This window comes from Diprion similis, chromosome 1 (assembly GCF_021155765.1).
Source record: "Diprion similis isolate iyDipSimi1 chromosome 1, iyDipSimi1.1, whole genome shotgun sequence".
Classification (NCBI taxonomy): domain Eukaryota; kingdom Metazoa; phylum Arthropoda; class Insecta; order Hymenoptera; family Diprionidae; genus Diprion; species Diprion similis.
In genome coordinates this window covers 7,750,382-7,954,767 of record NC_060105.1, presented here as the reverse complement: position 1 = coordinate 7,954,767, position 204,386 = coordinate 7,750,382, and the positions used below count along the sequence as shown (strand labels likewise).

General features: G+C 36.8%; 9 protein-coding genes across 19 annotated transcripts; 6 read left to right on the top strand and 3 right to left on the bottom strand.

The window, feature by feature from the left end:
• Positions 1 to 911: 911 nt before the first annotated feature.
• LOC124409949 (cubilin) lies at positions 912 to 23,993 on the top strand. Its single transcript, XM_046888341.1, has 53 exons — positions 912 to 1,036; positions 1,123 to 1,252; positions 1,374 to 1,508; positions 1,596 to 1,643; positions 1,711 to 1,851; positions 1,939 to 2,042; positions 2,137 to 2,284; positions 2,368 to 2,613; positions 3,177 to 3,498; positions 3,582 to 3,910; positions 4,147 to 4,503; positions 4,646 to 4,808; positions 5,061 to 5,251; positions 5,395 to 5,923; positions 6,156 to 6,381; positions 6,530 to 6,847; positions 7,582 to 7,745; positions 7,980 to 8,321; positions 8,431 to 8,787; positions 8,890 to 9,425; positions 9,519 to 9,789; positions 9,972 to 10,217; positions 10,358 to 10,869; positions 10,962 to 11,157; positions 11,261 to 11,626; positions 11,742 to 11,938; positions 12,231 to 12,382; positions 12,742 to 12,927; positions 13,027 to 13,208; positions 13,292 to 13,513; positions 16,876 to 17,022; positions 17,173 to 17,251; positions 17,348 to 17,462; positions 17,726 to 17,888; positions 17,977 to 18,198; positions 18,499 to 18,584; positions 18,724 to 18,953; positions 19,168 to 19,371; positions 19,480 to 19,615; positions 19,748 to 20,078; positions 20,246 to 20,422; positions 20,553 to 20,715; positions 20,894 to 21,071; positions 21,204 to 21,437; positions 21,555 to 21,720; positions 21,930 to 22,147; positions 22,281 to 22,364; positions 22,450 to 22,514; positions 22,625 to 22,874; positions 23,032 to 23,194; positions 23,406 to 23,644; positions 23,731 to 23,842; positions 23,910 to 23,993. The coding sequence occupies exons 1-53, from the start codon at positions 954 to 956 to the stop codon at positions 23,912 to 23,914; spliced, it is 11,166 nt and encodes a 3,721-aa protein (XP_046744297.1). The 5' UTR covers positions 912 to 953; the 3' UTR covers positions 23,915 to 23,993.
• Positions 13,638 to 15,882, bottom strand: LOC124410648 (muscle M-line assembly protein unc-89-like). Of its 2 annotated transcripts, XM_046890417.1 has the most exons (4): positions 15,415 to 15,882; positions 15,134 to 15,274; positions 14,214 to 14,911; positions 13,638 to 14,033 (listed from the first exon to the last, which is right to left on the bottom strand). In XM_046890417.1, the coding sequence occupies exons 1-4, from the start codon at positions 15,417 to 15,419 to the stop codon at positions 13,744 to 13,746; spliced, it is 1,134 nt and encodes a 377-aa protein (XP_046746373.1). In that variant the 5' UTR covers positions 15,420 to 15,882; the 3' UTR covers positions 13,638 to 13,743. The 2 variants fall into 2 exon arrangements, with proteins under 2 accessions (XP_046746373.1, XP_046745533.1); XM_046889577.1 differs by having other exon boundaries at positions 13,638 to 14,911; positions 15,415 to 15,874.
• A 595-nt stretch (positions 23,994 to 24,588) lies between the features above and the next one.
• Positions 24,589 to 26,713, top strand: LOC124409223 (D-aspartate oxidase). The gene is made up of 6 exons (XM_046887107.1): positions 24,589 to 25,001; positions 25,222 to 25,345; positions 25,437 to 25,582; positions 25,666 to 25,822; positions 25,908 to 26,186; positions 26,533 to 26,713. Exons 1-6 carry the CDS (start codon positions 24,814 to 24,816, stop codon positions 26,641 to 26,643), a joined length of 1,005 nt encoding a protein of 334 aa, XP_046743063.1. The 5' UTR covers positions 24,589 to 24,813; the 3' UTR covers positions 26,644 to 26,713.
• LOC124408511 (histone acetyltransferase KAT8-like) lies at positions 26,701 to 30,029 on the bottom strand. Its single transcript, XM_046885905.1, has 7 exons — positions 29,716 to 30,029; positions 29,194 to 29,453; positions 29,012 to 29,102; positions 28,712 to 28,839; positions 28,175 to 28,405; positions 27,844 to 28,088; positions 26,701 to 27,740 (listed from the first exon to the last, which is right to left on the bottom strand). The coding sequence occupies exons 1-7, from the start codon at positions 29,900 to 29,902 to the stop codon at positions 27,521 to 27,523; spliced, it is 1,362 nt and encodes a 453-aa protein (XP_046741861.1). The 5' UTR covers positions 29,903 to 30,029; the 3' UTR covers positions 26,701 to 27,520.
• Positions 30,030 to 30,439: 410 nt separating this feature from the next.
• On the top strand, positions 30,440 to 82,925 carry LOC124406332. Of its 2 annotated transcripts, XM_046881731.1 has the most exons (15): positions 30,440 to 30,869; positions 32,089 to 32,146; positions 39,053 to 39,181; positions 55,185 to 57,009; positions 57,120 to 57,288; positions 57,453 to 57,653; positions 76,379 to 76,496; positions 76,645 to 76,776; positions 77,115 to 77,138; positions 77,335 to 77,370; positions 77,505 to 77,669; positions 77,775 to 77,894; positions 77,977 to 78,050; positions 79,746 to 79,754; positions 79,940 to 82,925. In XM_046881731.1, exons 3-15 carry the CDS (start codon positions 39,083 to 39,085, stop codon positions 80,301 to 80,303), a joined length of 3,336 nt encoding a protein of 1,111 aa, XP_046737687.1. In that variant the 5' UTR covers positions 30,440 to 30,869; positions 32,089 to 32,146; positions 39,053 to 39,082; the 3' UTR covers positions 80,304 to 82,925. The 2 variants fall into 2 exon arrangements, with proteins under 2 accessions (XP_046737687.1, XP_046737678.1); XM_046881722.1 differs by lacking the exon at positions 32,089 to 32,146.
• A 329-nt stretch (positions 82,926 to 83,254) lies between these two features.
• LOC124406345 (poly(ADP-ribose) glycohydrolase-like) lies at positions 83,255 to 86,796 on the top strand. Its single transcript, XM_046881742.1, has 10 exons — positions 83,255 to 83,660; positions 83,741 to 83,886; positions 83,988 to 84,104; positions 84,188 to 84,349; positions 84,437 to 84,690; positions 84,768 to 84,868; positions 84,995 to 85,154; positions 85,257 to 85,575; positions 85,645 to 85,879; positions 85,945 to 86,796. The coding sequence occupies exons 1-10, from the start codon at positions 83,543 to 83,545 to the stop codon at positions 86,694 to 86,696; spliced, it is 2,364 nt and encodes a 787-aa protein (XP_046737698.1). The 5' UTR covers positions 83,255 to 83,542; the 3' UTR covers positions 86,697 to 86,796.
• A 342-nt stretch (positions 86,797 to 87,138) lies between these two features.
• Positions 87,139 to 105,943, top strand: LOC124406315 (WD repeat and FYVE domain-containing protein 3). 3 transcript variants are annotated; one of them, XM_046881706.1, is made up of 46 exons: positions 87,139 to 87,260; positions 88,334 to 88,580; positions 88,707 to 88,952; positions 89,083 to 89,241; positions 89,326 to 89,518; positions 89,602 to 89,788; positions 89,895 to 90,076; positions 90,171 to 90,522; positions 90,624 to 90,745; positions 90,816 to 91,099; positions 91,194 to 91,460; positions 91,561 to 91,851; positions 91,945 to 92,318; positions 92,431 to 92,723; positions 93,251 to 93,466; positions 93,540 to 93,712; positions 93,803 to 94,028; positions 94,241 to 94,377; positions 94,535 to 94,718; positions 94,797 to 95,068; positions 95,166 to 95,395; positions 95,541 to 95,708; positions 95,833 to 96,041; positions 96,166 to 96,341; positions 96,414 to 96,562; positions 96,660 to 96,858; positions 96,940 to 97,923; positions 98,023 to 98,232; positions 98,349 to 98,537; positions 98,667 to 98,960; positions 99,021 to 99,256; positions 99,334 to 99,450; positions 99,525 to 99,663; positions 99,742 to 99,953; positions 100,039 to 100,171; positions 100,266 to 100,419; positions 100,489 to 100,723; positions 100,852 to 101,075; positions 101,173 to 101,426; positions 101,497 to 101,724; positions 101,834 to 102,025; positions 102,112 to 102,262; positions 102,421 to 102,667; positions 102,767 to 103,024; positions 103,138 to 103,335; positions 103,421 to 105,943. In XM_046881706.1, exons 2-46 carry the CDS (start codon positions 88,347 to 88,349, stop codon positions 103,533 to 103,535), a joined length of 10,293 nt encoding a protein of 3,430 aa, XP_046737662.1. In that variant the 5' UTR covers positions 87,139 to 87,260; positions 88,334 to 88,346; the 3' UTR covers positions 103,536 to 105,943. The 3 variants fall into 3 exon arrangements, with proteins under 3 accessions (XP_046737662.1, XP_046737667.1, XP_046737652.1); XM_046881711.1 differs by having other exon boundaries at positions 87,140 to 87,260; positions 88,334 to 88,571; positions 102,112 to 102,283; XM_046881696.1 differs by having other exon boundaries at positions 87,140 to 87,260; positions 102,112 to 102,283.
• Positions 105,944 to 107,051: 1,108 nt separating this feature from the next.
• On the top strand, positions 107,052 to 122,987 carry LOC124406356 (calcium-binding mitochondrial carrier protein Aralar1). 7 transcript variants are annotated; one of them, XM_046881754.1, is made up of 19 exons: positions 107,052 to 107,206; positions 107,403 to 107,465; positions 116,538 to 116,594; positions 117,340 to 117,482; positions 117,650 to 117,765; positions 117,846 to 117,985; positions 118,064 to 118,210; positions 118,312 to 118,453; positions 118,569 to 118,662; positions 118,983 to 119,021; positions 119,616 to 119,706; positions 119,804 to 119,879; positions 119,968 to 120,086; positions 120,162 to 120,332; positions 120,411 to 120,551; positions 120,636 to 120,830; positions 120,955 to 121,057; positions 121,841 to 121,931; positions 122,275 to 122,987. In XM_046881754.1, the coding sequence occupies exons 2-19, from the start codon at positions 107,421 to 107,423 to the stop codon at positions 122,462 to 122,464; spliced, it is 2,100 nt and encodes a 699-aa protein (XP_046737710.1). In that variant the 5' UTR covers positions 107,052 to 107,206; positions 107,403 to 107,420; the 3' UTR covers positions 122,465 to 122,987. The 7 variants fall into 7 exon arrangements, with proteins under 7 accessions (XP_046737710.1, XP_046737737.1, XP_046737752.1 ...); XM_046881788.1 differs by having other exon boundaries at positions 107,132 to 107,206; positions 107,403 to 107,469; XM_046881781.1 differs by lacking the exon at positions 118,983 to 119,021 and having other exon boundaries at positions 107,053 to 107,206.
• Positions 122,988 to 177,788: 54,801 nt separating this feature from the next.
• On the bottom strand, positions 177,789 to 181,318 carry LOC124409595 (venom allergen 5-like). Its single transcript, XM_046887350.1, has 7 exons — positions 181,133 to 181,318; positions 179,916 to 180,037; positions 179,682 to 179,763; positions 179,129 to 179,295; positions 178,684 to 178,784; positions 178,498 to 178,592; positions 177,789 to 177,997 (listed from the first exon to the last, which is right to left on the bottom strand). Exons 1-7 carry the CDS (start codon positions 181,224 to 181,226, stop codon positions 177,948 to 177,950), a joined length of 711 nt encoding a protein of 236 aa, XP_046743306.1. The 5' UTR covers positions 181,227 to 181,318; the 3' UTR covers positions 177,789 to 177,947.
• Between the last annotated feature and the right edge of the window lie 23,068 nt (positions 181,319 to 204,386).

The following is a 204,386-nucleotide window of genomic DNA, read 5'->3' as shown; positions in this document are numbered from 1 at the left end:
ACAAATGCTTGAAGTCAAATACGTATAAACTTCAATTTGCGATCAGGGAAATTTTCAAAATATTATCTATACAACATGAAAGTTGAAACCGTCGATAGAGACTAAATTATTTATACAGAAATGATGGAGATCGATAGAGATCGATTAACTTTGACAGTTTAAGAAGTTAAAGATTCAGTTACCTTAAAATTGTTTCCATAACAATTTCATTTCTTACTCTTCGAACAAAATCAGTAATCGAACACAAGTTTAGCCTCGCTAATAAGTATAATTATTACCGATGATCAATAACAATCAAAGGAATAAAATACTTTTCACGCGTAAGTTTGAGAAATCACGTACTTCAAATAGAAAGTCATGTACTACAACAAGATTGCATCTTGATGTTCACTAATTGTAAAATTTAACTTGTTCTGATCTCCTTATCTTAAAACCACTGATATAATATGCAAATGTTCATTAAAAAGCCAAAAAACCACATTGTATAATGAAACTAATGTGCAGTCAATATCATTATTATCACGTACCAATAAAGTTTTGAGTGGTTACCCTAAACGCGGCGTAATACTTGTTGTCACCTGTAATAATGATAATCTGAAGTATCAATTACCATTGTAAAACAAATTGGATCGCATGCACTCTAAATGACAGTCTCATAATATCCTGATCTATTGATTACAGATTTGTTCCTGCGTTGTTAGAAAGATATAAAAGTGCGTTGAACGATTCGGGAATTTCTCAGTTTCAGTGTAATTCGATATTGGGTGTTATTGAAAACGCCCCTTGGTTGAGCATTCGTTATCAGTGTTCAACCGAATTGCTACGCCTCTCGCCTATTCAGTTCGCTGGAAACAGTGGCTACGAGAGTGTCTGTTTTAACCCAGTAATAATATGTTATAGGTTTAATGTTTACTTTCGTATAAATATATCCGTAGAGATCATTTTTACACGACATGATCCTGGGTACGAGTCGATGGCTCGCTGCAGCCATCCTTTTTCACTTGTCGCGTATTACTTTCGCGTGGCTGGACGACAGGTGAGCTTTTTTCGTCTTAACTCACAACGCCTCGTTTTTTCGGGATAATTTTGCGACCTGCGTCTCGTTTTTTTTAAAATTTTCAGACCAGTCCTTGACGTGCGGAATGGAAACCTCTTCGTTACTAGTGCCAAGGACCGGAACATCACGCTAGAAACCGTCGGGACGAGCTACGTTACTGTTAACGGAATTGATCTGGTGTTAGCTGCAAGATCGGTGAGCTTGGTTCAAACGCAATATCTATAGACTTGAAAATTTCTATGAACTAACAATCAAAGACTAATTGCGTGATTTATCACTCGGATTTAAAAAAAAAAGTCTGCTTTATCATACTCAGGCCAAGGATGCTGCCCAGTTGGTCGAAAAATGGAAGTACGGAGCTCTCGCGGACTTGCAAAATACCGTCAAACAGCTCACCGAAAATTATGAGAACGTTGTGAAGACGGAATATGGACCCACCCGTCGTACGCCCGTAAGCTAATCAGTCTACTTTGTAGAAAATTTTATTGCGCATTATCTGTTGCAGTATTTGAAAAAATAAAAATCGTTCGAATTCCAGTCGGCCGACGCTGCCACCTCGGATCAATTCCGTCAACTCTCCATTGACGTAAGTGAAATATTTGGCATTATTGTTTTCTTTATTCTTTCGACTGACGATTGATTTCGGTCCGTAGCTGAAACAGCTACAGATGCGAGTCGAAGTCATCTGGAGCAAGATTGTAACTAATGAGTGCGCGAGTAATCCTTGCCAAAATGGCGGCACATGTGAGGACATGATCGACGGGTATAAATGCCGTTGCAGGGAAGGTTGGGAGGTATAAATTTTTGTTTGATAATAGAATCCTTAGATAAAACTTCATTAATCGAGCTTTGCGTAATTCGGGCATTCAATCACATTTCAGGGACCGCGGTGTAACGATGACGTCAACGAATGCGCCATATACGCAGGAACCGATCTCGGATGTCAGAACGGAGCTGAGTGTACGAATCGTCCTGGGACGTACGAGTAAGTTTATTTTCTTTTGAATAAAGCGATCTTGTCTAGATGAAATATTCACAAACAAGATCCGATTAACATCTTTGTCCTTGTTCAACAACAGGTGCAGATGCAAGGGACATTATTACGGTATTCACTGTACCAAACAGTCGATGGCCTGCAACAACGAAGATTCGCGCGATCTCTGCGGCCACGGTGTCTGCGTTTCTGTCTCTTCGGGGCATGCCGGGTACACCTGCATTTGCGAACAGGTAAGCATCGCGAATTTCGCCCTCGAATTTATCACACATCGCGCTCTTATTCAACACCGATGTCTTATCCGTTGATATCGCAGGGTTGGGAACGCGTCAGCGAAGAAAATCCGGCCTGCATTAAAGACGTCGATGAGTGCTCTGGCAAACATCCGGCGTGTTCGATCGACCCAATGGTGACCTGCGTCAATTTGCCGGGATCTTATACCTGCGGCGGATGTCCTGCGGGATATACCGGTGACGGATACAGGTGCATCGATATCGACGAGTGCACCGTCAACAACGGAGGATGCAGCATCCGTCCTCGCGTTGAATGCCTCAACACAAGGGTGAGCATTAGGGTGGTTCATTTTTCAGATTTCTTTTTTTGTTAGACTACCACTTGAAAAATTTGTAACAAATACTGAAAAAATATTGTCGTAAAACCTGGAGAAGATGGGACAATATTTAGAATATTTTTCGCTACTGATTATTGAAATATTTCTTATTTACTTTTATATGTACACCTTAAGGACTTGTATACATATATATATATATATATATATATATATATATATATATATATATATATATATATTAGTTCATTTTTTTCGTATCGTAGTCCAATTAATCAATCTTCATAAAAATCAGTACTGATAACGAAATAGGAAAATCAATATGATGTGAAACTCCTCTTTCGATGGCAAAAACTGCTGTAAAAATTTCTCCGAGACAATTAATCTTCCGGATAAAAGACGAGAACAGCCAATTGCTGATTGTTAGGCGCAGTTTGCTGTTGATTGGTGAACGCTTATATATACCACCCTAGTGAGCATGCAGGGCATCTATTTGTCGGGACGAGCACGGAGCTCGCTTGCAAACCCCATTAATCAACTTGACAATTCTATTACAGGGTTCAAGACAATGCGGTGCTTGTCCCTCCGGCTATTCTGGAAACGGAGAAATTTGTATATACGTCGGAGCTTGCACGATAGGTAACGGCGGGTGCCATCCACTCGCTACTTGCATTCACACCCCGGGCATGGTCGAGGGAACGGTGCAGTGCCGTTGTCCATCTGGATACATCGGCGATGGAATGGGGCCCCATGGTTGCTGGATGGCGAACGGGGGTAATATCGGACCCTCTGCATGCTCGAGCAATCCATGCAGCCATGGAAGTTGCCTGCCAATCGGAACGAACGACTACAGGTGCAATTGCCAAGCAGGGTATACAGGTGAGGCGGTTGTAGGTCACAGGCTGCCGTTGCTTCTGATGGAAAGAGAATCCGCTTTTTTAATTATCGTATAAATTTCTTAGGGATAAATTGTAACATCCGGAACAATCCTTGCGACCCTAATCCGTGCAGAAACCAAGGAACTTGCAGGCCCTCCGCAGACGGAAGTAGGGCCACGTGCAGATGCACTTCGCAATTCTCCGGGCCCCGGTGCACAACGCCTCGGCAGTCTTGTGGAGGTACCCTAACTGATCCTGCGGGTACGCTGCAATTCCCTACCTCTGGCAATGTATATCAAAACGGCTTGAGCTGTGCCTGGGCTATAACGACCAATACCTCTCTTGTCCTCAATGTCACATTCATCGCTTTCAAGTTGGAAAATTCAACGGATTGTCAGAACGACTTTGTCCAGGTGAGTTTGAAGCTGTTTGAAGACAATTATCTGCCTGAAGATTGTACAAACTGATTTATCGTGTCACCTGCTCTACACAGCATGTGTGACAAACATATGTTTCGAAGGTATTGGCCTGTTATTATGAAAGTGAAAAAGACAACATGGGACAAGAAAAAAACACATTAAATTTATGAAATAAAACTCTGTGGATATTATAATTACGCACATTCCATACATAATGAAATGATTCGTAGATTCACGATGGCGGAACAGCTGGTGATCACATGATTGGAAGATACTGTGGGGACCATTTGCCCAATGTTACAGGAACCATAGTATCATCTCGACACACACTGTACTTGTGGTTCCATTCAGATCACAGTATTTCCGACGATGGATTTACCTTGCAATGGAATTCGATAACACCATTGTGTGGGGGTGAAATAATTGGTGAATATGGAACAATACGTTCACCTGGATCGCCAGGCAAATATCCTCCGAACAGGGACTGTGATTGGCACGTGGAAACTTCTCCAGGGAAAAAAATTCAATTCATCTTTTACTCTATGGCACTAGAGGAGCGCCCTAATTGCGACCACGATAATCTAACGGTAAACATGTTTTCCGTATACGTTGTATTCTGCTACTTATAATTACCATATCATGAGTTCTCTTTCTCTCTCTTTCTGTCTGACCCCACAATGAGAGAGTTTGTGATACGCAGAATGAATGAAATACTTCCTTGTATCACAGATAAGAGATGGACCCGAGGAAAACAGCCAGCAATTAGGACTTTACTGCGGTCACACTCAACCTCCGCCACTGATTACACCTGGAAATGAAGCATGGCTGCATTTTTATTCTGACGAATCTGTACAAGATAGTGGTTTCCAAATTACTTTTTCGAGCATAGCAGGTAAAAAAATAGTACACATGTACATATAGTGATTACTACTTGAAGGCATAATGCTCCGAACACGATATTGGTTACTCGTACCATCCTGTAAAGTATAAAGGTGTCTTCGTTTGATTAAGGAATAAACATCCCTTACTATGCATTTATTAGAGAATCACCCTGCATAAGTGATGAATTATTTATAATAGATTAGCTGGCATTCTATTCAGAATTTGTGGATAAGTAAGACTTTCCTCATATATTATTTTACAGGTGCGGATGGATGCGGGGGAATTTATACAGCTCCTTCGGGTTACGTTACTTCACCCAATTATCTTGAACGGTATAGTGAAAATCAAGAATGCGAGTGGAAGATCCAAGTACCTAATGGAGAACGAATCAAAATAACATGGGTTACTCTAGACCTCGAAGATTCCCACAATTGTCGTTTCGACTATGTTGAGGTAACTTTCGACATATTTCCCATAATAGTTTACGGTTGAGTGAACACCTGAATTAATGATAAATATAAACAGTACATAATACGAGAAATACGGATATTGTACATTGTTAAAACAGATTCAATACCATTATTTTTGGTGAACAGCTGCTTGACGGTGATAACAGAGAAGCCCCGTCATTAGGAAGATTCTGTGGTCGTAATTCTGCTGCACTTCCGCCAAACAAACTATCTTCTTCAAATATTGTATTGATCCGATTTGTATCTGACTGGGCTTTGAACGGAAGAGGTTTCCGCTTGAATTACGAAGTCCAGTGTGGCGGAGAATTTACGGAGCCAACAGGTGTCATAAAATCACCATACTATCCAAATCCTTATCCTGCTTCAAAGACGTGTATCTACGGAATAATACAGCCAGTTGGCAAAGCCATAAGACTCATCATCCAGTCATTGGATATTGAGGAATTGCGATACCCCAACTGCCCTTTTGATTACTTGAAAATTCACGATGGTGATAGTGAAAATTCAACACTCATCGGCACTTACTGTGGTACCAATTCGTCAATTCCTGAATCCCCGATTATGTCGACCCATAATTATTTGTGGATCAAGTTTGTGTCAGATTCCTCGAACCATCATACGGGATTCTTGGCTACATATACAACTCTCGATGTCAGTAAGTATAAATTCAATTTTATTTCATTTAACTACAGAACAAAACAATGTATACAGGGAACAAAAATATCCGCATAAACCAGCTATAAGTATTTTCTGCACCTACAGAGTAATATTAAAATGCGAATATCAAATCTGAAGTACCTATCATTAATACACTTTTGATTTTCCAAAAACAAGGATCACTTCTGATTATTATAATCTAAAATGTACCTGTCGTTTATACCAACTAGGATGTGGAGGTATTCTTAAGGCACCTTCGGGAGTAATTCAATCACCATCCGCCATGAATTCGTATGACGAAACAGAAGACTGTACGTGGATAATTCAGGCACCACCAGGACTGATTGTAAAACTGGACTGGCACACATTTGATCTGGAAGACAGCTATGACTGTCGGTTAGACTATGTCGCAATATCTCAGAATTTAACAAGTACCTCAAAATTGGATATGGGAACGTGAGTCATATGATTTAGAATCTTTCAAGATTATATAAATATAAATATAATACAAACTAAGTTACAAGAGATAGCAAAATAGTTACATCTAAATAGTGGAATCATATTAGTAAACATGTGAATCCTATTATAATTTGTAATTTTTTAGCTACTGCGGCTCAACCGTGCCACTTACAATGATGACAGAATCACGAACGATGACAATTCAGTATCATACTGATCAATCTATCACTAAGGATGGTTTTATGGCTTCATATATATTTGTTGACGGCTCCAAGTTTTGCGGTGGAAACTATCACTCGTTAACTGGCGTCCTGACATCACCTAATTACCCCAACAGGTATCCAGCAAGAAGGACTTGCGAATGGATCATCACTGCCCCTAATAGACACCAAGTTGTATTAAACGTTACAGCGTTCGAGTTGGAAACGCATAGGTTTTGTGTACATGACTACCTTGAAATTAGGTAATAATATCCTCCTTTCATATCTCTAACCTGGCACAGATTTTTGCTTTGATTTTGCATTTAATTTATAGCTATTTGGATACAGGGAGATGTAGGACTAGAGGTTAACATGTGCATTAGGGTGGCGCAAATAAGCCAACTATTTTTTTTTTAGTCTCGTGTGACAAAATGTTAGTTTTTGATGTTTTAAGAGCTCACTCCAATGGACAGCTCAAAAAAAAAATTTCAAGAGGTCGCTCCAAATTAAAAAAAATGTCAAAAATCGTCAAAATATTAAATTAAAAAAATTATATTTTCAGTATCCTGTTTGATTTTTAATTCATGTCGTTGCGTATTTCTATCTATTTTTTTTTTTTTTTTTTTTTTTTTTTCTAAACGAGAGAAAAAAAAATTGTGAAATTTTAATATGAATATTGAAAGGTCGCTCGAAAAAATCTAAAGAAATGCAGCAAAAAATTGAAAAAAAATTATGTGCGACATTTCAAAATTCAAATTTTGAACTGAAACTTTCGGAAACTTACGTTTATTACGTTAATTTCTGACGTTTTGAAAAATGTGGAGCAACCTCTTAAAAATTTTTTTTTGAGCTGTCCTTTGGAGTGGGCTCTTGAAACATCAAAAACTAACATTTTGTCACACGAGACTCAAAAAAAAAAAAATAGTCGGTTTTTTGCGACACCCTAAATGCCTCTTATTGCTAGAAATTTTAGGACTAACTTTTACATTCTTTTCAGAAATGGTGGTCTCTCAACATCCCCTTTGATCGGGAAATATTGCGGAACGGAGATTGCAAATCAAATCATTCAGAGCTTTAGTAATAAAATGTATCTGAAGTTTGTCACAGACCACTCGATTAGTCGTTCTGGTTTCAAAATAGAATGGGACAGCAATACCGTGGGTTCGTAAAATTTTTAAATAACAATCAACTCTGCACTATATTACAAGTTGAATACTGTCGGTCATGTACAGTAAGCTGTTGCCAAGGAAATGAATTATTTAACTTTCTTTGTAACATTATTGAACGTCGAAATTCATTGACAGCTGCTTATAATTAGTAAAAAAAATTGAATGTATGCCTAAAGTCCAATGTTGCACTATAATTGATACATTATCTTTCGACAAATTTTTTCAGGTTGTGGCGGTACTTTAACCAATGTTGCAGGGAGCATCTCTTCCCCGAATTATCCTCATCCCTATACTCACAATGCTGTTTGCATCTGGCAGATTAAAGTTGCTGCTGGCAGTCATATTCAATTTATGATAGTTGACATTGAACTTGAAGAACAATCGAATTGTTATTATGATTATATAGAGATTTTTGAAGGACCCAATAGCTGGCGTGGTAAAAAATTAGGAAAATACTGCAAATCAAATATACCTCTGGTCATAAATACTACGACCAATACAGCAACCATACGTTTTCGCAGTGATTTCAGTTACAGTGGTCGAGGATTCCATATCAATTACAGGACTGGTGAGTGAAATTGGCAAAAACATCATTTTTAATAGATATAATACTTGTATGAGAGTTTAGTCAGAACTTGACTTAATTTTCTTAATACCATGATTTTAATTGCTTCCAGTGTGTCATAAAAAACTTATAGATTTCCGTGGAGTTATTGAATCACCCAATTTTCCAAATAATTATCCTAATCATGAAAATTGTAACTGGGTAATTGAGGCACCTAAGGGTAACAAGCTAAACATCACCTTTTCTCACTTTGAGTTGGAAGAGAATTATGACCACAGCCAATGCCAGTATGATTATTTGACGATAAAAGAAGGAGTAGATAATACACCGAATAGATTGATTGGAACGTATTGCGGCTCGATACACCCACCATCTAAAATCGTATCTACCCAATCTCAGGTTTTTCTACAATTTATTTCGGATGGTAGTGCACCTTACAATGGCTTTCGACTTGAATGGGTTGTCAATGGTGAGTCAAATGTTCAGATTTTTGCAAATAATCAGTACAAACATTGTTTGTAAGAAATAGCTAGTGATGATATATATTACCATGGTACTTCTCAATTCATAGGTTGTGGTGGTGTCCTGAATAAACCAGTAGGAACAATCACGTCTCCAGGGTACCCTGAACCCTATCCTGCAAATATTGAATGCAGGTGGACAATTGAGGTGGACTACACTCACAGCATAGAAGTTACTTTCGTCGATGTGAACCTAGAAACTGTGCAGGATTGTCACTTTGATAAACTTACCATTTACGGTGGAGCCAACACTGAAGCACCTATACTAATAGATACGTGCGGAATGAATAGTTCACATCCAAATATTTTTACAAGCGCAAACAACAAGATGTTGATCAAATTCGAAGCAGATCATAATTATCAAGGCACAGGCTTTAAAATAACGTACCGAAGCGTGGATATTAAGTGTGGCGGAAGGTTCACAACGCCAACAGGTGTCATAACTTCACCTAACTTCCCACAAAATTATCCACGCAAGCAGAAATGCGAATGGCTTATACAAATGCCACGGAATCATCATGTAAACCTTACATTCATCGAATTTGATGTTGAGCACACAACAAATTGTACCGACGATTATGTTAGAGTAGGTTGCATGGATCTAGAAATGTCTACTGTGCAAGATTTATTTCTATAACATTTATGTTAGTGTGATGTTCAATTCTAATGTATTTCACAGATTTATGACGGTTCCACAGAAGATGCACCTATACTGGGTTCTTACTGTGGCAACAGCAACCCTCCAACTCAAATTTCCTACGATAACGAGCTCTTGGTCGTTTTGAGATCCGATGTTTACGTTACACGGAAAGGTTTCAATGCTACCTATAAGATGGCATGTGGTGGACGCATTATTGCTGATCCGTCTGGATCTATCTCTATAGATTCTCTACTTGGCTTACATTCAGATGTATCCAACTGCACCTGGATCATTGTAGCAGCAGATTTTGGTAAGTTTCTTTGTCTTGATAATATAGCTCAATACAAACAGTGTACGACCACTAGTTAATTTGAGTATTTGGTAATTTCATTCGATTCAAATTTAAATCAGTTTAAGATATTTTCGTTAGCGAATTTACAATATATGCTTATCAATTTAAATTCTGTTTATCATGCGAATTCCACATTGCAGCGGATCACGTCACAATAAGAGTGACACATTTACAACTTACTAAACAATCTTGGCTTGACGATTGCGTGGAACGTTCTGTACAGATTTACGAAGGTGAAGGAACAGATGGACCTCTGCTGAAAAGATTGTGCTCGAACACAGTGCCTCCACCTCTCACTAGTCAAGGGAATGCTTTGACAATCCAATTGTCATCTCTTGATATGCATCTTTTAGGTTTTACCGCTATGTATTCTACACTCAATTCAGGTTTGTTTTGCAACAACGCTTTTAAGAGATTGTTGGTGGAAAAATTAACTGTAGTACTGGTATCTGATAATATGGATGTACCATTTCAGTATGTGTACTTTATTACCTTACTAACAATTCCTAACAAAAAAAAATTACAGCATGTGGAGGAAATTATACATCAGAAGATGGCACGATTGCTACGCCGGGATATCCAGATAATTACCCTCAAAACGTTGAGTGTGTTTGGATATTCCCAGTATCTCCGGGAAATTCTATAAGTTTATCCTTCAATGATTTCGCCATTACGGAAAATCCCAACTGTAATTCAGATTACTTAGAAGTGCGCAAAGACAATGCCATTGGCAATCTAGAAGGCATTTATTGTGGCTTGAGTAAAAGTAACATAATTTCAAACAAAACTCTATGGATGAAATTTGAAAGTTCAAATATAACAGCTGAGAAAGGGTTCAGTGCCGAGTACCACTTATTGCATAACAACGAGTTAACAGGACCCACTGGCACAGTTACCTCACCACTATACCCGCGACCATGCGTGCTTGACGGAGTGTATTCATATCGTATTACAGTTGACTTTACGCAGTCAATACGAATTACTTTTGAAGATTTCCACCTTGAGACATTTACAGTCGATTGTGACCTTTTGCTTACTGTGAGTATTCCAGATCTTGTTCATTTACATCTGTATAGTACACACCAGGCAGCTTACATTTTATTCATTTTATTTGAAAATTATGTTTTTAGATATATGACGGATACGATGCAAATGCACCTAAACTGGCCGAAAAATGTGGCCTGATATTACCAGAGCCCGTACAATCCTCTGGTAATGTAGTTTACATTGTGTTTTCTACCAGATTAGTAAGAAGTGGCAGCTGGTTCCACCTAAGCTGGTTACAAATTCCTCGTGATACAGATGTATCTCCAGTTGATACGAACCGTGAGTACATTTCAGGCAGTCATTCCAGTACTTGTAATGATATGATATAGTGTCAATATGTTAATCCACTGATATTATAAATTGCCTTAAATTAACTGTGTAGAATGCGGGGAAATCATATCACTCTCAAATTCGGTGAATAGTACTTATGCATTCCATTCGCCTGGATGGCCTGAGGGTTACACCGACAACCTTGACTGCAGTTGGACATTTGAATCACCTCCTGGAACGCATCTTGCTTTGACGTTCAATACCTTAGATCTCGAAGAAGATGCGACTTGCCTCTTAGATCAAGTCAAAATTTATTCAGGAAATTTTCTGGCCATGCAACGCGAATGGTCTTACATTGGAAGCTTTTGCCATCCTAACATGACATACACGCTTATAAAAACTTCCAATTTAATGAAGGTCGAATTCCACACTGATTCGTGGATTAATAAAACTGGATTCTCAGCGCGTGTTTATAAGGGTATGTTTCAAAATTCACTGAAGAACTGCAAGATTATCAATATATATTTTAAAGCCTACTATTGTTCCGACATCGTACATGCTGAAATACCCGCTCAATAATTATATGTTTTCAGTTTGTGGCGGTCAGTTAAATGGTCCAAATGGAGTAATAGAAGTTAATTCCACATCGCCAACCGGGCGGCAACTTTGGTCAGTAACATGTCAATGGAACGTTACAGTAAGACCAGGGAGAAAGATAGAAGTTACTATTATTGACTTGAACATACAAAGTAGCACTGATGACTCAGCATGCAGTAATAACTACCTTATGGTAAGATAACATTTTTTACATACTCACCATGTTTTTTACACTAATTATGTTAGTGCTATTCGATCGATTCAAATTTCTATCGAATAAGATAATTATGATTAATTATATGTAACAGAATATTAGATCGTTCTCGCTCAGATTTAACAATAAGTAGGATATAGATTTTGTCAATCTCATACTTATATTGGCCTGAAGGGTTCATGATGGAGTGTTCTAGCTACAAGATTTCTTCCATGATATAGCATCAATCTCACTCGTATTAACGAAATTACCATTTCACTGGTGTTTATAGTTGAAAAATGGTGGCTCAGGTGCTTCTCCTCTTCTCGGCAATGGCAAGTATTGCGGCCACAATATTCCAGATCTGCTGACAACAACTGGAAACCAGCTCTATGTCTACGTGGTTGGGTCAAAGCCTGGGACTCAGTTCAAATTATCATATCGGTAAAAATATTCCCAACTTTCTTTTATAAATCGTATTGCATTTAATACCAGGATCACCCCTTATCAAAATTAGTAGGATCGATTCATGGTCTCCAGTAGTAAAGTAATGATCTCTAGCAGTCCGAATTACCGAAGTATTGCAATATTAATTTCCCTTGGAGGAGTCCTGTAATAATTCGCGAATACTTTGTACTTAAACGTTATTCTTGTACTCATCAAATATCAAAACATGAGTTTTCTTTTTCCTCGATTTAATCATATGATTTGTCTCCATCTCTAATCCAGGAATATATTTTAACACTGTCTCACCATGTTAAATACTACTTTTCTTCCACGCTACCGCAATACATTTTTTACAGGGAAGTGGGAATCAATTGCGGTGGTTCATACCGTTTAACAGATGCACTCAAAAGTCTGGAAATAAAAACACCAAACTTTCCCAATATTCCAGACCCATATACAGAATGTTTTTGGACAATCATGGCACCAAGTGGACAACCAATCATGATCCATTTCGAATCTTTTGACTTAATAAGTAGTCTCAAGTAAGTTCTATACCCAGCATGAATTAAAATCGTGCATAATATATTGGAGTCGATCCATCCAATTTAAAATTACAATTATTGTGTAAATTATTTTTGCAGTTGTGCCAAAGAGTATTTGGAAGTTAGAGATGGCGGAACTGATTCATCATCGCTTATGGGATTGTTATGCAGGGATGAAATACCCAGTAGTATGATTACGACTGGGAATTTTATGTACCTCCATTTTTATACAGATGATGAAAATCCTAAGACGGGATTCAAAGCTGTTGTGAGCATTGAAAGTAAGCTAATAAATACAGGCCTAAATAATTTCATACCATATCAGATTTTCTCAGAAAATGTAATTGAATTATGTTATTTGAAGACATTTGTGGTGGAACTCTAAGAGGGAGATTTATGAAAATACATTCACCTAATTACCCTTCACCATATCCCAGCCATACTACTTGTGTTTGGCGTGTTTTGGGACCACCTGGTCATACAATGAAGCTACAATTCCAAGACATCAATCTACCTAGTCGATACAGATGCAGTTCCACTGACCATGTCGATATCTCAGCGCAAATAGGAAACAACCGTAGTAATGGTAAGTTATTGCATGCTTTTCACGGTGAACAATATTCAGCATACATGCAATAAAGCAATACACATATAGGTATATATACAATAATATATTTATATAGTTACACCTTTTCCAAAAAATCGGTTCGAATATTTATTTGTTAATTATCACATTTCCTATTTAATATAGTTTTCAACCTTTTATCTGGTTGAAAAATTATTTGAACTACTTATGTGTATTTGCAAACGTGAACGTCACACTGTGTCACTGCCATCTTGCACAACATTTTCACTGATTGATTCTTCTCCGTTCGAATTTTTCTCTTCGGCATTATTATCTCGGGCTTTATTTTCTTGTGCTGACATTTGCTCCATATCTTCTTGTTTAGTACCTGCTACACTATTTTTTACAACATCATTCGCATGACATTTAGATTCTTTAGGTCTGTAACAAGTTTTGCTTTGCTCAGTCGCATGATCATCTTCCAGATTACAAGTACCAGACTTATATTTGTCTGGCATATCTGTTTCGTATATCGGTGTATCTGGAACATTTAATTTACAGTCATTTATTCGAGGCTTACATTCCAATTCATCTTCAGAGATTTTTTCCGAAATTTTTTGTTTCGCGTTTTCATTCTTTGCTGTTTTTTTTTTTATCAACCCATCCTCGTTCAAATAGTAACTATTTTCTGGTAAATCATTCCGATATTTAATTTTCTTACCATCTGGTTGAACAGGTTTTGTAATTTCGTGATTTTTCTCCTCTGGCGATTCAGACTCTTTCAAGTTGATATTTCCCTTATGTAGATCATTACTGTTATTATTGTGTTTCTGCTTTTTAATTTTCTCTGAATTCATTTTCTGTTTTTTAAATTCTTTACTTTCTCCTCTCTTATCATTACAATCTAATGCAGAGGTGGTCTCTTTAGGTGACTGTATGTCCGAAACTGGCTCGGAATTTACAGAAAACTCCTCTTTAAGTTTACTATCCACTGATTTGCCAATACCACACCCAGATTTTTTCGTGACTTTATCCTTAGATTTCTCTCTCTTTGATGCTGGATCAAAATTGGAGTGCGCGTTCTTTTTAAAGCCAGCCAGGTAGCCGGCAGCGTTATCCAAAGTTTCGTTTGGTGCCTCGAGCTCGGTAGATCTCTTACTTTTCTTAGATTTAGCTTTAGCTACTTTATCGGTATGCTTATCATTCTTAACATTTTCTTTACTTTTACTAATTTTGTTTTGGCTCATCTTTCCACTTTTTTCTTCATAATACATTTTTCCATTACGTTCCTTTGATTCTTCCTTCAGAAATTTACCGGCATCAATCTTCTCATTTGCTTCTCCATTACGATGTTGCCCCTTTTTTTTAAGCACTTCTCGTTTTTCGATACGGGATTTTTTTTTGTGATCTAATTTGTTCCTAAAAAAATATTTTACAAGTTATCTTAAATTTTGTACTATTATTAGTGAGAAGGAGCTAAGATTTCAAGTACCTCAAAACTCCTTCAGTTTATCAATATTCATAATCAATAAGTTTTTCCGAAACAATGTTGTTGAAAATTACATTCCTCCATATTTATTTTATTATGTATCAAAGATTTCGAGCATATAGATATATTACTCAACCTAATAATCAGCTTACATAGAATAATGGTCTTCTGTTGGATTTGACGACTTATGGCGATATTTTGATGCATCACCAGAATCTCTTTTTGTCTTCACTGCCGCAGACTCGAGTATAATACATGCCAGTATTAACAGTATCGGAATGCTAAACCACAACCTGTAAAAATGTATTTGTTAACATCAAATGCATCTCCTTCAAACCTGTACAATGAACTAACTGCTGACAATTAAAATATTACAGCTAGTCTTTATATGAAAGTCATACAATCTCTGTATTTGAAAATCACTGAAACTCACCGCATGTTTGAATAATTGTGTGAGGTGTAAACGATTTAGTGGTAAACTTCCGTTCTCAGTAAATTAAATCGTTAGATTACAATATCGGCTCGTTTATGAACGACTCACATAATACACTGTGATGTTATGTGCTGGGTGTTGCCCTTTATACTGAGCTAAAAGCTGGTGATCTTTGAGTAAACGTTATGCTGTTTTTTCTTTCCTCACCACAATGAGCGATGTTGATACAATCAGAACAGTAGCCTTGGAATAGAAAGGTCGTATGTATCAAAACCAAGATAAGTGAAACCAAGTCCCAAGTAAAATAGCCAACAGACAGTTGTGTATTTATATATATATTATAATGAATTCGACCAGGGTGCATGAAATTGTAAATTGTAAGTGTAATATCCAAAACCCAAATGCATGAAGTGTCGTGCACCGTTTTGTATCACGAGTACCTCAGAATCTATCGGCAAGGCATGCATGTTTAAAATATTTCTACACCAACCTGTATGACAATTCGTGATATTATGATACTAATGCTGTGTCTGGACTAACACATGAATGTAAGAGCACGCTATATGTGCATATGATGTATATTACCATATGAATATTAGTTCTATTTACGTCAGCCGACAGCAGGAAAGCCTATGCTGAACTGGAATTTTATATCTTCTAATTGCAATTAGTTCTGCGCACTTCATATCCCACGAATTTCTGAAATAATGAATGTGAATTACAGAGATACATGAATCAGAATTTCCCTCATGTAAAGTCTATACTGTTCAATTCTGCTAGCAATCATTAATAATAGTACTATTAAAACTGATTTATTAATTGAAAAACCGTGTGGATGTCTGCTTTTGAGCCACAGTCTGAAAGTCAGGACTGATTATATACATTATTACCGTTTCTTGATCAATAGGAAAATTTGTCATTGCTCATTGTCAGTAGCTATAATTTTATCAAACGTAGTGCGTTTCGTTTAATTCTTGAGAATCTGTAACTTTTACTCCACAAATGTACGGTATAATTATTGCAGCTGTAGTATATCAAACATATCTTGGCAGATGATATCTCCCTTGTAATTATATGCTTATCTGTTTGCAGTTCAGTATTTTTAATCGCATGAAGCTAGCAAATTGCATAAAAGGTCATTCGCTTTGCAACGCTATAATTTTTAATGCAATAATAAACTATTTCTATTTTTGATAAAAGCTAGTATTTAGAATACACATCCTTGGAGGATAAATATTAGACATCAGTATTACAGGTACCGAGTCATCCTCAGTACTTCTATTTAGCTAATGCACTTTGGATGTGTTATCATGAATATCATTATTACATTGTTCAATTGTTGTTGGCACATGAGCGAAATTTTTACAGGCTAATTGTATCAAAACGATGTATGTACACCAACATAAATACTGTTTCGGATAATTAATAGAAATTAGTAATATTTTCATTACCTTTCGGCAGTACTGCAATTAGGACAATATTGTAGAAGCAATAATCCTGGGATAATCGAAGCACCAGAAAATAATCTATTGATCAACTTCACAACCATGGGTAACAGTTATACTACGTTCAGAGGATTCAGTATGAACATATCAAGTTCTTTAGAAGGTGATTAGTAAACTCTTTGTATCATAATTTCCCACTTATAACTTATCAATGCACTAATTGTACAATTATCATTTTAATTAGCTACCAATCTACTGTTTTTCTTTTCAATGTTACTTACATGGGATATTGAATAATAATTGACTTTTGTAGCTTGTGGTGGTTACCTTGTGGGTTCATCAGGTGAATTCAAATCACCTGGATATCCTAATCGAGGAGTATCCAAATACAGGTAAATTTTTCGCATTGAGTATGCTCATTGAAATTAATCTAACTAGACAATTATTGATGGTGCGAGTTTTCCAATTTATGTATACCATTATTGCAGGGGATGTGTATGGAGAATAACGATGCCAGAAGGGTATCGCATTAAAGTGGAAATCTTAGATATTGGTCTCGGTACTGGAAATCGAAGATCATTCTGGTCTACATCGCAGATTTCTGTATGTATAACTTGAATGCGTGCTCTACACTGAAGAAGTTTAAGGGGACATGAAAGATTCTGATAGAATATTATAGAATGGGATTCAGAAACACCTTAGACTTGAGATGACTTTATATCATATTTGTGAACGCTAATCTATGATTTTCTTTAATAGCTAATCACGATCTATAAAAGCCTATCGGATTTCTTGAGCAGGGTGTCGGTATTTATTGACCCATACAACAATCAATACACTCAATAACTTATGTTTATTTCTTACAGTTTACTAATGACTTGAAACGAATGTCTCGTGCAAAAGTAATTACATCTGGCTCTACAGAGAGGGAAATTTACAGCACTAGTAATACAATGTCGGTCACTTACTGGTCAGCTTCTATTGCCCACAAAGGTTTCAAAGCTCGTTATAGCAGTATTGCGCCAGCTTGTAAGTTTGCTGATTATGGTTTCATGACATGATATTTCCGAATGGTGATTCACTGTGCGACCTGAAACATTGATTCATTATTTGTTAGTATGTGGAAGTGCAACGACAGATGATCAAGGTATTTTGATCTCTGATCAAAATCCTGTCTACAACATGAGTACTTTTTCGTGTAATTGGAAAGTCTCTTCGCCTACAATGAATGCAACCGATCAAACACTTGCATTGACCATATCTGGAATTGTTGGTAAATCTAATACGCTAACAACAATTAGTAATTGCCAAAATGCACCATCTTACATCCTAATAAGCGGTGAGTTACCGATCTCTTGATCAGTTTCCTTTTATTTTATTCAGTGTAAAATTTGTGACATTACATTTTATTTGAAAATACAGATATTTTTTAGTTTACTACCTTTTTTTTTATACGTTTCCAATATTATATGTGCTCTAGTAGTGACAAATATTTGTGCCTTGATTACGGTTTCTGATGAACCATTTGTTTATCGAAGTCGATTATATGAAACACTCAGGTATAAAGGAATCAAATTTACCAGCCGACAGTTTTGTATGTTTTGGTATAAAATCATCCAATATTTCTTATGAATTGTAGGTGATAGTGAAGTGATATCGTGTATCTCTGGAAATTTCACTCAGGACATTGTCGTTCGTAGTCCCATGTCAGTCAATAAAATTACTGTGAGTAAACGCTTACTGTAATACGCTAATTAGATACGTTCGTTTATTGTTCTGATAATTTTCAATGTTTATGAGATATACGTTCGAAAAATTAGAACAGATTTGTTATTTTGTCAAATTTTTTTAATCATTTTAATAGAGTGTGAAAAGTTCTTGGGGATCGCCGAACGTAAACTTCACAATTAATTATCGCTGGCATCAATGTGGTGGAATACTAAGCGGCCCTTCGCATACTATTTCTGCACCTAGAAGTCAAGTACATCCTATTGAATGCACCTGGTATGCAAAGTTTCCAGACGATGAAGAGACTATTACATTGAGTTTTACAAAATTGAATATATCATGTGATAATGGCTATATTCTCATAAGGTAATGAATTTACTTTTTGGGTTATTGCTATCAATTATATCTCCTATAACGTGTAAAATAATTGTACCGAATCATTAGAGTAATGCTCACCTATGTATAGATAACGTACGGGCCACGGAATATTCAATCTGAGTCTTATTCGAAAATTAATATACTAATTGATATTTCAACAACATGAACATCTAATTCTCACTACATTCAAATCTTTTAACAGGTACGGTGGTCCATCGTCACCACTAGATAAAACAAAATATTGTGGATACGAGATACCAAAAAACATAACATCGGTATCAAATATGTTATGGATCGAATACCATAGTAGCGCCTCAAGCAATGACTTTGAAATTCAGTTAAACACGATTCAAAATGTTTGTGGCGGACTGATGCATGGAAGAAGCTCAGACATTTCTAGCCCCAAGTATGAATTATTTATAGATATATTATTAATATTCCGATTCTCAACTAGTATATAATCTAGTGCTAAAAGTTACTGTGATATTTAATTTTATCATACTAATTTCTTCAGCTTCCCGCAAAAATATCCGAACAATGCAGAGTGCACATGGTTCATAGAAGTGGAAAATGGCTATCATATTGGATTGGTGTTTGAGGATCGTTTCCACCTTGAACAGAGTACAAATTGCACAAACGATTTCATTCAGGTATCTTCATGACACCCATAAATTGGGCAATTTCTCATTTCTATTCGTTAGTTTTCTCACGAAGATATTGTACTGTTTTTTTCATAAATAAACTGTAATTAAATTATTAAGATTAATAATATTTTATACTAGATGTTTGACTGGAAAGAAAATTTGGTCACTGGTACCACTTATTGGTCAGATCTTGGCAAAGTATGTGGACGATCTCGCCCATCACCGTTCAATTCAACTTCAAATAGAATGAAGGTTTTGTTCCGGTCAAATGAGGTACAACAAGGTGACGGCTTCCATGCTCGATGGAATGTGAACTGTGGTGGCACTTTGATCGTCTCTAAGTCAGTACAGTACCTCACGTCACCTGGGTGGCCTGTTCTCTACGAAAACAACCTCTCTTGCGAATACACGTTTTTAGCACCTGGGAAGAACTTCATTATTGAGTTTACATCCTTTGAATTGGAAAGGGGTAAGTTGAAGTTATTGATGGTCACAATATAAGTATGAACAAAGCAATGTAGCCCTGATGTTCTTTGATATCTAGTGCAAGTGGTAGGCTGTATTCTGTATTCTTCAATGCTTTCTTGATTACCTACTCTGATGAAACACAAAAAAACCTGTAATGATTTTTTTCAGGTGTAAATTGTCGGCAAGACAATGTTACTATAAATTATTCTGATTACCGGGATCCGTCCATTTGGTGCGGTATCAAAATTCCAAGTAAACAAAGAACTTATTCACGTTTAGAACTAAGTTTCAAGACAGACGCAACTCTACGAAGGCGGGGATTCGAACTGAAATATTATATTGATGGTGAGTCTGTTGATATTGTAGTTTTTAAGAGTTGCCAGTAATTTGAACATCACTTTCATACACTCAATCCCACTATATTGTCACACTTCAATCTCATCTTGATAATCCTAGTCATTCGTTAATTTTACAGAATGTGGTGGTGAGATTACCGAACCTAGTGACATAAGATCACCATCGCTGGACGAAAGTGGTAATTACTATGGTGGAATCAACTGTACTTGGACAGTACGTGCACCACCTGGAAAAGCTGTTGTTCTCAGATTCGAGTCTCTCGAACTCGAACATTACGGAAAGTGAGTATTAAATTAAGAAGAACCCTAATTGTATGCTTGATTAGGGAAATTAGTGAAAATATGTGAGCAATTATCTATTTTCTCGCAAGTCTGACAGCAATGACCACATGTATATTTGAGTAAAAAATTTGGTAGAACGTGTAATTTACTACCATACCGTGATATATTACCGTTTCAGGTGTAGGTATGACTATATAGCCATATACAACACATCGGTCATCGACGAACATAGTGAGCCAGATATATTTTGTGGTACCATGAGCGATGTTCCACTGTTCAAGAGATCAGACGCCGGCTCAATGATTATAAATTTCGTTACCGACTTTAGAGACCACTTCAAAGGATTTCGTGCTAAGGTACATTTGGACGAAAAGTGCCAAAGAGTTAATAATAATCTTTATCCTTGAGTCCGCTCGATCATATTTTTTGTCATATTGTATGAATATGAAGTTTAGCACTATATATATTAGATATTATTCGTTCTGCAGGTTTTCTTCAGTACTAGTATAGCAGCTGGATGTGGTGGTGTTATCACCCTTAATTCTCAACCGCAAATATTTAGAACCCAGAGAGGTGCAACATATGAAGCATTTGAAGACTGCCATTGGGTTGTAAGGGCACCACGCAACAGTTATATTAAACTAACCATAACTGGCATCGATCTAAAAAATTCCAACTCTACAAGCGGAAATAAGAAGAAATGCTCTGGTGATTTCTTAGAGGTAGGAAACGATCACTAGCCTTATCATTAATGGGTACCAAGAATATATCTATACTCCTATACATATATTCCGCCACGTGTAGAATATATCATATAGTTTATTTTTTTTCTGCTCAAGATTCATGATGGTGACAATCAGTATTCTGAGCTGATAGACTTTTACTGTGGAAATATCGTGCCTTCCACATTCATTGTATCGTCCTCAAACAGAATGTGGATCAGACTGGTGACTGACGGCTCGCTGAATGGCAATGGACTGACTGCTACATTGGAAAGCCTCCCTTGTGAGAACGTGTTATTTTTCGATAATTCTCACTTACATAAACTTACACTTGCATGAAAAATTACTACAGCAAGTTGCGGTTGACCTTGTTTCAGACGATTTGTGATTATTCTTCTTGAGGATTGCATGCGGTACAATTTTGAATGACTTTGTTATCTGCTGCTTGCTATTTAATTCTGTACATTGTTTCTAAAAGTTTTTCTTTTGCAGCACCTTGTGGCAATCCAATCTTGACAGTTTCAAATCAGACAGGAGACCTCACTTCACCAGGATTTCCTTCGACGTACAGTACTGGATTAAGGTGTCATTGGATTCTGTCAACATCAAAAACAGAAAACTTTCAATGGTTTACTATTCACTTCGACCATTTTGATTTGGAAAGTTCCGAGAATTGTAATGACGAAAAGTTGACGATCATCGATAAGGACGTTAGTCTTTTTCTATATTTCATTTGGAATATATTGCATGCATTTGTATCCACTTTCCCAATCCATACTTATATACATGTAGTGATGTTACAATAATTCAGTTACGCGACTGCAATAAAACATTATTTTCCAGTCACGGACCTACGTCAGTGAGGGCTTCGGGCGTAACGTTATATATTATGGCAGTAACGATCGTGAGGAAGCGCAGACTTGGATAGTAAGATATATTTGAATACCATTTGATCGTTGGTGTCAACTTGATCTTGTAAATCATGTTTGTACAATATCAACCTAATTTGTAGGGTGGTTATGGAGCAGACACAACTTACTCGTATTGTGGAAATAGAACACCACTAAACTTTTACAGGTACATTTGACAATAATTCTAATGCATTTACTAATATCTTTTTTTCCAATGACAGTGGTATTAGAACTTATACTTGCAACGTGAACAAAAAAGTGATCAATTCTTTACAGCTCTGGAGGAAACCTGGAAATTAAATTCATATCCTCTCAAAATCCAAAATCAAGGCATACTGGATTTAAGCTGGAGTACAGTACGAATCTCTGCAATCGCAATTTCACTGGTGAACAGGGTCGCATTGTCCATCAGGGTTTACTAGATTGCTGGTTTACAATCACTGCTCCAGTTGGCCACACAATTTCGCTTTACTTTACGAAATTTGATTTATATGACAGCAGGGCCTGCACCAGTAATGCTTTGCAGGTATAAAATAAACTATAAATGTGTACTCAAGATTTATACTTTCAACGTTGCAGATAGTACTTTTGTATTAGGTGATAATCTTCACTTTAATTTATAACTACAAAGAGTGTTATAGTGGTCAGCAACGAAAAATATAAGTATGTTAATCTACTTTCAGATACGCGATGGTAATTTCAGTGCTAGTGTGTTGGACCAAATATGTGGAGTAGAATTGCCAAGCCCTATATTCAGTTCTGGAAATCAGCTAAGTTTGCATTCATGGTCTAGCAATCCTGTCGGCTATCCAGGCTACGATATAACTTATACAACAACTGACAAAGGTGAAGAAGATAAACAAAAGCTTTACGACTTATTAATAATCTCACAGAGACAGCTTATTTTCTCTGTACTCATTCTCTATGGAAAATAGTAGGAGGAAGAGAAGTTCATGAATGCTCGTTGCCTAAACTGTGAAACTCTTTTCTGCATTCTATGCTTGTCTCTCTTGCATCATCATTTGTTCATCAATTTTGTCCACTATATATGTTATAGGAAGAGGCTGCGGAGGAAAACTTTATAATTATGCAGGTCGTTTTACATCGCCATTATACCCAGCACAATACCGCAATGCGAGCATATGTATTTGGGAAGTGAGCGTACCAGTGGGTCATCTTGTCGTGTTAGAGTTTGAAAATTTCAACACAGGATCAGAACTAACTTGCTACACCGACTTTCTACAAGTTGTTGAAAATTATCAAGATACATCATCTTCAAGCCAATTTTGTGGGCCTGTCAGTATTTCAAGTATTAGATTAGTAATGCTGATGTGACTTAACTTTATTTTCGACACTAGTAACAATTCTGTTGATGGTTACAGCGCCCACCAAGTACGTATAGAGCACACACCAACACAGTGAAAGTGGAATACTATACTTCAATAAATAACGGAGGTACGGGTTGGACAATATCCTTCTCAGCTGTACGCCACGGTAAGTATAAAGCCGACATTTCTTTTTTTGAAAAGATTTCAGTTTTATAAGTGAATTCCATTTTCAGTGTAACGCATTGACAATTGATACATTGTCTGAACTCTCTTGATCACAAGATATTTTTTAACATCTTGTCTACATGATCCAAGCTGAAAGTTTAATTAATAATGCAAAATATATGCGTCAAGAATGATATGTACAGTAAATCGTCATTAACATAGAAGAAAATAAAATTGATGTAAAATTACAACTTAAAGAAGCCTCAATGTAAATTCTGTATCGAACTGTTAGTGCATGGTCGTCTCCTGCATGTGCAGTTATTTTAATAGCAATACGAATGAGATGCAGCGGAGAATTCCAAGGGAGTGCCTTATGGCAAACAATCCATTATAGATACATTTATGTTCGGTCGTTTCCAGTTAGGCGCATTACCTTGCGCAATTTATTACGCCATTTATCAACAAATGGTAATTCATACATTCTTTTAATGAGAATGTAAGAAATATGTGACAAAAAATACGGTTGAAAAATATTTTCAACGTCCGAACAGTAATGATCTCTTTTTTGCCTCAGTGACTGCGCTCTGCGCGTCCTTGTACGCATGATCGTATTACGACTAAATGAATTAGTGTAAAACGCGAAAGGAAACACGCGTTATTTGACGAGTGTCATGTATGCACAGTAGCTGGTATCTGAAAAGATAGTAGCTAACGATAATGGTTTAATTCCATTCGGAAGGCGGTCAGTGAGCGTTGAAATGCCCGCTCTTTAGTTTAACTGTGTCAACCGCATCGTATCGTTACTCTTGCTAACGTGAAAACTTGTAATTCGTACCGTTGGCTTCAGTGCAATATAGACGAAGTCAAGCTATTAATAGTTATAATACGAACATCGACACTTATCCGTCCTTTGACGAATTATGTTTATTTAAGAAGTCGGTAAATTACTTCGACATTGTTGATTGAGTGATAATGAAAATCGCGGTAATTGGAGGTGGTATCGTCGGTTTGACAACTTCCCTTGAACTGAGACAATCAGAATTTCGAAACTCCGACATCACTATCTTTGCTTCCAGTTTCAACGATACTACAAGCCACGTAGCTGCCGGATTATTTCGCGTTGGTAACGCATTTTCTGGACCCACCGAAAATGTAACCAGGTTGTTATCCACGCGAGTATTGATTACCTGAAAATACTTGTTTATTGTATAAATTACTTATGTGTTACGCAATACAAGATTCGTAATCATCAACGTCTGCGATAATAAAAGCGATGCGAGAAACTTAGAGTTCCAAAATTAAATATGTTTCAAAAATTTAAAATCTTCTGATCGGTTACCGAGTCAATATTCCACGTTTCTTAGAATTTGAATCTTTTAGAAAATGGGTTAAGGATGCGTACGAATATTACGATAATATTCGTAAAAGCTCCGAAGCAGCTATTGCCGGTGTTACCGAAGTTTCTGGGTACATCTTTGCCAAAAGCAATCCAAATTTAGTCGAGGTAATATGTTACAAATAAATAAATTTGTACAATTTTTAAGCGGTGTGCTTTGCAATATACTTTATTATTTTCGTCTTACATACGGGAATAGAACCGTTGGTTACATGGCTTGGTTCCTGTGTACCGAAAGGCAAAGCCAGATGAATTTGAATTGGTTGGCGGTGAATGGAATTACGGAACATTCTTTACTACATTGCTTACCGAATGTACGCTGCACCTACCGTGGACAACGTTGAAGTTAGTAGTAAAAAGCGACCCCGTAATTTATTACGTCAAATAAGATAAGCCGTTTTTAAATCTAATAAGCTGTTGATATTCAGGCTACAAGAAACCGGTGTAAAGCTGATCGAGAAAAAAATTAATAGCATCAAAGAATTATCACCCAGCTTCGATTTGGTAATTAATTGCACAGGTATGGGTGCCCGGTATTTGTGTAACGACCGACGTCTAGTCCCTATCCGGGGACAGGTGGCAAAGGTATAAAAGGGGGAAAAAATTACAATCTATAACGGTAATGATCTTTCGCTCTTCCGATCAAATTATCGAAAAAAATGAACTCTAGGTAAGAGCGCCTTGGATTAAAACATCTTTCTACGGCGAATTGGACACGTATATTATTCCGGGATTCAATGGAATTTGCACTCTTGGTGGTGTGCGAAGCTTTGAATCCGAGAGCAGCGTCATTTGTCCACATGAATATGCAGCGATTCGCGAAAGGTGCAACAAGTTGGTTCCCTCGCTTGCAAAAGGGGAAACCATCAGACATTTGACTGGAATTAGACCGCACCGAGAAACCGTGCGCGTGGAACCAGAACAAAGTCCGAGTTACGGGAAAACCAAAGTTGGTACCAAGTAACAAACGTATTTCTTTTTGAAGTAACGAAACCATCGATAAATTCGGCAATTAAGGAATTGGGATCCGACATATTAAGTGACTCGAATCTGCTGCAGATAACACGTAGAAAATCATTAAATTTTTTTTTTTTTTTTTTTGGTGCGGCTTAATTTACACACCAAACCAAAAACCTAATAGCTGGCATGAAGTATTCGATCTATGCTTCGGTGTTTTCATATTACATGTGCCGAATTTCTGATTTTGGAAGCCATATATCGTTGAGTCGCGCACTTATCTTGGATCCCAATTACGAGTTGTAAAATTATTAAATATTTCAATATAAACTGTTCAGGTGGTTCATAACTATGGTCATGGCGGGTATGGTGTGTGCACTGCACCGGGTACAGCTAAATATGCTGTTCATTGGGCAAAGGAGCTTCAAATATCTACGTCGAAGCTCTAAATTGTATGCTTCAATAAATAACACTGAGCATGATTCGACGAAGTAAAATTAGTATCAGTTTATTATCAATTTTAATAATAATTGTTCTACAAAAAATATATAAGAATCACACAATACTATGTGGCTTTTTCGAATGTAATTCTCAACCCTAACTCTAAAGTGTGTACTAAGTATGTTTAACAATAATAAGCGTATACGATGGGAAATTGTTTTTCCTTGATGTCTATGATCTAAATACAAAAACTAGGTACAACTTAAAATTATACACAGAGAATTTATGGGTCAAATGTAACATTACAACGATACAGGAAGTAAATTTTCCTTACATGAAGGTTTGGACATTTTTCCATTAGGATGCGTAAATTTCTTCACGTAATCTGCACCTTACTACAATTTTTCAATGCACAGTATCGAAGTTTTCAAACAAAAAAACTACAGGCATCAAATATTTAGGAAATTCTTTACGTACAGCGATAACACTAATACAATGAAATCCCACAAAATGGATCCTAATGTATTCGTACATATAGTAAATTACATGTTACCCTTTTTACTCTCGTACATTCGTCATTCACACTCTCTCAACGCGTCAATATGTAATTTAGAGGTAGCAATTTGAACTATCCTGCCGATTTTCAGTGATCTGACTCAACTCCACAAAGTCGACGTAATTCCGTAGCAAACTAATGAACACATCACTGATACATTTAAAAAAATGTAATGATCGTTGATACACATAAATTTTGTTTGTTAATACATTACAGATGATACATTGAATCATCATTAATGGCTGTAACTTTCACATGATACGGAAAAAAATAATTTATGTACCACAATGATAGTGCTATTTTGAACCGTAGTTATTCGTCAACTACATTCATTTCTTTCCTGGTTTTACATTTTTACGTGGTGGTGCTCCCCATCGTAGAGAGCTCGAGTCAACCGTTAAACGAGGTCGCTTAAACTGGCTGCTTTTGATATGTTCTTCAACCAATTTCGGAGTCACGCAAATTACATGCTGTCCTTTCCAGTACTTGACCATATTCATGCTTTGGAGAGTTGAGATGATGTCAGTCTGTGAGATACTGGTCATTTGACTGCAACAATATTATGTATTTCATTCACTATTAATTGTACTTCTTTCTCCAGGATCAAGTAAATTAATATAAACTTATCAAATATAGAATGTAAATTTTATACCTCAGATCTTTAATGCTGAGCGTCCCTCTAAAATCTCTTAATATCTCCAGGAGAATCCAACTCCAGTAGCTTCTGTACGAAAGCTTTCCTAAATCACTAAGAGGCTTTTCAGGGCTCCCAACAGTTTGCTCAATCCTGCTCAATTCGTAACTGAATGCGATGAGCAGCTTCCCATATCCTTGTCGTTGAAACGGGGGCAGAGTTAGAATGCAAGCAACGTTATTTCCATCTGGTGATTCCTTTTCCTGAATGTAAGTTTTTGTTTTATTGTATGAGAAGTGAAGCTGACTTCACTGTAGTAAAAAAAATTATTTTCTTTGAGAATTAATACCTTCGAAAAGTAGCCAACTAAATGAGCTCCATGTTTATCCACTTCGCAGAGAATATAGAATAAAAAAGGCTCGACATCGAAATAGAGCGTTTTATGATCAAGAAATAATTTGGCCAACAGACAGAGATTCTGGCAGTATATTTTGTGCTCTCTTCCATCAACCTCCCAGATACTCAGAGTCCCTTTGCGATAGATTTCTTTGCCGACAGGCTGTCTGTGAGTACATTCGCTCTGAAAATCAATCAACACTTAAATACGGACACTTTCTACGCAAGGTCAAAGATGGTCATATTAACGCAACAAAGTATATTTTTAAAAGTGTTTGGTAAATTTAGAATCTTGCAGTTTGTAAGAGAGTTGTGAAATTAGTATGTTTCGTGTTACTTAAGCCTGTATGGTTGACAGCTGATTGTATTTTCTAAAGAGTTCTAAACTGGTAATAGGACCATTTTTTGAAAAGCACTTTCTCACATTTTACAAGCTTTCACGTTCTGTGCATACATTTTCAATGAATTTCAACTAAATTAGATTCATTACCATATGGTATCTGTAAGTTTTCTCGAGCCTCATATATTTCAGACAGTATTCACATATCCATAGCTTTGGCTGTTTGCCATACTCTTCGGGGTATGGGCTGAAGTACCACGTGTCTATTTCATATCGTCCTGAAAAAATAAGTTTCAGCGTATCAAATGAGGTAAGGCACCAAAACAAATCCATTGAAGTACTTTAAAAACATCAGCTAAGGACATTTTATGAAACAATAAGTTTTCTATTGTATTACGAATAATTTACAAAAGTTTACAAATATTATATAAAGTAATATTTACAGCTCACCTATTTGTATCCTGTCAATATATTTCACTTTGGTTATGGCCTCATGTTCTTTCTCCAAGGCAGCAGTAGTTGGATCCATTTCTGCGTAGGTCTATTATATACACGGGCATTACAGAGCCGATAATATCTTCCACTAAATAGTTCATTCTGTGCTAAATAATTAAATGAACAGCTATACCCACTTTCTGTATATGATTTATTTCGTCGTGTCGCCTCTTCTGATTTCGCGTTATTTTTCTGTCAGATGAATCGGCTAACAAATCACTCGCTGGATTCCTGTCGCTATTCTTCCAGCTCTGATCGCTCATATCAAATCTGCTAGACATTATCCTGTCTCTAGGCACCCACTCGTCCAGTCTCCTATTATATCCTTCATAGTGAACATAGTATTCATAGTGGCCTTCCCCTTCATTATATCTCGTCTGAATGATTTCCGCCGGATCTGTAATCGCCGTTATTGTGTTGAATGAAACGTGACGATAGTAGCTTTTGTTTACCAATGTAAGTAAACACAATTTGAATGCCGAAAAGTGAAATTCAATTTTTCGCAACTGCAGCTAGAGCAAAATATGCCAAAAGTTCGGGACACGCGTAAAGGCATATTGTTCGATATGTGCTAGTTGTATGCCTGGCGTCTGGAGCATGGTCCGAAGACGCTTTATCGTCTTCCTCTTATAACCTACTTCACAGTCCGAAGTACTCACGCCATGAATCATCCGATCTACGGACCAAGTAGTGTTCCCCGATGTCCAAGGGTTGTTCCTCGAGACTATCCGCGTCATCGCCAGATCCTTTGCCACCGTTCGTTGAATTGTTCTCACGATTTTCCGGCTTTACCCCCGATTCTTTCGCGCTCGAACTATCTTTACCCTTGTGGTCAGTGTCCGCCATTTTAACAACAATTCACGATTTCATCAGTAGAACAAGAGTCCTGGAGCTGGCGCCACCCACATTACCAGTGCCACTAGTGCCATCGAAATTAGAGATGGAAAGACGGACAAAAACCATATATATTTTCCGTATCCTAGTACTAGCGCAATCTGCCGCCAAATAGATTTTTACAATATTTAGGATTAATTTTCAATAAAAATTACGAATTGTTACAGTAGCAGTTGACGTTTGAGAATTAACAAATGACAAAAATCAGCAAACTTAAAACGCCAGTGTCATTCGCTAATCATTAATTTTCAATCGTAAATGCGCGCTTCATTATCCGCACTGCCTTCTTGATGGTAAGTAAGAGTCGGTTACCGTGGTTACCGACGTTACCGACACGACATCAGGACCAATGTTAGTTCCGACAACTCACTTCACGCCAGAGTGCGCTAGTTTCGGGTAAAAAACGGCTCTCCGTAGCAGAATCGAATACATAGTTCAAAATTCGGCCGCTGGTGCCCCACGGAAACGAACGACAGTCGTATATCTTCAGTCAACGTTGCCGGTTGCCGAGAAGTTGATCGACGTCACGACGCATGTTCCGTCCTTGTTCCGTACTATTGAATATTCGAATGACATAGAGACAGGTGGTGGTGATGTAGTTGAGTAGGCAGTGAGTAAAGAACCAAAGAACGTCGAGAAGCGCAGGTGTGGTTTAGTAGTGTACGGAATTCTGTGAAATAGATGCACCGCGACGCATACCTAAACGTATTATCTGTCGTTCGGTTATCAGCGACGACGCGTGAGACGGTTTTTTCTATCACAATTCACGATTGAATACTAAACCCTTATAAATCCCAAAGTGACATGTGCGCGTGCTGGTTCATACGCCGTTGTGTTTAGGTGTCATTGCAGTCAAGTTTTATAATGTATACCGCCGATTCTATTGATTTTTACAAGATATTTAGCTGCGTAAGAAAAGGTGAGTCTTCCCCCCTCCCCGTTCCCTCCTTAACCCTTTTCGATTTTTTTTCACGCTACAACTTGTGCGTGCGTATAATGCACCGCACCTGCAATAATCTTACAAGAGTCAACGCCGTTTATATTCACGTGCGTTAAATTGTGATCGTCATGCATGAACTTCGCACGCGATGCATCTCGGTCTTACGTATATAGACGTTCTTTTGTTCGAATCGGTTGTCTTCTTTTACCCTTTATTCGTACCTACCTTCACGTAGGTATATTATTGCAACTATTTTCGTTATTCGAAAACGAGAAAGGATGATAATACCACGTCGTAATGCTATGCGTACGGCACGTTGAAACGAAAATTCTCATTCTTCTCGCGGATGGAGTTCAGGGCCGAGATCGATCGTCGAATGGAATCTTGTACGGTTTTTTTTTTTTTTTTTCTCTCTCTCTCTCTCTCTCTCATTTGATATTCGGGACAAAAAACGTTTCAATTGTAATGACAATCACACGCGTTCCCAACGATTGTGAATGTAACTACTAACGTACATGCATACGTATATAAATATACCTATAAAATTACGCGTTGCCATCTTCCGAAACCAATAATCCAATAATCCAATAATTCTTACATGCCCCCCTTCACGCGTACGTGGAGCTTTTTATACAGTCAATAAAGTATAATCCAATTACTAATATAGGTATAGAGACTACGCGAGGTCACCAAATATCTGTGACGAAATTTACCAAACACGTTTATCATTTATATAATTACTTTGCAGTATCGCATCTACGGCTGATTTACTTTTATAATGATTATAATATACCGTATGAGTGAGCTCGCACGTTTGTTTATAACCAAATCGAGTTGCAAAAATACTTTTTTTTTCAAACGATTGTTTGATATTCTAACGAGTAAATACCACAAGGTCCGGAATTTTTCGAACGTCTTTAATTTTGCAATAAAATTCTATAGATTGTCAATTTTCATTGAGAATTCAACGTTTTTACTTCAAATTTGATATTACAATCTTGAGTAAAGAAGAAGCGACAAATTTTTCGGGATCGGAAGTTCGCGATCATAATAATAATAATAATAATAATAATAATGTACGTACAGTATGGATCAATGATAAATAAAAAGGAGAAAAGGGGGTTGGAAATATTATCGGGAAGAAAGAAGAAGAAGAAAAAAAAAAAAAAAAGAAAAATGGTTGAATTTATTTTTACAGCTTATTTAAGAAATCATCCGGATTCGTCTGGTTGTTCGCCGGGAGGATTTTTATTTTTGTGAGTAAATATGTATGTGCCTAAATGGTGAAATTCACGTTGAAACACGTGTATTAACAATCGGAGGTGGAAGGGATAAATGCAATCTGTATCTCGTATGATATAATAATGTCGCGTTAGTTGTTTTTTTCTTTTTTTTCCCCATTATCGAAGCTTTTGGTACTAGGTTTATAATAGCAATAATAATAACAATAATAATGCGGATGTGGTGCATGCGCGATGATTTTCTGGGTTGCAGTATGTAGGTACGAAATTGTACATACATATGTACAGTACTAGCACAAAACAATACTGACAATATACATATACATGTATATATATATATGTATGTATATATATATTAGACTGTATCAAAAAAAATGAATATTTTTTTTCTGAAAAATATACTGAAAATATTGTTCAGGATACCGAAAAAAGGCGCCTGTTAAAATGGGAGCTCTCAATTTTAATACTAAGAAGTGCCTCATCGCGATTTTCTACTTTCCATAAGAATAACATGGCAAAAATGGTTCTTGCTCCTTGCGATTTTTATAACTAGATAACGACGCGTCGTACGGAAAATTCAAAAACACGTTTTTGTAGGAAATGAAACGTTCTACGAAAAAGGTCTCTTGTCATTTTACGATAAATCTACTCCTTCAAAAGTTATTTGAGGTCCTTTGTTGATGTTTGACCTCAAATAACTTTTGAAAGAACAGATTTATCGTAAAATGACAAGAGACCTTTTTCGTAGAACGTTTCATTTCCTACAAAAACGTGTTTTTGAATTTTCCGTACGACGCGTCGTTATCTAGTTATAAAAATCGCAAGAAGCAAGAACTATTTTTGCCATGTTATTCTTATGGAAAGTAGAAAATCGCGATGAGGCACTTCTTAGTATTAAAATTAAGAGCTCCCATTTTAACAGGCGCCTTTTTTCGCTATCCTGAACAATATTTTCAGTATATTTTTCAAAAAAAAAAAAACAGTCAATTTTTTTGTATACCATTCTTATTATCATTATTACACTCTCTGGATATATCTAATCTAATATTATAATCGACCGTAACGACTAGCCGTATATTGTTTCTATGCTGAAACTGTTTTTAGAATTCACGACTTTCATCTTCCTTGGGCAAATGTATGTACCTAATACGGGATTTTCATAAATTGGCACTTTATCATAGATTGCGGACAGGCTGGTGTATACCTATGTATTGTATACTGCAATGCAGAAGTTACTAAAAACGCTTATCATCTTGAAGACGATTTCCGTTTTACATATATGTAACGTGACTATGCGAAATACTTCTTTTTTACAAGTATATTTTTATATATATATATATATGTGTGTAGGAGAAAAATTGAAACTAAGGCCAAAGACGAATAAAAATCAAGTTATTATTAATACCAAGTATGTCATATTAGATTGGATTTTTCATGGACCTTAGTGATTATTGTTATTATATTATCTATCGCGTGAATGATTATCGCACCTCGGGCGTATCGAATCGATATTACTGCATCGGTTTATTGTGTCATTGACTCCAGCTCAATATTCTAGCTGTTATAATATATCCACGTTTCATGGACGTGATCGAAATACTTTTCATGAAATAATATATATACACAAATTTCGATCATGCAATATATATATACACACACTATATATTGTATACTGTCAAATATCGATCTATAGATAAATTAAAGTGAGGATATTCAACTATGTATACACCTATATACATACCTTATCGCATGTGTACAATATATGTATTGTAAGAGATCTTCTTCTCTGCACCATTGCTGAGATCTGCGGAAAATAGCGGCTAATACTTATCCTTGACTCGAGAGTTCAACTTCCGCATTGCTTATGTACCTTCCTTGCTATGTACCTATATTGTAACATCTATGCTGTTACGAGCATTTGCCTGTCTACATGTATAGGTATACGTACCTGTTTATATTATGTCGAGGTATATAGTCACACTCACGTTTGTTTAAATCATTAGCTGTAGCCTGATCGTGGTATGCGGAGATCATAACTCTAGGCTCAAGAAAAATTATGTCATTATAGGTATTAGGTGTATGTGTAGATAATTATGACAATTTTTGTCACCACAGCGTTGCATTCGAGCGTTGATGGACAGTCTATACTTTTCTATGTCCTGTTAAAAATCGATAATCGATTGTCGTCCATCAGATTTCTACTGAATTGTTTTTATAGCGAAGTTTCAAACTACTTTTTTGGTAATATGTTTCTATCGCCCACAGCAGCTGCTGCGCTAACGTGTCTCATTTCTTTCCAAAGAACAAAATAAAGACATTAAAAAAAAATGAGTGTTCACTCGAAAATTGAAAAACTATATATAATATATATATATATATATATAATTCGTATGTAGACACGAACTACGTAGGATTTGTAAAACACTTGATATTATGCGTTTTACATATGAGAATTGAAAGGAGGACGCTATCGTCATGTAATCAGTCTTTTATAATGCTCATAATAACCGACGATTTACACTCCGTCGGTAAAGACTGACTAATATAGTATGGAATTGGAATAGATTAGAATTCTTACGTCGTTCGCGGTTTTCCTTCATTCACTTCTTTTTTCCTTACTTATTAATTATTTTCAACCTTTACATTTATTATTCTCCAAACTTTTGTCTCCTCATCTTCTTTTTCTTCGCTGTGTATTTTATCTATTACATATCATTTAATAACGAATTCGTTTGTATCGAATCTCATGCAACTTACAGAAGAATAAATTACACGACACAAAATACTCGGTTTGTTATATACGAATTAATTAATGGATGTAAATTGTACAAATTGTAAACCTCACTCTCACCACACGCGTTGTTAGTCGTTTCCTCCGAAACAACAACACCTGCAGCTAATTATTCACATGTATTATCATGATAAATGAGTATTGTTATTGCATGCGTAACTCGTCCTATATATATATATGAACATTGTTTCGTGCATGCGGATGGTCACTCACGATCATCGTCATCGTCACAATCTCCTCGTGATAGTAATTCTCTCGCCCCTCACAACTCTCTCCTCGTCTCCTCTAACCGATGTTCCGTTTTTCAAATTTCCGTTTACTCACTTGCAGATGCGGTCTCACATCACGATTCATGTAACATAACGGGTATAATGTATGTATAAGAATAATTTCATATCTATCTACGTCGTGTTTAAATCTCTTCTCATCGCCGCAGGGATCGAAGCGATTAGACAAACGGTGTATCCACTTAAACATTTAAGAATATATTTATTGAGAAAAGATTATACATTTACTGTTAACAAACGTCTACATATTCGGATATACATATATAGCGATAGGTAAGTAAACATTTCGTTATTGTTATCAAATTTTAGTTAACTATTAACAAATTACTATCAATCATTATTATTTGGCTTGATTAAAATTTGATAATAAACTTTGTTAACGGTATAATATAAAAATTTTTCTCAGTCTGTATAATTTCGTGGACAAAAATATACGTCGGTAGTAAAAGAGTTAAAAAAAAAAAAAAAAAAAAAAAAAAAAAAAAGGAAGGAAAAATGAAAACGAAGTAAGGAAAAAAGAATGAAAACTATCCGATCGGTGATCGTTAGACGTAGCGGTTAACCGCGAAAGCTACAGAGTGGATTAAAGGTCGAGAGTTCGCGTTGTTACACGCTACCAGCCGTAGTAGGAGTTAAAAAATGAGCCATAGTTATACCGTTAGAAGACAATACGCTGCACGCCGTTTATACAACGGCCATGATGATGGTAAAAAGCACATTGCATCCTCTTCTTCTCTTCTCTTCTTCTTCTGCTGCTCTTCGACGCTGCTACGATAGTCATAGTCGTATGTACCTAAGTAAGCAGCATGAGCCTATGTACCCACGGATTTATTTTCGGCATTCCGACTCCCATAAGAATATATTTTACACCGTCAGTGTTGCTGCTGCTGCTGCTGCTGCTGCTGATCTGTGTCATCCTTTTTCTCCTTTCACATTTTACGTGTATGATCCGGGGATGATGTTGTTGTACGAAGAAGAACCGAAAGTATCCATCGTCGTCGTGGAATCGTGGTCAAATCGCTGATAATTAGTCAGTCACTTCTCTCACATTCCTTGACCAATTCATTATACTTCAACCTTTTTAGTCACAGAAGTGATCGGCACTATAGCTTCACCCTGTTTTTATCTTTTCTGGTTAACTTTCAAACTTATTTCTTATTGGATAGTGATTGAAAGGGTTAATAATTAATAATTCGCTACATATTTTCAAAATCCAATCAACCCTTTTTCATTCTAATCTGCATACCCTCGCTAAAGTCTGAGACCTGGTCAATGTCCAGCACCCGACGGTTTTAGCGAATACAAAGTCGATGTTACGGTTCAGGGAACTGGAATGCAGGAATGATCAGACCTGCTTGATGCAACTTCTGTATTTATTCGGATGCTAACTTATTATATCTCTTTACTATCATCCTCGTATACGCTCGTCTCTCTGATGCACGTATCGCGCACATGCCGGACGGTGTCGTCTCTGAATGTCTGCAGTAAACCTGATTCGGGACTCCTCGACGCCGCCTCCATGGATCCCATTAAGATGCAGCGGTGCCCAAATTCAACGCTTTCGGGGCGATGTTATACCCGTTAGCGAAAACTTAATATCTCATACACGTATCTTATGCTAAGGAAAGTCGAGATCATTCTCAGGATTATCTCTCGATTTTCAATTTTAGCGTTCGATCGCGTGTCGAAAGGCAGTTGGCCGGTTTTGGTACCCTTGCGAATGCCTACGATGTAACTTGTACTAAATTGCAGGTAGTTTTTATTTTTAAAAATTTTTTTTTATTGTATTCTATGTTTAACTTATTATGTTTTTAACCATTATTTTGCTGAGTCAATTTTTATCACAACATTGTATTCCATGGTTTTTGACTTCACTGATTGCACACCTAAGATTATAGGGAATAGTTAGTCTTATTGTACTCGTTCTTCGCAAAATGTATGAAATCCTGATTGAATGTTGATCACCGGATTGAGGAGTCGATCCTCATTTATTTATTGCACAAGCATCGAAGTCGATTCGTGTAGAAAATCAAACTAAACTTGAGTAGAATAAATTCACAAATTTTTAGCGCATTGAGTGAAATATGTAATTCACAGAAATAAATTTTATTTCAGGGGTTTTCTTCTTCAAGTTATTATTTCGAAAGTGAATTTTGAGAAAAGATAAAAACCATGATTATGCTATTCAGATTTTGAAGCTTATTTTTATTATTTCACTAATTTTTATCTTTCTTCACATTTTTAACGTACCAACGATACTTGTGTTATGCAATTCACTACTCCAATTTCACATGTTCTATAATATAGTTTCAAGCGCGTCATTCAAGAAATTCTGTTTCATTATCGAAATATTCGCAAAAAACAAAGCACTTCCTTATCGTGCGTCTATATTTTATTCCTTGAATAACAACAGATCAATCATGCTCTTCTATAAACAATTTCGAAACTGTTCCGGGGAGCCAAAGGCTGCGATGGTTAACGATTGATGTATAAAAAAAAAAAAACCCGTCACTTCAATATCGAAAGTTTACATATTATACGGTCCATGGTAAGGAAGTGAGCAACAAAAGTACACGCCGGGCACAGAGCGTATAACAGCAACCTTACATGACCACCAAGCATTGTCAAACCTTGACCAGTATGTTTGAAAAGCCATTTCTATGCCGTTTATTTCTTCGTACTTCATACCCATGAAGACTTATAACTTTATATTATTTATATATAGTTATAGACTACGGATAGGATATATAAGACAGCCGGCAATGCAGATCTTTCAGCAAGGTGTGCAGGTGTACACGTGAGATACGGTACTACATAAATGGATGCGGTGTAACTCTAGAATGTGGAACGTGCTGGAGATAGGTTATAATAGACTAGAATGTAAAAGGTACGCCACTCTAGCCGGGTATATAATATACATATACTTATACACGATAAATAGGCTATACGAACACCGGCTGTTGCTGCTTTAGGTGGTCTTGCGAGCTGTGAATTGCGATGATGTTTCTCAGACTCGATGCAGGTTGAATAGGTACGTTGATCTCCGTTCGTTCGTTTCTTCTTCTTCTTATTCTTATTCTTATTCTTATTATTCACTGAAGACTTTGCCGCGGGATTGCTGAGAAAATTCATTGAGGAAACAATGGATGTGAAAATTAAGTAAAACTTGATTTGCTTGATGACAAGCCTACCTACGTATCACCCTCACCATCGTCGATATTTCTCATTTTAAAATACGGCGTTGAGTGTAAGAAAAATTTATCTCTTTTACACCGAGTTTTAGACGGTTGACTTAAATATTTCTCACGAATTTTTGGTTCGGAAACGAAAATTTTTAGACTAAGATGGAAGGCGGTAAGCGATTGATGGAATTATTCGAAATCTTTTTTTTAAGCTTCGGATCAGTTCCGACCCTTAGTTGCAATTCGGTAGACCGTATGGAGTTTAGACAGATGAAATTAACGAGATTTGAGACGTAGGTAATGCAAGGAATATATATCAGTTGGCAATGAAAACCTTTAAATAGATCATTGATCTATTCATCACTCCGCTTTCTTGACTTTTGCACAGGTGTACAATAATTGGTCTGACAATAACAACAAACATCTGTAATTATCTATAAACACTGTTATTCGTATACTAATATCACACCAAGTAACTATCAATTAACATGACAAATCTCTATATTAAATCAATCATCTTTTTAACTTTGTACTTTTGGTTTCTTTATCCTTCTCTCTAATACGTAATTTCACACCAGCAACTGTAACAGGTAATACTAATACCCAGACCCTAATTTACCAATAATATTAACGCCACTAATTTTGTCACGTATTTTGTCAGGATACGTTCGAGCGAAGTTAGCAGATCTATATGGGGCAATGCGTGTCTCGTAAGGCTGGAACCGTCATCGCAGCTTCCAGCAACGGTTCACCCTCGTATCGCATCATGGACAAGCCCAATAAGAATAAGGTATGTATAATGTATATATAGTCATGCATTTCATATCGATCGATCGAGCTTTTTATTCCACTTAATGCAACTGGATCATCTGCACTTACCTTAAATTTATAAGTAGATGTAAGACTACACTCGCAGAGCGGTTCTTTGTAAACAATTATATTTACAACAACTATGAATGACCTGTATTATGGTATATCCTCGTATTTATGTTACTTATCATTTATAAATATCGGTCGATAATTTTGAGTTACAACCTATGACCCACCGGCATTGGATACTTTATTGTTGATAATTATATTTGATTGTTGGGGGTGAATTACAATTTTTGCAGTAGGTGTTATGCGGTTACTACAAATATTGTAATAGTATCGTATCTCGACATTCGATATCTCAGCTGCGGCGAATGCGGAGTGCGAAATATTCGCGACCACAGATACAAAGTGTATATACCACATGTAATATCTTGTATGTATAATACATTATTATACGTAATATAGACGGTTTAGTACCGTCTAACGCTAGTTCTAACGTTATACAGGATAAAACGACGTGTACGTTCGCTATTTACTCTCGATTTTCTCCGCAATCGTCGTCGCTGTGCTCTGACTCCACTCAATGTGAAAGCAATTGCATCATGTGCATTATTTACATTTTGGTCTCCGATTTAGAAAAAAAAACAAATTTGTTTTATTATTGTTATTATTAATTCATTTTCTATATTCTTCTGCCGTTTTTACAATTCAATTCTATTCGCCTGATTCATTCAACACGATCCTGATCATCCTCGATCTCGAATCATCTAAAACATCTATAATTCTATATATATATATATGTATATTGTATACCGAGCTCACAATCAGTCAGCTTTTCGTCTGTGTGGAAATAATTCCGGCCTCGATTTCTTTCTCACGCGATTAAGAATTAGAAAATGCGAAGATTTTTAACACACGAGTTTATGAATATCACGTGTATATTTCACACTTTCTACAGGGTCGTCCGTCAAATCGTGAACGGAAATATACAGACTGTACGAATTTTTTGGCAAACAATTGTATATATATATATGTATTTCCGTTTTGACACTTTTTTGATCAGACTGTACCACCGACACGTATCCTTAATGCTTGCAACTAAACTTGTTGAGATAAACTTCGAGGACTTGACACGTTTCTTAACATACAAGTACACACGTGATATACTACCGAGCCTATAATCTTGCGAGACGCTGTACTTGTAACGATTATATACGCGTTTTTACTAGGAACAAAATGTAAAAATGTAAAATAAAACCGAAAATTTGGAGGTTAATTGAAATCGTGTTAAAATTCCTGTGACAGGATATATATAATTGGTCGTATGAAATTTGAATTTGCCACTTCGTCAGTCTCCAGATTCCAGAATCTAACTGAGTATTCAGATGCTTGGTTTAGGCTTATTTTCTTTGCGAATTATCGCTAATATTTAATAATATAGTGGGGACATGATTTCTAGTTTTTACCCGATTTCTACGTCATTTTGACTCTGATAAGTTTGAAAGAAAAAAAAAATTCGAGATCTTTCAGACGTCTGTGTATACGTATTAGGAATTCTTTACAAATTTTTCGACTTCAAACTTGACCATTGTAAACAAAAATTCCGATACTGATTGGTAGTATAAAAAATTTGCCACGATTCAACGAACGGAATCTGGTATTTCACAGTTATTGTTATATATATATATATATAGATATATATATATATAGAGCTGTGTAAATGATATCGCGGTTTTCGTCGGCACAGTACCGATATTGGTCGACGGTATTGTGTGTGGACCCATTATTATTACTCTGTCTTATTTCTTACCTTTCCGTTTTTCTTTCCTTTTTTTTTTATCTTTAATTTTCTCCTACAATCGTTTCTTGCTGCCTGCGACCCGTGAGAAACAACTGGCAACCGTAATTAATCGCGTTAACAAGAGTACAATAAACGGTTCGTTCGTTAAATATCACGATCGAAGCATTCTTATTGTAAACTAAACGCTACACGATGTTTTTGTCATTTTTCCGAACTCAGTTTTTATCATTTCACTATTGATGGATATATTGTCATTTTATTTCTTTATATCGTGGAGAGTTATTGTGCAAATTTATTATTCTAATGTGTAATATTCTATTGAACAAAGCAATCTATCAAGAATAAATCTTTCGCATTGGATTTTTGAAATATTTTTTCACATTTTTCGGAACGATTTTACAATTTGCAATTTTTCTTATCAATCTTATCAAAATGGAGAGGCAAAAAAAAGTGGAAAAATTTTTCAAAAATCCAATGTTACGTATAAAAATATTTCAGCAATCATCCATACATAGTAAAATGACTTATACGCTACTAATTTTTTTAGGAACGTTTTTTTCTTTCGGAAAATGCTTGAAAAAATTTTGGTATCTGATACAGGATTTTTCAGAAGTTTTTCAAATTCTTAATTTTTATCTGTCGATAAAATCGTTTCTATAAATTGTATCAAATTCAAATTAAATCGAGAAGTGAGAACAATCATAGAAAAAATCGAGGGTAAAACCCAGGTCCAATTGGCGTGGAATATCCCATACATATATATGAAAAATAAAAATTAAAAAAAAAACATATTTCCTTGAGGCGATTTATAATATAACCATGCTCTCTCCAAACTTTCTCAGAACGACCGATTCATTGCCTCATTCTTTCACCCGCTATATACATATGTACATACATACATACATATATATATATATATATGCATGCATATAGTACACCTTATTCAACGGAGCATGTATATTGGTATACATAGAATATACATGTATCGTATATTAACTTTTCTACGATAGATGCTGCAAGTATATGTATGTATGTATAGGAATACGAGTCTATTGTCTTACGCAAAGAGATACGCATCGCTCTTCTATTTAATTAATATCAATTATTCTTATGCGTATAATAATATTACATATATGTATAGTATGTATACATCTTGTAGGTGCTTTCCCATAGCAGCTTCTCTTTATGCTCTTTCTGATTTTGCCATACATACATGTACATATGTTATAATGTATATAAACTCATGCACGTTTGCCTGCTTTGTGTCAGAACGGTTTTAGAAAACTGTTGTTAGGGGAAAAGTAGTAGCAGAATGAATTGTATTGTATTATTTTATTCACTTCCTGACGCAGGTGTATACGTATATGTATAGCATAATAGCATAGCAGTAGCAGGCTGCGTTCAATCTATTATTTCGGTCATAAACCGCATGATATATTATCGTGGAATCTTCCTTATATTGTACATTTGTGTATACAGGGTGAGCCAAAAAAAAATATATATATATATATAAAACAGGGTATAAAAATAAAACTGATTTGAAAAGTGAATAAAATTCGAAGATTTATTTCTACAAAGTAGAAAAACTAATCTTTCATTTCGCGTTTGAATATGTGGAAAATCTGGAAAATCTTTATTCGTTATTGAGATACACGCTCTTAAAATACAGATTTTAAAAAATTCGATGGGATACTGAAAAACAGTAATATTTTAGTTTTGACAAAATTTGTCTAGACTAGAGATTTAATTGGAATTTAATTGGAGAGTGTTTCTTTTATTTATTTTTTTCTTATTATTCTTCTTTTTTATTACACCTGAACTAATTTCGATTTATACTGAAACCATTCAATGACAATTCTACATCAATTTTTTTCCGTATTCTCAACAAGCGTGAATTTCATGATTACAGATTGTAACCAAGAATTCATATTCAAATGCGCAGCCATACATATATGGACATCTTTCTTTAGTTATTTCATTCATGAATGAAATTGCCGCACATGATATATATATATATTAAAACCTGAGTGTAGAATTATGAATTGAACACACGTGTTTGTCTGTACCTACATATAATGAGTGCATGCAGTCCCATATATATATATATATACGGGTTTACGTAATTCGAGAAATACGCGGTATAGTTCCACTATTTGACCACGTGCAATTCGCGTACTTACCGCGGTGTAAGAATCGATAAGACGATCCGTAATTCTCGATATACTTACTTGTTGTAAATCCTTGCGGTATAGCCTTCGAGTCAATGTTTCGTAAACGTGACCAAACAAGGCGATGCGATCTTCGAAAGAATCACCAACCAGTTTTTAATACAATTTTAAATAAAAATATGAATGATCGAAGTATTGACTGATTTTTAACTTTGATTTCCTTGAGTTTGATTTTTTTTTACATCAATTTCCAATCCCACCCCTTTTTTTTTACAAGAAAAAAAATTTAATACACAAAATTGAACAGTGATTTTCAATACTTCGCAGCTTTTTAATATCACATCGATATTATGAAACGCGAAACGAGATAAATGAGAGTAGGATTAAAAATAAGAATAAAAATTAGAAGATCCGTTGATCGTGAATTGTTTCTAATAGCGCAGGAGGAAACGATGTCAGAATCTAATTCGCCTTTACCGCATTGATCTTGGCGTAAAGGTAAAATCGTTACTCCACCGTTATCCTGTACGATCACCGGAATTCTTTCAAGACGTGGCTCTCTACACAGATTCTATAGCTCGTCTCTCTTATCCTGTGCATGAATAATGCACTTGTGTTTACTCACCTGACATGCAGTGTCTGTCTATATAGATAATATATATATAGATACTGCACCCATTCACTGCCATTTATATTCACAGCAGGAATTACAACTTGAAATTGTACAGCGAGTTGGAATAATTTCGATCGCGTGTGATAATTATTTTTATCCTGCGATTTGTTTTACTTAATCGTTTACGATAATCTCAAATTATTCCGTTTAATAATAAATCTTTCATTCGTTTCTTCCCAGATTGTTAATCATACGATTAAGATAATGTGCGAAATAAAAAGCTGTTTTATCTTCCTTCTTTTTACAGTGAAAAAGTGTCATGAAATCGATTCGAATGCATCTTTGGTTCAAACAATTCTTGACTCTGATTTTCACATACGATTCTCTACGATTTTCTCAACCATTTGAGTTGTTCAAAATAATAATTACAATATAATCGAGACTTGATAACTTCGAAACTTCTCGCCTCACGCAAATCTTCGTTTAAATTCTTTTTTACAGAACGTTTAATTTCATACAAAAACCTATACAGCTTATTATTGAAAAGTGATTCGTTTACGATTATTAAAATTTCAAAGTTCAGAAAAAAAATTTCCCGTATCAGTTAAATGGAAATAGAAAATTGAGAATCGCCACTTGATTAAAAAAAATAGTCCATTTTTTAAAAACTAGTTTATATATTTATATGCATGTGCGTGGCTGCAACATCTCTCGACGGTCCCTGTAACGCGTTTCTCGCATGTCTTCCACAACCTGGCCAAGTCTTTACATACGTGTACATAACGTATCTACCTACCTAGGTGTGCTATGTACCAGGTACCTGTCTACAAGAGCTGTAGCTACCTTTGTAAGGTTCAACGGCCCTACGTGAAGTATAAAGTACACGCGTACCATTCATATAACTGGTCGGTGTAGTAATAATAACAATAATAATAATAACAACAATAATAATAATAACAACAACAAACTTCAAGAAGAGATACAAAACAGCTAAGGAACGTTATTTAAAACATATTCATTTGCTCAATGATAAATACAGGAAGAAACGATACTTCGAATAAGTCGATTAAACAAATGATTATCAGATTGAAATTCGCGTATACATGTTTTATTTAATTTATTATTTGCTTCCTTTCGTTCGTTATTTTATTTTATTTTTTTTTTTTTTTCTCGCAACTTGTTCGAGTTTCCTTTCGTTTGAATAACCGTTGTTTAATAGTTTTATCTCGCGGTATGTAATATATATACGAAGTTTTGTCGTCGATTTGTACGCGTGTTTATACACAAATTGGTGTATAATATTGTTACCCCGTTACGTAACCAAGTTAATTGTTATTACAACAGAAACTTAACACCGTAATAAATGTAACTTTTTTTCTACGCAACTTTCTACTTTATGTGTTATTTAATATTAACATCGTATACAATAAGTTTACCGCGTGATATTTAAAAATAAATCAAACACAGATATTATACTTGGGCGGTTAATTTGAAACACGTCGTACTTTTTACATTTTATTTAATAACTTAAACTATTATAGATTAGTCTAGTAGTTTTATGGTCTTTGGTCGAATATACGATACAAAATAAAATGATCTCGTTTTCTTCGTTGCGCAATCCTCACTGTAAAATCTATCTACAATAAAGTACAACGAATTTATTATTACTAGCAGCTGCGTACTAAGCTTATTTTATTATATTGCAGAATAAGTTATTCAACCGTACCTATAAATATTCAATTTAATACAGGTTAGAACGTTGAATCTCTTATACTTTACTTTTAACGAAAAGTTAAATTTTCCCATGTTAACTTCATGGGATATAAAAATTAAAACAGCGATCTGATAGTCTTGAGCCACGAGGAGGTGAACTCGTTTCTTGATATGATCTTTTAACTATCAGTCACTAAAATTCTACCGTCTAAAAGCGAGATAAAAAAAAAACAGTTTCTTAGTTTTTTCATTCGAATCACCCTGATACGTATATTCATATAATATGAAATTATGAAGGGAAAAAAAATTTTATACAAACTTCGGTATTTTTCTTCACCAAGTCGATTTAAAGAAGCAGTTTGGTTCAAACTGCTGTAGATCGAACAACTATAATTAAGATGCTAGCTGTGGGGGATTTTTTTTTATTGGTTTCTATCACATGAATGGATCTATACACACATACGACACCCCCATTGTTAATATTGATCCGGCGTCGCGACGCACTGACTCATCCCCCCTCCCCCTTTTTTTTTTCTTCTATCTTATGTATTATACGTGCATATAAGATAATATACCCTGTGCCACGTGACCTTTGGCTTTTTACCCCCGATTCTATGGTGAAATGCACCCCTATAATGGATAAGCCAATCGAAGGTGGACTTGAAAATATTTTATAAATTTATCGTCTGCGTTCTTCATCTTCTTTGTTACTCTTCTTCGTTTATTTGCCTTTTTTTCTATTCACCTCGGCAGCAATTATAATGGTACACCCGTTCTGTACTTTTTATTTTATTTTACCCACCTCGTTTGTCGCTGCTTTTTATTTCCCCGACAAACTTCAGTCGTCTAATTATATGGTTAATTAAACCACTCGGAAGTGATGCTTAGGTGTAACGTGTCAGGTGGGTTTGCTACCTATAAGACACCTTTTCACTTGCTCCAGGAATGTCGTGTTCTAATAAGAAAAGTAGGATAATACGGTTCAACGATAGTACGGATCTGAAATTGAAACAGCCTTGGATCCTTAATTGTTTATTTCCCTTATTCAACGATTTATACGTTCATTTTTTATAACAGATATTTATTTTATTCGAAAACGAATTTAAACAAGCTTCACTCACGTCGTCATGTACTTTATGCATGCTATAACATACATAATTCTTATCGTGGAAATTTTCAAACCATCATTTTCCTGCTTTACTCTTGATTTTTTTCTTATCTCCTACCCAACATCCAAACTTCTGAGTCTGAATGTATTATTATTATTATTGTATAAAAATAACACAAACAGTTTTTCACCTTCTTCTTTCTCTTTGAACAGATTGTCTTGAATTTTGAAAAAATATTCACCTTTTCAATTAAACTTATTGTTTAAAATCAGAAAAAAAGATACTTTACACGTATAAATGGCAAAGTGCCTGATCAAATTTTATGTACGATCTATGAATATGATGCAAAGTATGAACTTTTCTATCACTTTTTGCAAAAAATGTATAATATTGGTATATCATTTCTGCGTGAAAGTTGTTGTGCGAGTTTCGTTGACTGGTGTAGGATTTCCACTGGAATGCCATATACGTATTTATACATGCTATTCTGTAGGCAGTTAGACACGCAGAGTAGCAACGCACTCTTTCAGCAGCCGGTTGAACTATCGAACGTTCTCAATTTTCAACTCTCTGCTCTACCTCTCGTAGGTAAATGAAATATCGTCAGTGGATAGAGTTTTTCTTTTTATCAAAAAAATTTTTATTTTGTAATGAAATTTGTTTAAAATCAGAAATTACTCAGACAAATATATACCTATATATTTTCACTAGGCAATGTACACGGAGAAGTTGAATTCATTCCGTAATCTCATTTTGAAAACAGCTGATTACGGATATGCATCGCTGAAAAACTATTATGATTCGTAAAAAAAAAAAAAAAAAAGAAATCAAAATTACAATATATATGATTATAGAAATGACTACACTTGCTTTATTGCGTCGCCACGTGAACGATCTTTCTTTGAAGATTGCAAAGATTATTTTTTCATTGCTTGTTATTTTTATCGTCCGACAATTGCGACAAAAAGTATATATATAACTCATACCGATTGTGATATCGAGATGTATTCAAAGGAAATTGTCAAATTGTTGTTATTTTATCTATTTAATTAAAGTTCAAATTCTTTTTCTTTTCTTTTCCTTTTTTTCTTTTTTACTCTTTAATCTTGCCGCGTGATAAATAATATTTCAGCCAAGACAACCATCACAGGAATATTTTCTAAAATTTCTCTAGAATTTTTCATGACACGTGCTCTCCGAACCTTTTGCACGAAGGTGAGAAACCCTACGCGTGTTAAATAATGTTATAAGTATAAAGTACATAATCACCTCAGAATATTATATAAGCGGTGAATTATCCGCGATATCGATCTACATTATCGAATATTACAACCGTCCGAAGACTGGTCGTAAAATAAAAAATAAACGAAGTCTATTGCGGAATAGAATAAATTTGTAACGTATATATATATATATAATAGAAGTTATCAATTATATTTTTAACGTGATTAGTAATTTTTAATTCCTACATTACGTTTATTTATTTGTCAAATTCATTTCACGAGATTGAATTCAGTATTGTTATATATAACGTAAAAAAACATTGAGAGACAAAAAGTAATTGTTTTGCAATTGCTTGAAAAGAATTTTGCACGAGTTTTAGTTTAGTATAAAAAAAATGCTCACTATTTTTGCTATAACGTTATCATTTTTTCCCCTCAAGCCAGAACAATTTTTCTTCAACAATAATTCATTGTTACGTAGCTTACAACATTGTTTCAACGTAAAATTGACAAATTTAATCTCCCATTGTTGTCGTTAAAAATTCACAATCTAGACGAGAACGAGACGTTCAGGAATTTTTACGACACCTTTGCACGCAGGCACGCTGAACGTATGACGTAAAATTGCAGATACGAAAACTGCACTGCAATGCGAGAATTCCACGATCTAGCCGCGCACGGCAGTGCACCAGAAATCCACCGCGAAGCGCAGAATAGACTTTGACAGTTGACTGCCCTCGGAGACCCTCGACTAAATCTTCTCCAGGGGGATTCGCGAAGGGGAAACTCTGGATGAGCAGCCAATTAAACTGCGAGTACGCGTCATCGGTTTGGCATCGCTTTGCGCTGCTGCAGCCACTTGAATGGCATGAATTTTATGCACCTATTATCTGAAAATTTGCACCAAACACAGCGATGCGGTTCAGCATCCCTCCCCCCCCCTCCCCCCTATCTTCAAAACTATATTTCGTTTTTCTACCTGCAATTTTTTCTCTTTTTTTTCCTCTCTCTCTTTTTCTTTATTGCGTTTACTGCTGCATCAAGGCTTATTTTATATTCTGGAATTTTTGCGGCTGTCTCATTGCGCGAATTTTTACCTAATAAATCTCTGTCAATTGTGTGTAACAGAATGGGTGGATTCACACTACGTAGTGCATTTAATTTGCTTGTTGTATTTTTGAATTGAATTCCCGAGAAGGAGTTATTTAAAAATAGTATGTAAGCGTAAGCATTATCTATTATGTTTTTTTAACATGCATTGGAAAGAAGTTATCGTTGATGTTTTTGTTCGACGGTTTTTACTACTGCTGATTTATTATACTAAAAAGTTTGCAACTCACGTGACCGCTTAATTTCAGCGGTATTATTACACTCGAGATTTATTTATCCTCTTTACGCAAATCCTAGAGACTTATATTCCGCAACGAATGTCGAAAGTCAATCGTTATAATATTATCATCTACTTGTATATATATATATATAGTCTTTGTCTAGTCATAACAAACAATTCTGTCTATTGGATTAGTCCAACTTTGCCTTATGTTGTATGTATCGTATTGGCACTGAGAAAAATTCTGCGTCTCAATCAAAATGTGTTGGTGTTTTTTGTTAAAAATACGGTTGTTATATTCTTTTTTACATTGCGATGCATAGCCTTTGATAATAGTCAAAATATAAGGCTTTAAACTCAGTCGGTAAATAATGACTATAGCATACCCTTAAAAATTGTTCGCAGTATAATAATTTTCTCTCCTTGATTTTTTCTTCCGTGAAAATATTTAACCAGACCATGCAGTTTAAGACGATGTCTGCAATTAAAAGCTCGCGATAAGTCGATTAGCTCGCGTTTCCATCGTAATTATAAAATTATCGACTACAGGTACATACATATATATTTGCAACAATTTAACGGTGTGCCAAATCATCTGGAATATCGTCTGGAATTAATTTCGCGTTTAATTCTTCCTTGTAATTATTCGGAGGTAATTTATATACCTGAACCTATAATACTGCAACTATATTTATAGTTGTAACAAATGCCAGAACGAGAAGAACGTTATTACAGACTATACGGACAGACAGAGGGAACGAGGGAAGAAGAAAAAAGCGTTTCGTAATTACGATTTTTTCCTTCATTCTCTGTTGTTTTTTTTTTCCCTTTAATTATTGTTCTCTTCTTTCTTTTCTCTTATTCTTAGCTATAAAGCGTATACAATTAATTACCTGGTTAATTGGTCCTAAACACGCCATCCAAAATGTCTGCAGATAATTAAAGAGAGAATTATGCGAAATTCTTGCAGCTCTCTAAACCTTGTTTAATATATGTATACCTATAACAAAGCGTTTTGCGATAATTTTTAGACACTTGAGACTGCAGCTGCTGCAGTTTCGTCATCGCGACGTTTGTCAAGATCAGTTGATCATATTTTATCATACCTTAGATAATATTTAAGCATCTCGAAATTTTATCGAACGGCAATAATGATGATAATATATGAAAAAACTGCTAGCAACAATCACGATGACTGACGTAATTTTCTCCCAAAACTTTCATCGCGTTTCGAATTTTCTATTCATTGTCTACTAAAATTAATTGTAAGTACAAAGTTGAGAAAAAAATGTATCAATATAATACTGCGGCAAAAAAGAAATTAATAAATAAATAAGTTGTACAAAATTTTATTTTTTTGCTGAAATCTGCGACTTCAAACTACGCAGTTTTCACATCACGTGGGGGTGCAACAAGCTCTCCTTGCCATCCATTCAAGGTCGAACGGGGATCAATACCTCGAAGCCTACGGTATGAACTGTATCGACGAGTGGGCTGCTCCCTCTTTCAGATCCCGTATCTACACATAGTTAAACGTATTCCCACACAGAAACGAAATTTTATAGGTATAAATTAATATATGACTGCTTGAGAATTCTCTGATGATAACTTACCGACTGCACTCCGCGTCTCCCTTATATTTGGTAAAATCGTTGATTTAGTTAGGCAGAAAAATCGTTTTCTTACATCTGATATGCATTGTGCAATCGTTTTCGTTATGCAAGCGAAGCTCTATCCACCGTTACACTAGCGCAATGCGGGTTGCAGTTTAAGGGGATTTCGAGCACCGACTGAGCTATCGAATCGTATTTCGAAAACTTTTTTCACTCCTGCTAGTGACATGGAATCATTTTAAAGTTTGGGTATTGATCTACAGAAAATTAGAAATATTTTCTAACATTTCACAACATTCCATGTGGATTGGAAAAAACATCCATGAATCAATTTTTCGAATTGGTACTTGAAGCAGTTGCTTAAATCAACGACTTAAAGCTATACCTTTGTCATGCCACCTTTATAATTTTATCCAAATATAGATATTTGAGAATCTCATGTCAAGAACTCGTGCAGTAAACAGCTGAATGATTAATTCGAACAATTAGAAAATCTGTTGAAAAATTCAATGATAAATCGTTTCATTCCATCCCCCATAAGCATTTGACACCTCTCGATGAATTTTTTCCGCAACATGACTTGTGCACTCTGCAGCATTGTGTCTCTTATACGAGTGGTATAATACTACAGATTGTCGTAGGTCAATGAGAAAGAGACACAAGGAACTTTGCTGTGATTTTTATATTTCCTTCGCGAAACATTGTTCGCGGTAAACTATAGGTTTAATTGTCCGTGCAATGACGCGCGAACCAGTGAACCACACACACACGTACGTCAGACGTTGGTATAGGTGTATTGTAAACTTGTAAATGTTTAAAATTGTATCTATACCCACCGGCGACACGATACACGTGACTACCTATCCCTACTCTCAGCTTATTATATCATTCCCTCGTTCCCCGTTAGCCACCCAGCTAGAAACGAGCTCTATACCCAGCGTGTCGTTCTGGCCTATAGGTACCCACAGTCGTAAACGGCGAAGAGAGGAGCGTCGCGACGCCGGCGCAGTTAGTCGGATCAATCTCTCTTTTGCGGACGCCCTCGCCGTCGTCGTGTCCCTCGAAAGTTTAACGCAGCACTCGCCAGAGCCGGGAACGAGAGTCTCGTAGGCGAGCTGCTGCTGCTGCTGCTACTGCCGCGAAAAACTGAAAAGACCAAGAAGAAGAAGAAGAAGAAGAAGATCAAGAGGAGGAGGAGGAAAAAAGAAATTTAAAAAAGCTTTCCTACTTTGGATTACAATACTCATCGAAACCCAACGACGATGAGGTGAAGAAGAAAGCGGTGATGTTAATCCGCAGCGATGTGAAGATACGGAAATAACGAGTGCTCGACGATCTCGAGAACGTCGCGAAAATTCGAATCATTCTACACACCTCGTCAGTATAACCACAGTTCTTGGGACACAAACTGCAACGATCGATCTCGGGGTGAAAGAAAACGGGGGGCGAAAGGGGGGGGGGGGAGGGGTGCAAATCGAAAGAGGGAAACGATGATAGAGTGAGAGGTTGAGAGTTGTTATCATCATCGTATGTCGAGAGAAAGGAGAGGAAGGAAAGACCTGCAGCAAGGATATCAATAGTCGTGCATATGTTCGTCTAGCGTATATTTATTTATCATCAATCTGCGAACGAGTTCTGAACACAGTTTAAATGGAGGACAGTGTTTGTGCCGGTTGAAATCGGAGTAAGTAACAGTGCGAGCGAGACGGAATTCAGGAAAGATCGGTACAGAGCGTTGAGGACCTGCGATACAACCTGCCTGACGGAAGTAGGACTAGACGCCGATTTGTGATATCCATTCGCAGAGAAGCTTTTGCGGAATATCTGAGGTTGCGGGCTGAACACTGCGGCCGATCAATCGATACACCTGGAAGTTCTTCTTCTCTTCTCTGGTTCAGGTTGAAACCAACAACTCCGACGAGAAGACAACATTGCGGCTGGTCATATCCAACCTCGAGTACCTACCCAAGACAACATAAGAGGATCATGGATTATCGTAGACGGTATTCTTACGGGACGGAGGATGATGAGTGCGAAAAGGAGGAAACACGCGGCGAGTCATCGGTAAGCCGCTATCTCAGACCGGCTGATTTGGGGATCGAAAGTTAATAATCGATATGGAAAATTGGCGAATAATCTTTGGATTTTCGCGCGAGAGTTGCGTGGGTCGTCATGTGCACTGTGCGTTAGTGTCGCGTGTGTCACGTTGTCTAAGCTCATCGTATATCTGCTCGATGAGACTCACTCACTGCACTGCACTGCACTGCTCTGTATTTTTTCTTTCCCCCCCCCCCTTTTTTTTTTTTGCCCAACTATACCGCAGCTTCCAAAAATACATTCTCACGCTCTTATTTCTTCACAAGCTCCTCAGCTTCACTTATATATATATATATATATATATATATATATATATATATATATATATATATATACACACCACTTACGTTGTACCGTGGTCCAGGAGGAAACTTGAGTATATACAAAGGATACGGAGAGACGAGAAAAGTGTTTATTCGCTTAAAGGAATCGAAATTTGATGTTTCTCTTATGAGTTATATATACAAATTTTATCACAATCGTTGTACCGTGGATCGTGAATTTTTTCGCCCATGTTTCGTTTTTCTTTATCTTTTCTTTCACTTTTTTTCAATATTCTTTCTTTACACTTGAAATGGACATTCGATACGCATTGTGTTTCGATGTACAGAGAGAAAGAGAGAGAGAGAGAGAGAGAGAGATTGAGATGTCGGATTTTAGTTGATTATTATCTTTCCTCGCCGCAGAGAGATTAAATCTATCTATCTATCTCTATATTATATACCGTCCTTGTTTCGTTATGTTTCGTGATTAAGTTTCAATCTTTTGTCTCTCTCTTTCATGTCAGTTGACAAGGTCGTGGTAGTTTCTGCTCACAAATCGTTTCGGGAGTCACGCATCTTATCCGAATAATTGCAGACTCGCTATTAGCCGTCTGTATTACATGTTTCGTTAGACTCTGTTTGTGCGAGTATCTTTCGCAAAAAAAAACGAATAATATAGGGGGAAAAAAAATCAAAGAAAAAACAAACCAACAAACAAACTAACAAGTTCATTTCACATTATAAATATATGTACACATCGGCAAGGTTTCGCGCAATATCATTATTCGATTTTTCAACTGCTTTGTGTGTATATCCATACATACATAAGTGTATATATATATTATATTATTATATATATACTTATATATGCAAAAACAGACACCTTGTCTCATGACACGATCCGTTTAATCGCACGGTACAAAGTCGAAGGAGCTTGTCGTAAGATGGGTTAAAAGAAAAAGAGAAAAAGAAGAACAAAATACTCAATTCGCGATGGTGATTTCGACGATAACGAACGAAGTGCCATTCTTCTTTGTATATGATATACGCATACAAATGCGTCACATTCGCAACCGCAAAGCCTAGTTGCTGAACTCTTATTGTTCCGATATAAATCTAGGCGTGACAATTCCTTGAACAATGTATGACTTTATACAGAAAAAGTAACTCACAACACGAGTGGTGAGATTAAATTCACGCATGTTTGTTAATAATTATTCGTTCTAAATTCTCATTTTTGGAAAAATTTGAAAAAAAAGATACAGAAATATAATTCGAATGCTAGTAGGTATCATATATATAAATATATATCAGCGCGTGGATCGGAGAATTTCTTTGTGTAGCAACGATGATAATTAACTGAAAAAAGTTAGTCGTATTTATTTGTCACGATATGGAGCATATCTCTGCGATTATGAATTGCCGATCGATCAGCAATTTATTCTTTCATGAGGGAATCGGGATTTCCTGTCAATTGATATCGATCAATGCTTATCCAAGGTATTATTTTTCATGCAAGATAACGCGAGGGTATAATAAATTATATACAGGTGTGCGTAAATGCGCCGAAACACGGGTGACCTTATAATTATTATACCTACTGATTATTACATGCGCGAGGCTTCTCATCTTAAAACGTTTGAACGTCGAACAATCAACACCATTTTATATCCATTCACATTTGCGTTTATACATATATGCATATATATCTGCGCACATTCGCGTCATTTATTGTCTCTGCTGTTCGAGACAAAACGGAATAAATACGAATCTTGTTGAGCTGAGCTTGAGAGATAAAATCCGAAAAGGTCGAAAGTGCAGCGATTATATTATACAGCAGAAATATTTCACATGTCGGTGTGTACAATCACTTGTCAACACATATATACATATATGTGTGTATACGTAATACAGGTCATTTGAAATCGATCATTAACGCAAATAAAAAAAATTTTCAATGTTTAAAAATCGATCTTTTAGTTATAACGTACATTAACCATAATTAATCATGTGTTATTAATATTGTAATTTTCTCTCATAAAAAATCCAGGGAGACAACAGAAGTGCGGCGAAGCGGGGCTCGCCATACACAAGGGGGACCGCCATGTCGTTTGGATTTCGCCGACGTCCAACATCCGGTATACCGATGCCAGTGACGGGTTCTTTCTCGTCGGAAGTCGGGGGATCGCTGTCGTCTCATGGCCGGCGTTCGAAGTCAGCAGGACACGAGAGCGATCGTTCGGTCCGTCGGAACGACGAGGAGAGCAATTACCGGGGCCATAACGCCTCCTCGGGAAGATCAACGCCGAGGCTTGCACCCCCGAAGAAAGAAGCCACCGGGACTTCCGTGAGGACCAACAGGTTCGGGTTCAGGCAACCGCAGCCGCTACGATACACCGACAAAGTCGGGGATGTGTGTGCCAGCCACAACGGGAGTCAGTACAACAACCACGAGAAGACGTCCGGAGCTGATTACAACTTCCACGGAAAGTTACAGACCAACCGTAGAGTCTACACAACTGCGAACAACACCCCGATCGTGTCGAAGCTGAGACCATCGCCGGTAGGCTCGCCCTACAACCACCACAACAACAACACCACCGTCGTCGGTGGCGGCGGTGGCGGCGGTGGCGGCAGCAACGAAACTCAGAGGTCGTCTTATGGCCAGGAACCGATCAGTAAGTACACTCTACACACGAGTCATTTACCTCAGCCGCAGTTTGCCGTTAGGATGAACAACAATGAATCGAACTCGAAGACCGCAAAGACGGCTGCCAATCAGAGCCGGAAGATATCAACTGTGTCTAAATGCACGTCGAGTTCCAAGGAGGGATCTGGTACCGAAGATTCTGGTATCGGAAGTCAGTTCGGATGTCTCGGTGACGAGAGCGGAGGACAGGCAAGGACTGTTGATTATCTGGACAATTGTGGCGGAAGTCCGACGATTGGACGGCGAGGAGGTGGTGCAGGAAGTGGAGGGCAGCAAGTCAGACCGAGGAATCTCAGGATGGTCGTTAACGGGAAGAGTTTCGACGTTCGGGATGTTCATGACGACAGTACAGTTACCGAGATATCGGTTATAACTCTGCCGAAGTCCTTCGCTAATGTTAATTTGAACACAGGTCTTGTCCGCGAGAGGACATCACAGTATCAGAGGGTAATTAATAAGGATAACAGGTACAACGATTCCGTGTCAATCACTTCCTCGGAGGGTTACGACGAGGGACTCGGTGAGGAAAAGGGCTACAAGGACAGGTCACGGTACGAAAAGGTGCCGTCTGTTAAGTCCGACTTCAGTCCACCGAGCAGCGACGATCCTGAGTATGGACACGGCGAGGCGATGGCCGATGAGTACTCGTTTAGTTCGAGCGACGAGTGCAGGGCAAACTATAATAACGCGGAGATGAAAAAGGCGATGATTATCGCGGCATCGAGTCAGGGTAAGATAGCGCAAAATCAAGTGCCAAAGACCAATTTGAGATCAGTTTTGCTCACCATTGAAGATCCGGCTTTTGCCGCCGCCGCTGCAACCGCGACGACCATGATCGACGACGAGACGTCTCCGGTTGACAGTCTATTCGATAGTCCGACAGCCAGTATTACTCAGTCCGACGGTAAGGTGTCGAGGAAGGAAAATGTCATGGAGAAATCCGGTAACACCATTGATGATGACAGTCCTGGGACTCCGACCAACGCTTCTAACTCACTCAGTCTATCCGAAGGACGCGAGTTCTTCGACGATGAAATCGCCGATCAGCCTGGACTCACTTTCGACGAGACCGTCAGGGTTGGTCACGAATTGCAGCAGACCGGTATCGTCAACAATCAGGTCAACGAGAACAGCTACACTCTTGTCGAGTCTCATCCTAAGACCGGTGAGTTCGTTATGAAGCTTTTCATCGTCTTCGTCACGCGATTGAATATTGATCTTTCAGAAGTTTTATTATACTGTCGATTGGACTGATTTTTATTCCACTTTTTGCAGCCACCCGAGTCCACGGAAAAAGCGTCGAAAGCAGTCCGATGCATGGTCGGAGAATCAGTCGTGCTGGAAGCGTGGACACTTTGTCACCGTGCGAATCTATCGCCTCCGACGATTTGATGCTCGATTACGAACGCAGCGACGCTAGTTCATACGAAGAACCTACTCATCGGTAAATAAAATTTTATTCATGTCAAATACACGTGTAAACGTGTTATGAAGGTCGAAGGAAGGAGGGGGAAGAAACGAAGAGCGAAAGAGGACGATCAGTTTTCTCATCTTATTATTTATTATTTATTTATTTATTTATTTGTTTATTTATTTATATGGTTACAGGCTAGATTCGAATACAGCGTTGCACGAGATGGACGACGCCACTATACTGTCTGAACTCGAGGCTCAAGGGGAGGAAGTTATGCGAGAATGGAGCTGCTTACTGGGGGCTCATCATTCGATACAACAAACACATTCCAATTCTAATAACAACAATCTTAACGCCAACAACAACAACAATCACCACACCACTACGGAATCCGGGTGTGTATACGTATATGTTTTTTATTTACTTTATACCACGTTTAACTGCGTTTTCGTTGACAGTCGGAACATGATTCATAGTTTACTGATTGAAATTTAACTGAAAGAAAGGAATTGTCGATTTTGGCTTTTGTTAATCTATAAAAATTGTTTACGAAATTATTTTCAAATAGTGAAGAAATTTTTTCCTCGGTGTTCTGTTAACTGTTAACGAACGAAAATCAAAAGTGTTACACGGAGGTGTCGTAAAAGTCGGAATTTTGAAATACCTGGAAATGGTAAGATATCCCATGATGTACCGTGAAAAATTGTTGAGTCAAATGTTGAGTCTATTCTTGAATGAATAGAAAAGTTATGGAGTATTGAAATATCAAAGATTTTTCACATATCAAAGTAAGACTTTGTGAAAGAAAATAATACAAGGATTAAAATGGGGTTTTGCTTGAAGAAAATCTGGAACATATGTTGGATTGTGAATTCGACTTTTCATGGCCGCTCTGTAAAACATTATATTTGTGCACATTTAATCTGAGTCATGGTTGATCTTTGTGATAAATTTTGCTTCGAATTTCGCATGCATGCGCCTCTGTTACGGCGAGTTAGTCATATAATATCATGTAATATGTGTTTGGTGATAATGGTGGTGGGAAGTTTTTGATTCATCTACATGAATGGTCCACTACGCCATGTTTATTGTCATTCGAAAGATAATGCATCCTCGTAGAAGCTTTATCTACTCATGTGTTATACGAAATACTCATGCCACGCTTATAATAATCGTTTGTACATAGATATATACATAAATATAACATAGGTACGCGTGCAACGATCGTTATATTCATCATCGATTGATGAATTTCGCCAGTGTAAAATGACAAAAACGGATCTAGAACACGTTGTTGACAGTTGATATTCAATCAACGCTTACCGCAATATTGCATGAAAAATTAATATGTCTGACGGGCAATTTAACGCAGGGGTAATACGTTCTTAACGAAATCCGCCTGCGTTTAGGCAACCCTGGATACATTTCACCGATCGGTGTTGCCAAAATACAGGAGCATGGTCGTTGAAATGTATCCCAAATTGCATAAATGCAGGCGTATTTTTTATCAGGGTGTACCCTAAATTGCATATATGCAGGCGAATCGCCTATGAAAAGTTTTGGAATCTTGAGATCAGTCGGTAAGGTCGAGATTCGGATATCGCACCGCGTTTACTGCGGTATTGTGCAAAATGCGAAAGGAGCAAAAGGAAAAAGTGAAATGGTAGAGAATGTTCACACGTTTTAAGAGGGTCGACGATGAGTCATCTTTACAACCAGCAAGCATCTGTTACCTGTAGGCGTGTATTTATTTTATGCGTCAAATGAACTATACAAGGGATTGTCGCATGCATGGACGTAAAAGTATGGATCGACGTACTTTGCACACACGATGTGCTCGGAACCTTTGCATTTGAATCACACTGTGACTCACCCTTAACCCAACTCACTAAGTTGTTCCCACCACTTCAACGACGAGTAATTTTTGTATAAAGATATAACGACAAACACGCGTGTAATGAATTATCGCTCAATTGCAGTTCAAGTTCATACAATTATTAATATAGTTGCACTGCTGTTATTATTTTATAACGGCATGGGCATATAGAAAGTGTTGATAATTATCGTATTATCAATTATCGTCGTGTTTCTGTCTAGTGGTACGATCTAAATTGGCGTAACGATCATCATGAAGCCTCGTAAATTCCCAGCTGTGTATCAGAATTCAAACGGGGTCCATTTTAATTCGGTAATTGCAACAGGATATTAGGGGAGTGACGTCACGGATCATGTTTCCCGTCGATATTTTGAACTCAACGCCGGAAGCAACGCGATTCTCATGAAAAATAAAACTCTCATCCTGCGACATGGTTTTACAGATATTTTATAGATAGACAGCCATGTAGATAATACTGCAGCACACTTGTGGTCTTCATTCTGAAAGAATTATGCCTGAAAGAAACTAAACGTTTGATTCAGACCGTTTAAATCTGTCGCTAAATTAAAAAAATAAATAAAGAAATGAAAATTCTTGAATATTCGCCGGTTCGAGAACGTATTCGACTATTTTGAATTATTTGTTCTTATTTTTTTAGTTTTCTATTCATTCAAGTAAATATTAATCCTCCCCCTCCTTTCATTTAATGCAATTTTCTCGCACGAAGGAAAATCTATCTTGATAAATGATGTCATTTTTTTTTTTATTTACTTTTATTACACTTCTTTCGTTGTGATTTTTCTCTCCCCTCCGTATCGAAGCGATTTATTCGAAAGTGTTTTACGAACTGAAGCCGGAGAAGTAGACCATGAAATATTTTAGGAATAATATGTATAAAATATTTTGTCGCATGCAGTGTAAGGGAGTGTATACATTATACATATTATTATATATATATATATAGTTCCTGCAGGTCGAGTCGCTCGATAAATCGACCAACTATTTCTGTCGCTAAGCCCAAGTTTACTACAATGCTTCGTCCTGTATATTTCATATCCGTACATTTCCATATTTACCCTCAAATTTGATCAAATATGTATATATGAGGAGGTATAAGATTTTCACTAAAATTGTTCACCTACATTGATTTCACACATAATTACGATAGCTTCTTCTTCTTGAAAATAAGATGAAAATACTCGCTTCGTTTCATCTCTGTAAGTTGGGCATTATTCCTTACATCGTTAAGGTACCTTTTTCCGTCTAACTTATACAATATTGCACGAATATGTGGAAGGAAATTTGATCAACTTTACCATTCATATCATGGCTGTTGACAGATGACAGTAAATCGGTAAGAAAATCTACCTACTCGGCTAAGATTGAGAAAGTAGAACTGTCGAGAAAAATGATGATAACAATATTTAAATTTAAACAAAACAGTCGCTCAATTATTTTTTATTCAATCAATACACTACGGTGAAAGGAAGAAGGAGCAAATCGATTCTGCGATTTATAAGGATCAACCGTTAAAATGATCGTTTAACTTTCGTAAAAATAGAACGTGAACCCAATAATATATATTTTATTATATTTATACGCCGTTGAGATAATCATGTAGCGAATTCGAAATGATGGAATAAAAATTGGAATAACTTGTAGGTAGTAAAATCTTCAAGTCCGTATTACGCGTACTGAAAAATAATATCCAAATTTTCTTTGACAATTTCGAATCATTAAATAAAGGACGAGAAATAAATATTTGCAAAGCTGCTTTCGCATCGCCAAATCGTTTTGTGCGTCGCCATTGTTTCGGTTTTTTCTACCCGCTTCGTCGGTTGTATTTCCTGACAAAATATAGAGGCGTTTTCCAATTTTCATACCTAACCGTCCTCGTTCGCCTCGCGATCAATTCTGTCTTTCGTGTATCAATTTTCTTGTTCGGAAAAAGGAAAAGTTCTTTTTAAAGGAGGAAGATAATTGAAAATTTAGTTCGAATTGGTTCGGTTTGTAACGAATCGCTGAGATACGTTGAGTAAACGGACCGACAGCGCCAGAGAATGCGTCCAAAATTAGTGACCGAGTCCTAACCGCGCATTAAGCTGTATCGGTAGGAAAAACTAGCTTTGCAGAGCCTAGAGACTACAGTTCGCTCTCGGCGCTCCTCGTGTGCGGATCTACGTTCGTTAAACTTCCGTCATTTTGTCGAAAGTCTGTTATTCTCATCATTTCTTCACGGTTCTTTTTTTTTTTTTTTTTTTTTTTCCGTTTAATTAATTTTTCTTTCTTTTCGAGTGTATAATAATGTAATACAAGCGGGTGATTTTCGACCGCGTGTATAAATTAAACATACAGTGTTTGAGAAATAAAACAAATACAATAATAACATTAATAATAACAATAATTTTTCTACGTTTAAAATTTTCATAACAATTTATAAATTATATTAATTTATAAATCGTGCGGATACGATTATATTATAAATTATGATCAAGTATATATAAGTTGTAATATACATCGTGTATGGATGTTGAAAATTTTGTTGGTACCCGTGATTTGTTCAATTTTTGTGCATCAAACTTATTTGCCATAAAAAAAAAAAATAATAATAATCATAATATAACTTCTCTCTTTTTTCTTTGTACAAGATTGATACGAAAGGAACAACATTTACTTACACCCACATAGCTTTTACAAATTTAATTCTTATCTGTGAATTATTGTCATGGATTATTTTTTTTTTTTCGTTTCTTGTTTCTTCGTCTATATATATATATAAAATTATTCATCATCAGCTGAATATCGTGCATTGATTGTTTTTGTCGGATCGTCAATCGTTACACGCATAGAGCCGATATTAATTTTACACATCTTTCCAGAGTAATATAAATTTTTAACAATAATATGTATGTATACAAAAAGAGAGAGAGAGATAGAGAGAGAGAGAGAGAATTATATATTTCTGCCTACACACAAGAAGTTGATATATATGTATAATACAGTTAGCTCTGGAAGGATATGAAAATTGCGATCGGCGGGAAAATTCATCTTCACGTATTATCACATGTCAAGCCATTGTGCTGTTGAACGTTTATGTATACAAGCAAAGTTTATATAGGTATATATTGGCGGGTTAAAAAGAAAAAAACAAAAAAACAAAAATAAAACAAAGAAGTATTATGTATAAATTAACGAGTGTTTAGACACGATGAGATACAACAGTTGCATTATATTTTTTTACAAATAATTTGTATGCATATTAATAGATATAATACATACAGTCGCCGGAATTTTTAAAGTTTGATGTATAATTTACAAATTGACTGCATATGCATATACATAGGTATAATGTAATTACATAACGTACAGTAATAATTATACTATAATAATTAATTATTCAATGATAAATTAGTTAGTTGATTATCTGGATGGTGTGTGTGTGTGTGTGTGTGTGTGTGTGTGTGTGTGTATCGAGTGAGCGGATCATTCAGTGGGAGTGTTTTGTGTTCTAGCGAGCTTATAAAGCGAGTGAAGCAAATGCAAATCGCTGAGGACTCTACGGGTGGGGACTACTACCAGCTGACTTATCCTAACTAGCGAATGGATAATACACGGTGCTTCTTTCCCGACTAACAAAACTAACCGACCGACTATATGCATGTATATACATACGTGTATATACATATACAGACAGTGCTTTGCGTCGTATCTATATGTATACCTAGGCGTATTCGTATATACGTATATATTGATGTATATACGTGTATGTGCGTATGTATATATATATATATATATATATATATCAAATAAATTAGTGTAACAGTCTCGGGGATTATAATTGATACGATCAAGAGGAAGCAAGAAATTAAACGACAACAACGGCAACGATAACAAGAACAAAAAATAAATAAATAAATAAATAAAAAATGAGGAAGAAATGAACAAATATAGGAAAGAGAGAAAAAAAAAAATATCCCAACAATGCTGTCTCGTATTTTAAATTTTATCACTGTACACGGTAGACAGTCTTTTTGTGTCTGTTTGTTCTTCTACGTTGATTCTTTCATTCTGTATTCTTTAATATCCAATTTTAATGTCCAATAATTGTTATAGTATAAAATCACGAGGGTTGGAGTGATTTTTGTGTTCGTACGGAGGGATAAAAAAAAAAAGAAAGTTTTTCTCAAAGAACGAAACAGACAAAATAAATATTGTTACGGAAATTGGGGTAAAAAAAAAAAAATTGAGTGAAGTAAAAATCATAAAATTTCACAAACATTATAACGTCTGACAAATGGAAAAAAAAAACAAAATGAATTCCGAATATATTAACAATAATAATAATAATAATAATAACAATAATAATAATAATAATAATAATGACGAAATAATATCACCGAAGGGACGAAACAAGAAAAGAACAAAAAAAAGAAACCACATGGAGCAAAACGATAATAAATAACTATCATAATTTTGTAGTAACGAATCGAACGAACGAACTTTTGTAGCTCTAATTAATGATTAGAGAGTATTAGGACGGTTAATTACAGGGGGTTATAGAGAAAAGTGTATTTTTTCAATTTCGTATGTACAATTAGCCGGTGATTCGAGTGATTATATATCTACTTATATACCAGGTATTCGTTTATCCGAATGGTAATGAGATTGAATGTAGGAAAGGCAAAAGATAAAGCTAATTTTTTCGGCTGAAAAACACTGATTGCAGGCATAACGATGATTGTAGGAAATTTCACAGCGACGTATCGTACGCAGCACTCGTGTAGCAAAAATTTATGAACAAAAACATGGAAGAAGAAAAAAAAGAAAAAAGAAAAGCAAAAGAAAAACGGGACTAATGATAAAGTTAAAGTTACGGATAAAGAATGATAACTTTGAACCGATCATTTTTTAGTATGAAAAAACGTAGTCGTTCGTAAGTTCTTCCGATAATAATTAGATACAATATCGTTTATATTTGTTGTACATTTCGCATGTAATATCACCTTGAATAGATTCGACGAGAGATTGTTTATTATACAGTGATTGAATACCTCTTTATCAATGAAACATAGGTATACATACTTGTATTACACTACACGTGACTTTTTCGAATGAAATTTAAACTTGCATTACGATAATACGTTATTGCATACGCTAATATCATAATTATACGCAGTTTACGTATAACGTAATTATATATACATATATATATATATAAATATACTAAATTCAACTACACAACATAGCGATGCAGGGTGAGGGGAAAATTAATTTTCGTCTAAATTTTCGCGCCGAGAAAAGCGTAATATAGATTATAAGGTGTATATATATATACATATATATATATTACACCAATAGGTATTCCATATTTTCTGAACTCGATACATATGCTATATTAAAAAATATATACCTATATATATCTCTGTAATATCAATCAATGGCTATAGCATGTATAACCGAACCAATTATTATTATAGTGATTAAAAATCGTGAAGTTGAATCCTATTCGTTATTATCGGTCGTATAGCAAATTATTCAAAAAAAAATATAGAAAAGCAAACCAAAAAAATTATAAAAATTGGGTGGAAAATGAGGTAAAAAAAAAAAAGTTTATATATATACATGAGAAATAAGAATGGTAATTAATGAGAATAAGAAAAATCTCTTATAGTTACAAAGTGATTGTATAATTTCACTCAAGTTATAAAAAAAAAAAAAAAAAATAAACTTACCACATGATCACGTTTTGTATGCATGGATACGCAAGAATATGTAACAAAAACGGAGGATAACAAAATTTCTAACATTCCAATACATATAATCGAATAACATAATATATTTATATCAGTAATATACACACGTGCCATTATTTAAAGGGACTATAATAATCATCGTGTCTGTTATATGCAAAAGAATCAGTATAACTCAACGTACCTTATAATAATGTGTAATCAAATCGTATACTAATGCATGAAACGTGTAAAGAAAGTTGAATCGACAAAGGAAAGAGAACAATAAAAACAAAAAAAAAAACAAACAAACAAACTAAGTTGGAAAGCGTAAGCAAAAATTAACAACAAGAAAAAACAACAAAAAAAAACTGCACAAATTGAATACGTAAAGCGAGAATTGCAGAAAGTGCCAAAGACAAGAAGAAGAAAAAGAAGAAGAAGAAGAAGAAAAGAAAAACGTTATGAAAGGATAATAACAACGGGATGAGTATATAAAGAAAAAAGCAAAAAGAGTAATAAACACAAGTATAAAATTGTGGGAAAGTTATAAAAAAAATTTTTGGAGAAAAACTTTGTACCGTTGGAAAATCGAAATGAAGGAGCCTGCAGCATCGACGACTACTGGGCCAAGTGCCAATTCGACAAACTCGTCAACGTCCAACGGGTAAATAGCAATAACGTATAATATAATCTGCATCCCCTCCACCCCCCATCCACTTAAAAAAAAAAAAAAAAAACGCAGTAGAAATTAATTTCATCGATTTAATTTTGTTGTGTGAACTTGGATCGGAATGATTCCAGAATACATATAAATACGTGTAAAATCGTTTAAAAGAAAAGTTAGGCTTATCTTTGAAACCTGTTGCGTACAGGTTTTCTCAATCTATAGTCTATACTCTACTTACCGATACGGAATTGGAGAAACGAGACGAGGTAATCTGGTCGCCGTGTCCGAAGCTCGTCGAATATGTATATACATACATACGTAAAGAGATACATGCATATGTATAATGCAGAGTACATATAATTAACATATCGTCATTGCTCGAGGCTGATTTTCTCGTTCGTTTAAATAGAGCAGACGCGTGTAACGCGTCGAATTCGTAAACTTTTTCAGATTCATTGTGAAACGAAGTCGTTTGCGTATCTCAATTCTCATTTTAACACGGAGAGCGCAGGAAATTTCGTCATTTTTTTTGCTGAATTTCCCTTTTTATTAACCAAATTTTTTTTTTTTTCACGAACTAACAGGGAATTGCGCACACGTTTTTGTATACTTTTCATTTTCGGACACGGCTTCCTTTATTTATTTATTTATTTATTTATATATAAATATATATATTAACTTATTTTATATTTTTCATTAATTCTTTATTTAAATTGTATAGTGAATTTGTTAATTTTACACTTTGCATGTTCCGCGCAGTTTACAAACTTATAAGCATATATCTACATATACTTGCATTATTTATTTATCTTATGTATGTATATACATGTGTGGAGGTGTATTATACATACCGCGCAGTGTCGGGTCGAATAACTTCTTCTTTTTTTTTTTTTTTGTTTTTTTTCTCAAGCTACTTCCGTTGAATATTAATTAACCTAAACATTGCGTAATATTTAAATTGTCTTGTATAAATTAATTAATTATAATAATATTATGTTCCTTAGTTTGATTTATCAAACGTAATTTATCATATTCCAAATATAATATTTTTTATTATAAATCCAATTATTTACGAAGAATATGTTGTTATTGTTATATTATTATTATTATTATTATTATTATTATTATTATTATTGCTGTAATTAAATTTATATCCATAGAATTTCGGTGGGTCTGAAATTTTGAGATATCCTTTAATTTTCAACTTTCCTACATATGCAAAAAGAGCAGAAAGAAAAAGTATAGAATGGAAAAAAATCGTCTTTGTGTTGCTGTAAGGTTAAAAAACGATCGATAAACTATTTTTTTGTTGTTTTATTATTTCGTAAATTCAATTAAACGTACTTAGTCTTTTTTCCCATATATAAACGTCTCAAGGAATGAAGAAAAAAATTACAGTAACGTACTTGGGTATGGAAGATGCGATCGTTTATATCAGTTATATTGGAATGTCGTGGTTAAAAAAGTATATAGAAAGTCGGGCGGAAGAATTATATTTGCATGATTAATGTACATGTACATAACTATTTGCGTGCCAGTGAAATATTTGCTTTTCTAATAATAATAATGATGGCAACAATATAGTTAATGTATTATACATTCAACCTTACGAAGAGATAAACCAATGTCAGCTATGTGAGGCTAATTTTAGGTGGAATACGAATTGTCATGCTACGAATTTTTTACTGCGGCATTTAATTATGTTTTTGAATTTTTTTTTTTTCTTTAGTTTTTACCTCTTTTCCTAGTTTTCCTGACCTATTCGCGTGCCGTTCAAATTGAGACGATGTTTGTACGTCTGAAATTCAGTCGGTAGAATTATAAGTTGAATGGTGAAAAAAAAACGCTGTCTGAGAGGGAATTTTGGTTAAAAAAGTAAAATTACGTTTATACGTGATCGTATTTTATTTGAGTGCGGAGAGAATTTTTGGTATTCAGCGAAACTTGAAATTTTTGTGTAAAATTAAACGGTTGATCAACGCGATTCGTTTGAGAAAGGAAGAATTAGATGTGGCCTGAAAAGCAATGATCCGATTTTAAAGATCGTCGAACTCGTCTCGAGCTACTAAATCTTTGTAATTCGTGACAAATCCTATTTCCGGCAATACACTTGCAGGCTATCGTAAGTCTTTATATTATTATTCTAAACATAAATTTCTGCCATGCCGAAATTACCACAGTTTCAAGTTTTTGCCAATTATCGAGAAATCTGAAATCTCTTCCTGTTTTATTACTTGCGAGTTATTTTTTTTTCTGATCTTTATTCACCAACAATTTCCTTTTGCACACTCGTCGTGCTAGTTAATAATTTTTTACCACCGTAAAAATCGAGTCATGCAATCTCTGGATGCAACCGCTTGCATTACTTGAACAATTTTCAACGTTTTCTGAAGCGTTGAAATTTTCTCAATACCCATATCAACTTTCGTACCTACTTTCGTATAAATTTCGTAACCGCCCGCTCGTTGTTCGATTAACTGCAACACTTTTTGCTATACGCATATATATATATATATATACAAACAATGTTACGCTATACGTTACGTATTTATTTTTTTCTTAGCCTTCACTATTTATGTAACTAAATTCACTAATTTCTTTTATCTTTTCCCTAAAAATTCTTATAAAGGAAATTTTCGAAAATCTCTAAGTAATCGAACTTACTAGGAAAAAAATAAAAATTTTCCAACCAACATCAACACTCGGAACTTTTAAAAATAAAATGAAAGGAATGTACACATCAATTTTTCCGTACAACAAAAAAAAATTGTTCTTCGTACTTTCAACGATTATTTCTAAAAAAAAAAAAAAAAAACTTTTTTGCAGAAAAAAAGAGAAATTTTAGAAAATTCAACTATTTCTGTCGTCAGACCGTTGTATTTTGTAACGTGCATTCTTCAATTTCTTGACTAGTACTTTGCTTTTCCCGCGGTCGCTGTTGTCAAACAGTTTCATCTGGGGTCAGAGAGCGTGTCCGTCGGTTCTTCTTCGGCTAACAATAAGCCGGGTGAGGTGAAGCTGTTTCCACGTGACGGTCTTTCCGTTATGTGAAAATAGCCCTGGTTTTTTTCTTAATTTATTCTTCTTTTTTTTTTCTAAATCTTTTCATGGTTTTTTTTTTTTTTCTTTATTATTACCATACACATAGCATTCGTGATATAAGATGAGAATTTCCAATCGTGTAAAACGTAAGTACGTCTGATTTTTACAAAATTTGCGGTCAGTTTATTAATTATTCTATTAAAATACTCTTCTCGTGTAGCCTTAAAAAATTCAGGCCTTATATTTGGTTCAAGGTGAACGAGTCTCGTTATACCGAACACCATCGTCACAGAATCGAGACCTAATGTTTGAAAAATTTGCGGAAGTAATGCGATTTCGGTTTTTCAATTCCTCGAATTAACACCTCGTTGATTATTCTTCTCCTTAATTCATACACTTTTTAACCTCATGTTAATTACATTATTAATTAATTATTACACACTTTGACCGCAATAGGAATTATTGTTTTTTTTTTTTTTCTTTTTTTTCAAGTCTTACGCAAGACCGGAACTAAAGTTGCATAATATTCGAATGAAAAAACACAAAGAATTCTTTCCATTCTTTTTATATCCAGTATCACACGTACAGACGAAAAGGATAGGGAATAAGATCTACCTTACGGCAGCCATTGTTTAGTCGTTTTATCGCGTTATTCAGAGCGTTACTAGTTGACGGTGTAGGTACCAGGTGGGAATGATCGGACAGTTTCTTGCCACTTTGAACGTCTATACGTACTTGTAACAACCTGCCTCCAACTAGGTACATCGCGACCATTTTTTTTTTCTTTTTTTTTTTTTTTTTTTACTCTTATTTTTTAGTTTTTATTATTATCCCTGACTGTGGTTTTGCAAACCTATAACGACGAGACAAGTTCGCGGTTGATACGATATTATACGAACCTATGTATATTGAAGGTATAATAAAACGTAGGTCGAATATCGATTCTCTGATATCTGTATCCATTAAACAGTATATAAAAGAAGTCAAAACTATTTTACGGTTCATTTCACCGGCATCGAAACGCGGCTTGTGACAAAGCTTTGGATTGCGCACACAAATATAAGGTTAAAAAAGAAAATTAACTCCGCGAGAAATTTTTATTTTATGTTTTTATTTTTATTTTTATTTTTTTCTTACCTTCTCATTACAATCGCGGCTGACCAAAGTATACGATAAACAACATCGACGAGGAAAAAAAACTTTAAAGTCGTTATTCTCTCAAGGAAATATTCCGACGATTTCCCTTTTTTTTTTTTTTTTTTTTTTTTTTGTTATATATGTATATACCGAATCAATTCATGAACACCGATTTCGACGTCGATTTTTTTTTATTTATTTTTTTCTAAACGATTTTACGGTCAGTCCTTGTAAAATCTGCGGAGAAACGATACATGCGCTGAGTTACAGCATCTTGCGGTTGTAACTTGTAATTGATATGTACTATAAATATACTGTTACTGCTAAGTGCGCCGTTCACTCTTCATGAATCCGGCACGGAAGCGCTCGTTATGTTTAATAAAATGAAGTGCGATTTGCAACGAATGAATGGATTGACGCGACGAAGTGTTTTTCGCTGTTAAATTTATTTTACTCACTAAATTATACTTTACAAAATGCAAAACTTTCAAATCAACGATTGATCCGAAATATAGTGTTGATTTATATCGACGAAAAAAGAAAGAAGCAAAATGAAAAAAAATATAACTATATATATTATTTAAGTTATAATTTCGGAACGATTCAAACGTTGGTTTGTTATAAATTACATACTGTGTTATAATAATGTCTAATCAAGACGTGACGCATTGTGATATACCTAATTAACACGAGCTGGGGTTGAGTATCGTTGCAATTTATATAGCTGAATAATAAGGCGGGAAACTTATTGTTATCTATATTTATTGTAAACGGCATTGGCCCGTGGTTTAAGGCTAACAAAGATACGAAATCCCCATTGTCAGGATAATGTCGTTGCACTGTGTAACGCTGGAATAAGAAGTTAGGCCTTGTTCGTTTCGCGTCGTGGACTCAGGAGATTAACGGTGAATCATTTCACAGATTTATGTGTGATGTAGTGTATATTTAATAAGTAGTAAGTATATGTATTATACACTCTGTAAGCGTACTTTGATCTGTAACGATCTTACTTCGACAGCAAAAACGATAACGATAACGGATAGTAAAGAAATGTATGAGATTGAACTTAGCAACTTTACTTCGACGATACGTATTTGGGAAAATCTTTAGGATATTGTTTGAAATTCAGCTGGTAAGATAATATTTTGAAAATCAAACCACTTGAAAATTGTTGAATTAATATTGTGGAACGATTTATTTATTCCACGATTTTTCGTTACGTTAACGTTACTCACGCAGTTCAGCCTTGTAAAAATTATGTCTAATCACGTCGCTTCTCACTTTGCTTTTCTTGTCAGCCCCGAATCACAATCAACGAACTTGGTCATTCCAGTGTCTCTAAGTTGCGATAGGCAAGCGAGCGATAATTCGGTTTTATCGCATCCTACAGCAGTTTACCTTATAACGCTTCGTAAATTAATCCCGTCTGATCGATAAGACTATATGTGTACACGTATGCTGCATACGAATACATGCACGTTACATGCATATAGTCATACAAAGTCACCAATCAATACCAGCACTCCATTAATAGAGACGTGAAGAAGATTCGTCGTTATTTCCGGTTCCAATTTCTGAAACTGCGTTTTTTTTCCTCTCTCCCTCCGTCTCTCTTTTTACTCACATTTATCAGAAATCGCATTGTATAAACGAAAAAAGTATAATGAACATCTTTCTCTATATACGGTAGATAATTTATCACAATTTTAAACGTTTATTTAATCAGTCTGCAGTATTTTCCTTTCTCCTCTTGCAAAAAAAATAAAAAAATTAAACCAGAAAAAAACTTGCCGCAAGGGGGGAGGAACTAAATAAATGAAACGAAGTAACGAGCTTTTAAATTCAGTGAAAAAAATTCTGCTCTCTACGATATCAAAGAAATAGCAACATCCATATTACATATCTATGTGGTACATAGTATATAGGTATATATAATAGTGCGTTTGATCGAACAAACAAAGACGAACGCCAGCTGTGAGCCGTGCACGAGTCAGTCCATGCCCCCCCCCCCTGCCTCTCGGGGGTCCAATACCCAATATATATATATATACATATATATACTACTATACGTAGTATATACATATATATGTAGATATTGAACGCTGCATCAACCCCGCGAGTATGTATACGCATACATTCATGATTGCCATGTAACCCAGGCGTTTGGCGGGGGTTGATGGGTGGGGGGGGGGGGGGGGGGGGGGGGGGGGGGCAGACTGAAAGGGGGTGATTTTTGGCAAGTGCAAACTGCGGAGGGGTGCACGAGCCAAACGCAAAAGCGTCCAAGTCTAGGGGAGTGAAGAATCGTCGGGTTAGCTTTTGGCTGTTCCCCCGTTTGAGTAGAAAGAATTTAAGAGTGAGTCGGCTGCATCCCCTGCCGTAAAATCGACCCGCGCCGGAAATTCTCGTCCCCCCCTTTAAACCCTCGGTGACTATCCCCTTGATTTTCAGTTTTTCACCATAGCTACGTTTTCGCGGATCGTCTGACTCAACGATATTCGATGTAGATATATAGATTCTGCAAAGTCTTTTATCGTCGTTTGTTTATGAGGAAAGGATTTTAGCATTGTTTCTACTCTACAACTTATATAGTTTATTAGTTTCACGTGCAGAATGCTAGTCCGCAATCTTAGCTTACTTTTTTGAATTTCTTTTTTTTTTTCAATTGAAAACGTATAACAACTTGGAAGATAATTTCAATTCGATTCTTTATGGTGGCAACTCTGAATTAATTCTATATACGCTGTATTTCAGGTTGGGTTCTATTTTATTGATTGAATGCGGTACTGTTTCAAATAATATAATTAAAATACTGTACGCCAAGCCCGCGTGGTGGAGTGATGTGTAAATTATGCCTCGAGGCCCAACCTTTGAGTAATCGCAGATTGAATTTGGAACTGCCTGTAGAAGGAAGTGAATTTTTGGCTAGTGCCGGCTCATGTCGCTCTTGGCAAACTACGTCGGCAAACTTACGCTGCCAAAGAAACTCGATTTGACTTTGACGTTGATTGAGAGAGAGAGATAGAGATAAAGATATAGAGTGTGTAAGCTAAAGAGCTTTTAGAACATCTGATCCATTGACGATTAGCGATTTTTGGCGCTTTTTTTTATAGCAGAAACCTGTGTATGAGGAATTAAAACTTTGAGTGACTTTTGACGCAACATTGTCACTATTGTTGTTGTTATTATTATTATTGTTGTTGTTGTTGTTGTTGTTAGACCGGTATATAATCCGTTTTCCGAAGGCCCTACTGGCAGAAGCCGCGTGACTTGAAATCGCGAATTACAACACGGTGTAGTCTTTTACATAATGCAAACGAGTATGCGATCGTATTTTCCGATTACGTAAAGGGAAGCCATCAAGACAAAGAACGAGGGGGCATAATGAGGCGAAATACACGGGGATAGAAATAAGGGGAGAAAAACGTGTGTAATTGCTTCTCATGGGACTCTTGTTTAATTTGCACTTGAGTCGTAATTTTACTCGACCATTGTTCAGCTATCCAGTAAATTTTACTTATGCGCAAGAATAATATTTCATCCGAATTCTGTGTGCTTTACATGCAATTCACACGATGCGGTATTGTGGTCGTTATATCGCGGAGAAGAAATAAGCTCACAAAATGTTCATCCTCGGGTAAGAGAGAACCTCCATGTATGTTTCTAACGGGCGCACGGGGCGAAATCTTCTCGGTTCATCTCCTTCAAGACCTTGTGACGAGGTCTTGTTGCTCACCTGGCAGACCATTCAGATGCAGCAAAACGCTTCTAGAGTTCTCCATTGCCGAAGTACTTGTGCCACACCGACTTACCGCGAAAGATGATTTTCACGCTTCTTGGTTTTACTCTGAAGATGAAATACATGGAGGGTACCATTCGGATGGTACGAAGGTCAACAGAGGTTGCTACTTCGCCCGGCTTAAACCAACCGTTTATAATCGTATAGTATTCCCCTCGTTGTTATATATATACCGAAACAAATTTGGATTTTTTAAATTTGAAGTCAGCGATCGTGCGGATATATAAAGGAAGAATTCGTTGATTTTGATCGTTGGAAACTTTTTTATTTGCAAATCTTGGAGTTGAGAAATGAACAGGCTACTGATAATAAAAACAGAAACAAAAATTGTTTGACAGTGTTATTTTTTTTTTCGTATTTTAACTTTGTCGTAAGCTAATTTCAAGATTAACAACGTATATTTATTCACCAAACCAATTTAGAACCGTGAAAGAATCTCGTTAATTTTTCAGTTCTTCTGTTTCACACAGACATGAGTGAACGCATGAGAAAGAGGAAAAAAAAAAAAACTTTCAGTAATGAGGTATTTTCCGTGGCCTGTAATTTTGAATGAGGCTGAAGTTAGCATCGTTAACGTTGGGGGGAGAAATGACTGTTTTGCATATTTATAGTAACTGAAGTAGTCAAGTTTTGAAAAGATGAATATCTCTTGTCTTAGTGCGAATTACTCAATTATCCAGACACCTCTGCCATTGTAAAATAACATTTTTTCCGACAGGTTAATCATTACAATAACATTTATTAAACCAACTTCAGGCTCATAATTTTGAAACTTCGCATCTCGAAGACCGTGTTTTCCTGAAAATCGATCTTTTTACTTTTTGGAAAAATTTCTCCCACCCAATTAACTAATCGTGGTACGCCAGTGCGATTTTCATCATATATCATAGAACAATATTATATCCTTGAAAGGAGGGAATTCCTCCACTTCCGTCCCACTCTTTTTGCCTCCTTCCCAGAGACGGCTAGCCGCGTTATCGAGCGGCCGATTCTCGCGGCTGCGAAACGCTTGCGCAGATATTTACCGTCGTATATACGTATATGTATACACACACACGCATATATATATATATATATATACGTACATATATATATATCTATCTATGTATATGCAGCCATGGCGAATCCTGCGATTTTCCGACCGCAGTGTCACTTCGTCGGAGTTTCGCGTTGCTGCGGACATATTTTTCGCAGCGATGAAGCGAATCTTTGAAATCCGCAACTGCACCGTGCGATAATCTTATTCGATCCGGCTGCACGTGTCTTTTGAACGAGTTCGTTGCAGCTAACGATAAACCATTCGACGGGCAGTTAGCTGACCACCTCGAGTCTTTCCTAATCTAATATTGCCTGCAAACAGTGACTCGGGTGCCAGGGAGTTTCCAATTTACTTTAATGACGTCAAACAGGTGTCGTCACGTTGTTTGTTTGCAGCGATAATTTGTAAACCTCTCGCAGTTACGACTTGATTTCTTCATTTTTAAGGATTTTACCATAAAAGTAGTAGCGGGAATGAATAGCTGCGGAGTAAAATTAAAGCATCATCGTCGTGTGCAAAAGTACAATGAAAAACACGCGTAATACTTGCAGTTTTTGCACTTCAAGAAGTAACTAATTTCAACGGTATTTTGTTGTTGCATGTAAGCTGCAGTAACTGAAAGTCTTGGTACACGGTGGGCGTAGCTCGGATATTAATGTTTATGTAATAAATTAAGCTGCTCCGGAGTGCATCCGGTGTTCTAGTCGTAACTAATGTGACGCAGAGTGAACCGTCAATTCGATTTGATAACATGCATAGACCGGTGTAATCACCTGTAATCTAGGATGATTCAATCCCTGCAATTTCTACTTTTCTCTTGCCGTTATAGCTGTAGGTGTTGAAATTGTCACGAACTGCTCGACAAAGTCCATGTATATCTATACATATAAACGTCGAATTTAAACCGTATACGATTTATCGCGGTAAAAAATTTGAATATTACTTCGGAATGTAATTTTTTAAGTAATTCCTTTGGAAATTGGATACCTACACTAGTTGTTAAAAAGCATAGAACATGTCTTCGTCTTCGGAGAGTACAGCGGGTCGTGGGGCCAGGAAACGAACGACCTTTAGCTCCTCTTCGAGAACACGATCGACAATTAATGATACCTCGATCTCAATCTCTAACGATGGGGAAGACTCTGGCTTGTCGTCGGAGAGCACGACGCCGACCGGAGGTTCACCGCCTCCAAGACAACCCAGACAACCCGCCACTTTTGTCAACAATAGCACCCCAAACTTGGCTAATTCCGTCGCTATTCGTGCCATGTGCGAACGTGGGAGGTAGCCTTGTTTATTATCCTACGTTATGCAATATTGTTAGAAAATATTGGTATAATAAGATACAGTATTCGTGTGCTGAAATGCCTTTCAATTGTAAACCTAAGTAAACTGGGTTTGGTAGGGATGCTGATGATCTGCGCTTTCATCTTTGTTGTTTTCTTCGTTCTTTTCTTTATATATATATTTTATTTGTATTTTCTTTTTTTCTATTTGTATTCATTTTTAACGAGGTTGATGTTAGGAACGTTATCGTAACTAAATATTGAGGACTAAATCACTATTTTCTTAATTTTACAACTATTTTTAAGGAACTAAGATTTCAAAATGTGAGTGTGGTTTGTTTTATTACAGTTTATCAAATTTCAGACAGTTGAAAAATCGCGAAATGAAGGCTTTTCTTTAGCATGAATCGTTATCTTTGAAGATAACGTTACTAAATTCAATATGATTCTTTTAATGAATGAAACCATTGGCTCGATTATCTGAGAATCGTTTCATATGGATTAAAATTAATCAACTTTTTTTTATATTTTTTTGATTTCAGAATCGGTAGCGGTAGGACGTCCAGGTTATTGCGAAGCAGATCCGGGACAGATTCACCTCGTTCTTTGGACAGCGTGCGATCTCGTCAAGTTTCTAGTCCCTTGAGGCCTCCGAGAAACGTAATGTGCAGATTTTTTTTAGTCGAGGAAATAAATTGTTAAAGTTTGAATGAGGCTGGCATTATGAAATTTGTCTTTTTGCTTCTTTTCTCTCTCATTGAATTTCAAGCAGAAAATAATTACCTGCGGCTTTCTTGCCGGATTACAGATTCAATCGCCGAGTCTTGACTCTGGAGATGAGGGAAGCTTGAGGCTGGAACGTGGCACGTATCAATATATGTTTCAGGACATAGTCTCCATAAAGACAATGCTCCTTAAACTGAAACGGGTCCTTCAGGAGGTAAGAAAATCAGGCGGGGGAACGTGTGAAAGATTGAATTTCGAATCGGCTGTATGTATTTTTGTACCAATTCTTTATTTGATATTGTCACAATTTGTTTTTAACAATTCGTGGGTCGCATACCAAAAAATTTTTAATCTTTTTTTGCCATATCATCGATGCGTTGCATCTTACATAATTATTATTAATGTTATCAACGTTAATGCACCGACTAAAACAAATAACGCATTTCCTCCAAGGTATGTGCACTTTTATGTGTTTTGTGTTGTTTATAATTAACACGCTGTTTTCTCTTTTTTGCATTATTTTTTCCGTCATCCTTGGTTTTGCATTTGAAGTCAGAAGAGAACGGTTTGACGAGGGTACGTTGTGATATACTTTCTTTCATTTATCTATCCACTTATGCCTAATAAGTAATACAGACTTATTAATTATACTTATTTCCTAACAGTAACATACACATTCACATACACACATCTTTATCATTCAAAACCAGACATAAAAGAAAGCAATGCAAACGGTGTTACTCATTCATTTTCTTTCTTCCTTTAATTGCAGGCAGAAACTCTCAACCCATTCGATAATACTATGAAGGTTCGTTATATTTTCACTTCAATCCTAAAATCTAATCATTATACTCAATATAAATTATTCCAATAATTATATACTAAAACGATCGGTGTACATACTTCAACTCGTAATATGCCCTATCTATCTTGGAACTACAGAATGGTCTCTTCTACAACCTGAATGAAAATGGAACGACGGAAGCAAGCACATCACCTGGCAGCGATGCAAGTAGCGTTGCAGATGAACTAGCTGATTTGCGTAGACAGGTTGTCTTTCTGCAAGGGCAATTAGAAGACAGGGATCGGACCGTACATTTACTGCAGGTAATTTGTTATAGCCAATGCTCGATCAATCGAATAATTTTTACATGGTGCTACTTGTAATAAAATTCGAAAATCGAATATTAAATTGTAATTATTATTGTTCAGGTGCAGATGACAAAATATCAGGGCATTAATGGTGTGGATTCGCAGTGTAGTGCATCGTCATCTTGCAATAGCAACGACATCAGTAAAGAAACGTCTAACGCAGCAACGCAGACGGATAAAGTAAGCATGATATTGCAAGTTGAATTTGAGAATATGTATTCAAAAAATTTCTTGATTTTGCAATGAATTTTTTTCGCACCAGGTGCGACCCGTGTCGGCAGGTCCATTGTTACTACAGTCACTCCCACAGGATGGCAACGTGGGGCCTCTCGTCAGGTAAGCAGTGAATTATACATGCCATTCGAGTGAATATCACATTTGATTATATCTGTAAATCACAATTTAAGTGTCTCACTGGTTTGCTATGTAGACTAATTTAGAGACGGAATTGCCATTGTCATATTTATTCACTGCGGTGAAATTCAATTCAAGGTGGCCATAAAACGTTGAGAATTTTTTGCAGATATTATGAAAAAAAAACAATTCGAATTAAATGATCTTGCAAAAGCATGGAGTTGAAAGAAATTCTTCATACACCTCCTGATTCACACAGAGGATTTGTTATAAAATGAAATTTCAATTATTTGCAAACTGCAAAAGGTAGACGGTATTAAATATCAGTTATTATGGCCCTTTCGAGATGTTATCCGTGGAATAAGTGTTATTAACGATGGCAAATAACATCTTATCATGCGAAATCATTCAAAATACCGTTTTCACAGCAAATCCATATGCCATCATCATTGATCTCCTCGGTGCTAATTTCAATGTTTTGTGTTGCACTGAACTCTTTAGAAGTGTGTTACAAGCTCATCTTTGTATACCATTTGAATGACTGATCTGTTTTTTGAAAATTCTCATTATTCGAATATTAAGTTCCGTTTAACACCAACGATATAGATCCGAAAATTTGACATAAGTGAGCTTGTATTATACAATTAAGAAATCACTCATCAAAACACATTTTTTTCACATATTATCCCACGAACGTGACATGTAAATAACTTGTTCTTGTTGCTGCTCTGGTCGCCATTCTTCTTCTACGGTGGTAAATGACACGTACAGCTTCAGGATCGGGAAGGTAGAGTGTGTCAGTCTGTGTGATCTAATATTGGGATGCCTGCTTCTCTGCGTTTTCTACTTCCTTATTTATTTACATCTCCTTTACTTCCGAGCCATATGTCCTTTGGTATAACACTAGAAATCCCATTGTTGTAGTACGCATGCAACTTGCAGTTAACTTATACATTATAATACCTAACAATACGTTTTGATATATTCCTTTGATTTGTGTAGAATTCTTGAATGATTGAAGAAAAAATGAATATGGAGAAATCTTCTACACCCGATTTACACGCGATTTCATCTGTACAAGTAGAATGTGTTTCAATTACTAGAGACAGATTAGAGATTTTAGAGATAGATTATTCTTTACCTCACCTTTCTATACGAGTATCTGTAATTACCTGTGTAGAATTTTGGTATCAGAAATTAATATTGTTTAAAATAAATTCTTCTAGTCATTTAATATTTACTGGTGCTAAATCATATAATTGCTTTTTCGTAAATAATACTTGATAAAAGGAAGCACTATTGCAAATACTTACACAAATTGAAGCAACGAATTTTAGTGAAATCAGTGTGAAGGTGTATCTTGCATATTTTACTAACAATTAAAAAACTGTATATACATAGTTGTATGTAATAATGTAGATTTCACTGGTGCTAAAGTGAATATTTTTAATATAAACACATATTTCAATCAAATTCAGTACCCAACAACAGCATACTTGCTATTGAAAAAAGATATAGAGAAATTAGATATATTTTTCCGAGCATGGAATGAGAGTGAATGTCACCAATGATTATATAAGATATAGCATATATAGTCTGTATTTTAGAACTTTTCCATTAAAATTATGAAATTATAACGGATTGAAAATTGACAATGTTCCATGCTGCAATGGTTAGCCATGTGGGGTGAGTTTCGTTGTACTGTTCCTAAACATACGTATGTGAAAGTGAAAAATGTCATTCATTTATTAACCTCCTCAAGTTCAAAAACCATTTTTAAATAGTATATTTTCATTCGCAAACTTATTAGACTGGCAGAGCTCTTGAAAGCACAACGATTTTTCAATGTGAAAATTAATCGTTGATTTCAGTTGGAGTGACTTATGGAACCAGCCACACGCTCCAGCGCCTGCGGCGCTAAACGGATTCAGGACTCTCCGTAAACCCAGCGATCATTCACCACGTTTACTCAGGTCTCGACAGGATCCAGCACATAATGATTACTTAGATAAGCCAATAGCAGAGAGTTCGCCTATAAAGAAGTTACAAAAATCTAAAGAGTTGGGACAAAAACGATCTTTGGATACAAACAGCACTGCTACAGTAGCACAAACGAAACCTGAAACAACATCAACCAGATCGTCCATACCAATGCCTAGAAGACTTACAACACAGACACTCATTCCACGAGCAGCAAGAGCCGTTTCTGCAACGGGTCGGTCGCACAACCCTTGACGATACCGATTATAGGGGGTCTATTATATTTTATTTTCATGCGTACACAGGAAAACCCCAAGTTTATTTATCGGAACAATTACATTTCTTATATTTCAAATATATTGCAACGTTAAAATTTACTGAGTTGAGATAAAGATTACTTTGGCATCGTGGGTGATAAAAGTCTGTTAAGAAACATAATCGATAAACTCTCCGCAATATTCAACTTAGCTTATGGTATAGTTACAGGTAAATACACTGTGGGTAAATTACAATAGAGTATTGAATTGAATTGTAAATATGTATTGTATATCTGATTGAAACAGACTGTAAGATTGAAATTGGTTTTTAGAAATGCGATTATTGGATAATACCGTTATGTAAGAATAATTTTCCTCATAACTTCTTCAATGACACAATGCCGATTTGAATTGCAAATTGCCAAATGATCTATCGGTTTGGGGTGATCCTGCAATATTCTTGTGTCAAAATTTCATTCACGCATCTCATAATTTGAACATAAAATCATTGTGATATCATCAATCATCGTAAAGCATAATAAATGTTTTTTTTTTGTTTTTGTTGTGGCTTAATATGTAATATTTGAAAAAATTGATATTTTATGATATTTCGAAGTTATTCAATACCGTGAATACCATTATTGTAAATTAAATGATTCAGGAAATGTTGAAATTTTTGAGAATTGTAAAACTATAATCATTGGAAAATTATATCGACCTGCAATATTACCAAGCCATAAGAATATTTACGTCTTTGGTATAATTTCGCGACTGACATTCATCATGAATGCATAAATTACCGAACTTCATGACAAACTAGCAAAATTATTTAAGCAACGAGATCAAAAAGCGTTCAAGTTTTGGTTGTCTTAATTGACGTATCAATAGGTAGTCTCCATATACTTGTAGAATTTCTTTTATGCAAATGTTCACTTTCAAGTTCAATCTTTCATTTTCGTATATTATCTTTGCCATCAGATGTATGTAAATATATTTTAATGGGGCAAATGCAATCGTGTTTCATTATGTTATTTAATCAAAATCATTCAGCATCTAATATTTATAATTCTTTAAAGCTTGAGCGATTTTTAACCCTCCCAGTATAAATGCATAGACCCACATAATTTACATTCTCATCATTTTTGCACATTGTTCCTGGTGCTTTAATCTAGCTTCTCTCAGATTTTTGTATATTATTACTTATCGTAATCGATTATCGAATTTATCAATTGACAATATTTGAGACCTGTTTCACTACTTGAGATTTTTATCTAATTGTACGTAATCTTTGATACGTCACGTATTGACAATAACATTTATTTATTGGGTAACAGTGCTTCAAGTTTTAAATAATCTGTGAGATACTGTGAATTAGTTGTTCTTCGATTTTACCAACACGGTGGATCACTTATTTTCGTAGAAATTTTTTATTGGAATTTCTAAATTCTCCATTGAGAGAGGCTAGATAAATATTGTACTTATTGGTATCACGCGATTCTTGAAATCCAGCTATAGAGACATGGAAGAGAGATGAAAGTTTTGTACAAACCTACAATAGGATTTAGTTACGGCTCTAACTATAGTGTATATGACTAGCTGAATGCAATGCTTCTTAGCTTTTGCAGAAGCAATGATACTTTGGAAATTCTTACATCTGATTTGATGTATCAAAATGATTGTAGAAACGAAATGAGGCACATATTTCACAGTTTACATGTAAAAGAACAATTAAACTCAACTGTTATGAAAATTTCAGTATTTGGCGAAAACAGTATATAAATCAGTGTAAGAACTTTTTGATGTATAGCTGAGTAGCATGGCTTGCCAGAAGACGAAAATATAAAGGTATTATTAAATTATGGAGTGCAACGCATCGCAAGAATAATATCAACATCTTTGTAAACATTCTATAGATCAGTTTATATCATGATAATGATTATAATAACCATTAAAATTTGGACATACATCTGTGATGATTGGCTAGAGGGGCCGGAGTAGTATGCGCAAAACGACTAAAATCGAAAATGTGACGCGGGGTTGGCTCCTGATCCACATTGAGTGATTTCCAACACTCACTTACATATGTTCCTTTTTCCAGTTTGTCATTCTCTGGCTACTGTGACAGTAAAATAATTAATTTTTGTAACATTTCGTTGCAACTAAGGCCAAGTTAGGAGAATTAAATTTTTTAAATACATGATATTCATGTTTTCATTTAATTATTACTGAAAGCGTAGTGAAGGTGAAACTTTGGCACTTATTGAATATAAAATTGTTGGAAATCATAATACGGTGAAAAAAAAAAATCAAAGTATTCCACCTCTAAATGTCCAATACTACTATAGTATCTAATAAAATTGAAACCAAACTGTCCTATCTTACCCTATTACAAGGTGTAGCACTGATAGCGGTGCCACTCGGCACCTCCTAGATATATAATTGAAATAAAAGTGAAAATTGAATAAAGTGTATTTAATCATACAGCAAAAAAATTATGCATTCAAGTTTCATCTTTGAATGATCGTTCTCTATAATTTGTACATTTTGTATATATTTAATTATCCTTATAGTTTATTATCGCTATTCCGGTATTTTAGAAATAAATTTAATTTTGTTTAAATATACCTTTTATAAGTTTGTGTTGCATCCTATGTCCGTTCCTAATTTTCATTCGCTTGGATTCTACTAAATTTAATAATCGCGGTGAGTGTACGAATCTGCAACTCGATTATTAAACTTCAATCTCTATCAGCTGTAAAATAATCTTTATATGCAGTACGTTGAATGAATACTTCTTCTATTTGAAAATATTTTTAAATCGACGTATTCGTTAACACACTGCCCTTTCGAAATCTTTCATCAAAATAACGCGCCAAAATCGATCAATCGCTTGACCAATCCGCTTCCTAATTCCAGGGAGTTTGACAGCTGTTATCGAAGTCACGAATAGTCGTGAAACAGGGGATCGTGAAGGGAACACTTAACATTGCAGTGTAAATACAATAATTTGAATAATTTTTAAGGGGATAATTATTAATCACAACTTTTTGGAAACTTGAAAACATACAAGTATTGTGCGTGAAACATTAAATAGACTAAAATTGTCGTACATAACTAGTCCCACCTAAAATGTTGTGTTGACTTTATAGGTTAAGTCGAGTCACCCGCTTCGTTTCCTCACAAAATACACGATATAACCTCGCAGGAATACTAAACAGTAAATTATAATACCACATTATGGCTGATACTAACAAACCCGTATCAGAGAGCGTAAAGATTTCTATGGAAGAAGATTATCAATTGTCTCCTGATATGTTTTCAGACGACAATGTTGAGGCCTCAAATTCCAATGAAGGTCTGTGAAATATTCTCTCCCATGATATATATGAATTGAATAAGTGCTTCCAAAAACAATAATAATCGCTATTTATCAAGCTGGTGTCCAAAACTCGGAAACATCAACAAATGAGCCAGAGTGGAAAGGGATTAGCATGGATGAGATTCAAAAGGGCTTTGCAAAATATGGCCACAAGCAAATGGCTCCGATAATTCCTGCTCCACGACACACAGTACTATTTACGGTAATTGTTCGTCTAGCATTATTTAATCTCCTTTTAAAATGGAATGACGTCGATCTGCTAAAACTTTTATGTCTATTTTTTCTTTTCTGAATGTCAACTAGTTACCACTCACCGGACAAGGACCACCTAAGCCTTACCGTAGTCAACAAAAGGATAAATGGGCCCCAGGATATGTTCGGATGCCATACTCGACGCACAGCTTATACCCAAATAATCACGTGCGTTGAAACGAGCAGCCGTATTTCGTCACCTTGTATAATTGTATCAAATACTGAATATCATCAACGGGATCAATTTTCAGACAACTGGAAGCAATGGTTTCAGACAAAGATGGGAAGTAATTCAAGAGGCACTGCTTCGCAGCTTTGCATCCAGTCATCAACTCGAAGTTGCTATTTTATCCTATAATGAGAAATATGCTCTACGATGGGATTTTTCTGCTCTTCATTATTTCTTTTCTGAAGTACGATGTAGAAGTTTGCTTATAAGTGTTGAGATTATTTTTGCCTTACACATTAACACAGTTGATACATTTGTAAATTATTTTCAGGTCATAGACGAAGATGACACTGAGCTTTTCTACGATGACTTACTACCAAAAATAGTGCAGTTGGCACTGCAACTTCCATCCCTAGTAACGAGCCCAATACCGCTCCTTAAGCGTCATACAAATGTGACTCTCAGCCTTAGTCAGTTACAAATTGGCTCTCTGTTGGCTAATGCATTCCTCTGCACGTTTCCGCGACGAAACTCAACAAATCCTCAATCTGAATACGCAATGTATCCAGAAATTAATTTCAACAGGTGACCTTATAATTAAGATCGTATATACGTGTCACCATTTCAGCAATGCGATGTAAAATTCATTTATCGAATTTTAGGCTATTTGGTGCTTATGAAAAAGAGAGACCTGACAGGTCAGAGGCTATAATGGAAAAGCTGAAATGTATTTTTCATTATTTTCGAAGAATCATAACTAAAGGTGTGTTGGCCCGCTCAATAGTTATGAAAATGAGTGATTTGAGCTAATTTCATTCTCAGCAAAGATATTCAATGTTTCTAAAATTATTTCAAAATGAAAACCCTTCATGGTTTTTCCGTAGAGTAGCCCCAGATGGTGTGATAACTATTCAACGACGATATATCCCGAAGGAAAATTGTCCCCGATGGAATAGGCAAGATATCAAACTTCCACCCCTCCATATAACAAGCAATGGCACGATCGAAACTGAAGGAGCTGGTCTTTTGCAAGTTGACTTTGCTAACAAGTACGAAGTATAGTCTGCATAAGAAGAATCAATATAACTATTTTTAATCTTACATTGTATAATTTTTGCACTACGTAAAAAAACTTTGTTAACTATTTTCAGGTATGTTGGTGGTGGTGTTTTGGGCTGGGGCTGTGTCCAAGAGGAAATTAGATTTGTCATCTGCCCTGAACTAATGGCAAGCATGCTGGTCGCAGAAGCATTAGATGACACAGAGGCTCTCATAATTACTGGGGTTGAGCGCTACAGCAACTATGAAGGCTACAGCGACACTTTTAAGTGGACTGGAAATTTTATTGATGAAACACCACGAGATAGCAGTGGGAGGCGATGTACTTCTGTTGTGGCCATTGATGCTTTATTATTCAAACAGTCCCATACACAATTCACAATTACAAACATAATACGGGAGTTGAATAAGGTATGATTGACAAAATTTGCAAAACTGTTGAGACAAAAATGAAGTAAGCATTGCAACATATTCGTACAGGCTTATGCTGGATTCAGTTCCTCTGAAATACCCAGAGAAAGTTTGTCCGCCATAGCTACTGGCAATTGGGGCTGTGGTGCTTTCAGAGGTGACCCGCAACTAAAAGTGTTACTGCAGTTGATGGCTGCTGCCGTTGCAGGACGAGCGATGGTATATTTTACATTTGGCGATGTGGAGCTCAGAGATAAAGTAGCTGCCATGTATTGGCATCTGATTGAACGGAACATTAGCATTGGTGAGAAAATACGATTCCCGTTCGTCTATGTCTTCAGATTCAAATTGTAAAAGTTCTTATTTTAGGGCAACTGTTTGGTCTCCTCTGTGACTACCACACTTCTGCATCAAAGTCTGATGATTCGAATCTGGATTTTTACCATTTTTTATATAAAAGGAGTAAAATAAAACCTCTGACGAGTTACTTTAGAAAAATAAGCAGTGATATAACAACGAGAGAGAAGACTACAATTTCTTGCAACTCTAAGTCTCTCAAAAATGATCTAAATAAATTTACAAATTACACGTCGAGCGCAAACGTCAAAGAAGCCCTCGAACGCGAGCAAATAGAAAAATGGCTTGATGAGGATTTTTTTGATGATGACTTCTCCAGTGATTTGATATCAGATACGAAATCGGGTAATTCAAACGTTAATTCTGTAATTCAAAGTAAGAAGAGTGCATTGAGTACGTCAAAACCTGAAACGAAAACCAGTGAGGCCAATATAGAAGTGGTGAAAAAGTTGGCTGATAATGATAGAAAAAATGAAAATGACGACAACGGTAGTGAATCAATGCCGAAATTATCCACCCCACCGATCAAGCCAAAGAACTCGAGAGATTTAACAAGCTTGCTATATCCTGATGGTGAAAATACACAGGATACACGTAAAGTTAAAAAGCCACGTTTATCTGGTCTTGAATTGATTGGTAGACGTAGCGACGAGCCAGTGGAAAAACAGACACTCGAAGACTTGACAATATCGGCAAACAAAGTAAATAATAGTACAAAGGAAATTAAGAAAACACAGAAAAAAATTTCTGACTTTTTTACATAATGTAAAGACTGTTGGGAGCACTGAGCAAAAACCCCTTTGTTAAATACAGCACATCTTGTACATATTTACAAAATATTTAATAATAAAAAAGAACAATTTATCTGCAAGTGCCTTTACCCTTTTACACTCCAAAGTCCGAGTGGATGAACTAATAATATTTTCTAGTTTTGGATGATTTTGTTTCAACATCACTGCTAAAGAATTTCAAGCCATGGTAGTATTCACCACTCCACAGAGTTGGCATCACGTGCATTCGTCTGAATTTAACTAACTGTAACCAATTTCTTGATGTATGAATAAATTGGAGTTTATAACTCCGTTGTTGATATAAAAAACTTTTAATAAATAAGAAATTTCTTCCATACACAGAGGGACGAGGGTTTCAAGTTTTCGCGAGTACGTCAATGCTCACGTGACCAGTATCGACGTATCGCGGTTGGTTGAGAGCCGAGAGAGCCATCAAATGTCAAGATGTCTGCTAGCAGTAAAGTGTTAAGAGACTGGGATGAAAAAGTGATTTTCTGGAAGAATATGTAGGATTTTTCGTCTCGTTACCAGTCAGAGGTAAAATTGAACGTTCATATTATATCGCTCGAATCATATTGGCCCATAAAAGTGTCTGTCATTTATGAAAATCATGTGCTTGATTCGGTGGATATTACCCACGACGTTTGTACGCCGATTTGACAGAAGGCAGGCAGACGTAAATATTGAGCCGATACCTTACTTTCGCAATGATTATTATTTTCGATAATTATTATGACATAAATTTTCACATTCAAAATAAACACCGAGACCGATTCGTTCCAGGATTTGATATCGGAAATTAGATCGAAAAATGTGAAAGTCGATAATTTTTTCATCAATAGAGTATAATTATAATTTGATTATTTATAAATCCGGTAATTCACACTTTTCAACTCGTCATCCGATATTTATTAAATAGTACAGAGCAAAAAAGAGATATTTTACATCATATCAACCACGCATGCACCATTTATTTTGCTTCTTTTCGTCGTAATTTGATACACAGAAATGAAACAGAGCTCCTCTCAGAATTAACACTGTCAGCTGATATGTTAGTGTGTTCGTTGATATTTTTAGTCACACTGTTACTGTGCATTGATCCCATTGCATAAAATAACCATTCATATTAATATTCTCCCCATAACACAGCCGTTGCTCAAATTTTCTGTTTCAATATTTCCCTACTTGACGTTTGACTAGAACTGTCCCCGTGACTCGATTCATCGGCGTATCAAAAATCAACAAAACAAGAACCAATGAGTAATGCGATGCTCATAATTTCTCTGATAGATACACTTATTGCTACCGGAGGCGAACTACTTGAGACAGCACTGACCGTCTTACTGCTTATTTATTCTCTCACCTTTAATCAGTCACAAAATGTTCCAGTAACCACATCTCTTTGCAGTGCTATATAGTACCTTCGTACCTTACTTATTCTTTGTTACATAAGTAGCGTGAATAATTAGAAAGCAAGAAAATTATTTTAATGAAATTAAAATTACTAGTTTGGTCATTATAACTTGCTATTTATACCAATGTTTGTTCACTTAGAATGTATCCATATTAATGCATCGGAATTTGAGGTTTTTGGTTTTTTCTTCTCGCAGCAAATTCGCAACTATGAACATAATGCGTAAGTTGCGAGGAAGCAACAGTGTTGCTGGTGTCGGGTCTGGAAGTGGGGGTAGCGTCGATGATGGAGCTAGTGGAGCTAATCCACAGCATACAGCTTTGGGCCTCATGCATCTCAAGAAGCTTTTTTCAGAATACACACACCCACCACACCCTCTTAGCGAGGCAGAACGTGATGACAAACTTTATAACATGCTACCCTTGTTCTGCAAGGTAAAATTAGTACGGAACATCACTTAATAAAAAAAATTTTTAAACGGTCGAGAGAAATTCTTCATATTTCATTGATCTAAAATGTTTATTTCTACCGGACCTCATTTCTCATATATTTCATTTTTCCAATTCTAGGTCTTTGGTTCTAGTCCTTCTGGGGATATGAACGAAAAATTCTGGGACATACTAGCATTTACTCAGCAAGTGTCCAAGTTAATGGTTTCCGAAATACGACGACGAGCTAGTAACCAAAGCACTGAAACAGCCAGCTGTGCTATTGTGAAATTTCTTGAGATCGAAAATAGCGAAGAATCCAGTAATGGATGGATGTTACTATCGGCGCTAAATCTATTAGCTGCTGGTGATACATCTCTAATACAGGTAAGATATTCAACAGCTATTCAATTGATTTTACTTTTCAGAGTTTTCTATTACTGTTCCAAATAACTTAACTCAAGTAGTATATCAGTTAATAACAGGTGTTTATTACTATTCCGTTAACTCTTTTCAGGTCATGACAACGGCCTCAGTACCATCGACTTTAGTTAAATGTCTTTATTTATTTTTCGACTTGCCTCAAATGAGTGAAGTTGAAGCTGATGTAGCTGATACTAATAGTGAATTTACTCCAAGAGAACGCAGGATCTTACTACAGAAAATATTTGTACAGGTCTGTTTCAAATTTCTGTTGAATAAGTATATTGCTATGCTATTTACACATTACTAACTCGTCAATATCATTAAATGGAAGCAGGTATTGGTGAGATTGTGCAGTCATCCATACCCAGCAGAGGAGCTTGCAAGAAAGGATGACCTCACTTTATTATTTGCGGCGATAACCAGCTGGTGTCCGCAGTATAACGTAATGTGGCGTAAAAGTGCTGCGGAAGTCTTAATGACGTTATCACGGCATGGCCTGACACAGAATGTTGTTGCTTATATTCACAGTAAGCAGATATATCAAAGTGAAAATCATTCTTCCTTTAAAGTGACAAATAAAATCCTGAGCCTTATTTATTTCTCATTGCAGACAAGGGATGTATAGCACTCTGTATAGATAATATGCAAAGAGTTCCCGAACTCGCACCCTTGGAAGTGGTGGAGATGTTTGTGACTGTATTTTGCTTTCTAAAAGACTCAAGTGAAGTATCGCAAACACTTCTGGATGATTTCAGAGCTTGCCAAGGATATATTTTCTTGTCGGAATTTTTGTTGAAGTAAGAAATTGCAAAATTATCTATGGAGTGTGATTTTTTGAAAAAAGTTGTGATGGCCGATTTACATCATTCTAATGCACTGTCCCTAACTTAAAATTTGTTGCAGGCATGCCCCGTCAAGACTAGAGCAAGATGGTAGAGCAGAGGCTCAAGATGCGATCAGAAATTTAGTACTGATGCTAGCTTCGTTAACAATGTGTGGTCATACGGAATTGAAACCAAGTCAAGCTAGTATGGGTTCCTTATTTCAAATGCTCGGCTTCACTCTCCCTCAACCTAGTAACAGAGGTACGTTATATTTTTGCTTTATTGAAACTTATTGTTTTTGGAATCTAATATACATGCTAAATTGAGTAAAAACAACTTATGGTTTACTTTTCAGGTGGAAGTGTTCGCAATATACAAGCATTCCAAGTCTTGCAATCAGTATTTGTGAAATCGAACTCTCCACTGTTATGTTGCACAATACTGGATGCTATATCAAGTGTTTATCACAGCGACAATGCTAACTACTTCATACTTGAAGGACAAAACACACTTTCGCAATTTGCGGAAAAAATTCACTTGAAGAATCCGGAGATACAAGAAAAATTTTTCCAGTTACTCGAATTCATAGTGTTTCAGTTGAATTTTGTGCCTTGCAAAGAACTCATATCACTTTCGATATTACTTAAATCCAACAATTCTGTCAGCTGCAGTATCATGTGTATGGAAACACTTCTCAATATACTCAGGTAACTAACGAAATTTGTTGCAAAAATGTTAACAACTTGATGTATTGGTCGCTCGCCACCAAATTCGAATAACTGATTTTAATTGAAATTCAATTCATCAGGCACAACACAATATTTAAAGAAGTATACAGAGAAGTTGGAATGTTAGAAGTCTTTGTGACTTGTCTTCATCGATACGCAACGTTACTTAAGGATAAACAAGTTGCTCAAGATCAAGGATTAGGTACGTACTTCATTGTGTTTTGTTAGTTTTTGAATTTTCTTGCTACTCAAAAGTCATTGTAATATTTCAGAGTACATAATGTGTCCAGATCAAGAGCGCCTGGGTGCTTTGATCATGGAAGCATTAACCACACTGTTAGCAGGCAATGTTCAAAATGCTAATGTATTTAGAGAATGTGGAGGAGCTCGTTGTTCTCACAATCTTGTACCATACACCGATTGTAGGCATCAAGCACTCGGAATTGTTAGGGAACTAGTAGTAAGTGCTGGCGGAGACGATGATATGGCCACATTACTGGGAGTAATGCATTCTGCACCGCCGACTGCGTTGGTTCTGAAAACCCATATTTTAAAGGTGCATTATGTAGTAATATAAGACTAAATCGGCATTGAGGAAGTGAATAGTTTGTACATCATACATTTATGTAATATCGTTTGATGTTTTACAGTCCTTGCTCGCTTGCCTGAGAGAGTCTCATCGGACAAGAACAGTATTTCGTAAAGTAGGAGGGTTTGTTTATGTAATGTCAGTTTTGGTATCTTTGGAAAGTAGACTGGGCAACAAATCTGTGGACAATAATGAGCCATGTAACAATGTATCTCAAAACACGTGTCAGAATGAATCCCCACTACTGATGTTACTACACGTTGTGTTTCACACAATCAGCACTGCCATGCGATTTGAACCAGCGAATGCTAAATTTTTCCATCACGAGGTACTTGCTTTGATACGTTTTTGATTTCGTAGATTTTCTAAATTTAAAATACAGTAATTCAGATTATAAACCACTCTTCATTTCCCGACACCGCTTACAGATATGCCAGTCGAGCTTATGTGACACTCTGCGACTCCTTGGTTGTTTTTCCTCGCAAACCAAGTTGGTTAATTCTGACGTTGTTTTGACTTCGAATCATCACAATGTGTTGCATTCGTTATTTACTAGCAACGTATTGGATCCTATATTTCCAAGCGAAATGCCAAAAGCCCTTAGCTACGCATGTTTGTTATTGAGGCTTCTTTACGACGTTGCCTTAGACGCATTTGACAAACCAAATTTGACTGGAGTAGGAGTTCGATCTCCAAGTCACAGACATGTAAACATTGAGGTAAAACAGCAACAAAATTCACTTAATCTGATGCTGGTATCTTATTCAGAATTTGAGTTGCTACTAATTTACAAAATGAAAATTCTATTCTAGCACCAAAAGTCTCTCGATTCCCCGGGTAGTGGAAAACGTTCAACTGTAAACTCATTGAACTTGAATCCTCCAACTCCAGAACCGATTGTCATACACCCTGGGATTGTCGTTGGAATGCTTCATCTACTTCCGTCGATAACAGACAATACAGAAAAACAAATGGCCTTAGCCTTGCAGTTATATATAGCCGAAATAATCAAGAGTTTGGTACGTTCGGAGAGAAACCAACAAGTAATGTGCGAGGCGGGAATGGCAGGTGAACTTCTGACTATGGGAAAAGTTGCGCTCCAGGATGAAACACATCCACTACATCAACCTCTGCAGTATATAATTGAACGACTTGCCGCACAATCTTTAGAACCAACAGACTTGAGGTATACAAGGCGAAATCCAAGTTACATGAATAACTGTTATCGATAGAATGGGATCACTCAACAATTTATTGCTGCAAGGTTCTAGCAATACTTGATTTTTTTTCCATCACAGGGAGTTCTTGCGCCTTGGAGATCCATTATGCTGCATCTCATTAGATGATATTGAGCCCAACAAGCCCAAACCCGGGGGACCGGTTCCCTTAACACGTATAAAAACGCTAGTATCCATGACAACGCCAAAGGACTTTAGAGCTCATGGATCTTGCACACTACCACCGTTTGTTGAGTTAGACATGAGTGCAGAAGGCTTTGCCTGTCTATACCTACCTAGCGTTGCACCTCAGAGCACCACGCCACCCACAGTCGTTACAGCTGATAATAGTGTTCTCGGAGGCATTGGTTCTGGTAAGTGAATTCATTTGCATCCTACCAAATATCAGGTTTGACCAAAATTGCAATATTCTCGTAGACTTGTAACACAACAATTAGGGGTTGACGTAAAATGAAATTAATAGCTTGTATTAACGGTTTAATGTTATTGGAAAATGATTTACATTTAGATGAAGAATATTAACTATGCTCATCATTCGTGTAGGTTGCAATCATTTAACCACATATCTTTACTTCACACCTACAAGCCATTGGGTTTAACAAAGTGATATTTGCATTGGTATATCTGCTCGAATGATTACATCCTACACACGCCGTCTACATTGAATAATTGCAGTAGTATTGTTAATGTCAAGTATAGTCACCGCATGTTTCCATGCTTGGCTGTCTTTCACTCCCCTCTACAATCTCAGTTATTACTGTCTACTCTGGAAATTAACCAGCCATATAAATATTCGTTCAGTGATTATTTCAATTTGTGATTAATGTAATTTCTCTCAATTACTAACACAGTCAATATCTTTTGGATCTTTGTCTTTCAGGTGATCGGTTATTTCCACCACAAACTGGACTGACATTTAGTACCTGGATATGTGTAGACAAGTTTAGTGATCCACGAACTGATCCACATTGTGTGAGACTATTAACTCTAGTACGCAGCCCACAAGCATCAAGAGATCTAATTTGTCTCACAGCAGTTCTCAGTGCAAGAGATAAAGCCATTATTGTATCAACACATGAAACTCCGTTACCACAAAGTGAGTATTATGTTGATAATTCTAATTACAGTGTTAACAATATTTTCAAAATGATGCACATCAAAATCTTCAGATGTAGGTGAATGGGAACCAGAAGTCACAGGTGAATATGGAGCACGAGTGTGGTGTCCAGATTTACTTCACGAAGGTCAATGGCATCACATAGCCATTGTACTAAATCGAGCAGTTTTAAAGAACTCTAGTTTCTCTTTGTACCTGGACGGCCAGCACATTTTTAGCCAAAAGGTAGCCTATAAACAATCTCAAATATCCGTATTATTTTTTGCTTTGTCGCAAATTATCATATCATTAATCTAATTCCCCATCTACCTGTAGCTGCACTATATATCTCAAACTCCTGGGTGTGGCGCGGCGAATTTGACTGTCGCATCCCCGGTATATGGATACATTGGTACACCACCATGTTGGCGGCGGTATTCTAGACTGACTTGGAAGCAAGGACCGTGTCACCTGGTGGAAGAAGTGTTCAATGCTCAAAATATAGCCATACTATTCAAATTGGGACCGCATTATATGGGCAGTCTACAGGCGCCTCAGTTAGGTGAGTAAAATTTACCGAATATGTGTTGTGTAAAGAAAACTGCAGTGCCAAATGTCTGGATCAAAATACACATAAGTCTGTCATAGCAGCAATTCAATTCAAAAGGAATGAATGTCATTTACATAAATTTACATTTTTTTATTGTCAATCGTAATGATACGCTCCTTATTTTTTATATTGATAGTCTGTGTAACTTGATCTTTACTACATAGGTACTGAGCCATTACCAGCACTTGTGGCCGAAGAAAAAGTTGTATTTGGATTAAATGCAAAAGCTATGTCTCAACTGACGCTTGCTAAAATTCGAAAAGTCTACAGTCGAGCTGACAACAAATCCATAGCCAAACAGGTACGATTATAAAAAATTAAGTGTGTGATGGTAGAACAAAATTAGTTTCTAGAAGTCATATCAAATTTCAATAAAATAATTAAGGCTATGCTTTCATCATGTTGGTTTTTCTCTGGCCTGGCCACTGGTCTTAACTTTTCATTTATTCCTGAAAAAGTTGGGCATGTCATCCCATGAGAACGCCACACCTATCCGAGTGCTCCACAACTCAGCAGGACACCTTAGTGGTCCAGCGAGGGCACTTGGCGGTGTTGTTGTCGGTTATCTTGGAGTAAGAGTCTTCAGTCCTAGACCTGTTGCCACGACGATTGATAATGTGGGTGGCTGCTCCGTTTTGCTTGGTAAGTTACGTTATACATTATTTTGGCAGTTTACTGCAGTCATCATACACGTGAAAGATTTTGATAATTGTTTCATAGGTCTCATCGCAATGGCGCAAGATGTAGAATCTCTTTATGCAGCTGTTAAAGCTTTAGTTTGCGTTGTCCGATCGAATCAAGCTGCTCAACAAGAAATGGATCGGAGAAGAGGATACCAAACCTTAGCTATGCTCTTGAGAAGGAAGTGCCCATTACTAAACAGCCATATATTACACCTTACGTTCAGTTTAGTAGGTACAGTTGATAGTGGTAGAGAAACCAGTGCCATTCCCAATTTGACGGCATTCCAAGACCTTCTGTGTGACCTGGAGGTATTCTATAATCATCTACCACTTGTAATGAGTGTAATCCAATTTTCGGGTTCTTGATATGAAACAGAAAGGTACGTGACCGTTTCTATTTCCATAGGTATGGCATGAAGCACCGGGAGAACTTCTACGCTCTCTTCTTGAACACCTGTACGAATTGATTGTTGAATCAAGTGAAAAGAGAACCAACCTCCGAATAATGAGGGATCTACAATTAGTTCATAAATTACTACATATTCTCAGTGATGTTAAACAAAATACTACTAGGCAGGTCCTTTTAGCGCTTCTGAGTATCCTTCTGGGCCAACCAAGACAGGCTGATCTTCTCTGGTAGGTTTTAATCTTCATTAACAGGCATTGAAGTTTTCTGATTGAGTTCTTTTGGCAAGGTATTCAAGAATTTTGTACGTTTCGAATTTTCTCATATTTGCACAATGATGGATGTATGACCCTGAGAGCAATATAAATATTTCAGGTTCGGCCAGTTTATTGTTGCTACTTTGCCAGTTGGGTCGGAAAAACATCTAGTTTTACGAGAAGGTGAGAACGGCAAGGAAGGTGAAGGGGAGAATATTTTGTTGAGGAATCGATGCCTCCAGCTACTACACTCGTTATTATTCACTGGAATGAAAGTGACCAATAAGTAAGTGATAGTATACTATTCTGCGGACAATAGTTCGATTTGCAGTAACTTCTCCAAGTGATGTTATACGATCCATTTGCTCATAATATTGTATGTACCTAATAATTTTGAAATCAAATTGCAGCATGTGCGAAGATGTTGTCAAAGTGTTAGGATTAGATTGGATACTCTTGTTTCTCCAACCGGGACTTCATAGCACTACAGTTGTATGGGGACTACGTATCCTTGTAGCTGTGACCTCTGTACAGTCGATATTACAAAAGTTTAAAGAGGGAACAAGCAATGGTGGTTGGTTGAGGCACACTGACCCCAATAGAATGGCTTTAGCGCTTGGTAAATATCACTGGATTATATGGTAAAATATGTGGAATATTAATTTTTGTCAAAATTTATGTCGTAAGCTACAGCATCCAGTTTACTCTCGCCTTATGACTGAGTTTCCTTAAAATAATTACAGGGTGCCATCAACAGATGACCAGCGGTGAAATAAAATCAGTAGGTCTTCATGTGCCAGGATTTCAACACCTTGGGTGGCTACTTCCTCAACATGTGGATCTTGTTCCTGAGCTGTATTTCTTGTTTATTGCTCTGATGTTGGGACAGCCAGTCAAACTTTTACCTGCCGATTCGAAGGTAAATATAAGCATGATTGGTTTTTTAATTGAAATCGGGTAAACAAGGTGCATTATCATATTTATATTTCAGTTGGATCTCGATAATGTCTGGAATTATATGTTTGGTGTACCAGCTAATCAATCCCTTTCCTCATTATCTGGAAAAATCAATTTATGTCCTGAAGCTGTTGTCACATTATTGGCTATGGTTCGCACTATGCTTAATAGTCATATCAATGGGTATGTACACTGTTTCAAATCGATATTAGATTACCTATTTTACTGTATCAATAAATTCACGGTTAATACATTTTGCAAATGGTTCGATCCTCTGCAGGTCAGAAACGTTACCTGAGTGGCTCAACGACTATCCAGTGACAATCATACAATTTCTGTTTTTCCTCTATCACAACTTTAACGATTTTATGCAAGTTTATATGACTGCTGAAGTCCTAGGTGCATTAGCAGGGACATTATTTCCAAAACCACCCAGCTGCAGTCAAGACAGTAGTGGAGCCAGCACACCTGCAGATGAGGTAATTAATAAAATAAACTGGTATAGCATTAGTATGTGAGATACTTCGGCCAGGAGCATTGTTATTTGCTTTCCTCCACAGGAACCTGTTTTAGTAAGGTCTCCATCTAAGGATGTTGGTCTGACGAATCATGTAGCCAAGAAATTCGTCATGGACTTTCTTCGTGTCATAATTGTTGACTCTTTATCACTGCCAGTAACTGCAAAGGCTCCGCCATCAATCGATCTTGTATTGGAAGCATGGCCTGAGCATGCTTCAACCAGTCAACAAACTCGCTATCAAACTGAAGTGTTATCGATTTTAATGGAGCATTTATTAGCAGCAGACGTTTTGATCGGTGAACAGGCAGCGTTGCCTGTAGTACCTGGTGGATCAGCTAATAACATAACTAGTAACGTTTGCTACGTTGCTGCCAGGATAGTGGACAAGTTGTGGCAAGGAGCATTGACTAAAGACCCTCACGAAGTATTTGATTTCATTGTAAAGTTAATTGGACAAGCAAAGCGTAGACCAGGTGTGGTCAGCATGGAAGGACTTCACCACTGTCTCAATAGAACCATCCTATTCCTTCTTTCTCGAGCTACTGATTCTATAGCTGATCAAATGGCTGTACTCGAAGCATTGCATAAACTGACTAATAATAGATTGTTAGTCTTTGGCGCAGGCAATCATGAGCTTGAATTCATTGGCTGTTTGACTTACTGCCTTCTTCAGTTGACAGCGGACATGAAAATTATGTTGGATACGAATATGAAAACTACATGGCATGTCAATCCCCAAGTTGAGGCTAGCGACGACAGATTAACATCTCATCAAGGACATAACTTGATGGCTGTAGCTGCATTGAGAGTATGGGAAGAATTATATGTATGCAAAAAACCGGCTATCGAAGAAGTATTCAAAGTAACTCTAATTCCACCAACTGGTAATGAACGAGCTCCTGATCTAGCCATAGTAAGAGATCAAGTATCCGAGGCTGCCACTAAGTTATGGCTCAATTATGTCGATTTAGAACGTAAAGCATCGTACCGAGTCCCATGGGAACTGCATAATCAAATACAATCTGTAAGTGTGTTCATTATGTACAAATTTTAGACATATCCTTTTGCTAAAAAAATCTTGTGATAAATAAAATTCATTGTAATCTTTACTGTTTTGTAACAGAAAATACAAAAGGTTACCGGGGGTTTAACAAGATTAGCCAGTCGAACTAAAGTCAGAAAAGAAGAATCCGTTCATGTTCGAGTTAGACTACATCAAAACAAAGTAGCTCAGTGGACGGAACAGCATGTGGCCTTGGTTAGAGAACTAGCTGCTTCAAGACGTCTTCAACATCAGCATACCAATCAACATACACAGCGATATGTCTACCAGGTATCATCTTTACTCATAATTTAATAGTTGTTTGTTTTTACTCCTTCGATAAAATGTTTAATAAAATTGGTCTGTAAAATTATAAGCCACACACACACTTGTTATTCTCGTTTTAGGAATGGCTGCAGACAGAAACAGAACTTACTAGAGAGCGTGGCCTTTGGGGACCGCCGACTCCCACTCAACTTGACAAATGGATGCTTGATATGACTGAAGGACCATGTAGAATGCGTAAAAAAATGATGAAAAATGATCTCTTCTACATCCACTACCCTTATAGGCCCGAATTGGAACATCCAGATAACGTGAGTTGGAATTACGTTTTAATTGAAGAGGTTTCAAATTATCTTTTGCTAGCTGTTCAATCAAAATTCCAATACATGTGGTATTTCATTCAGATAAACAACTACTGACGTGTCTTTCGTTTTCTATAGAAACAACTTAAATACAAAGTTGCAACTAGTATAGACAGTAAAGAGTATTACTTGAAACAATTGGGAAATTCTGCTGGAATGTTTGAACGAGAACGTGATCCTGTAATAGACGATAGTCCATTAAACGTAAATGATACCTCAGCCGATAGTGAACCACCAATGGTACCTTGTACCCTTGAACGTCATGCCAGTGAGCCTGACGAAACAATTGAAGACATTGAGCAAGAAGAAGAGAACAATCAAACAGTCCCTGACAATCAGACGTTACTTAGATTACTTGAAGAACATGAAAAGGTAGAGTGTAAAAAAGTGAAATTAGGAGAATGATATTGACTGTCAATTATTCACTTCTAGATAAGTCATATGTTCAGATGCGCTAGAATACAGGGCTTAGATACAACTGAGGGACTGCTCTTATTTGGGAAGGAGCATTTTTACGTGATCGACGGATTTACTTTATTGAAATCTCGGGAGATTCGAGATATCGAAAGTCTGCCAGAGGCGTATGAACCTATATTACCCTCACCTGGTTCGCCTAGGAGATCTAGAGCAATGAGACAATGTTCAAAATTCAACTATGAAGACATAAGGTGCAGTTATCCATTAGAGTTACCTAATTTAGGTGAATAGTGAACTGCTACTTCATTTGTGTGTTTTTATTTTTCAGAGAAGTACACAAAAGAAGATATCTGTTACAGCCAATGGCATTGGAAGTATTTAGCGGTGACGGCAGAAATTATTTGTTAGCATTTCCAAGAAAAGTTCGGAACAAGGTGTACCAGCGGTAAGAGTCGCAGCGAGATTGCTTCCAGCATATCAAATAAAACCATAAAATTAATGAAATGCCCCTTTCTTCAGATTTATGACCTTTGCAACTGCTATAGCTGATAGTGCTCAACAATCCGTAGCAGGACAAAAGCGAACGGCAAATGTTGAGCAAGCAACAGGTCTTCTTTCGAATTTGATTGGTGAAACATCGGTCACTCAGCGATGGGTGGTGTGTACAATTAAAAATGCAACATTAGTAAGCAGTTTTTGTTTCGATGTAATCATAAAACTTTTATTTTTGATTTAGAGAGGAGAAATATCCAACTTCCAGTACCTTATGCATCTCAATACCTTAGCTGGTCGTAGCTATAATGATCTCATGCAGTATCCAATATTTCCATGGATTTTGGCAGACTATGATAGTGAAGAACTAGACTTAAGTGATCCGGCAACTTTCAGGGACTTTAGTAAACCTATGGGAGCTCAAAGTCCGGAGCGACTTTTACAGTTCAAAAAACGGTACAATTTTTATGTAAAAAATGTGCTATGCAAAATGTTGTCTCTTAATACACGAAGTTGATTGAAATCTTAATACCAATTCCAGGTACAAAGAATGGGATGATCCACATGGAGAAACTCCACCTTATCATTATGGCACTCACTATTCTTCAGCGATGATTGTGTGTTCGTATCTTGTCAGAATGGAGCCGTTTACCCAGCATTTTCTAAGGTTACAAGTTAGTATTTCTTGAATTTCATCTTTCATTGTTTAACTATAATGGTCTGTTTGTATTATACAGTTAGTGTTAACATGAATTCTAATTTTTTTAGGGTGGCCATTTCGATCTAGCTGACAGGATGTTCAATAGTATTAAAGAGGCTTGGCTTTCTGCATCTAAACATAACATGGCCGATGTTAAGGAGCTTATACCAGAATTCTTTTATCTGCCAGAATTTCTCATCAATTCAAATAATTTCGATTTAGGTATATACTTCATTAAGTTCAAATATTATTAATGAATTATCACCACTTATTTTACGATGTATATGACAGGTTCTAAGCAAAGTGGTGTACAGCTGGGTGACATTGTTCTTCCTCCTTGGGCTAAGCAGGATCCTCGCGAGTTTATCCGAGTGCATAGACTTGCTTTAGAATGCGATTACATATCGCAACACTTGCATCAGTGGATAGACTTGATATTTGGTTACAAACAGAATGGCCAATCGGCAGTTGATGCAGTCAACGTATTCCATCATCTATTCTACGAAGGAAATGTTGATATCTACAAGTCAGTATAGTTGTGTTCAAAACAGCATCTCTTACATTCATTAATTCCTATCAAATCATATTCTAAGAATAGAATTTTTTTACTATCTTTTTAAATGGTTTGTATGAAAAAATGTTTATTTTTCCCAGCATCGATGATCCATTGAAAAAGAATGCAACAATTGGATTTATCAATAACTTTGGTCAGATTCCAAAGCAGTTATTCAAAAAACCACATCCCGCAAAAAAGATGACGCAAAGAACTAGTGTGATCGATCCCGGACCTATAACGCCAGGCCTAAGTATCACCACTTCCGACAGACTATTCTTCCATAATCTTGACAACCTAAAACCTTCGCTTCAACCAATCAAAGGTATATAATATTTCAATATTCGGGACAAGACTTGTGGCTATTAGATTTTTTGACTGCAGTATGTATAAATGTTTGTGAAAATTTTATGAACTTGTAGAGTTGAAAGGACCCGTTGGTCACATACTACATCTAGACAAAGCTGTACTTGCTGTTGAGCAGAATAAAACCCTAATACCACCGTCGTATAATAAATACGTTGCCTGGGGTTTTGCCGATCATTCTTTAAGAATAGGAAATTATGACAGTGATAAAGCGATATTTGTATGTGAGGCAATGATGCAGAGTAGCGGTGAAATTGTATCGTGTGTTTGTCCATCTTCTAAACAGATTGTCACTGCAGGCACGAGTTCGGTATGTCATTTAACTTTGAAAGTATAAAAGTATCAGGATTGCTTATGCTTAGTAATTTTTATTTTTAAAGGTCGTTACTGTTTGGGAATACGCCAAGCGTCAGCTTTCCATCAAACAGTGCTTATATGGGCACACTGATGCTGTAACCTGCTTAGCTTCAAGTCCTGCATATAATGTCATAGTCTCTGGTTCTCGAGATGGTACTGCAATTATTTGGGATCTGTCTCGCTGTCTCTTTGTTCGACAACTCAGAGGTCATGCAGGTCCAGTTGCTGCAGTGGCAATTAATGACTTAACGGTAAAGTTTTTCAGCTCATCTGAAATTATTTTAAGAATCATCACAAATTTTGTGAGAAAATTTTTTGTGAGATCCATGTTCTGATATCTTGATTCCTTTCTACTCTTAGGGCGATATTGCGACTTGTGCTGCTACCTGGCTGCATGTGTGGAGTATAAATGGCGAAGAGCTGGCCAGTGTAAATACTTGTGTCGGTCGAGCTGACAGAATGCAACAAATACTGTGCGTTGCGTTTAGCCAGACACACGAATGGGACTCGCAGAATGTTATAATGACTGGATCGACGGACGGTGTCGCCAGAGTAAGTTGCATGGCTTTGATGTGGCTGAGAGTTTCACATATGTAATATGCTGCCACTTGGTAACTATGATAATTCCGTGGTTTTAGATGTGGTCTATGGACTTTGTTCAAGTACCTGCTGAGGATGAGAAAGCTGAAGAAATTGAAGTGAAAAAAGACGTGGAAGAAGATTTATCCAATGTTAAAAGTGACAATGAAAGTACTAAGAAAAGAGTGCATGATCTTGTCAAGCAAATAAGTATGTCTACCGAAAGTTCAGGTACGAAAGCAACAACTATCGGTATTCATTGCAGTTTATTTCATACCGATACAAAAACAATCAAATTGTGCTGAGATAATCAATGTTCATTGAAAAAATTTCCCTTCGTGGTTAAAATAATTTTATTACTCATACAGGTATGCTGGTCAAGAGTGGGTCTGAAAGCAGTCTTTCTGAGACTGAAAATTCTAAAGAAGCATCTCGTCTTCATGAGGAAAAGGAAGAATGCTCTGACAATGAATCTAACAATGGTTCAAACAATAAACCTGCTCAGCAAAGTAATCACGCCGCTACTGTAGTATTGAGAAGAAAGAGCCGGTGCAATCCAATGTTCAGAAAAAGTGAAGGAGGTGGGCGAGCTGATAGTGAAGGTTCTCAAATAAGGTAATTTCAGTTTCAGCTAATTTATGTTAGAAATAGAATCAAACCAAATATTTTGGTAATATATATTTCATCCGCTAACCGAAATTCACAATTTCACAGTGACCCAGTTGTTGGCGCCGGAGATAATACAGAAGGTGCTTTAAGAGCTAGTAAAAGCGATACCAGCCTTACAGATAGTTTTGTTATGGTGACAGAAGCGGATACCAAGCCAAAGAAAATTAACCCTCAAAACATTCTTAGAGACGGTTTTAAGTGGCAGAGACAATTGGTATTTAGAAGTAAACTAACCATGCACACTGCCTATGATCGGAAAGATAATGCTGAACCTGCATCTATTACAGCACTTGCGGTTTCAAGGCACGTTTTAATCTCATGCTTGATTTCTTCCTTACATATTTCTAACTTCATGCATATCTTTTTCTCAGCTATTTTGAGTACTGGAATAATGTAATTAATAACTTTTTTAACAGAGATCATAGAGCAGTATACGTTGGCGACACTAGAGGACGGGTGTTTTCGTGGAGTGTATGTGAACAACCTGGGAGAACTGTTGCGGATCATTGGCTGAAGGATGAGGGAGCTGATTCTTGTGCTGGCTGTGGAGTGAGATTCAATCTATATGAACGGCGACATCACTGTCGCAATTGCGGACAAGTCTTCTGTTCTAAGTAAGTAAAAAATGTCTACACATGATATAACCGGGAGCTTTCCTAAAAATTTTTAATAATCGAAACAAAATTTCTCTCTGTCAAGATGCAGTAGATTTGAATCTAAGATTTCGAGATTGGGCATTTTGAAACCCGTCAGGGTTTGTCAAGGCTGCTATGCTGCGCTACGATCGCAACATTCTACGGAATCCAACACTTAATGTAGTTCACCCAGGTTTTCTATTATGTATACCATTTGCTCCTGAAAAATTGGAGTCGGACAACTTGTATATAGTCATGATTGTCTTTGACATTCATTGAAACTTAGAATTGATTGATACTAGACTCGTTTAAGTGTACCCACAATCCTGCACAACGAATTTATTGCAATCCTACTCCAAAACCTGCGTCCCACTAGCGCAGTCATTTGCTTACTTTTTAAACTTCTGAGTCTTATATTACAGAAATACTAATTACTTGCTAAGTAACAGAGGTTTTGGGACAGACAACAACATTAGATGTAAAGTATGGCTCGTTGAAAATTATTTCAATTCCCGCTCAACTGGGCGAATATAATGATTTCATGATGGGTGAATATATAATTTTAATTGGGAAATTTGATTTATTTGTCCCTTCAGCCTCTGACGAAAGAAAAAAAACATAAACAAAGGGCTGATCTTATGCACGAGAGCAATGAAATTCGTTTTGCAATATCTGCCCCATTATAATCTAAAATTTAGATCATAGAAATAGAATAGTGAATTATAGCTTTCAATAATATAGCAATTGGTGTTGAATTAAGATGAGACATTCTCTTATCTGTTTATGTATACATATGTATAATTTTTTTTATAATTTTTTTTATAATTACTTTCTTGATATTATACAATGGGATATTAATGATTTTTAAAACACGTAATATTTGTATGATATTGTTTTATATGCAGACTTTCATTTTATAGAACTATATGTTCAAATCACAGTGAATCCTGTTTCTGTTTAAGGAGCTGATGCATGTCATTGTTTTTTCTACATTTCCACTCTTTTACGCTTCAAAGTGAAAATAGGATATTTTAGTACGAACACACAGTATAAACAAATTTGAGAAAAACATTTACAACCATCAGCTCTCGATACGTTTTACAATAAAAACGCCAGTCATACAACTACATAATAGACAATACCGTATCTGCATAGGAATATGACGAGAGGATTACGAGAAAAAAAAAAAACAAGGGAAAACGAAGAAGGAAAAAACACTAATATTATAGTAATAATATTACTGTTAAAAGCAATGATCTATTATAGCTAATATAAATGTAGAGATTTGTGTATGACTTAGGCTAAGGCGATTCATAGCATGTACTATACATATACTCCGTAAAATTGTAAATTGTTACAGAGCACGATTTTGCTTTTTTATCGGACAAAAATTGTCTTTTTTAATTTATAGGAAGAGATGACAGTTAATTTATTCATGTAGTGAAAAATGAATTTGAAACAAATGCATGTATTTGGTGAATCAATAGATTATATAAATACGGTACTTTATCGTGTATTCGAGAAAAAAAAAATACTATTACTAGTGCAGAAATATAGATCTAATGCATTAGTCTCATATGGCCAATAATTTAACTGATCTCGATGGAGAATAAGACTACAATTTGAAAATTTAAAAAAGTGAAGTCATTGGCCATTATTAGATAGACATGAGGTGGTTCACATAATATCTTTGGTGACTACAAAAACAAGAAATTTTAGTTAAATTAATTAAACTTAAAAAGAAGTCAAAAACTGGAAAATAAGACATGACGGAAAGAAGGTTTTTTTGTTTTAAGAATATATTGGGCATTTCGTGCTTGCAAATCTCAAACCAAATTGATATTTGCACAATCTGTGAATCCTCTGTAGATATAGAATCGTTTCTAAAAATAAGCTTTAATTAATGCATTTTACAAAACACCTAAACCCTGATATTCAATGCACAATTATGTACAATACCGAGGGATGTCAAAAATATACCTACCTTTGGTATCATTTCTTTAAACTGATTTCCGATAACAGTGTTTGAATTGAAAATACAATACTGCTTGGAATATATTTGCCTTGGTAAAATCATGACAGCTGATAATTAAGACAGCTTTACGATTTGGCTTTGTCTGTTACCAGATGAACACCAAAATCACGAGCATGTACATCTCTCGGTTAAATCAGTGGTTCATGAAGAGCATATTTGATTTCGTTCACGGTTCTACCTACCATCAATTTATTACTATGAATTTTATGTCCTCATTTTAACGAATTCTTTCAGACTAATTAATTTTTTATTGAACTTTTCTTTACAATTTAGAATACAGGTTGAAGTTCTGTTGTGAACTCTGATGAGGAATTTTAGTCTTGTATCGGTAAAATCCAAATTATTTTCTGATTCTATTGAAATGTATGAACGTTGTCATTCGAGCTAGTTTATTTAATTATTTTTGAGAAGAAGTTATTGGTAAAAATCGTTTAAAACCACAGCTTGATTTCAGTATTGTATGTTTGTATAGAATTAATGGTCAGGATAAGAGTATTGATATGAAAGGAACCATCAGGTCGAACTTTTTTGGTGAATAGAGTGTATTATTTGGAAATTTTTTTTTATTAATAGCTAAATATATGATGAACGTATTTATGTATAGACATCTTACTGAATGGTTTGACCCCATGTGGGGTTAATACTGTAAAAAAAATTTTAGTCAGATCAATATTGTCTATTATTACTGCTAGAAACGAAGAAAAGTAGTTGAAGAAAACGATTGAATATTGGCAATACAAATTATAATAATGAATAATGTGCTAATAACTAATCACGAACCGCGCAAACGTCAACATATTACGATCAGCAAAAATGTGTTTGTTATTCCCAAGTCTTTCAATGACTTATATCGAGTTATTTGTTATTCTATATAATCAACTTATGAAAATCAGATGAATTAAGGATATAACACTGTTGTAGGGTGGTATTCTATTTTAATTTCCAATTTTCAAGCCTTTTTATTCTTCCTCCTCAACACTGCCCCATTCCGATAATGAAGTATTTAAAAAATTTCAAAAAAGGGGATTAGCTTTGTACATTTTTTCAATCTTGTCACTGTTGGTTGATTATTAATTCGAAGGCACAATCATGGTTTCTAGTCACAATATACATATACCTTACATAATTTGTGCCCTCATTAAATTTTTTCTATCCTTTTCCCAATTATGATAGACTATAACGAATAGAGTTTAATTTCGGACATTTTATGAGTATTATTGGTAACTTCCTATTGATTATCAACTATTATTATTATTATTATTATTATTATTATTATTATTATTACTTTGATATATTAATTTGTATATAAAGACTACTCTAAGGAAAAATCTGTTATAAACAGTACAGAAAAAAATCAATTGTATACTCAGCGTAATGTAATCATTTGCATATTGAAGTTATAACAAGAAATGAACAATCATAATAAATCAAGCAAATAATCTGAAGCACACCTCGCTGAACAATACTTCGATTAAAATCATAAATAAATCCGGTACACATTCTTCAATAATTTAATCCGTGGCCGAAATTGAAAAGAAGTGTTTTAGAACAAAAAATAAGAATACATAGAAACTGTAATTCAAGTTTGAATAGCCTAGTATTTTCGCGCGCTTGTTGATAGTCGTCTGTTTCGCTACCTCGTGCGATCCTGAGCTGACAAACTTTGATTAGTTCGCGAAAATGCCACGAGATGTCGGCTACAGTGAATCATTCCGCCGGTCTAGAAGCTGCACATTACGTTAGAAAGAAGATCACGGTACACAGTGCCCGGCGTAGCAGCTCTCGATTTTGACGGACAGTGTTTCACGAGAGCAGGTAACAAATGTTAGTCTAGTCGTAAGTCAGCTCCATGTCCCATTTATATGTGAAAACGATTTCCATCTTCAGAGGTCCCGTGATAATTCCGTGAAAAGCCTCTTAATCACATGTAATTTGATTTTGGAAAGAAAAAAAAGAATCATTTTCTTAACAATAAATCAAAATAATCAACACATTACGTGATAAAAATCAGGTGAATTTCCGACCGGGAATGTTGATGGACTGGTCCACGGTTATTGCAGCGAGTAGTCAAGAGGTGGGTAAGTTTTTTCTTTATATCTCTTTAGTTCTAGTTTTTTACCTCATGACCATACCTCATCTATCGTTAGATCTAGTAAATTGAAGAAATAGCTTATTTAGAAGCGACGAGCGTGACTAGGCAGCGTTGGCTTGCGAATGTATGGAATATAATTCCCTGTCAATTATCTCGATTAGACTAAACTAAACGACGACGGCCTTCCTGACACCTGTCAAATCGGCATGCTCGATTATCAACATTTACATCTGACGTTACGTTACGTTACGTATCGTTTTATTATCCAGTGTGCAGTCGTCGAGGTTTCCACACTTCGACTGACTGGCACGAAACCGTGACTCGGGCTTCCGCGCTGCGCTCGACGGTGTGGCTAACGAATATCGATCTAGCCGAGTGCCTCTATGCCTACTCTTCGTCCAATTCGCCAGAATTTCGAGGTCACCGGGTCCCGTGTCAGTCCGTGGCGTCCGACACGCTTCAAAAGCTGAATGCCGTAATTCCGAAGATCTCTGTAGCTCAGAAGGGAGACTTCACATTGTTGGACATATTGGCGATGCATTTGAATGCGAATAAAATTCGAAACAAAATTTATGTGCCTGTTATAATATGGTGAAATAACAAGCACGTGGGAAATGCAGTCAAGTTTATCATTGACCTTCGTCGCGACTTCAAGCCACACGGCCTTGAACTTGGAGTCGCTTGAAGGTAGAAGCACTATAAGTACTCATCGAATGCCCCGCGCAATGGCTAAATCAAATAAATTCGAAAAAACTGAACGCAGTATTCGTGCGAATAAATTTTCCCGATCTTCATTCATCTTGGCTATTGAAGAATTATGCGAGAATCATGATCTCGGTATTTGAAATTCCGTTTCCTTGTAATGTATGAATATTTTGTTCAAGATATTGGACATACACACGCAAGATTAATTCAATTGGGGAATAATTATCAGCGAACGATGCGGTTTATCCATTCGCGTCTCTGCTCCGACTTATTCGTCAGGTATTCCGCATATAGCGCGAGATACAAAATGTCGTATAGCGCGAATGGATATATATATATATCTATACGTATACATATATTCACACACACTCGAGCTAAGGATAAACTTGGTCCGTGTGTCCGAGTGCGAGGGCGAGAAGCGAGATTAGAAGAAGCGAAATGGTTACGTCTTGCCCCGCGTTTCTGCCTCTGCAGCCATCGGTTTCGCGCTCGCGTAAAAATCCTACTTATATACATACAGCATTGGCATTTTCGGTTTAGCGACCCTGACAACGACGGACACGAAGCGAAGCACTCGTCTTCTGCAGATACGTTAGCTAGCCAAGGTCAGGCAGCACGCATTCGTCGCCTGATCTTTCTATAGCCGCGTGTGCGCTCTTGTACAGACACAGAGTCACACACACATGCCTAGGTATCATAAGTGTTGACAGATACGAACGTAAATCTGCACGTGTAGGTGTTAGAAGATCCGTTATATACATTTCCAGTGCGGACGTCAGTGCATCAGTCTCTCACTGTACGCCAAATGATCAGTAGCGCGAATGAGCGCTTGATGCCTTTATGGGTATTATTACCCACTTATTATTCCGCCAACAACTTATAGTATAGAAATCGCATTTTGTTTACATCTTAGAATAATTTTTTCTTCCTCACTTTTGTCAGAATTTTTATTTTTTTTGCTTTGGTAGGTTGGGGGGAGCCTTAGGCAGTATCGGCATTCGGCCCCCAGTTCATACGGCAGTATAAGATTTTACAATACGATATCTGACCACGTGGCTATAATACAGTCGTCGCGTAATTAAGGTATAATCGTTACGTTGATATTTTTACGTATGAACAATATGCGTACCGTTATGAGCTGATAGTTATAATCGTACGTAATCTATCCGCAACCTACACGGATCCGGATGATTATTTATTGTTTGTGTATAGAAATACGTAAACATGTATGTGTAAGATCGAGTTTCCTCACATTGCATAATGTCAGATAATGTATAAGTGATATTATGTTGGTAAAATTCTTCCGTTAAGAGAGATGATATCTTTCTAACGTCATACTTGCTTCTATAACGCACGCATTTTATCGTTGTACTACATAATAATCATAATGTATTTACTCCGGGAAGAGGAGGCGATAATTTTCCGATCCAGTTAATAACACATACACACACAGAAGTAAAATTAGAAGAACGTAAGAAACAATATTTTTTTTAAAACGCGACCTGACGGCGCGACGCAACAGTTGCACAAAAATTTTCTGCCTTTCTGACGTCAGGGCTGATCATTGTAAAAACATTCTTTAAATAATCTAATGCGACCGAATCTACAGCCCTCGTAATTTCTCCTTGACGCGATACATCCGCTGCACATGGCATTCCGCACGTACCGCGCGTGAATCTCTGCCAAGTTAATCGCCTACATAGTGTTGTGTTCTTATTTATCAACTGCCGAAATAAAACAACACTTTTATTCTTCAATTTCATTACTGTAAAAATATTCTTTTTTTTTTCGTATATTGTTGGGGTAACGATTAACAGCGGTTAAGCAAGTTTAATTGTTTCAGACCTATTAATCCCTGACATAAATTTCCGCTGTCACTATCCTCGAGATCAAAATTCAATTCGTGATACGTTTTTAACGTACGTACGTATGGCTGAGCTCATAATTAGCGTACCGACGTTATAGTCTCGCATTACCGTACAAATCACATTATATGTACACATGTAGTTTGATTGAGGACAATGACGGACAATTCTTCTTCCCGGTAATCTGGTTACGTCCGGTTGGTACTTTGATTGTAAGAGGAACGCGATACAACTGCCGCATAGTCAAACTCTAAATATAACTAATCAACGCCACTTTTCACGCGTGTTGGGTATTTAAAACTGTACATATAAGTCATCGTCCGATTTTTCTTTGCTTATACAGGACAAACCGAAAAAGTTCCGGGATGCTCAGGGAAAAGTTTTCGAAAAATTATTCTAATATTTTTCGTACGGTGTTTTGGATCGGCTTTATTAATTTATTCATGATTGCACCAATTGCACCAATCGTCTTATGAAAGGTTCAATTCAGTTTATCGTCAGTCAGGGAAGAACTTAATCTAACGTTCTCGATGATTATCATCAATTTTTATCACCAGTCGATCAGGTATATTACATAATAATCTGTGGAACTATATTACATTACGTTTTGCAAGTGTCTCAAACTCACATGGTATTATTTTCGCGGTCACGTTCATAATATTCAAGCTACATCCAATTGTCTTCTCTCTCCTTCGAGAGTGTAACAGCATGCTTCATTACCAACACGGCGATAGGACGTGTTAGTCGATTTATAATAATAATAATGACTTGGTATATCAGCGGTTTGAGTGATTGGTTCTCCCCGAGTGGATATGTCATATGCCTTTTTATCTTTTGCATCGCGATACAGAATTTTTGACGACCAGCCTGCAAGATGTATGTTGGCAACGTTTTCGCAACCCAACATTTAAAGCTGGACGAATAATATTGAGAAATCGGTTAATCGAATAAATAATTTCAATCGCTAATCGCAGTTGTTATTCACTTTGTTGACACATCACTTATTTCAAACATTGTTTTCCTATCTGGGGGGTATTTTCGTTTTTTTTTGGTTTTTTTTTTTTCATTCAAAATTACACGCTAATTACTCAATACCATTGCATACATGCCGACAATTCTTGATAACCGTTCCGCTTAATATGGAGCGTTGAGCATTGCAAAGCAACAAGTGGTCTTCATTGTTTAACGAGCATCTACTTGGTAATAAGCGCGTTACGGAAGCTTGTGAAACTTTACAACTAACTTTGAATTTCCATGAGCTGAATTTATGGGGAATTCCATACACACCCATACCAATGTCCGATCCTGACCTTTTTTGATTTTCTTAGAAAAAAAAAAAAAATGTTCAGCTTGTTCCAACTCTGAAACAGCAGCCGTAATTCTTTTAGATTTGTTATTAACATTTTTTATTTATAAATATATTTAAGGTTATTTTAAAACGGACCCTTTTTAAAATTCTCAAAAATTGTATTTTCTTTTCCGAATATTTCAAGACCGGACCTATTATGGAGCGATTTTAAAAGTTTAAAAAGAAAATCTTTCGGGAATATTCAGACCATTGAAACAATGTTTTAGTTGACCAAAAAAATTAACATTGCTGAGAAAAATGAATATTGAAAATGGAATAGAAAATACAGTTTCTGAAAATTCGTGAGAATTTAAAAAAAGGTTTTTTTCAAAATCGCTTCACATATTAAAAAAAAAAAAAGGAGCAGGGTTTGCATGGAATTCTCAATATGGAATCAAGGCTTGTCCTGAATAATAATATAAATTTCTCTCTTCCTCGAATTGCTGAAAGAACTTTTCCAACGCAATTATCAGTCTGTGCGAAAAAATCCCATGCATACTATCGTTATCAAATTGCATAATCATCGTTATCAAGTTAATCGCCGATTCGCGATTGCTCGAACGTCGATGAGAACACGTGGCCGTAGAGGGGATATTATAACCGGGATGACGGCAGCAGGGTCGAGTTTGGCCGTAGTTGAACTGCCGTCGTGGGTTATTCGTACTCTGAGAGTTTAGAGCTGTGGTGAGACGGAGTCCGTCGGATATCGTCACCGGACAAGCAATGTTGTATTATTAAATTTTTCACCGCCAGCTAGAATTATTTCGCGGGTTTCCTTCGGTCGTCAATTATATATATATAATATATATATATATATATATATATATATCAGTGTTTCGTCCAGCTGCGACGACGTAACTCCCGACGTAACGCAACAACCTCGACGTTATACAAAAACGAGGCTCACCGGCAGTAGGGCAGCCCTCAATGACGGAGGAGGCCAATTCGCGGCGGCCCTCTCACTGACTGCGGATCTCGAGCGAAAAATTTTAAGAAAAACAAGAAAGAAATCGGTATAAAATCGAAGCAATTGGAAGAATTTTATTTTGTCGTATTTTTTGTTTTATTTTAAAAATTTTTACTTCAACTTTGTCTCGTTTAAAAATAGAGAGAACCGATTACACCGTTGCGTAATATGTTTATTATATACACCGACGACGATATTTAGCCGATATTTTGAAGTGATAATCGTATATAATTATTATTAAACCTGCAGTGCATTATACGAAGTATATTTTAAGTGTTTTGAGCAACTCTATAATAATATAATATTATAAAATTGAAAGAAGCAAATTTGCCTGCTGTAAGGTGTTGGTATTTCGGTGCTTTGATTGTTGTTTATCTCTAAAAACACATTTCGACGTGGAAGCATAAATATAGTGACTAAAAATAGAAAAAAAAATTAATAAATAAACGTCATAGAAAATTCGTACACTTTGTTACGCAATCAGGATGCTGCTGAAGAATGATGAGACTTCCGACACAGAGGTCAGTCGCTTCTTTTCTATTCATTATAAATTTTTCACCACCCATACATGTATTGTAAAAACAGCAATCGACTCGTTGCGTGCCTTACGAAGACTAAAGATTGCTTATATCCAGATAATTCGCGGCTTATTATCGTGAAACTGTGAATTTCTTCGGGGCCGATAATGTAGCGCGGCTCGACACTTGAAATAAAATTTCGCCCACGCAACTCTCGTGACAAGGTGACTAAGAGGGTATTGTTACGTGACACATGCACCATTTTTTCAACGTCACATTTCTTTTTCTTCAAAGCATACCCGTGTTTGAAAATTCTTACTCAACTATTTGAGATCCCATTTTTTTCAATCCTTCCCCGAATCAAGGACTGTAATCTACAGCGAAGAACGTATGCAAGTTTGCGGTATGAAAAAAGGAAGAAATGATTTTTATTTACTTATGGAATATTACGTAAACTGCAATGAATAATGAAAATTTTTCAAAAGTCAGCTTAAACGAAGAGGAACAATAATTTGTAGTATGAGTCAGATGTAAATGACCTGCATTATTATACACCCGCGTTTCCATCATTCGAGTTACTTAAATAACAGATTCATTTAGAAGAATGATTAGCTTCTGTTATATCGTGTAGTAATTTTAATTACGTAATAACCCCGGATTTCCTCATGCATATCTTTTATCTGTTCTCATCCAAGGTTCCTAGGCCCGATTTTTTGCAATCTAGATTCCAGTTGAAAGCAGTTAAAGTTCGTGTATGATCGACGGCACGTGACGAAGATACGTAAACCCGTAATCGCTAGATGATAACCACAAACCACCTTTCTTACATTTTAAGCAGATAGGATTAGGATTTATGACTTTTAGTCTTGCGGGTGATGATCGTACAAATTTTTTTACGTTTAATTCTTACTCTTAAGTTTTATTGAAAAATAATTTTCTAAACATGCTTAACATTTACAGCAAAATTTTACTGAATAATACTTCACACGCTGTAAAACAGTCCTGAAAAAATTGAACTTGACATTTTTCAATACTCGTTTTAATTCACAAACATTGGAGAAAAAAAATGCAGCAAGATTTATCGCCGCGTTCTTATATACGTTAAATAATTATCCTGTATAATTTTCTTTCGTTTTCACTGTCGTAAATTTGTAAAAAAAAACTATCTTGTTCGTCGTCTCTGTCATATTTAAATGTAATGTTGAAACTTAATTACGTATATGAAATTCTATCCAAAGCATAATGCATCTATTTTTTTTTCTCTTAATCGTTATCGTGTATTATATCAGCTGTTTGATCAGCTGATTCGTCAAGATATTGAGATAATTCAAGAGAGTGGAAAGATATTATATGTAGGTATACACGTACATACATATCTACATTACGTCGCGACCACGTGATACGAAAGGCGCTCGTTGTAATTTTGTAATTGAAGGCTGTAATTTTTTTTCTTGTCTCTTCTTCCCTTTCATTTCAATTCTCACTGCTTCATTATATCTACGAGCACATCTTTCTTCCTCTTTCTCTTTATATATATATATACATATACACAACGTCGGAATTAAAAGTCCGACATCTCAACTGCAGTTCATACTGATTACGTATAGACGGCTCAGATTCATGTGTATGTCTGTATATATATAACTGCTTGAAGATATCTGACCAATGACAATTTTCCAACAATTTTATTCGATTTTTGTTCAAGGTTATAATCAATTATCAATACTTTTCCAGTCTCAAACTGCAACACATTTTTTTCAGTATAGTGACCAAAGAATTCAAATAATTTTTTTCTAGAATTTAATTTGTACAGTGAAGTCGAAAGAAGATCAAAAATCCTGAATGAAAATATGAAGATACAGATTAGAAGGATTTAAATTACACGTACGATTTCATTAATCAAACATCCGGATGTCATTATCCAATGACAGTAAATAAAGTTTCAAATAACAACAGTATTAAATACAGCATGGCATAAATACCGCAGAAAAAGTCTACTGTAACACAAGTAATCGCTGGAAGCATTATCATAATTATTGCGCAACCAGCTGCAGAATCAATCCAATCATTAGACTGGAGTTGATAACGTTAACGTAACGAAACGTCAGTGAAAAAAATCATTATTGCGCAATTTTAGAATGACTTTCAAAGAATTGACTTTGAAAATTATGAGTTATTTTATTTGTCATAGTTTAATAAACTTCGCAGACATTCCTAAAGGTGCGAAATAACGATTTTTCCTCAACATACTTCGCTGCTAGTATAGCTTCATCCTCATGTCAAATCAATGTTCTCGATGCATGGATTCTATATCTATACTCTATACTATATATTCACGTTATATGCGCTCGGGTTGTGTGATATTTTCGTGACGATATCGCTAATCAGTTGTGTACGTACACGACTCACGAGTCGCTGCTGCAGACTTCTCCAGAGACGCCATCATCGTCGGTTTGGTGCGTTGGTTTATTACCGCTTGATTTCAGTCTTTACCAGACTTCGGTTGAAATCGTGCGCGGTATTACTTATCACCCCTTGCTGTTACATCCCGTTGTTTTCACTTTGGGACATCTTTCTCAATAATAATCGAAAATCGGTCTTACCAGTTTAATTAACCGCTCGTCGTCACGTACGTACGTCTCTCTTGAAAGTATTGCAAGTTACGGTTTAACTTTCAATATACCGTTGAAAATACTTTCCAACATTCATCCGCAGAATGCCGCTGACGACGAGAGTACGTTTATAATATTATAAATTAAAGTATTAACCCTCATCATCAAATCATTTTTCAATCAACGAATAGTGAAAAGCCGAGTGAATGGAACACGGCGACACACGCGGTGCGAAGATCAATGAACTGACCTGTCGGCCTGACTTCTATTATACTCACACACGGATGTGTCATAATGCAGTATTATATTTGTAACGTTGAGAGGCATATCGAAGCAATTCAAGTGTAGACGAAAAGAACCTCGGAGGGTTAATCGAATCGGTTATATTATTATATAATATACTTACATTCTACTTCTTATTTTTATCATATCTACTCACTCGATCACTGAATACAGACTGTTCATTGATATCGTGTTCATGTGTGATAAGCTCTAACGAGTCCTATTGTAATATAGGCTGTACGTAAGGTACGCAATGACCTTGACAGTATTACGTAAGATCTCCTTGACCTCGTGACGAGGCTTGAAATTGTAGAATTGTGTGTCAGTGGTTACCACGGCGTTCGGTCACGATCCGTCTGATTACATACTTTCTCTCGCTACTGGTAACACTTGTATTGCAATGCAGCATTGCGGTTCCGCATGAGAATCCTCGCGATTCGGTCAATCTAATGTCTGAAGTTTTTGAAGAAAAATTTTATTTTATTTTTTTATTATCTTTAACCACTCCTCCCTGTTCGATAAAAATGTGATCGTTGAAAGATTTATGCATCAAGGTCACCGCGGAAATGTACATACATTGTCAAATGATAAGATAAACATTAATTTTAACAGTTGGATAATAAATTAGTGGTTACATAGGTGTACATGATGAAATTTATTTAATTATATAGTATCGAAATATTGGTTCGATTTATTCTACTTCAATTGTAATTTTATTATTTTTTTTGTTCATAGAAACTTTATTACCGTGTTTCAGGGTGCCGGGTATCTTAAACGGGCTAACACTGAGCGGCTACATGAAATTTTCGATCAGGTAAGCTATATATATGAATTGTAATAAACTTTTAATTGATGATAATTTATTCTATGAATTTCTACTATCCACGTAGAATACGCAACATTGTTAGGCGATTGCTAGTACGTAAGTAAATAATTGGTTGATCGTTTTCTGCGGTTATTAGAGGGGGAAAAAAAACTAGTATTAATTAATTCACTAAAATTGTTCAATTCAGGGGTACATATAATGATATAATTGTGTGTAACATTTATGGGATACCCGGAAGATAAGATTTCAAGTGAATGCCTCAAATATTACACCACATTCGTGATATTGAGTATATTTAGAATTAATTTCAACCGATATCGAAGAGGGTTTGATATAATATGTGACATAATTCATCGGTTAGATAACGCTGGCAAACTTTAAAGTTTTGGTAATGGTTACAATTCTTGAGTTATCATTGAGTTCTGGTACACGTGTAGTTTAACAATAAAAGGACCCATTGATTGATTTTATTTGTAACTAAATCTGCATTTAATAATTTTTCGACAAATTGCAAAAATTTTTGTCGCCTCGCAACTGTGCCGACAGTGAATATGTATATTCGCAAGCCTATTAACAAATGACTGAAAATCATTGCTGGTAAAAATGTTGCATATAATTGGGCGCCCAACATGATGCTGGGGATTAGATTGTTGGAAAAATAATAAAATAAAAACACGATAGTAATGCAGGAGATTGTAAAGATAGCAATATTTAACCAAATTTTTAATTGCAGTATGCGACGCAGGAAAAAAATGGAGAGAGATTTATGACCCCAACAGATTTCGTACGGAGTTATCTTGGCTTTTATACGGATGCAGAGTTTAATCCAGAGTCCGTTAGGCTGCTTGCCGGCATCGTTGATACCAGCAAAGATGGGTAAGTTGTAAATAAATAAATAAATAAATAAACAAATAGGTAAATTGAATAGAATCGAAAAAGTTGTTGATCTCTAACTACGATTCATTGATACGTACTGTACTGACGGTGAGGCTATTTTTATTTGCACTTATTTATACTAATAAAGTTTATTTTCTTCGCAATAGGCTCATCTCATTCGCCGAGTTCCAGGCATTTGAGGGGCTACTTTGCGTCCCCGATGCTCTCTATAGAACAGCTTTTCAATTGTTTGATACTAATGGAAACGGAATGGTTGCGTTTGGTAAGTTTTTATCGAATTATTTTGTTGAAACTAGTCCGTTATGAAAGATGCGTGTTTGTATTGTCGTAAAAAAATTTCAGACGAGTTCGCTGAGGTGATGAAAAAAACGGTTCTTCATCAGAAGATGCCGTTTAACATGGACAGTGGATTCATAAAGCTCTATTTTGGCAATGATAAAAAACGACTAATTAATTATGCCGAATTTAGCCAATTTCTTCACGTGAGTTGGAAAACCTACGTTAGAAACATCACGATCGATAAAGTTGTTTTGAATTAACTACGAGAGTTTGTGTTTCAGGATTTTCACGAGGAATATGCGATGGAAGCTTTCAGAAAGTTTGATACAGAAGGTGCCGGATTTATCACTGCCTTAGACTTTCAAGACATTATGATTAGCATAAAGAGTCACTTACTGACTAACAAAATCAAAGATAATCTTGTTGCGGTAAGTTTCATGAGATAATTAAAGTTCAGTTATGAAGATTGCAAACTTGATGATCAAGCACTGTACTAACAGGATTTATTATTAATTGACTTGATTTTCAGGCTGCTGGGGCTGGACAGGGGGGCAGAAAAGTCAGTTTTCCCTACTTCATGGCGTTTAATTCGTTGCTGAATAATATGGAGCTCATAAAACGCATATACTTGAATGCCACGAACGGTCACAGAAACCAGGAAGTTACTAAAGGTACAAAAACCTCAACATCTAATGTTTTTAGTTTAAGCTCTATGATTTCTAAGGGTCCCCAATTCTTAGCAATTTTTCAGCTATCTTAAAACCGGACCATTCCTTTTTTTCACAGAGGAGTTCCTTCACTCTGCTCAAATGATGTCACAAATCACGCCCCTGGAGGTAGACATTCTCTTCCAACTGTGTGATCTTCTTCATCAAACTGGGTGAGCTTATAAGAGTCATTTATTTCATTGAGATGAGAGTTGAATTTCTTAGAATTTGAGGCTTACCAGGCCACCTTTAACGAGTTATGTAAATGTGCAATGGTATTTTACTCTCCCGGTCAATGATTGACGATATTTACTAGTATAGCATGGAGTTGGAGGTTCGTCGGAGGAGGATGGCTGTTCCATTGTCGTTGATGGTTCTAATATAATCCCAAAATTTAACAACAGTCAAAAACCATGTAACTTCTGATAAGTGTTGAAAACAAAAACAGTACAGTAGACTCAGAACATTTGTGTGTTTACGCTGCTTGGATCAGTTCTACGACTGAAGATTCAGAGGCAAGGCCGTGGTTTGGGTGCGTCTTTGTATTTCCGAATATCTTCTTCTAGTACGATATTTCTAATGATCGCCACAATCTGCATCGTTATAATTTAGTTATTTCTTCCTATCTCAGGACTTATTTTAGGAATCATTTCAACCGTCCTTAGCAGCTGAGGCCAAAACGTCGCGCAGCCAAAATAATGAATGCTTTACAGAGATAGAGATATATGTGAAATTGATTTTTCTTTTTAGCAGTACTTATTGCCGCTTCTCAGTTTGTTATGTATACATATTGTTTCCACTACCTTGCACAGGTGAATAACGTAACACTAAATCCACAGACATTCGTCACATTCGTCAGGATGTTGAATTGAAGAAAAGAATGTTGTTTTTGTCTTGTTACTGTGTCTTTTAAAGATTACAAATGGGGTACGATTTTCTGTGGATCACAATAATCTAGATGAGAAGAAATTTATTGCAGGGAAATCAAGTTGTCTTCTCGTCTACAAGAGTTATAAACGAGAAATTCAATTTCATAAGAACTATTTTATTATATGCTTTTTCAAATCTGATTAAGTGATTATTGAAGAATATGTTACATTTAATTATTTTCTTATCGTATTTTCAGGAGGATAGTCTACAACGATCTTATTGATATCACGCCGGAACAGTATTTCAAGCAAATTTCAAAACGTCTTGCGGAAATCAAAGCAGTTTCGGTTAGTTGGAACAATTCTTCTTCAAATTTTATTATTCGTAACTAAGTGGTAAAAATTTAAAAACTTGTCTTGACCAAAATCAACTATCATTTTTCAGAGCCCTGATGAGCGAGGTGTTGTCACCCAAATTCTGGAGAGTGGATACAGATTTATACTCGGTTCAATTGGTGGAGGTAATAATAAACTCAATTTACTTAAATTATGGCAAATTAAAAGCATTGTAAATACTAATGTCAATTTATTTTTGTACTCATTTTACAGCCGTTGGTGCGACGGCAGTTTATCCAGTTGACTTGGTAAAAACGCGTATGCAGAATCAAAGAACAGGCTCATTCATCGGTGAATTAATGTATCGAAACAGTATGGACTGCTTTAAAAAGGTTGGAATCAGAAAGTCTGAAGATATAACTCTCCCTGCATTGTTAATGATAAAGCCGGTGCCTTTTGTCTGACAGGTAATTCGTCACGAAGGTGTTTTTGGTCTGTATCGTGGCTTGGCTCCACAACTAATGGGCGTAGCCCCAGAAAAAGCTATAAAACTGACGGTGAACGACTTCATGAGAGACAAGTGCATGGACAAGAATGGAAACATTCCGCTATTGGGAGAAATTATGTCCGGAGCATGTGTACGCATTTATCATTCAAAGTACCCTGAAAAACTTAAACTTCAGTAATAGCATATATCTTTATTCGCTCTTATACAGGCTGGAGGATCTCAAGTTATATTTACAAATCCGTTGGAGATCGTTAAGATCCGACTTCAAGTTGCCGGTGAAATAGCTGGAGGATCAAAAGTTAGTGCGCTTTCGGTCGTAAGGGAATTAGGGCTGTTTGGTCTGTACAAGGTAAGGCTTTGTAAAATTTGATAACAGTATTTAACTCACTGTGAAGTATTAGCAATCTTCTGAGCATCTGATATCACTTTTCAGGGTGCTCGGGCTTGTCTCTTGCGTGATGTGCCATTCAGTGCCATTTACTTTCCCACTTATGCTCATCTCAAAACGAAAATGGCCGATGAGGGAGGGTACAACACACCGGTATCTCTTCTAGTTTCAGGAGCTATCGCCGGTATCCCAGCTGCTGCATTAGTCACACCAGCGGATGTCATCAAGACAAGATTACAGGTGATTCTCTATTTCTGTTCTGTATTGGCGAGCCAAGTGTGCAGCGATATGCCCTGTTGTTACCTGTGTTGATAGTGAAAGGAAAGACAGTCCAATTACAATGTCGATTTTTTAAATACTACAGGTCGTAGCAAGGCAAGGCCAAACAACTTACACTGGTGTAATGGATTGTGCTCGTAAAATATATCACGAAGAAGGTGCAAGAGCTTTCTGGAAAGGTGCCACAGGTATGTCTCATGATTTTATATTTCTTTTATCATTATGAACTACTTTTCGACTTGCCAGTTGACCTTGTATAAAAGGGATGATTGTTTTGTAGTAGTAGGTAATTGCACTAGACGCCTATTGTAACGTATATGGATATCGGGCTGTTTAAAATAGAATCTGAATAATATTTCTTATGATGAAAGTACAATAGGTTTAATGCCTCGTCCCATAATAGAGTTTATATTAGTTACATGTCGGCTTTCAAAGCCACGTGTGCCTGAAAAAAATGATAAATTCTTGTTAGTAATATTTTTTGTCGTGGTCGATTGAATGCATCGGGCTGGACCCGCTGCATCATTGGCCCTTATTCCTCCCAATATGACCCGGCGACTTACTTGTGAGTGAGTATACCCCCTTCTCTTTCGAGACTGCCCTAACGATTGTGCCCTAACAAGTTTCTCATTCACTTTGATGTCCGTGTGCAGAATGAACAACACTGTTGAGTCATATGCTCGTTTTATATACATTACCAATGTCTGTATCACTGGTACGTGCATATACGGGATATAGTATACACTATGTATGTACTTTCATTTATTGAACTAACGTCATGAATAATTGAAAATTAAAATTCATGCGCTACTGAATGTAAATGTATTGTCCAGTTAGTTCATATATTCAAGAATGCACTTCATCGATGGCACATGAACTCTTTCATTTGCATCTTATAACGAATTTAGGATGACCTGAGTTTGGTAGCGTATCGTGTTTGTGTTTTATTTACTTGATTTTTTTATTTGTAGCTCGAGTACTAAGGTCATCACCACAATTTGGTGTCACTCTCTTCACCTATGAGTTACTCCAGAGGCTGTTCGTCGTTGACTTTGGAGGATCGTAAGTGAAACATTGCAGTAATAATGATTTGTAATAAAATCTCGGTCTTTTTATTTTGATGCGGCATAAAAAATAGCTTAACGTTTTAAATATTGATTACTCGTTGAAGCAATTTCTACATTTTTTTCTTTTATCGACATGCCTTTTCTTTTTTACAAACATTGATTTATGACTATTCCTAAGGCATAATAATTCATCAGATGAATATACAGCAACATAAAAAAGTTTTGACAAAAATATTGAGCCTGGACATTAGTATAGTATTTCAAACTTCATCTTCACGGCAATAAATCGTTAACATATATGGTTCATTCAGTTATCTAACAAGAAGTTTTTTTCACAGACGGCCGACTGGCTCGGAGCAGAAGGTTCCTACGACAGGGGTCGCGAATGAAATACGATCAACAAACCCAGACCATATTGGAGGGTACCAAGTCGCCCTACCCATCTTTACTGGTATTGAAACGAAATTTGGCCTTTGCTTACCCAGGTATCAAGCGGTTGCAGCGAAAACGGCGAGACCTGCACAGTAATACTAGTGCTCCATGGCTTATAGAAGCTAGGTAGTTTTACAAAAGATTGTTAATACGTTTCTATTCATGTATATATACGAATGTATGCAGATATTTATACATATGTGTGCATGTATAAAAATGTCGATCGCAGATATAGATGAATCATAATAATATTGAATTGAAAATTTCTATTTAACATCACTTTTAAATGAAAGAAAAATAAAGCACCAAATGTTCGGTTTCCATAATATCAAGCTACTTGCATATTAGGGAGAGTGAGACATCTACTTGATCTTTCAAGGCCTTTTAAATAAATATTTCTGATACATGTTGCACTGTATACGTAATATTTTATAAATGGTTATTCGACTGGTATAAATATCAATCTCACTACAAGTCTAGCAGACAGCTGGGACATTTGTTTTCAAGCCGAATAAAAATTATGAGATATCTGTCTACTCCTAAACCTTGTTACACGTTGCAATGATTGCACCTGTTATCATAGGAAAGCTCAGGAATATAATGATAGGATTATTAGAAAATAAATTCCTATGCTTGCTGGGCACTCCCGTTATTTTCAAACAGTGGTCGAGCTGATATGACTTTTTTTTTGGCGAGTGTCCAACGTTATATTACATAATACATAACTGAAAAAGTCTATTCGAAGAGTGTCGTTACAAATTGCAATCTTCTCTTGTGTGAATTACATTTTGGAAACTGGCTCGATTCTTATTCAACTCACACACACATCTATAATGAAATGTACAAACACGTGTTAAAATATTACACCTCACTTTTCGAAGAGTAATAAGTGCATCGTCTTATTTGTTGCGTTTATATATTACATATATTATTCTGAACACCTTTTTTTTTTGTTTGTCTTCATGAGCAACACTAAAACCGACCATTGAACTTGGAAAAACAATGTCTACATATATATATATATATATTTATATATGTATATATATATATATATATATATATTTATATATGTATATATATATATATATATATATATATATATATATATATATATATATATGTATATATATATATATATATAAGTCATAACAATTTTAATTTCTGCGTAATTAAATGCGTTTATTGGTGTATGAATTATATTAACAGCTGATTGACATCAAAATTGAATTCAAATCAGTGTAACTGAGGGAAGAAAACTATGCTATTCGTGATTGCAAAAAAACTGAACTTATTATGAATAATTACGTTACGATAATATAGTGAAAGAAAGATAAACTGCGAGACTTCTTGTCCATAATTAAAAATTTTTGAAATTTTGCCAATATCCTTATATGTTTCTGACAGTGCCACTTATTGTAAGATTAATCAAACTCCTCTAACTGTACACAAAGGCATTTTTAAAAACATAATGAAAGAAAATTAAATTTGCCGGAGTATCTGATTTCTGTTTTGAAACTTGGCTTATGTATTCATCCGTAATTGCTGTATTTTACTGAAACATGACATCTAATTGATGAATGAATATATGCGATTGTAGTAACGATTTATGTTTCTCGTCTAACTAAGTAACGTGTGAAAATGTCGAAGTAAATTGCATCTCCCCGCCACCTCATTGTGAATAAATACTTATGGTATATTATATATATTTTAAAATAAAAATAAAAACTATTATTTGAATTACGAGTTTTATAAACTAACAATCTTATCGGCGATGAAGACCTACACTTTATTCGTGTGTATAAACGGAGTAGTTTGATTCACTAACGGTAAGAATGAAAATCATATGTTTATTTCCCCCTATTTTTGAGATTGTTGAGGTGCAGATAAACATCGAAAACAGCTTAAGATCAATATCTGAGGAAATACGGAGAAGTTTTGTTATTATTTGGTTGTGTCTCCTGATCCGCTGCTCGCGGCGACTCTAGACTGCGCGCAATCTATTCTTTTCAAAAAATAACATAAATGTATAGGTATAATGACTTGACGAATAATTTTCCGTCTCCAAATCGACTTGTAAGATCCTTTCTGAACTAATTGGACCCCCAGAAAGGTAAAGAAGAAGACAAAACGAGCGTCGGACCAACAGCAGAGATGTTATAAGGAAAATCCTTCATTTTTCAGCTGCAACTCGTGATCCGTTGCTCGCTGCGCATTTGGACTGCGCGTAATGGATTTCTCTCGCGGAATTACGCTAAGAGAATTGATGAGAGGATTTTAAAAAATCGTGATTCACCGAAATTGCAAAATGCCTGACTATGTTGGGCAAAAGCTCTTTAGTCTTAGAAACAATTTGTATCGTACGTTCTAGACTGATTGGGTGCTTAGAAATGCGGCAAAGGGATCTAGAGCAGCAAACGAACAACCGTTAAAGGAATACGAAGGAGATACGAGAAAAAGCATTTTGTAATTATTTTAATACGGATTACTTGAAATAGAGACAATACAATATCATGCATCGTATGTCGCAACTTGCGGAGGCGTGTTGCACCTGTACGAAAGCCAAAACTTATGTTGTACGTCGAAACTATTATACTGCCTATTTTATTTGGTATATTTCATACTCTGCTTAGGACAACGTCGAATGCACATCACCTCCCACGTATAATGATATAATTTCTTATAAAATGTTTGTTCAAATTTTTGCAGTCCATTGTGTCTTCTATTTTAATTCTATTCGTTAATTTGTATGATGAGTACACGCTGACACCAGAACACTTGTGCTATATTTGAGGCATTTTGAATAAACTGAGTGTTTAAGCAATGAGTTTGTGATTTTTCGACCCCACTTTTTCCTGAATCCAACGCAAACATGTCGGAAAAGCATATGAAATAATTGTTTGCAGGATACTTCAAATTTCCAACGGTAAAAAAATTAAGATGGAAATCTGCAGTTTTTTGGCTGTAACTTTTGATCCGTTGCTCGCAGCGTATGGGACTGCGCTTAATCGTTTTCTCTCGCAAAATTACGTCGGAATAGTGCCCTAAGGAATTAATTGCAGCACTTTTCAAAAACGTCGGAATTTTCGCCAAAAATCCAAAGGGGTTAGCCTTACTTTTTTTGCGATTTTTGGAGTCAAAAATTTCTGGTCTCCAAATTGATTTGTATGACCATTTCTTGGCTAATTGGAGCCCCAGGAACTCAAAAAACACATTAAAAAAAGCGTAGGACCAACAACAGAGAAATGCCGATGGAAATCTGCAGTTTTTTGGCTGTAACTTTTGATCCGTTGGTCGCAGCCTTTTGGGACTGCGCTCAATCGATTTCTCTCGCAAAATTACGTCGGAATAGTGCCCTAAGAAATTGATTGCAGCACTTTTCAAAAACGTCGAATTTTTCGACAAAAATCCAAAGGGGTTAGCCTTACTTTTTTTGCGATTTTTTGAGTCAAAAATTTCTAGTCTCCAAATTGATTTGTATGACCATTTCTTGGCTAATTGGAACCCCAGGAACTCAAAAAACACATTAAAATAAGCGTAGGACCAACAACAGAGAAATGCCGATGGAAATCTGCAGTTTTTTGGCTGTAACTTTTGATCCGTTGCTCGCAGCGTATTGGGACTGCGCTTAATCGTTTTCTCTCGCAAAATTACGTCGGAATAGTGCCCTAAGAAATTAATTGCAGCACTTTTCAAAGTCGTCGAAATTTTCGCCAAAAATCCAAAGGGGTTAGCCTTACTTTTTTTGCGATTTTTAGAGTCAAAAATTTCTGGTCTCCAAATTGATTTGTATGACCATTTCTTGGCTAATTGGAACCCCAGGAACTCGAAAAACACATTAAAAAAAGTGTAGGACCAACAACAGAGAAATGCCGATGGAAATCTGCAGTTTTTTGGCTGTAACTTTTGATCCGTTGCTCGCAGCGTATTGGGACTGCGCTTAATCGTTTTCTCTCGCAAAATTACGTCGGAATAGTGCCCTAAGAAATTAATTGCAGCACTTTTCAAAGTCGTCGAAATTTTCGCCAAAAATCCAAAGGGGTTAGCCTTACTTTTTTTGCGATTTTTGGAGTCAAAAATTTCTGGTCTCCAAATTGATTTGTATGACCATTTCTTGGCTAATTGGAACCCCAGGAACTCAAAAAACACATTAAAATAAGCGTAGGACCAACAACAGAGAAATGCCGATGGAAATCTGCAGTTTTTTGGCTGTAACTTTTGATCCGTTGCTCGCAGCGTATTGGGACTGCGCTTAATCGTTTTCTCTCGCAAAATTACGTCGGAATAGTGCCCTAAGAAATTAATTGCAGCACTTTTCAAAGTCGTCGAAATTTTCGCCAAAAATCCAAAGGGGTTAGCCTTACTTTTTTTGCGATTTTTGGAGTCAAAAATTTCTGGTCTCCAAATTGATTTGTATGACCATTTCTTGGCTAATTGGAACCCCAGGAACTCGAAAAACACATTAAAAAAAGCGTAGGACCAACAACAGAGAAATGCCGATGGAAATCTGCAGTTTTTTGGCTGTAACTTTTGATCCGCTGCTCGCAGCGTATTAGGACTGCGCTCAATCGTTTTCTCTCGCAAAATTACGTCGGAATAGTGCCCTAAGAAATTAATTGCAGCACTTTTCAAAGTCGTCGAAATTTTCGCCAAAAATCCAAAGGGGTTAGCCTTACTTTTTTTGCGATTTTTAGAGTCAAAAATTTCTGGTCTCCAAATTGATTTGTATGACCATTTCTTAGCTAATTGGAACCCCAGGAACTCGAAAAACACATTAAAAAAAGCGTAGGACCAACAACAGAGGAATGCCGATGGAAATCTGCAGTTTTTTGGCTGTAACTTTTGATCCGTTGCTCGCAGCGTATTAGGACTGCGCTCAATCGTTTTCTCTCGCAAAATTACGTCGGAATAGTGCCCTAAGAAATTAATTGCAGCACTTTTCAAAGTCGTCGAAATTTTCGCCAAAAATCCAAAGGGGTTAGCCTTACTTTTTTTGCGATTTTTAGAGTCAAAAATTTCTGGTCTCCAAATTGATTTGTATGACCATTTCTTGGCTAATTGGAACCCCAGGAACTCAAAAAACACATTAAAATAAGCGTAGGACCAACAACAGAGAAATGCCGATGGAAATCTGCAGTTTTTTGGCTGTAACTTTTGATCCGTTGCTCGCAGCGTATTGGGACTGCGCTTAATCGTTTTCTCTCGCAAAATTACGTCGGAATAGTGCCCCAAGAAATTAATTGCAGCACTTTTCAAAGTCGTCGAAATTTTCGCCAAAAATCCAAAGGGGTTAGCCTTACTTTTTTTGCGATTTTTGAAGTCAAAAATTTCTGGTCTCAAAATTGATTTGTATGACCATTTCTTGGCTAATTGGAACCCTAGAAACTCAAAAAACACATTAAAATAAGCGTAGGACCAACAACAGAGAAATGCCGATGGAAATCTCCAGTTTTTTGGCTGTAACTTTTGATCCGTTGCTCGCAGCGTATTGGGACTGCGCTTAATCGTTTTCTCTCGCAAAATTACGTCGGAATAGTGCCCTAAGAAATTAATTGCAGCACTTTTCAAAGTCGTCGAAATTTTCGCCAAAAATCCAAAGGGGTTAGCCTTACTTTTTTTGCGATTTTTGGAGTCAAAAATTTCTGGTCTCCAAATTGATTTGTATGACCATTTCTTGGCTAATTGGAACCCCAGGAACTCGAAAAACACATTAAAAAAAGCGTAGGACCAACAACAGAGAAATGCCGATGGAAATCTGCAGTTTTTTGGCTGTAACTTTTGATCCGCTGCTCGCAGCGTATTAGGACTGCGCTCAATCGTTTTCTCTCGCAAAATTACGTCGGAATAGTGCCCTAAGAAATTAATTGCAGCACTTTTCAAAGTCGTCGAAATTTTCGCCAAAAATCCAAAGGGGTTAGCCTTACTTTTTTTGCGATTTTTAGAGTCAAAAATTTCTGGTCTCCAAATTGATTTGTATGACCATTTCTTAGCTAATTGGAACCCCAGGAACTCGAAAAACACATTAAAAAAAGCGTAGGACCAACAACAGAGGAATGCCGATGGAAATCTGCAGTTTTTTGGCTGTAACTTTTGATCCGTTGCTCGCAGCGTATTAGGACTGCGCTCAATCGTTTTCTCTCGCAAAATTACGTCGGAATAGTGCCCTAAGAAATTAATTGCAGCACTTTTCAAAGTCGTCGAAATTTTCGCCAAAAATCCAAAGGGGTTAGCCTTACTTTTTTTGCGATTTTTAGAGTCAAAAATTTCTGGTCTCCAAATTGATTTGTATGACCATTTCTTGGCTAATTGGAACCCCAGGAACTCAAAAAACACATTAAAATAAGCGTAGGACCAACAACAGAGAAATGCCGATGGAAATCTGCAGTTTTTTGGCTGTAACTTTTGATCCGTTGCTCGCAGCGTATTGGGACTGCGCTTAATCGTTTTCTCTCGCAAAATTACGTCGGAATAGTGCCCCAAGAAATTAATTGCAGCACTTTTCAAAGTCGTCGAAATTTTCGCCAAAAATCCAAAGGGGTTAGCCTTACTTTTTTTGCGATTTTTGAAGTCAAAAATTTCTGGTCTCAAAATTGATTTGTATGACCATTTCTTGGCTAATTGGAACCCTAGAAACTCAAAAAACACATTAAAATAAGCGTAGGACCAACAACAGAGAAATGCCGATGGAAATCTCCAGTTTTTTGGCTGTAACTTTTGATCCGTTGCTCGCAGCGTATTGGGACTGCGCTTAATCGTTTTCTCTCGCAAAATTACGTCGGAATAGTGCCCTAAGAAATTAATTGCAGCACTTTTCAAAGTCGTCGAAATTTTCGCCAAAAATCCAAAGGGGTTAGCCTTACTTTTTTTGCGATTTTTGGAGTCAAAAATTTCTGGTCTCCAAATTGATTTGTATGACCATTTCTTGGCTAATTGGAACCCCAGGAACTCGAAAAACACATTAAAAAAAGCGTAGGACCAACAACAGAGAAATGCCGATGGAAATCTGCAGTTTTTTGGCTGTAACTTTTGATCCGCTGCTCGCAGCGTATTAGGACTGCGCTCAATCGTTTTCTCTCGCAAAATTACGTCGGAATAGTGCCCTAAGAAATTAATTGCAGCACTTTTCAAAGTCGTCGAAATTTTCGCCAAAAATCCAAAGGGGTTAGCCTTACTTTTTTTGCGATTTTTAGAGTCAAAAATTTCTGGTCTCCAAATTGATTTGTATGACCATTTCTTAGCTAATTGGAACCCCAGGAACTCGAAAAACACATTAAAAAAAGCGTAGGACCAACAACAGAGGAATGCCGATGGAAATCTGCAGTTTTTTGGCTGTAACTTTTGATCCGTTGCTCGCAGCGTATTAGGACTGCGCTCAATCGTTTTCTCTCGCAAAATTACGTCGGAATAGTGCCCTAAGAAATTAATTGCAGCACTTTTCAAAGTCGTCGAAATTTTCGCCAAAAATCCAAAGGGGTTAGCCTTACTTTTTTTGCGATATTTAGAGTCAAAAATTTCTGGTCTCCAAATTGATTTGTATGACCATTTCTTGGCTAATTGGAACCCCAGGAACTCAAAAAACACATTAAAATAAGCGTAGGACCAACAACAGAGAAATGCCGATGGAAATCTGCAGTTTTTTGGCTGTAACTTTTGATCCGTTGCTCGCAGCGTATTGGGACTGCGCTTAATCGTTTTCTCTCGCAAAATTACGTCGGAATAGTGCCCCAAGAAATTAATTGCAGCACTTTTCAAAGTCGTCGAAATTTTCGCCAAAAATCCAAAGGGGTTAGCCTTACTTTTTTTGCGATTTTTGAAGTCAAAAATTTCTGGTCTCAAAATTGATTTGTATGACCATTTCTTGGCTAATTGGAACCCTAGAAACTCAAAAAACACATTAAAATAAGCGTAGGACCAACAACAGAGAAATGCCGATGGAAATCTCCAGTTTTTTGGCTGTAACTTTTGATCCGTTGCTCGCAGCGTATTGGGACTGCGCTTAATCGTTTTCTCTCGCAAAATTACGTCGGAATAGTGCCCTAAGAAATTAATTGCAGCACTTTTCAAAGTCGTCGAAATTTTCGCCAAAAATCCAAAGGGGTTAGCCTTACTTTTTTTGCGATTTTTGGAGTCAAAAATTTCTGGTCTCCAAATTGATTTGTATGACCATTTCTTGGCTAATTGGAACCCCAGGAACTCGAAAAACACATTAAAAAAAGCGTAGGACCAACAACAGAGAAATGCCGATGGAAATCTGCAGTTTTTTGGCTGTAACTTTTGATCCGTTGCTCGCAGCGTATTGGGACTGCGCTTAATCGTTTTCTCTCGCAAAATTACGTCGGAATAGTGCCCTAAGAAATTAATTGCAGCACTTTCCGAAGTCGTCGAAATTTTCGCCAAAAATCCAAAGGGGTTAGCCTTACTTTTTTTGCGATTTTTGGAGTCAAAAATTTCTGGTCCCCAAATTGATTTGTATGACCATTTCTTGGCTAATTGGAACCCCAGGAACTCGAAAAACACATTAAAATAAGCGTAGGACCAACAACAGAGAAATGCCGATGGACATCTGCAGTTTTTTGGCTGTAACTTTTGATCCGTTGCTCGCAGCGTATTGGGACTGCGCTTAATCGTTTTCTCTCGCAAAATTACGTCGGAATAGTGCCCTAAGAAATTAATTGCAGCACTTTTCAAAGTCGTCGAAATTTTCGCCAAAAATCCAAAGGGGTTAGCCTTACTTTTTTTGCGATTTTTGGAGTCAAAAATTTCTGGTCTCCAAATTGATTTGTATGACCATTTCTTGGCTAATTGGAACCCCAGGAACTCGAAAAACACATTAAAAAAAGCGTAGGACCAACAACAGAGAAATGCCGATGGAAATCTGCAGTTTTTTGGCTGTAACTTTTGATCCGCTGCTCGCAGCGTATTAGGACTGCGCTCAATCGTTTTCTCTCGCAAAATTACGTCGGAATAGTGCCCTAAGAAATTAATTGCAGCACTTTTCAAAGTCGTCGAAATTTTCGCCAAAAATCCAAAGGGGTTAGCCTTACTTTTTTTGCGATTTTTAGAGTCAAAAATTTCTGGTCTCCAAATTGATTTGTATGACCATTTCTTGGCTAATTGGAACCCCAGGAACTCAAAAAACACATTAAAATAAGCGTAGGACCAACAACAGAGAAATGCCGATGGAAATCTGCAGTTTTTTGGCTGTAACTTTTGATCCGTTGCTCGCAGCGTATTGGGACTGCGCTTAATCGTTTTCTCTCGCAAAATTACGTCGAAATAGTGCCCCAAGAAATTAATTGCAGCACTTTTCAAAGTCGTCGAAATTTTCGCCAAAAATCCAAAGGGGTTAGCCTTACTTTTTTTGCGATTTTTGAAGTCAAAAATTTCTGGTCTCAAAATTGATTTGTATGACCATTTCTTGGCTAATTGGAACCCTAGGAACTCAAAAAACACATTAAAATAAGCGTAGGACCAACAACAGAGAAATGCCGATGGAAATCTCCAGTTTTTTGGCTGTAACTTTTGATCCGTTGCTCGCAGCGTATTGGGACTGCGCTTAATCGTTTTCTCTCGCAAAATTACGTCGGAGTAGTGCCCTAAGAAATTAATTGCAGCACTTTTCAAAGTCGTCGAAATTTTCGCCAAAAATCCAAAGGGGTTAGCCTTACTTTTTTTGCGATTTTTGGAGTCAAAAATTTCTGGTCTCCAAATTGATTTGTATGACCATTTCTTGGCTAATTGGAACCCCAGGAACTCGAAAAACACATTAAAAAAAGCGTAGGACCAACAACAGAGAAATGCCGATGGAAATCTGCAGTTTTTTGGCTGTAACTTTTGATCCGTTGCTCGCAGCGTATTGGGACTGCGCTTAATCGTTTTCTCTCGCAAAATTACGTCGGAATAGTGCCCTAAGAAATTAATTGCAGCACTTTCCGAAGTCGTCGAAATTTTCGCCAAAAATCCAAAGGGGTTAGCCTTACTTTTTTTGCGATTTTTGGAGTCAAAAATTTCTGGTCTCCAAATTGATTTGTATGACCATTTCTTGGCTAATTGGAACCCCAGGAACTCGAAAAACACATTAAAAAAAGCGTAGGACCAACAACAGAGAAATGCCGATGGAAATCTCCAGTTTTTTGGCTGTAACTTTTGATCCGTTGCTCGCAGCGTATTGGGACTGCGCTTAATCGTTTTCTCTCGCAAAATTACGTCGAAATAGTGCCCTAAGAAATTAATTGCAGCACTTTTCAAAGTCGTCGAAATTTTCGCCAAAAATCCAAAGGGGTTAGCCTTACTTTTTTTTGCGATTTTTGGAGTCAAAAATTTCTGGTCTCCAAATTGATTTGTATGACCATTTCTTGGCTAATTGGAACCCCAGGAACTCGAAAAACACATTAAAAAAAGCGTAGGACCAACAACAGAGAAATGCCGATGGAAATCTGCAGTTTTTTGGCTGTAACTTTTGATCCGTTGCTCGCAGCGTATTGGGACTGCGCTTAATCGTTTTCTCTCGCAAAATTACGTCGGAATAGTGCCCTAAGAAATTAATTGCAGCACTTTCCGAAGTCGTCGAAATTTTCGCCAAAAATCCAAAGGGGTTAGCCTTACTTTTTTTGCGATTTTCGGAGTCAAAAATTTCTGGTCCCCAAATTGATTTGTATGACCATTTCTTGGCTAATTGGAACCCCAGGAACTCAAAAAACACATTAAAATAAGCGTAGGACCAACAACAGAGAAATGCCGATGGAAATCTGCAGTTTTTTGGCTGTAACTTTTGATCCGTTGCTCGCAGCGTATTGGGACTGCGCTTAATCGTTTTCTCTCGCAAAATTACGTCGGAATAGTGCCCCAAGAGATTAATTGCAGCACTTTTCAAAGTCGTCGAAATTTTCGCCAAAAATCCAAAGGGGTTAGCCTTACTTTTTTTGCGATTTTTGGAGTCAAAAATTTCTGGTCTCCAAATTGATTTGTATGACCATTTCTTGGCTAATTGGAACCCCAGGAACTCGAAAAACACATTAAAAAAAGCGTAGGACCAACAACAGAGAAATGCCGATGGAAATCTGCAGTTTTTTGGCTGTAACTTTTGATCCGCTGCTCGCAGCGTATTAGGACTGCGCTCAATCGTTTTCTCTCGCAAAATTACGTCGGAATAGTGCCCTAAGAAATTAATTGCAGCACTTTTCAAAGTCGTCGAAATTTTCGCCAAAAATCCAAAGGGGTTAGCCTTACTTTTTTTGCGATTTTTGGAGTCAAAAATTTCTGGTCTCCAAATTGATTTGTATGACCATTTCTTGGCTAATTGGAACCCCAGGAACTCCAAAAACACATTAAAAAAAGCGTCGGACCAACAACAGAGAAATGCCGATGGAAATCTGCAGTTTTTTGGCTGTAACTTTTGATCCGTTGCTCGCAGCGTATTGGGACTGCGCTTAATCGTTTTCTCTCGCAAAATTACGTCGGAATAGTGCCCTAAGAAATTAATTGCAGCACTTTCCGAAGTCGTCGAAATTTTCGCCAAAAATCCAAAGGGGTTAGCCTTACTTTTTTTGCGATTTTTGGAGTCAAAAATTTCTGGTCTCCAAATTGATTTGTATGACCATTTCTTGGCTAATTGGAACCCCAGGAACTCGAAAAACACATTAAAAAAAGCGTAGGACCAACAACAGAGAAATGCCGATGGAAATCTCCAGTTTTTTGGCTGTAACTTTTGATCCGTTGCTCGCAGCGTATTGGGACTGCGCTTAATCGTTTTCTCTCGCAAAATTACGTCGAAATAGTGCCCTAAGAAATTAATTGCAGCACTTTTCAAAGTCGTCGAAATTTTCGCCAAAAATCCAAAGGGGTTAGCCTTACTTTTTTTTGCGATTTTTGGAGTCAAAAATTTCTGGTCTCCAAATTGATTTGTATGACCATTTCTTGGCTAATTGGAACCCCAGGAACTCGAAAAACACATTAAAAAAAGCGTAGGACCAACAACAGAGAAATGCCGATGGAAATCTGCAGTTTTTTGGCTGTAACTTCTGATCCGTTGCTCGCAGCGTATTGGGACTGCGCTTAATCGTTTTCTCTCGCAAAATTACGTCGGAATAGTGCCCTAAGAAATTATTTGCAGCACTTTCCGAAGTCGTCGAAATTTTCGCCAAAAATCCAAAGGGGTTAGCCTTACTTTTTTTGCGATTTTCGGAGTCAAAAATTTCTGGTCCCCAAATTGATTTGTATGACCATTTCTTGGCTAATTGGAACCCCAGGAACTCAAAAAACACATTAAAATAAGCGTAGGACCAACAACAGAGAAATGCCGATGGAAATCTGCAGTTTTTTGGCTGTAACTTTTGATCCGTTGCTCGCAGCGTATTGGGACTGCGCCTAATCGTTTTCTCTCGCAAAATTACGTCGGAATAGTGCCCCAAGAAATTAATTGCAGCACTTTTCAAAGTCGTCGAAATTTTCGCCAAAAATCCAAAGGGGTTAGCCTTACTTTTTTTGCGATTTTTGAAGTCAAAAATTTCTGGTCTCAAAATTGATTTGTATGACCATTTCTTGGCTAATTGGAACCCTAGGAACTCAAAAAACACATTAAAATAAGCGTAGGACCAACAACAGAGAAATGCCGATGGAAATCTCCAGTTTTTTGGCTGTAACTTTTGATCCGTTGCTCGCAGCGTATTAGGACTGCGCTCAATCGTTTTCTCTCGCAAAATTACGTCGGAATAGTGCCCTAAGAAATTAATTGCAGCACTTTTCAAAGTCGTCGAAATTTTCGCCAAAAATCCAAAGGGGTTAGCCTTACTTTTTTTGCGATTTTTGGAGTCTAAAATTTCTGGTCTCCAAATTGATTTGTATGACCATTTCTTGGCTAATTGGAACCCCAGGAACTCGAAAAACACATTAAAAAAAGCGTAGGACCAACAACAAAGAAATGCCGATGGAAATCTGCAGTTTTTTGGCTGTAACTTTTGATCCGTTGCTCGCAGCGTATTGGGACTGCGCTTAATCGTTTTCTCTCGCAAAATTACGTCGGAATAGTGCCCTAAGAAATTAATTGCAGCACTTTCCGAAGTCGTCGAAATTTTCGCCAAAAATCCAAAGGGGTTAGCCTTACTTTTTTTGCGATTTTTGGAGTCAAAAATTTCTGGTCCCCAAATTGATTTGTATGACCATTTCTTGGCTAATTGGAACCCCAGTAACTCCAAAAACACATTAAAATAAGCGTAGGACCAACAACAGAGAAATGCCGATGGATATCTGCAGTTTTTTGGCTGTAACTTTTGATCCGTTGCTCGCAGCGTATTGGGACTGCGCTTAATCGTTTTCTCTCGCAAAATTACGTCGGAATAGTGCCCTAAGAAATTAATTGCAGCACTTTCCGAAGTCGTCGAAATTTTCGCCAAAAATCCAAAGGGGTTAGCCTTACTTTTTTTGCGATTTTTGGAGTCAAAAATTTCTGGTCCCCAAATTGATTTGTATGACCATTTCTTGGCTAATTGGAACCCTAGGAACTCAAAAAACACATTAAAATAAGCGTAGGACCAACAACAGAGAAATGCCGATGGAAATCTGCAGTTTTTTGGCTGTAACTTTTGATCCGTTGCTCGCAGCGTATTGGAACTGCGCTTAATCGTTTTCTCTCGCAAAATTACGTCGGAATAGTGCCCTAAGAAATTAATTGCAGCACTTTTCAAAGTCGTCGAAATTTTCGCCAAAAATCCAAAGGGGTTAGCCTTACTTTTTTTGCGATTTTTGGAGTCAAAAATTTCTGGTCTCCAAATTGATTTGTATGACCATTTCTTGGCTAATTGGAACCCCAGGAACTCAAAAAACACATTAAAATAAGCGTAGGACCAACAACAGAGAAATGCCGATGGAAATCTGCAGTTTTTTGGCTGTAACTTTTGATCCGTTGCTCGCAGCGTATTGGGACTGCGCTTAATCGTTTTCTCTCGCAAAATTACGTCGGAATAGTGCCCTAAGAAAATAATTGCAGCACTTTTCAAAGTCGTCGAAATTTTCGCCAAAAATCCAAAGGGGTTAGCCTTACTTTTTTTGCGATTTTTGGAGTCAAAAATTTCTGGTCTCCAAATTGATTTGTATGACCATTTCTTGGCTAATTGGAACCCCAGGAACTCAAAAAACACATTAGAATAAGCGTAGGACCAACAACAGAGAAATGCCGATGGAAATCTGCAGTTTTTTGGCTGTAACTTTTGATCCGTTGCTCGCAGCGTATTGGGACTGCGCTTAATCGTTTTCTCTCGCAAAATTACGTCGGAATAGTGCCCTAAGAAATTAATTGCAGCACTTTTCAAAGTCGTCGAAATTTTCGCCAAAAATCCAAAGGGGTTAGCCTTACTTTTTTTACGATTTTTGGAGTGAAAAATTTCTGGTCTCCAAATTGATTTGTATGACCATTTCTCGGCTAATTGGAACCCCAGGAACTCAAAAAACACATTAAAATAAGCGTAGGACCAACAACAGAGAAATGCCGATGGAAATCTGCAGTTTTTTGGCTGTAACTTTTGATCCGTTGCTCGCAGCGTATTGGGACTGCGCTTAAACGTTTTCTCTTGCAAAATTACGTCGGAATAGTGCCCTAAGAAATTAATTGCAGCACTTTTCAAAGTCGTCGAAATTTTCGCCAAAAATCCAAAGGGGTTAGCCTTACTTTTTTTGCGATTTTTGGAGTCAAAAATTTCTGGTCTCCAAATTGATTTGTATGACCATTTCTTGGCTAATTGGAACCCCAGGAACTCGAAAAACACATTAAAAAAAGCGTAGGACCAACAACAGAGAAATGCCGATGGAAATCTGCAGTTTTTTGGCTGTAACTTTTGATCCGTTGCTCGCAGCGTATTGGGACTGCGCTTAATCGTTTTCTCTCGCAAAATTACGTCGGAATAGTGCCCTAAGAAATTAATTGCAGCACTTTCCGAAGTCGTCGAAATTTTCGCCAAAAATCCAAAGGGGTTAGCCTTACTTTTTTTGCGATTTTTCGAGTCAAAAATTTCTGGTCCCCAAATTGATTTGTATGACCATTTCTTGGCTAATTGGAACCCCAGGAACTCAAAAAACACATTAAAATAAGCGTAGGACCAACAACAGAGAAATGCCGATGGAAATCTGCAGTTTTTTGGCTGTAACTTTTGATCCGTTGCTCGCAGCGTATTGGGACTGCGCTTAATCGTTTTCTCTCGCAAAATTACGTCGGAATAGTGCCCTAAGAAATTAATTGCAGCACTTTTCAAAGTCGTCGAAATTTTCGCCAAAAATCCAAAGGGGTTAGCCTTACTTTTTTTGCGATTTTTGGAGTGAAAAATTTCTGGTCTCCAAATTGATTTGTATGACCATTTCTCGGCTAATTGGAACCCCAGGAACTCAAAAAACACATTAAAATAAGCGTAGGACCAACAACAGAGAAATGCCGATGGAAATCTGCAGTTTTTTGGCTGTAACTTTTGATCCGTTGCTCGCAGCGTATTGGGACTGCGCTTAATCGTTTTCTCTCGCAAAATTACGTCGGAATAGTGCCCTAAGAAATTAATTGCAGCACTTTTCAAAGTCGTCGAAATTTTCGCCAAAAATCCAAAGGGGTTAGCCTTACTTTTTTTGCGATTTTTGGAGTCAAAAATTTCTGGTCTCCAAATTGATTTGTATGACCATTTCTTGGCTAATTGGAACCCCAGGAACTCGAAAAACACATTAAAAAAAGCGTAGGACCAACAACAGAGAATTGCCGATGGAAATCTGCAGTTTTTTGGCTGTAACTTTTGATCCGTTGCTCGCAGCGTATTGGGACTGCGCTTAATCGTTTTCTCTCGCAAAATTACGCCGGAAAAGTGCCCTAAGAAATTAATTGCAGCACTTTCCGAAGTCGTCGAAATTTTCGCCAAAAATCCAAAGGGGTTAGCCTTACTTTTTTTGCGATTTTTGGAGTCAAAAATTTCTGGTCCCCAAATTGATTTGTATGACCATTTCTTGGCTAATTGGAACCCCAGGAACTCAAAAAACACATTAAAATAAGCGTAGGACCAACAACAGAGAAATGCCGATGGAAATCTGCAGTTTTTTGGCTGTAACTTTTGATCCGTTGCTCGCAGCGTATTGGGACTGCGCTTAATCGTTTTCTCTCGAGAAATTACGTCGGAATAGTGCCCTAAGAAATTAATTGCAGCACTTTCCGAAGTCGTCGAAATTTTCGCCAAAAATCCAAAGGGGTTAGCCTTACTTTTTTTTCGATTTTTGGAGTGAAAAATTTCTGGTCTCCAAATTGATTTGTATGACCATTTCTCGGCTAATTGAAACCCCAGGAACTCAAAAAACACATTGAAAGAAGCGTAGGACCAACAACAGAGAAATGCCGATGGAAATCTGCAGTTTTTTGGCTGTAACTTTTGATCCGTTGCTCGCAGCGTATTGGGACTGCGCTTAATCGTTTTCTCTCGCAAAATTACGTCGGAATAGTGCCCCAAGAAATTAATTGCAGCACTTTTCAAAGTCGTCGAAATTTTCGCCAAAAATCCAAAGGGGTTAGCCTTACTTTTTTTGCGATTTTTTGAGTCAAAAATTTCTGGTCTCCAAATTGATTTGTATGACCATTTCTTGGCTAATTGGAACCCCAGGAACTCAAAAAACACATTAAAATAAGCGTAGGACCAACAACAGAGAAATGCCGATGGAAATCTGCAGTTTTTTGGCTGTAACTTTTGATCCGTTGCTCGCAGCGTATTGGGACTGCGCTTAAACGTTTTCTCTTGCAAAATTACGTCGGAATAGTGCCCTAAGAAATTAATTGCAGCACTTTTCAAAGTCGTCGAAATTTTCGCCAAAAATCCAAAGGGGTTAGCCTTACTTTTTTTGCGATTTTTGGAGTCAAAAATTTCTGGTCTCCAAATTGATTTGTATGACCATTTCTTGGCTAATTGGAACCCCAGGAACTCGAAAAACACATTAAAAAAAGCGTAGGACCAACAACAGAGAAATGCCGATGGAAATCTGCAGTTTTTTGGCTGTAACTTTTGATCCGTTGCTCGCAGCGTATTGGGACTGCGCTTAATCGTTTTCTCTCGCAAAATTACGTCGGAATAGTGCCCTAAGAAATTAATTGCAGCACTTTCCGAAGTCGTCGAAATTTTCGCCAAAAATCCAAAGGGGTTAGCCTTACTTTTTTTGCGATTTTTCGAGTCAAAAATTTCTGGTCCCCAAATTGATTTGTATGACCATTTCTTGGCTAATTGGAACCCCAGGAACTTAAAAAACACATTAAAATAAGCGTAGGACCAACAACAGAGAAATGCCGATGGAAATCTGCAGTTTTTTGGCTGTAACTTTTGATCCGTTGCTCGCAGCGTATTGGGACTGCGCTTAATCGTTTTCTCTCGCAAAATTACGTCGGAATAGTGCCCTAAGAAATTAATTGCAGCACTTTTCAAAGTCGTCGAAATTTTCGCCAAAAATCCAAAGGGGTTAGCCTTACTTTTTTTGCGATTTTTGGAGTGAAAAATTTCTGGTCTCCAAATTGATTTGTATGACCATTTCTCGGCTAATTGGAACCCCAGGAACTCAAAAAACACATTAAAATAAGCGTAGGACCAACAACAGAGAAATGCCGATGGAAATCTGCAGTTTTTTGGCTGTAACTTTTGATCCGCTGCTCGCAGCGTATTAGGACTGCGCTCAATCGTTTTCTCTCGCAAAATTACGTCGGAATAGTGCCCTAAGAAATTAATTGCAGCACTTTTCAAAGTCGTCGAAATTTTCGCCAAAAATCCAAAGGGGTTAGCCTTACTTTTTTTGCGATTTTTAGAGTAAAAAATTTCTGGTCTCCAAATTGATTTGTATGACCATTTCTTGGCTAATTGGAACCCCAGGAACTCAAAAAACACATTAAAATAAGCGTAGGACCAACAACAGAGAAATGCCGATGGAAATCTGCAGTTTTTTGGCTGTAACTTTTGATCCGTTGCTCGCAGCGTATTGGGACTGCGCTTAATCGTTTTCTCTCGCAAAATTACGTCGGAATAGTGCCCCAAGAAATTAATTGCAGCACTTTTCAAAGTCGTCGAAATTTTCGCCAAAAATCCAAAGGGGTTAGCCTTACTTTTTTTGCGATTTTTGAAGTCAAAAATTTCTGGTCTCAAAATTGATTTGTATGACCATTTCTTGGCTAATTGGAACCCTAGGAACTCAAAAAACACATTAAAATAAGCGTAGGACCAACAACAGAGAAATGCCGATGGAAATCTCCAGTTTTTTGGCTGTAACTTTTGATCCGTTGCTCGCAGCGTATTGGGACTGCGCTTAATCGTTTTCTCTCGCAAAATTACGTCGGAATAGTGCCCTAAGAAATTAATTGCAGCACTTTTCAAAGTCGTCGAAATTTTCGCCAAAAATCCAAAGGGGTTAGCCTTACTTTTTTTGCGATTTTTGGAGTCAAAAATTTCTGGTCTCCAAATTGATTTGTATGACCATTTCTTGGCTAATTGGAACCCCAGGAACTCGAAAAACACATTAAAAAAAGCGTCGGACCAACAACAGAGAAATGCCGATGGAAATCTGCAGTTTTTTGGCTGTAACTTTTGATCCGTTGCTCGCAGCGTATTGGGACTGCGCTTAATCGTTTTCTCTCGCAAAATTACGTCGGAATAGTGCCCTAAGAAATTAATTGCAGCACTTTCCGAAGTCGTCGAAATTTTCGCCAAAAATCCAAAGGGGTTAGCCTTACTTTTTTTGCGATTTTTGGAGTCAAAAATTTCTGGTCTCCAAATTGATTTGTATGACCATTTCTTGGCTAATTGGAACCCCAGGAACTCGAAAAACACATTAAAAAAAGCGTAGGACCAACAACAGAGAAATGCCGATGGAAATCTCCAGTTTTTTGGCTGTAACTTTTGATCCGTTGCTCGCAGCGTATTGGGACTGCGCTTAATCGTTTTCTCTCGCAAAATTACGTCGAAATAGTGCCCTAAGAAATTAATTGCAGCACTTTTCAAAGTCGTCGAAATTTTCGCCAAAAATCCAAAGGGGTTAGCCTTACTTTTTTTTGCGATTTTTGGAGTCAAAAATTTCTGGTCTCCAAATTGATTTGTATGACCATTTCTTGGCTAATTGGAACCCCAGGAACTCGAAAAACACATTAAAAAAAGCGTAGGACCAACAACAGAGAAATGCCGATGGAAATCTGCAGTTTTTTGGCTGTAACTTCTGATCCGTTGCTCGCAGCGTATTGGGACTGCGCTTAATCGTTTTCTCTCGCAAAATTACGTCGGAATAGTGCCCTAAGAAATTATCTGCAGCACTTTCCGAAGTCGTCGAAATTTTCGCCAAAAATCCAAAGGGGTTAGCCTTACTTTTTTTGCGATTTTCGGAGTCAAAAATTTCTGGTCCCCAAATTGATTTGTATGACCATTTCTTGGCTAATTGGAACCCCAGGAACTCAAAAAACACATTAAAATAAGCGTAGGACCAACAACAGAGAAATGCCGATGGAAATCTGCAGTTTTTTGGCTGTAACTTTTGATCCGTTGCTCGCAGCGTATTGGGACTGCGCCTAATCGTTTTCTCTCGCAAAATTACGTCGGAATAGTGCCCCAAGAAATTAATTGCAGCACTTTTCAAAGTCGTCGAAATTTTCGCCAAAAATCCAAAGGGGTTAGCCTTACTTTTTTTGCGATTTTTGAAGTCAAAAATTTCTGGTCTCAAAATTGATTTGTATGACCATTTCTTGGCTAATTGGAACCCTAGGAACTCAAAAAACACATTAAAATAAGCGTAGGACCAACAACAGAGAAATGCCGATGGAAATCTCCAGTTTTTTGGCTGTAACTTTTGATCCGTTGCTCGCAGCGTATTAGGACTGCGCTCAATCGTTTTCTCTCGCAAAATTACGTCGGAATAGTGCCCTAAGAAATTAATTGCAGCACTTTTCAAAGTCGTCGAAATTTTCGCCAAAAATCCAAAGGGGTTAGCCTTACTTTTTTTGCGATTTTTGGAGTCTAAAATTTCTGGTCTCCAAATTGATTTGTATGACCATTTCTTGGCTAATTGGAACCCCAGGAACTCGAAAAACACATTAAAAAAAGCGTAGGACCAACAACAGAGAAATGCCGATGGAAATCTGCAGTTTTTTGGCTGTAACTTTTGATCCGTTGCTCGCAGCGTATTGGGACTGCGCTTAATCGTTTTCTCTCGCAAAATTACGTCGGAATAGTGCCCTAAGAAATTAATTGCAGCACTTTTCAAAGTCGTCGAAATTTTCGCCAAAAATCCAAAGGGGTTAGCCTTACTTTTTTTGCGATTTTTGGAGTCAAAAATTTCTGGTCTCCAAATTGATTTGTATGACCATTTCTTGGCTAATTGGAACCCCAGGAACTCGAAAAACACATTAAAAAAAGCGTAGGACCAACAACAGAGAATTGCCGATGGAAATCTGCAGTTTTTTGGCTGTAACTTTTGATCCGTTGCTCGCAGCGTATTGGGACTGCGCTTAATCGTTTTCTCTCGCAAAATTACGCCGGAAAAGTGCCCTAAGAAATTAATTGCAGCACTTTCCGAAGTCGTCGAAATTTTCGCCAAAAATCCAAAGGGGTTAGCCTTACTTTTTTTGCGATTTTCGGAGTCAAAAATTTCTGGTCCCCAAATTGATTTGTATGACCATTTCTTGGCTAATTGGAACCCCAGGAACTCAAAAAACACATTGAAATAAGCGTAGGACCAACAACAGAGAAATGCCGATGGAAATCTGCAGTTTTTTGGCTGTAACTTTTGATCCGTTGCTCGCAGCGTATTGGGACTGCGCTTAATCGTTTTCTCTCGAGAAATTACGTCGGAATAGTGCCCTAAGAAATTAATTGCAGCACTTTCCGAAGTCGTCGAAATTTTCGCCAAAAATCCAAAGGGGTTAGCCTTACTTTTTTTTCGATTTTTGGAGTGAAAAATTTCTGGTCTCCAAATTGATTTGTATGACCATTTCTCGGCTAATTGAAACCCCAGGAACTCAAAAAACACATTAAAAGAAGCGTAGGACCAACAACAGAGAAATGCCGATGGAAATCTGCAGTTTTTTGGCTGTAACTTTTGATCCGTTGCTCGCAGCGTATTGGGACTGCGCTTAATCGTTTTCTCTTGCAAAATTACGTCGGAATAGTGCCCTAAGAAATTAATTGCAGCACTTTTCAAAGTCGTCGAAATTTTCGCCAAAAATCCAAAGGGGTTAGCCTTACTTTTTTTGCGATTTTTGGAGTCAAAAATTTCTGGTCTCCAAATTGATTTGTATGACCATTTCTTGGCTAATTGGAACCCCAGGAACTCGAAAAACACATTAAAAAAAGCGTAGGACCAACAACAGAGAAATGCCGATGGAAATCTGCAGTTTTTTGGCTGTAACTTTTGATCCGTTGCTCGCAGCGTATTGGGACTGCGCTTAATCGTTTTCTCTCGCAAAATTACGTCGGAATAGTGCCCTAAGAAATTAATTGCAGCACTTTCCGAAGTCGTCGAAATTTTCGCCAAAAATCCAAAGGGGTTAGCCTTACTTTTTTTGCGATTTTTCGAGTCAAAAATTTCTGGTCCCCAAATTGATTTGTATGACCATTTCTTGGCTAATTGGAACCCCAGGAACTCAAAAAACACATTAAAATAAGCGTAGGACCAACCACAGAGAAATGCCGATGGAAATCTGCAGTTTTTTGGCTGTAACTTTTGATCCGCTGCTCGCAGCGTATTAGGACTGCGCTCAATCGTTTTCTCTCGCAAAATTACGTCGGAATAGTGCCCTAAGAAATTAATTGCAGCACTTTTCAAAGTCGTCGAAATTTTCGCCAAAAATCCAAAGGGGTTAGCCTTACTTTTTTTGCGATTTTTAGAGTCAAAAATTTCTGGTCTCCAAATTGATTTGTATGACCATTTCTTGGCTAATTGGAACCCCAGGAACTCAAAAAACACATTAAAATAAGCGTAGGACCAACAACAGAGAAATGCCGATGGAAATCTGCAGTTTTTTGGCTGTAACTTTTGATCCGTTGCTCGCAGCGTATTGGGACTGCGCTTAATCGTTTTCTCTCGCAAAATTACGTCGGAATAGTGCCCCAAGAAATTAATTGCAGCACTTTTCAAAGTCGTCGAAATTTTCGCCAAAAATCCAAAGGGGTTAGCCTTACTTTTTTTGCGATTTTTGGAGTCAAAAATTTCTGGTCTCCAAATTGATTTGTATGACCATTTCTTGGCTAATTGGAACCCCAGGAACTCGAAAAACACATTAAAAAAAGCGTAGGACCAACAACAGAGAAATGCCGATGGAAATCTGCAGTTTTTTGGCTGTAACTTTTGATCCGTTGCTCGCAGCGTATTGGGACTGCGCTTAATCGTTTTCTCTCGCAAAATTACGCCGGAAAAGTGCCCTAAGAAATTAATTGCAGCACTTTCCGAAGTCGTCGAAATTTTCGCCAAAAATCCAAAGGGGTTAGCCTTACTTTTTTTGCGATTTTTAGAGTCAAAAATTTCTGGTCTCCAAATTGATTTGTATGACCATTTCTTGGCTAATTGGAACCCCAGGAACTCAAAAAACACATTAAAATAAGCGTAGGACCAACAACAGAGAAATGCCGATGGAAATCTGCAGTTTTTTGGCTGTAACTTTTGATCCGTTGCTCGCAGCGTATTGGGACTGCGCTTAATCGTTTTCTCTCGCAAAATTACGTCGGAATAGTGCCCCAAGAAATTAATTGCAGCACTTTTCAAAGTCGTCGAAATTTTCGCCAAAAATCCAAAGGGGTTAGCCTTACTTTTTTTGCGATTTTTGAAGTCAAAAATTTCTGGTCTCAAAATTGATTTGTATGACCATTTCTTGGCTAATTGGAACCCTAGGAACTCAAAAAACACATTAAAATAAGCGTAGGACCAACAACAGAGAAATGCCGATGGAAATCTCCAGTTTTTTGGCTGTAACTTTTGATCCGTTGCTCGCAGCGTATTGGGACTGCGCTTAATCGTTTTCTCTCGCAAAATTACGTCGGAATAGTGCCCTAAGAAATTAATTGCAGCACTTTTCAAAGTCGTCGAAATTTTCGCCAAAAATCCAAAGGGGTTAGCCTTACTTTTTTTGCGATTTTTGGAGTCAAAAATTTCTGGTCTCCAAATTGATTTGTATGACCATTTCTTGGCTAATTGGAACCCCAGGAACTCGAAAAACACATTAAAAAAAGCGTAGGACCAACAACAGAGAAATGCCGATGGAAATCTGCAGTTTTTTGGCTGTAACTTTTGATCCGTTGCTCGCAGCGTATTGGGACTGCGCTTAATCGTTTTCTCTCGCAAAATTACGTCGGAGTAGTGCCCTAAGAAATTAATTGCAGCACTTTCCGAAGTCGTCGAAATTTTCGCCAAAAATCCAAAGGGGTTAGCCTTACTTTTTTTGCGATTTTTGGAGTCAAAAATTTCTGGTCTCCAAATTGATTTGTATGACCATTTCTTGGCTAATTGGAACCCCAGGAACTCGAAAAACACATTAAAAAAAGCGTAGGACCAACAACAGAGAAATGCCGATGGAAATCTCCAGTTTTTTGGCTGTAACTTTTGATCCGTTGCTCGCAGCGTATTGGGACTGCGCTTAATCGTTTTCTGTCGCAAAATTACGTCGAAATAGTGCCCTAAGAAATTAATTGCAGCACTTTTCAAAGTCGTCGAAATTTTCGCCAAAAATCCAAAGGGGTTAGCCTTACTTTTTTTTGCGATTTTCGGAGTCAAAAATTTCTGGTCTCCAAATTGATTTGTATGACCATTTCTTGGCTAATTGGAACCCCAGGAACTCGAAAAACACATTAAAAAAAGCGTAGGACCAACAACAGAGAAATGCCGATGGAAATCTGCAGATTTTTGGCTGTAACTTTTGATCCGTTGCTCGCAGCGTATTGGGACTGCGCTTAATCGTTTTCTCTCGCAAAATTACGTCGGAATAGTGCCCTAAGAAATTAATTGCAGCACTTTCCGAAGTCGTCGAAATTTTCGCCAAAAATCCAAAGGGGTTAGCCTTACTTTTTTTGCGATTTTCGGAGTCAAAAATTTCTGGTCCCCAAATTGATTTGTATGACCATTTCTTGGCTAATTGGAACCCCAGGAACTCAAAAAACACATTAAAATAAGCGTAGGACCAACAACAGAGAAATGCCGATGGAAATCTGCAGTTTTTTGGCTGTAACTTTTGATCCGTTGCTCGCAGCGTATTGGGACTGCGCTTAATCGTTTTCTCTCGCAAAATTACGTCGGAATAGTGCCCCAAGAAATTAATTGCAGCACTTTTCAAAGTCGTCGAAATTTTCGCCAAAAATCCAAAGGGGTTAGCCTTACTTTTTTTGCGATTTTTGAAGTCAAAAATTTCTGGTCTCAAAATTGATTTGTATGACCATTTCTTGGCTACTTGGAACCCCAGGAACTCGAAAAACACATTAAAAAAAGCGTAGGACCAACAACAGAGAAATGCCGATGGAAATCTCCAGTTTTTTGGCTGTAACTTTTGATCCGTTGCTCGCAGCGTATTGGGACTGCGCTTAATCGTTTTCTCTCGCAAAATTACGTCGAAATAGTGCCCTAAGAAATTAATTGCAGCACTTTTCAAAGTCGTCGAAATTTTCGCCAAAAATCCAAAGGGGTTAGCCTTACTTTTTTTTGCGATTTTTGGAGTCAAAAATTTCTGGTCTCCAAATTGATTTGTATGACCATTTCTTGGCTAATTGGAACCCCAGGAACTCGAAAAACACATTAAAAAAAGCGTAGGACCAACAACAGAGAAATGCCGATGGAAATCTGCAGTTTTTTGGCTGTAACTTTTGATCCGTTGCTCGCAGCGTATTGGGACTGCGCTTAATCGTTTTCTCTCGCAAAATTACGTCGGAATAGTGCCCTAAGAAATTAATTGCAGCACTTTCCGAAGTCGTCGAAATTTTCGCCAAAAATCCAAAGGGGTTAGCCTTACTTTTTTTGCGATTTTCGGAGTCAAAAATTTCTGGTCCCCAAATTGATTTGTATGACCATTTCTTGGCTAATTGGAACCCCAGGAACTCAAAAAACACATTAAAATAAGCGTAGGACCAACAACAGAGAAATGCCGATGGAAATCTGCAGTTTTTTGGCTGTAACTTTTGATCCGTTGCTCGCAGCGTATTGGGACTGCGCTTAATCGTTTTCTCTCGCAAAATTACGTCGGAATAGTGCCCCAAGAAATTAATTGCAGCACTTTTCAAAGTCGTCGAAATTTTCGCCAAAAATCCAAAGGGGTTAGCCTTACTTTTTTTGCGATTTTTGAAGTCAAAAATTTCTGGTCTCAAAATTGATTTGTATGACCATTTCATGGCTAATTGGAACCCTAGGAACTCAAAAAACACATTAAAATAAGCGTAGGACCAACAACAGAGAAATGCCGATGGAAATCTGCAGTTTTTTGGCTGTAACTTTTGATCCGTTGCTCGCAGCGTATTGGGACTGCGCTCAATCGTTTTCTCTCGCAAAATTACGTCGGAATAGTGCCCTAAGAAATTAATTGCAGCACTTTTCAAAGTCGTCGAAATTTTCGCCAAAAATCCAAAGGGGTTAGCCTTACTTTTTTTGCGATTTTTGGAGTCAAAAATTTCTGGTCTCCAAATTGATTTGTATGACCATTTCTTGGCTAATTGGAACCCCAGGAACTCGAAAAACACATTAAAAAAAGCGTAGGACCAACAACAAAGAAATGCCGATGGAAATCTGCAGTTTTTTGGCTGTAACTTTTGATCCGTTGCTCGCAGCGTATTGGGACTGCGCTTAATCGTTTTCTCTCGCAAAATTACGTCGGAATAGTGCCCTAAGAAATTAATTGCAGCACTTTCCGAAGTCGTCGAAATTTTCGCCAAAAATCCAAAGGGGTTAGCCTTACTTTTTTTGCGATTTTTGGAGTCAAAAATTTCTGGTCCCCAAATTGATTTGTATGACCATTTCTTGGCTAATTGGAACCCCAGGAACTCCAAAAACACATTAAAATAAGCGTAGGACCAACAACAGAGAAATGCCGATGGAAATCTGCAGTTTTTTGGCTGTAACTTTTGATCCGTTGCTCGCAGCGTATTGGGACTGCGCTTAATCGTTTTCTCTCGCAAAATTACGTCGGAATAGTGCCCTAAGAAATTAATTGCAGCACTTTCCGAAGTCGTCGAAATTTTCGCCAAAAATCCAAAGGGGTTAGCCTTACTTTTTTTGCGATTTTTGGAGTCAAAAATTTCTGGTCCCCAAATTGATTTGTATGACCATTTCTTGGCTAATTGGAACCCTAGGAACTCAAAAAACACATTAAAATAAGCGTAGGACCAACAACAGAGAAATGCCGATGGAAATCTGCAGTTTTTTGGCTGTAACTTTTGATCCGTTGCTCGCAGCGTATTGGGACTGCGCTTAATCGTTTTCTCTTGCAAAATTACGTCGGAATAGTGCCCTAAGAAATTAATTGCAGCACTTTTCAAAGTCGTCGAAATTTTCGCCAAAAATCCAAAGGGGTTAGCCTTACTTTTTTTGCGATTTTTCGAGTCAAAAATTTCTGGTCCCCAAATTGATTTGTATGACCATTTCTTGGCTCATTGGAACCCCAGGAACTCAAAAAACACATTAAAATAAGCGTAGGACCAACAACAGAGAAATGCCGATGGAAATCTGCAGTTTTTTGGCTGTAACTTTTGATCCGCTGCTCGCAGCGTATTAGGACTGCGCTCAATCGTTTTCTCTCGCAAAATTACGTCGGAATAGTGCCCTAAGAAATTAATTGCAGCACTTTTCAAAGTCGTCGAAATTTTCGCCAAAAATCCAAAGGGGTTAGCCTTACTTTTTTTGCGATTTTTAGAGTCAAAAATTTCTGGTCTCCAAATTGATTTGTATGACCATTTCTTGGCTAATTGGAACCCCAGGAACTCAAAAAACACATTAAAATAAGCGTAGGACCAACAACGGAGAAATGCCGATGGAAATCTGCAGTTTTTTGGCTGTAACTTTTGATCCGTTGCTCGCAGCGTATTGGGACTGCGCTTAATCGTTTTCTCTCGCAAAATTACGTCGGAATAGTGCCCCAAGAAATTAATTGCAGCACTTTTCAAAGTCGTCGAAATTTTCGCCAAAAATCCAAAGGGGTTAGCCTTACTTTTTTTGCGATTTTTGAAGTCAAAAATTTCTGGTCTCAAAATTGATTTGTATGACCATTTCTTGGCTAATTGGAACCCTAGGAACTCAAAAAACACATTAAAATAAGCGTAGGACCAACAACAGAGAAATGCCGATGGAAATCTCCAGTTTTTTGGCTGTAACTTTTGATCCGTTGCTCGCAGCGTATTGGGACTGCGCTTAATCGTTTTCTCTCGCAAAATTACGTCGGAATAGTGCCCTAAGAAATTAATTGCAGCACTTTTCAAAGTCGTCGAAATTTTCGCCAAAAATCCAAAGGGGTTAGCCTTACTTTTTTTGCGATTTTTGGAGTCAAAAATTTCTGGTCTCCAAATTGATTTGTATGACCATTTCTCGGCTAATTGGAACCCCAGGAACTCGAAAAACACATTAAAAAAAGCGTAGGACCAACAACAGAGAAATGCCGATGGAAATCTGCAGTTTTTTGGCTGTAACTTTTGATCCGTTGCTCGCAGCGTATTGGGACTGCGCTTAATCGTTTTCTCTCGCAAAATTACGTCGAAATAGTGCCCTAAGAAATTAATTGCAGCACTTTTCAAAGTCGTCGAAATTTTCGCCAAAAATCCAAAGGGGTTAGTTTAGTTTGGTTTAGTTTAGTTTAGTTTATTGGATATCTCCCATTTCGGTGAACACAATACATTTTTTTTTTTTCAAATACGCTACATAGTTATACTTGTAAGTTTATACAGTGTTTTTTTTTTTTTTTTTTTTTTTTTTTTTCTTCTATTTCTGTCTGCGTGAGAATTAACTTATAATCTACGATGTGTACCTCCATGTAGAGTGCGTCGCCCTCCCCCACATAAGTTCGGAAACTTGTGCGTAGGGTGTCAAGGGTTCGGCTTACTTATTTTCATTATTTCGTTTGTGTTGTCCGTCCTGTGTTCTGATTTGTAGGTCTCATCTGTTTCATTCCTGGCTTGTAATTTTGTTGAAGTATTCTCTTCCTCTGCTGAAAATCCATTGTTTCATGTTTTTTTTGAATCTGAGTGTTGGTTGTTTTCTCATTTCGTTATCGAGTTCGTTATATATTTTTCGGCCTATGTAGTCAGCTTGGTGTTGTCCTTTCGTTGTGTATGTTTTCAGGTTTGTTACCTCTTTGTTGACTCTTGCCCTTGTATCATGCGCGTGTACGATCTGGTATTCTTCGTCCGTTAAATTCGATTTATGAATCTTTATTGCTGCAGCCTTCATGTAAGTTTGTCTAATGTCCAGTAGTCCCGTTTCTTCATATAATTTCTCGGTAGAGTATTTTCTATCCTTCTTGTACGCTATTCTTAGGATTAGCTTCTGAGTTATTTCCAGCGGTCTTAGATGTTTGCCGTATGTTCCACCCCAGCCTATTATACCGTATTCTAGTACGGAGTTCACGAGACTATAGTATACTTTTTTCATTGTTGTTTTGTCTACCATATTTTGTAAATTGATGAAGGTGTGTATCAGTTTTCGGATTCTTGCTGATGTTTGAAGTATATGTGTCTTCCAGGTTAGCCTTACTTTTTTTTGCGATTTTTGGAGTCAAAAATTTCTGGTCTCCAAATTGATTTGTATGACCATTTCTTGGCTAATTGGAACCCCAGGAACTCGAAAAACACATTAAAAAAAGCGTAGGACCAACAACAGAGAAATGCCGATGGAAATCTGCAGTTTTTTGGCTGTAACTTTTGATCCGTTGCTCGCAGCGTATTGGGACTGCGCTTAATCGTTTTCTCTCGCAAAATTACGTCGGAATAGTGCCCTAAGAAATTAATTGCAGCACTTTCCGAAGTCGTCGAAATTTTCGCCAAAAATCCAAAGGGGTTAGCCTTACTTTTTTTGCGATTTTCGGAGTCAAAAATTTCTGGTCCCCAAATTGATTTGTATGACCATTTCTTGGCTAATTGGAACCCCAGGAACTCAAAAAACACATTAAAATAAGCGTAGGACCAACAACAGAGAAATGCCGATGGAAATCTGCAGTTTTTTGGCTGTAACTTTTGATCCGTTGCTCGCAGCGTATTGGGACTGCGCTTAATCGTTTTCTCTCGCAAAATTACGTCGGAATAGTGCCCCAAGAAATTAATTGCAGCACTTTTCAAAGTCGTCGAAATTTTCGCCAAAAATCCAAAGGGGTTAGCCTTACTTTTTTTGCGATTTTTGAAGTCAAAAATTTCTGGTCTCAAAATTGATTTGTATGACCATTTCTTGGCTAATTGGAACCCTAGGAACTCAAAAAACACATTAAAATAAGCGTAGGACCAACAACAGAGAAATGCCGATGGAAATCTCCAGTTTTTTGGCTGTAACTTTTGATCCGTTGCTCGCAGCGTATTAGGACTGCGCTCAATCGTTTTCTCTCGCAAAATTACGTCGGAATAGTGCCTTAAGAAATTAATTGCAGCACTTTTCAAAGTCGTCGAAATTTTCGCCAAAAATCCAAAGGGGTTAGCCTTACTTTTTTTGCGATGTTTGGAGTCAAAAATTTCTGGTCTCCAAATTGATTTGTATGACCATTTCTTGGCTAATTGGAACCCCAGGAACTCGAAAAACACATTAAAAAAAGCGTAGGACCAACAACAAAGAAATGCCGATGGAAATCTGCAGTTTTTTGGCTGTAACTTTTGATCCGTTGCTCGCAGCGTATTGGGACTGCGCTTAATCGTTTTCTCTCGCAAAATTACGTCGGAATAGTGCCCTAAGAAATTAATTGCAGCACTTTCCGAAGTCGTCGAAATTTTCGCCAAAAATCCAAAGGGGTTAGCCTCACTTTTTTTGCGATTTTTGGAGTCAAAAATTTCTGGTCCCCAAATTGATTTGTATGACCATTTCTTGGCTAATTGGAACCCCAGGAACTCCAAAAACACATTAAAATAAGCGTAGGACCAACAACAGAGAAATGCCGATGGAAATCTGCAGTTTTTTGGCTGTAACTTTTGATCCGTTGCTCGCAGCGTATTGGGACTGCGCTTAATCGTTTTCTCTCGCAAAATTACGTCGGAATAGTGCCCTAAGAAATTAATTGCAGCACTTTCCGAAGTCGTCGAAATTTTCGCCAAAAATCCAAAGGGGTTAGCCTTACTTTTTTTGCGATTTTTGGAGTCATAAATTTCTGGTCCCCAAATTGATTTGTATGACCATTTCTTGGCTAATTGGAACCCTAGGAACTCAAAAAACACATTAAAATAAGCGTAGGACCAACAACAGAGAAATGCCGATGGAAATCTGCAGTTTTTTGGCTGTAACTTTTGATCCGTTGCTCGCAGCGTATTGGGACTGCGCTTAATCGTTTTCTCTCGCAAAATTACGTCGGAATAGTGCCCTAAGAAATTAATTGCAGCACTTTTCAAAGTCGTCGAAATTTTCGCCAAAAATCCAAAGGGGTTAGCCTTACTTTTTTTGCGATTTTTGGAGTCAAAAATTTCTGGTCTCCAAATTGATTTGTATGACCATTTCTTGGCTAATTGGAACCCCAGGAACTCAAAAAACACATTAAAATAAGCGTAGGACCAACAACAGAAAAATGCCGATGGAAATCTGCAGTTTTTTGGCTGTAACTTTTGATCCGTTGCTCGCAGCGTATTGGGACTGCGCTTAATCGTTTTCTCTCGCAAAATTACGTCGGAATAGTGCCCTAAGAAAATAATTGCAGCACTTTTCAAAGTCGTCGAAATTTTCGCCAAAAATCCAAAGGGGTTAGCCTTACTTTTTTTGCGATTTTTGGAGTCAAAAATTTCTGGTCTCCAAATTGATTTGTATGACCATTTCTTGGCTAATTGGAACCCCAGGAACTCAAAAAACACATTAGAATAAGCGTAGGACCAACAACAGAGAAATGCCGATGGAAATCTGCAGTTTTTTGGCTGTAACTTTTGATCCGTTGCTCGCAGCGTATTGGGACTGCGCTTAATCGTTTTCTCTCGCAAAATTACGTCGGAATAGTGCCCTAAGAAATTAATTGCAGCACTTTTCAAAGTCGTCGAAATTTTCGCCAAAAATCCAAAGGGGTTAGCCTTACTTTTTTTGCGATTTTTGGAGTCAAAAATTTCTGGTCTCCAAATTGATTTGTATGACCATTTCTTGGCTAATTGGAACCCCAGGAACTCGAAAAACACATTAAAAAAAGCGTAGGACCAACAACAGAGAATTGCCGATGGAAATCTGCAGTTTTTTGGCTGTAACTTTTGATCCGTTGCTCGCAGCGTATTGGGACTGCGCTTAATCGTTTTCTCTCGCAAAATTACGTCGGAAAAGTGCCCTAAGAAATTAATTGCAGCACTTTCCGAAGTCGTCGAAATTTTCGCCAAAAATCCAAAGGGGTTAGCCTTACTTTTTTTGCGATTTTTGGAGTCAAAAATTTCTGGTCCCCAAATTGATTTGTATGACCATTTCTTGGCTAATTGGAACCCCAGGAACTCAAAAAACACATTAAAATAAGCGTAGGACCAACAACAGAGAAATGCCGATGGAAATCTGCAGTTTTTTGGCTGTAACTTTTGATCCGTTGCTCGCAGCGTATTGGGACTGCGCTTAATCGTTTTCTCTCGCAAAATTACGTCGGAATAGTGCCCCAAGAAATCAATTGCAGCACTTTTCAAAGTCGTCGAAATTCTCGCCAAAAATCCAAAGGGGTTAGCCTTACTTTTTTTGCGATTTTTGGAGTCAAAAATTTCTGGTCTCCAAATTGATTTGTATGACCATTTCTAGGCTAATTGGAACCCCAGGAACTCAAAAAACACATTAAAATAAGCGTAGGACCAACAACAGAGAAATGCCGATGGGAATCTGCAGTTTTTTGGCTGTAACTTTTGATCCGTTGCTCGCAGCGTATTGGGACTGCGCTTAATCGTTTTCTCTCGCAAAATTACGTCGGAATAGTGCCCTAAGAAAATAATTGCAGCACTTTTCAAAGTCGTCGAAATTTTCGCCAAAAATCCAAAGGGGTTAGCCTTACTTTTTTTGCGATTTTTGAAGTCAAAAATTTCTGGTCTCAAAATTGATTTGTATGACCATTTCTTGGCTACTTGGAACCCCAGGAACTCGAAAAACACATTAAAAAAAGCGTAGGACCAACAACAGAGAAATGCCGATGGAAATCTCCAGTTTTTTGGCTGTAACTTTTGATCCGTTGCTCGCAGCGTATTGGGACTGCGCTTAATCGTTTTCTCTCGCAAAATTACGTCGAAATAGTGCCCTAAGAAATTAATTGCAGCACTTTTCAAAGTCGTCGAAATTTTCGCCAAAAATCCAAAGGGGTTAGCCTTCCTTTTTTTTGCGATTTTTGGAGTCAAAAATTTCTGGTCTCCAAATTGATTTGTATGACCATTTCTTGGCTAATTGGAACCCCAGGAACTCGAAAAACACATTAAAAAAAGCGTAGGACCAACAACAGAGAAATGCCGATGGAAATCTGCAGTTTTTTGGCTGTAACTTTTGATCCGTTGCTCGCAGCGTATTGGGACTGCGCTTAATCGTTTTCTCTCGCAAAATTACGTCGGAATAGTGCCCTAAGAAATTAATTGCAGCACTTTCCGAAGTCGTCGAAATTTTCGCCAAAAATCCAAAGGGGTTAGCCTTACTTTTTTTGCGATTTTCGGAGTCAAAAATTTCTGGTCCCCAAATTGATTTGTATGACCATTTCTTGGCTAATTGGAACCCCAGGAACTCAAAAAACACATTAAAATAAGCGTAGGACCAACAACAGAGAAATGCCGATGGAAATCTGCAGTTTTTTGGCTGTAACTTTTGATCCGTTGCTCGCAGCGTATTGGGACTGCGCTTAATCGTTTTCTCTCGCAAAATTACGTCGGAATAGTGCCCCAAGAAATTAATTGCAGCACTTTTCAAAGTCGTCGAAATTTTCGCCAAAAATCCAAAGGGGTTAGCCTTACTTTTTTTGCGATTTTTGAAGTCAAAAATTTCTGGTCTCAAAATTGATTTGTATGACCATTTCATGGCTAATTGGAACCCTAGGAACTCAAAAAACACATTAAAATAAGCGTAGGACCAACAACAGAGAAATGCCGATGGAAATCTGCAGTTTTTTGGCTGTAACTTTTGATCCGTTGCTCGCAGCGTATTGGGACTGCGCTCAATCGTTTTCTCTCGCAAAATTACGTCGGAATAGTGCCCTAAGAAATTAATTGCAGCACTTTTCAAAGTCGTCGAAATTTTCGCCAAAAATCCAAAGGGGTTAGCCTTACTTTTTTTGCGATTTTTGGAGTCAAAAATTTCTGGTCTCCAAATTGATTTGTATGACCATTTCTTGGCTAATTGGAACCCCAGGAACTCGAAAAACACATTAAAAAAAGCGTAGGACCAACAACAAAGAAATGCCGATGGAAATCTGCAGTTTTTTGGCTGTAACTTTTGATCCGTTGCTCGCAGCGTATTGGGACTGCGCTTAATCGTTTTCTCTCGCAAAATTACGTCGGAATAGTGCCCTAAGAAATTAATTGCAGCACTTTCCGAAGTCGTCGAAATTTTCGCCAAAAATCCAAAGGGGTTAGCCTTACTTTTTTTGCGATTTTTGGAGTCAAAAATTTCTGGTCCCCAAATTGATTTGTATGACCATTTCTTGGCTAATTGGAACCCCAGGAACTCCAAAAACACATTAAAATAAGCGTAGGACCAACAACAGAGAAATGCCGATGGAAATCTGCAGTTTTTTGGCTGTAACTTTTGATCCGTTGCTCGCAGCGTATTGGGACTGCGCTTAATCGTTTTCTCTCGCAAAATTACGTCGGAATAGTGCCCTAAGAAATTAATTGCAGCACTTTCCGAAGTCGTCGAAATTTTCGCCAAAAATCCAAAGGGGTTAGCCTTACTTTTTTTGCGATTTTTGGAGTCAAAAATTTCTGGTCCCCAAATTGATTTGTATGACCATTTCTTGGCTAATTGGAACCCTAGGAACTCAAAAAACACATTAAAATAAGCGTAGGACCAACAACAGAGAAATGCCGATGGAAATCTGCAGTTTTTTGGCTGTAACTTTTGATCCGTTGCTCGCAGCGTATTGGGACTGCGCTTAATCGTTTTCTCTTGCAAAATTACGTCGGAATAGTGCCCTAAGAAATTAATTGCAGCACTTTTCAAAGTCGTCGAAATTTTCGCCAAAAATCCAAAGGGGTTAGCCTTACTTTTTTTGCGATTTTTCGAGTCAAAAATTTCTGGTCCCCAAATTGATTTGTATGACCATTTCTTGGCTCATTGGAACCCCAGGAACTCAAAAAACACATTAAAATAAGCGTAGGACCAACAACAGAGAAATGCCGATGGAAATCTGCAGTTTTTTGGCTGTAACTTTTGATCCGCTGCTCGCAGCGTATTAGGACTGCGCTCAATCGTTTTCTCTCGCAAAATTACGTCGGAATAGTGCCCTAAGAAATTAATTGCAGCACTTTTCAAAGTCGTCGAAATTTTCGCCAAAAATCCAAAGGGGTTAGCCTTACTTTTTTTGCGATTTTTAGAGTCAAAAATTTCTGGTCTCCAAATTGATTTGTATGACCATTTCTTGGCTAATTGGAACCCCAGGAACTCAAAAAACACATTAAAATAAGCGTAGGACCAACAACGGAGAAATGCCGATGGAAATCTGCAGTTTTTTGGCTGTAACTTTTGATCCGTTGCTCGCAGCGTATTGGGACTGCGCTTAATCGTTTTCTCTCGCAAAATTACGTCGGAATAGTGCCCCAAGAAATTAATTGCAGCACTTTTCAAAGTCGTCGAAATTTTCGCCAAAAATCCAAAGGGGTTAGCCTTACTTTTTTTGCGATTTTTGAAGTCAAAAATTTCTGGTCTCAAAATTGATTTGTATGACCATTTCTTGGCTAATTGGAACCCTAGGAACTCAAAAAACACATTAAAATAAGCGTAGGACCAACAACAGAGAAATGCCGATGGAAATCTCCAGTTTTTTGGCTGTAACTTTTGATCCGTTGCTCGCAGCGTATTGGGACTGCGCTTAATCGTTTTCTCTCGCAAAATTACGTCGGAATAGTGCCCTAAGAAATTAATTGCAGCACTTTTCAAAGTCGTCGAAATTTTCGCCAAAAATCCAAAGGGGTTAGCCTTACTTTTTTTGCGATTTTTGGAGTCAAAAATTTCTGGTCTCCAAATTGATTTGTATGACCATTTCTTGGCTAATTGGAACCCCAGGAACTCGAAAAACACATTAAAAAAAGCGTAGGACCAACAACAGAGAAATGCCGATGGAAATCTGCAGTTTTTTGGCTGTAACTTTTGATCCGTTGCTCGCAGCGTATTGGGACTGCGCTTAATCGTTTTCTCTCGCAAAATTACGTCGAAATAGTGCCCTAAGAAATTAATTGCAGCACTTTTCAAAGTCGTCGAAATTTTCGCCAAAAATCCAAAGGGGTTAGTTTAGTTTGGTTTAGTTTAGTTTAGTTTATTGGATATCTCCCATTTCGGTGAACACAATACATTTTTTTTTTTTCAAATACGCTACATAGTTATACTTGTAAGTTTATACAGTGTTTTTTTTTTTTTTTTTTTTTTTTTTTTTCTTCTATTTCTGTCTGCGTGAGAATTAACTTATAATCTACGATGTGTACCTCCATGTAGAGTGCGTCGCCCTCCCCCACATAAGTTCGGAAACTTGTGCGTAGGGTGTCAAGGGTTCGGCTTACTTATTTTCATTATTTCGTTTGTGTTGTCCGTCCTGTGTTCTGATTTGTAGGTCTCATCTGTTTCATTCCTGGCTTGTAATTTTGTTGAAGTATTCTCTTCCTCTGCTGAAAATCCATTGTTTCATGTTTTTTTTGAATCTGAGTGTTGGTTGTTTTCTCATTTCGTTATCGAGTTCGTTATATATTTTTCGGCCTATGTAGTCAGCTTGGTGTTGTCCTTTCGTTGTGTATGTTTTCAGGTTTGTTACCTCTTTGTTGACTCTTGCCCTTGTATCATGCGCGTGTACGATCTGGTATTCTTCGTCCGTTAAATTCGATTTATGAATCTTTATTGCTGCAGCCTTCATGTAAGTTTGTCTAATGTCCAGTAGTCCCGTTTCTTCATATAATTTCTCGGTAGAGTATTTTCTATCCTTCTTGTACGCTATTCTTAGGATTAGCTTCTGAGTTATTTCCAGCGGTCTTAGATGTTTGCCGTATGTTCCACCCCAGCCTATTATACCGTATTCTAGTACGGAGTTCACGAGACTATAGTATACTTTTTTCATTGTTGTTTTGTCTACCATATTTTGTAAATTGATGAAGGTGTGTATCAGTTTTCGGATTCTTGCTGATGTTTGAAGTATATGTGTCTTCCAGGTTAGCCTTACTTTTTTTTGCGATTTTTGGAGTCAAAAATTTCTGGTCTCCAAATTGATTTGTATGACCATTTCTTGGCTAATTGGAACCCCAGGAACTCGAAAAACACATTAAAAAAAGCGTAGGACCAACAACAGAGAAATGCCGATGGAAATCTGCAGTTTTTTGGCTGTAACTTTTGATCCGTTGCTCGCAGCGTATTGGGACTGCGCTTAATCGTTTTCTCTCGCAAAATTACGTCGGAATAGTGCCCTAAGAAATTAATTGCAGCACTTTCCGAAGTCGTCGAAATTTTCGCCAAAAATCCAAAGGGGTTAGCCTTACTTTTTTTGCGATTTTCGGAGTCAAAAATTTCTGGTCCCCAAATTGATTTGTATGACCATTTCTTGGCTAATTGGAACCCCAGAAACTCAAAAAACACATTAAAATAAGCGTAGGACCAACAACAGAGAAATGCCGATGGAAATCTGCAGTTTTTTGGCTGTAACTTTTGATCCGTTGCTCGCAGCGTATTGGGACTGCGCTTAATCGTTTTCTCTCGCAAAATTACGTCGGAATAGTGCCCCAAGAAATTAATTGCAGCACTTTTCAAAGTCGTCGAAATTTTCGCCAAAAATCCAAAGGGGTTAGCCTTACTTTTTTTGCGATTTTTGAAGTCAAAAATTTCTGGTCTCAAAATTGATTTGTATGACCATTTCTTGGCTAATTGGAACCCTAGGAACTCAAAAAACACATTAAAATAAGCGTAGGACCAACAACAGAGAAATGCCGATGGAAATCTCCAGTTTTTTGGCTGTAACTTTTGATCCGTTGCTCGCAGCGTATTAGGACTGCGCTCAATCGTTTTCTCTCGCAAAATTACGTCGGAATAGTGCCTTAAGAAATTAATTGCAGCACTTTTCAAAGTCGTCGAAATTTTCGCCAAAAATCCAAAGGGGTTAGCCTTACTTTTTTTGCGATGTTTGGAGTCAAAAATTTCTGGTCTCCAAATTGATTTGTATGACCATTTCTTGGCTAATTGGAACCCCAGGAACTCGAAAAACACATTAAAAAAAGCGTAGGACCAACAACAAAGAAATGCCGATGGAAATCTGCAGTTTTTTGGCTGTAACTTTTGATCCGTTGCTCGCAGCGTATTGGGACTGCGCTTAATCGTTTTCTCTCGCAAAATTACGTCGGAATAGTGCCCTAAGAAATTAATTGCAGCACTTTCCGAAGTCGTCGAAATTTTCGCCAAAAATCCAAAGGGGTTAGCCTCACTTTTTTTGCGATTTTTGGAGTCAAAAATTTCTGGTCCCCAAATTGATTTGTATGACCATTTCTTGGCTAATTGGAACCCCAGGAACTCCAAAAACACATTAAAATAAGCGTAGGACCAACAACAGAGAAATGCCGATGGAAATCTGCAGTTTTTTGGCTGTAACTTTTGATCCGTTGCTCGCAGCGTATTGGGACTGCGCTTAATCGTTTTCTCTCGCAAAATTACGTCGGAATAGTGCCCTAAGAAATTAATTGCAGCACTTTCCGAAGTCGTCGAAATTTTCGCCAAAAATCCAAAGGGGTTAGCCTTACTTTTTTTGCGATTTTTGGAGTCATAAATTTCTGGTCCCCAAATTGATTTGTATGACCATTTCTTGGCTAATTGGAACCCTAGGAACTCAAAAAACACATTAAAATAAGCGTAGGACCAACAACAGAGAAATGCCGATGGAAATCTGCAGTTTTTTGGCTGTAACTTTTGATCCGTTGCTCGCAGCGTATTGGGACTGCGCTTAATCGTTTTCTCTCGCAAAATTACGTCGGAATAGTGCCCTAAGAAATTAATTGCAGCACTTTTCAAAGTCGTCGAAATTTTCGCCAAAAATCCAAAGGGGTTAGCCTTACTTTTTTTGCGATTTTTGGAGTCAAAAATTTCTGGTCTCCAAATTGATTTGTATGACCATTTCTTGGCTAATTGGAACCCCAGGAACTCAAAAAACACATTAAAATAAGCGTAGGACCAACAACAGAGAAATGCCGATGGGAATCTGCAGTTTTTTGGCTGTAACTTTTGATCCGTTGCTCGCAGCGTATTGGGACTGCGCTTAATCGTTTTCTCTCGCAAAATTACGTCGGAATAGTGCCCTAAGAAAATAATTGCAGCACTTTTCAAAGTCGTCGAAATTTTCGCCAAAAATCCAAAGGGGTTAGCCTTACTTTTTTTGCGATTTTTGGAGTCATAAATTTCTGGTCTCCAAATTGATTTGTATGACCATTTCTTGGCTAATTGGAACCCCAGGAACTCAAAAAACACATTAGAATAAGCGTAGGACCAACAACAGAGAAATGCCGATGGAAATCTGCAGTTTTTTGGCTGTAACTTTTGATCCGTTGCTCGCAGCGTATTGGGACTGCGCTTAATCGTTTTCTCTCGCAAAATTACGTCGGAATAGTGCCCTAAGAAATTAATTGCAGCACTTTTCAAAGTCGTCGAAATTTTCGCCAAAAATCCAAAGGGGTTAGCCTTACTTTTTTTGCGATTTTTGGAGTGAAAAATTTCTGGTCTCCAAATTGATTTGTATGACCATTTCTTGGCTAATTGGAACCCCAGGAACTCAAAAAACACATTAAAATAAGCGTAGGACCAACAACAGAGAAATGCCGATGGAAATCTGCAGTTTTTTGGCTGTAACTTTTGATCCGTTGCTCGCAGCGTATTGGGACTGCGCTTAATCGTTTTCTCTCGCAAAATTACGTCGGAATAGTGCCCTAAGAAATTAATTGCAGCACTTTTCAAAGTCGTCGAAATTTTCGCCAAAAATCCAAAGGGGTTAGCCTTACTTTTTTTGCGATTTTTGGAGTCAAAAATTTCTGGTCTCCAAATTGATTTGTATGACCATTTCTTGGCTAATTGGAACCCCAGGAACTCGAAAAACACATTAAAAAAAGCGTAGGACCAACAACAGAGAATTGCCGATGGAAATCTGCAGTTTTTTGGCTGTAACTTTTGATCCGTTGCTCGCAGCGTATTGGGACTGCGCTTAATCGTTTTCTCTCGCAAAATTACGTCGGAAAAGTGCCCTAAGAAATTGATTGCAGCACTTTCCGAAGTCGTCGAAATTTTCGCCAAAAATCCAAAGGGGTTAGCCTTACTTTTTTAGCGATTTTCGGAGTCAAAAATTTCTGGTCCCCAAATTGATTTGTATGACCATTTCCTGGCTAATTGGAACCCCAGGAACTCAAAAAACACATTAGAATAAGCGTAGGACCAACAACAGAGAAATGCCGATGGAAATCTGCAGTTTTTTGGCTGTAACTTTTGATCCGTTGCTCGCAGCGTATTGGGACTGCGCTTAATCGTTGTCTCTCGCAAAATTACGTCGGAATAGTGCCCCAAGAAATTAATTGCAGCACTTTTCAAAGTCGTCGAAATTTTCGCCAAAAATCCAAAGGGGTTAGCCTTACTTTTTTTGCGATTTTTGAAGTCAAAAATTTCTGGTCTCAAAATTGATTTGTATGACCATTTCTTGGCTAATTGGAACCCTAGGAACTCAAAAAACACATTAAAATAAGCGTAGGACCAACAACAGAGAAATGCCGATGGAAATCTGCAGTTTTTTGGCTGTAACTTTTGATCCGTTGCTCGCAGCGTATTGGGACTGCGCTTAATCGTTTTCTCTCGCAAAATTACGTCGGAATAGTGCCCTGAGAAATTAATTGCAGCACTTACCGGAATCGTCGAAATTTTCGCCAAAAATCCAAAGGGGTTAGCCTTACTTTTTTTGCGATTGTTGGAGTCAAAAATTTCTGGTCCCCAAATTGATTTGTATGACTATTTCTTGGCTAATTGGAACCCCAGGAACTCAAAAAACACATTAAAATAAGCGTAGGACCAACAACAGAGAAATGCCGATGGAAATCTGCAGTTTTTTGGCTGTAACTTTTGATCCGTTGCTCGCAGCGTATGGGGACTGCGCTTAATCGTTTTCTCTCGCAAAATTACGTCGGAATAGTGCCCTAAGAAATTAATTGCAGCACTTTTCAAAGTCGTCGAAATTTTCGCCAAAAATCCAAAGGGGTTAGCCTTACTTTTTTTGCGATTTTTGGAGTCAAAAATTTCTGGTCTCCAAATTGATTTGTATGACCATTTCTTGGCTAATTGGAACCCCAGGAACTCGAAAAACACATTAAAAAAAGCGTAGGACCAACAACAAAGAAATGCCGATGGAAATCTGCAGTTTTTTGGCTGTAACTTTTGATCCGTTGCTCGCAGCGTATTGGGACTGCGCTTAATCGTTTTCTCTCGAGAAATTACGTCGGAATAGTGCCCTGAGAAATTAATTGCAGCACTTTCCGAAGTCGTCGAAATTTTCGCCAAAAATCCAAAGGGGTTAGCCTTACTTTTTTTGCGATTTTTTGAGTGAAAAATTTCTGGTCTCCAAATTGATTTGTATGACCATTTCTCGGCTAATCGGAACCCCAGGAACTCAAAAAACACATTAAAATAAGCGTAGGACCAACAACAGAGAAATGCCGATGGAAATCTGCAGTTTTTTGGCTGTAACTTTTGATCCGTTGCTCGCAGCGTATTGGGACTGCGCTTAATCGTTTTCTCTCGCAAAATTACGTCGGAATAGTGCCCTAAGAAATTAATTGCAGCACTTTTCAAAGTCGTCGAAATTTTCGCCAAAAATCCAAAGGGGTTAGCCTTACTTTTTTTGCGATTTTTAGAGTCAAAAATTTCTGGTCCCCAAATTGATTTGTATGACCATTTCTTGGCTAATTGGAACCCCAGGAACTCAAAAAACACATTAAAATAAGCGTAGGACCAACAACAGAGAAATGCCGATGAAAATCTGCAGTTTTTTGGCTGTAACTTTTGATCCGTTGCTCGCAGCGTATTGGGACTGCGCTTAATCGTTTTCTCTCGCAAAATTACGTCGGAATAGTGCCCTAAGGAATTAATTGCAGCACTTTCCGAAGTCGTCAAAATTTTCGCCAAAAATCCAAAGGGGTTAGCCTTACTTTTTTTGCGATTTTTGGAGTCAAAAATTTCTGGTCTCCAAATTGATTTGTATGACCATTTCTTGGCTAATTGGACCCCCAGGAACTCAAAAAACACATTAAAATAAGCGTAGGACCAACAACAGAGAAATGCCGATGGAAATCTGCAGTTTTTTGGCTGTAACTTTTGATCCGTTGCTCGCAGCGTATTGGGACTGCGCTTAATCGTTTTCTCTCGCAAAATTACGTCGGAATAGTGCCCCAAGAAATTAATTGCAGAACTTTTCAAAGTCGTCGAAATTTTCGCCAAAAATCCAAAGGGGTTAGCCTCACTTTTTTTGCGATTTTTGGAGTGAAAAATTTCTGGTCTCCAAATTGATTTGTATGACCATTTCTCGGCTAATTGGAACCCCAGGAACTCAAAAAACACATTAAAATGAGCGTAGGACCAACAACAGAGAAATGCCGATGGAAATCTGCAGTTTTTTGGCTGTAACTTTTGATCCGTTGCTCGCAGCGTATTGGGACTGCGCTTAATCGTTTTCTCTCGCAAAATTACGTCGGAATAGTGCCCTAAGAAATTGATTGCGGCACTTTTTAAAGTCGTCAAAATTTTCGCCAAAAATCCAAAGGGGTTAGCCTTACTTTTTTTGCGATTCTTGGAGTCAAAAATTTCTGGTCTCCAAATTGATTTGTATGACCATTTCTTGGCTAATTGGAACCCCAGGAACTCGAAAAACACATTAAAAAAAGCGTAGGACCAACAACAAAGAAATGCCGATGGAAATCTGCAGTTTTTTGGCTGTAACTTTTGATCCGTTGCTCGCAGCGTATTGAGACTGCGCTTAATCGTTTTCTCTCGAGAAATTACGTCGGAATAGTGCCCTAAGAAATTAATTGCAGCACTTTCCGAAGTCGTCGAAATTTTCGCCAAAAATCCAAAGGGGTTAGCCTTACTTTTTTTGCGATTTTTTGAGTGAAAAATTTCTGGTCTCCAAATTGATTTGTATGACCATTTCTCGGCTAATTGGAACCCCAGGAACTCAAAAAACACATTAAAATAAGCGTAGGACCAACAACAGAGAAATGCCGATGGAAATCTGCAGTTTTTTGGCTGTAACTTTTGATCCGTTGCTCGCAGCGTATTGGGACTGCGCTTAATCGTTTTCTCTCGCAAAATTACGTCGGAATAGTGCCCTAAGAAATTAATTGCAGCACTTTTCAAAGTCGTCGAAATTTTCGCCAAAAATCCAAAGGGGTTAGCCTTACTTTTTTTGCGATTTTTGGAGTCAAAAATTTCTGGTCCCCAAATTGATTTGTATGACCATTTCTTGGCTAATTGGAACCCCAGGAACTCAAAAAACACATTAAAATAAGCGTAGGACCAACAACAGAGAAATGCCGATGGAAATCTGCAGTTTTTTGGCTGTAACTTTTGATCCGTTGCTCGCAGCGTATTGGGACTGCGCTTAATCGTTTTCTCTCGCAAAATTACGTCGGAATAGTGCCCTAAGAAATTAATTGCAGCACTTTTCAAAGTCGTCGAAATTTTCGCCAAAAATCCAAAGGGGTTAGCCTTACTTTTTTTGCGATTTTTGGAGTCAAAAATTTCTGGTCCCCAAATTGATTTGTATGACCATTTCTTGGCTAATTGGAACCCCAGGAACTCAAAAAACACATTAAAATAAGCGTAGGACCAACAACAGAGAAATGCCGATGAAAATCTGCAGTTTTTTGGCTGTAACTTTTGATCCGTTGCTCGCAGCGTATTGGGACTGCGCTTAATCGTTTTCTCTCGCAAAATTACGTCGGAATAGTGCCCTCAGAAATTAATTGCAGCACTTTACAAAGTCGTCGAAATTTTCGCCAAAAATCCAAAGGGGTTAGCCTTACTTTTTTTGCGATTTTTGGAGTCAAAAATTTCTGGTCTCCAAATTGATTTGTATGACCATTTCTTGGCTAATTGGAACCCCAGGAACTCAAAAAACACATTAAAATAAGCGTAGGACCAACAACAGAGAAATGCCGATGAAAATCTGCAGTTTTTTGGCTGTAACTTTTGATCCGTTGCTCGCAGCGTATTGGGACTGCGCTTAATCGTTTTCTCTCGCAAAATTACGTCGGAATAGTGCCCTAAGGAATTAATTGCAGCACTTTCCGAAGTCGTCAAAATTTTCGCCAAAAATCCAAAGGGGTTAGCCTTACTTTTTTTGCGATTTTTGGAGTCAAAAATTTCTGGTCTCCAAATTGATTTGTATGACCATTTCTTGGCTAATTGGACCCCCAGGAACTCAAAAAACACATTAAAATAAGCGTAGGACCAACAACAGAGAAATGCCGATGGAAATCTGCAGTTTTTTGGCTGTAACTTTTGATCCGTTGCTCGCAGCGTATTGGGACTGCGCTTAATCGTTTTCTCTCGCAAAATTACGTCGGAATAGTGCCCCAAGAAATTAATTGCAGAACTTTTCAAAGTCGTCGAAATTTTCGCCAAAAATCCAAAGGGGTTAGCCTCACTTTTTTTGCGATTTTTGGAGTCAAAAATTTCTGGTCTCAAAATTGATTTGTATGACCATTTCTTGGCTAATTGGAACCCTAGGAACTCAAAAAACACATTAAAATAAGCGTAGGACCAACAACAGAGAAATGCCGATGGAAATCTGCAGTTTTTTGGCTGTAACTTTTGATCCGTTGCTCTCAGCGTATTGGGACTGCGCTTAATCGTTTTCTCTCGCAAAATTACGTCGGAATAGTGCCCTAAGGAATTAATTGCAGCACTTTCCGAAGTCGTCGAAATTTTCGCCAAAAATCCAAAGGGGTTAGCCTTACTTTTTTTGCGATTTTTGGAGTCAAAAATTTCTGGTCCCCAAATTGATTTGTATGACCATTTCTTGGCTAATTGAAACCCCAGGAACTCAGAAAACACATTAAAATCAGCGTAGGACCAACAACAGAGAAATGCCGATGAAAATCTGCAGTTTTTTGGCTGTAACTTTTGATCCGTTGCTCGCAGCGTATTGGGACTGCGCTTAATCGTTTTCTCTCGCAAAATTGCGTCGGAATAGTGCCCTAAGGAATTAATTGCAGCACTTTCCGAAGTCGTCGAAATTTTCGCCAAAAATCCAAAGGGGTTAGCCTTACTTTTTTTGCGATTTTTGGAGTCAAAAATTTCCGGTCTCCAAATTGATTTGTATGACCATTTCTTGGCTAATTGGAACCCCAGGAACTCGAAAAACACATTAAAAAAAGCGTAGGACCAACAACAGAGAAATGCCGATGGAAATCTGCAGTTTTTTGGCTGTAACTTTTGATCCGTTGCTCGCAGCGTATTGGGACTGCGCTTAATCGTTTTCTCTCGCAAAATTACGTCGGAATAGTGCCCTAAGAAATTAATTGCAGCACTTTTCAAAGTCATCGAAATTTTCGCCAAAAATCCAAAGGGGTTAGCCTTACTTTTTTTGCGATATTTGGGGTCAAAAATTTCTGGTTTCCAAATTGATTTGTATGACCATTTCTTGGCTAATTGGAACCCCAGGAACTCGAAAAACACATTAAAAAAAGCGTAGGACCAACAACAGAGAAATGCCGATGGAAATCTGCAGTTTTTTGGCTGTAACTTTTGATCCGTTGCTCGCAGCGTATTGGGACTGCGCCTAATCGTTTTCTCTCGCAAAATTACGTCGGAATAGTGCCCCAAGGAATTAATTGCAGCACTTTCCGAAGTCGTCGAAATTTTCGCCAAAAATCCCAAGGGGTTAGCCTTACTTTTTTTGCGATTTTTGAAGTCAAAAATTTCTGGTCTCAAAATTGATTTGTATGACCATTTCTTGGCTAATTGGAACCCTAGGAACTCAAAAAACACATTAAAATAAGCGTAGGACCAACAACAGAGAAATGCCGATGGAAATCTGCAGTTTTTTGGCTGTAACTTTTGATCCGTTGCTCGCAGCGTACTGGGACTAAGCCTAATCGTTTTCTCTCGCAAAATTACGTCGGAATAGTGCCCTAAGGAATTAATTGCAGCACTTTCCGAAGTCGTCGAAATTTTCGCCAAAAATCCAAAGGGGTTAGCCTTACTTTTTTTGCGATTTTTGGAGTCAAAAATTTCTGGTCCCCAAATTGATTTGTATGACCATTTCTTGGCTAATTGGAACGCCAGGAACTCAAAAAACACATTAAAATAAGCGTAGGACCAACAACAGAGAAATGCCGATGAAAATCTGCAGTTTTTTGGCTGTAACTTTTGATCCGTTGCTTGCAGCGTATTGGGACTGCGCTTAATCGTTTTCTCTCGCAAAATTACGTCGGAATAGTGCCCTAAGAAATTAATTGCAGCACTTTTCAGAGTCGTCGAAATTTTCGCCAAAAATCCAAAGGGGTTAGCCTTACTTTTTTTGCGATTTTTGGAGTCAAAAATTTCTGGTCCCCAAATTGATTTGTATGACCATTTCTTGGCTAATGGGAACCCCAGGAACTCAAAAAACACATTAAAATAAGCGTAGGACCAACAACAGAGAAATGCCGATGGAAATCTGCAGTTTTTTGGCTGTAACTTTTGATCCGTTGCTCGCAGCGTATTGGGACTGCGCTTAATCGTTTTCTCTCGCAAAATTACGTCGGAATAGTGCCCTGAGAAATTAATTCCAGCACTTACCGAAGTCGTCGAAATTTTCGCCAAAAATCCAAAGGGGTTAGCCTTACTTTTTTTGCGATTTTTGGAGTAAAAAATTTCTGGTCCCCAAATTGATTTGTATGACCATTTCTTGGCTAATTGGAACCCCAGGAACTCAAAAAACACATTAAAATGAGCGTAGGACCAACAACAGAGAAATGCCGATGGAAATCTGCAGTTTTTTGGCTGTAACTTTTGATCCGTTGCTCGCAGCGTATGGGGACTGCGCTTAATCGTTTTCTCTCGCAAAATTACGTCGGAATAGTGCCCTAAGAAATTAATTGCAGCACTTTTCAAAGTCGTCGAAATTTTCGCCAAAAATCCAAAGGGGTTAGCCTTACTTTTTTTGCGATTTTTGGAGTCAAAAATTTCTGGTCTCCAAATTGATTTGTATGACCATTTCTTGGCTAATTGGAACCCCAGGAACTCGAAAAACACATTAAAAAAAGCGTAGGACCAACAACAAAGCAATGCCGATGGAAATCTGCAGTTTTTTGGCTGTAACTTTTGATCCGTTGCTCGCAGCGTATTGGGACTGCGCTTAATCGTTTTCTCTCGAGAAATTACGTCGGAATAGTGCCCTAAGAAATTAATTGCAGCACTTTCCGAAGTCGTCGAAATTTTCGCCAAAAATCCAAAGGGGTTAGCCTTACTTTTTTTGCGATTTTCAGAGTGAAAAATTTCTGGTCTCCAAATTGATTTGTATGACCATTTCTCGGCTAATTGGAACCCCAGGAACTCAAAAAACACATTAAAATAAGCGTAGGACCAAATACAGAGAAATGCCGATGGAAATCTGCAGTTTTTTGGCTGTAACTTTTGATCCGTTGCTCGCAGCGTATTGGGACTGCGCTTAATCGTTTTCTCTCGCAAAATTACGTCGGAATAGTGCCCTAAGAAATTAATTGCAGCACTTTTCAAAGTCGTCGAAATTTTCGCCAAAAATCCAAAGGGGTTCGCCTTACTTTTTTTGCGATTTTTGGAGTCAAAAATTTCTGGTCCCCAAATTGATTTGTATGACCATTTCTTGGCTAATTGGAACCCCAGGAACTCAAAAAACACATTAAAATAAGCGTAGGACCAACAACAGAGAAATGCCGATGAAAATCTGCAGTTTTTTGGCTGTAACTTTTGATCCGTTGCTCGCAGCGTATTGGGACTGCGCTTAATCGTTTTCTCTCGCAAAATTACGTCGGTATAGTGCCCTAAGAAATTAATTGCAGCACTTTTCAAAGTCGTCGAAATTTTCGCCAAAAATCCAAAGGGGTTAGCCTTACTTTTTTTGCGATTTTGGGAGTCAAAAAGTTCTGGTCTCCAAATTGATTTGTATGACCATTTCTTGGCTAATTGGAACCCCAGTACTCAAAAAGCACATTAAAATAAGCGTAGGACCAACAACAGAGAAATGCCGATGGAAATCTGCAGTTTTTTGGCTGTAACTTTTGATCCGTTGCTCGCAGCGTATTGGGACTGCGCTTAATCGTCTTCTCTCGCAAAATTACGTCGGAATAGTGCCCTAAGAAATTAATTGCAGCACTTTTCAAAGTCGTCGAAATTTCCGCCAAAAATCCAAAGGGGTTAGCCTTACTTTTTTTGCGATTTTTGGAGTCAAAAATTTCTGGTCTCCAAATTGATTTGTATGACCATTTCTTGGCTAATTGGAACCCCAGGAACTCAAAAAACACATTAGAATAAGCGTAGGACCAACAACAGAGAAATGCCGATGGAAATCTGCAGTTTTTTGGCTGTAACTTTTGATTCGTTGCTCGCAGCGTATTGGGACTGCGCTTAATCGTTTTCTCTCGCAAAATTACGTCGGAATAGTACCCTAAGAAATTAATTGCAGCACTTTTCAAAGTCGTCGAAATTTTCGCCAAAAATCCAAAGGGGTTAGCCTTACTTTTTTTGCGATTTTTGGAGTGAAAAATTTCTGGTCTCCAAATTGATTTGTATGACCATTTCTCGGCTAATTGGAACCCCAGGAACTCAAAAAACACATTTAAATAAGCGTAGGACCAACAACAGAGAAATGCCGATGGAAATCTGCAGTTTTTTGGCTGTAACTTTTGATCCGTTGCTCGCAGCGTATTGGGACTGCGCTTAATCGTTTTATCTCGCAAAATTACGTCGGAATAGTGCCCTAAGAAATTTATTGCAGCACTTTTCAAAGTCGTCGAAATTTTCGCCAAAAATCCAAAGGGGTTAGCCTTACTTTTTTCGCGATTTTTGGAGTCAAAAATTTCTGGTCTCCAAATTGATTTGTATGACCATTTCTTGGCTAATTGGAACCCCAGGAACTCAAAAAACACATTAAAATAAGCGTAGGACCAACAACAGAGAAATGCCGATGAAAATCTGCAGTTTTTTGGCTGTAACTTTTGATCCGTTGCTCGCAGCGTATTGGGACTGCGCTTAATCGTTTTCTCTCGCAAAATTACGTCGGAATAGTGCCCTAAGGAATTAATTGCAGCACTTTCCGAAATCGTCGAAATTTTCGCCAAAAATCCAAAGGGGTTAGCCTTACTTTTTTTGCGATTTTTGGAGTGAAAAATTTCTGGTCTCCAAATTGATTTGTATGACCATTTCTCGGCTAATTGGAACCCCAGGAACTCAAAAAACACATTAAAATAAGCGTAGGACCAACAACAGAGAAATGCCGATGGAAATCTGCAGTTTTTTGGCTGTAACTTTTGATCCGTTGCTCGCAGCGTATTGGGACTGCGCTTAATCGTTTTCTCTCGCAAAATTACGTCGGAATAGTGCCCTAAGAAATTGATTGCGGCACTTTTTGAAGTCGTCAAAATTTTCGCCAAAAATCCAAAGGGGTTAGCCTTACTTTTTTTGCGATTCTTGGAGTCAAAAATTTCTGGTCTCCAAATTGATTTGTATGACCATTTCTTGGCTAATTGGAACCCCAGGAACTCGAAAAACACATTAAAATAAGCGTAGGACCAACAACAGAGAAATGCCGATGGAAATCTGCAGTTTTTTGGCTGTAACTTTTGATCCGTTGCTCGCAGCGTATTGGGACTGCGCTTAATCGTTTTCTCTCGCAAAATTACGTCGGAATAGTGCCCTAAGGAATTAATTGCAGCACTTTCCGAAGTCGTCGAAATTTTCGCCAAAAATCCAAAGGGGTTCGCCTTACTTTTTTTGCGATTTTGGAGTCAAAAATTTCCGGTCTCCAAATTGATTTGTATGACCATTTCTTGGCTAATTGGAACCCCAGGAACTCGAAAAACACATTAAAAAAAGCGTAGGACCAACAACAGAGAAATGCCGATGGAAATCTGCAGTTTTTTGGCTGTAACTTTTGATCCGTTGCTCGCAGCGTATTGGGACTGCGCTTAATCGTTTTCTCTCGCAAAATTACGTCGGAATAGTGCCCTAAGAAGTTAATTGCAGCACTTTTCAAAGTCATCGAAATTTTCGCCAAAAATCCAAAGGGGTTAGCCTTACTTTTTTTGCGATTTTTGGGGTCAAAAATTTCTGGTTTCCAAATTGATTTGTATGACCATTTCTTGGCTAATTGGAACCCCAGGAACTCGAAAAACACATTAAAAAAAGCGTAGGACCAACAACAGAGAAATGCCGATGGAAATCTGCAGTTTTTTGGCTGTAACTTTTGATCCGTTGCTCGCAGCGTATTGGGACTGCGCTTAATCGTTTTCTCTCGCAAAATTACGTCGGAATAGTGCCCTAAGGAATTAATTGCAGCACTTTCCGAAGTCGTCGAAATTTTCGCCAAAAATCCTAAGGGGTTAGCCTTACTTTTTTTCGGGATTTTTGGAGTCAAAAATTTCTGGTCTCTAAATTGATTTGTATGACCATTTTTTGGCTAATTGGAACCCCAGGAACTCAAAATACACATTAAAAAAAGCGTAGGACAAACAACAGAGAAATGCCGATGGAAATCTGCAGTTTTTTGGCCGTAACTTTTGATCCGTTGCTCGCAGCGTACTGGGACTGCGCCTAATCGTTTTCTCTCGCAAAATTACGTCGGAATAGTGCCCTAAGGAATTAATTGCAGCACTTTCCGAAGTCGTCGAAATTTTCGCCAAAAATCCAAAGGGGTTAGCCTTACTTTTTTTGCGATTTTTGGAGTCAAAAATTTCTGGTCCCCAAATTGATTTGTATGACCATTTCTTGGCTAATTGGAACGCCAGGAACTCAAAAAACACATTAAAATAAGCGTAGGACCAACAACAGAGAAATGCCGATGGAAATCTGCAGTTTTTCGGCTGTAACTTTTGATCCGTTGCTCGCAGCGTATTGGGACTGCCCTTAATCGTTTTCTCTCGCAAAATTACGTCGGAATAGTGCCCTAAGAAATCAATTGCAGCACTTTTCAAAGTCGTCGAAATTTTCGCCAAAAATCCAAAGGGGTTAGCCTTACTTTTTTTGCGATTTTTGGAGTCAAAAATTTCTGGTCCCCAAATTGATTTGTATGACCATTTCTTGGCTAATTGGAACCCCAGGAACTCAAAAAACACATCAAAATAAGCGTAGGACCAACAACAGAGAAATGCCGATGAAAATCTGCAGTTTTTTGGCTGTAACTTTTGATCCGTTGCTTGCAGCGTATTGGGACTGCGCTTAATCGTTTTCTCTCGCAAAATTACGTCGGAATAGTGCCCTAAGAAATTAATTGCAGCACTTTTCAAAGTCGTCAAAATTTGCGCCAAAAATCCAAAGGGGTTAGCCTTACTTTTTTTGCGATTTTTGGAGTCAAAAATTTCTGGTCCCCAAATTGATTTGTATGACCATTTCTTGGCTAATTGGAACCCCAGGAACTCAAAAAACACATCAAAATAAGCGTAGGACCAACAACAGAGAAATGCCGATGAAAATCTGCAGTTTTTTGGCTGTAACTTTTGATCCGTTGCTTGCAGCGTATTGGGACTGCGCTTAATCGTTTTCTCTCGCAAAATTACGTCGGAATAGTGCCCTAAGAAATTAATTGCAGCACTTTTCAAAGTCGTCAAAATTTGCGCCAAAAATCCAAAGGGGTTAGCCTTACTTTTTTTGCGATTTTTGGAGTCAAAAATTTCTGGTCCCCAAATTGATTTGTATGACCATTTCTTGGCTAATTGGAACCCCAGGAACTCAAAAAACACATTAAAATAAGCGTAGGACCAACAACAGAGAAATGCCGATGAAAATCTGCAGTTTTTTGGCTGTAACTTTTGATCCGTTGCTTGCAGCGTATTGGGACTGCGCTTAATCGTTTTCTCTCGCAAAATTACGTCGGAATAGTGCCCTAAGAAATTAATTGCAGCACTTTTCAAAGTCGTCAAAATTTGCGCCAAAAATGCAAAGGGGTTAGCCTTACTTTTTTTGCGATTTTTGGAGTCAAAAATTTCTGGTCCCCAAATTGATTTGTATGACCATTTCTTGGCTAATTGGAACCCCAGGAACTCAAAAAACACATCAAAATAAGCGTAGGACCAACAACAGAGAAATGCCGATGAAAATCTGCAGTTTTTTGGCTGTAACTTTTGATCCGTTGCTTGCAGCGTATTGGGACTGCGCTTAATCGTTTTCTCTCGCAAAATTACGTCGGAATAGTGCCCTAAGAAATCAATTGCAGCACTTTTCAAAGTCGTCGAAATTTTCGCCAAAAATCCAAAGGGGTTAGCCTTACTTTTTTTGCGATTTTTGGAGTCAAAAATTTCTGGTCCCCAAATTGATTTGTATGACCATTTCTTGGCTAATTGGAACCCCAGGAACTCAAAAAACACATTAAAATAAGCGTAGGACCAACAACAGAGAAATGCCGATGAAAATCTGCAGTTTTTTGGCTGTAACTTTTGATCCGTTGCTTGCAGCGTATTGGGACTGCGCTTAATCGTTTTCTCTCGCAAAATTACGTCGGAATAGTGCCCTAAGAAATTAATTGCAGCACTTTTCAAAGTCGTCAAAATTTGCGCCAAAAATCCAAAGGGGTTAGCCTTACTTTTTTTGCGATTTTTGGAGTCAAAAATTTCTGGTCCCCAAATTGATTTGTATGACCATTTCTTGGCTAATTGGAACCCCAGGAACTCAAAAAACACATCAAAATAAGCGTAGGACCAACAACAGAGAAATGCCGATGAAAATCTGCAGTTTTTTGGCTGTAACTTTTGATCCGTTGCTTGCAGCGTATTGGGACTGCGCTTAATCGTTTTCTCTCGCAAAATTACGTCGGAATAGTGCCCTAAGAAATTAATTGCAGCACTTTTCAAAGTCGTCGAAATTTTCGCCAAAAATCCAAAGGGGTTAGCCTTACTTTTTTTGCGATTTTTGGAGTCAAAAATTTCTGGTCCCCAAATTGATTTGTATGACCATTTCTTGGCTAATTGGAACCCCAGGAACTCAAAAAACACATTAAAATAAGCGTAGGACCAACAACAGAGAAATGCCGATGGAAATCTGCAGTTTTTTGGCTGTAACTTTTGATCCGTTGCTCGCAGCGTATTGGGACTGCGCTTAATCGTTTTCTCTCGCAAAATTACGTCGAAATAGTGCCCTAAGAAATCAATTGCAGCACTTTTCAAAGTCGTCAAAATTTGCGCCAAAAATCCAAAGGGGTTAGCCTTACTTTTTTTGCGATTTTCGGAGTCAAAAATTTCTGGTCCCCAAATTGATTTGTATGACCATTTCTTGGCTAATTGGAACCCCAGGAACTCAAAAAACACATTAAAATAAGCGTAGGACCAACAACAGAGAAATGCCGATGAAAATCTGCAGTTTTTTGGCTGTAACTTTTGATCCGTTGCTTGCAGCGTATTGGGACTGCGCTTAATCGTTTTCTCTCGCAAAATTACGTCGGAATAGTGCCCTAAGAAATTAATTGCAGCACTTTTCAAAGTCGTCGAAATTTTCGCCAAAAATCCAAAGGGGTTAGCCTTACTTTTTTTGCGATTTTTGGAGTTAAAAATTTCTGGTCTCCAAATTGATTTGTATGACCATTTCTTGGCTAATTGGAACCCCAGGAACTCGAAAAACACATTAAAAAAAGCGTAGGACCAACAACAGAGAAATGCCGATGGAAATCTGCAGTTTTTTGGCTGTAACTTTTGATCCGTTGCTCGCAGCGTATTGGGACTGCGCTTAATCGTTTTCTCTCGCAAAATTACGTCGGAATAGTGCCCTAAGAAATTAATTGCAGCACTTTCCGAAGTCGTCGAAATTTTCGCCAAAAATCCAAAGGGGTTAGCCTTACTTTTTTTGCGATTTTTGGAGTCAAAAATTTCTGGTCCCCAAATTGATTTGTATGACCATTTCTTCGCTAATTGGAACCCCAGGAACTCAAAAAACACATTAAAATAAGCGTAGGACCAACAACAGAGAAATGCCGATGAAAATCTGCAGTTTTTTGGCTGTAACTTTTGATCCGTTGCTCGCAGCGTATTGGGACTGCGCTTAATCGTTTTCTCTCGCAAAATTACGTCGGAATAGTGCCCTAAGAAATTAATTGCAGCACTTTTCAAAGTCGTCGAAATTTTCGCCAAAAATCCAAAGGGGTTAGCCTTACTTTTTTTGCGATTTTTGGAGTCAAAAATTTCTGGTCCCCAAATTGATTTGTATGACCATTCCTTGGCTAATTGGAACCCCAGGAACTCAAAAAACAAATTAAAATAAGCGTAGGACCAACAACAGAGAAATGCCGATGGAAATCTGCAGTTTTTTGGCTGTAACTTTCGATCCGTTGCACGCAGCGTATTGGGACTGCGCTTAATCGTTTCCTCTCGCAAAATTACGTCGGAATAGTGCCCTAAGGAATTATTTGCAGCACTTTCCGAAGTCGTCGAAATTTTCGCCAAAAATCCAAAGGGGTTAGCCTTACTTTTTTTCGGGATTTTTGGAGTCAAAAATTTCTGGTCTCTAAATTGATTTGTATGACCATTTCTTGGCTAATTGGAACCCCAGGAACTCAAAATACACATTAAAAAAAGCGTAGGACAAACAACAGAGAAATGCCGATGGAAATCTGCAGTTTTTTGGCTGCATCTTTTGATCCGTTGCTCGCAGCGTATTGGGACTGCGCTCAATCGTTTTCTCTCGCAAAATTACATCGGAATAGTGCCCTAAGGAATTGATTGCAGCACTTTTCAAAAACGTCGAAATTTTCGCCAAAAATCCGAATCGATTTTTTCCGCAATTTAACGTCGACATGGCATATGAAAAAATCGTATGCCACATCTTTCAAATCTGATGTATTTTCAAACAAACTTCTAAAGGCGTTAGCCTTACTTTCCATTTTTAATGAAAATCTTTTGTCTTGGACTTGATTTGTGAGACCCTTTCTGCTACAGAGTAAAAAATTGAATCTAATAATTTTCTTAACCCAACCCCAGAGTATTCATCACTGTAGTCATTTGCCGTCAAGGTTTGCACACACGGCATATCGCACCTTGACAGGCCAGTTAGTGAAAAATAGGACAAATTCATCCTACGACTCTGTCATTAGAGTCCTTGTTACAAGCTTATTTTCTCTTAGTTCTTTTTGATAGCGTTAGATAGTTTCGCGTTCAGTGTTTAATCACCATAAAAGTGCTCAGTTGATTGGTTTTGGGTGAAAGGAATTACAGGAAATACATGTGTCACGAGGTTTGTACGTCTCAAAATAATGGTTAATCAAAATGTTATATTATATCATGTCGATCATTGTAAATCGTGTAATATATTTGATAGTTACAAATTTATCAGTAAAGAACAACCAGAGTATAGTTATTAACATTTTGTATCGTCTCCAAATATTCATAATGTCTAATTTTTCTATCACATTTATAGCATGAATTGTTTTATACTAACAACTTTTTTCATTATTATTACCTGATCCATATAGTACGTACGAAACTATTAAATTTGGCTTTGCGTCGTGTCTAAACTTTTAATGACAAGATCCACACCGTGCGCGGTATGTAAACTATAATTATACAATGATGTGCCTATGGCGCAAATAATAGAGCCAATAAAGCCTATATAGCCGAGGACCAGTATCCTCGTATAAGCAGCCACAAAACTAACTCTTACAAACGAAATATCATACGTATTGAGTGGCGAATGCAGTATAATCATTAGATAATAACAACACCTTAGTGTACTTATATCGAACGGTACCTAAAAAACTAAAGGCTTATTAAACTAAGGAACGACTAGAAGCAAGTTCATTATCTCACGATCAATGTGAACACAACTATGTAAGAGCAAGGCACTGAACTATGTGAAGAAATAACAGATCAAAAAATAAAAAATAATTCAATCCAAGAAAATGGAATAAAATGAAGTTCAAGTACATCTTCTCGGCTTTCTCCTCACAATGTTGACGGAATTTTTCTTCTGGGTTACATAAATGTGCGATGCAATATTGCATATGTCGACGCAGTCGTGTGAATCGCACGAACGCAGAAAATTGCGGCGATGTTAGGTATACGAGTTTTCTTCGTGTAGGAAAAACGTTGTCATATTTTTTTCCCTCTCGTCTTTTCAACCGCAATTAATTGTAAGTCGTGCAATGAGCTCCAAGAGGATGATAAAATCCCTTTGCTGAAACAAAGAGTAAAGAAAAACGTTGAAATATTTTCGTAAATCGAATTTCACTGGTGTTTTCCATAGAGATATACTCGTATAATAGCATTTTTATCGAAACGGTCCAGTATGTCAGCAACTGAAACTCCGTTTTTTGCTTATTATACGCATTTTCGGAAACGAAAATTAACGCGGCCGAGCATACAGCGGTTGGGAACCAATGAACCGTCTTTTCCCGACCAGGATCTTGGAAAACGAGGTACTTTCACCTCTCTGATAACGTATAGTAACTAACATCCTCTTCGTTTAATTGATTCCACGTTGCTCCACTATTATTTACCACGCGTTTTGTTGAATCATACGTGGCTACGGATAGTCTCCTTATGTTTTAATTAGCCCAAACTATTTCCGCAGGCAAACGTGAGTCGTTAACTGGATACTAATATGCGTCATCTGTGTTTTGACAGACCCGTCACAAATTAAATTTCAACTTATATATTATACTGTACTATACTCACAGCATAGTCCAGAATACAGTCTCGACCAGTTCATTCCGTAGTTTGCGCACGATGGCCGACCAGTGCGATAAGGCTGATATCCAAGGACATTACCACTGAAAATCAAAGGGCCAGAGTTAGGAACAGAGAAAAATGAACCACCGTTTTTGATCAAGAACTACACAAGTAGACCATGATTTTTCTCACCTGGGTCCGTAGTTGCAGACGTAATTTTTTGTATACCCTCGGCGAGGGTCCCAGTAGTAAGAGTACCCGCATCCAACGGCGTAGGTGTTGCTCCAGATAACCTGCAACGAATTGGCGATAAGTTTTGCGGGCAAAGCCTTCATTACCAGAACTAAAACACTACGATTTACGAGCTGAAGTTAAGCGCTCGGCTGCTAACGGTAAATTAATTGGGAAGTTCAGGTTGCTTGGCATATTATTAGAAAGGAAAGGATGAAAGTTTGAATTTGAAAGCGTCCAATATCGGGACACCGTGAGCAGGTCCTGCAGATCTGTAGTTTATCGCCGTGTTTGGAAAGTTTGCTCCAGGCTGAGTTCTCCTCTCCCGTCTTTCGCGAACGTGCAGAACCGATTTTAAGGGTATTCGACAAATCGAGAGGAAAAATGTACGAAATATTGTGTATACCTGAGTGTAATGGCCGGTCCCGCTGTTTATGCTGTTGGGGTTGTACCTCTGTACCTCGTTGAACCAGTTGTTGATCTGATGCACAAAATTTGGAGCAGCGTCGGATGATGAACTCGGATTCCTGGTCGTCCAGGAAAGGGCGAGATTTTGACCGATTGTGAACCGCCCTGAAAGAGATGAACATTCTAGTTCAAAAGTCATTCTGGGATAGGGTGTTGAAATCAAAAACATATCGCGGTATGATAATATCATTTGAGAGGTCGTAACTCGTCGATAAAAATTCGGAAAAGGAAATGATTGGGTATTTTCCATCCGAATGATTACCCCAGGCTTCATGTTTTTGTGAACCTTAACGATACGTGGACTTATTTAAATTGTAATCCTTATCCGTTTCAATTCTTCTTTTTCACTTAATGTGAATCTAATCGAAATTAGGGTTGCCATGTGGTATAAATTATTCCTGGTATTCTACTTTTGAATCGGCTTGAAGGTTTTCCTTATCATTTGACTTTCACCGACGACGTCGATTAAGCATTCGAAATAATCTACTCACCGACAGTCCTGTCAGAGTCGTGATATTCGTTGCAAAGATTAGCCCACCTCTGGGCGAGATAAGCCAGCTCGTCGTCCCATACCTGCAACCAAAAAAAAATACATCTTTGTTAGAATGGAAAAAAATTGAAAGCTCATGGACGATATTTAACCAATGTGCATCGACCAAAATCGCTAATCCTGATTGTTTATTGATGAGTGAGGGATGCGGAGATTAATCAAATGCTTCACGTACCATTTCCATCATGTTGGAGGCTGCGGGTTGTCCGCTGACTGTCCCCATGGCGATAGCAGATCGCAACCTGTTGTGTTCGTCGACGATGATTTTTTTCTCTGTACAGCTAAGCTCTCCTTTACCTGGAAAAAATAAAACGATTTTCTCTTTATTATTTTTCCTCTCTTATATGTACCGTTGAATTCATTAATGGATTACTCAATACGCTCGTGATTCAATCGTTCGCTTCTTATGGCCTTAATGATCTTTGAAATACATTGCATCATGAATAGTCATTTACGATATGAGATCAACAACGATAAGATAGTGCGTAATTCAAATCGTCACGTGATTATTAGGTGTCCTAGTACAACAACATACTCATAGTACCGATTTGAAAAGTAGTAATTGACGGGAATTTCGTTAATCTCAGAGGTGTAAGAATCCAGATAAAAAATCGTTAGGTACATACAATTTTCTGAATGAATAAAAAAATTTCGCTTACAATAGATAGTGCTACATAGGCAATGCAGACGAAAATGAGGAAGAAATATGTAAATCCTGTTTTTTGCATAATCGTGGGCCTAAAATGGTACCGTAAACTCGAACCATTCTGCACCGCAGTGCTGCGATAAACGAGGACAAAGTAAAGGAAACGAATCACAGTCACCTTTTGATCGGTTTTACTATGGGTGAACAAAAATTGCGTACATGCGGAAAGAGTAGCGGATTCGTAATGGATGCTCGATTATAACACGTCAATCGGAGCCGAGTTTCGTGTAGCTTTGGCCCTAATAGCCTTTACATAATTTCAATTGAGCTACTATGGTCTGCAGTGTTATCGTTCGATTGGGAGTTTCGTTTCAATTCCCTAACTTGAATTGATTGAGAATTCACTCGTTTATACCGGAAGTCTCACGGCCCCGCTGGAAGTGAGTGGATAAAAGAAAAGGTAAAAGTAAAATAACTTCTAATATTTTATCACGGACTAGTGGGTACCATATTGAAAGTTGAAAAAACGAACGATCTTCAACAGAAAGAAGGGTAACAGATGAGAGAAAAAAAAAATCGAGTGATCAATCGAAATTGGCCACAAAATTTTACTTCAAGCTATCGTACGATTCTTTACAATATTCTGCACGGCACGTGTGTAAATTTTGAAGAGACTGGCTTTTCCAGCAAACATTGTTTTTTTTATACGAATATGAAAAATAAGCAGAGAAGAATAGAATACTTACGAAGCATTTTGAAACCGGAACATCCCCCAGCTTGTGCTCCGGAAAAGCAGAATACTGCTACCACCAAAATGATGTTCCAAATTACCGCGTCCATGGTAAAAATTCTTACTTGGTTATGATTTTTTTTTTTACTCTTCTTCTTGTTCGAACGAACGAATTTGTTCGTAGAAAATTTTCTAATTCAAAATTAGGGCAGTGACATTCGGCCGGAAACCATCGAAACTGGTTGAATAATAAGAGTGCGAATCCCGCTAACGAAACTGACCCGAACCAATACACGACAGTCTAAAGTGACCGGATGGGTTCTGCGATCTGGCGAGACTAATAGTCTACCTCGAGTCTCTCCTGGTTTTTATATTCAGCATGTTATGCTCACCGACGAGTGGATGTCAAGGTGATTATTAAGCTGGCTTTGGAGAGTAGGAGGGAGGACGTCGAATCGTTGCATCTATAGGCGGGATGCTCGACATTCCCGCCTCAAAATTACATGAGGACTTGTGTGGTCCCAAGGGGCCGTTAATGGATTCTTCGGATTTGAGGAATACGACGGAGGCATGGAACTCGTTCAACTGGCGTGAGGAGAAAAATGCTAATTAGGAATAGAAAAGAAGGGGTTATAATTGCTCTACGTACAGATACTCGTTCCTCTACATCGCCGCATTCTTAGCTCTCCTGCGAGTAATTAAACGGGCGGTATTGAAAATCGAAATGACGTTGAGCTAATTAATTTTGGCTTAAAACGATGCGGCGTAGAATGGACGAAATTAATTATTATGTTTGCATAGCTGATGTTGCTGTTGGTGGAAGCCGCTGTAGGTTATGTTTCATGAAATCGTCCGGGAATAATTTCGTTCGGGAATTTAAACCAGGTTAATTATTTGATAGTAAGTAATTGCGAAGCCTTGGTAGTAAGGAGAGCTGATTAATCAGAACGCCGCCTCGCGCGGCGGCCCTCGGCTGCCTAAATTTAATATTCATTAACCGTGAAGAGGCTGCTTGAAGGTAGGCATATGCCTGCATGCATACACATTGATTCCCTGTTGTAATGGGACACGAGCTTTCGAACAAGTTGTCAATATTAATAATGGTTTACCGGAAGGTTGATAAACGGAAGGCAAAGTCTGCCGGCAAAAAATTCCCAGTCTAACCTCTAAGCGAGCTGCACGGTTTTAATTTAGAAATTATTTGATTACTAGACTGTTTTACAGACTTTACGGACTTCTTTGATTCAACTCTAGAAGTAACGGAATTAGAGCTTCACAGATTACAGTAAGTCTCCTGTGGTTTGATAATTGCGTAATGCAGCTCGTACGATCAGCTGATCGTTCTATTAGGCGCCATATTGATTGTCCCGTTGTTTCTTGGATGAAAAATGTCATTTTAAAACTGCAAATTTAAATTGTACCATAAATCCAAACTAGGTAGAGTTCACTGCGGGAGATAATCTTAGTTATTGTCTTTAATACATGTTTGTCGAATCCAGGAGGGTGGCTGGTGTGCAGACGTCGATCGTCTGGGTCCGGGGATTCCACTTAGCAGAGAAAGTCTATCCCCCAGCAGAAGAAGCGAATCATGCAGACGATCCATGGCTAGACGAGCGCAGGTCACGACTGTGATCGTAATTAATCATCGAGGGAATCAGGTAGGCGCAAGATTTGAATGCCGGAACAACTTTATCTCCCTGCAAGTGCCAGGACCGTGGCTTCCGATTTTACACCGACGTATATGTATAATTAATTGCGCCGGTTCGCCGTACATTTATTAAGACTTATTTGCCTCGATATAAACTGACAGAGTTTATTGATTCTCTGCATCAACGTCAAAATCGTTATTAATATCCCGCTGCTTGTTGTATACGTCAAATTTAAATTGTATCGTAAATTGATGCAAGTCTTCACGTACATTTTTGCCCCAAGGATCAACGCTCGAAGGACAGAGATCAATCAGATAGTTACAAACCAATTTTTTCCCCTGAATGCACCGTTCCTCTAGGTCTCTCGAGAAATCATCATCGCGAATGGTTACACCCTTATTTTGACACTCGGAGATTTGAATGGTAGGAAGTAACAAGGAGGACAGATCTCCGGATCAGAGATTCTGCTCAAATTCCTAGAATGAAACTCCACTAATATATGTATAATATACATATATATTGTAATTATACAAAGCGAGTGGTAACTAAATATCTATTGATTCTTTGTTTTTATAATTGCCTTTTAAATCGAATATCGTTCGGTTTGGACTGTGGAGTGAGGGAAAAAGGAAAACATTATTTCTATTTCTTAGACATAAAACATTAAGGAACATGAGTTTTCCGGTCATTACGCGTTCTATAATTACGTATAGATACGCGTATACTGCATGCCGTGATAATTAACTGGTATCGAGGATTAAGTGAGAATCGATTTTTTACTTTGACTATCGTTAGAACGAAAACAGTGGAATTTTATAACGAAAATCTATCCTTGAGGGATCGTTGTTTTCATCGAAACCTTTCGCGGGTACAGGAAGATGGTTTTAGTAATTATTACCTCGACGAAAGTTAAGAGACTTTTCATGGGCTGACCTCAGGTGAAAGAAACATTTCTAGTCTCTAATGATTGAGAAATTTTCAAATGAAGAAAATTTATCGAATCCATAATCACTGAACTCATATGTATATCGTGTATCTCACTCCGAGCTCTGCGAGCAATCGCACCGCTTTCGAACGCTCCTCTGACCTGGTACAGAAATATCTATGACGCAAGTTAATCGATTCGATAATTATTAAGCGCCAAAAGTATTTGAAAAAGACGCGTTATTATCATATGTAGCACGAAATTCTTTCCGAATGAAATCTTCCGCTCGAATCTGAGTCGAGGCCAGCGTGGAGAATATCGATAAAAACTTGATTCTCGACTGGTTAATTATTCATGACGATCGTTTGGCCGATTGAGGTGCGGAGATACTTCCGATTCACCACGTCAGCCTATCAAATACTCGCTATTTAGCATAACTATTCACAATCTTGCCGCTGCTTCAGCCGCAGACGCGCCGGCACCGCGACGTTGGAAAAAATTTGTGTATACCTACCCTGCGAATGAATGCCCGACGATCGTAAACGGCCGAGCATCAGCGAATGAATTATTCAGATTTTCGGATACTTTGAAACCGAGAATAAGAAATTTCGTTGCAATTTATCACCCACACGATCAGGGAGCGTGTCCGTAGGAGATAATTTTGTCATTCACGGTAATATATTTTTTCTCTATGAATACCTGGAAATAAAAGACAAAACTACATCCAAAAACGAACACGATCAATACCGATCGCCAGCTATTATACCGTACATGAATGTATTTTTTGTAGTTAAATTTGAAAAATGTTTTTTCTACTTCTTTTTTTTTTCTTTCTTTTTTTCTTTCACTCCTTTGATACGAAAAAATATTTCATTCAAAAAGTAAATCCTGATGAATTATTAACGACAAATGAAATTCGTTAACGACATATACCTAGAGGAGAAACAGCTGTGTTTTAACTACATCAATTTAAACATGATTATATGGCATACCTAGTCGTGTGGTTTTTGGATTCTTCTTATCTTTCCCTCCATTCCGTGAATCGCTGTCGGAGTTTGAAAACGCTGTTCAAGTCAGGATGCCGAAAAATCGGCATCTGGCGACAGTCTGTCTGCCGCACCATTTGTGTATACAATATTTATTTCGTCGATCACTACCGTTGATCGCCTATGAACTAAACACATTATGAAGTTATTAGACTAACGTATTTGTTGCTCAGCGATCTGAGTAACCTGGCAGTTTCACATCCTCTTGCATCAACTGATTACTCGATTTTATCTGCCTCGTCATGTCGAAGATTAGCGACATATATAAATACATACATCTAGTAACGGTCTTTAAACCGCAAGTCAAAGTGTAATTTAGAAATGGTTAGCCTTTCACGTTATTCATACCCAAATTGATATAGATACAGACTATTTTTTTTCTCCACATCACATTGTATACGGACCGTGAGACGCACTAATGCAAAACTGTATATTCGCAGATAAATTTCTTTATTTTCTATGTGTTGGTGTAAGCCTGTTTTAAAAATTTGCGCACATCCTTTATATTTATACTGCGAATATTCGATCTGACATTTTTTCACATCTGCACACGTCGGCTCGTTCAACGCTTGAGAATTCGATTTCGCTCTCTTCTTTTTTCCTCTCCCTCTCTCTCTGTCTCTCTCACTTCTTATTCTCTCGACGCTGACACCCTTTGAATACGCAAATTCCCGTGCACGCGTATCTGAATAAAACATTACAACTACTCGGCACAGTTTCAACCCTTTTCTCAGGTGAAAGCATAAGAATTCGAGATTCACATGCAATTGCATATATGTATATGATCATCCTTTCGACTTGAAACACCACCCTCAAATCGGAATTGATTTTTTCTTTAGGTATAAAAAAGTCTCAACGAAGATATTATGCAACAGCTGTTCTTCGTATTACGTGTGATATTTCAGAAAATACGACAAACGTTCGCGATTTCGATGTGACGGAAATAAAAAATCAAATCTTTGCTCTAAGTGGATAATCTTGTAAGTTTACATTTTATGGCGCGAAGCGTGGTTGGCTAGTCATTCTTGTTATTATTTCTGTTGATTAATTATTGTTGTTGTTTTCTTTTTTCCTACTTCACTATTTTTCGTACGTTTCTTTTCTTTCCTTTTCTAGTCTGGTTTCCAATTCAGATACAAGTACAGATAGACGCTGGCTAGTTTCTGGGAGCGAATCTCCCGGCGAACGCACCTTAAATTTCCAATTTATTGGAAATAATTAAAGAGACAGACGAGGGCAGTAAGTATTAGTCATCATTGATCTTGTCTATTAATAATGCAAGTATAAAGACTAAACTTAAATTAGAGTGTCCTTCCGTAATGTGGTAAGTATCGTATTCTTAGAATAAATAATTTCGAACCTAAAGTACAAAAAAACTCTTCCTTGTCATTACCGTGTTGTAATATTACAAATTGCGGATCGTCTGATATGTAATTTTCCTGGCTTTTATCTCTTCAATTAATCAATACTGTATGTCGTTTCGCTCATTATTTCACGTCTGGGGTTATCCTTCTGTTACACACCCACGCATATGTGAATTCAAGGATCGACAAAACCATCTATAAATACTGTTGCCTTACACTCGAGGGTTTGGAACGTGCCTCTGTTACGAGATATCTGACGGATCGATCTGTACTGCCGGCGTATTAATATGACATTAAAAATTAATCAACCGGGCATTCGGAATCAACGCCATTTGTATATACGGGAAAACATTCACCGCTATTACGAACCAGAGAATCCATGAATGGGCTGGCGACTTATTGTATAAACTTACCGTCATCAAAGATGGATATCTGAGAATGAGATGTACGCTTTTCGATTTACAGACTGGCTCGAGGAATCTCGCATGTCGTTTGGAATTTTAATGCTTTCAGTTTCACACTAATTTTCGTAAATCTGTTAATCTACAAAAACATTTCTCAGCAATCGTACGATGCGTGTAATTAACAATGGAAAATTAACACCTTTTTGTGAAACAGCTTCACACGGATTTCGAAAATTCAACATCGTTCGCTTCTGCCTCGGATTGCATCGCATCGCACCTACGCAAGAATGTTTTTTAGTTGGAATTGAAAACGTCGGAGGGACGGTGAAAATTATTTTTCCTAATTAGTCGAAGAAGAATTATCGGTGTGAAGAAAATTTTCTACTCAGACTAATTGACTGCAGCTATATGGATAGGTACGTCACTTAGGAATAATGGCAAAGTCTCAAATCCCGTTAATAAAACCGATACTTACGTATCCAAACTTGATATATGTTGTTTTTGTGTTAATATTCAAGAGCGCTAATCATTTTTCGATCACTTTCTCCGTCTATTAAGACACGTTGTTAATAAATTTACAAAACTGCCTTGAAAATTCAGAAAAATAGTGATTTATTTAAAATTTTAGTTACTGGACGTGAAAAATTTCATTGGATGGAAAATTTTCAGGAGAGAAATATTGAATTTAAAAAAATAATATACCTTGCTATGAAATTACACAACAGTCTGAATATTGACACACGAATTTTTTATTTTTTAAATAAATTGCGTATTTGAACAATAATATATTGAATTTTAAAAGAGTTTAAGAATTCAAATTATCATAAATAAAATTTTCAAACAGGTGTGAAAATTGTCATAACTGGAATTCAATTAAAGTTTGCTGCAAATCTAGCGCATCGAATTACCAGCGCTTTCGCATAAAATGTGTCAACGATATTGTTTATTCAAAGTTACCAGTTCATTGAATCACGACGGTAAGTTCACGTTAAAGTTTAAATTATCTATTTCTTTATTTTTTTTCTGGTAGCTATCACAGATTCAAAAGACTATCAATTTTTATGGACGAGTATCGCCAGTCGTTGCCCATAAGCCGTTTTTTCATATTCGATAAAAGTTACGTTCTTACCCAAAGCCGTTTAAGATACAATCTTTCGCATCAAGTTTTATTAAGCTGTTTTATTTTCAGAACTGACAATGAGTGTCTTAATTTGACTAAACAAATGTGAATATTTGAACGTATTTATTGCTTGACAGACTTAAAAAACAAAGAAAAAAAAATAATAATAAAACAAAAAAGTTAAATATCAAAAAGTAACTATTGCCAGCGCATAATAAAAGACTCATGAATTAATTAGCAATACTCAGTGTGATTAATTCGAACAAGTATTAAGAAACTTTGTAGAATTTATATTATATGCGGCATCTGATCGGAATCCCTAACGATCTTGTGTCGGCCAGGTGTTTCAAATTATTCGATTTCATTTACTTTGATTTTTCCTAGAAAATTAGTATTTTTTCATTTTTATTCTTTTTCCTCTCTTCCTTGGGTACCTAATTTGCATTACGAGCACATGTTAACCGCATATTTCGTCATCGGAACATCGTCGGTCCCGGTGATAAATTTTTATTCGATAATAATTTACCTCGTCCCACCTAATCGCAATATCCTAATGAGCAGCCAAAATCATTAATGATTTCGACAGCTGTTCATTATACGGAAGAAGTGAAAAGCTGAATCGTGTTTTGGAGCACGTAGACATACGGACGTGACAGCGTTGGATTTTCGCTCATATTACCGCGAACCATTCACGGCGAATTAGCGCGAAAAACAATATAATCGAAACTTTACGTAATATTTATGTATACCTATAAATACGCAGAAATTATTTAATCAATTGTGAATACAGACGCTCTCTAACTTTTAAATAAAAAAATTCATCCTAGCTGCAAATAAGTGATATCATGCTTTAACAACGAGTTCTAAAAAATTAAAAAAACTTTTGTAGAAATATATGTATAGATTTTTTTTTATTAGAATTAAATTCGAGCAAAAAAAAAAAATACGAAAGTCTATTCCTGAACTATAAGAGGCGTTTGAAAAATGTTTGGGGTGAAATTCACCCAGAGTGTGAACCTTCAATACTTGTACGCGAAACGATTTTCCGAAGAAACGACCCTTCCTCATATATGATAAAAAGAATTTTTTTAACCAATTTGAGCGAGTTGTAGTTCGTTAAGAAAATTTCTACACGATCCAACTTACTCGAAACTTAATCGTCTTATTTCAGAATTTGTTTAATCTTTTTACTCTACACTATAGAGTGAAACTATTCTTTCTGCGCGCTTTAGTTACATTCGTCCATGAAATATATCTTGAAAAAGAATTTCACCAACATCCTTTTCTAATTCTCCTCTGCAATTAATAAAAAGTATCAATCTTCGGACAATCACCCTCCTTGAAACGAGTTAATGTTCCTGACAGATCGATTCACCATTCGATTTATCGTTTCAATTTCACCTCCGGCCATTACTTTTTCTCGAATCCGTTTGCCGGACGGATCTAGATATAGATGATCGACGATTTCACGACCCTTATGCGATCCTTTCCACCCTCGATCATTTGGCGGCCTCGTTGACGTTTTTTAAAGCCGCTAAAAAGCAAAAGAAGCCTTATTTAGACCGCGCTTTGCGGTTGCATCGGTAAACCATTTACGAGGGGGATCGAATTAGCGGGCTTTCAAATTAGCATTATTCAAATAGCTCGGGGTTCCAGGATCTGCCGACCGTCGAGAAAATCTCGCCACTGGACCTGTTTGTGTACCTAATCAAGGCGGCAGCCTATTTGCTGATTACCGTGAATGGAGATGAATTACGCTGCGCGCGAAAGCTGATGCAGTTCATCAGTTCCTTCCGGAATTTTTGCTTCGAAAGTATTTTGATAATATAGCAATATAATTATGCTGTCTGAATTCCCTGGTTTCACCAGCAACCTGTTCGATTAATGTAGCATTCGCGAATTGGCGATATTTTGCGCAGTTTTGGAAAAAAAGTCATCATGAAAATGGTTAAGCGCAGTTATAAGAATTATGATGTTATTATTGTTTATATTTTGAACAAGGTTAACTCGTTGACAAGTTTCTTCGAATTGGCCAATCGCGATACGAACTTCATGCAACCATCGGTTCGAATATTCATTTTCACGCCGTGCTTCCATGTTGTGAAAAAAGTTGCGAGGCGTTGGAGGAAAAAACAAGCTGAAACTACAAATATTTTCGCTCTTGATAATTATATGCGTCGGGTTGCAAAATCACGGTAAAGTAAACATCCGATAAACCGGACCGAAAATCTCGTTTTCAATAACTCAAAGGCTCAGACTGTCTGTTGCACTTTAGCGAATATGTATAATAAATTTCCTTTGGCTCAGACACGTTTCACCGGCTCGACTCGATAGACGTAAAAATACAACATTCATTGAGTCTATCGATTCTGTCGCCTCCTTCGCAGGCTCGTTACTTGCCGATTTGTTATTTCTATATTATGAACAATTTATAATTGATCAATACGAGACGAGAGAAAATAAAAAATTTCCGATCCGTACCAGACCGTGATATTTGGCGATGGGCGATAGCCGGATCGAATTGATACAAGGATGTGCTCAAGGGTCAATTGAAAATTGACTAGAATTGATTTTCCTCGATTTCGAACAATTCTCTATTATTTTTAATCACCTGAATCACTCTAGCGATGATTTTTTTTCTATACCGTACATAGGCTGCGATACGCGTTTATCCAAAATAGATTAAAACGACGAAGAGCATTAGAAGCAATGAAAGATTGTATAAAAACTGATCCCAAAAACTGATATTCGGGATTCGGTTCTTCGCGACGGAAGCTGCTTAAACGATATTCAGCGAGGAAAATCTCTAGTCGTGGAATATCTGAAAGCAGTAAAAAAAGATAAAAATAAAATTTGAGAGCTCTCGGCCTTATTCGCGGTGTACAAGGTACAAGGTACAAGGTACAAGGCACAAGGTACAAGGTTTAAGGTATAAGGTATAAGGTACCTTTGTCATTATAGTCTGCGGTCTTCAAGTATTTCATTCAAGCCGGAATTCCTCCTTAGTGTTGTTTGTCCTTCCCTCTTTTTTTCCACTTCTTTATTTCCCTTCTTTCATTTCCTCGAAAGGCTGCGGCATAAGCTAAGGGTTCAGATGCTCTGGTCCATTGCCCTCCGTGCAGACGGTGCGTGGGCTTCGGTTGAATTACCCCTCGACACACTCTCGGTTGCTTAGCTTTCCCCCCCCTCCCTTTCGCTTTCGATCTTGCTTTGCATCCCCCCTCCCCCCTACTCCCTCGCCTCTCCCGCCCCTCTTTCTCTCGCTACCTTTCTCCCGTATTCCCAAATTTATTGACAGGTGACGCGATGCATTATAAGGAGCAGTGCGGGGTCATCGATGTTTGACACGAACATTAAACAATCAAAAGGAATTGCATTCACCTCGGCGTATTGTGTGGTAATTAGTGTATTTAATAGGCATATAAGTCTATTTTTTAAGCCCAGTATCACTCCTTGACCTTTTGACGAGTATAATATGTTTAATGAAACATATTAACTGTCATTCTTTGATTGATTCGATTGTGGTAATATTAAATATAGACTTTAGTAGTTAATAGTAATAATAGATGAGTATAGTGACACATCCGTAGTGTAAAAAAATTTATCTTTCGGAGCGTTATGCAAATATGTAAATAAGGATCGAATGTTTGAATAATTCTTTTTAAATAATCATACTTTTGGTACGAAATGGTAGTAATTCGTTATACAATTTATTCGTGATAACTACAATAGCATTAGTCGTTACACGGTTCGGTTTTATATTTTGCCTTGTTGAATTCACATTATTGTTTTGAATGGTGATAATAATTATAATACTAGCAATAATGATAATAATAATAATAATAACAATAATCATAACCATAATAACCGTAATAATATTAATAATTTTAATCATCATACGTAGACAACGGTAACATTTATAATATTTAGTCAACCTAACAACATCCAACGGAATTATATATAATTTATATATATATATATATGTGTGTTTTTTATTTATGTAATTTTATAATCCTTTCTTTTAAACGTTTCTTGTGTTTAAATTGTTCACAATTATACATAACATCATCATATCGAAAGAATAAAGCAAAAAGCAACCCATGAGTGAGATATTTTCTTTTTAGTATAACAGCACATTGAATTTTCACAATATTGCGTAGGTTTGTGTTTGTGTTTGCGTGTGAATGATATTTAGGTACAATATAATTAATACATATGTATACTGTATACTTCTAAGTATAATATTGGAAATTGACGACGCACATTATCTCAGTTATAACGCCATTCATCACGTTAAAAATTCACTAAACGTTATATATCCACTTCGTTATTTGCGCACCATGTACGCGGTACGATTTAGCAGTTCGTATGCAGCTACAGGAATTGATTATACATATCGCAACGTCCGTTCTGCAATTTAACTATTTTAATTACAAGAATATTACATTATACACTGTGTGTAACACGAAGTAGATGCGTGTGTGTGTGTGTGTGTGTGTGTGTGTGTTTTATTTTTGTATTTTTATTTCGTTTTCGTGGGTGTGTAGATGTCGTGTAGCTTCAGATCTGCTTCAGAGTTTATATACCTATTCTATTTGAGAGAAATTTTTCTTCAAACTATGCGAATCTGGGGTGACGAGAAAACAGCCGCGTGACAAAGATTTTTCACTTTCGAACGAATTAACGTCTTCACAAATTCCGTAATCAAAAATCAAATCACACAACTTGTTTGGAAAAAAAAAAGAAATTAAACGATTCAGGATACGAATGACTGTGTGACTCTTATGAGGAAACACAGCCTGAGGGACGTGAAATTACTTTGTATATACGCATACGGCATATGTGTGTTTAATTTCTGAACGCATTGGCTGCAATGGCATAATAACTGCAGGGCCATAAAAGCGCGATTAGGTATTATTGTCGTGTATATTTAGTTACGAGCCGATTGAGTTGTTTCCATTGTTGTATAGAACAGGGAATGAAAATTGGTGCGATTAATAGTAAACGTTAACTAACGTGTTAGTTAACACTTCATACCAATGAAAATTAATCACCTCAAGATACAGAGCTGTTAACATCGTGGCGTGTCAGCACGTGGCTGATTTTTACGACTTCTATATGAATTTCAGAATCACATTCGAAATCCGTCAATCGTAAGAAATTCACGATTCCCGTGCAGCTGTGAGAAAGATCTTTTTGAGCAAGTATGCCTAGAATAAGAAGAAAATTTTCATCGCCAAAATCAATTAGCTTGGTTATTTATAAACCTGCAACTGGTTTCCGGTTTGGATATTAAATTTTTTCATATACATGTTACAGCACAAAAACCCCAGACGCATGTTAGAATAAAATTTTGCGTATATAAACCTATTCAGAAAAGTTGTATATAGTATGTATATAGTCTTTTGTATAGTATATAATATATAGTCTACATTGTACGGTAGAAATTGCATTTATTTACAGTGTAGTTTGTTAGGTTATTTGTTGGTTTTTATTTTTATTTATTTGTTTTTGCTTTTGGTTTTTTTCTTCTACTCACTATTATATTTCACTCCGTTAAGGAAGTCGAATCTAGAGTGAAGAGAGCAAAACGAAGAAGAACAATCGAAACAAAACTGCGACAATTTTCATTATTATTACGTTTTCGTATACGTTAATTTCTGATGACCATCCAGATGCATGACTGAAAAATTATGACATCGCATTGAAAAAGTTATGAAGTTTGAATGAATGTTTTTTCTGCCAATTGTCGCATTTCTTGTGGTCTCTGAATCCCTGAAATCATGCTAAGCATTCGTATCGATTTCGAGCATATTTTTCATAAGATTTTCGTATAACAAACGATCGAATCAATTTCCCAATGCAAACGTATCGATTTCATATCCTTTATTTTAGATTGATTCTCGGAATAACAAATCTGTTATTCGGACGCATGACGTTTTGTTATAATACATGTATCTAGAATGAATATAATTTATTTGTCAAATAAAATTAATATCAGACAATAGAAAAACTGATTTGAAATCGATTAGTTCTTCCAATTAATGAACATTTATTGATTTCCAGTTAAGTCATCTATCCTTGATTGAAATCGGATATCTTTTCTTCTCCGAACAATTATAGTGCAAATGATCCGATTTGATCTAAGAATGAGACCGCGAAAATGCGATGCAATGCGATTAACATTGACGTATTTCGATTGAAAATAATAAAAATTTCTACAGCTATTAGAAAGTGTTTAATTTTCAAGGCTGCACCCTGTTCACCGCATATACGCACACGAAGAGAAAGGATCTGTCGAATTTACCAAATCCGAGGATCAGGAATTTCATTCGGCCCGAGAAAAAAGGGATATATGAAAAGTGCGAAATAATTGTTGGCCATTGAATGATAGTTTGTTCGTTTCAATAAGTTAATTAATAATAAATTTCTTTCACCGTAGTTATATTCTACGATCGACAAATTTGGTAAGGTCGATAAAAATTTCTTCGTGCTTAGGTACCTTTGATAATAAAATGCGAATGTCACGATTTAGATTGAAATCAAGTGCGCAAAACGATGCGAGGAAAAACTGTACGGATAAGAAATGATCGAAGGAAACGTACAGACGTAGGTATGTACACTATGCGTATTATATGCCGATATCTATATCTACGTAATCTACATTGACTTCGTATAGAAGGAGTCGTGAGGAACACCTGACGCTACCCAATTGCGATTTTTCATCATCTCCGAAGTGCAAGTTTGTGTTTATCTGTGTAATTATTTCAGCTGATAAGCCCTGATGATTAGTGATCGTCATTCGTAAATTCGTCGATATATTGTTATAGTTTATAAGGAGGGTAGTTGGTTAGCCTATAATCGATACTCGACATTAATTTTATTACCAGGTAGACGCGCATCGAGTAGATTGAGTAATTATTATAACCGTTAGTTACCGATTATATCTGAGAAAATATGTGAAACAAAAAATATTAGAATTACAAACGAAAGTTTAGATATATCATCGAGGCTTTGGTTTAAATCGTTCACAAATTGTTAAGAGCCTTGTAAATTCGTCAGATTTCTCGCTAACAATAAGGTGTTTTTTTTTGGTTAGAATAAGATTTTTGTAACAAACTTTTTTCACCGCGTTTGCATCGTTAATTAAACATTGAAATAGACGCAGATAAATGACACAATATTAGGGGAGGGTGGGGCAAAGTAGGCTCGTTAAGAAATTAATTCCTAAAATCAGAATAAAATGTATAGTTTTCATATGAACAATTATGTTAAATTATTATCTGGCTTTCTCACGAAAAAATAATCGTAAATTCAAGTTCAGAAAATTATTTGATTTTGACGAGTTGATAGTGAAACATAACTTGAAACGTTTCGTGTTATGAGCTCTGCAATTACTCGAGTAAATGATTTCCGAATAATTTATATTTAATAAAAATTTGAGTTGGTTAATTTTATCCCTAGTTATTCAAAAAATTTCAGGGGCCCCACTTTGCCCCAAATTTTTTAAGATATCAAAAATTTTAAGGTGCTTACTTTGGCCCACCTTCCCCTAAATTGACTGTTAAAAAATAAGGAAATATATGTCAGTGACTTTGTCGAAATAAAGTCCTGAATAAAATGAGACATCGTATAAGAGTGAAATGAAAAACAATTTAAAAATACAATAAATCGATATAAAACGAAGGATCGATATCTAAGCTCTTGTTTGTAATTTAAGTAAATCCTCGTATCTATCGAGCACAACAATTTCCGAAATGCTCGATGCGTGACTAAATCATAATAACTGATAAAAATCGTTGAAACGTATCGTTTTTCATCCGATACAACTGCAGCCTCTTTAAGGATTCCCTTCACGCGAGTTTCTCGCAAATTTCATACCTCTGCCCGACAATGAATCAAAAATCTACTCGTCGTTTTATCCGCGATTAAAAATGTATTATCAGATGATATTTCCATCAACAATATTGAACGACTAGTTGATACCAGCTGATAAAATCCAGGGACGAGCTAAACCGTCCCTGCGTGCCTTCTGGTCAGAGAGAATATAATTCCTTACGTAATTATCCCATCACTAATAGTATTGTTTACACAGCTACATTAGCAATATTGCGTTCACGCATCAGTGGAGAAAATCGTTTGCGTCGAGTAGCTTAAATTGGGGAATAAAATTTTCGCCCAAAAGTGGTCCGTTAATTATTATTATTATTACTATTGTATCTTTTCATTTTTTTTTTTTGCCCATTGCCCTTTCGATTCACTCGTATATTTGACGAACTTATCGTGAGTGCAAAAAAAAAAAATCTAAATTAATAACGTGTCTCGGGGGTTCTTATAATAGCAACTTGACGCAAACGTGCAGTATTACGATTCGTAATATAATATATCTCGCGTCTCATTTAAGCAGTCACATTGATCAATGAGCGGCGTATAATATATGTATATATATGTGTGTGTGTGTATGTATTATGTAAATGTATTGTACGGGAAAAGCACATCACAGTAGAGTATGGATTGTTCGAACTGATGCAGATCCTAGCGTATTACATATAATATATTAGATATATTGTATATTTGTCGTGGTATTATTATTGTTATTAATATATTATCGTACAGTTATATTATACATATATACCGATCACGTTTAAAAATATATATAGTTTAATCGTTCGTGTCGCTATAATTTATCGATTTTACATCATTAACTTCTTATTTCTTCAATTTTCTTTCTCAATCTTGTATATTAATGTTTATTTCATCGATAAGGTAATAACATTATACGCGTACCCGCCTTTTTTATATACCTAAACGTCATGATTATTATACTTCTGTAGGCTATAATAGGCGCTCGAAACTTTTTCCTCATTTCTCAATTAACAAATATTGTATTATTTTCACGCATAATTTATGCAGTAAACAATAAAAAAACAATAAAATGTAGGTATACAAGCAGATCAGATAGAGGCGATTGATCGCGTGAGGTGAAAGTTTTTTCTTCGGATATTTTAGATCCGAGCAAGGCAGGCAGGATTAGCTAAAACAATTGGTATTATAAATACATATTTGAAAACTTAGCTTGCGTAGGTGTATAAATTGAATTCCATATTAAGTGCGATATGGCATTCGATAATTTGCACAGACTCGTTTACAGGTTCGTTGGCTTGGTCCGAGGTACCAAAATTGTTCCTAAATATGCATTGTGAAATCATTCTAGAAAATTATATACATATATACATATATGTATATATAATATATAATAAATAAATGATTAGAGTATAGAAAAATCCACGCGAGACAGACAGAATATAATACATGATATAATATGTAAATGTTACAGGTTTAATTCGTTGCAGCGTGTGTGTAACAGTGTTAAACCTACACGAGATAATAAACCCACTATACTGATGTACAATATATATTAAACTACGCAGATAATTTTTCAGTTTACACACGTAATTACGGGATTTATTTCATTATCCATATATAACATGTAAGCCGATTTTTCGATATCGAATTATCCTACGATTAACGCTAGTTTCATTAAATTTGCTGTCGCGCGTTAAAATTTAGATAATTCGTCGAAATATCGTTCTCACACACGTAAGCATGTACATACCTGCCCACATATTTCTCATTATTTCCCGTAACATAATATCGGAGGATGATATTTTAAACCGAATATCCACACGAAATGCGTTATAAACCAAAGTATTTGGAATAAATTATCACCGACTAAGTTTGATAGCTGTATAAATTTCGGGATAAGAATGGAATTTATAACTTATAACAATAATGATAATAATAACAACATACGCAATCTCTACAAGTGTAGGCCGAATTGTAAATGTATAAGGTATAATGTGTGCTCTTTGAAAAATCTACATTTCGTGTATGAAACAGTGCGAGGTGCAGCTTATAGTGTATATATGTATATGTGTGTACGTTTTATAATATATATGTAAAGATAGCTTATCCTCGTCGATTAGGCTCTGTACGTACTATACACTTGTCGATATACTTTATAATACAGAGAATGGGATAGGCATTGCCGAGTTCCTAATTCGATCGTTGAAAGAATTAGAATATGTATGTATAGATGATTTAAATTTTCCTCTCCGTTTCGTCACTTTTCGTTTATCATTTTGTAATGTAGAAACTCGGCAAATACACGCGATGTATAATATTATAAATAGATATCATTTGGCTCTGTGTCTTGTATTATATTATATCGTATATAACCCTGTAATACGACTAATTGTCATTTGAAATTTACCGTTAATCCCTTAGTTTTCTATGCTGGAACCGTTAATTACTCGAGTCAAAGTGCGCCTGGCTGCCGGACAGCCTGTAGAATACTCTTGAAACAGTATGCCTTAACCGTTAGAAATGACCGAGGCTTTTTCCACGGATTTTAAAGCGGCGTGATTAAATGAGATAAGCCTTATAAACTCGGAAACTGAATTATTTGTTTCAATATCCACTATTACGCACATTTTGGCAAGAATATATTTAGAACTTAGACGATAGTTATTATTCTAATTAATTAACAAATATACTCTTGGCCTGGTAATTAATTAGGTATCGTAAGGGTGAAAGCGATGAAATTCGAAGTGCGTGCACTAGCTTCTCGGTATCGTGTAATTTCGCAATTCGCTACTCGCAAGCTCACATTTAAAGCGTACCAAAGCTCCCTGCATCGCGCTTCGGTTATCTGGATTTGACGAAAGTGATCCTAATTGTCGGATCTACTGTAGGTATATGTATACATGTATATGTCTATGTATATTTATAGGAAATATGTCATACACGTCATACGTTTATACACTAAATGTATAGGCACAGCGCTATAAAACGCTACTTTTTACACAGTAAGTTCTTCGTTTGAAATAACTATGACAGGTTGAATGGTGGAAGATGTAGAATTTGTACAGTCGAATAATTGCGGCTGATTGTTGAAAATTTATTGCGAAATCAATTTTCTCTCTCTCTTTCTCCCTATATTTCACGAGGTTCTCGTTTATACCGTTTGGAATATGCGAATTGGCTCGATATCGAAAGTGAAACGAACCGAAGACTGAATGATCTTTGAAATCTGACGAGGATTGGAATAAGAAATGAGTGGGTTTGTATTCCATAAAAGGAAAAAAAGAAAAAGAAGACGAAAAAAATAACACGAATAAGGTCGAAAATCCGATCACCCGTACTAGCGAGCGAATTGTTAGCCGAAAACGAAATCTGTGAATGACAGGTAACAGGTGGGAGTATAATATGTAGGTATATATATACACATTTATATGAAATGAAAGCGAAGTATATAAAACGCGGAGGGAAGCAAGAAGGCGGGGAGAATTCGCGGAGACTTTAATATCAGAGGAAATGGCTTCCCTTACGGAAACGCGGAAACGTTCCTCCTTTTTCCACTTGCCGCGCGTTTTCTCGCAGCTGTATGAGTCTCGTTAAATGAAATGAAAATAGGAGGAATAAAATAATAATTTAAAAAATTCGGAATAAAAAGAAAATTCCGACTAGAATTTCCCACGATATAGTACGTATTGTATAGTATAGTTAGAAAATTGCGACGAAACGTTCGACGATTTCTCCGTTTTTACCCCGCACGTTTCGTGAATTTCATTACAATTTATTCGTATCAAACGCAAAGTACAGAATTCTCCCAGATCCGTTCAAACGTAATCAACGATCATACCGTCTTCTGCACGCATTAATTATACAGTCAACTCAATTAATACGGAATCCCTCTTAGCTTGTACGTATAGGAAATATTGATAGCGGTAAGAATGGAAAAAAAAAATAAGAAATAAAAATGATATTGTTCGTTGATTTAGATAGAATTTCATTATTCCTTAGCGAAGTCGCACTCGATATTAATTTTGCGTACCTATATATGTATACTTTGAGACACATGCTCCGTCGGTAATTACAATTTCAAAATCCCCCTGTAGTATTTGAGTATAACAAGAACAATCACGATAGTAATAACCACAGTGATAATTATAATAATATATAATAAAACTGATAATAATCGTCACAAAAACATTGCTGCTAGCCTGATGATCATAATATTTTCTACATCATTTATATTGAAACGTTGTCCACCGTTGAAATTATTAACAGGTAGTACATGCCGATGACGTCACAAAAAATAATGATTTTTGTCGTAGAAATTAGAAAAAAGATGCAGTGACATCGAACAATATTGTGATCGTCGAATATACAATGCGAGTAAACGAAAATACATATATATATATACATATAGTATATGTACCTGTACAATAGCGTTTGTAATTGAGGCACAAATCTAGTGCTAGGTTAATATATTCAAATGTTATTGTTAAATCGGCTATTTGCCATAATTGTTACACGTAGGTAAAGCTATTTGCTAGTGATATGTGATGAGGTGCTTACTGCCTAAGAAGCCGGGTTCTGCGTTCCAATATTTATGCATGTATGTATATATGTATATACATATAAATAAATTATGTATATATATAGAAATTACGCGGTTAAGCCTGTATTTTAATTTTCTAACAACTACCCACACGACTGATTCATGCTGCTGTACAGATTGCCCATTTATTTTTGTATTATTCTTCGAACGCGCGCATAATCATGATTATACCTCGTGCAAATTCTCCTATAATATTTCTTTACATCCCGAGCCAGCAAAAGAAGGAGAAAAAAGAGAAACAGAAGAAAAATAAAATAAACGGAAGCAGCAGCTATTAAAATTGTAAAGAATTTTCTGAATATATTCTTTGACTAAAAATATGCACGTATAACTGTAAAATTTTATTTAATTGTTTAATTGTTTGTTTGTTTATTGTTTTGATAACCCTTTCGGGTATGAGCCCGAATGATTGGAAAATTTATTTTTATAATAACGTTACGTGCGATGTGTGATGGTAATAAAAAAAAAAAGAAAACAGTAAAAAACCGAATGTTTCCATCTAAAATTAATAAGCATGCTAATTTTCTTTCATTTCGTTTATAATTCTCTTTGACTGGCCCCAAAATCTTGAGCATAATTATATGATTCTTAGCATTAAAACCGCGTTTCAAACTGCTGCAGTGTATGAAGAAACTCCGACACATCATACACTTAATAAATCGATGAGCAATACTGCAGTAGCTGCAGAATATCAAACAATATATAAATATCTGTATTCACTTACATGTATAGACCTCTGGAATAATTTGTTTTAAAAAATATCAACCTTGTTATTTCTTTATATTTTTTTTTTTGTTACTTTTTTTTTTAAATTTTTTCCCTTCTCCGTTTTTGTATTCATCAAAATATCTAAACATTACCCTATATTCTATCAATATTATCCATCTATTATACCTATAATATTAATTATACAGCGCTACACGCACAATCGAAATAATAAGAGTACTATATATATATTTCCATAGCTTATAGTGTATATAACAATAATAACAGTATAGTATAATAATAATATTAGTAGTAGTAGCAGTAGTAGTAATAATAATAATAATAATAATGATAATGGTAATGATAATAACAACAATAGTTTCATCGACAATATATATGTATAAGTAATGGTAATAATAATTTTATCGTTACGGGTGATATGTACCAAATGGAAGATTCACGTATATATATATATATGCATATGCCATACCTGTAAGTATAGTATATGTGTAAATAGCTTAAATGTCATGTGGCGTGGTTTATTTTATTAAACTTTTCTTCTTCTATTTTTTTTTTAAATTTTCCTTTCCGTTTTATATCTAAGGTAAATTTTTGCCTTCGACTTGTATTATTTGTGTAGACATATTTTCACCATATCAACAGTATAATATGTATAATATAACATGGTTTAATTGTAGGTACAGCTATACGTATAGTCGTCGCAGCAGCGCTTGAAGTTTAGAGTCGTTTTTGCGGACTGGTACGGTAATCATTTATCAGCGTTGTTTTTTTTTTTTTTTTTTTCAATTTAGTATGCGTGTTTTAATATTCTTTTCATATATTTCATACCGTTTATTATTTAATATATGTACGTTCGCGATATTTAATGCGTAGAATGTGATTTTGAGAAAGAAAAAAAATCACACACACACGCACGCACGCACGCACACAATAATAAACGAAAATTTACAAGTCGAGCAATGATGAAATAATCGTCGTCAGCAAAAATCGTCCCTGGATAAAAAGTTAATTTCTTTTAATTATTATCATTATAAATCCTTAAACGACAATTTACGGACACATATAATTATACATCAGGCAAAAAGTCCCGTGAACAGACTAATTAATCTGACTATTTTTCTGCAATATCGTCTCATCGTCGACGGCCTGCTTACAACTTCTTCTTTTTTTTTTTTTTTTTACGTTTTTTTCTTTTTTTTCATCTATTATTATTACTGATTACTTTTTTTATAAGATATATATATATAACACACACGTGACATACATATAATTACCTTATAGTATTATATATGTATTAGCTTTGAAAGAATCCGTTAAATAAAAATTCAGTCACACGCCTCGATTCTATTATCCATTCCCATTTGACATAATATCTTTTTTTTCATCTTTATTATTCGCATAAGGCAATCTTATACTCTTTTCTCTTACCGGTTGCAACTGCATCGCACAATTGTTTCGCATCCGCACTCGTCGAGCACGTGATACCTTGTATGAATTCTGCAGCCTGCAATGCAAACTGCAATGCATTATACGTGCATGATAAGTATACGTATATGTGTTGTATAAAACACGTATGCCTAGTACGCGAACACTGCACACCGTGTATGCACTTCGCACGAAAAGCTCTCGCGAATTACACGGCTTCGCGCACTAGAAGCGCCGGAGTATCATCTCGACCTTGTTTTCGTACTCGTCTATCTTACACTTGCGCTGTTTTACACCAAAGTGTGTCACATATATCATATCCAGGCACAATTACACCTACCTACCTACCTACCTACCTACCTACCTACCTTATCCAGATTTATATACGAGATGCACTCTTCAATCTCAGCGCTACAATTTTTCCGATATTTTCGATTATATATATATATATATATACCTTTATCGCTATCCCTTTTCCCTATTTTTCCCCTATTATTTATTTATTTTCGGTGTTCTATCAGACTCTTTCAAAGTTATCGTTTTATTTCTTTTCTTATCTTTTCTTTTTTTTTTTTTTTTGTTTTTGTTTTTTCTTTTTCGTTTTCAACTTATATAATACACGTATGTATATCGTTATATGGTAGGTATGCACCTATTGTACAGTGCTTATGATACAATAAATCTAGCACGATTATACACGGTGTACCATAAACCTAATTTATACAAATTATTTTTATTTTTATTACTACTATTTTTACTACTACTACTATTATCATTATTATTATTATTATTACTTTAAACCTATTGTTATTGTTGTGGCTGTTGCTGTTGTTTTTATCATTATTATCATAATTATTATTGTTATTATTATTATTATTATTATTGTTGTTCCACAAATTGTTTATGTATAATCAACGTAATAGATTGCGAGATAATATGTGATGTTGTAATAATAATAATAATAATAATAATAATAATAATCATTCAGCTTACCTCATGGAGTCAATTACGAAATTATTGTATATATGACTTATTTTCGATATCTGAAATCTGTTTGTCCTCTTCATTTTGTATATATATCTGTATATATATATATATATATATATACACATATATACACACATAGGCATGCATGTCGTATAATAGACGAATGCACGCGTATTCCATTGACATCGCAAGAGCGATATTATATAATTTGAAATTATAAATTTTCACCCGTTACATTTGTTTGTCTGTTTTGTATATTTTTGGATGCGTTCTAAATGTTATAATACGATAGGCGTAGGTGACGATTATGCATTAGGTGTGGTGTACTAAAATTTATTACATTAGCCCACTGATTCGATTGACATTTTATACTTTTACACATCGATTGTGATGATCTAATTGACAAATTAATAACAATCCCACGTACACACGGGATAATAATGCATTTTATATTTAATTTATACGTATATAATTTATTCTATTCTCGAAAGGGGAAAATTGTCTATTTTTTATTAAAGTGTCTCTCGGATTTTGGATCATACCGCTTAACGTTCGGCGTTAGGACTGTAAATCATTTTGGATGAAACACGCAGTGTCTTGGATAATGGAACCTCCTTGTTTATTCAAATCAGTTTCGTAGACCTTTTCGAAAATTGAGAAACCGAACAGCGTGTCATTTTTATGCGATCTCTCCGCCCGAACGGCCACGCATAAAACATGGATCATTCAAACAACCGACAGAGATCGAGAAAAATTGTTGGAAATTTTATTTACACGGTGAAAAAACGACGCGCGCGTGCGGTGCACGGTAAGTTGGTGCTTTCAGATCCTTGCGGGGGTTCGACTTAATCCATAAACCCTCGAATTATAGGTTGTAAAATATTTACGATCAACGGACAATGTTTTATTCAGAAAAGCCCTTCAAAGCTCGGACACGCAATTTTTCTCTGCAGCTTTGCGTCGCGTCGAAATTCAGACATTCAAAAGCCGATGCAGCTCGTCTATCCTCTCTCTGTAAAAGAATCTTTTTCCTTTCGTTATCCTTTTTTCTTTTTTAGATTTTGGTAATCCAAATTAGTTAATACAGTGTTTAAGCGCTAAACGATGTCCAACAACTTATCTACATACGATGGTTATCACACAATTATAAATAATCGC

Excerpts from the sequence above, each read along its gene's own strand:
- LOC124406332 (XM_046881722.1), top strand. The coding sequence starts at position 39,083 with ATGGGGCAATGCGTGTCTCGTAAGGCTGGAACCGTCATCGCAGCTTCC. Across the intron at positions 76,497-76,644 it reads CCTTGAGGCCTCCGAGAAAC|ATTCAATCGCCGAGTCTTGA; the intron begins GTAATGTGCAGA and ends GCCGGATTACAG. Across the intron at positions 77,139-77,334 it reads AAGAGAACGGTTTGACGAGG|GCAGAAACTCTCAACCCATT; the intron begins GTACGTTGTGAT and ends CTTTAATTGCAG.
- LOC124406315 (XM_046881696.1), top strand. The coding sequence starts at position 88,347 with ATGAACATAATGCGTAAGTTGCGAGGAAGCAACAGTGTTGCTGGTGTC. Across the intron at positions 90,523-90,623 it reads ACACTTCTCAATATACTCAG|GCACAACACAATATTTAAAG; the intron begins GTAACTAACGAA and ends TCAATTCATCAG. Across the intron at positions 100,420-100,488 it reads TTCAAATAATTTCGATTTAG|GTTCTAAGCAAAGTGGTGTA; the intron begins GTATATACTTCA and ends TGTATATGACAG.
- LOC124409595 (XM_046887350.1), bottom strand. The coding sequence starts at position 181,226 with ATGGACGCGGTAATTTGGAACATCATTTTGGTGGTAGCAGTATTCTGC. Across the intron at positions 179,296-179,681 it reads CGACTCTGACAGGACTGTCG|GGCGGTTCACAATCGGTCAA; the intron begins GTGAGTAGATTA and ends CATCTCTTTCAG. Across the intron at positions 177,998-178,497 it reads ACTGTATTCTGGACTATGCT|CAAAGGGATTTTATCATCCT; the intron begins GTGAGTATAGTA and ends TCTTTGTTTCAG.
- LOC124406356 (XM_046881754.1), top strand. The coding sequence starts at position 107,421 with ATGTTGATGGACTGGTCCACGGTTATTGCAGCGAGTAGTCAAGAG. Across the intron at positions 118,454-118,568 it reads AAACCAGGAAGTTACTAAAG|AGGAGTTCCTTCACTCTGCT; the intron begins GTACAAAAACCT and ends TTTTTTTCACAG. Across the intron at positions 120,552-120,635 it reads GGCTGTTTGGTCTGTACAAG|GGTGCTCGGGCTTGTCTCTT; the intron begins GTAAGGCTTTGT and ends ATCACTTTTCAG.
- LOC124408511 (XM_046885905.1), bottom strand. The coding sequence starts at position 29,902 with ATGGCGGACACTGACCACAAGGGTAAAGATAGTTCGAGCGCGAAAGAA. Across the intron at positions 29,454-29,715 it reads TAGATCGGATGATTCATGGC|ATCCGGCGGAAATCATTCAG; the intron begins GTGAGTACTTCG and ends CGGCGATTACAG. Across the intron at positions 27,741-27,843 it reads CTCAGCATTAAAGATCTGAG|TCAAATGACCAGTATCTCAC; the intron begins GTATAAAATTTA and ends ATATTGTTGCAG.
- LOC124409223 (XM_046887107.1), top strand. The coding sequence starts at position 24,814 with ATGAAAATCGCGGTAATTGGAGGTGGTATCGTCGGTTTGACAACTTCC. Across the intron at positions 25,583-25,665 it reads CTACCGTGGACAACGTTGAA|GCTACAAGAAACCGGTGTAA; the intron begins GTTAGTAGTAAA and ends GTTGATATTCAG. Across the intron at positions 26,187-26,532 it reads CGAGTTACGGGAAAACCAAA|GTGGTTCATAACTATGGTCA; the intron begins GTTGGTACCAAG and ends TAAACTGTTCAG.
- LOC124406345 (XM_046881742.1), top strand. The coding sequence starts at position 83,543 with ATGGCTGATACTAACAAACCCGTATCAGAGAGCGTAAAGATTTCTATG. Across the intron at positions 83,661-83,740 it reads GGCCTCAAATTCCAATGAAG|CTGGTGTCCAAAACTCGGAA; the intron begins GTCTGTGAAATA and ends CTATTTATCAAG. Across the intron at positions 85,576-85,644 it reads TAATACGGGAGTTGAATAAG|GCTTATGCTGGATTCAGTTC; the intron begins GTATGATTGACA and ends ATATTCGTACAG.
- LOC124409949 (XM_046888341.1), top strand. The coding sequence starts at position 954 with ATGATCCTGGGTACGAGTCGATGGCTCGCTGCAGCCATCCTTTTTCAC. Across the intron at positions 1,852-1,938 it reads GTTGCAGGGAAGGTTGGGAG|GGACCGCGGTGTAACGATGA; the intron begins GTATAAATTTTT and ends ATCACATTTCAG. Across the intron at positions 11,627-11,741 it reads CTCAGCGCGTGTTTATAAGG|TTTGTGGCGGTCAGTTAAAT; the intron begins GTATGTTTCAAA and ends ATATGTTTTCAG.
- LOC124410648 (XM_046889577.1), bottom strand. Across the intron at positions 14,912-15,133 it reads ACAGAAGACCATTATTCTAT|GAACAAATTAGATCACAAAA; the intron begins GTAAGCTGATTA and ends ATATTTTTTTAG.